Source organism: Abramis brama, assembly GCF_963993115.1.
Source record: "Abramis brama genome assembly, chromosome: 23".
NCBI lineage: Eukaryota > Metazoa > Chordata > Actinopteri > Cypriniformes > Leuciscidae > Abramis > Abramis brama.
Genome location: NC_139985.1, coordinates 14,204,477 through 14,492,834, shown reverse-complemented (window position 1 = coordinate 14,492,834; position 288,358 = coordinate 14,204,477). Strand labels below are relative to the sequence as shown.

Sequence of the window (288,358 nt, the reverse complement as noted above, 5' to 3'; positions counted from 1 at the left end):
AATCAAATCAATCTTTTGTTGTTTTTTTCATCATTTATTTGATCCGAGACATTTTCTACAGTGTGCTGTGTAACTCCACCACACTCTGTGTCCAAAAATTCACTCCTCCTTCATTTATCTCCTTCATTAATCATTCCTCTTTATTGGATTCGCTCTCATCCCCCTCTCTTTTTAAACTAAATAATCCCAACCACTTCACATAAACAATTTAATTTGCGACTGGGTGAGAATTGTGTTTGTCATGCCAAAGGCACAGTCATCCCTCATTTTCCAATCGGTCGTGGTGCTCATGAATGTTCCTGAGCTGGACCAACTGCTCGTAAATTAACACACGCCGCTCTGTTGCTCGCAGCATTACCACAACACTTTTGGTAGAATACAGCAAGACGTCACTGTGGAAACGGCAAACGACACATGAAGCACTAGGAGGGCTGTGGTGTGGAGGGGTCGGAGTGGAATGAAAGTGCTATACACTAAGAAGCCACTGCCCTGGAAAATAGCTGCGAAACAGCCCCCAGAAACAGCTAAGAGCTTGTGAGGCGAAAGGATGATCTTAGGGGACTGGGAACAAGCACATTTCCTAAATGTGAGAATTTAGGACCTGCAAGGTGAGGTTGGCCTAGCACTGAACTCTGTGTAACCTGGTTTTTACCTCATATGTGTCGCCCGAATAAGATTAGAGAACTGGAATTTGTAAATGGCATTATGTCCGGCTCACAGCTGTCTTCCCTGGGACAGATCATTTAAAAGGGAATGGCTGGTCTGTATTGATTGAATATCTGAGAACGTGCTTGTGGCTTTCTCTCCATGGAGATCCTCAGAGGCAATGATTTCCCTTACAGTTTACAGTCATGGAAATCTTTAGTCACTAGATTGGGTTCATAAGTCAATTCGTTTGTCATTTAATGTAGGTAGAAAAAGACAAATCTGTCATCCAAAGCCTGGACTTTTTTTCAGTTTTGGCAGCTCACAGTAACACTTGGTAGCATGTCTGTGCATTAGATATTCTCTTTCCTCTTCTTGGTCAAGTTTCCGCTCAAGGATTCTGATGTGTTTCACAAGTGCAAATGTCACGTGGCAGCCGTGGAATGGTGACAGAAATGTAGTCGATGGAATTCATGAAATTTGCATGACCTTTTTTGTCATGCAAAGTGTTAGATTAAAACACTCTTAACATCAGATATACATTTTTAATCTCTGCACAGGCAAACAGTAGTAAAATGTACAATTTATGATATATAGGCTATACATATAGTAAAATATAATATAATTGAATATAATACATTTTATATTCATTTTGTGTATTCAAATTTTTATTTTATTTTAAATGTTTTATATTTTTATTTTATATTAATTATTGTTATATTTGTTGTGTTCTTGTACAGGTATTTTAGCTCTGAGAAAACACCCCTGCATCATTGTGTTGTTGTGCAGGTGTGGACTTGCACCAGGCCAGGGTCACTGTTTGATTTTATTCAATACTGTTCACATCCTCTTTCTACTCAAGACAATAGTAGTGGCCCAACCTGGCCTGAGGGACACAGCTTGCGTTCATTACAAGTTTATTGCTGCTGATTTTTTTTTCTCCTCTGCTCATTTGGCCTGTTGGCAAGTCGTCTCTGTCCATCCATCCATCCGTCCAAGTGCCCTGTGGGGATGATCATTAAGGACATCACAATGTCCATCTCTAAGACGCCTGTCTTCATCAGATGCTGGGTGGTTATGTTCCTCTTCTGCCTGAGGGGACACACGGTGGGAAAAGCATCTCGTCGCCTGACTCTTGACACTTGTGTTCCTTAATGAGGTTTAAGAGTGACTGTCCCTGTGACAGTATTTGGCCGGAGTCTGTTATGCCTGTGGTGATCTTAGCCAGCTTGATGGTTTTATGTCCTGCACCACAGATTCAAATCACAGTGATTTATGTTGTTTAATCTCCAGGTCTGTGACTCAATCACTTTGGTCAGTCTGGAATATTTCCTTTGAAATGCAATATTTTTCCAAGGATGTGTAGATGGATGTATGGATGGATGGATGGATAGATGGATGGATAGAGTTGTAATCAAAATTATTGAACCCCCATTGCAAATCATGTTTATTGGCAAAATGTACACACTTTCAGCTGTTTGTAATGAACAAATCAAGCAAAAGTAATTGAAATAGCTCAACACAACAAATGTTTCAATTGGTTTCCCCAAATTCAACTGAAAATGCAACTTTTAATGACATCTGTAGTCTCAAAATTATTCAACCCCCTGAATAGAATCCCTCACAACCGTACAAATCTGCAAAACAGGTGTTGTCTCAAGCACACCTGATGCAATTAATCAAGGGCTTCATTAGTTGCACCAGATGTGCTTGAGCTAGAACACATGAAATATCTGAACTGGCAAGGTTTGTTGAGTTGAGTTTGACTGCATGTTAGTCAAAAGAATGGTCCAAAAAGTTAAGAGATGTCATCGCTCTTCACAAACAAGTAACAGGACACAAAAATATAGCGAAGGCACTAAATGTTCCTAGAGACACTGTTGGAAGCATAGTTTGCAAGTTCAAAGTTAGAGGAATAGTGGTTACACTACATGGACAGGGCAGAAAAAGGAAGCTATGAACGGCTGCAACCAGATTTCTGAGAAGGGAGGTTCAGAAAAACCCTTGAGCGGCTGCAAAAGACCTGTGACAAGACTTGGTGGTAACAGGCACTGAGGTTTCAGCTTGGACAGTAAGGTTTGTACTAAACACATGCCAGAACTCCAAGATGTACACCACTACTGATCCAAAAGCACAAGAAAAGTCAGCTCAAATTTGCTCAAACTCATAAATAAGCCACAGAAGTTGGGATTCTGTTCTGTGGAGCGATGAAACAAAACTAGAACTTTTCAGCCCCATGGATCAGCGGTATGTCTTGAGCAAGAAGAATGAAGCATATGTTGAAAATAACGCTCTGTCTACAGTTAAGTATGGTGGTGGCTCGGCATTGCTCTAGGGCTGCTTTGTATCCTCTGGCATTGGAAACCTGCAGTGTGTGGAAGGCAAGATTAATTAATTGAAGTATCAGGAAAACCTAGGAGAAAACGTCATGTCGTCAGTGAGGAAGCTGAAGCTTGGCACTACATTGGATCATCCAACAGGACATGAATCCCAAGCATTCCTCAAATTCAACGCTTTGTTGCAGAAGAAGTCCTGGAAGATTCTACAGTGGCCATCACAGTCACCTGACTTGAACCCCATAGAAAATCTCTGGTGGTATTTGAAGAAGGTGGTTGCAGCACGCAAACCCAAGAATATTACTGAACTGGAGGCCATTGCTCATGAGGAATGGGCTAAGATTCCTCAGAAACGCTGCCAGAAGCTGTTGTTTGGTTATACATCTCGTTGGCAGCAGGTCTTAACAGCAATAGGGTGTTTTACTAAGTACTAAATATGCTTGCCATCCTATGCAGTCGTATAAAACCTTTCTTTTTAGTAAACTTTGTGTACACAAACAATGTTGTCAATGCTCGAGTTAATGTGTAGAGCCCCTGGTGATACTTCAAGCACATGTTGTGTCGAGCCTCCTTAGTGTTTTAAAAATAGCAATTTTGATGCTATCACTGGAGTGCCCCTAGCACTCCCATTCAAAAGGCATTTTGACCGAAAACTAAAATATGGTCAATCTTAAAAGTGGCGTTTTCATTCTAATTATGCTTTTACACAAATTTTTGACTCAGGCAGATTAACAAAAATAGCCTAGGTTGCAATTTGGCGAGAGTTACCCTTTAAAAAGCAATTTATTTAAAAGAAAATATCTCCCTTTGCTTTGAACTTTGAGCGTTGTAACTTTGCAGATGTTGTTTATGCTCAAACAGAAACATTACACACTAACTAAAGTTAGAAAAGTGAAATCATATTCAACCACCCCTTTAAGTACTTTCATTTAATGTATATCAAAGGTTCATTGCTTGCAAATATTGTGATATATCATTGCTTTTTCTCTCATAAGCTTGACACACTTGGTGTACTGTGCGGAATAGAAATATTGTGTTCTGAACAAATATTCATCAGCCTGATAATGACAGATAAACAGAGAATATGCTAAACTTGGGTTTTGTAAATACTACCCTGTCTTACCAACAAAGAGAAATTTTGTTCTCTTCAACAGCAAATAGGAATATCAAAGGCCTGAGGTCTCTTGAGCATAATGAGATTGACTTTCAAAGGGATGCATATATCAATCTATTAAAATCACCTTACCATAGCTGATTTGTCCCTCACTTACCTTTTATCTTAAGAGCTTTCTCCAGGAAAACCAAGAGGCACTACTTGGTATTTAAATGCTCTGAAAGCTTCATGCAAGTTCTCAATTATCATCATTTTATGCCGCTGATAAGCCACTGAGCTCAGAGATTTCCTCATCTTCATACTTTGCCATTTCAACACAGTTTGACACTTCAAAAATACTTACTCATCAAAATTTAAGTATAACTCTTCGGTGATGGTCATGCGTGAACATGCTACGTCATATTTACTTTTTTTTTTTTTTGCACAGAAGCAGAAGAAAAAAATAATAAGTCTGACACAAAGGTACAGGCCCATACTCAAGTTTATATGGAATAGCGTGAAAATATTTATTATAAATACGTGACTAAAACCTAAAAGATTTTTGTGTGTGTGTCTCCTGACATTTAGAGCACAGTGACAATGGGCCCTATCTTGCACCCAGCGCAATTGACTTTGTACACTGACGCATGTATCATTCCTATTTTGCACCCGCGCAAAGCGCGCTTTTCCCTCCACAGAAGCACGTCGCTAAACTAGGGAATGAACTTGCGCTCCCTGGGCGGTTCAGCGCAAAAAAGGAGGCGTGTTCCGGCGCAAACGTTCCTTCATGCTATTTTGCAGGTTTAGAAAACAATTGCGCCACTAACCAGGAAAAAATAGTTTAAAGTCAGTGGCGCGTTGCGCATGTTATTCATATGCTATTTTAAGGGCACATGCTTGGCCATAATCAATGTAGCGTGTGCACAACGCGCATACACTTTGATTCTCTCATCTACACAGAAGCAGCAGTTTTCATTTTTGCAAATCATACATTATTATGATAGATAGATAGATAGATAGATAGATAGATAGATAGATAGATAGATAGATAGATAGATAGATAGATAGACAATTTATTATAAAAGCATACATCTAGCTTACACATTTACCCAAATTATCATATGCCTTTTTAACCGAAGTTAATTTGGGTGGGTTTCTCCATCCCCAACGTCCCTGACGAGAGCGTTGCTCTCCTTGGCTGTGAACCGCTCCTGGCGCGCGTCTGGCAAATCCGCCGTTATAATAGGAATCCGCTTTAGAACAAAGCGCGTCTGCTCTTAAAGGGAATGTGAGATGATGCTCTGATTGGTTTATTTCACGTTACGCCCAAACCACACCTATGAATAATGAAGCTACTTCAGACCAACCCATTTTAGATTTGCGCCTGGCGCAAGAGTCATTTATCCCGCTGGGAAAATAGCAACAGCGGTAAAATAAAAATTGTCTAGCATTTGTTTTACATTTAAAGTACATTTTAAAAAGCAAATTTCTATCTGTGCTTCTATTTCCACCCTGATGTGTTTTCATGAGATGCAGGAGGTTTGTCTGTGTAGTTAATTTACTTTAATAAGGTATAACTCCTTGAACTGATCACACTCTCTGAAACACTTCATGTCTTTCTCACTAGCCTTCAACATCCACCCTGCTGCATAACTCCACCACACTGCCTGTGTCCCAAAATCACCTCTGAATGCTTCTTCTCCAGTTATCTCCTTCATTAATCATTTCTCTTTATTGGATTCTCTCTCATTTTCTCTCTTTTTAAACTAAATAATCCCATCCACTTCACACAAAGTACTTGTGGCTGGATGAAAACTGTGTCTGCCAGCTCAAGGATACAGTTATGCATTTTCCGTTCAGTTTACTGTTAAAGTTCATATTGTGCAACATGTTTGTGAGTGTTAAAATCTAATTATGTACATAGAGCTTCACTTTGAATGTGTGAGCATGAAGTTGTACACTTTTTTTGCCTGCTGAAATAAACTGTTTTTCCGATGACTGTTTTAAATTATGGGGTAAAAAAAAAAAGAAATCCACTGTAAAAGAATTTCGACCTTAGCTAAAATGATACCTTTGCCTCTTTATTTACTGAACCAATGATCTAATCTAAGCCCCGCATTAAAGAGATCTGACCAATCCTAACTTAGTAACTGTTGCCATACAGCATAAATTCAGAAGTATTTTTTTTCTTGTGTAAGTCTATGGAAGTACAGTCAATGTATCAGGTTACGGATGTATGTTTTTGATGTTATGGGAACTTTCCAGCAAGACCGTTGTCTGAAGCAAGTGTGAAAACACAGCAGTCATATTTGACTGACTTGAGGTCATGTGATGAGCCGTAGTGCGTCAGCAAGACTATAAAAGGACACCTACGTCATGGATTCCCCAGAATCTAATTGGTTGATGGAAGCCTCACAGACATGTCCGAAGTGTGGCAAAGCAATGCAGCATCTCGTTCCCTTCTCATCGGTGGACGTAAATCTCAAGAGTGCGAATAGGTGAAATCTTCCTTGCTCATGTGTTTCTTGCAGTGGAGGAAGAAGGCCTGATGTATGACCAAATGAGTGGCCACAGAAGGCTGACTATGTCAGGCGTGACCACATCTAACTCCTCGGAGCCAGATCCAGATAGCATTGAATCCTTGTTCGGATCGGAAGAATTCGCAGAGCAAGCTTCCAAATCTGAAAAACGGGATACTCTGAGTCGATGGATATGGGAAGCGAAAAGACTACCATCTCAAGCTCCTCCTCCAACTCCACCTGCGACCCCCATGATTTAAGCTGCCGTGTTGCCTCAGCATACAGGGAACCTGAACCACGCAGCACAGAAGCCTGACTCCCATCCCTCAAGCAGAGAGCCAGGCAGAAGTGCTAAGCCTTATGTAGAAATGTTCACAATGAACACAGTCAGCCCCCTTGAGGACTGAACAAGCATGTTTTGAATTTAATCTGTTCTGGGGTGCAAAATCTAAGCAGGAGGAGGCTATTTTGAAAGAGACTGCTGATCTCCTGCACTTCTAAACAAAGTCAATGCTAATAGAATAGTAACTACTCTGAGGCCGTCTCTAAGGGTTCAAATGGAGCCTCTAAAAAAACCTTCCAGGACCACAGAAAGGACCCAGGAAAGAATTTGCTGCCTATATGGAGACAAATATTGAAAATATGGAGACACCTAGGGTCTTCCCACAGAATCTCTAACCTACTGCCCGAACAATCTTACATGTCCCGATGCCCTTTGAAGAGGGAGAAGGGCACCACACTTGGACTGTGTTGCTGAGCAGAGTTCGGGCAGGATCCCACTAGAAACTGCTGTTTCCCAAAACACCAAATGTGGTGGGTTAGCAAGACCTTAAGGGCATCGAGAAAGAGTGAGCACTCAACATGCTGTCCCCCAAGGCCACGGTTGTCAAACTGGGGTACGCGTACCCCCAGGGGTACGTGGACTGATTTCAGGGGGTACGCGAAAAAAGATCTAAGGCCGGCGACACACTGGCTGCGTGGCGTGAGCGTCTCAGCTGCGTGGCGTGTCCGTTTTTATTTCGGCTCCCATGTTAACAGGTTAGAGTTTGCACACTGCCTGCGTGACACACGCGTCTCAGGCGCGGCTCGAGCCGCACGGAAAACGCGTGCATGCTAGAAACAGGACCGACGCCTATTTTTCACACGACACGCAAGCGTGTTGGAAGCGTTTCCAGGCAAAATAGAGTAGGAAAAGATGTTTATATGTCATTTTGACACGAATACATATTAATGAATGTCATTTTGATGTTTGAAAGTGTCTAGGGTTTGGCATAAATGCAAATATAAATGTAATGTAAAAAAATATTATCGATTTTCAAATACTGCACCTGTCAATACAGAACGAAATATATTATATAGCCTATTTTGCCGTCAACATATATAACATAAACATCTTTTCCTACTCTATTTTGCCTGGAAACGCTTCCAACACGCTTGCGTGTCGCGTGAAAAAAGGCGTCGGTTCTATTTCTTAAGACCAAGTATAGGTACAGAATGTTTGTGGAAAATGATCTAAGACTGAAACTGTCCCCAATTCGGCCTAACATCGCTGCATTATGTAAGAACATCCAGGCACATCCCTCACATTGATTAAACTGGTGATGTGGATGGAGAGGTGGTAGGCCTATTCTGTGTGGTTTACTGCAATTTAGTTTACTGTTTACTATTTAGTTTACTATTGTTAATGTGTTCTCTTTTTTATTATTATTTTACAGCAGAGAAGTTAAGAAAATATACAATGTTATCATATGTGAAAAGCAATACTTATCAGTATGTGAAAAGTTAACAATAGCTTTAATGAGATGTTGGATATGTGTTGTAGGCCTATTGTGTGTGAGATTGGGTGCATATCTGTTTAAAATCATTATATTCAGAACATTTGTATCATATGTTGACTTTTGATGAGATTTGTATCATATGTTTATGATTCTATTCACTATTCTCGACAAAATTGATAAAAATAAATATTAATAAAAATTAAAAAAACTTAACAATTGGTGGTGTTGGGGGTACTCCGGAAGATCTATAATGTCTCAGGGGGTAAATGCCTGAGAACCACCGAGAACCAAAAAGTTTGGGAACCACTGCCCCAAGGGGACTTGTCCTCAGGCTAAATGCCATAGTGTAAGGGCTTGAGATTAGAGAGATAATTGCTCTGTTCGGCACACTGAACAGCTTCTGAAGGGGAAAAACTCAGTGTTGGTACACTTTGCCCCCCGAAAGCGAACCTAAGATACTTGTTGTGCCAAAAGCCAAAACTGGATACAACCCACTGTCCAACTTGAGTGCTCTGCTCAGTGCCCTGAAACAGCTTGCTGGCAGGAATAGCTGTACGTAATTAAGAGTGGACTAGTAACAAGGAGATGCCCATTATTTTCTTCAGGGCCCTAACAACCTACTTGTGTCAAAATAGGAGTGGATGCCACATTCTCTGGGCAGAATCCCGCTTGAGACTGCTTCTGGAATGTGTTGGGATGGCAAGACAGTTCCGTGTGGGCATCAAGGAAGGTTAAGCACCCATTTTATTGTGGTGTAGCACACTTCTCCCCCGAAGAGGCTTGCCATCAGGCCACTGAATGCCGTAGCATCAGGGCTTGTATAAATGAGGTGAATTGCTCAGTTTGGTGCCCTGAAACAGCTCACCAGCAGGGAATAGCCTGAACTTTGCAACCAGGGGATTGATTGAAAAAGGCAGAGCCCGGCTTTCTCCATGGGTTAAACTGCCTTAACCTTTAATGTCCTGATAACCACTAAGGCACCACACTCCAGCAGCAAAGCTGAGTAGACTAGGAGCACCCCTGCTAGAGACTGCTACTTTCCGAACACAAACATGGAGGGTTAACAAAACAGTCCCTCGCCTCGAACTGCAAGCATAATCCCCACGACGCCTCGGCAAACACAGGATCTGAGCCGCAAGGTTGCTTTGAGAGTCAAAAGAGAGGACAAGAGATATGGGAACACCCATCTCCAGTTCCGCCTCTGCTCAATTTGCGACCCCCATGATCAAAGCCGCTGCGCCACCTCAGCAAATGCGGGACCTGAAACACAAGGCGCAAACGCCTGACACTGATCGCTCGAGAAGAGAGCCGGACAAGAGCAGAGCTCCCTCTAACGTGAAACACTCACAAAGGAGCATAGTCAGCCTTTTCAAGGGCTGACCGAGCATGCCCCATTCCCAAACACATAACACACAGATCATGCGTGTCCCCCCCCCCCCCAATAAAGTGGAAGCACGGAAACACACAACTCCTAATCTTAGCATTTCTGCTGGCCATAATGTCTAAAACACAGAGTGAGACAATCAATTTGACGAACATTATCACACAATTGCAAACAAAGAAGTGGCTTCCTGAAGACAAAGAAGCGGGGGGTTCCATGAGGAAGGTGCCCTTTTATGGTCTTGCTGATGCGCTATGCTTTGTCACCTGACCTCACGTCAGCCAATCATGATTGGTGTGTTTAACACATGCTTCAGACACCGGTCACACAGAAGCATTCTCATAACGTCAACACTATGACACAGTGTCAAACTCCATTTGAAAGGGAACACATTTTTTATTATTTTTCCAATTCTGTGCTTAAAAATGTACTGTTGCAGCAATTGGCCCACCTTAAAAGTATTCTGACCAGTCCTACCTTAGCAACTATTGCCATACGCCATAATTAAATAAAGGTTACTAAAATTATCCAACAATCCGGAAAATGATGTTGTAAATGTGAACTTCTCGATTCTTTATTACAGCCCAGATAACAATATCCCATGATTTTCTTACAATTTTATGAGCACATTTTCCTGTAAATCACACTTCTCATGGAAATCTCCATGTCATTCCTACGGTATGGGATGCTTTATACAGCTTGTCTTAGTGAATGACAGGAGGACTGAGCTTAGTGAAGGGTGAAGAGTCTTGACTGAATGCTGACGTGCTGAATTCAGGAAACAATGAGCATTTTGTGCATTTTGATGTGGATGTGAATATATGCTAATAATACACAAATTTCAGTTTCGTTTCCAGTTGAGGTGACTGAGGTGGAGAATTACTGAAATTCCCTCTTCTGTTGTGCCCTTAAGCGAGGCACTTAACTGTGGGCTGCTCCAGGCCCTGTCCCAGCATCATGCCCCTTAAGAAGCTTTGCATAAATATCTTACTAATGAAAGTTATATAAATAAATAAGAACGGAATCTAGCCTCTATGTGATACTGCAAAGAGTTATCAGATCATTGCCTATGACCACGAGACTTCCACTGTTTTCAGTGCTAAAATAATGTAGTCATCCTTGTGTCATCCGTTAACATTATGCAACTGTCTGCTTTAATAGGCTACAGTGTAGGCAATGTCAACCGATAAAAGAAGAGAAATTCTTATATATAAAGGTGTTTTAGCTTAATTATGAGCTGTCAAGAGCTTTAAAATACAGACTTGCAACTCTTTACTTGACTTCAGGGCTGTCAGGGTTTTAGAAGTCATGGTGTTTTGATGTGCAGTACTGCTACAGTATATTGGCTAACTATTCATAATAACATCTCCGGGAAGGTTGTCTGTAAAGCACTAATGCGTTTCTCAGGTGTTATGGTCGGTTATATTGAAATAAATGAAATGCTTATGGCCTTCTAAGCAGCTAATTAATATAGTTCAGTCCATTTTTTGAGTCAGTTTGACAAAGGGTTCACACTTACAATCTGAAGAACATGTAGGAATGTCGTTGCACCTTTCTATTTAATAGAGCATCACTAATTAGCACGATTGTATTCACTGACAGTTTTGGCTAACACAAATTGATGAGTGACATTTTCTTGACACATTTTGCTCAAAAGTTGGAATCAAAGGTAAAACCATAACAATTTACTATTATTATTATTATTATTATTATTTTTGCTATTTACTTCTCAAGTACCAATGATGGCCTGCCAGTCAATGTAATTATGTACTCCACTTCCAAATCCTCGTCTCGCACCACTCAGTGTACATTATTCATTAATAACATATGGTTGTTGATATGCATTTTGCATAATGTCGACTTTTCCTGTCAGATAATGGGTTTTATTGTGCTACTTGAGATTTAATGGTAGGCTTTCAGTCATGTGTTTAATTGGTGACAGGGTGCTTTATTACACTATTTGTTATATATTATTATTATAGTATCCATGCATAGAATGGGTAAGACTCTGAGCTATGTGAAATATCCCACACTTTTCTTTTTTTTTTATTGATATAGTGGTATAAATAGTACAGTACAAATATATAGTGGAATACAACACAGTACAAAGCACAAACACCTAATTTTAAATTAAACTATATTTGTTTATATATGAGGGATTCATTATCACAATCAAGATTTCACATTACTAACACTTTAAAAATGCGCCTTATACCTCAGCAACGCTTCATATATTTGCTCTAAACCACCTGAGCTCCCCTGAGTATATTGATATTCATTTTTATCTTCCTTGGTACCTTGTATTTAGCTTAATGCAATGTATTATGCAGTAGGTCTGGTTTTGCCTTCTGCTTTTTGCCTGACAAACACATCTCAACATGTGTTGTATTATTCAATAGTCGGACAAAAATAGTGCTGAGTACAGTTGGCCCTCTAACAGCACAACAGATCTTTATTATGCTGCTAAACACATATTACTGGGGTTTCAAGTGTCCTTTCCTCAAACATAATTTCTTGGAGGTTAAAATTCTTAGTAATAAACAGAGCCGGACAGTAACGGAGTACATTTACTTGAGTACAGTACTTAAGTACAATTTTGAGGGATATGTACTTTACTCGAGTATCATTTTTGGGGAGTACTCATGACTTTACTCAAGTACATTTGAGAGGCAAATATTGTACTCTTTACTCCACTACATTTCTATCCATAACTGTGAGTACCCGTTACTTCTAAAAAAAAAAAAAGGAAAAAAGAAACATCTCGGAAACCCTCAATTTGTTGTTTCCCTCTCAAATGTGATTGGATTGTGCAGGCGCCACTGATTGGGACAGCCTATCAGCAATCACCTTCAGCTTTCCGCCAAAGTCAACTCCATGGTCAGATTTAGATAAGAGACGAAACCATGGACGAAACAATGGATGAAGGTCCATCCCGGGAGTATTTTTTTTCCCAGGATGGTAGGGGAAGACTCATGAATATTCATTAGGGAAGTTATCCCTGATTGGTCTTAACCCCAGTGACGGGTAGGTTTAGGGGCGGGGTTAGGGAGGTCATAAGACCCCCAGTGACGGGTAGGTTTAGGGGTGGGGTTAGGGGTAGGTCATCAGACCAATCAGGGATGACTTCCCTAATGAATATTCATGAGTCTTCCCCTACCATCCTGGGGAAAAAAATATTGCATCCCGAACCCGTGGCCCCACCTCGCCAGACTATTTCAATTTTCTGAACAAGTTAATGATAGTTTTCGCTTCAAGTGTTTGCTGTGTTTACCAATGTAAGCACTGTGGCAGTAGTAATGCAATATTTAGAAAATGTACTCTTGTACTCTTGATACTCAAGTACTTTTAAAAACAAGTACTTTAGTACTTTTACTTAAGTAGACATCTGACTGTAGTACTTTTACTTGTACTTGAGTAAAATTTAGCAAGGGGTATCTGTACTTTTACTCAAGTAATGAAGCTGTGTACTCTGTCCGCCTCTGGTAATAAATATATTACATATGTATGTAATTATTGTAAAACCAGCCATTTGGAGATAAACTATACACAGTATTATGTTTGTGCTTTTTATTATGAGGAATCAGACTAAAGTTTAGTTTGGGGAATGCAGAGTTTGAATTGGAGACAGCATGATGAGAGGGAAGAGGGAAAAGAACAGCTCACACGCTTGACAAGACCACAGATTAGAATTTCATGAACCATGGATCACAGATTTGACTCGAGTAGATCCTAAACAGAAATGCAAAAACCACATTAAGTACAGGTAGTTCCTCTAGAGCATGTTCATATTTTCTCCACATCCAGTAGCTATATTTTTTCTAGCCTGCAAAGAGTGAATCACAAAGGCCAGTAATGATCTATTAGATCCTCAACCAAAGCCCTAGCAAAAGGTTTAAAAACATGTCTTTACCTAATAAACCTGTCACCATGGAGACTCAGAGAGACACTGTTCTCAAAAAAATAGATGAACTGTGTTTTAAAAGTCCTCTCCTGTCACAGATTCATGGTGGTGGGTGGATAAACCACATGAAATAATTCACTGTTAAACTGATTTTGTCAGTTTTTGGAAAGTCTTGTTTTAAATCTTGAGCAAATTCTTTTGATCCTAATTATTGAGATTACTGTATATATATATTTTGCAATGATGAATAAACAGGTAATATAATTGCCTTCAGATAAAGTGATTAATTGAGGCAATGCATATTTGTCAATGTCCATTTCGATTTCCATTACAGTCTGCTTTATTTATTTATTTGTTTGTTTGTTTGTTTATTCACATGTGTTGTTTATAATTGACTAGTATAAAAGTACTAATATAAATAGTTAATAAATAAATGTACTAAAATAATAGTTTTGATTTATTTAGTTAGTTTTTATACAATATATTATAATATTTGTATTGTTTTTAAGCATATTTTTAATAATATTGTTTTTAATCAAATGTTTTATTTTGATTGATTAGTGTAATAATAGTACTGATATAGACTAATACTATACTAAATAAGTTTATTTAAAAATTATTATTATAATTCGAATATTTAAAATCATATTTTAAATAAATGTTTGGAATGACCTTTATTATGAGCCTGGAAAACCATGTTACATTCATCAATAAACTGTAGTTTTTTTGACGAATGTAAAAGTTTTTTTAACATTATTGGAGGTTTTACTATAGAAAATACTTTTCTAGTATTTCTACTTAAAAATCTACTCATGTTTAATTCAGTGTGTTACTTGTAATTAATAGTGACATTTACAAGCAATTTCAGAGCGAACATTGTTCCAAAATTAATCCTATGCATGTTTTGAATAGCAATCAATGCCATAAAGGTGTAGTTCCAACATCTACCAGCAGGGGCTGACTGGGCCGTGCCAAACAATCAACCCCTGAGCCTCATGAAGTTAACAGTACACAACAGAGATCTCTGCTTTGACTGTCATGAATTGTTCAGTCTGTTGCTGCCTCAGGTTACGGCTAGTCATGTTTGTGTCTCCATTGTGCTGCAGGTTTTTCACAGACAGACCTCACTGACCCTGAGATGATACAAATAAAACCGTGCTTTTGGAAAACAATGACATCATCTTCACATTGTAAAAAGCGCTATGCACATTTGTACGCAAGTATCGTGTTTTCTTGTGTGAATCGGCATCATCCTGAGTACCTTTGATCCTCCGCTGTGTATGAGCAGAATAAACTTGTCACTCTGACAACCGAAAACAAAATCCCAGGGTTGCGATGCGCATCTTTGTTTTCTTAAAAACCTCTTTGGGTCAAACCCCGTCAAAGAAGAAAATATTGACCACTGACACACAATTGTTTAAAGAAAACACTAAGCGTCTGTCATTGTCCAATTGTTGTCATGCTTTCATCTCTCTGATTTACAAGATGGTCCTACACGGTTGTTCTCTGAATGCCCAGATCAATACAGACTCTCATTTGTAGCCGAATGACTTTGACAATGGCTGTTTTCAATGCTAGTGGGTTTGTCTTTTAAAAGATGGAGGAGTCTTGTTACACGCTTTGAGTATAAACTGTTAATAAAACGATTAGGTCTCTTCTGTCCAATGTGATTTCAATTGGACTTGATAATACCAAGCATTAATATCTACCCGTGCCATATTGATTTCTCTGGAGTCGTGCCTCGCTCTTAGAGATTTTTTGAGCGACACCAGCATGATTCAATCGCGGACAGAAGGTTTTGATCTAATTTTTCTTCCTCTCATTGGCACAGATGCAACGGTAGATTTTGCTAAAGCTCCGATCGATACAGCTCCCGGCTCCTTGCATCTCTCCCACAGCTTAGCATTTCCTCTGCAGGAAAAGATCCCTTCGCTTATTGCCTGGAGAGGCGGACACATCAACTTCTGTTGTCTATTGATATCTACGTGCTAAAAGCTCATGAAATGTTTAGAGATAAAAACAAATATTTTACTAATTCCATCTACAATATCATATCCCCCCTCCCACCCCCCCAAAGAAAGAAAATCCTCTTTAATTGTACCAACGAGATGTATTTTTAGTCATGGGATAATAAAGATTGAGTTTTTATTCAAAATTGCATTATACTACCAATGATATGTCTGTAGGTTAAAGCTAATAAGGGGACCTCAAGTTCTATAAAGAAGTTTCAAGTGGCAAAATATGAATTTACATACACCTTGTTAATCTTACTCATCTGAAATTAATGGACACCCACGACAACAGACGACGACCTCACAGGTGTTTACTCTACACGAGTCAATAAGGACAGAACCCTTCAATTACATTCTACAGGGGATGCGGAAGAAGCATTTGTCTGAGACAATTGGCAGAAGATTGAATTGATTACCTGATTATGAAGAGACAGAGTTATTATTGTCATAACTCACTCCCCATTACAGTTCTTCGGCTTTGCAGACAGGCTATAAAAAGCATTATGGCTGTAATGTGGATATAGTGTGTTTACCACCTGTTCTGCAGGGAATTGCTGGCTTAGTTTAGATGTCGTCAACACCATTTTGCCTTGTGGTGAGAGGATCCTATTTTTACCACATATTCAGTCTTCTCCTTGTCTTATTTGAATTAAAGGAATAGTTTATCCAAGTATGACAAGTCTGTCTTCACCTTCTCACCTTCATGTCTTTCCACAGCCCTGACTTTATTTCTTTTGCTGAAAGATATATCGAAAGATATATAGCAGGTCTGAGCTGCTCTTTTCCATTCAGTGAATGATGACCACTGTTGTCAAGCTAAATAGATTATGTTCCTTACACAAAGCTATCATATACTATAATTTCCTTCTTTTCTTTTTTTTATGACTCATCTTAATCTTAAAAAAAAATTATATAGATGTTTTTTACAGATGAATAATTAATTCATATATATCTTATTAAGCAATAAAACCATAGAAAGGTGATATTTGGAGAAATAATATAATGCTGTAATTTTGTAAGCCAAGCTCAAGAAAAAGACAATAGGATACTGTAGTTTCGGGTCCAATTCTCAACTTGCCTGATGGTTAATGCTACCGCTAACCCGGTCGTCGAGGTCACTTCAGTGATTTGGGAAAAGCACATAAAAGTCCTGGCAGAAAGCCAGTTTATCCAACATTTTTTTATTATTTTTTTCCGAAGTGTTGACAACTTGTTTTTAACTAATAATTGTTGCAAACTGGTACTACCAAAAAAATATTGTATTATTATAAATAAAAAGAATCGAGAAAGAGCTATCAATCTATCAATCCTTTCCGTGTCCGCTGCATTCCTGGAAGTGGGCGTCGTTACGCTACATCCACTACGTCCATACACAAACAAAACCAGTGCAAAGGCGAAGAAAAATGCAGCAGAAACTCTGACTCATATCCTACAATACTCCACGGGACGGGAGATTCAGCACATATTGTTCGGTCAGTTGTTGTTTCCCCTCGTATTTCTCCCCTATAGCACTCACTGTCAGAAGCTATGCTCTACTGTGTTTTACAGTTTTTGCAAGGTGTTGAAGAAATCTAAACATCCTTGCTGTCGGCTACGGCTCAGACGTCTTGTGCTGACAGTTTGTGCTGTCAGCTTCTTCCTTCATCCCACTGTCCTCTCTGCAGAGGTGAGGCTTGTATGATTAGTGATGGTGAGGTGCGAGGAGACAGCTGAGGGAGGAGAAAAGATAGAGAAAAGAAGGGAGAGAGGCATGAAAGAGAGGGAGGGAGGGAGATCTATTCAGCTTGTCGGTTTGTGGTCCTGTCAGACACTTGTCCCACTGCTTTCTGATGGTTTGTCCCTCGCTTCACCTTTCTGCTAAAAAGCTGCTGCTCCTTTCTTGTGTGAGAGGCAGGTGTATGTGTGCATTCATGTGTGTGTGTGTGTGTGTGTGAGAAACTCTGGACAAAATTGTGAACCTTAGCTGAAACAACTGATATTCTGTGACACGTGTGGGCCGTCTGGTTTTCCAGTGCGCTGCAAGTCACACAAGTCAGCAAAACGGAAGGGAACTTAATTGTTTATCAATAGACAATTATGTTTAAACAATTGATGCCAGGCTATGTTTAATACACAAAACAGCAAAAATAACATGTTTTAATTAAAGTCAACATGAAATAAAATTCAATCTATGTACTATGTCCCCCTGTGGTGAAAATCAAGCTTTTAATGTTGTTTATATGTCAATGTGGTGTTTTTAATAAGCTTTAAGACAAACAATATACAAATCCATAAGTCAAAACTATTGATTTTGAGTATTTTCTCCTTAAAACTGCAGTGAACCAAACACAGTCTCAAAAACGCTGGTGTTTCTGACGTCACAAACTACCTTGTAACCAATCATGTCAACGTGTGATCGTCAACGAGTGGATCTCTGAGCTGGTGCGAGTGAGTGGAGACGGGGCTAATTTGCATATTCAGAACCACGTATACTAAATGAGGCAAGGGTGTATAGAGTTACTGTACATTCAAGCTATTTTAAGGCCTGACCATGTCACTAAATGTCATTTTGGTGATCAGAGATGAGTTTTAAGGGATACAGTGATTTACTACAGGGGGACTTTAAAGGAGAACTCCTACATTTTTTTGTAAATTTGGAGTGCTGTCAATACAGAGAACAATGACAAAAATCGGTGTTGCCTACACCATGTTATCCTCTTTTTAAAATTTGCACCCTGTTGACTTCAATGGGGCAAGTTTTAAACCTGCTTTTAGCCTCTTAACATCCTTGATGTGTCATTACAAGTGCACAGCCAATGTGAGTGATTCCTTCAGAGTGAACACAGTGAATCTGACTGCAGTAGATGTGAAAGATATGAATAAAAATGATAATAATTCAGCCAGCGCAAATACCTGTATTTACATCCTGTTTTCGGTCGAAGTCCACAGTAATCGATTGTCGAGCTCACGCGCATAGGTTTAGTTACCTATGATCACGCGTGTGAACTCGACAATCGATTACTGTGGACTTCGACCGAAAACAGGATGAATGTTGTCATTTTTTTACTCACACTCATGTCATTCCAAACCTGTATGACCTTCTTCCTTCTGTGAAACACTAAAGAAGATATTTTGAAGAATGTTGGTAACCAGACATGTTTGATTTACAATTGTATGGCCAAAAAAAAAAAAAAAATGCTCTTTTGTCATATCTATTATTATATTGCATGGCATGGTTTGGAATGACTTGAGGTTCAGAAAATATGACTATGGGTGTTAAAATTGTTATAATTTTTCATATTAGATTGATATAATTATATTCTCTATACATAAAACACTTAAATTACCATTTGTTAACAAATTTGTGATTTCTTTATAATAAATTAAAAACAAATGAATTAATATAAACTATTATGAATTAAATAACAAATTACGTATTTGTTAATTACTTATTACTTTATTATTTTATATACTTAATACTCTGTTTATTTTTATACACCACATGTTCTAATTACATGAGTCATGATCTACTCATTTTGAACATCCATTTTAGAGTGAAATATATCCGAATATGGAAGTACAATAGGTTTCGAGCTGCGTTTCATGTTCACTTTAAGAAACAATGAACAGTATGTTGATCATATGCAGTGCTGGATTCAACCCGATGATATGGCTTGTCATTAATTTGACAATTTTGCGTTTCTGCATCCAATCATGCGGTCAGGGCCATTAGAGCTCTCATTGCGACGTCTGCTCAGTGGTGCTGAGGCAACTTTTTCCATTTTATTTTCCCTCTCCCTTTCCCTCACTCATGCCATCTCCCTTTCTTGCTCTCTCTCCTGCTCGGTTGGTGTGTAATTGGGCCTCAAGTAAATGGAGATTTGTATGGAGATCAGCACTCACCATATCCACACACACACACACACACACACACACACACACATAGCTTTTAATAGCTTTTAATCAATGGCTGGGATGTGTGAACTAACGTATAATAAAAATCCACCGTTCTGGCATCAGCTTTGACCAGTGCAGAGTCCTTTGTGTCCCAGGTTCTGTAATTGTCTCAGTATCTGATTTCATTTGACTTTTTGATAAGAATAACCTCATTGGCTCTGCCTTGATATTTCCAATCCCATCATCCCTCAGAGAATGATTAACTCTCCTCCTGGCTGCAAACGGCCGTCACTGAGGCATAAAGTATTATTTGTATTACCCAGCGTTTCCGCAAGCCTCAGTTGAGATCTTTGGCAGATGAGCTGGAAATAAACAGAGGGGGGAGCCAGTGAATCAAAGCTCCTAATAATAAATGATACGATATTAATTAGGGACAGGCGAGAAGTAATGCATCACGTCTTATTGAAAAGGGCCCTGGAGGATTAAATTAGACTCGCAGGGACGGGGCTAAAAATCACCTAACCTTTTCTCCGTTTTAATATAAGCCATCCAGTGCGGTGGCGGTGCGCTTGTTAAGACGTGGAGGGTTCTGTGAGGAGCTCCACTCCTTCTCTCTAATGATCATTATGCTCTGTGTAAACTGAGAAGCTACTGTTTGCTCTTCCAAATCCCACTCCAAAGGGTCATTCTTCTTCATTATCACCGTCACAATGTGCCTGACGATTATTGTGTAATCCAATTTGTTGTATCATTTTCGACAAATTGCTTCAGCCATCTTAAGCCGAGGAAAAATGTTTATGGGCGCGTACGTCTGTGTTTCCACACTATATGCTTTTAAGATGCCAATTTCCTTAGCCTTGCTAGTTAGCGACGATGGAATTATGTTTTGCCAGCCTTTTATTTTCCGCGTTATTAGTTTAGCGAAGGACATTTCTGGCAGAAAACGCTTTTTAAAATGCTGTTTTTTAATTGCCTTGCTCAATCAGAGCTGCAGGGATAGGCCGCGGCCTTTGCTAATGGACTCTCTCATTTGAGCAGGTAAGACAATTAGCCATATTACCAAGCCCACTTAGCTACAGGCTAACATGTGTGCTTCTCTGGCACCTAAAGTGCTCTGCTTTGCTGGTGTGGACCCGAACAAGTCGTGACTGCCAAAAGGCTAGGCTTTTTAAAGGAGGCATGCTTGCTTTCAGACGCAACCTTGTTTGTTTGTTTGTTTCTTAGAGATTCATCGAACTCTTTTTGTTCTAAAGGCGACGACGCAATTAATACCGGAAACTGCGTTCCATACCAAGCCGGATTTCGACCAGAGGTGAGCACGTTTAACCTTGGCCGTGATTGAGAGGCAGATGGCGCACCCTTATGTCTGTTGAGCATAACACTGTGCTAATGAAGTGATGTCTCCATAAACAGCAGACACGGGGTCAGTCAGGCTGCGGCGGGCCCGGAGAGAAGCTGTTGTTGCAGCAGTGGACAGGCCTCTGGAGGACTAAATAATGAGCACTCGCTCTCGTTCGCGCTGGCCCTCTGCTGCCAGCTCTCAGCCCTCAGGGACATGACAGAGGAAGACCAAACACACACCTGTACACAGAGGGACAAATGCATAGACGTACTTGTGCAGAGTGAGAGGCTACTATAAATACAGATGCACAGCAAGCAGGGCACACAAGTACACAGAAAAGCAAATACATATATTTACCTCAATATCCAGCTTCTGGATGTGTGCTGCTCGCACAAAAATACCAATGAATAATTTTTGGGACAGTACGCATACACATACGCTATACAGACCAAGATCAGTTATTACTAGGGGTGTCAATCAATTCAAATTTGTTATCAAATTGATCACGATGTGCTGATTAATTATTTGGATTATTTGCAATTACTCGCATAAATATTTGCACTGAAAAGTCCCAAAAAGATGATTGATTATTGTGGCAGAATGATGTCTTTTGTAGGCTTTTCACCCAAATGTAAACGCAAAAACCAGTATTAAACAACAAAAATATTAATAACAATTATTAAACATTAGGGGTGTAACAATATATCGTGTCACAATATATCGCAATACAAAAATGTAACCATATGTATCGTGGATAGTTCACCCAAAATAAAAGAAGTCTGAAGTTTTCAGAGTACTACATTAAACTACTTTATATAATGTTGAATATAATGCATAATAATGCAATGGGGGAATATTTGTGTAAAAAGTGGCCAACATTATTTTAAATATATCTAGTCAGTGACAGATTGCAAGCAAGTTCGTCTAAAATAATTCAGTATTTTCAGCTTTAGAATCATGAATATTTGCTGGTGTCACCATTGTCCTGTGCATTGGGTTTCCAGCACAGAGTCCAAGCCTACTCATTTCCACCCACAAAGTAATATCAAATTTAACATTTTAATCAACAGTACATTTTTTGTTAACCTTTTACCGTATGTCTTGTACCGTATATCGTGAGTTCAGTATCGTGATATGTATCGAATCGTGACATGAGGGTATCGTTACACCCCTATAACATATCCATACATTTTTATTCTTGAATGAATCTTACACACACACACACCACATATATATGCTTCTAAATATTTAATATATGCAGTAGCTGTATGACTGTTATGCTGTGCAAAGGGAAAAGTTGAAGCTTCATTAATTTCTGCTGGTACCAGTGAGCGCTTCTCTCTGTAATTGCCGGAGTGTCTGCATTATCTTCAAAAGGTAACTGATAAGGAAGCTTTCTGATGAGGAATAGAAATTCATGTCGTAATGTTTGTTTTAATTCCATATCTTGGTCTATCACTGGCTTATGTAGCCCACGTTTTATTAATGCATTATTTACTGTTAATACAGAATTTATTTTTTATTAAATTAACAATAGATTGAGAGTCCTAGTTATTACAAATAATCAGAGGTGCAGGAGGGCTGTAAAAAAAATATGAAAAAGAAAATACATAATTTATTTTCAATTCATACTGAATAAAATCACAATATATGTTCTTGTATTTCCTTTTATTTAAGGCAAATTCCACAGCTGCAGAGTGTGATGGTGCAAGACATATTTATTATGAGAGCTCCCAAGGAAGGAAGAGAAAAAGCATCTGAAGATATTCACAGTCTGATATAAAAAGCACACAATCTCCAAACATCTCCTTTAAAGCACAAATGAAACAAAGAAGTCGGTGTCCATGACAGGAAGCTACTCCTTATCAGTTAACTTTTGCAGATAATGTAGACATTCCTGCAATTACAGAGAGAAGCGCTCACTGGAACCAGAAGACATTAATGAAGCGTCAACATCACCCTTTGCACAGCATTGCAGTCATATGGAAATTGCATATATTAGATTTAGAAGACAGATCCAATATAAAACCAGTGTAAAATAAGTCAAATATAAGAGAATAACGCATTAATATTAGTAAATAAATTAAGAAATATATAATGTTAAAAATATGTGTTATAATTTTATGTAATTTATTAAGTACAATATATTAGTACTAGTTTTACTTCAGATTTTGCTGAAATAAAAGGATTTTTAATGGCCATTTTTACAATAGTGTGACACTGACAACATACCCAGCTATGTTTAATGAACTGTATAATTTTTTCTCTCTTATTTTTGAAGCCAAGACCTTGAGGTATGTGCCTGTACAGAAACTGACTTTAAAAATTAAATCTACCTTGAAAAATAAGTGCGATTAAAAAAGTATGTCAATTAGCCCTGGTCTCCCATATGCATATGAATTCTAAATAATAGCAATAATAAACTAGAAAGTACTAGATAGTTTTTAGGGACAAACTTTTATGTTGGCTTGACAAAGCCTTATCTGAAAGTTTGAAAGAGTTACAGTGCTGGTCAGAATTATTTTCCCCCTTGGTAAATATGATGAAGATGGCTGTAAACAGCATGTAAACATCTTTGATCATATTTACCAAGGTGGCAAATAATTCTGACCAGCACTGTAAGCTTCCTACTGTAGCATGTTATATCATGTTGTTAACATGTATGTCTAACATTATAGCATGGTTTAACACATGAATTACATGAATTAGTATTTTGCAAGCATTTTAGAATGTTGCTAACATGAATTGGCATGTTACTAGCATGTTTTGCCAAATTGTTTACGTGTTGCTAACATGTTTTACCACTTTGGTAGCATGTTTTAGCACATTGCTAGCCTGAATTAGCATGTTTCTAGTATGTTTAACATATTATCATATTTTAACACTTTGCTGGCATTAATTAGCATTTTGTTAGCATGAATTAACATGTTAGTGACATGAATTTGCATGTATTAGCACATTTCTTGCATGAATTAACATGATGCAAGCATGATTTAACATTTTTCTAACATGTCTAGTTGCTAGGCTTTGCTAGTGACAGATACTTGGTGGATAAAGCTTAAATACTCTTTAAGAGTTATTGAATAAAAGTTTTTACCTGCTTTCAATGAAAGTCTGACTAGTCTGACTGAAAGTCTAAACTTTGTAGTTTTGTAAGTCAAAAATCTTAATTCCGATCAGTCAGAAAAGATATAGCAACCCGAGTTAGACCAATTTGAAGGTCTGACCCGAGTTTGGTGGTTATAGCTTTAAAGCTCTAGGTGGAGATACTGTTTAAATTTAGTCTTAGAAGAAGAAGAAGACGCTTAAATAGTAGATCAGTATGCTGGCATTGTCAAGCCAACATAATTAAAGATACCACAAAAGTGTCTGTGCTCTCTGGAAGCAAGCCTTCAAGAAAAACATTCACCATTAGCTCTCCTGACATGAGCCAGATCTCACCTCTCAGATAAGACTCACAGGTGGCTTCACAAACCAATTATCCAAGAATCCTTCAGATCGTCATGTTCCCAGCAGCACTGCTTCATACTACTGTTAATAATAAATAATAATAGAAACATGGTGTAAATTCACCCTGTGCACATGTAACCATTACCTCACGTGCTCAGTGCTCTTTGTCACACAATCTTTCACAAAGATTCCTCGCTATCTGTATTAGGCCCAGTTCCAGGCCTGAGCTCTTTAGCTAGACTTTAATAGAGATGAAACCCCTTCATTCGTAAATTTAATTGTCATGGATCTTCTTAAGCATTGTTCATTATACGTGCAAGGTGTAAAGACCTTCTTTTAAATAAGGACATTCGTTTATTTGGGAGAACTTTAACACCCGAAAGAGGTATGATTTAGTTCTTCCTGAGAGGCTGCAAATGAAGAGTACTTAAGAAGGGTACTTGTGGCACATCAGAGTTCTTGTCCTGCACTCATGATTCCCACTTGAGATAAGTCTTGCTTTCCTGTATTCAAATTCTTATTACTTCAAGTCATGAGTTAATGATTGAAATACATATAGTGGATCTTGGGATATGAGTGTTATTGCATGTCAATCTTAATTTGGTTTCTAATCTGAAGTAGTCCTATGTGTTCTAAAGTAGGTTCTAATTTCTCAATTTTTGTCAGACCCCTTGGTGCAGAGAGCTGGGACCTTGTAAAACATTAAGTGCTGTGCTATAATAACAAGTAGTATCATAGTAATGTTTTTGTGATGCAATATAAAAATGTATATTTTTAATATATGTGTATGTTATATATATAATATATATTGTATTTGTTTTTTTTTTCATAAAATGATATAATACGCGCAAAAACAGTGGAAGCTTTCTTCAAAATATAATCTTTCATGTTCCACATAAGATAGAAAGTCATACAGGTTTGGAATGACATGAGGGTTTTAATTTTTGAGTGAACAATCCCTTAAAGGTGCCATGTGTCAGAATTGAGTTAAAAATATAAAAAAAATGAGCTACACGCATCAGAAGAATGAGAAGAAATAAGAGCGATGATGTCATTAAAAAAATGACAAGTTATAGTGCTGCAGAGATATCAACCTGAATTAGCATTAGCATTACTAGCCACGGCCCGACAGGTGTCGTAATACCAGTTTCGGCCATGGGAGGCGGTATGCGGGCAACATAACCACCAGCCAAACATGCAATACACGAATAACTCGCACGGCTTGTGGGCGTACTTGAACCTGATGTCAATCGTGTGGAAAGTACAGCCCACTACTACATTCAAATAAAATCTGATAAAAAAAAAGGAACCGAACCAGACAACTAATGGACATGAAAGAAATGAGGTTCGACTCCGAACTTGCAACATTTCTTTTGGATTGGTAAGTAAGATGCTGTTAGTATTTCGTTAGAAGTTTGTTTTATATGTTTGTGTAGTTTTTTCGGGAAGTTATAACATAGAAATGTATCGAAGACTGTTCGATAAACGTATATATAACATACATAAATATAGTATTGTAATATAGTACACATATATAGCACAATCTCTATAGCTCTTTTTTTCTTGCCAACTACGTGACCTATATTATGTTTATTAAATGGCTTTCCTGAGGTAAATCTGACATAATTGTTCTCCAGCTATGTTATTGACCTCTTCACGCTGATAAAAAACACTGATTGGTCGATATTATGTATGAGGAATACATTTTGGTAAGTCGTAGCCTAGCCTACTGTATCTTTCAACAGTGTTCGTGTTTTTTTACTATTAGTAGAGATGATCGGTTCACGTGCGCTAGGGATCTGTCGTGTAACATTTACAAGCGCCAAAACGTAATAAAATTGACAGAATCTGAGAGCTGAGATTTTTTTATATCATAACTAACCTGCTCTGTCTAGTCTGTCGGTCTCCGTGTCCTCTTTGCTTCGCGATTTTTCTGTGCGTGAGAAAATTGATGTGTGGCGTGAGAGCGTGTGAAAAGTGTCAATTGCGTGTGTCTCACGGTGAATGTGTGAGAGTTGGCAGCTCTGGTTATGTTGGCGCTAGCTTGGTCAACATCAGCGAATGCTGTCTGTCAAATTAATGTAATTCAAACTAACAATAAAAATGTAATATGAACAAAACGAATATGAACATATTCACTGGTGAAGGTGAAGGGGAGTAGCTTGAAGATGTCATATTTTACCTTTTATAGCCTACTACAGTTGAATCAGATTGAATGCATTATATTATGAACATCAGCTACGCTAATTATTTCCCATCTGCTTTTCTGTTGTTATCTCGGGACGCTAGTCCCAAGGTAAATACAGATCGTCAGCTCCAGTTTGTATCCAGCCTCCCATTGAAACTACAGATGCCCCAACACCCGTGCAGAGACGACTCGAAGCCTGTGAAGAGACGACTCGACGCTGGCGATATGTTTATGCCCTAAATTAATACATGATTAACTAACTGTATTTTTCTATGTACATTTCTGAAATGCACTTTCTTTAAAGCTGCTTTGAAACAATATGTATTGTGAAAAGCGCTATACGAATAAATTTGAATTGAATTGAATATTTCAAAATCACTGTGAAGGTAGGGGCGGAGCATAGAGACTATGCCGTTTCTCGGTTGTTACTCTAGAGTAGACCAACTCACTTTCTGGAGGTATACTGCCCCCATCTGGTATGGAATGTGGAGTATGAATTGATTTTTTGGCGGACATTACACAAGGCACCTTTAAAGTGAGAAAATGCTGCTACACTTAGAATTTAAACATCATATTTTGGAGGTGCTGAAGTTATGAAATATTACTGAATTTGATAAAAACTGATAGACTAATTATCGCTTTTTGAAACCCTTTTGCAAGGTTTTAGAAATATTGATATTTAACTTAATAGAGAATAATAATAGTGACTCAAGAACAATGCATTTAATGTGACTCCACACATTGTGGGTCATTGCGATTGCTCCGCTGCTCTGGCTTAACCTAAGATTTGACTTTTTTGACTGGAAATTGAACAGATGCACACAAAACAGAAAATGTATGTAATGATGGACATTACATTTGGTTATCATTGGTGCCGTGTGGTGCTTTCATTTTGCTATTAGTAAGTTTAAGTTATTCTTTGATTAATTCTCATTTTACAGTGTACAATGGCTTTGCTTTAATTAAAATGCATTACTTTCATTTCTAAAGTCCCTTTGTCTTTGGTAAACAGTAAAAGATCTGTTTTAAAGGCACGTAATGGGCTTACAAATGGTCTGAGGCTTTCGCTAATTGAAGTTTTTGCATGGTACTTAGATATTGATGCTTTTATGCTTTTACTATGGACATTCGGATCAATCACAAACCAAAATATTATTTGCAATCAGCTTGCTGGGAGAAAACAAACCACTGAAGAACCCTTTATTTTCACATACTTGTTCTCATTTAGACGCATAATGACAAAGCTACTGTTTGTTTTCAGTGCGGCCACAATAGCTCAACCCACAGACAGCCTATTCCTTCCCCTTCCCGTCTTTGCTTTGGTTTTTGCCACAGAACAGCCAAATCCACCACTAGCATGTAATTACTGCCCATTAAGAGACCCCGATCTGTTTTTATGACCCACATTCGTTTTTATGCACTCTATTCTGAGTGGCTTCTTCCTCTCTCCCAGGCATCCCTCCCTCTTTTTCAAAGCCTCTCTCTTTTAGACTGTCTGATTCTTTCTCCTCTCTACCCCCCATCTGCTGTGCTGGCACTTTGATGGTGGAATAGCCGAGGGGACCCACATCCCCTGAGCTTCCAGTCAATATATCATATCTATACCTTGAAGGAGATACAGAGGGCAGTCGAAATGCAAATAGGCTAAGATGTACGGCGCACACATTTGACTGTGTTGCTAGTTGAAAGTGGGCGATAAAGGTCAAATGTCTAAAAGCAATTCACATCTATCTCTCAAATTATGCTGCTTGTCCTTTCACAGCTTTTTATGTGCTGCACTATTGGTGCAAAATAAATGCGTTGTAATTAACAATCTGATATTAGAAATCTAATAGGCTTATCCAGAATTTTTCTAAATGTTATAATGTTTTGTAATTATGAGAGTTTTACTCACAAGGAAATGAATAGTAGGCCTACACTTGAGAAATGTAATGTATAAAAAGAATAAATCCTCAGGAAAATAATAATAATTAATATTAACATTAATAATAATAATAATAATACATTTTAAAATGTAATATTATTCCTTCTGCTATATAACTATTATTTTTTATTGCATTAACACATAGTGTCAACTTAATACTTATTCTTTATACTTGAATATTAAATATATGCATTAATATAAATATATAAATATATATATATTATATTTATATCTATAAATAAATGTTGTATATTATTATTTATGTACTTGTACTATTTATGTATTTACATACTTAAATATTAATTATCTGTTTTCAAAATAATATTTTCATATTATTATATTTTCAAGATAATGGTAATCCTATTTATTTTTCATTATATTAATGGATCTTTATAAACATATTCCACTCCTTTGGCAATGTGTGGCATCAAAAAGTTAGAAAAACTCTATTTTTACATAATTGTGACAATAATAATGTGTTTATCTAGCACTTTCATCCAGTACTCAATGTGATTTACATAACATAAAATAAAATATCTTTGCTGTGAACGGCAGTGAGTAGACAAGCTTGGGTGAAGAGTCAGTGAAACATTAGCAAACAATAACTTACTAAATGCACTTTTTTTTTTTTTTTTTTCTGTAGTGTAATTGTTGCTTTGATTCTTTCAAGAGGAGCAGGAAAGGTGTTCTCTAACCAGAGTTATGAAACTCTGAACAAGGCCTGTTTTGTTCTCAGGGCAGGTTTCCATGATAACAGCGAAATATCACTTTCAAAGGTGCGGTGTAATGCTAGCCACGGGCTCCAGGTAGATTGGGTCTTCACTTCGTTTCTGCCAACCCCTATTTTCTGATGGGGCAGGTGTGCAGTCCAGATTAAGGTCCTCATATTAAACTCCCCAACCAAGAAAGGGAGTCTAAATCAGTTCACATTTCTCACACTCTGCTTTTCCCGAAGCTCTCAAGCTTGCTTTAAAAAAGACCATGTGCTCAGAAGGTGATATCACATAGAAATAAGACAAAGATGTAACATATTCATACATTGCCGTTAACAAATCATGAGTCCTGTCAACATCCTCAGCTTTGCAATCTATCAAAAATGCTTACACTTTAGACTGCAACATATAATACACTGAAATGTACCTTTCTCCCTAGAATCCACTTACAGACATGCATTGAAACATGAGAAACACTTTTAGAACTTGCAAAGATAACTTGTATCGTTTTGTCAGTCGCTTTGTCAGTTTTTGTTTTGCCAACACAAATATTTCCAAACAAAGCCACAGCAGAGCCTTTGCATGTCAACCCAGAGATGTTATTCCATTTGAGAATTCTAAGTTTTTGAACAGATCAGTGGATTCAATTATTCAATGGCTTGTTCATAAAAGCAGTCATTTTCTTTGCAGAATGAATCAGTGTTTTGAAAAAATATGTTGTGTGAATGATTCAATGACTCTAGCTGTGTCCTAGTAACTACTACCCTGGTAATCCAGAGTTCTCGCGAGAGCACAAGTTGAATTTGCTCAGCGAGTTACTCTGGTGTCGAGTAATGATGCTCATTAAATATGCCCCTCGATCTGAGCTGCACCAATCACATCGGGTTATCTGATATTGGCGGGCCAGAGGCGAGCTAAACAGATGACGACAGCGCTGTGACGTCGAAGTCATTAGTAAACATTGCAAGATGGCTATGGATGAATACCAGTTGTTTGAAACGGCTTTGGCTGCTACAATGAACGAGTTAGACTTGGCTTTTTATCTAAAACAGGAACAGAAGACGCCGCTCGAATCGTTCCTTTGCAAGAAGGACGTTTTTTGCTGTTTTGCCGACCGGATACGGTAAGAGTCTAATCTACCAGTTAGCTCCGCTGGTAGCTAAACGTATGGGGTTTATTGTTGTGATTGGTCGTAGTGTTATCCAATTGCGTGCAGTGAGATTTTCAAATGCATGCTTGGTGCCACCCCTCGAGCTGGGCGATTTTCATTAGTCGACGCCAGACCATTAATCTTTTAGATTTAGGTCTGGATTTCCAGGCTAAGTAACTACTACATTTGGTTTGAAACTTATTTTGTAACTGTTATAAAAGTAGTGTTGTAAAGTTTTTTCTTTCTTCAAAGCAGAACCAGTGAGACAGTTGGGATCGCGTTCAACAGAAGTTATTCTTTATTGAGAACTCCACTTTAAGCGGCTGTAGAAACTTCCAACATGATCTGACTAACTTAACTTTACATGGTATCTTATAGGCATTTTAGGAGGAGGGACTTTTGGGGGTGGAGACAAATTCAAACAAAGCATGTAAATGAGTATACAGGTTAAGGTAACACCCTAGACTGAGGGTCTAGCCAATCCTAATTCAATCAGCATAAGGATCCAAGGGCCATTTGGGTCCGAAAGCCATTTGCAGAAACAAAAGGTGAGATTCTCAGTGAATCATTCGTGTGCTAATCCCATCAGTTCTGAGTGATACTGGGACTCAAAGAGCCATTAAAGACAATGAGGAGAAAACAGGAAAGGCAACTTTGCTGAGCAGAATCATTATCTTACCCTTAAATACTAAATACAATATTCTTTACCGTGATGTTATGTAAGGAAGCATATTTGAAATAGATTCTTAAATTTGAATCCTTCAGTAGTATGATTATGGGTAGCATGAATGAAATTTGGACGTATCTCATCTGCCTTGTTGATGTCCCATGACCTACCAGAATCAATTGCGTTGCTTCACGGCCATTCACAAATCCTCTCCCTTGGCTTCATGGGATAGTAAAGTGTCCATTGAATGCACACTCCACAATCTCGGCAGAAGTAATAGGTCATCCAGGTACTTTTCGTTTACTATATAGTTTTGATATTCAGACACAGCACATGCCATAAAGTTACTTGTTTCATTCCCATACGAATCAATGTTTTTGAACAAATCAGCTGAATGAATAATAATTCGTTACATTTAATTCGTTACATTTATATAGCGCTTTTCTGAGACCTCAAAGCGCTTTACATAGATGGGGGAATCTCCTCAACCACCACCAATATGCAGCATCCACTTGGATGATGCGACGGCAGCCATATTGCGCCAGAACGCCCACACACCAGCTTACTGGTGGAGAGGAGACAGTGATGAAGCCAATCAGTATATGGGGATGATTAGGAGGCCATGATGGACAGGGGCCAAGGGGCAAATTTTGGCCAGGATGCCGGGGTTACACCCCTACTCTTTTTCAAAGGACATCCTGGGATTTTTAATGACCACAGAGAGTCAGGACCTCGGTTTAACGTCTCATCCGAAGGATGGAATAATCAAAATGACACTCATAAAGACAGTTGCTTCTTGCTGTTATTGGTGCAACAGTGTGTCACACAGACTGATACAAACTGTGAAGTCTATATTATATTATATTATATTATATTATATTATATTATATTATATTATATTATATTATTATAACATTAGTTTTTCTTTGGTCATGTCTTATCTTACCTACAGTAGTAATCCAGGACTGCTACTGATGACCTTGAAAAAAAGATCTGATTCAGATATTGAACTTTTTTGAACCAGTACAGGAGTCGTGAGATCACAGCGCCACAGGGTCAGCTCATTCTGCTTTCTTGCATTTGTTTGTTTAATATCAAACTAGGCTTTCTCCATGGCATAATTAAATCAGTTCTAATGCACTATTTATGCATGCAGCCTCTGCATTATTCAAACAACACTTTTGCACATTATTGCATTTTTGTTGAAACACAAGAACTTGTGAGGTTGCCATTATTGAACAGCAAAACGTTCTCCCCATAACCCCTCCCGAGATGCCATTTATTATTAATTTATCCCCCGCCACCTCTGAAAAGGAGCACAGAAGCTATTCAGAATGCATTCCTTTAGAATGCTGCATTAGCATTTTACTCAAAATGAGCAAAACATTTTTCTGTATGAGCATTAGAAAAAAACAAAAAACACTGTTGTTTATATTATTGCTTAGAATGGCAATGCATTGTGCTGATGTGATGGTGAAGTGGGAAAGTTTTATCCTCTTGGTGCTGTGCTGAAGTTGCTGGGCCAGCTGTATTGTTTGTTTGCCTGAAGAGATCCATCAGTGAAGCAGGGAACAAACCAAACAGAAAATAAAACCTCCATTAAATTGATGAAAAAAGTAAATATAAAAAGCAACAGGGTCGAGAGGTCTTTCTAATGAAAGACGACATGATGCCAACCGGAAATGAGTTGGAGAGGACTCATGAATTAGGCCCTGTCCCAAATGGCACACTTCATATGCACTTTCAGTCTTGTGGACTTGCTTTGAAGTGAGACTTCTTCCCGACAGTCAAAGTGGGGTTACGTCACAAAAGTGTGGACTCGTAGGAAGACCGAGAGTGTAAAGGGTGCCGTTTGGGACAGGGCCTTAGACTGTTAAGTCTAAAACTGATGCAAGAAACTGCAGGAGGAGATCATGAACAGCATGAAGGGCTGTGGGAACTGCTCATGCCGAGCTCATGCCCAGACCTGCTTCAGAAACAATCTGCCAGCCTTTTTAAATCACCAGGACTGGACTGTAAACTGAGGGGGGTGTTGTTCCTTTTTGTGATTTTTACATAACCTCGAGGGCCAATGTCATGACTTTATTTTCACACACTATCAAGGTGATAAGAAATCTGAGCTCTGAGTCTCCCAAGGTCAACGCGGCCTGTGTTCCCCGGAGGGAGGCCGCGTCTTATGTCGACACGCAAAACGGGGAAGTACAAGCTGCCCAGAGCGGTCTCTCGACCGGGCAGGGGCCGTCCCCAGGCGCATCTGAAGCTCCAGTCGACCAGGCACGGGGTGCGCTCCTCCGGGCCCCAGGCAACCCGGAGGCGCCTGTTTTCCGTTACCTTGTCCGAGTTGAGTTGTCCCCTCCTCGACAACACCCAGAGGGTCCGTTTTTGGAGCTCCATCAGGCCGACGGATTTGAATGTGCCCGAACCTGAGGCACTCTCCCTGGGTGCCGGCCTACGTTTCTCGGCTGGATAAAGCAAACCATCGTCTTGCTAATAAAGCTTTGATCAGGATTTCAATCAGTATGCACGAGTGAGTCTGTTATATTGATGCGCAAACAAACCATGTATGTGCGCTCTCGACACACTGATCACACATTGTATTTATGCATAGACACTTTTCAGTACATTCACATTGTTTCCACACATATCCAGAATACTGTTGATTTGTTATGTGTATGTTAGAAATTCTGAATGGATCCGTGTACTGTAGTATAGGTATATACAGTCAGTTCAAGGCGGTTGGTTTAGGATTTTTTTTGGCATCTCCATGTGATCCTGTGTGGTATTGCAACTTGACTTGTCTAAAATGTAAACAAGCTCTTTGCTGTTGCACTGTACACATACACTGTGAATTCTGAAATGTTTTTTTTTCTGTAATGTTTTTAAAGGGTGCTGTGGTGTGCATACATTTATGAATTATCATTTGGTTGTTTGGTGTCTTTTTGGAGTCTCCAAGTGTCGTTTTATGGAAAGACACCTAAATTTACCCTGGAAAAAAGCTTGCAGAAAATACAGATTTGCAGAGAATACAGTCTTATAATACCTTTTACAATAAAAAGGTTGTGTAAAGTACTTTTTTTTATTGACATGGGAAATCTAAGCAAAAATTACTGCTGTAACAACAACTGAATACATACTTAACAAAATAAAAAACAAAATAGAAACCCAAATTAAATTTATTGAAGACCAAGTTCCAGTGAAATATCTTCACAATCCTCTATGGTGTCTTTACATCCATCATTACGATGACTAAAAAGTCACTAATGTCATTAAAGCTTTAATGTCTTTTCTTTTTTGATTTCTTGGCATGTTTATGCATTAACCCAAGTAATAATTGAAAACTTTAACAATAATGGATCATAAATTTAATATATCTGTCGCATACTTACTTAGTGGAGAAAAGGAAAGAAGTATCCTCAACTGAAGCTACACACATGGTCGAAAAAGGAGGGGGATTTTTTACAGTTACAGATTTAAAAAAAAGAGAAAAAAGGCAGGAACAAAGAACCCTAAACTAAACCCTAAACACAATGAACCATTTTAGCATAAAACAGCTCTTCAGGATGATATGGTTCTAAATAGAACTGTTAGAACCTATTGAAAAGAACCTTTCAAGAACTATCGCAAGTGCTTTCAGTTTAAGCTTAACTTGTATTGAACCTGGAATATTCTATAAAGTCATCCTAATGATTAGGACTGCTCTCCAGCTAGTTAAACTAACACATTTGAAATGTGCTCCAACATTTGCACAATCACATTCCGGAGGCGGCCCGTTACATAACTCACGCACTCCGCAAATGTTGTCTGATGATGTTAGTATCAAAGAAAGCATTTTTACAGCCAAACAGCTACATTACTTTAATGACCCCTTTGACTGATAGAAAACATTATGTTCATTTCATTGTGGTGCCGTGACGTGCGACGTCTCCATCGTTTCAAATTGTGTGTGAAATGCAAGATCTACAGGAGCAGATTGCACCTCTTCCCTAAGGTAAGATGTGAATAGGAAGCCCTCCAAGAGGAACAGCCAATGTGAGGTTAATTAAGCAAAGTGTATTCCGGGTTACGGTTCAAATGAAAATACAAATGACATCTGCCGTCGTTTGTCAATGTTGCTCGCTCTGCATGCCTATCAAGCAATCATTGTGTTTCGAAACTGCAGCCAAAAGGTCACGCGAAGAAACAGACAGCACACCGCTCCCATTTGTCTCCGGTGATACGAAATGCATTTACTTGGATGACAACTTTTGTCTGTAGCATGTGGCTGGTGCGAGAAGAGCTGCTTATTCACTTTCTCTTCCTTCGTGATTCGATCTACGCAACAAGCTAACATTGTTACGCTGCAATATTGCTACATTCTGACTTATTGTGTGGATTGTGTAGTGTACACACACAAATATTTATCTGTAACTTTGCACCAGGAGTCAAGAGGTTCCCAAGTTTCATCCATGGATGAAATTGCTTATACATTCCGGATTTTCATATCTCTGTGACTCTGGTCCCTGCCATGCATGTAGATAGGCAGTGGAAATATTTTCCTCTGCCTGTGTATTTTTATGTATTCTGGGTTCAGTACAAGTTCGATAGCATTCGTGGCATAATGTTTATTATCATAAAAATTAATTTTCAATTTGAATTATTAAATAGAGATCAAGAAGAGGTACTTGCAATGGACATGATAGGGGCCATTTTTTTGGAGAATTTTATAAAATGTGAAGCTTATAAAAGCATCCTGTAAAAAATAATAATTTTAATTGGGTTTTAGTGTTTGCCCTTCTGTTGCCATGGTGGCAAAGTTGGTTAAAAGATTATTGATACATTTTTCAGACTAAAATCATGTGAACACTTGTGTCTTGTGGCTATTGAAACAGTGATTCACTTTTTTTTTCTTTTTTTTAAAATAAAAGTTTGTGGTGAACAACATTCTGTTTATTGAGCTTAACCTGTACTGAACCCAGAATATTCCTTCATTATTTTTGAAAGTTTCATATGATGCGCTGAAATCACACCCATTCCATTTCATTAGAAATGTAGTGCTGCGTTTCTGTTTAAAAGGCTGTTTTCATCTCTAAGCTGCTGTTTTTGAAGAAACTTTTTAGTCTTTATAAGTCTGTGTTCATCTTTTGCTTGTTTGTGCTTCACAGTGTGCTGTATCTGTTGTAAACATTTTCCAAGGATTGACGCAACACTTAATTAAAGCTTTTCCAATTTCACCCCATGAATTTTTGAGCTCTCATTGATGTTATTCATGCTTTCTGCATTTAATACAAAATAGCAACATTATTATCAGTCATAAGAACAAGTACTGTGCTGCACACACTTACCGTAAACTTTGCCCTATCCGCAAATTGCAGCGTGAGGCATTTGGAACACTTAAATAAGTGCTTGGACAATCAGTCCAGACTCCTTCAAGTAGCCAGAGTGATACAGGTGTCTTCAAACCATTAAGAATGATGACACCAACAACTTACACAGCCATGAATTGTAAAATGGAATAATGGATTATTTATAGAACTAACCCACCACGAGGAGGTTGTGATGGAAATGCCATTCATTTTATGCTACGCTTCTCATTCGTTGGATTACATTTGATCAAGTCATTTGAATACATTGACTAAAAGTAGAGTATGGTTGGATGAACAAAGCCAGACTGTAGAATGCTAAGTATATAGGTATTAACGTCTGGTGTGTCTCTTCCTCTGTCAAACAAGCGAAAACGGAGAAACCGCAGACCAAAGCTATGAGAGAAAGCTTAGTGTCAAACTACTTTAAATAAGTCAATGTAACCTGTGAAAAGCCATTTAAATAAAACAACGGCTTCTCGTGTGTGGCACTTGATTTGTAGCAAAGTATTCAAAGATATCTACAGTGTTTGGCCCGTAAAAACGTTAAGTGGGACCCATTTCGTGAGATTTGCTTAATAATTTAACACGGCCTTAAACCAATTCACTTCAAGTGCCCAGATGGTGTTTTTATTAGGCAAATGTTCAGTACTCAAGTAGAATAATTTACGCACCTTAAAACAAAGCCCTGCTACAGTACCTTCAAGCCCAGCAATCCACTGAACTCAGAATAATTCACCACGTTGCTCTGCTGATATTCAACTCAACAATAAAATGAAGAGAACAAGTCTTTCTGGGATATCCATCTGTTTGCACATGTGTTTGCGGACAGTTTAGACGTTTCAAAACTGGTTCTGACATTGTGAACTTGAGTCAACACACTCTGGTTCCTCAAAGACTCTGTGATCAATCCACAACGGTTCTTTCTTCGAGTAAAGATGTGTCTACAATCAAACATGTGGATGTTGAATATCTCGCAGCTTGAAGCAGGAAATTCACTCAAATTTGGTGGAGTGGTACTTGCTGTGAGTACCTATTATCTTCTTGTTTTAATTTGAATTGAGAATTAAAGTTGTACCGAAATAGCCTTTTTAACTGGTGCTCTATTTAGTATGCAGAGAAGAATGTTAAGAAGTCAGGTAAACGAATTGGTCTGTCCTAATTGGTATAAAAGAGCACGTTCACATTTCTCTCATGTTTCTTTTGATTGGATCAGACTGGCGTCGTTCTTCTGATATGGAAATTGAGCTACCAACTCAGATGAGCGAGAAAATGTCAGCGTCATTAAAATGTGGACGACGGCCTTTTGATTACTTTCATTCTGGGCAAAAAGACTGTCGCTGAGGAAGTGAATTATGAATAACTTGGAGCTATATTTGTTTCTCACTTGTTTAAAACAGTTACGTCAGATGGGATACAGGTCTTTTACAACGGATCACAGCGTGTAACGCGGCAGACTCAGCTATGATCAAAAGAGAGAGAAACAAGCGAAGTGTGAAATAGCTTCCTGTGTTGCAGTCTATAGTATGCAGTCGGTTATATGATGCCTGTAAGACAAACGTTTTTTTGCCTACAGGGCAACCTACCTTACTCAATCGTGGAAAGAGCCAGTCAAGGGTTTACACTTGAGACCAGAAAATTACAAAAATGTTACCATGGTAGGGGAGAACGGGGAGAGATCAAACATCTGTAACTCAGTGCTTTATTATTCTACATGTATGTTTCTCAAACTTTGATTTAACATTGGATTGTTGTTTGCCCTGTTAAACCTTTATATTTTTACACACAGTGTTGTACACACAGAGGTGGTCATGTGTGATTTCTCTCTTCAACTGGTGGTTTCAACACTTTATTTTAAGGTGTCTTTGTTACACTGTAAGTATACATTTAAAGGGGTGGTATAATGCCCTTTTCACAAGATGTAAAATAAGTCTTTGATGTCCCCAAAGTGTGTATGTGAAGTTTGAGCTCAAAATTCTCCAGATATTTTTATATAGCATGTTAAATTTGTCACTTTTTGAGGGTGAGCAAAAACGCACCGTTTTTGGGTCTGTCCCTTTAAATGCAAATGAGCTGCTGCTCCCAACACAGAGGGCGGAGCTACAACAGCTTGCACTCACACAGACATGCACTGAAAATTTCAAAAACGTTTAGCCTTTTATGTTCAAACCGGAGTCAGAAAGATGGAGAGACTCAAGAAGAAGTGACAACATGTAGACAACATTTCTGAATGGTTAGTTGATGGTTAGTTGTCCCTACCAGCCGTTTGTTGTAGTCCTTAAAGTCCGTGTGAACCGGAAGTTGCAAACGACTTTTCTCCAGTGTTGTGACGTATTTCCCAGTGAAACGGAATATTGAACAGAGGACAGGGTTTTACTCTAGCGCTCCTCCTCTCCATCTCTCGCTCATAACAGACTAACGGTTTGAGAGGAGTGGTTAAGCGTTTCCCAACCCAAGCCGTCAAACCTACATCATCAGAGAAGGAACGCCATTCCAGACCGGAAATAACTTTTCAGACTTTGATTAAAGATTACGACGGCAAACAATTTTTTTCTGTGTATTAACTTGTACGGAATAATTTTTCACCACAAGACTAGTAATATGCGCTAACAAAGTAAATAGGGTTGATTATTTTGATTTCAGTTGGACTTTAAAAAGGAATTTCTTTAAAAGAAAATATCTCCCATTGCTTTGAACGTTGAGCGTCGTAACTTTGCAGATGTTGTTTATCCTCAAACAGCAACGTTACGCACTAACTAAAGTTAGAAAAGTGAAATCATATTCAACCACCCCTTTAAGTACTGATTAATATTAAGTAACTACATGTAGCCTACTTACTATAGGGTTAGGATTAGGGTTTGTTTTGGTTCAGGGTTAGTTGCATGTAATCATGCATAATTGATAGATATTACTATAGTAACTGCATGTGACAATGACACTGTAAAATAGTGTTATAGTCTCTCCTAATCATAGTTACCTCCAAAATATAACATTATTCAATTATTGGTATTACTATAACTCATCCTTTAATAAATGTCAGCCCCTCCAACAGTGTAAAAGACATTTTCAGAATCTTTGTCATTTTTTTAATTTAATTTTATTTTTGTCATGACAGTGGTGGTAACAATCATAGTTTTTGTTCTAGTAATCGTCACCATGGTAAATTTTCAAAAAGGAAAAATTGTTGCTAGTGTCACAACTTAAGTTTAATGATTGATTGCCCAAACATTCTGAAAAATGTTTTGACTTAATTGCCTCACATCATAATAGTGGATGTATTGATAGGTTTTCCGCAAAGCAGTGTATATGTACCTCCGTTTTAACTTACGCGCGCTGGGTAACGTTACTTCAGGAAAGTACATAAGGTGATAACTAACAACACGAAAGGTAAAGTTTAAAATAATAATGTTTATGTATGTAAAATTGAGAATTTTAGTTGAGATGGCAATACGCAGGGTGAAGGAGTACTACATTTGGGATGGGCTTGTTCCTCTTTCTATGGTAGGTTCAATCAATCAGCTGTGGGCCATCTGTTGCCTACTCTCAAACTATCAGGGACCTCTTGATATCAAAGAGGACAAACCCATCTGAAGTGTCTCCTTTCTTGGGTGAGTCTAATTCTTCAGTACTTTAGCTGTTTGACACTGTGTAGATATACTGTAAATACAAGTGCTATGTAATATATTGTTAAATTTGTTACATATTCTATGTTTTGTATGAACGTAGGGGTTAGTATATTTTCATGGTTATTAATAAACAATGTTGTGAAGCATTCTGTAAAAAGTTTATCCTGAGTAAAATGCATTTACACCTTAACCATTAAAAGAACAAGAATATTTTTTAAACTTGCCACTTTTTTATTTACACATTTGGTAATAGCGTATAAGTGAGGTGAAGGAAACTAATAAAAAGCTTCCATAGCAGCTCAAAGCTACAAACAAGGTTGGAAGCAGGTCCTTGCAACCATGGAACATAAGCAAAAAGGGACACAGACAATAAAACCCATATATATTTACATACAATGCAACATTGACTGAAGTTGTAAATTGAAAAAAGTATTTACAATAGGAATTACATGCATCACAGATGTACATAGAACTATTTACATTTGAAATTCTGCCTCAACATAATAATACATCCATGTAGATGTTGTGATAAAAATAATCCAGTTTCTGTCGCATTGAGTTAAATTCCCCGCTCTTCCCTAAATATTCTTTCAACTGTGAAGTCAGTGTGGGTATCTGTTATGAAATCACACCACTGAAGTCCGCTTAAGGCCAGCTGGCCTTGAACCTGATAATAATATTTGTGGCTTTTCTTAAGGCAGGCCTGGCCTCGAACTGTGATCGGGTGTTTAAATTGAGCAACATCTTCAACATCACAACTCTACCAACCCAAATGGTGGTGTTTCTCTGGGGTTGAAGACTTTAGCATTAGGGCTGGCTGCAAGGTGAGGTGCATCAGGGTGACCCCTCAAGGGATCAGATCAGACCCCACACTGCGTCACAGTGACATCACACAAATCTGAATATTGCCTTAAGGGGCTAAGGATTTGGCAGCTAAGAATTTGGCAGTAGACTCTCCATGGACATGGCACATTTCACCAAATCTGCTGGCTGTAAGTTGGGGTTTGCGTACCTGGGTCCACAGCTGGCATCCTGACTGCAGCCGTGTTTCTGCCTCAATAGCAGCAGAAATCTCCCTTGACACCCTCTCTAAGTGGCATTGTTGCTTGTAGTTGGGCTCAAATTTGATGTGAATTTTAAAATTGTAAGCTTCAACAGGCAACTGAGGAAATCCAGGGGCACCAGGGTGTTTAATAATGTCTCTACTTATCTCAGGAGGGCACTGGTAAGAGGGAAAAGACCCAAATGGCACAGGGCCAAATTTAGAGTCCACAAAATTAAAGGCCTCGAGCCCATGCAGCAATTTGCAAATGCCTGGCTGTGGGCGTTTGTCTTGCAGTTTCTCACCACTGGCAATGATGTGAGGATCTGGAAGAGGCCCTGACAAAAAAGTGAGATATGTCAAGTTAAATTTATATATCATTGTCACCTGACCTTTCATATTTTAGCAGACACCAACATATATCACCTCTCTAGAAATACACATGAAAATGTTTTGAGCTGCCCCAAACCCTTATATTAAGAAATGTTCATAATTTGCAAAAGATAATATCAACTGAAGGCTTAAAGGGAAAATATACTAATCATTGTTCTATTATAAATGAAAATATTTGGACAGGTGTTCATTCAGACTTATGACTCTGTACAGTGTACATTTCACACCAGTTCGGGCATGATCCTTGGTCTTTGGTACTGGTTTACTTACTACCATGTCATTTGTTGCCTCAGGAGCAATTCCCTGTAACATATTGATGATAAATTATTAATTGACAAAAGTCATTACAAAATTCTAGTCCAACATCATTAAATGTAATGAATGTTAACGTATTACATGTGTCCTAGGCCGGTCTGCAGAGAGCTGGTGCATGACAATGCATGGCAATGGCACTGTCTTGAAGCCCATGGTACAGTAGTGAGCACTTTGAAACAATAATGCCACAATGTGTTTGCACAGTGCTTTCCCAGCAGAGCAGGTACATGACATGCATTTCTTTAGCATGAAATGTAACCTGATAATAGAAACATGAAAATAATAATAATTAATAATAATAAACTACAAGTCTATGAACTTTTAACACCAACTTATCACACAGAATATTTCTCAGCCTTTATTGTCCCCAAACAACCCTCTTCTGTTTTTAAATGTAAGGTTGTCATCTAGAGTTTGGCGCCACACACTCATTGACATCAGGCTGAGAAACACACTGAACCACAAAGGAACTTTGTGGGATACTGCAAAGTCTCTGCAACCGCAGCAGAACATGAAAATCAGAAAGACCTGAAGGTGATGAGCCTCCTCATTTTTCCTCATGGACCTGTGACAACGCCCTGTCACTGTCACCTCCTCGACTACATTTGAAACTTTTCCAATGCAATGTTTTGATGAAAGGGCACAATTTGGGCACACGTAAAGGCACAATTAACACTCTGTGTTACAGTAAATTAATCAAGGATATGGACTTAAAAACTTTCACTGCAGAAGAGAAAGCTAACAACTAACGTTATCCTAACTCCTCCACTAACGTAAGTTGGGCGGGACAATACAAAATGCTTACCTTCATACGCAAACAGGTACTGCTCAATGAAGAATTTGTATTCTTTATCAAGTCTGGAACGTGTCGTAATTTAAAATTTATCTGCAAGTCGCAGTACATCATCTAGATGTATTTCTGGCAGGTGTAGAAGGGACTCGGTAAACTCCATAGCGTTCCACTATGCTGGCGGAATAACCATACACTGCTTTGAGTCAGAACGGAAGTTGCGTGACGTCATGTGAAAAGGGCCAAAAACACAGAAAACACTAGCCTATGTAGTGCATTATGGATCATGATTATGAAATATCATACTGTTATGATCTAACAAAAGCCAAATTCCACAATTTGATCACTTTTAACAAAAGAAAAGTGTTCTTTAGATGTTATGTGCAGAGTAGTTGAACTATGTTTAACATGTTTAACGTTTGGTGGTATATTTGCGATTTTTAAATGTATAATAGATTGATAAGTAATAACCTAAATACTATAAAGCAGCGCACTGTTGCTATGTTTACTCCTGTTGGCTCACGTCTATTTAGTGAAAACTTTTGTGCTACTGAAATATACAATTAGCCTATATGCAAAATGCATGCATAAAATGCAAACCTTAAAGGGTTAGTTCACCCAAAAATGCCATAATTTACTCACCCTCAAGCCACGCTAGGTATATATTAATTTCTTCTTTCAGCCAAGTTATAAAAAAATATATGCTGGCTCTTCTTTATAAATGGGAGTGAATGGTAACTAAGATTTTGAAGCCCAAAAATGTGCATCCATTCATCGTAAAAGTAATCCATACGGCTCCAGGGGGGTTAATAAATGACTTCTAAAGCGAAGTGATGCGTTTTTCTAAGAAAAATCTCCATATTTATAACTTTATAAACTATAATCACTTGCTTCCGGTAACGGCCGTACGCTAGTCGAGTTCTGGCCGAAGAGTGAACTCTGACCCTACGCATTACGTGCGATGTAGGAGTAGCATACGCTTAGGTGAGACTAGATGCCTTTGGCGGTTCAAACAAACAGGGCTGGGCAACAAACTCAAGCTCCTCCGACATTTCTCAAAAAATTGTCGTTTTAGACTTTTAATTTGTGACCGGTGTTTTGTTTTGCTCTCTGGACTTCCGTGTTCATCAATACGACATGAATCGGGCCAGAGTTCACTCTCCCGCCGGAACTTGACTTGCATAGGGCTGTTACCGGAAACCAGTGATTAAACTAAACATGGATTTATATATATATATATATTATTTATTTATTTTTTACAAAAATGCATCGCTTCGCTTTAGAAGGCCTTTATTAACCCCCTGGATCCGTATGGATTATGATGGATGGATGCACTGTTTTGGGCTTCAAAATCTCACTCCCATTATAAAGCATGTAAGAGCCTTGATATTTTTCTAATATTACTCCGATTGACTGAAAGAAGAAAGTCATATACCTATGGCTTAAAGGGTAACTCTCGCCAAAATGCTACCTAGGGTCTTTTTGTTAATCTACCCGAGGCAAACTTTCGTTTAAAAGCATAATTAGTATGGAAATGCCACTTTTAAGGTTTGACCGTATTTTCGTTTTTCGGTCAAATTGCCTTTTGAATGGGAGTGCTTGGGGCTCTTTGATAGCATCAAAAATCGTTATTTTTAAAACACTAAGAAGGCTCGACACAACATGAAACCTTGCTTGAAGTATCACCAGAGGCTCTACACATGAGCTCGAGCATTGAGAAGATTGTTTGTGAACACAGAGTTTACTAAAAAGAAAGATTTTGAACAACTCACTGTAGCTGTGTCTGCCGGCATTTTGACAGTCATAAGTAGTCGATCTCCGAATGCAATGTAACAGGTAGGAGAGTAAAGATGGAAAGCTCCTAAAGCTTAGTTCCATGACAATTTGTTGTTTTGTCGTTAGTGAAAATCAATATTGACCTTATATTTGAAAAAGGATCCTCATATAAGAAACAATTCATTGTCAGTTCATTCACATTCAGAGATGAAAATGCCGGCGGACACAGGAGTGAGTTGTTCAAAATCTTTCTTTTTAGTAAACTCTGTGTACACAAACAATGTTCTCAATGCTCAAGTTCATGTGTAGAGCCCCTGGTGATACTTCCAGCAAAGTTTCATGTTGTGTCGAGCCTTCTTAGTGTTTTAAAAATAGCGATTTTTGATGCTATCATAGAAGTGCCCCAAGCATTCCGATTCAAAAGGCAATTTGACCGAAAACGAAAATACGGTCAATCTTAAAAGTGGCTTTTCCATTCTAATTATGCTTTTAAACGAAAGTTTGCCTCGGGTAGATTAACAAAAAGTTACTCTTTAATAAGGGTGATAATTTTAATTTTTGGGTGAACTAATCCTTTTTAGTTAGGGTGGTCAGACCCCCTTTAAACCCCCTTTATTAATTCGCTACCTGATTTCAACAGCAAGTTATTTTAATCTGAAGTCGATATGTAGAATGAACGTGGCTGGTTAACTGTCAAGCAAGCGTGCTGTAGTGCGTCTCAGTGTGTGTCTTTAAGTAGTAGGCTACGCTGCGGTAGGAGGAGTTGTATGGGTTGTGACGCCGTGGTGCTGAGCCTGAACAGCCCCTGTCCACCTGCAGTAGGGCGAAAGACCGAGCGGGACAATATTCTGTGCGCATCGCTCAGCGGAACCCTGCTACCGACAGCACATCTCACAGGAATTATCTCCACGTTTGTGAATAACAAACACCTGCCTCCTCTGCTGATGGCAAAAATGAAAACCGGCTGCGCGGTTCTTGTGGCGTGTGCCTTAGTTGTGGGCACATCTTTGGTAAGTCCAAATGTTTTATTTACAAACATCCTGGAAGTAATAGCACTTAAAATTAAATGCTCGTAGGCTGGACATATGGAATAGTACACTTGTATTTGTGCGTTTTATGTGCGTACTAACTAAAAGAATACTGTGGTGCATCGAGCGTTCACTTTGACTGTTTGGAAATCAAAAATTGCCTTCCTAGCACTTCTATAACAGGCGATTTCTTCTTCTTTTTTCTTCTAAATAACATTCAGACGAGGAAATCAGTTTGTGTTGAACACTGGTCGTCTATCAGTAAGCTGCAGTGGCTTGCAGCTGCACTTTTAACACACATTGCAGAGGATGCGGCGATGCCTGTGGTGTGTCTGATAATAGTGCGGCTCTGTCATTACTGGAGGAGTATGTGAATATGCAAATCAATTGTATTAATATTAAGATTCATGTCATAGATAATTACTTATCCCCTTCTTAATAGGAGCATCAGGAGCGATTTAACTTGTAGCATACTAGGGAACTAGTTGCTTTGGTCTGTGATGTCTTACGTTTAGGAATTATGAAACACTCATTCAAGAAGGAGAAACACGCACATATACCAGTAAATGAAATCTAGGAGGTGCTAGGGTGTTGAGTAAATATAAGTTCTGGAAATAAGACACATATTACCCTGTTGGATGTATAGCAGATATTGACATTCTCTTTGATGACTCATTCAGAATAAAATCTGTATCTGGGGGTGAGATATAGCTATAGAGCTGCATTCACATGGTGGGCAGAGGCAGCGCTGCTTTAGAAAGTAACCATCTCACAGCCCTCTGACTAATGTGATCTGTAGGGATGCTTTGACAGACTGTTCCTCCGTGGATATATGAAAGAGCTTAGAGCGTCGGCTCTTTGTTGTCTTGATTTTTCAGGTTCATAGTTGTCTGGGTTCCAGAATAGAAAAAATATAGGGAGAGAGAGAGAGAGAGAGAGAGAGAGAGAGAGAGAGAGAGAGAGACCCCTAAAGGCAACCTCTCGTTCACTTTAGACACAGCGAGGCCTGAGCTTGAACCCTGAATCGTTTTAGAAAAGCCCACCATACTGAGACTGGAATAACCTGAATATGACCCACCATCTAATTATGCTAAATCTCCATGGTGAGCACTATTCATTGATGCGCGCACACACACACACACACACACACACACACACACACACACACACACACACACACACACACACACACACACACACACACACACACTAGGTCACTATCCTAAAATAGGTGCCACTGTAATGGGCACAATTTCTCTACTGATTCACATGGCAGAACTCCAGCGCAACCTTCTTTCTTCTGCACTTCCTGTCTTTCATCGCATCCTCGTTTTCTCCCTCGGTTTATTTTAATCATCAAACAGGCTCATTTTGCTCTTGTTAATTTTTTAGAGAAGCTCTTGATGTTTTCACTCGTATACATTTTTTAAAAAAAAACACCATCAGGGCATGAGAATGCAGGACTCTAAATGAGAATTAAATCACAGATTTGTTGCTTTTTATGTAGAATTTGTTAATTTGCATATTTTCATGGAATTATTGTAATATTCAAATACTCAGCTGGACTACAGCAGTGATTCGTAGCCAAGGGTACATGCACTCCGGAGGGTATTTAAGCAGGTTGCAGGGGGTACTTGGAAATATTTAGCTTTGTTAGAGCTACAAAATGTTTTGAAATAATTTTAAAAATCATTAAAATAACTAATCTTTTTCAAGATTTTTTCAGAATCTTTTAAGGAATTATATAAAATAAAAAGAGTGATGTGTTCTAGTTTTATAGATTTGCATAACAACATGTTTATTCGAATATGTTTGACACGTTTATTTATACTTTTATTTTATTTCACTTATTGATTTATTTACTTGATCGATTCTGCTGATATTAATGATATAGTAATGAATGATATTTACTGACTATAGTGGTTATAACATAACTGATTACAAGTGACTTATTAGTAATATTAAAAATAAAGGTAAATTATATCAAGGAACACATTTCTGGGTACATAAGCTTGTCTATTGAACAGTTTTTTCATCCCTAGCAGTAAATGGTTGCATCCTTGCTCTGTGAGTTTGCCTCCTGAAGGTATTTATATCGGTTTCGATAACCTTGAATAAGAACCACAACCCTGTGGTCACAAATCAATTTGCCTAACCACTTCCCCTCTCCTGTGTCTTCATAGCCAATAATGTCTGTCTTTCTCAGGGGAGTCACGGAAATGCTCAGACCATCGCTCCATGCAGACCAGGTTTCTCCCAGAGCTCCTACACCATATTTGTCCCCAGGGGTGTGCTGCAAGGCCTGAACATTCACAAAGGTAAGAGCTTGCAGTGCATTGCATGATTCGCTACAGGTTTCACATTTGTGTGTGTGTGTGTGTGTCTTAATCTCAGTGGAGCTTCAGCAACAGTTTTGTGGGTGAATGTAAATGCTTGTGCATTTCTCAGTCTGTGTGTGTAGGCTAAATGTAATACGTTAAATATAATTTTAGCTTGATTATTGCATATTTCTGGAGAATGCACAATGACTCCCAAATGATCAGGAGGTGTATGTTGTTGAATATTCTTCGGGACTCTCACCCATGCAGTAATTTAGACTAGTTGTGCTGTATGATTCCTCAAAAGGTTTCAACAGCGATTCAAAACCTGTTTCAGCCGGCTTCGAAATAAGCACAGTGTGGAATAACAAGCACAAATAAACGGTTTAGAAAGGAGGAGCGGAGATGCAGATATGCCCGCGTGCTGAATGTTGATAGTACACACAGGACCAGTAATGCAATTAGAACACGTTTAAAACACACTATGCCTCTCAAATGCAATTGTCAAGGTCTGCGAAACGTCAGGTGATGCTTTTAAAGAAACATGTCCACGGCGTGCCAAAAACAACGCTTCCATCTAAGTGGGTGTCGTAAGCGCATACACGTTCTTAATCGCCGAGAGCTACAGTTGGCACACGTCTGCATTAATAAAAATGCACAAAGCCAGTGTTTCCTACTGATCAAAATCAATATGCATATTATTCAGCTTTAGTTTGACTATCAGACAAACCTTGGCTGGATGATTAAAAACATAAATAAATAAAAAATGGAAATAAACCCATAATCTGAATTTAATGGATAGTTCAGTGGCCCGGCTGGCTACAGAAGCCTCATTTAAATCTTCTGTTCGGCTCCCGCTGGGTGTTTTTTTGCTGCTTTGAGCTTTAAGCTTTCCTTTTTTTTCCCCTCTCGCTCCCCCTCTGTCCTGCATGTAATACAGTTCCTCTATTCTTTCCCACTTCTTTTCAGCAAGATTTCAGCCGTCCTTTTATACTGTCGCTTTTCATTGCCATTGTGCGTGCGTGTGTGTGTGTTATGCAAGGATATGCTTTATCTGCGGAATTTGTTTTGCTGTTATGGAAGGAGAAAAGACGTCGGGGGGAAAATTGGACTTGCAGAAACAAATCATACAAGAAAATGGCACATTGATTCGATCAATTACCTGTTTTTTTCCACTGCATTCAAAACTTTGATTGAGTATAACTGCTATCAGAGTAATCAATGGATTTATTCACATGAGCGTGGTCGTGTAGAGAGAGTTTTATTTGTTGTTCTCAATCTGACTGCAACTTCTGCACTGATGCGGGAGCACAACAAATCGAATTTTCGCTGTAATTGCAGAAATTGCGCAACTGCTTTGGAAGTACGTGCTCTTATTATTTAGATTTAATTTGTAATGCTGTTCCCCGTTTATCGCACTTCTAAGGCCTGTTTGTTTTGATCCCAGCCTGTGGAGGTGTTGAGGGAACATTGTCAGTCACTGACATGTCAGATGTGCTTGTTACATAGCAAGTCGTTTGAGTGTTGGCATGCATGTCCAAGTGCTCACGCATGAGTCAATCATTTTGTTTACTCGTGGATTTAGTTATGAGCATTTTGCTAGGATCAACTCTCGAGCCTGTGCTCACAATATCCACTAGCCTGCGTCGTGCAGGCAACCACCTTTCCTTCAATATCCAATAGTGCACTCTTCATTTTAAAAACATGCTTACCCCAGCACAACTTGGCACTTGGGTGTATATCGCCAGGCTGCAGTATGAGCCCTTACAGAGAGTGATTAATGTACAGTCACCGGCCTGGAGGAAGGGTGATGTGTTCGGAGGAACCATAGTAATCGCGGAGTGGGGTCGCCTCACTGGGACGTTAATGATAACAGCCTTGTGAAACCCAGAACCGTCAAAGGGGAGAGTAATGGGTGAGCCAGTGCGCTCGGTTGGGCTAGCGAGCGTCAAGTCGAGAAACTCCAGCATCAATTTAGCCGTGATTGTAAACATTGGTCTGACACCTCGAGAATGCTAATGCCGAGATGGGAATTCTCAGGAGTGCGGTGCGGTCTGAGACTTGAACTTGGCAAAGGAATCGAGAGAAGAAAGTTCTGCTTGCCTTCATAACTGTTTAATATGGCTGCGGTGCACTGGGGTGAGAGTGAGCGATTCATCTCAGTTCTCTAGGTACTGCTTAGCATTGGTCTCTAAAGCCTGGCCATCCAAACAGAATCAGATATGACTTCTCTTTTATGGCCAGAGCAGTCAGGGTGTCTGCCAGCTGTCTGCTGGTCTCGCAGCTGCTTTCGATGCAATTTGCTGATTCCGTTTAATTACACCAGTAGCTTGTGTTTATTTTCTATTCATTTACGAAGGTGTTTGTTCGCGCTGGGCATTTAATTATAGCAAAGTTTGGGTATTAATGCAACAGTGGTGCATTTATACCTATTATCCTCTAATCCTCATGATCCACTTTTAATGTACTTCTAAGGATAACGAGCTTATTAAAGACACGGCCCCTCGAATGAAGTTGACCGGAGTGGTTTTAATTCAACCGTCCAACATTTCTAATATCTTTTACACAGTAAAAACAGACAGCGTGAGTTCCTTCAGGCGCTCTGCCTCACTAGATGTGATTCATCTTCACTCAGCATGTGAAAAGATTCATCATTTATGCTGACAAAATATAAATGCCTGGGTTGTCACATATTCAGCTGGCCTCGGGAGCATATGAAAGGCACCTACATGGCCACAGTAAATAGGTATGGTAAGCATTTGTGTTTTACATGATTGGATTCCAAGTCCTAGATGGTAAGTTTCGAACCCCATGCAACATTGACTGATGATGCGGTCATTTACCATGGCTCGTTATTGCGGTAGGCAGTCTAGCTCAGGAGAAAATGATATTTTATGAGGTTTTATTGTGTTACGTCATGTCTTCCGGCGTTTATGCAAACATTTATAGACGTATAAACTCATGCATAAACAGCCCATCTTTCTGTGTTGACGTGTACGGTGGGGTCCAGCGTTTGAGACTACATTCAAAATATGAGATTTAAAAGAACAAAGGAGTGTTATATACAGGATGTAAAAAGAACAAATATGTGACATTTGTGCAAATTTGTCACAATGATCGTGTGTACAAAATGTCACAGGTCATGAAGTTCATATGCTGCTGTTATGGTAACACTTTTGAAAAATATTGTAATTGTTAGCATTAGTTAACATGAATTTAAAAATGAAAAATACTTCTAAAGCATTAATTAATCTTAATGTTAATTCCTCTCATTTACTACTAATACATTATTAAAAAAAATGTTTAATATGTGTATCCTATAAATATATATCTGTTAATAATATATAATGTAGCTAACATGAACTAACAAATGAACAGTAAATACTGCAACAAATGCATTGCTAACCTCAACTAATGGGACGTTATTGTTAAGTGTTAATGTTGTCATTTAAGAAATATGAAATATGATTATAATTTAGAATAACTGTCTTCTATTTTTATATATTTTTAACATTTATTTTCAGCATCATTACTCCAGTCTTCAGTGTCATATGATCCATCAAAAAATCATTTTAATATGCTGATTTGGTGCTCAAGAAACATTTCTTATTATTATCAATGTTGAACTCAATTGTGATGAATAATATTTTTGTTGAAACCATGATACTTTTTTTTTTATCATTCTTTGATTAATAGAAGTTCATAAAAAACAGCACTTGTTTACTAGCATTCGTTTTTAACACTATACATATATTTACTGTCATATGATTCATTTAATGCATCTGTCACAGTTATCTGGACTTATTCATCTTTAGTTTCACTTTCATGGACTTTCAGTTTGTTTTCATTCATCACATCCTTTGTTTGATTTTCCCGCCACTCATCAGTTGCCATGGAAACTCATCAGATCATCACACCTGTTTATCATCTCCTCATTATCGCTGAGTATTTAAGTTCCACACCTTCACTCTGTGCTTTTCGGTTGTTGTTTGTGTGTCTGTGTTACACACACTGTTACTTTCTCTTCATCATTATGGATTACCTGAGTTTGTTTTCATTAAAAAACTATTTTGTTTATAGAAACCTTTTTGAACTCTCCTTTGTCTTCATCTTCTTTAACTGGTGACAGCATCCTTGCTGAATTAAAGTATTAATTAAAAAAAAAAAAACCTTATTGACCCAAAACCTTTGAACAGTATAGTGTACATATGATCAGATGTATAGATTTAAATAAAGAAAAAAAAAAAAAGGATTCATACTGTGTACTATATTTAAACAAATGTATATATGAGAGTATATTGTCCATGAAGACAAGCAGAGCATTTGAGCGTGGGCCTTTTTCAGAGAAGAAACCCACCTGGGAGAGATAAGCCATGAAAACGGATATTCCACTGATTGCACATTGTAGTGTAAACCATCATCTTGGCCTAAGAGCAGGATCAGGCACTCTGAAGCCAAAGACAGAGAGATGGAGATGGAGGGAGGACAGGTACACACAAAAGAGCAATCTGATTTGAGTTGCACTTACCCCTAAATGGTGGTCTGAAAGGATGCTGTCAGAATGTGTTCAAGAGAACATGAGCGATGAACTTCAGTGCATAACCCTTTAATATCCGACACAGTGCTGGTGGGAAATGGAAGTCAGTCGCCTTTGCCGTTAGTTCAGAGGCGGCCATTAATCATCTTAATTACTAGTGCTTATGCATAGTCAGAGTCATTTGACTTCTCTGGCAGATTTGTGGCATTTGCAGTGCCACAAAATATAGTGCCTGCTTGGATTTCCAAGATATGCAAATACCACATTTTATCATCAATAAAATATAGTAAGTCCCCACTTCAGTTCCCCTTTCGCTTTAAAAAATATGCCTCTCCCGCAAGGACATCCATTAAATCCAAACGCACTGACATCTTAAGGCGGATTTACAATAAAACCAGAACTAGGACTTCACCTGTGAGATGGAGACGCTCTGCGCATGGGCTCCCAGGCTCTCTTTTCTGCGTTCCAGTCGTGTCTTAAAGTTTACCTCATTATCTAGCAAACACATTGCTCTTCATACTTACGCCGTGCTGTGGAACCTCTCATGGATACAGACATTCACTGAAGCTCATTAGGATGGTACTGCTTGAGCCCTGTCTGGAGCTTTGCAAATGCAAACAGAACATGGTTAAGAGTTTATTAAAAAAGAGTTTTTTTCCGACTGAATTCTGATGTGCAACATTCAAAATCAATGTGAACAGCAGACGATAATAATAATAATAATAATAATAATAATAATAATAGTATTATGTAATATAATGCATTATTATTGTTGTTGAAGAAAATTATAATACATTTATGGCAAGCCTATATCTACAGTATCACTTTAAGTTATTATTAGTATTATTCAATTCTTTGCATTTATTATATTAATTTGTTGTATCATTTATTTTATATTTATTTATAATATATTTATTATATTGATGAATTTTTATGGCAAACTCTGTTCTCATTTTCTTAATAAATGTTGTTTTTTTTTCAGTTTCTGTTGCTTTCACCATGGCCATGTATTGGAAAATAGCAGCTTACAAAACCTACAGCTTTTGGTTTTGTAACAACCAACTTAGCATGATTAGCAATTGAAGCAATGTTCTATTGAACTGTTTTATATTGCTCAAGGATGTTAAACACTCCACATGGCTGAAGAAAACATGTTTTATGATGTTTTCTAAGAAGCAAAAGTGATATTCCTACATTTATATGCTGTTATTCACTTGAAAGGTCTGCTTCTCAGCTCAAGTGGACCAAGCATACAATAGTGTGCAATACACACAGACTTGGTTTGTTTCATGCCTGATTTACTTTCCATTGCATTTCCATCTGGATTTTTTTTTTCACACTGCATAGGGAGTAAGGTATATCAATCTGTATTAAAGGAAAATCTTGACTTGCGTAGATATTTTCCTTCCCATCTCTCTCTCTCAAACTCTCTTTCTACAACTCACCTAGCAGTTCTTAATTAAGTTTTCATATGAAACCATAGCTCAATGTCTATTTGAATATAAATCAGATTGGGATTTTCATTTTAAAGGCAGACTTTTCACTACTGGCTGTGTGTATACTATTAGTCAGCAAGGCATTTCTCATATGCATTGACCCCGCCACTTATATTCTGATCTAACATATTCAGCTGCCCAAGGTCATTAACCTGAGATCGAAGTGGAAGAAGTGGCCTTTGATTCTGTGCGAAAACCTTGGGTACACTGCTTTTGAAAGAAAAACTTTTTTGTCGATTCGTTTATTATCATTACCAATACTGAAGTGGATGCTTTTTTATATAGAAATTTCAGTTCTTTATTGATCAGTGTGAAAAATATGACATGTATGCAAGGACACACCAATCCAAAAGCACTTTTATCTACAGTAAAAAAAAAATAAAAAAACATTTCTATGGGACCAGACTATCAACGGCTAGAATTAAATGAAAATGAAATAGAAAGAAATAGTTCATTTATGAACAAATCATACAGACTCAGTTTTATTGACCACATTTGACCCAAAAATAATCAAATTAATTTATCGCGATTAATCGATTTGACAGCACTATAAATTATACATATATATTTTTGAGTGTACTGTCCCTTTAAGAGTATTTGCCTTATGGTGTATGTATAATATACAAAATACATGTTTATATACAACATGAATGTTAAACTAAACAAGCTCTTTCACTTTTTCTATATACATATGCATGTGTGTTTCTCAGCGGGCCATTATGTGTTTCATGACTCTGACCTGCCGGTGTCTTTAATTCCTCATCATGCCCTTAGGTTCTGTTTTAATTACTTCTTCCTTTGACATGGTGGGTTTATTTTAAGGAGCAAATACTAAAACGCCACCGGGAAAGGGAATATGATTCAGCTCATAGAGTCTTGAGGTTTGGCACCAATCTAAACCGAGTAGAAATAGGAAAGAGGTGAGGTGTAGCACTTTTTTCTCGGTGTTGGAGATTGGAGAAGGGCTGGGGGGGATGAAGAAGGGAGCATGCTAACAAGAGGTGAGGAATTCTAATTGTATTCATAAGATGCAGTCTTAGTTTATCCTTATCTATGCGCTTCTCTCTCTTGCTCTGTCTTCTCTTTGAGGCTTGCTTGCAGACAGCTTCACTTTAAGTCCTCAGGCTGTCTTAAAGAGATTCTGTTGAGAGGGCTGTGGTCAGGGACTGTTGGACATGCGTTTAGTCTGTTTACTTCTATAAATGCGGGACTCCAGAGGAGAGATAAATACAAACGGACAAACATAAAAGGTATTGCTGTGGATATCTGGTTTACATTTTATGAATTTGAATCGCACACGCAAACACGGGCGCACAGACTCTTCTCAAGCCTGACAGTTTGTCATTCGGTTGTGTCGTCGGGGTTGCGTTTGGCGTTTACAGCGGTTTGACTTGATTGACAAGGGCCACAGGAAGTGGAAGCATCCCTCCATCCAGTGAGTGATTATCTTAAATGGAGAAATTAAAGGATTACAAACTGGCCCAGTAATCCAGCTGTCAATCTCTTGACTCATTAAGGAGTAGGAGGAAAGAGGGAGAGAGAGAGAGAAGAGAGCAAACTTAGGTGTTAGGAAGAGAGGATTGGTATTTTAGTAGCTTGCTTGTGTCTTTGTAAATGATGTGTCATTGTAAATGATTATCATGCACACGATGTTCTGTTGATAGAGATAGTTCATCCAGAAATGAGAATACTGTCATAATTTACTCACCCTCGTGTCATTTCAAACCTGTTTTTTTTCTCTAAATGTCTTGACTGCTCTTTTCCATTTAATAAAAAAGGATAAAATAAAATATTATCAAAATATGACAATTAAAAATAAAATAAAAATCATATATTTACAAACTATATGCAGTTAATTTAGTATTTTTTTAAAAATACTATTATATTCTTTATTAATATGTAGATTTTTTTATATTTAATATGTAATTTTTTTTAAAATAATTTTAGTTTTAGCAGTGTTGTTTAATTTAGTTTTTAGTTTTTTAAGTATTTCTGTTTAGTTTTAATGTATTTGTTTCTCAGTTTAAGTAATTTTAAATGAACCTTATTTTATTTTAGCATATATATACTGTATATATATATATACACACATGGCCAAAGGTGTTGTCCAGCCTTGGAAAGTTGACGTCTTCACCCTTTATTTAAATATTATTAATATTATTATTTATTTAATTAATGGTTTTGTAAAAAAAAAAAAAAAAAATTATTCATAGTTCCCTGTATCTCTCAAATCCAATATGGCGCCATTGGTGTCACTGATTTTTGGTCACAAGGCATGCAAGAACCTTCATCAAACGGTGTCGATGCACCAGATGTTTTTTGGAGTCTATATGACTTTTGTAGCCTCTTTTAGAGCAGAAAGGAAGACTTCTGGCCCTCATTCATGATCATTGTATGTAAAAGTGACAGAATATTCTTTGAAAATATACCTTTTTGTGTGCCATAGAAAAAAAAGTCATAATGGGTTTGTAATGGCATGAGGTGAACTATTCATTGAAGTTTGCTTTGAGGCACACTTTTTGAGAAGTTCTGTAAAAATATGAAATATGTTTTCCAGGCTGGTGAAATGGCAGATTAATAAATCAGACTATAAAGAAGGGAAGATAATAATAGAAATATTGCGGACTTCATAATATAAATCTCAAGCATTTGGTTATTGATTCATTCTAAGCCATTGTCTACTTTGACAGTTTTTTTTTCAGTCTCGGGAACGGACTGAACTATCCATATCTGCGCCTGTCCTTTCATTGATTTCTTTTGTTATTAAGTTGTTTATATTGTCCATAACGGGGAGGCATCTCTTGTAAATTATGAATATCAGCTCAAACTTGTAGACATTTCTAGAATCCTGGAGCTGCTTTGGAGACTGGAGTAAGGCGAGGAAAAATCAATACAAATTTCCACTGTGCTGCCAGTTCAACATGGCCACTCACTTATAGCATTGATCGCCTCTTCAGAACAATCTTTTTAGTTTTATTTATACGTTCATGCATGCATTCGTATAAATGCAAACCTATTTGAAAGTAAAAATGCTGAAGGACAAGAAACCAGGTGAGATTGCAGAAGCAGAAAAAGGAAGAAATCAAGGATTCAAGGTCTGTGTCTTCTTAAATTCCCAAAGCTTGAGGGAGTTCCATGGACGTCAGCCAGAAATACAAATATGATTATCAAAAAATATCTTCTGCAAGAGCTCGGACTCTAAATTGTCCTCTTCAGACTTTGTATAAATTTTCCACAGGCCTGCAACAAGCTCTTCATGTTCACTGAACTGTTGTGGTCTGGTAAATAAAGCGACGTATGTTGGCACAGGCTTCAGCACTTTTGCGCTGATAAAGAGCTTGGCCATTGGTGGGTAAAAATTATGTTTGCAAAAGGACTATTCAAATTTCATCCCTGGCTACCAGTGGCTTAATTTTGAATTTTGCAAGTATGTACAATATTCATTATCACCAAATGCAGCAGTTTCATAAAAAAAGAAGAAAAAAAAGAAAGTAAACCACCAACAGACCCTAGGCTGATATTCAGTTTGTTTATTTATTCAAATCATGAATGCTGTTTGCAACAGATAATTTGGAGGTGAGGTATGAGACCTGAATGTGAATGAAATGTCCATAATGTCCAACGGCCATTGTGTTAGATGTGAAAATGCACTAAATAGCACAAATAAATCCATTTCCTCTTCACTCACTGAGTCATCACAGCACTTTTGCTTATAGAGTCTTGGTTTTAAATAACCCTGTAAGATTTCGCTGTGGGAGTTACTTATAACTGTAAGATGCACCTGAAGTGAAATAAAAATCACTTAAACAGGTTCTGCCGGTAATTTATAGTGAGAGACATAGTTCTAAAAACTAATTATCACCATGGTCATGTATTGTGTGTTATTACAGTGGCAATTATGTGAAGTACAGTGCTAGTTCACATTCAGAAAATCCATTCATCGCTTTTTTGACCATGCACAGCAATTTTCTTAAGTATTTTACTTTTTATTTGACTTTTTTCCTTTAATGACATTGTAGACACAAAATCATATTTCAGTCATTGGCTCTGACTGCTTTAGGAATTTTGAGAGTCTTTTGAGGGTCTACCACATCATTAACATCAATTGTGCCATTAAGTAATATACCTGTGGTTTTGGCTGTATTAGTTGGATCCAGTAGACCGCAGATGGCCTTGCTGCTGGTGTGGAGCTGTTTGTGTCTGTTTATGTTTATGTGATTTTGTGAATGATATTGGCAAGGTTAAAGCAATACTTTGGTTCAAAACAAGTTAAACTCAATTAACATTTGTGGCATAATGTTGATTTCCAGAAAAAATTATTTTGACTTGCCCTTCCTGTTCCTTTTTTATAGTTAGGATTAAAAAGCAGAAATATGGAACTTATAATTTTATAAAAACACCCTGGGGTCAGTTTGGGGTCAGTAATATATATTTTTTTGAAAGAAAGAGATTAATACTGTTATTCAGGAAGGATGCGTTAAATTGGTCAAAAGTGACAGTAAAGACATTTTAATGTTACACAAGCTTTCAGTCTTTCTATTCATCAAATAATCTTGAAAAAAAAAAAAAGTATTACATTTTCCACAAAAAACAGCACTGTTTTCAACATTGATAATAATAACAAATGATTCCTGGGCACCAGATCAGCATTTTATGAAAGACATGTGACACTGAAAACTCAACTTTGCCATCACAGGAATGAATTATATTTGAAAACATATTCAAATAGAAAACTGTAATATTTCACTAAATTACTGCTTTTACTATTGCAGCCTTGGTGCACAAAAGAGACTTAAAAAATAAAAAAGTAAAATTTGTACCAACCCCAAACTCTGTTAAAACTTGTGCATTACTTGAACTGTAAAGTTGTTCTCATCATTTTTACTGTAATTTTAAGGATTAGACACGCTTTATGAAATTTAACACAAAACTTTAGCAAGCGATTTAACATTTAACATGTATATTGTTTTGCCACTATTCACTTGCACTGTAAGTTCACTACACATATATACTAACTCAACACAATGCACAAACATGCACAGATGTTCAGACACGTGTGCGCACACACAAACCCAGATCCTTGCAACCCCTATGAATGTGCCATTAAACGGCCGCATTCTGTGATGTCATTGTGTTTAGATCTCAGGAGAAATGCCTATCACAGCTGTAGCAGCAGGAATCTTCTATTTTCTCTCCAAACATCAGTACCGGAAAATAGCGGGATTTTCCCTGCCACCTCCTATGGAGTTACAAAACTGAAGGTTCACTATATTTCTTTAATGCTGCAAAGCTTAGAAAATACACAAACACACACATAGTCAGTGGACAGAAAAGTGCACACAAGACCCTTGCACACAAAACACATTCAAAGACACACTCTGTATTACTGACCTGAGGAGGTGATTTCATATGAAAGTAATGATATTAGAGGAAGCACCATCACTGGTAGGTTACACAGATCAAAAGGCTGATGGTTACTTCCTGATCCTGTGGCCTCTGGCTTTTTATATTTCTTTTGCTAATTTTTTTTACAGGATTTTATCCAATCCCACACACATCTTTCTCTCTCCATGTATAAAGAGATATATAGAACATTTTACTATGACTCTTTCTGCAGGTTGCATCGTTACGGCAGTAGGGGGCGACAAGTGACGTGTTTTTATTAGTGGATCATCAAATTAATTACTGATTCATTCAAAACGCCGATTTATTCAGGAATGAAACACATGGCTATCCCTGTGTCCCAGTGTGCACACCTTCCATCCTAAAAAGTAAGTGAGATTAAAATAAGTTTGTACTAAAGTACTATTTCTGGTAGATTTTCGAAGTGTGGATCCATACACACTCTTACGACTGATATTTCCCTCAACTCACTGCGCATTGGGGAAGGATTTGGTTCAGAACTACAAACAAGAATAAAAAGAACTACAAACATCCTGAAAAGGGGGTTTGTGCTATTAATAATCAATATCTAACCTGACGAAAAATACTTATTTAATGTTACCTGTGTTAAATTACATCTGCAACAGCAATGTGAACCTATCATTATATTATGGTCTTTATATTATGCATCATTATGCAAAAAACAATTGCAGAGTTCTCATATACAAAAGCTTGCCTACTCTTCTGCCACACGCTCAAAAGTATCTACTTTTTCTTCACAAAAAGAGCAGCATGACTTTGAGTCATTTTTAGTAATTCATTCATCGTTCAAAATGCTGAATCATTCAGTAACAACAACTTAGTGAGTCTTTGAATCATTCAGTTAAACGATTTGTTCAAAAACACAGATTACACTACAGTGCATGTACACTTCACTACAATCCTTTAACCTCACGCACGAGCAGATCCGTTTGCTCTCTGGAGACGCGTTCAGTCTTTCCGCTTGCAAATTCCGTCATGTAAATAGCGAATCCGTCATGGCGCGAGCTCAACTGGATTTTAAAGGGAATGGGAGATGAGACTCTGATTGGTTTATTTCACGTCACGCCTAAAACACACCCATTACTCATTAAGAGAATAGGGACAAAGCGCCGGGCACGCAGACCATTTTTCCCGTCGTTAAACTAGCAAAAGTGGATTCGGACTCGCCCTAAGTGAACTTTAGACCATGCGCTTAGATCGTTAAAATAGGGCCCTGAGTGTGTTCATGATTCAGTCAGAATCATTAGGACAGCTCATTCAGTGATTCATTTGAAGCACATTCTCCCTTTGTACAAGAGTAACTGGATATTTCAGAAAGCAGTAAACTAAAAGAATGCTGGATGAACTGGATATTTACTTACAGTCCGTTGAAACCAAACCTGCAAATGCATCCTGATTTGGTGAAGATGAAGAAGCTCTTTATTAAGTTCTACTCATGTAGGTGTAGCTTGTACTGCAGTTACATTTGACAACTAAAAGACTATCATAACACTGACAGTGCAAAATACAATGTACCAGGGTATTACCAATTTGTTATTTTAAGTGCTTTTAGATGTCATAGACAGTAGGCTATACATGAATATGGTAATAATTGTATACTATGATTTTGTTTTCATGTCATGGTGGTTTTCATTAAAGCTGATAACTATAACTAGCCTGGCAAGCCAGACCTACATCAAGATGTTAGGTCTGGCAACTCTCCATAGACACGGCTCAATCCGAGGGGCGGGATAAACGGCTGTCTTTCAAATTCACTCTGCACGCAATAGGACAGCGCTTCAACCAACCAGAGCGTTTTCCCAACAGTGGAGCTAACGTTAGTTGATAGATTCAACTTTTGAATCTGGCCGGCAAAACTACGAACACATCTTCCTTTTTTAAGAATGACTTAAGTGCCGTTCTTTGCTCTTTTCTCAAAGAAAAACTTAACTCCAAGTCCTCCAGAGTCGCGGCCAAAGCCGATTCGAAAGACTGTTCTCCAGCAACAGCAGCCATTCTTTGTTTTCAAGTAGCAGGAACCGTCGCAAGTCTGTCGTCATTATGTTAAGCCCGCCCCGCCTACTCTATACACGATGTGATTGGCCTGACCCAATTTAGGTTTTTACAGCTCCGAAAGTCAACGGAGAGTTGCTAGACTACCCTGGCTGCAAAATAAATTTTGCTGCCGCTAGGGTGCGTTTAGATTTCTAGGCTAAACTATAACTATAGAGTTTTAATAATCATTCTACAACCCCATTTCCAGATTAGTTGGGACATTTTGTAAAATACAATACAATCAAGAATCTGTGATTTTGTTAATTATCTTGAACCTTTATTCAACTGACAAATGTACAAAGAAAATATTTCCATTTTTTTCACTGACCAATTTCATTTTATTTTGTAAATATAAACAAGTTTTGATTTTGATGGCTGCAACACACTCCAAAAAAGATGGGACAGATGCATGTTTACCACTGTGTCACTTCACCTTTCCTTTTAATTACACTTTTTAATCATTTGGGAGTTGAGGATACTAACACTGTCTGATTCTCCTTTTCATGATGGGTCATACATTTTCAATAAGAGAAAGATCTGGACTGCAGGCAGGCCGTCAGGCACATCCACTCTATGGTGCAGAGTGTCTAGAAACCATTCAATTTTAGCATGTGCAGAATAAGGCCTGGCGTTGTCTTGCTTCCCAGGAAAGATGTCATCTTGATGGCAGTTTATATCTCTGTGCAATCCAAATATATGCCTCCATGTCAGTGGTTCCTTCACACAAATGCACGTCACTCATGGCGTTTGCACTGATGCCCCCTCAATACTAGGACAGATGTTTGCTTTTTCACCTGTCGCTGATGAAAGTCTGGATGGTCCCTTTCGTCTTTGGGACTGAGAACTCAATGTCTGTTTTTCCCGAAAACAAGCTGAAACATGGACTCATCTGACCACAGCACACATTTCCACTGTGTTTTAGACCATATTAGATGAGCTCGGGCCCAGAGAACTCGCCGGCATCTCCGCAAATAACTGATATATAGCTTTTTCCTTGCGTAAAAGAGATTCAAGTTAAGTGAAAACGGTTTTCTAAAGTACTCTTGAGCACATGTGGCTGTTTTTAACAGAGTAGCGTGATGGTTTCTCATGCAATGCCATCTGAGGGCTCAAAGGTCACGCACATCAACAGAGGTCTCCTGCCTTGCCCTATACAGACTGAGATTTCTATGGATTCCCTGATTCTTTTCACAATATTATGTATGGTAGATGGTGAAAGACATACATTCTTTGCAATCTGGCATTGAGAAATGTGATTTTTGAATTGTTTGACAATACTCTCTTGAAATTTGGCACAAATTGGAAGAAGCTCTTTTACACTCAAATAAGATACCCTCAACTATTACCAATTCACCTGCTGATTGTGGACTGTTTCAAAAGAGTTGGATAATCTAACTTGGATAATCTTTTCACTTTTATTTTGCCTCTGTCCCAACTTATTTTGGAGTGTGTTGCAGCCATCAATATCAAATTTTGTTTATATTTACGAAATACAATTATGTTGGTCAGTGAAAATATTGGAAAACTTTTCTTTGTACTTTTGTCAGTTAAAAAAAGGTTCAAGAGAATTAACAAATCACAGATTGTGAATTTTATTGCATTTTACAAAACGTTCCAACTTTTCTGGAAATGGGGTTGTAATTTTATGAGAATAGGGAAGTCAACACCAGATCTAAAATGATAAAAACAGCTCTTTTTTTTCTAGCTGATGAGTGATACAATCATTGACAGCTAACCAGAATCCACCTGACTTTAGTGATCTCCAGCATTTAAAGCAGCAGGCAACATAACTGCTGTGCACACTTATAATAAACAGAATATTATTGTCCGTTGATGTGAAAAAAACGAAAAGAGTTATTGTTATAGTTATCATTGTTGTGCGAATAAGCCATAGCACCTGGCAATATATATATTTTTTTTTGTTCTGTTCTGTTGTACTTTTAGAGCTGTTTAAACATTTGCAGTTGACTATCTGTAATATTTACTTACTATCTGTAAGTGTGACTAGGTTGCTTTATCTAACTTGTCTAGAGTCGTTAGTGGCTTCCATATTTTGAGTAGCTTGCCCAACACCGCTGACATCAGATCAATGGTAGCTTGGTTGCCCACAATGCCATATTTCTTTACAACCCCTTGGCAGCAATGTAACATGCTTAACTATGCATAGACATGGATGTTGACTCAAGAATCATGAGCAAATCACCTACTTAAAGAGCACCATAGTGTGTGCCCTCGGGATTATGCAGCTGTCTCATGTCTTTGTGTGAGAGAGAATAATTGTTTTTTCTCTAATTACGAACGTGAGATGTGGCTGCTGGTGTGGTTGTTTCGCAGCTGCCATCTTTTCATTCTTGTTGGCACCTATCTGGCTGAAAATGGGATTTACTACCATCTGGATTTGTGGTTTATGCTGATGAAACAAAGTTGCTCAAGTGGAATTGAACATGGTTCCTGTAAAAAATATTCTCAGTGTATAGCAATAAAAAGATATGTTAGTTTTTCCATAAACAATTTGTCTAACTTTAAGGGGTGAATTGAATTCACTAAACAAATACGGTATTTTAGCACAGAGATCTGTCTTATTCTCTAATCAATAGCAGTAAAATTTAATCAGCCAGTAAGTGCACAAACAAGCCTTGTTTCTATGAAAATAAGGTTAGTTAAAGGTTAGTTCAGTGGTTCTTAATTCCAGTCCTTGTGACCCACTGCTCTGCACATTTTGTATGTCTCTCTTATCTGACACACTCAGTTCAGTTCATGGAGTCTCTCCTAATGAGCTGATGATCTGGTTCAGGTGTGTTAAATAAGGGAGACATACAAAATGTGCAGAGCAGTGGGTCACGAGGACTGGAATTGAGAACCACTGGTTTAGTTCACCCAAAAATGAAAATTCTGTCAGTAATTACTCACCCTCATGTTGTTCCAACCCCGTAAGACCTTCGTTCATCTTCGGAACACAAATTAAGGTATTTTTTATTAAATCTGAGAGCTGGATCACTTCTCCATAGGCTTCTAAGGCATTATAACTTACTGGCCCAGAAAATGCATTAAAGACATCGTTAATATAGTTCAAGTGACTACAGTGGCTCAATCTTAAGTTTATAAAGCGACGAGAATACAGTGCAACACAGACGCGCTGCGCTAAAACACTACGTGAAATAACTCGAGGCCCAGAGTGAAGGAAATGAATAGTGGAATAAAGGGGGGGGGTTTATAAACGCTTTATAAACTTAAGATTGAGCCACTGTAGTCACTTGGACTATATTAACAATGTCTTTAATACATTTTCTGGGCCAGCAAGTTATAATGTCTTAGAAGCCTATGGAGGAGTGATCCAGCTCTCAGATTTAATTTGTGTTCCGAAGATGAACGAAGGTCTTACGGGGTTGGAACAACATGAGGGTGAGTAATTACTGACAGAATTTTCATTTTTGGGTGAACTAACCCTTTAAGGTTTACTCCTTGTTTACAAAACTCTTTTTTTTTTTTTTACTTTTGCTTGCCACAATTACTATTGCGCTATTACCACCTACACAAAGCAGACAGTAAACAGAATCTTCTGAACAAGCATGAGCCACGCGTTAACTAGTCACAAACCTGGTTTAGTTAAACGGTCAGAGTCATCTGTATGACTGATAAAAATAATGATTTGCTGCATTCTCGTTTTCTGCAGTGTTTTAGCGAAAGTATCGCTAGTATTTAGTAAAAGTACTATTTTGCTACTCACAGTGTTTCTGGTACTGTTGTTAAAATAACCGTGCCATCTGCAGCTCTTAAAGTGACTCTTTACATCTCTTTGGCGGGAGAGAGAAGCAACATGCACGGAGCGGAAAGGGCTTGAATGAATCACGTTTTGCTCTAGATAAAAATATTAGGGTAAAATGACACAATTATGTCCTACGGTTATGTAACCGGACTGTGGTTTGCCATTAAATAACACTGCATTATAGGGTTCATCGACAAACCCCTATATAACCCAGTAACACTTTAGAGTCCAATTCTCACTATTATCTAGTTGCTTATTAGCTTGCATATTACTAAGATACTGGCTGATTAATAGTACTTATAAAGCACATATTAATTCCTTATTCTGCATGACCATATTCTGCATCCCTAAATCCTAGCCAATTCTTAAACTTAACAACTACTTTACTAACTATTAATAAGGATAAATCAATAAATCAATAATTAGGAGTTTATTGAGGCAAAAGTTGTAGATAATAGTTAGTTATAGTGAGAATTTGACCCTAATCTAAAGTGTGACAGAACTTTCTTCTAAAGTAGTTGTATCAGTGACCTTTGACCTTTGACTTTGTTTGCAAGCAAGGCTGTGAGCCAGCGCCCAGGTCCCAGGAGTTACTCGTGTGTCACCAACAGTAACCCTTGTCAACGTGATGGTGATGGCCCGAGGGGTCTCTGCCTCAGTGACAGCTGACAGAAGAGTGCAGAATGAAGCTGGGCCCTGGGAGGCCAGCCGTGCTTTTCAAACAGAAACAGGGACTACAGGTGTCAGAATCCATCTGTCCAATATGATAACAAGTCCTAGGATACACTCTAGCCTGTTTAGCTGTTGTTTAGTGTGGTTCCACTGCCTAATAGGGGTAATAAGCTATTTAAACCCATAGGTCCCATAACATTAAGGTATTTAGAAATACATTTTAAGGTATAGAAACCTTATTTTGCATATATTAAGATGCACGTACAGTATAATGGTATTTGATGCCCTTAAAATGAAAGTTCACTCAAAAATCTATGTTCTGGTCGCACTCATGTCGTTTACCATAGCTGTCATATCTGAGTGAATTTGAACTTAGTGTATCATGAACCAAAAGTGCTCAGAGTTGGGAACTGTGGTGGAGGGCAAGATTTGAATTTAATATAATGTGTCTTTTGATGTTGTGATAACAGTGTCTTTTGGGGCAGCTCATGTTTGAACGCCTCCATGCCAAACCTTATTTAGTTTGTATGAACATGCAACCCAGCGAAACACTGATTTGTTATTTATGAGGCTCATCTCAAGACCTAGTTATGTTCTGTTTATTTGATTTATTGGTTCTGACAGTAGTCTAATAAAGTCTGAGGATTCTGTGTTAATCTTCCTGTTTGTTTGTTTGCACTCACATGTAGTTTAGCTAATGATTGTTTAATTATTTATTTCTGTTTTGTCTGTGTAAAATCTCTTTTACTTTAAATCACAAACAGCAGCTCTTATAAAAGATTCAGACTCAGCTCAGAGTTTTTTTTTATTATATTATATTATATTATATTATAGGGCTGTCAATATTAACAAATCCTTAATATCAATCCTTAACTAATTAAAATAATTTAACGGAAATAACGCAGATAAATTACTGAGCGTGAAATTGCATAACTTACGTAATTTGCGTCAAGCAGTTAGATGATCTTGGGAGTCGAGAGTTTATCACATTGACTGAGCATCTACAATGACGCAAGCACCGGAAATTTCTATTCTAACCCTTAACCCGATTTCGCTTCTCTGTTTGAGATCAGATCATTTTAATATGATAAACTTTTCAGTCCAATGATCCAGTAAGTGAATTCATTCAAACAATCAGTCCAAAACAAAGCTAATGTAAAGAAAATGAATACATTGGCGAGCCACCAAAATGACTGCTCAGCCAAATACAGCGAAATCTAACAATAGAAGGACAAATTGACTGATGAATTTCTCTGGTTCTTAGTAAAATTGGTCTGTTTAGTTGTAATTGAGTGATACGCAGGGGGAGATTATGCAAGTGAACCTTCACAGACCCCATTAAACAACTTGACAAGTGCAGGGTTTTTTTTTTTTTGTGCCTATTTTGATATATTTTCTGTTTAGACAGGAAGTTGGGGAAGGACCAGCCAAGTTACTGCCTTTAAGATGAATGAGAACGCTAACAGATAGCTGTCTCTAGGTATTATAGACCACTTGCTATTGCAAGTCAGAGGTATGTGGTAGTATAAGCAGGCATCAGAATATTTTGCCCATTTTCCCTGAAAAATTACTATAAACTTTAAATGTGCAGTCTGCTTAGAGTTATTTTTTGTCCGTTTTTGGGAGAACGCTAGACTTCGAATCTGACAGGCATGGTCTAGAAGCCTCAAAACTCCAGTTTTGATGTCATAGGGTCTTGAGCCTCTGGGTGACTCCGTCTCTTTGTCTGTCTATCTTTATCTGTCTATTTATATTTACATACACATTTGTTTCCCCCCTCACTGGCTGTATTTCTGTCTTGGATCAATCGTCTAACCTTTGTGTACATTATTAGATCTCCTATTCACGTGCGTTACGTTACATATGTGATAGATATATAATTAAATTTTGAACACACAAAACTACATAGTGTCCAACTGTCCACCCACACAAACACCCCAGCAAGGGCAAAAGACGTGCCTGACATACAGAAACGTAATCTTACAGACTGTATGTGATGAAGCTTAGTTTATTTAAATGACTTCATTAACTCTATGAGATTTCATTAGCTACTGCCTCTGTGCTTTCGGCAATGTCGCGTTTGGTTCATTTGGTAAAATGTTCGGTCAACAAAGGGAACATCAGGGTTTAAATGCACCCATTTCTTTAGAGACAATTACTCTGTGAAGTGCTTTTAAGGCTAATTCTGAACACTCTTAATGTCTCTCCTAATGAGATGATGTTACTTTGCTAACAGTTTTCGGTGGCATTTACCATGTGTGCTGTAAAATATTTAAACTATAATTCTAAAAACCATCTAAACTAAACTAGACAAAATGATCAGCTTATGAAACAAATGCAAGTCACAAATAAGTCTTTAAATCATTCAGGAGCAAATGAGCAGCAATGACAGAAAGGTTTTCTATATCCAGAAAATGGTCATGGAAAAACAGCGAGGGGTTCTGAGGTGCAGGGTGAGGTGTGATGTTTTCACTCTGCAAGTCAAGGCCGTAGCGGCCTGGCCTGACAGAGCCGTTTATCACACTGTCCTCTGGTGATGGATCTTAGATTGCTTCACTTGGCTTGTATTAGCTTCAAGGAGGCTAAAGGGGCTGTACTAGACACATATACACAGCTGTGTGAGAATATGGACTGGCACACGTGCAAAATTAAATATATTCTTAGAAAGGCCAAGAATAACAAACTGTTGCTATTTACCCACCCTCATAATTATTATTTTTTTTGTATGTATGGATGGATATATGGATGGATATGTATGTATGTATGGATGGATGGATATGTATGTATGGATGGATGGATGGATGAATGGATATGTATGTATGTATGTATGGATGAATGGATGGATGGATATGGATGTATGTATGTATGTATGTATGGATGGATATGTATGTATGTATGTATGTATGTATGGATATGTATGTATGGATGGATGGATGGATGAATGGATATGTATGGATGGATGGATGGATGAATGGATATGTATGTATGTATGTATGGATGGATGGATGAATGGATCTATGGATGGATGGATATGTATGGATGGATGGATGGATATGTATGGATGGATGGATGGATGGATGGATATGGATGTATGGGTGGATGTATAGATGGATGTATGGATGGATATGTATGTATGGATATGGATATGGATATGGATATGGATGTATGTATGTATGTATGTATGTATGTATGTATGTATGTATGGATGGATGGATGGATGGATGAATGGATATGTATGTATGTATGGATGGATGGATGAATGGATCTATGGATGGATGGATATGGATGGATGGATATGTATGTATGGATGGATGGATTATGTATGTATGTATGTATGGATGGATTATGTATGTATGTACTGTATGTATGTATGTATGGATGGATGGATATGGATGTATGTATGTATGTATGGATATGGATGTATGTATGTATGTATGGATGGATGGATATGGATGTATGTATGGATGGATGGATATGTATGTATGTATAGCCCCTTTCACACAAAGATTCCGGAAAAAACACACTGCCAGTGATTTTCTGGAATCTATGAGTGCGTTCACACACATCCCGTAAAGATCACGTAAAGACACGTGACGTCAAGATGTGATAACTCCTGTCAGATGTCAGTTCTACTGATAACTCCTCTTCGTCATTTCTACTCGAAGACGAGTCCATACTCCCCAGTAGCGCCACTGGATTTGCTTGTTCCCCATATGCTGTAGCATAGGTTGTAGAAAAGCCAGTGTGATGGCACGTGCGTCATCACTACGACACACCCCTTACGGCTTTTGTTCACACTCGGCACGTTCCGGGACTGATCCCGGCAATGTTACTAGGTCCCCATCCCGGCATCGATCCCGCCATCAATCCGGGACGTGTTTGCATTCACACAGAAGGCACTCTAGCAATTTTACTATTCAACGGGATCAACGCACTGTGTGAAATGGGCTTAAGTGTGTAAGGATGGATGGATGGGTCAGTCATTTTTGGAGCTTAAAAGTCCTGTTTAATGGTGCTTAAAAAATTCTATTGTTGTGTTTTACTGAAAATATAATAGCTTTGGGGTTTGGAACAACATGATAGAGAGTAAATATTGACAACATTTTTATAGTTGAGTAAACCATCCCATTTAAACATGCACATCCACACTTTAAAGCAAATAGAATAAAAAAATAAAATAAAATAAAAATAAAACTAAATGACTCACTACACTTGCACATGCCAACATTAACATAAACCTGAGCAACGAGGATTGTCTTTTTTTATGTCAGTGACTAAATTCTATTTAACAGTGAGTGAGCAAGCTGAATAGAACCAGTGTTTTTCTCAGTAAAATCATTCGATCCATCAGCGTCCGGTTTGATAACTCTTTGTCCATGCTCATTTAGATTAGTGCTGGTCAGTCTAGGTCTAGGACATGGAAGGCTGGGTCACCAATCATATCAGAACTTCCTGTTCTTATGTTTGCAGTGGACAGCTATTTCAGGTTACAGTTGCTCATGTGGAAAATAGCTATAAAAAAATAGCGAGGCCTTCATCTGCTACCAATGCAAGACTTTACAGGAAAAAAATGTGTCCCCAGGACCCAGGCCATTCATAAATATTAAAGAACATCTGTCCCTCAGAAGAAATCATATGCCTCCATACATTGCATATATATTGCAGATTATGCTTTAAATCTAAAGGAATTCGGTAAATGGACTCTTATATGATTTTCTGAATTCTATATGATGGATTTGATATATGAATTCTGTATGATGGATTTGAACTCTTATTGAATGCAACAGTCTGGTTCTGGAAGTAAAATAATATACAATTTTATTTTGCTCATGGAGAAATTGTTTTTAGCAGTGATGTATAAACACAACTGTTGTTGATCTAAGGTATATCCTGTAGAAGTCATAATACAGTATGGTTGAATGAAATAAATACACACACACACGCGCGCACACGCACACACACACACACACACACACACACACACACACACACACACACACACACACACACACATAAATGTTAAGTACACAGTCTTTTTTCATGTACTTTTGCTTCATTTTAAAGTTTGTAATTTGGTTCATCATGTACATGGTTGGTTTGGTTTGTGGTTGAATCATTAATGAAACTGAAATATACATTCAGAACCGAGAAAAAAGAAAGAGAACAGTCACTGTTTTGGGTCAGTGTTAGTTATAAACGATCACTGACCAAGTAGTGCAACCAAGTAAGAGTTAACAGAATATGGATCTCATACTAACATTAATTGATTGCTACGTACTTAATTTTCTATATTCTAGGTGCCTGGACAATGTTGACCTCATCTACCTCTCTTTTTTCCTCTCCATTCTTTCTTTTTCTGCCTTTCCAGAAGATGTGCAGATGTACAAAGTAGAGCATTGGTATGTCTGGATTCTCAATTACTCCACATGAGCTTGGAACAAAATGCCCTCGTAACTGAGAATTGCAATCATTGCTCTTTAATTGGGTTTGAGTTGTGCCGTTTTCTCTGTGCTATTCACTGGAGAGGCTCCATCACTTTTCATCAGCTTGGCCATGTCAGGGTCTGAATGAACGGAATTCCAGTGTCATGGGGCCCTTTCACTGAGGCTTAATGAATGCGTAGAATTCAACGTTAGTCCTGCAAATAGAACACACGCACAATGGCCTTGCCCCTGTAGTTGCCTTCAATCTGCCTCCTCCCTGGAGAAATTGGTATTCAGCTGTGTGTTACTCACTTAGGGAAGCCATTTAGGACTTCCTGCTACCATCTGGCTGAGCTTTTCAGTCACAAAACTGAAGTCGAATATCATGCACATTGTTGTAAGTTTTAAAAACATTTGTCTCTATAACAAAATGAATTAAAAATGGCACTTATGTCGCTGGAGTGATAAACAGGTTTAAAAAGTTAATTTTGCCCTTAAAAGTAACACTGTGACTTCTCAGTTGAATTTGTCATTTGTAATTTTGGTTACACTTTATTTTAAGGTGTAATTGTTACAGTGTAATTATATATTTAAGTACTGAGTAATATTAATTAACTACATGTTCTTACTCTAGGGTTAGGGTAGGATTAGGATTTGATTGAGGTTTAGTTGCATGTAATTATGCACAATTTACTGTTATTACTATGGTAAGTACATGTAACATATGTAACAAGGACACTGTAAAATAAAGTGTTTCCGTAATGTTTCATACATTTATGAAGTGACATCATTATAGACTATTGTGATATGTCTGTGCACATATGCTGAAAATTTACTAAATAAACCGATATATTTTATTTTAAGGATATAGTATATACTTTTTATTTTATTCTATTCTATTTTATATTAGTGTCTTCTGTATGTTTGCCTTCTGTGTGTTTTTCAGTTCACAAATTTAATTAAAAAAATGTTTGCAAGAACAAACAGCAAAGATAAAGACAAATTAAGTAGAATTATAAATAATTAATTAATAATTAAGATGTTATTGGCATTAAGATGCCTATATATATATATATATATGTGTGTGTGTGTGTGTGTGTATTCATAACTGATTATTTTATATAATCTTAATTTTTCTTTCTTTTTGTTGTTTCTTCCTGCAAACATTTCATTTTAAAACTTTTTTTATTTGTGAACCAAAAAACAAAATGACAGTTAGGAAAGTAGTTAAAAAATGAAACAACAACAGCAAAAACAAAGGAAATAGGAACAACAACCATGTAGAAGACACTAATAACACATAAATGTATATATATAATTAATAATTAATTAATTAATTATATATATATATTTTTTTATTATTATTTTAAAGCTGTTCCAAACTAGTTAGTGCTAGTTTGGTACTGGTCTGTATAGAAGAAATTAATAGCATGACCTTTCTGATGATTCTGGATGAAGACTTGCTGGTTAAGTCAGCTTAAAAGGCCTGATGGGAACACTAGCACGCCAGCATCCCATCCCACCCAAAACATATGCTTTTCAGTAGAGTTGGTTATTAACCTCCAGGATTTTTCCATAAAAATGCTCAGATGAGGAATTTTTGGCAACTGAACTTTTTTCCCCCTTTACATGTCAAACAGGTGTTGCCTGTTGTTAGAATGATGACACAGAGCATATGTTTCCTTCAGACTCGCACCCGCTCCTGAGCGAGGTACCTCCTCACAGTACGGCAGGATCTATTCCCAGTGGGACCCATTACTAATTTTAGCGAAAAGCTGACAGTTTGGTAATCACTGGGGACATTATTAACTCAATGAACTGAATTTTAATGCAGACCCACATAAAATACAGCTCACAGCAAAAGTGGCATCTGTCTGGGTACGAGCTGTTTTCTCAACACTGCCCTTGAGTGTAAACGGCACACTTATCCGAAGGTTGCCAACGGTTTAGCTTCTTGAGATTCAGACATAAAGCTGTTCTAGTATTGTCAACAGCGACACAAAGATAGTATCTGTGCTAAGCCCCTCTTGAATGTGTCTCTCATTCTCTCTATGAACTTGGCACGGCTGGATTAGCCAGTGGGTCTAATTTAGCCTTTTTTCAAAATCCTATTCAACAAGACATGGGCATAATGTGTGAACAAAAAAAGTGCAAACACTTATACGGGGAATTGGTCCCAAATCAATTATGAGACTCTCAGTCCCCTTCCTTTCCAAGAGTCCCAGCGCTGTCAGCAAGGCCCGAGCCTTGAGCTAACAGAGAGCGTGATGGAGGAACCTGAAAAGTGGGTGAAAATGGAGGAATGTAGACCCTAGAGAGGGGCTCTGGCTCTAGACGCATATGAAAAAGCTTACAAATGAGAGTGAGAGAGCTTAGAAAAAAGTGCTGTATGAGGATAGACAGGATGCTGTTTGAATAGTAAGGTGGGTTAACTATCCATCAAAGCAATGCTCATGTAACATTTCCACTACCTTAAGCATTATTCAGTATTAAATAATTTGTATATTTAAATATTATATTCAAGTATTTTTCAGAATTAAAACTTCAGAATTAAAGAATTGTCTCCCTTTCAGTTCATGAATGTGAATTGATGTACCACACCCCACAGGAAGTTGAAGTTTAGTTTGAATTTGAATGGAAGAGGAATTAAAAACTGAATTGCAATTACAAACAAATTCAACAATGTATAAAGTATGATGAAATAGCTAAACGCACATTTCTATTGGTAGCATTTTAAATATTATTTGAATTTCAATTATTTGTAATTTTACTTCTTTACATTAAACTTTAAATTACAGTTCTACACAGTATTCATACTTAATTCAAATGTTTTTCAAATTTAGGAACTGAATTGTAATTTAGAAGGTATTTTGATTAATTTTCCCACCAGCTAGATGATTATGAAAATATGTCGGGGTTTTTTTTTGTATTTTATTTTTTTAACATATATAAACACCATGATTATTGTATTAATTAAGTACTATAGTTTTACAATTTGAAACAATCACTGTACGGCTATTCCACTGTTTTGCTTTGTTGTTAGGCCTAGTTTTTTGTAGTTTATTGTTACTGCAAATGAAGCATTAAAACCAGCAGCCGTAAATCATTTGATTTGTTATATAGTAGATGTAGTCAGGAGATTGTGAACTAGAAGTGTCACTGCTGTCATAAATATCTGTGTGTCCCCCATTACCAAAGTGCCCCTCTGAAATGCGTTTCACTTAATCATTGCTCACTGTTAGTGTGTAATTATGGTATATTTGTTTGTCACTGGCCTAGAATCATGCTCATTTATTTAATATTTCACACTTCTTCACCCAAAGCAAAGCCTGTGTGGACTTGAATCGACTTCTCACTCTCTTCTTTGGTCGCCCTTCACAGAGCTCTGGTCATCTGATGAAGTGTGGCGGTGTGTGTTTGTGTGTGCGCGTCTGCCTCTCAAAGTGGTCTGTGATGCATGGCGACGCCTTAATTCGATATTTTGGTGTGGGTGTGTGTGTGTGTGTGTGTGGCGGTGAACTGGGCCAAGAGAAGTGAAGAGAGAAGGAATAGGCAGCGAGTGAATTCAGTCGACTCAGCAGCATGTGTCGAATGGAGTAAATTAGATCTAAACTGAGAGGGAGAGTAAATGAGAGAGGAGATATTTTATTAACAGTGACCTTATTCTGGCTACTATTACTGTCTGCTTTGACCTGTCTATGTCCCTGGACTTCAAAGAAAACTTGATACGGCAATATGGCGAAGGCTGATCTCAGGCTGAAGGAAATAATGGTCGAGAATGGCTGTAGCTGAAAGTTCATTTTTGACCCAAATGGCTTTACATCAATTGCCTCCAATAGACATTTTAAAGGTCAAAGGTTACAAGAGTAATGGCCACATGGTGCAATTAATGTTGGTGTAATGGTGGCCACATCCCCATCTCTCTCTGGTAATGGATTTTAAATGACGGTGGTTTCCACAGCGCTGTGGAGAATGTTTCATTAAACTGGGAGAACATGATGAGGATAATTTATCTCATTCTGCTTTTACATTCGTCTGGGATTTTTTTCCGCCCATCTTCAGATGTTTCTTGGTCATCCATTTGACTCTTGAGGAATGACTATTGCAGAACACCAATCTTATGAAAACAGTCTATGAAAAATGCTAATGACCTTATAAATGATGGCACTCGCATGACGATATTCAGCGACGAATTTGCCATATTTCACAAGTATGTGCTTGACATTGAAGAATGAATGGCAATGAAAAAAGAACTAAGCAGGTCTCTATTGTAGAAAGATGAATGGAGTCAAAAACAGAATAGCGGAGGACTAAGATATTTGTGCCACAGACGTTGGCGGAGGCAGGGATTTTTCACACGGGTGGTTGGTCAGGGGCATGCAATCACTGGAATTGAGATTTTTGTTATAAACATGCATTCAACTATAACATGTTGGGCTAATAATCCCTCACTTACAGGTATTTTAACAGAAATGAAGCTTACACTACAGCTACTGAACACTGCAAGTTCAGTTCAGCTTATGTTGCATCGGTTTTCCATCTCTGCAACTTCAAAGACAGGCAGGTAACTACATAGTTCAAAAGAGTTTTTAATCAGAGAGTCATCGTTCATTTCATATATATCTGATCATATAATAAGTGACATTTTCAATAATATTTCTGGGTTAAGTCTAAGGCTCTGTTCCTAAACCTCACTAGACATCATTTTAAGGCATAATAGACACTCCTCAAGCATAAGGTAGGTAACTTCATTTTGTTACCTAGTGTTGGCCAAATTCTAAGGCAAGCATTACATTTATCATGGAGTGACAATCCCAGAATGCATAGTGCTAAGATCAGTGAAAAAATCCGTCCAAGATGGTGGATGAAACAAGAAAAGGGGGTTGATTACACTGATATATATATATATATATATATGTAGATGGCACATTTGCCCTCTCCAGACACGTCAGCACGCCCGCCATCTTGGAACAGTCAACATGTTGTCACTCACAGTAAGAATCAATGATGCCACAACATTGCGCAGCTTCTGGTTGTGAAACCGCAGAGATTTAATTTCCAGAAGAAGTGGGATAACCTTTCACAGGTAAGAATGTGTTGGTTGTGTTTTTATGTATTAACTCAATATTACAGGTTTTTAAACTATGGTAACTTTTTAATGTCATCTTAGCTAACTCCTTTGTCTTGTTGTATTGTGTTTAGCAAAGTAATCTGCTGTCAATTGTAGATATAGATAATCATACAGTGTATGCATCTAACAACGATTGCAGACACACAGTAAACTTGCTCTTGAGTGTTCAAAGACCAGCTTTGACCATTACAATATGGCGGAGGACTTACCTATAGAGGCCCGCAGAAACAGGCGATAATGAGTCATCTATGGTTGATTAAAAATGTAATTCATTCCGTTCTGAAAACTTCACAATAAAGGTTCTTTATTGGCATCTATGGTTCCATAAAGAAGCTTTATTAATAAGAAGAAGAATTGTTCACTGAAAGATTCTTTGTGGAAATGGCATCACTGCAAAAAACTCCTTTTGGAGTGATTATGCATAATGCTGTCTGCTATCTTTGTTTATGTATTTGAGGTCATTTCAGAAAGTTTTGTGACTATCAAGCTAATCTTTAGCTTAGCAAATTGCTAATTTCAAACTCTATTGGAATCAATTGAGAGCCTCTCTTGTGTGGTGCTCTCTTGAGTTCCTGCTTATGTAGGGCATTCCGAACCAGTCACTTATGTGGTTCCTTCTCTGTTGGAATGCTAAGTAGGCAGCGAGGCAGCACACTAGGTTTTGGAACATGTATGTTATATTTTCTCTCCTATATCTGAAAAAATACATATATTTGAAAATGAGTCACACTAATCTTTAAAGAGACTGCAAAAGAATGGCAATCGTGTTCATACTGAGTTCAATGTTATTTAATTTCCATATATTTTCAAATTTGCCTTCTAGCAAACAAAACAGATTATGTTTTGAATCACATGTATGAATGCACCGCTTACATTGGTTGTATATTGAAATTGTGGCAAAGCAATTTACAAATGTTTTATGAGGCTGGTACTAAAGGGACAGGATGGTGAGAGTGTATGTGGCGTCATCAGCCGGTTACGTTAAAAATGTTTAATGTAAAACAATATACAAGAATTGACAAGAACTAGGACAGGGATTAAGCTATATTTAAACACATAAAACTTGCTCTTTTCATCACTGAACAATCAGGCATGTTTAGGTTTGAGAACATATTTAATTGTGAATTAAATTTCAGGTACGATTCAAAAGATGATTTTGAAAGAAGTCTCTTATGCTCACCAGTTGTGCATCTTATTATTTTTGTGGAAACCTTGATACATTTTTAAGGATTCTTTGATGAATATAATGTTCAAAAGAACAGCATTTATTTCAAATAGAAGTCTTTTGTAACATTGTCTATGCCTTTACTGTCACTTTTGATCAATTTAATGCATCCTTGCTGAATAAAACTATAAAAGTACTAATTTCTTTACTTTACTTTTTAACAATAGTATACTGTATGCAGTTGTTATGAGCTCACAAAAGTGTATACATATGTATATTTGTGCATGCATATGTAATGTGATCTGCATATGTGAACTGACACGTTAATTTGTTGAATGTTTTGACGCTGCTTGAATTCTTTCCATACTGATTAGTTTTAATCATGTCGTGTATTTCCAACTGTTCTACTATCTCTCACATCCACAACATGCCAATCTACTATTCAGCCCTACTTTTTCTATGTCTGCTTGACTTGCATCAGGCAGCACAGCTGGACTCCTCCACTTGTTGCACCTCCCTCAGTCGATGCTAAAAGCGAATTTATTTAACATTTTAGAGAAGACTTGCATACACCCTATCATTCTAAAGTTTGGGGTCAGTAAAATTATTATTTGTATTTTTTGGGGGAAAGAAATTAATACTGTACTCAGCAAGAATGCATTATATTGATAAAAATTACAGTAAAACATTTATAATGTTACAAAAGATTTATTTTTTCAAATCAATGTTTATATGCATGTATCATGGTTTCCACAAAAAATACACAAAAATACAACATTGGTGATAGAAAGAAATGTTTCTTGAGAACAATATCAGTATATTAAAATAATTTCTGAAGGATCATGTGAACATCACTGGAATAAATTACATTCTAATATATATTAAAGTTATACTGGTTGAAACTCTCTTCACATCCTGATAGCAATCAATAATAGAAGTGGTCTAAATATTAAAACATGTACATATATTATCTGTGAATGTCTCAGGACCAAAAAAATGTTCATCCAATCATTGCATTTGGTCCGATGTCTTAACTGTCTGTCAACCTGATTTGCACACCTCTGGCTCAGCGTACCCTGCTCATGCAGACGTCACACGTCATCGCGTTCTGTAAATCTATGCAGAGTTGTAGACACACAGTCACCGAGCGCCGCAAACAAACAGCAGTTCCTCCTGAACCAAAACAACAAGCTTATACTGCGTTCACTCCATGCCGTAACTATACCGTAATTGAGAGAAGGCAACCCGTAACGTTCTATCCGGAGCTGTTAATTATGCGGTAACACTATAAACGGCGAAATGAATCTGCAGCAGTCAGGTGGTACAAGTCAGTGCTCTCAAAGTTGTTTACGTTCATTATTATTGTAAAGTTTTGTGCTTTGGGACATGAGGTAATTTAACGCTGTCTCTCGTAACGCTCTGCAGACCCTGCTGTGTGCGTTCATGTGTTTTGAATGAGGCGTGCCTTTGGAGGCGCTCTGAAGGGAGGGTGGGATCTCATGCTTTCAAAGCTAGCTGACTATTGCTAGCCTCTCCAAAATTGCCTATTGCCTATTTTTTCACAATATTACTGTTTTTACTTTAAACTATCAAATAAATGCAGCTTTGACGAACATACAACACTGAAAATGGATTAAAAGCCACAAAACTCCCATTTTTAATTATTCTTAAAAAAAATTAAATTAAAAAACACAGAAAAAACAGCAATTTCAAACAGGCTGACCAATAGTATGCCCAGGCCTCAGTTTATTGTGGCTACAGTAACCTTGTCCCCCACTAGCGCCGATCCTGGTCATGGGAGAAAAGTGACGGTGTTTTCTTACTGGCAAGTCCTGAATGAGAAGTGGCTGAAGAGCACTGTTGTTTTTGAAAGTCCTGAGAAGAAAATGTTCTGAGAGCTACAAGTGGAACCTGTCTTTGAACTTGAGGATGGGATTGTCTTGTGGGTTTTAAGGTTATAGGTGGTGAGAGGGTGCCTGGGAAACAGGGAGGGGTTGTGTACATGTGTGTGCGTGGGCACACAATTTGCCCGACCTGACAAAGCTCTCTTTGTTTAAAGTCAGTGCCTATGGGGAGATGCGGTTGAAAGAGACTCTCTAGGAACAGAATTCAGCAAATCTTTGTAGCTATTCCTTAATTTTTATGTGATAAATGGCAGACTGAGTGCTGTTTACAAAGAGAACTGTTTGTATAGGGGTAAGACTGTTTGTAATTCTGGTCAAGCTGGTTAAACTGAACTGTGTATATGCTCTCAATGATTTTCTTTCTTTTGTGGAACATAAAATAATATATTTTAAAGAATATTTCAACTGTTTTGTCCATACAGTGAAAGTCATTGGGGTCCAAAACAACATTGGTCCCCAAATTGGTCCCCTAAAATATCTTCTTTTGTGTTCCACAGAAGAAAGCCATAGAGTCACCTGTAGTTTACTACTTTAAAGCAAGGGTCTTCAACATTTTTTCAGGGCAAGGACCCCTTAGGCGATAGAGACATGGAGCAGGGACCATACAAATGTTGCGATGACAATCATAATTCATTCTATGTTTGCAGTTGTTTTAAATTTATTTTAATGGATTTGCAGAATCATACATTTTTATTGTACTAGTCAAATGGACAATTAAACATTTACTTGAACTTTAGCTTCAAGTTTACTAAAACTTAACATTTTAATTTAACTGTGATTAAAAAAATATATATTAATAAGAATATTTTTCTAGTAATCTATTAGTCTGCATTTAGCCTACTTTGCCCGTATCTATTTTGACATGCCTTATTTTTGTCCTGTGCGATAGTTATCACTGTCAATAGCAATTTTGAGAGTGAATCCTGCATTTATATGTAGTTGTCACTTCAAAAAATTTCCAGCGTATAATTGGCCATCGATCCTCTTAGCAGCATAAAAAAACAATACTTTTATTCAGTGAATAATAGCCATATAGCCTCAAAGGCGTGAAAGAGCGCTCACTTTACAATCACTAAAAAGCAGTCACTCATCTCAGTTCACAATCTCACAAAGTGCCATTGAAATCAGTAAAGTTGTCTACACACACTGCATAATGAATATCTTACTTACATCATGTCTTTGTTTGTTAATGAGAGGATGTGCGAGAGTGAGCAGAACTCATCACTGAACAAAAACTAAACTGCCGTTTTGAGCGGTGAGTGGATTCTAACTTAAACACCTCTGATTGGACATTGCGTTCAAGAGATCAACAAACATGTCTGTGATTGGCTACATGTCTCACTGCTGCAAAAAGTGTTTGCCAAAACTGTTTCGCCAAATATATTATATTATTACAGTATCAACTGCTGCGTTTCAGAGTGCTTATATTTAAATTTGACTATGTGATGTTTTTTACCCATGTTTTAGCCTAATTTTTTTTAACAAAAACATATTTGTTAAATTTTATTTTATTTCCATGGAATTACTGGGATCTTACCCAATAATCTGTAATAGCTACAGTTACGTAGCTATTACAGATTATAGGGTAAGATTCCATGGAAATAAAAAGGCTTCCTTTTATAGTACAGTTGCACTTTACTTACTGAGTAAATTGTCATGTTTTCCTTGGTAACGTTGCAGGATATACAAGGTAAAAAATTGTGACTATATGGAAAAGGGAATGATCAGGTTATATGGTACAATTCCGGTAATACCATGGAAATAAACAAGACTTCATTTTACAGTACAGTTGCACTTTACTTACTGAGTAAATAGTAAAAACATCTGCAAGAACATACCCAGTATTTAAGATGTGCTATGACATTAGGGAAAACTGTTCCTGCGGGGTAGTTACCAGGTAAGTGTAAGGTAAATTATTTGATAAACAACCCTCTATAAATGGGTGTAGCAATGAACAACAACTATGTAAGACAAGGTAATTTATTGGAAACTACCGTCTTAATTTCAAGATAGTAATAAATAAACATGGACTGTTACCAACATAACCCTAGGATAACTACAAACCGAACTTGAATTGATGGGTAATACTGGAGGTGTTTCTAAAAATTGTCTGCCTACATTCTGAGGAAGTACACAATTAAATATGAGTTATTACCAACCTAAACAGGTAACAAGTACACAGTACTTTTTTGAGTTGATATTTAACAGTGGTGGTTTTTTTCCCTGGTAGTTTCTCTGTAATTGCATACTAATCACCTTAAGTAATTACACACTAAAATACTATAATTTACCATATGCTTACCAGGTAAATACTTAGTAATTAGTTTGTAGTTTCTCTGCATTTACATACTTGTTACCTGTGGTAATTACCAATAACCAACTATAACTTACCATATATTTACCCGGTAAATACCTAGTAATTAGTTTGTAGTTTCTCTGCATTTACATTCTTGTTACCTGTGGTAATTACCAATAACCAACTATAACTTACCATATATTTACCAGGTAAATACCTAGTAATTAGGGGACTGTAAAAGGAAGGGTTACCACTATCACTTTAAGCTTAAAACAAATCATTATTTTAAAACTGTTTAATTGCCCTTTGTGCCAATGTGAGGACGATTACAAACCGTCCTAAACCAAACAGCTGTTTTATTTGATCCACTGAGCAGAACTGAGTTTCAATCACCTTGGTTTGGCAACCCGTCTTAAATTATCCACATTCACATGCTTGTTTCAAATGACAGTGTTTATCCTTAGAAAGTTAGCTTGTGCTCAAAATATAAATTATTCCTTCAATACTCAGTATGCATCAAAGAACACGTTCCCAATTATTTTTTCTATAGCCCCGGGCCATTTGTCTCTTTTCTTTCTTTTAATCTTCTTTTTTTTTCTCTCACACACAACTCCAAAGGTAATTTAATCTATCTTTGAAAATAATAGTGTTGTTTTTTGTTGTTTTTTTTGCATTTGGACATTCAATTACTTTTTCTTTAAGAAAAGGCTCCAGCTGTCTAGCGCACTCTGTCTAGCCTCGCCACGCTTAACGGTTTTCACAGGTAAAATTTCAAGCCTGGCCCAGGCGTATACCTGCAAACAGGTGACTTTGCTCGCAGATGGAGGTTTTGTTTCCCTGGAGATGCTCTGCTGTGTCGTTTGCATCTTAGCCTCATAAATCTTTCATAAAGGATGTCAGTTTTGCTTACACGAAGCGAAAGCAACTGCCCCACAGGATGGAAGAGAATACATGTGCAAAATGCGTGATTCCCACAAACTGTCGTGTACAACGCTGTCGTTTGAGTTCGCTTGGTTTGTGTCCGGCTGAAGTGGTGTTCTGTGCACAAAGCAAGTATTTGCCATCTCGACTGGCGGTCCAAACCAGGTGTTCAAAAGAACTTATGAATAAATGCACTAAGGAAAGAAATAGACTTAATAAGTCTTTTTGAACCATCGCTCTCCCTCTCCCTGCCTCTCTCTCTCTCTCTCTCTCTCTGTAAAGTGTTGGATAAATGTACACTTTGTTCTTGCTGATGTTTTGGTGCCAGCATTCACGGGGGTGTGCTTCTATAGTGGCGACTGAGTGTCTGATCCATCGCTCATATTTCTTTGATCCTACCATCCGCACAAAACAGATTTCTAGCAAAGTGCTTTGCTAAAAGAGTGCACTTGTACCTGATTCACATTAAGCCGCTGTTATTGTGTGTAAACTTCACTTCAAAAAACATTTTTGGTCATTCATTCATCCGTTCATTGATTGACTCACTCTCTCACTCGCGCACTGAGAAGCTCAAAGTGTTCTGCTCATTATCAACATGATGTTGTTATTGATTTCTGCCACCAGTCTTGTGGTATACAAATTTAGGTATAAAGTGCAATTAACCTGGTTTACTGCATATATGCACAGTCTGCCAGGCGCTGGTCAGCCAAGCGAACAGTTTAATCAATATTCTTTACCCTCATTCCTGTTTCTTTTTTAGCTTGTGGATGTGGACGTCTTGCACCGAGTGGCTGTTTTCTTGTATTAGGGTCAGGGTCTGGCTGGTTAGCATGGCTGGTTGAATTAAAAATTGATCTAATTCAATGTTTTAAAAAAAAGTAATTGCATGAATTATAATAAACATCTTCATTATTCGTCATAACCTAAAGAATAATTCAATCTAATTTCATAGTATATTGCTATTATGACATCTATTCATATAATAATAACAATAATAAAGGTCTGAATATGATCTTTTTTATTATTATTTATATTTATAATTATATCACATTCATTCTAATAAATGTATACTTATTTTCTAATTCTGCTAATCAGATTATAGCTTGTTAATTTTACCAGTGGGCCACAATTTTCATGATTTCCGTGCTTTGAGCTGAATTTAGCAAATGTTTCCATTTATTTTCCTTAATATATTGCATGATGCATCTTTATTCTCTACATGCTAAAGTCATTTCCAAATGGACACTTTTCACAGACTGTGATGATACGTTTCCACAGTTATTAACATTGTAAATCTAGCAAGTTTTTTATTCTGAAAAAAACCAAATACATTTATAACACTATACTGTGTATTATATTACCTTGGCATTACATTTCAGAAAACTTGTTAACGCTGCTATGTCAAAATACAACTGTTGAAGGTGTGATGGCGATTTGACATCTTTCTTTCTCCTGACCAACATAATCTATCCCTCAATATTTTTTTTAATCTTTTGTAAAGTTGTAGAAATGCTATCATGGATTATTTCTTCTTCTATTAGAGAGCATACAGTATTAACAAAAAAAAATATATTTGTTGTATAGTTTCCATTCATTACTCTAAAAGTTTACCTAACTATGACTACCTCCGCTACTGAAAAATGTGCAAAAGGGTCCATATGTGACATTTTATCAATAAACACTTTTCAAAATTCTTCTGCAAACATGAAATCCCACATTTCCGAGTGGCCCTGCACTAGTCGAGCAAGAGGCATGGAATTGAACAGAAACATTAACGTACAGTATAGCTCTATCCAAGTACATAGACCTTCTTGGTTAGAACACCCCATTGCGGAGAAGAGAGCCTGAGAACATTCACTAATGCTGCTTGGCCTATAAGCCACGTCCCCAGACTCTTGAGTGACAGTAAATTGCTATTGATTGTGAAGTCAGAGAGCTGGGGTCACTGCCTTGCTAAATACTAACCCTGTTCTAGGGCTATTATTAGTAAGTCTCTCTCGATCTCTCTCTCCGTCTAACTCCTCTTGGGAGGTTAGATGTTCACTCTACAATGCACAGTTTGCCATACTGTTATCTCAGGAGACTGAGACGGCCCTGTGGCTGGACACTAATTTACGAGGAGATGCTTATCAGCTTAAATTAGGAGGAAGAATGAAAGTCGGGACGAGATAATTGTTTTTGACAATCCATGCCTTACCACAATGAACTCTCCCAAGAGGGGTTAGATTCTATACTTGGCCCCTGGAGAGTTTCTGTGCATGTGTGCGTGTGTGTGTGTGTGTGTCGTTTATCTGAGCAAACTTGGGGGGATCAAGGACAAGACGTCCATGAAGGTTAAATTTTCAATTTATCGATTTCTAAATCAACAGCATTTTACTGTTCTCATACAAAAAGAAATGACTGATATAGTACTTGTGTCTTTTTCAAAGATGTTTTTGATAAAATTGTTACATCAGTTACCCCACTGAGCGTCTAAATGATGTGTCACTTGATGTTGAAGAGCTTTCATGGTCAAATCAGCAAGAAAAAGAATAGAAAAGCTTGTCAATTCAATGCCCTCCCTTATCATGACATTTTAGTATTCATTATCACATATTTCACTCCTTTATTCAATCTGAGCACTTAGCTAAACAGGACGTTAGACAGCATAAATGTCATTATTATAAGGCTGAGACAATGCTGCATTGAGCTCAATACAGAGACAGCTTTGTGATTCATTTTTTTATTAATTTCATATATGCTTGCGGGGCTACAGGCCTAATATGTGCTTGTAATTGAAGTAGTCTGCCTTCAATCACACATCCCAAATAAACAAAACACACAAATCACACAAATAGAGACCAAAAACTGGTGTGATCTATGAGTGAGCTCATGTGCCCAGCTGAGTAAATCTGCTCTTGCCGTTTTTTTTTTTGCCCGATTACTTCATTCCCACCTGTGCTATCAACATAATGATCCCAAAAAGCACTGGAATCTGTGCCAATCAATTTATCTAAGAGATCAGTTAAATGAGCATAAAAAGCATCAACTGCAAAGGGGTAGTTTACCCAAAAATTTAATATTCTGTAATATTTTTTTCAGCTGTGAACCACTCCGACTGAATCATTAAGCCAGTGAATTGAAGACGATAGAGTAGTAAACCCAAGTGCAGTTTATTTACAGTGAACCAAAATCCAAATCGAGAAACATAAACCATGAATTAAATCTAAAACATGAAACAAAACAAACACAAGCTATAAACTTGACCCGAGACAGTGACCTGGAACATGGAAACCTGGAACAGCATTACATACTACAATACATGACAACTAGACAAGGCAAACATAAGGGTTGGTACTGCATTCACATCATGTTTAATTACCATAGTCTCGAGATTACAGCACGTGACATTCTATTCAGAGCTGTTCTGAAGTGTGCATATGATGGACACTTTACTATCCCATGAGGCCACGGGAGAGGATTTATGAATTTCAGTGAAGCGACATAACTGACGCTGGTAGGTCACATGGTAATGGCAACATGGCGGATGTAGTACATCCGGATTACATTCATACTAAACACATTCATACTATAATAGAACATACTTTTTAGCAGTCGTGAAGTAATTACTTGTACAAAATAAGTACCTACACAAGAGAGTATGCGATTTTACAAAATATACAATTTACAAAATAAAAAACATGAAAACTTGAATATAAACAAAACTTCAACAGATGTGTATGTGACCTTTTTGCGTCTCTCTTTTTTTTTTCTTTTTTTTTTAGCTTGAAAATATGGATGAGATTAGAGTATTGATTGAAAAGTGAGCATTTCATACCAGTTAGCAGTCAGTTGTGAAAATCTACCTGTTGGTTGAACGGCCTTGTTTACACCAGTCATTTTAGAGGCAGATTATAACCAAAAGGAAGTAAATCAATTTCGATTTAATGCTGACTTTAAGTTCACCCATAGTAGTGATTCCCACACAGCCATTTCCCATTGTTTTTTTTTTTTATACAGTCCAAAAGAGATTTTTGTTGTCCTTGTTGCTCTTTAAAGGGTTAGTTCACCCAAAAATGAAAATTCTGTCAGTAATTACTCACCCTCATGTTGTTCCAACCGCGTAAGACCTTCGTTCATCTTCGGAACACAAATTAAGATATTTTTGATGAAATCTGAGTGCTGGATCACTCCTCCATAGGCTGCTAGGTGACCGAAACTTGCTGGCCCAGAAAAGTTATTAAAGAGATCGTTAATATAGTCCAAGTGACTACAGTGGCTTAATCTTAAGTATATCAAGCGACGAGAATACTTTTTGTGCGCAAAAACAAACAAAAATAACGACTTTATTCCACTTATTATTCCTCGTAGTGTTTTTGCGCTGCGCGTCTGTGTTGCACGTCAACACGCATCACACACATGACCAGCGTCGGCCAATAGTGAGCCTACGTGGTGACGTGTAACACAGACGCGCTGCGCAAAAACACTACGTGAACCAACTAGAGGCCCAGAGAGAAGGAAATGAATAGTGGAATAAAGTCGTTATTTTTGTTTGTTTTTGCGTTTGTTTAGTCGCTTGATATACTTAAGATTGAGCCACTGTAGTCACTTGGACTATATTAACAATCTCTTTAATAACTTTTCTGGGCCAGCAAGTTTCGGTCACCTAGCAGCCTATGGAGAAGTGATCCAGCTCTCAGATTTCATCAAAAATATCTTAATTTGTGTTCCGAAGATGAACGAAGGTCTTACGCGGTTGGAACAACATGAGGGTGAGTAATTACTGACAGAATTTTCATTTTTGGGTGAACTAACCCTTTAAGCAATATGTTGTGTTTTATTGTTGTGTTAAGTCTTTGTTATTGCATAAGCAGCTGGGTAGAGCTGTTGCTCCTTGCTCGCATCACGTCTCCTCTCATTATGGAATGTGGTGTGATATGAACCGACAGACCCTTGGGACTAGATATAGATCTGCCTATCCATATGTTACACACACACACACACACAGCACGCAAAAAAAATGAGTACAGGCACTAGCAAAGTTATGGACTGACTAGCACTAGCTTGATGAAATACACAATCGTTAATTCTTTTCATTCAGTATTTTTCACTCTGTCAAGCTGAGGAAAAGGTGAAAAAGAAATGGAAACGTTTCATTGGGATTGATGGCGAGAGAGAGGTGGGTGGGTGGCAAGCCCAGTGCCTCATGTTTGAAGTACTGAGGGCACAAACCGAAATTAAAGGAATATTCTGGATTCAGTGTAAGTTACATCCCTCAGCTTTTTTCAAGCAACAATTAAAGTTATAGTAAGACACCTATAATGCAAGTAAATGGGCATAGGCAATGAAAGGTGAACTGTATATTGAATTAAATATTTTACAACATAGAAATTAGTGCAACATAAATGCTTAACAGAAGATATTCTGCCTCGAACTGTAATTTCACCATCTAGATGATGATTTAAACGATGATGATTTACGGCTAAAATAAGTGCTTTAAAAAATACACTATTGTTTGGAGGCGGTAAATAAAAAATTAATAAAAAATTTAAAGAAGTCTCTTATGCGGTTTTGTTTTTTGTTTTTTTTAGCATCATTACTCCAGTCTTGTTAGTGTCACATGATCCTTCAGAAATCATTCTAATATACTGATTTGGTGCTCAAGAAACATTTCTTATTAGTATGAATGTTGAAAACATTTGTGCTGCTTAATATTTTTGTAGAAACTGTGATACATGAATACTAAGTTTAAAAACAGCATTTATAAAAAATATAAATCTTTTGTAAAATTATAAATGTCTTGGTAACACTTTACAATAAGGTTTCATTTGTTAACACTAACTAACATGAACTAACAATGAGCAATACATTTGTTACAATATTTATTAATCTTTGTTAATGTAAGTTAAAAATATGTTCATTGTTTATGTTCATTGTTCACAGTGCATTGACTAATGTTAAGAAATACAACTTTTGATTTTAATAATGTATTAGTAAATGTTGAAATTAACATTAACTAAGATTAATAAATGCTGTAGAAGTATTGCTCATTCTTAGTTCATGTTAACTTGAGTACAAAGTACTTTTTAAAAACAAAAAACAAAAGAATATTTACTGAACAAAAGTAAAAAAAACTTTCTAAAAAAAAAATCCTGCTTCCCACAAGCTTTTAAACAGTAGTGTATGTCATGCTTTTATAATTTTTTGCCATTTTAACCATTGTAATTGCTTTATTTTCTGTGGTAATCAAAATTATGGAAAAAAATGCTGTTGTTCAAGCTTAACTTGAACCAAGAGCATTCCTTTAAAGCTAAACAGACCCTCTGTATTCTGCGGCCAGATGAATCCAATGTGGAATGAACTCGACGGGAGCTCTAGGATGTTCTGGTGCATGCACCAGTTGAAAAATGTATTTGTGAGGAAAGTGAATACAATATCAAAGTGACACTACTGTGAACTCTAAAAAAATAAAAATAAACTAGACTGACTGATGCCCATCTCCAGGCAATTGTCAGGGTGTCCACTGCCAACTCTCTCAAAGCAAATGTGGTTCATCCATCTCAGCAGAAACACTGCATGCTGTCAGGCAGCAACACCAAATAAATGTTGAATTTGGCCACTGGCCTCCCTGTAATCTGAGTTTAAGACCCTTGGCCCATATGCTGCTGCAGATCCAAAGCATTTACACAAGCTTGGCAGATCCCATGCATGATACTCTCTAATCATGTCAGAACATGTTGTATCATACTAGACACTTATAAAAACTTCTTTTTTGGGGGGGATGGAGGAGAGTTTTCATGAGAATGGATTATTCTTAGTGTCTAGACATTTAAGACCACGGGCTATTCATTTGTCTTCATATATCCAAAACCACTATGTCCTAAAGGCTTGTCTCTATTTTTGTCTTTGTAACTTTTTCTATTATTTAAATTGAGATTATTTCTGTTTTATCAGCCCATATTTCAGTGAATAGTACATTATTTGCATCATATGAGTCATGCTCCCGATAACTCATATCACAATTTTGTCTGTACTGTTTCTTATTGCATTATGGTAGTTTTATCTGTCTCTATAGCTGTAGCGAAACTAGTTTTAACATGAGCAGTCCTTCCAGTTTTTTTTATTGAAACCAAGCTAAATTGCTACTGCATATGTATATTAGGGCTGCATGATTAATTAAAAAAAAATAAAAAAAATCACTATATGGCTTATAGGGCCCTATTTTAATGATCTAAGGCTTAAGTGCATGGTCTAAAGCGCACGGGGCAAGTTCACTTAGGGCGTGTCTGAATCCACTTTTGCTAGTTTAACGACGGGAAAAATGGTTGGCGCATGGTCTAAAAGGGTTGTCCCTATTCTCTTAATGAGTAATGGGTGTGTTTTGGGCGTAACGTGCAATAAACCAATCAGAGTCTCATCTCCCATTCCCTTTAAATGCCAGTTCGCTATTTACATGCCTGAATTTGATAGTGGAAAGACCGAATGCGTCTCCAGAGCGCAAACGGATCTGCTTGTGCGTGAGGTTAAAGCAGACCATACAGACAAGCTGGATTCCACCATATCTTTATGTACACAATAATAATCTTTTACATTGTAATCCTTTTATTTTTAATATCTGGCATGTTTGTGTGCTGCTGCTCGTCCCTGTGTGTTTAATAAGCAGAGTGTACACGCGTTGTGGACCCGCCTATAGGTGCACATTACTAACGCGTTCTTTAAATGACAAAAACAATATTGCGCCATTGACTTTAGACCAGGTTTTTGTTGGTCAATGGCGCAGTCTATTTCAGTTGCCTCAAAATAGCAACGCGCCAACAATGCGCCTGGACACACCTCGTTTTCAGATCAGCACACCCATGGGCGCACAAATGGGTGCAAATGCATTTGTTATTTAAACAACGTGGCACAGGACATGAAAATGATAACTGCGTCAGGCTGAAACTAGTAAAAAACACTTGCACCGGGTGTATAATAGGGCCCACAGTGTGTTTATCAAATTGCAAAGCCTGCAATTTAAGACATAAATATATATCAGAGTGAAGCATGGCACTTTTACGCACAAGCAGCTCATGATCTGGTGTTTTCAGTGTCACAGTAAATGCTGCTCCACACGAATTGTGAGTCTGTGAGTTTGGGTTTCTCATAACGTGCATTGGTCCCACTTTATATTAAGTGGCTTTAAGTTCTACTAACATCGAAAAATAAGTACAGTGTACTTATTATGTTGATGTTGTATTGTAAAACACTTGTGCTGCTATTGAGGTGTGTCACAGGTAAGGTTAGGGACAGGTGTGGTGGCATGGGTAGGTTTAAGGGTGGGTTAAGGTATAAGGGAAGGTCAACAGTGTAATTACAAATGTAATTACATAGATTATTTACAGATGTAATTACATGCAGGTATTTTCAAAATTGTATACAATTGTATCATTGTCCATTGTATCAAATTATTAATTTCAATGTAAGTACATAGTGCATTTGGGAATGCAACATGTTTTTCCAAACAAAAGAGAAGCTCGCTGAGATTTTTTTTTTTTTTTTTTTGCCAGAATAAAAGTTTGATTGTTTAACGTTTGAAAATAAGGACATTAAAGGGATAGTTCGCCCAAAAATGATATTTAAGCCATGATTTACTCACCCTAAAGCCGTTCGAGATGCATACGTCAATCTTTTTTCAGACGAACACATTTTCAGTTATTTTAGAAAATGTCTTAGATCTTTCAGTGGTTATAATGTGAAGCAATGGGGTCCAGCTGATTCAAGTCGGAAAATGTACAAGCATCCTTCTCAAAAATAATCCATCCATCTCCAGGGGGGTAAACGAAGGCCTTCTGAGGGTAATCCGTGCGGTTTTGTCGTAAAAATATACATATTTAAAACTTTATAAACGAAAATAACTGGCTTCCGGTGGCGGTCGACGCGCGTTCATGGAGATGGTTGCTGGCTTATGACGTATGACGTAGCGTAGGAAGCGTCGTGACGTAGAACGAACGTTGAGTTTTGTTTTGCTCTGCTCTCTGGCTCCGCTGTCACGTTCGTTCTACGTCACGACGGATTCATCTCTGTGAACGCGCACCGACCGCCACCGGAAGCCAGTTATTTTAGTTATAAAGTTTTAAATATGTATATTTTTACGACAAAACCGCACGGATTACCCTCAGAAGGCCTTCGTTTACCCCCCTGGAGACGGATGGATTATTTTTGAGAAGGATGCATGTACATTTTCCGACTTGAATCAGCTGGACCCCATTGCTTCACATTATAACCACTGAAAGATCTAAGACATTTTCTAAAATAACTGAAAATGTGTTCGCCTGAAAAAAGATTGACGTATGCATCTCGAACGGCTTTAGGGTGAGTAAATCATGGCTTAAATATCATTTTTGGGCGAACTATCCCTTTAAGCCAGCCATAAATATTAGTATTGTCAGTTGACAGTTGTACTGTGAAAAAAAATTGTAGTAGCACTATAATATTTCTTAAATACTTGTTTATATATATATATATATATATATATATATATATATATATATATATTACAGTGAAATATTACAATAATAATATGTATTTTAATATTTTATATAATAATACAAATCTAAAATATATAATATATATATTATAAATATATTATCATTACATTTTATAATAGTAATATTTCTTATTTTGTTTAATATTTTAGTATAATAATAATTAGATTTTTTTTTTTTTTTGAGGGGAGATGGCAATATAGTTATATTTTATTTTGTGATCTGGAAACAGATTGTACTGACAAACAAACCACCATTATTCTGTTTCTTTAAAAAAAAAAAAAAAAAAAGGTTAGTGCTCAAATCGTCCATGAAAATATTTATCCCATGACCCTTGAATGCTGGAAGCAAGTCCTACTCTTAAAATTCCTCAGATAAACTGTTCTGTGCTCGCGTTTTGTGGTGAATAGTAAAGCTCCACAGTTAATTTGTGGCAGCTGCATAAAAACAATAAAACTATGCATTGTTGACAGTTCTTCTCTGCATACTAAGCTTATCTGATTTATTTATCCTGACATTTCAGAGGTGGAAACGAGCTCTCACGCGGATGGAGAGCCTGAACGCAGGTTGCAGCAATGGCAGGCTGTGACAAATTTAATGTCTGTCATGTTTTGATTATGATCAGAGTTAATTAAAGCCTTTAAAAAGCCTGTCGTTTTTAATTAGCATTGTGCTACATGGCACTGCTTGGCTAGAAAGGGATATACAGATAAAGCTTTACTGGACAAGTGCCGATGCCTGATACGTTGTGTACTTTGACCTCCCGTTCGTGTTTAACACAATGAGGAAAATGAGCTATACAGTCAGCCTGTCAGACTGGGAATCTAAGCTAATCTAAGCACTTCATAAAATTGTTCTTTCCCAGGTATAGCGGACCAGTTTTCAGAAAGAAATCAGAATAATTGAGCCATGGCGACCCGCTTTTGCAAATAACCGTCTGTCCACTCACTGCACCACACAGCGGGGCCTTTGCTTTCACCAATCAAAGGGCTAATGTCTCCGAACATCAGTGTCATAAGCCATTAGATGCCACTTGTAAGGAAAAGAAGGGGAATATAGACTAAAATGGGAAAGAGGGGTAGGGAGGGATACGAACGAGAGGGAGCGAGCGAAAAGAAGAGATAACAGGCCAATTTCCTCCGGTGTTAATAGGCAGATAGCACTGCAGCATTGCAGCTCGTTAGCATCCTGCTATATTTAGCCACCTCCTCCCTTTTAACTGAGAGCTAACACATCCACGGGCCAGCGAAAGAGGGATTAAGGGATGAAGATACGGCCACCTTTCCTCAGCATCAGCATTATAAATCTCGAACGCATGCACATTGAAACTCACTGCTCTTCTCTGAGAGCGCTAGCTGCTTTTCAAAACCGCTAAAGATGAGTGCAGTGCTTAAGCAAAGCTGCCATATTTCTTTTATCATTTTTTTCCCTCACAGGCTTAAAGCTGATATTCTTTTCCTCCATATTTCAGTTTTTTTTTTTTTTTTGGATTTATAGAACTCGCCTACATATTACTGACCTAAACCTTTCTTCTGGTTGAGAGTGAGTTTGCGTGCCTGACTGAGGCAAGTTGGGTCACACCTATGCCATCCACCATCTTTATTCCCTCTGGAACATTTTTAGAAGGTCACTTGGTGTTTGGAGTGCGCAGGAAGAAAAATGGAGCAATCAGAAGGTGGAGCAGAAGGACATATCTCCTGTCTGTGCCCCTCAACCCACCCATGCACTCAAGACTACCGCCTGAAACCTGTGAGGCTAAGGACAGGTTAAGAGAAGCTGTCATCTTTTTCAATCTGACAACAGACAATGATCAGTGGTGCATTGTTCAAATTAGAGAAGTTCAAAACTCAAAATATAATGTTATATTCTCTCTGTCCATTCAATCTGTCTGTCTGTCTGTTAAAGTTATTAATAAGTTGCAGATTGACAGCCATGACCTGCCAATCTAAATCAAGAATGTATAACAAATATATGTGTATGTATTTTTACACTTTTTTATATGTAGCCTGTATGTACGCTATATTCAGATTTCTTACTAATTTAATTTCTTATAGTCCAGAGGGTTACGACTTCATCATCCATCATGGACCGCGCGCTAAATTTGTTTGCACTCATTCCACTGAAGAATTACTATTAGTATATGAACTTGTGAACCAAATCATTATTTATGATCAAAGTTTGCTCATTCACGCTCTCTTCAAAGTGTTTAGAGAGAACATTCATTGTAGAGCCTGAGTGAAGGCTTTGATTGGTTGAAGTTTGTGGCGTCCCTAAAATAATGACAACAAAATGATTTTTTTCATTTCAAAGGGTTCAAACGCATAACGGAAGATTGATAGGACTCTTTATTAGTCTTTGAGTCCCCATCTAATAATGCATATTCACAGACCCAAACAAACATATTTGAATACACACACTCTATTAGGTGTGCAAGCTTCATTTCTCTCCTCTTTTGCCTTTGATTCATTCTCTCTATAATTTCCACACACCCACTCTTCCTTCCTTTATCATTTTCCCTTATTATCTCTCCGTCTGTCCTTCTGTTTTTCTCTTTCCTCCTCCTTTAATATATACAGCCCCCCTCTGCATGCACTAAAATACTGTACTCCAACAGGTGATTTCATTTCTAGATATGCCTCCACACACACACACTCACACACTCCTGTACTGGGGTGAGGAGTCGGGTTCTCTCACAGACACTGGGGACCAGAGATAGCACTTGAGCTCCATTATCTGAGAGCAGTGGTTGCTGAAGCAGAGAGCAGGGAGGAGAAAAATCAATCCAGCCCTAGAGCTCCACTCTCAGCTTCCACCCTCCTCCCCCTCTACCCCTATACAGGTGCAATCCCTCTCTTCCTCTTCCTCCCTTCCGTACTTCCTAACAAAGCACACTCCCAACCCCAACAGACGCACACAAACACACTCCAACGCCTCGACTTGCTGCTTCAGTGCAGCTGTCAGTTTCAAGTTCTTGTTGTCCTAAAACCTGATTACGCAGAGGGCACAATTCCACATCTTTGTGTCTTCAGAGGTCCCTCCCAACACACACACACACACGCTCGCACATATAATCATCCACCCAGCCTGCCTCCGATGGATCGTTCTCGCACTCATATCGTATCTCCAGCATCATCTGCTGTGATGCAATTTTGTTTTATCTGTTGAACAGCCAGTGGGAATTTGTCTTAAATATCACCACGTTCTGTTTGGTTTTATATCAGCACAAAGGGACACTGTTTACTGAGCTCATAATGTTTTGCTCTGGTAATTTAACAAGATGTATGTAATTAGAAACTATAACAATGCACTGTTAATTTACAAGCAAAACATTTTACTTAAATTAAAATGTACATATTAAATCACTTATTATGTATTACCTATTAAATGTGTTGCTATTTATACTATAACAAGTTGCTGTCAATTAAATCAAACTTTTAAAAGGTCTTTAGTATGTGCTTCATTAAATATAAATAACCGATGACTTTCGAATATGAAAAATGCATAAAATAACTAGCTTTGGCTGATTACCTTAAAAGTCTATAGATATCACCATCAGTTTATTCTGCTGTTATTACTTTCTCCGACAAGCAGATGCGAAGAGACCTGTTTTCCAGTTTATTCTTGTGACGTTCAATATAAAACCTATTCTTGGGCAAAATAAGCCAAAAGTGACAAGCTATGGGTGAATTCGGAATAGCATACAAGTGAACTACGCCACTATTTCTGTAGATATGTCAGCATTAGTAATATTTCAAATTCAGCACATCTCTTTCACGCTTAAGTATATATTATAACGAACCATGCGACAGTTTGTTGGTCACTTGACTTCTGTTTTTGTAGAAATCTCATTGGTTTCAAATCCCACTCCACATTACTGTAGATAAATGATTGCTTTGATTAACTGTGAATTTGCACAAACACTCCTCACTGAACATATGTGTTTATCACATCAAAAGCATATGTAGCGTGTAAAAGTTTAAAGATTTCTCAGCTTGCTTCTTTTCTTTAATATTTGTGTCACAACATGCTCCGGCGAGTTTCGACACTGAAAGTGCGACAATTGTTAGGAACGGACAAACCGTTTCCACCCATTAATGCTGAATGTCATGCTAAGTACCACCCCCGGCATGATCGGGTCATCGGGGTTAGAAGACAGTCCTGTCAAATCACACTAAATGATAATAATAATGTTAGAGCACTCTCACGACTCCTGACATTAACACTGCCGGACCGGACCAACCACTGTGAGAACTCTCCCTCATGCTGCCATTAGCGTACATATCTTAACTGCAAATTTATGTAGGATCTCTTTTAAAGCCATGTGACGCTCCGTAGGCATGGGAACACACAGAGAGAATAAGAACGAGACAGAAAGTCAGAATGGCAGCGCCATGCCCTCTCCGTCTCTTATCTGATCGTGTTCTATGCCAGTTGGCATTATCGCTGTGGCAGAAGTGCCCTTGTCAGATCAGGGCAAATACTAGCATTAAACAGCAGGTCCCCAACAGAAGAGAGCAATAATAACTTCAGTTTTATAACTAATTTAATGGAACTCAGCGGAAAAACTGACTTCTTTTAAACGCTCTTTGCTACTTTCTCTTTGTCAACTGCTTAATGAGCATGGATGAAAAGGGCTTTGTTAAAACACTATCATAGCAAGAATACAACACCACCGCATGTCTGCGAGGCTATTTTAATGCCCTGCCGAGCTTTAGCACAAGGCCGGTAGACTGCGCTGGAGATGTATGAATTCTTTTTGAAATGAGCATTGAGCTCTAATAGCCCCTGCTTGTTTAAGAAGAAGAGAGATAGAGCTAGCTCTGGTTCATGGCTAGCACACTGCTTCTGAGCGACTCACTGCTGCTTTGACACACAATGGCTCAACCCCCTTCTGTCACTGCCAGGAAAATGAAAAAGGTTTTTTTTTTGAAAATGTGACTTGAAAATCGCACGCTTGAATGACTTAAGTGTTCAAAAAAATATTGTGTTGGACCAGAGTGCGGCTCCTAGCATCTAGGCTCTTTAGTAGTCTGTGGAGTTTCTGAAGAAGCTGCCAGTTAGCTAAAGTGTAAGTTTCCTGCTCTTTGCTTTGAGATATCGAATGCTATTTCTGATTATGTTTTCAAGGTTTGGTTTACTTTTGTCTTTCAAATGTCATGTTTAAAAATGCATTCGATTTTCTTGTTAGCATACATCTCTTGGACAGAGATATCGCTTACCTCAATAGTAGTTGCTTGGCTAGCGTAGGAAATACACAGTTCGCACGTTTGCTCACTTCTGCATCCAGGTTCACTTGTACCGTAAAATATGTACAAGAAAATTATGTCATGGCATGATATACAAAAAACATGCACAGTCCTTTGCTAGCGGCTAGCCTGAGCTATAGTATGCCGGCCGAAATAGCCATTTTAAGTACATTACATGTACTTTTGAATAGCTATTAATGGATAAAGATGATTTTGGAACCAGTTAGTGTTACGTCTAGTTAGGGCTGCATGTCTTTTGGGGGGAGGAGATCAAACTGGCTTTTTTTCTGATTTCTCTCTCTCTCTCTCTCTCTCTCTCTCTCTCTCTCTCCAGGTTTGCTCTGCTTATGTGTAGCGCTTAGTTATTTCTTTACATTTTTACCAACTTATGCCATAGGACATAATTCTAATGATGATTATATTCACCTATATTTCTGTGGCTGCTGTATAAACGTTCTGAATTCACTGTGAAAGAACATACCAAAAATGCCATATTATGGTTGTAATGAACAGCCCAGAGAGTCAAGCATATCTGGCGAGATGTACTTTTATAGATTGTTATATACAGTGCTAATCCGAGAGAGCGAAAGAGAGCGAGGATACGTTTAAGAATTCATGTCCTTGTACAATTTGTTCCTGCCTCGGGCCTTTCATGTCTCCATTTTAAAAATCAAGTCCAAAATTGAAACCAAAGGCACATTGACAGGCCCTAACACCGACCCACCATCCTCTCATGATAGAGGGGGAGAGCAGGAGTGTGAAAGGAAACTAATGGAGCTGCCCATCCTTTCCATTTGCCTCTCCTACCTGTCTTTCTTTCTCAACCCTCTCTCTCTCTTTCTCTCTCCGCCTCCTTCTCTGTTTCTTTCCCTCTCTCTCTTGAGTTTACTCATGGGTGAAATGAGCTGGTGCTAGTGGAGTAGACTGATATCTGCTCCAGCCTAACCGAGACTGAAAGTGTCTCAGGCTGTGTGTGAGTGATGACGCAGGCTAAGGTACTCACTCTCCCCAAGTGTGGCTTATTTCCCTTGGCTTATTAATACTAGCCTCCAGGTTGAAAGGCAGTAGTATAGAACAGTGGTACAGGACCTTAAACACTCAGGGCTGCTCATTGTCCAAAAAGTTTGAAACAAACACTGAACATTTACCAAATGTAGGAGTGTCATGAATGTAATTTTTTTAAGGGGCACTAGTAGCAGTATTGGCTCCCTTAGTGGCTGAGTTGAGAGATTGTACAATGTATAGCTGTTGTGGTACAGTTTTCATTGAAAAAGGAATCGTAAAAGGGATGTAATCAAACAGTATTTAAAAAAAATAAAAATTTATAACAACAAATACATGAATCCTGTAGCAGATCTAGGCAGGTGGAGCTGGGGAAGGTGGAGGGTTTGGAGCTCAAGAAATCTTTCTTATTATTATAAATGTTGAAAACAGTTGTGCTGCTTAACATTTCTGTGGAAACTGTGATACATATTTCTTTCTGTCATGAAATTCAAGAAATTCTGAACTGTTATATTATTCCTTGCTTACAAAAGCTTGCCTTATAACACAGAGTGTAACATATTGTGACCATTATCTGTAGCTCTAAGCCAGGGTGTGAGAATTCTCCACTGTGGAAGACAATGAGAGATGTGAGATGTATGTATGTGATGTTCGGATAGGATTGTGGGATATGCAAAGAGTAAAAATAGCTGCACTTGTAATTAGCACTCTGTAAATTACAAACAGTGTGACAACCACTTCAGACCGCAGTGGTGCAGCGGTATGTCACGGTACTCTTCACTGCGGTCTGCAGCTTGTTTTCTTTGTCACATTCCCTCTTTTCCTTCCCTTTCCAGGACTGGATTATCCCATGGAGAATATCTGTTAGCAAGCTAGTGCTGTCATTATGAACAATGGTGTCGTTCTCTATTCAGAGGAGGGAGGGACTCTAACAATTCTCTATGATTGTTCTCAAATTGCGCGTTTGGGAGAATCATGCGTTCTCATGCTTCGAATCCTCCTGGGAGGACTTTGATCAGGAAGATTTCCCCCCCTATCCATTTCAGATTTAGAATATATGCCATTCATCTGAAGGAAAAACTGAAAAGCTATTTTTGCAATCCCTAGAGTGAACCACACCAGCCATGAAGTCTGGTAATATTAGTCCAATGCTGCTGTGGCCACTGAATTGAGTGAATATGCTGACTCTCTCTTTTGAAAATTGCATTTTTGTGTATTGGACATTAGGTCGACTGGATGAAAAATCAGCTTCTACTTGAAGAAGTGATCAGTCAACAGCAAAATGAGGTTTCCCAAGCTGGAAAAGGGTTGATATGCAAGCGTAAAGAGTTCCATAGGCGGGAAAATTTGATATAATTTAAATCCATTAAGGAGCAATATGTTATCCACTTTAATGTTAGAGCTCTAGGTTTACAGCAGGGCTGAGCCAATTGTGTTGCATTAAAGGCTGTAGGGGCTTATGTTATTTACAAGCTCAGACTACCAGAGATTTGAAGCTACAATAGAAATCATGCTAAGAATTACAATATTGAAATGCTTGCCTTTCAAATTAGTTTCGCAACTTAACCGTGCAGGGCATTCCCGGGCACGGTGTCACTCTGACAGTAGGAATCTTTTATATTCCATTTATTTTGTTTTGTAATAATGGCAGGAGTAGATGCTACAAAACCTGTCGAGGGTAATAGAATCTGACATGTTGCTCATTATCTGCAGTGATACTACATTATAGACCGAACACCTGTAATTAAAAATGTCACATAGACGCACTGATGTTGTTACATCGTCCTACTGATAATACAGGCATCACACGCACCAACATGTCTTTTTTAAAATCATTGTTGGCCTTTAATATATATTTATTTCTCCATTTTCCATTATCTAGAACATTATTAATAATAAGCACACTACATTCTCACTTGTTTACAGAAGTATCTATCTTGTAGTCGTAAAATAACATTTTGTTGGAGTAATTTCCTGTCATTGCTAGGACTATAAATTTTATGTGTTATTTAAGTGATTAATTATTATATCTGTAATTATACATTTAAAAAACAGTTATATAAAAAATAAAAAAAATAAAAAAATGCAAGTAATTAGTTTAAAGGAATGGCACAGAACAAAAGGTTCTTGAAACTTTTAATTCTGAACTTTTAACTTATTATAGCATCTAAAAAACAGCCCTTCCTCAGTCCTTGTAAGGCAGTTGAATTGTAAGGCAGTTAACGGTTTGTTTATACATTGATTATTGATATTATTTATAAAATATGTTGATTTTGAAGCCACTTTTTGCAATGTCCTTTTGGGTCTCTACACTGTAAAAAAAAAAAATATATATATATATATATATATATATATTATTATTTTTTATTCATTTGAGTGTAATTTAAGTTGAAATAACTTAAACATCCAAGTAGATTGTACTTAAAAATTTAAGGAAGCTTAACTATATTTTTAAAGTGTACTAAGCAATACTTAATAAATAGCCATATTGTGTAATTCATTTTAATACAAATTGTTATTAGTCGACAACGCAAAGGATTGAAAACCATAATGATTGCATCATATTTGACTGGTTTAATAGATTCCTATAATGCCTAGATGATCTAAATATCCATTTTGTGTGTATGTGCTGAGAGAGTGTGTTATTTGTGAACTGGTATGCTTCTGGCATGTGAGTGGACAGAAATCACACTTATACTTCGTGAGTCTCACTAAATGTTTTGTTCAAATGAACATGGTTTTCTTTTGACCTTTCCTGCAACTTCGAGCCCATTATCTTGTGGTCGCAGGAGAAGTTTTCACCTCTGCTTACTGAGCTTATCACCCATGTCTCATCACTTGTCGTTTTTCGCCATGATGGACTGACTGACCTCTGTCCACTTTAACCTTTTTTATCTCTCGCTCTCTCTCTCTCTCTCTCTCTCTCTCTCTCTCTCTCTCTCTCTCTCTCTCTCTCTCTCTCTCTCTCTCTCTCTCTCTCTCTCTCTGTCTTTATTGTCTGCATTGCTGTGTTTTTCTGGCCATGCAGGTCTGGTGGGTTCATGAAAAATAACAGTTTATAAACAGTTTTTATAAAAGTTTATAATGCATATAATCAATGATGTATAATGGTATGTGTGTGCGCGCGTGTGTGTGTGTGTGTGTGTGTGTGTGTGTGTGGGTGTGTGTGTGGGTGTGTGTGTGTGGGTGTGTGTGGGTGTGTGTGTGCGTGTGTGTGTGTGTGTGTGACACTGAAGACACATTTTCATTTGTGTGTGTGTGTGTATACACATACTTAGAACACATTATTAGGAGTAATTCAGCACAATGTGGAATCAGACTTGATATGTTGTGTTACTTGCGCAGGAAAGCAAATTGCTTATTAGGATTTTGTGTAGCTGTATCACGTTTAACAACCTTATATCATATTTAGTCATGTAATAATTATTTTGTTCTGTAGCAATAAAAGCTACAAAAAGTTACCTAACAAATGCATCAAAATAGACTAGTGTTGCATTTGCAATTCAAAGAATAAAATTTTCCTTTTATGACCAAAATACAAAATGGCATCTTTGAATAGTGCTATGCCACAGGCAATATTGATGAAAGTCCCTTTAAGTCAAGTCAGTCCACTTGGCGTCCATTTTGGCAACACCCTCAGGCATCTGTTTTCTATCCGAGCAGTTTGTTTAAATATGTTTCAGTAACTTACTGAATGTCAAATCACCCATTTAGTTTGGCAAACAAATTGCCTTAAATCAGGCTAAAACTATATATATATAGTTTTAGCTTTATATATGTATGTGTGTGTATGTATGTGTGTATTTTACTTATTTATTTTCAAGGCAGTGCTTTTACTAATGTGATTGGCTCTTTTATCTGAAAGACGGAACTTCCTTTCTTCCAGCCACCATATTGAATGTTGTGATGTCTCGTATTCATTTTTCTACATATAGTCTTTCTACTGTCTTTGGTATTGATCTTGGTCCATTTCCTCTTGACTGCAGCTGTAAGTTTCATTTCCTTTCTCGGTCCAACTCTTCTAAAGTTAATTAAAATAGTACCATGCCATCGCATTTGGTGAAAAAAAAATCTATTCATTTGGAATCACCACATATTAGTTCTGCCCTGTTTTGTTGCTGAAAAAGACGATGCCAAGAAAATTAGTTCCTAAACAAACTCCCTGCTCTTTAAACACTTGCTGTGTTTTGCTTTGTAATTAGTTGGCCCCATTTTGGTTTTTCAATTATGCACGCTGGATTCACTAATTTTAAGAACACTGTGGCAGTTTTTGAAAAAAACTGATTACCCACATTTATGTTTACAGTTGGACATAATCATACTGGTAAGGTGAGGTATTCAGATTTTCTCACAGTCTCGTCACAGAACCAGGATTTAAGTTGGGTCTTTTCTTGTACCAATACACGCAAACAGCCTACCGGAAGAGGCATCTTTGGTATACTTTCATACATGTATGCATGAAGTACCTTTGTCCTTCAACATCTACTTCTAGTCTAGGTGCACACAAGAAAAAACAAATGAGAAAAAGAAAAGAAAAAAACATGAGATACTCTAAATTTAAATTTTGCATCTGATGCAATGGCAGTTCAGTCTATATTGGGTCAAATTAGTCTAAAGACAATTTCTTGACCACTATTCTGGCAATATAACCATCATATGTGAGTGTATGTGTGTTTTAATAGTCCAGACTGGGGTTTTATGGATGTTTTCACCTCATTAGTGTTACCTTGCCATCAGTCAAGAAATACTGTCGCAATTGTTTGACAATGTTACTGTACATGGCTAGTTTTCAGAAATGTACATATAATTTAAATACTGATGGACAGACGCTAATAATGAGGAACTTAGATAAGAGCTTATAATGAGAAAGAACCTCGACTGCTAAATGTCACACTTCCATAGTCTTCTCACTCGATTCTTTAAATAACCCACAGATACAGAATATTGCCATGTGAGAGGGCTTATATATAACTGGCTAAAACAGGAACAGGGGCTATATAGGTGTATTCCCTTTCTAGAACAGGCCAAAGACTTCATCTGTCCTGCAGTTCCCCTGGGGTGTGTCTATTGCTCTGGTTAGAGTTACATTTTCCCAAGACCGTAGTACACAGGGCCAGATTAATGGGCCAACAAGACACATGCCTAGAGGCCTCCAAATACTTGGGGGGCCCTAAACTATTACATACTGTATAAAAACAATTGACTTTAGTTTTCTCTGTTTTGTTTTGTTTTGTTTTGTTTTGCAGACACTTTGATCCAAAGTTTTGTTCTGTTTTGTTTTGTCTAGCTATTCATTTAGCAGACACTTTGATCCAAAGTTTTGTTCTGTTTTGTTTTGTTTTGTTTTGTTTTGTCTAGCTATTCATTTAGCAGACACTTTGATCCAAAGTTTTGTTGTTGTTGTTGTTGTTTTGCTTTGCTTTTAGTGAAAGGGAGTGGAAATAAATGAAGTAAAATTATGAAGTTGTTTCTCCTAACAGAACACAAATTAAATGTGACAACAACAACAACAACAACAAAAAAAAGAAGAAGAAAAAAAATCCCTATTCGAAATCAGATGCACCAAATTCCTTTATTCAGTTATTTTAAAAACGTTCCAATAAGATCACAAGGATTTGATTCGCTGCACTGACATAAAGGCCAATATTATCAACAGTAACACCATCCTCAATATGACTAGTAGCAGCAACAACAGCCTGGTAAGTGACAGTCCTCCTGGAGACGTATCTCCAACACCGATCGGTAACAGAACAGGGACAGCAGAGGAGCTCCTTACATTACTGTTGATAAAAACAATGTCTTCTACTATCGAATCATTGGAGAGGAAGGAAGATAATGTCCATTGGTGCGAGAAAGCTACCGACCCATCGCTGCAGGAGATGTCAATATAGAGGCAGTGAGAAATATTCTGAGTAAAAGAGCGACATCTGCATTTCTTAACACAGGAGATAAATATTGAGCCACAGTCAGTGGTCTATGTTGAAAGAGGTAGTCATTAATGATTTACTCCAAGGTTGTTTGAAGTATGAGCAGGTAATGCTGTTTTTCTTGTATGATTTGTATTGTACATTTAAAATCAGAAAAAAGATCCGCACACGAAAATTGTTCAGAGGTCACAAGGTGTGCAAAACTTTTTTCGAGTTTAACCCTTCATCAGTGCCAGTGCCTAGTGTTTGGCGCAACTCCTTTCCATTCTCTCTTGTATTACACATTATTATTATTATTATTTAATAAAATTGTAGGTGGTGCCGTTCTGTGGTGATGACACATGAAAGTGTCTCTGCCCTGTTTGTGTGATGATCAAAATATTTGATTTTATGCTATAAGGGATTTCATTCATCCAGGCAATTGTGGGATATCCGGGGTAATTTAGTTACAAGAAAATAGAAACAAATTTGCAACACATTTGATGGGCAACAGAGACCAATATAAAAGCCCCTCCAATGATCTCTCAGTATGCCTCTCATCTCTTCACTCAGGGGGTCTGTAACAGTAGGGAGGGCTCTTATACTTGAAAGGGCCTGTATTAAAATACTCTTTTAGTGAATGAATTTCTGCTGTCTTAAGCCGATTGAGCAAAACAAATCTCTCTTAAAGTAAAATCTGGTGGCAGCAGGAAAGAGTGGCAACAATAGCAAGCTGAGAGACCGAGAGAGAGAGAGGAAAAGAAAGCGGAAAGATATGGGTGGCTTAGAATGGCAAAATTGCATATTGAAAATTGAAACTAAAGTTGAAAAATAATGCACTTAAAGTCAACAATGAAAGCCCACTTTGTGGCCTTTAAGTACAGACAAGCTTTTTTTCAGCTGTCGCATCTTTAATTTGATTCGAGCAAAGTTATTGGCCTAATGTCTGAGAGCTAATTTAGCATGTGGGTATATTATATGTTAATGGCTGTTTTCTTTGTTCTCATAACAAGTTAAAAGGTCAGTTTCTTGAGGGACAGCAAAATGGAGATTAAGAATGTCCACATTTGATTTAATCTATAAATCAAGGGCTGCATCGTTCTAATGTTTGTGTGTGAGTTTGCATGCACATTTGTGCAATTGGCACTACATGAGCTATAAAGGTTTCCAGGCTCATAAAGGTTTTAAGGGAAGAAGACTCTTTTAATGAGGGACACAATATGCCGGGAGTGAATGACCTCGACGCATCCACAATTACATGCTGGGTTTTTCTATGCAGCTTTCCTAAACTTGTTAAGTAGCTCTGTTGTTAAGTAGCTTTATTTTACAACAATCTTGGCTCAACAATCTTTAGCATTTTTTTTTTTCTTTTCATATAATCCTTGATGATAATCAACTCTCATTATCTTTTTAGACTCTGAGGAAAAAATGTTAAATCCCATGAAATTGCTTGACAAGCTCATTTTTCTTTCATGTGTTGATTTCCCGGTTTGTGCAGAATATTTTAGTTATGTCACAGCCATGGACTGTAGTTGAACCCTATTTCTCGTACTGGAATTCGATGCAGTCTTGACTGCTGATGAGATACATACCTTAGGTATGTAATTGCATAAATAGGCCTACATTCACAGACAAACTACAGCAGCCATTTTGGCACTGACCTTTGACTTTGATGTACTAACAACAACTTTAAGGAACAACTTTTTGGTGTAAAATAAAATAATTTAACTCACACTTAAAACCTTTTTTTTTTTCATCAAACTTGTCGAATCTTGTCGAAAGGCCAGTGAAAGCATAGGCTACTGTCAGTTAAGTCCTATTCGGACGCTAATTTTTATTTTCGTCCGGTATTTTAAACATTTACAGGGGTAAGTTGGTGCTTTTAGTGCCGTCTGAATCCATAATATCAGTGTTTTTTCTCACCCAACCCGCGTAAAAATCCCTGGCCAAATTAGTACCTACTGTTTTTTGACAAACAGGTCGTGTGGTAATTTAATTGCCGTCTGAATCCAAATCTCTGAGTTTACAAGAAGAGATTCAAAATCCACTGTTTAAATCCTTTTTTGATCACTGCCGAGCACCGTACGTAAGATGTACACTTTTATTACTGAAATGCTGGAAAGTATTTACATGAACAATATTTCATCGCAGCTCCACCTCAGCAAACAAAAATGGGAAAGAGAAGAAAGCACGTAAAAATTTGAAATGGTTATCATGGCAGCAATATATGATACAATTTTAAAATTGGCTTGGCTATTATAGGCTATTATAGTTTGGATAATTTTTTTATAATATCCCATGAGTCCTAATAAATGCAATTTCAACTATTTCTAAAGTGCTTCTTTTATAAAGAACACCGCTTTCTCACATAACGCAGTGAAACAGCCCCTGCATGAGAGAATAATTGATTCTCGAGCCATCGATATCAACCAATTCGGCACCATCACCATGGACAGCACCGGGTAACGTCGCACGTAAGAAGGTATATCTTAAGCAGCTTCCTAAGGTATGGTTCGGGGAACACGCCTAGCAATGGTATACCTTTAGTTAAGTTATACCTTAAGAGTCTTCGTAGCGCGCTAAGAGACAACGTTATTGGGAAATTCAGCCCAGATGTACTGCTTTTTGCATACTCTGTATTGGCTGGTTGCAGTGGGCGGGGCATTTTCATTACGGAGAGCATTTGATTGGACAAAAATCGGTGTGGTGCAGGATGAGTAATCAATTTTTAAATGCATCTGTTTGCTTAGTGAAATTAGTGAATTTGTCACCACCATTTAGCCTTCACTGTATGATCTCAAAGCTAACATGCATTGACAAAAACTCTCATTTTGATTTCCTTGATATAGAAATGGTTTTGTGTGAATTCCAAGTTTATACACAGTCACAGAGTATGTCCTTGAATGAACAGAATGTCTTCGACCATTTTGAATACAATCACAATTCCCATGTTGTGTTTCTTCACACCAACTGTCTCGTTTCCTTCTCCCCCTCTCTTCCTGCTGTGAATAATAGCCCCCAACCGCAAGAGATAAGATGCGATTTAGAGGAACGGCTGATGCCTTTGTTCTTCAAAACATTGTCAATGTTGTTTGGCTAAAGCTTAAAGCTGGACACATGTTTTAGACCTCTTCCTTTCCTGTCATCCGTTAATCCCCCTGCACCTCCCTCCCGCCTCCGTCCGCCTTCAATCAAGTTTTTTTTTCCTGTTCTTGAGTATCCTACTCAATATCCTGATCCCTCTCCATTTTTCTTTGTCTCGCTCTGTCCATAATCAGCCTACACTGTCATGCATCCATCTCGGATTTGTCTTTTCCTCATAGAGTCTGTCTTTGTGTCTCTCTTTCCGTCTTTGAGGTTGCAGCTGGTCAGCTGGGCCATGGAAAATTTGCCTGCGGCTATTACAAGCAGCTGGCGTCCAGAGAGATGGACAGGGAGAGAATGGGCGAGTGAGGGTGGCGTGGTGAGACTTCAGGGCGCGCAGTTCTGCCTTCAGCACATGCTGAGGGTACCAAATTCAATTTCATCCGCCTCGCTTCTTTTAAATTTATGATTTAAGACAAGGCAGAACATGTCTACGTTCATATAAACACCCTTAAGGTAATTCTATATTGCAATAAATGCAAAAATAGGTCTTGTAGCTTTGTGACATCTAAATAGAGTTATTTTACTAACATCTCTCTGGATGCATTTTGATACAAACTGAATGCAATCGTTTAGATTAATTAAGCAATGAAAACTCAATGCTAACCACTTTAACTCTCTGTAAACAACAGTGATATTAGTGATACTATTAGTTGTTATTGCCCATTCCAGGTAAAGTAATAAAAAGTAAGTACACAGAAAAATTTCACAAACAGTTACTAGCAAGTAACACATTGAATTAAACTTGAAATTTTGAAATGTTCTCAATTCATTCTTGTAGTACATTGTAGAATATGTAGTATTATTCTACTTTTATTCTTTAAAGGTTTAGTTCACCCCAAAATGAGAATTCTGTAAGTAATTACTCACCCTCATGTCGTTCCAAACCCGTAAGACCTTCGTTCATTTTACATTTACATTTACATTTTTTTGATGAAATCCAAGAGCTTTCTGAACCACCCATACTGTTGGCAGCAACGTCATTGCAACTTTCAAGGCCCAGAAAGATAGAAAAGATATCGTTTAAATAGTCTATGTGACTACAGTGGTTAATGTTAATGTTAATTAACATTAAGAATGTTAATCTTAATGTTATGAATCGACGTGAATACTTTTTATGCGCAAAAAAACAATCAAAAATAACGACTTTATTCAACAATTTCTTCTCATCTGCGTCAGTCTCCTACGCTGTTGACGTAGTAAACACAGTACAGCGCTTCCGGGTTCTACGTCAGAACGCCGGCTCACCATTGGCCGTGCTCATGTGAACAACGTCAGCCAATGGTGAGCCGGCGTTCTGACGTAGAAGTTGCAATGACGTTGCTGCCTATGGATGGTTCAGAAAGTGGATTTCATCAAAAATATCTTAATTTGTGTTCTGAAGATGAAGGTCTTACGGGTTTGGAATGACATGAGGGTGAGTAATTAATGACAGAATTCAAATTTTTGGGTGAACCAACCCTTTAACACCAGAAGATGAAGATGATTTATTCCAATTGACAGAGTAGTTGAACTAGGTTTCAATCTGTTGTGTAATTGTCGCAACATGCAAGCACTTGTCGCTTCGATTAAAAGGAAGTGGCAAAATGAACAGTGGCTATGTTGTTGATAGGCGTTTTGACACTCGTGACAACTGCAACAAACACAGTAAGAGTTTGAGTTTTTTTTAATGAGGAATTTTTAACCGTTTTAAATATATTTATTCACAGTACAACTCATTTCATAACAGAAAAAGAAGTTTGCATATTGTTTCAGTCAGTGTTGCGCATTTTTAGCAGCATGAAGTTCATGCATTTGTTAGGCTAATCAATGCAAATAGCACAAACTTGAATCTATAATGTATGTATACTTTATAATTTGCAAAGATTTGTTTAGCCAAAAATAACAGTTTTGCTGTGGATGATTCCTTTTGCACATTGCTGCATTAGAGAAAACATGCACAGTTTATTTTAGGAAGACAGGAACTGTCTGTTCTGTTAATTTATAGTTTCTCTTCAAGACCAATTTAAATGCAAGTTAGCTGTAACAGCTTCCTGTTGAGGGCTCTGTTCCTCATTAGTATTCGGTTCAATCATGCAATTCGCCCCAACCAAACCAAGACAGTCATTAAATATGTTCTATCTTGCTCGATAACACCTGTTCATCTACTGTCTCCCCTGTGTTTTATCAGAATAAAGCCACTGTGTACGTGTACGTGGGTGTTTGTGTGTCTAAAATTGCAAGTCTGCACGTGACGCCCCCGTCGGACCTCGATGTTTGCGTGCATATGTGTATGCATGCCTCCACTCTAACTTCCACTATCTTTCTCTCAGCTGGAATTCCATTTGTTCCTCACCGGAATGAAACCGCATTGATTGTTGGCTCAGATGTCGGGAACGAGGGGGAAAAAACTACAAAAAGGACTGGGGAACGGTAGGAAGAGAGAGGAAGGAGAGAGTGAAAAATAGAGGGAAAGTGCTTGCCTGTGCTGTGGCAGCCAGTTGTAGATCAATAGGGGACTTTAAGAGAGAAAAAAAGGGAGTGAGCTTGGGATGGCAGAGACGAGCCACTGATGGGTACGTTTTAAAGGGGAATGACACTCTGTCATTTCAAATATGTAGCGCAGTTCTTCCAGACAGAGCTGTTATAAATAATTAAACAATGTCAACATAATGACCCTCAAGTTATGCTGATTAATGGAGGTAAATTTCAATTATTCACATTTATAGAGCCCCAATGTTTTTTTAATATATATATATATATATATATATATATATTAAAAAAACATTGGGGCTCTATAAATGTGAATAATTGAAATTTACCTCCATTAATCAGCATAACTTGAGGGTCATTATGTATATATATACCTCGGTCCTCTTGCAATGTCAGGTCTGAGTAAAATTCTTGCAAAATATAAAATATTAAACAATGAATTTCAGCCAATGATTCTCAAGGAGTCTTGATCTAATATCAACTCCTTTATCAGTTTTGGTCTCTTGCAACATCTACTGCGGCCGTACTTGAGATATTGTTTCACGTTGTCAATGGCAGACTCAAACAGTGAGGAATTGCCTCTTGGCAAATAGCGGGTCTTCACAGGGACTGCCTGCCATTAATGGTAATGGAATACCATTAGCAGGCTCGACTCCAATAGCACAGAGGCTCTCTCGCTGTTTCTCCCCTCCTTGTTTCTTTGTCTTCCTCCTGTTCCATATCTAAACGGACAGTAAAGAGTGGGTGGAGATGTGTTGTTAATTTGCTGCTGTTGTGTGGAGAGTAGGCTGCCTCCAGTGCTTTGTTTCACTACAGTTTGGGAATCTAATTGATATGTTTCTCAGACAGCGTTGCGGTGCTGCGCAGCTCCACCACAGGGGTGGTCTTCAGGTGGTATTTATGTCAAGTGGAAAACAATGTAGTTTTTATGAGCCTGAAAACCCAGAGCTAAGGCTCTGTTCCTCGCCTTAAGGAATTGAGCTGGGAAACATTTAAAGGGGCATATAATGAAATACAGAACTTTCATACTTCTCTTAAAATAAACCACTTTTATAGCATACTGCATCTTTCACATCTCAAACGTCCTGTTTAGTTGATCACAACGATGAATATATTAACACATGGCTACATTAGCACATGCATTAGCATTAGCACATTAGCACATGCAATTATTTACTTTTCTTCATTACCAACATTAACATATACAATTAATATATTAGTAAAGGGTCACCACGTGATGAGAAACTTCCAGTTCCTGGTAAAGTAATAAAGATGAAGTAGAATAGATACTATTGTTGTTTCAACAGAGAAGATGAAGATTATATTGTTCCAGGTGATACTGGATGTAACCCCCCTAGAGTTTTACACCGTTCTACACTTTTGTTAGTTATATGCAGTACCGTAGTTTCCCTGTAGGTGCCGCTGTATGAACTGATTGACTGAGACGTAGATATTGAGAGAAGAAGACTGTTTATAGCTGATATGCAGGAGGTGATCAAGCGCAGCTTTTGAAGTGTTACAACTGCACGATTTTCTGACAAAAGATGTTTAAACTTTTCATATAAAATTGTTGAAGTATGTTCATGGGTTTCAAAAGGAATTCCCATTGATGTTTATTTAGAAACATTACTTCTGCAAACTCTGGTGAGTTTCTGTGTTCAAAGAAATGTTTTGTCGATGTGCTTTGATTAATGATCAGAAAATTTTATATATGTTATAGTGAATGCAAAAAAAACAAAAAAACAGTCAGAGTTAAAGGGGAATTATGCAGTTTTTTTTTAGCTTAATTTACCTTAACTGAACAACTTCGGAGTCATTGGAATGGTTATGTGACTTTTTTCAGGTTGAATGGTGGTCTTCTCGCACCCCCCTAGCGCCTGTGAGCGGAAAAAGATGGAGAACAGGGAGAAGATGGGAGGGGGGAGAGTCGCCAACGAGTTTTGACGACAGTGTTGTCAAATATCTATTCCAAAGCTGTAGGGGGAGCTCTATAGAGAAACCCGCGAGTAAACAGCGAAGAAATTACAAAAACTGCATAGCGCCGCTTTAAAAGATGATGTTAATTGAAAGTATTTGTGTATTTCAATAAACGTTATACAAACGGAGATCGGGGAAACTGATAGATTTAATTCTTGATAAATTTATTTTATGATGTTCCCTGTATATATGGAGGAAAAATTCTGTATTTATACATGAAGTGCAGATTATAAATCTGTGTGTCGAACAGAGATGTATTTGTGCGTATTTAGTATGCCTCACGTGTACTGATGTTAATTAGCTAAGCTAACGTGTATGAACATGTGAGTGATGCTTTTGCGATTTACTCGTGAGGAGGTTATTGAATGAAAAGCATATGTGAATCTTGAGATATGTTAACTGTGAATTGTGTTTTGTGTCATCGTGGGATTCTTTTCAATTACAGCTAAGCTGTTACTTTACAGACACTACCCGGGTAGTAGGGGGGAAAAAAGCCTTACATATACATTAACTTTACACTACACACACATCAACTTGCGAAGGAACCAGGAGGACTTGTGGACACTTTATTTATTTTCATTTTTTTATTGTTGGACCTTTGATGCACAACCTGGACTAAATACTGCTTTTCTCCATTTCAGATAGGGTTGTGTTGGAACGAGACATAAATATGTTAACTTGCTTTTGTAGTAGGCCTATTTGGTTATTAAATGTTCCGTGTACAATAAATGTGCTGGCTGTTAGCTGATTCACACTATTTGGCCTAAAGTATATTTTTATCCTCCTAAGAGTTGAACCTAGCCCTATACTCATACATATTCAGAGTGATACAACACGTATGGTGTTATATTGACAACCGTTACAGAGTTAAATGTGTATAAAAGAAGATAAGAGTAAATGTGTGGGAATTTGGGCAGGCAACTGCGGGTCTGTGTGATGTTAATAAAGTTACGAATGGCTGAAAATTTACTTTAAACAAGGTCACTGATCACATCAGTCTGACCTTCGAGTATAAATGAAATAATAATGTACCTATTTTCTTTAATCCATGTGACTGCACAGTTCATCAGTGCATTTTGTTTCAAATTCTTTTTTTTATTCTACTACATACAAGTTGCTACACCATTAAAATTATATGGAAGCCATATAATAAAGTGCATGTGTGTGTGTATATATTGTTGAATATAAGTATGATTTTCTTTCTAAAACCCAAAACATTTGAACAGTAGTATCTGAAACATACTGTACGAGTGCAATGGCACACTGGGAGGCTTTTTGACCTTTTAGGTCACACAAATTCAATTTACTGTTTCATTTAAAATCCCTCAACTCAACAGGCAATTCATTCAGAACTGTATTAGTTTGAGTGTGTGTGTACTAGTTTGTCATTGTATTATGGGTCTGAAATTAATTTAAATGTAACATATCCTGCAATAACTATGCCGGCAACTGCTTAATGATGCATGAGTGGATCTAATTTGAAGGATACATACACACGACACTAATGCACATGTGTACACACAGAGACACACACTTTAATCTGAGCAGCTCAGTCTCATGCTGAGAGCAGCAGGAGACAAGATCTGAAGAGAGTAACGCCACATAACTAATTAAAGCAGAGTGATTTCCTGATAACATTCTCCTTTCAGATTAGCAGCGAGGTCTGCTGGGGAGATGAGAGGAAAGGGAGAAGGAACCAGAGTGTGTTTTGAGTTTGTCCGCCAACGTTTTTGCTGACTCAGGAGGTATAGATGCCAGCCTGTGGCTGTGGATCAACCTGTCATGGCTGTGGAAGAAAAACTATAGAGGAAGAGCGAGAGAGACAGTCCTTTCAGAGCCGACATATTTCATGTCTGTGTGATTGACACCAATAGTTTTCAGTCTGGCGCGCCGGGTGTTTAAATTCATTAATATTAATTCGTTTGATTTCCAATGTGCTATATTTATGTGACACATTTGATGTGTTTGTGATTAAAAAATGGTCAGGGCATACTTCAAACAAATTATTTTTAGTGCCTCCTGTGCCCTCTTCACTAGGTGTACCACATTCATTAGTTCATGTTCAACAGTCACTGTCCTTGATGACCGACGGCACGTCAGGAAGCGGGCCAGCTCTGTCTCACGATGAATGTCACATTCTTACATATTAGCAGATGGCTTTGGATAATGTGATCACTCTGTTTACTAACAGGCACTTGGAATCAACCGAGGATGCTTGCCAGCACATACTTGGGCAAGATGTACCAAAAAGATTGGTATTAAAACAGAAGACGACCAAATGTTCCACTTTTGAATTTAGTGCATGCTGGAACCCAGTTAAGCACAGTTTGTTATTTCAGTTTAAAAACCCAAATGAAATGGCAGAAACTTGCGCAGTGTTTCCCTTTACATTTGCATATGTTCATATTAGGCGTGGGCAGTTTCACAGTATTTTCAAACGTTTGGTTGATAGTGTTTTTGACGTAAGGTGAGGTGTATGTGTTTTTTTCAATGTTGAAATACTCTATGTAACCATGTAAGCCATTTTTAGATTGAAATGTGCTAATAGATGCGGCTCTGAAAAACCTGAGACATTGTGACGATAATTACAGGTAAATTAGCACAAATGTGCCATTTCTAAATTCTCCTTTAGGGCATATAATATTTCTCCCTTTTTTTTCTCGCTAATATTTCTCACTTTTTTTCTGCTCCAGAGAAGAACACACCCCGCACCCACATGCCACGGACACACACGTTCACACACTTGATGGATGTAGTACTGTGGATTCACCACTATTCCTCTGCCCGAGTGCAGCACTGCAAGCAAATCAGCCAACTCTTGGGAAATAACCTGCTCTCCTATGGCCAATTAGTCAATTAATTGCTTATCAGATCCAATTTATAATCCCTTTAAATGAAAAGACATTTCTTTTATGTTCTCTCCCACATCTCCCCCTCTGTTTTTCTTCCTCCGTTTCTCCCCGTTCGCACCTGTCATTTTTAATCTGCAAGACTGAGACATTTAATTGTTGACTGAACTCATTTTGTTCTCTACGCTTCCTTTTGTCTTTCACCTCCTTGTCATCGTCAGCATCCGAGGAGGGGTGAAAAGGTTTATGCTGAACCTCACAATAGGAGCCCGCCCTGAACCCCTGTCACCCTCCCCGATTTGGGGTAGCGGTGCCAGGTAACCTTTTCTGTGACCCAGTAGGAGGTAATTGATGCGGAACATTGCGTTTTTCACATCCTGTCAGGACTGAGCATTACTGACGTCTCCTTATTGGATCAGACTAAAATAGATTCACACATCGCACACACGCGGATATCTATTGTTCAGTGGAGTAATAAAATAGAGAAACATTAGTCTAATTCTGCATGAATAGAAGAGCGTGCTTGTGTTCGCTACAAATGCACAATGTCTTTACTGTTTTGTGTACTAATAGAAAAAGTCGGTTTCCTGTAGGTCTCTCTGAATACACTGATTGCTGTTTTTTTTGCTGTTTCAAGAAATTGAATATTGATTTTTTTTTTTTTTTCTTTGGCTGATTAGTGAAAAGCCAATATTCCCACAAAGAGAATAAAGACCTTTGCACTGAGTTGGACAATTACTCCACCACTGTTGAATACAGTTTCAGTACATAATTAAACATGTCGGGTTAAAACAATTAAATGCACCAGCACATGTGTTGTTTAAAGATGGCAGCAGGAATAGCAAAACGATGGATTTTCAATAAAAGGAAAATCAAAAAAGGTGGGCAAAGCGTGTCATTTATTTTATTTTATTTATTATTTATTTAATTTTTTAAATAAACAATGCTCAAAGTAAATGTAAATCAATTACACATTTGAATTTAGATTTTTAGTATTAAAATGTAAATTTTAGTTTATGCAGCAATAGAATAGCTGTCATATAGCTGTCAGCTATTTAATTGGCTACAAATTGCTCTCAATTGCTCTCAAAATCAGTATGAAATGATTAAAGTGATTAAAAAAAAAAAACTCTATGAAGGAATATTGAGTGCTTACTGCTTACAAAGGGCAAACCCCCTTTTTTCATATGTTATATTGATCAAAACTAATAAAACGAGATACAATGCCTTGAAAACGAGGAATTCACAAGCTGGCAGTGTGGCATAGTGGTCATATCTCTATTCGGATATGTCCATATGTGACTGTGTATTTTGCTCAGGAGAGGACACAAACTGTCAGACTGTGCGTGGGTATGTGTGCATTTATTGTCCTCCTGAGAGCAGTCCGCTTCACGGATGAAGGTTTAGCTACTCTGCAGGGGTCTATGGGATCACTCGTTCATCTGAGAGAGAGAGAGAGAGAGAGAGAGAGAGAGAGAGAGAGAGAGAGAGAGAGAGAACCAGAGGAAGAGAAAAGAGATGTAGAGATGTAATAGGGGACTTTTTGTTTTTTGGTCATTACTCCAGTCTTCAATGTCATATGACACCTTCGGAAATCATAATAATAGAAAGTCCAAAAGAACTCCATTTATTTGAAATAGTAACGATATTTACAATGTTGCAAAAGATTTCTGTCACTTTTGATCAATTTAAAGGGTCCTTGCTAAATAAAAGCATTCATTTCTTCAATCAATTCAATCTTACTGACCCCAAACGTTTGAACACTGGTGTATTTCATTTTGCGTCAGATGCTCTTTTTCACAGGTGTAGGTCAGATGTTGCATTCACGCAGACAGGAACACTGCGTGATGTTCTTTAAACATTGTGTCAAAATCAGGCCAGAGAAGAAGACAAAATCAAATGCAACCTTTGAAAGAGTAATAACTACGTTGTTGAATGATGTGTAATTTCATCTATTGAAAATAAATTACAACCTAAAACCAAAAATTACTTAAGAAAAACATTTTAACTTACTCAAAACATCTGTCAACAATTATTGAAAATGTGTGGTGGTTTGGGATGATGTGTCAGAAGAGATAGAACGAGTGCATTGTGTATTTGAATTGACATTTTTAATATTGCATTATTTATCTGTTGTTGATTTGAATCCACCAAGAATTGACAGCAGAAGTCAGAAAGAAGGAGAAACAGAATAAGGAGGGTTGTGAGAAAGCGAGAGGACGTTCATTTTGTCCTTTTGATAATTGTCTCGTGCGTTGAAAACCGGCCCCCACCACAGACAGGTGTAATTGCTTTACTCTTTCAATAACAGTGCACATAATGAACCCTTGTACCTTCACAGAATGACAGTATGTGTCATTTTCCATTCTCTCAATGTACCACTTTTACACACACACACACACACATTTATTCTTACCTCTCTGCTAGTGTTTAGGTTTCCGCCTCAAGGGCTTTATTGAGATGAAATGTCAGTTTTAATGGAAAATGTGATAGAAACAATATAACAGAACAGAATATTGCCCGGGCTGTGTGTGTGTGTGTGTGTGTGTGCGTTTGTATAATAGAATACTCGGCCTCCATGTCTTTTTTTGAGTATAGTTTCCAGGCATAGATAAGCTATTGGTCTCACTACAAGAGTGAACATAAATTTTGGCAGAAGTCCACTCGTGTGTGTGGGCCATCATCAAACAGGAGGGTCCACGCACTGTAGACTCAGGGGACGGGTGGGAACACAGTTAAGATGAAGAAGTCATTTTAAGGGAAAAATGTCAGCGGTCGTACTTCAAAGGCTTTCGGGGGGAAAACACACATCACCGCGGCGTGTGTGTTTCTGAAGGTCATAAATGTACCTTTAGGCACAGGGAACATGCAGCTCATTAAATGGGAGTTCATTTGCCAGTTGGTCCTGCTGCCGCTGTGGCAAAATGAGTTTGAGGTGGCAGAAATGGCTGACGGGGTCCTTCCTTGTGTACACCAGGGGTGAATTACAATTTACATACAGCTGCTTGGTATAAAATGTTATAGGAAAGTACAGATGTTCGCATAGTAAGACATAGGGCTAAATTGGATGTCATAAGATCACATCTTGGATTACTTTATCTTCTCTTTCACTGTGTTGCAATTCAGCACACTAGCAAACCATATGACAGAACTAGTAAAAGTAGTATGCTAGCAATTTTAGCCCATAATTATGTTCAGTAGCAAATTAGCATACTACACTGTATATGTATGCATGGAATGCCCAGATGACAACAATGCAAAAATGTGCTGAAGACAAGAGAGCACACTGCACTGGATGCTGTATCCCACAATGCAATGCACTGAACTTGACCTTCCATTTACATGTGGTACACTTTCTTTGCTTCACCCATGCATCCTTTTCTTTTTTCCCTCCCTTAGCACAGGGTTTTGTAATTAATTCCCCTTTTCTTGCTATCTATTATTTTAATCTGTTGTATGAATAACAGGGTTATTGCAACTAGCATATTATTGCCTACAGGCTCATATTTATTCATATGCAGTCACATACCAGCAAGCCTTGAGCAGACAGTTTGTGTCCTTCGTAAGTTGTAGTTTTAACTATGAATTCACTGCAATGTAACTTTAAACACATCTGTGTTGGTTTAATCCTGCCAAAAAAAAAAAAAAAACTCCCTCAGTTCCTTCAGTGGTCTTAAAACCGCTACTCAAAACCAAGCTCGAGGTTTGAAACGAACTCATTTTGTCATCTCTTAATTCCGAAATTCAGTTTTGTCCCTCTCATCGCCTTCAGTCATGGGAGGCTTTCATCCCCTTCTCTTTTCATCACCCTCACTTTGTGTGTCAGGTGCGTGTGGATTTGTGTTCTGGGAAGTGTCTGAGCTTCAACACTTCTCGAAATGTTTAAAAGGTTTGCCATTTTTAAGATGAAAGAAAAAAAAATACTACAGCACTTAAGTATGGCCTCCACTTATACAGTTTATCTCTTCCACGACCAACCCAGGTGCTCGGGTTGCACTCGTTCCTCTCCCAGGGAACGATGGCGTCTAAGATCAAAAAGAAATATATTCATGTATTTTTCAGAAAGATAATAGGATGCATTGCAGTCCACTGTGGCTTTGTTGGAAGTTTGCATAATCCTCACAGCAATATATTCATTACGAGGTTAATAATTTATTAGCAGTCTTGTTGATGAAATGCCTCCGAGACGCTTCAGCAAATGTTTGCTGTGATGTTGCCGTTCCCCTTTATTAGTTGTATTAGTCTTAGCTTAACCTTCTACGTTTTGCATTCATGTGAAAAAAACAATAGTTGTGTTTATATAACTCACGATGGGAGGGTGTTTTAAAAAAATGAGAACACATCCACATGCAGAATGATAACTATCATTATTTTCAGAAAAAAAATCATTGTGTTGGCGACATACAGAAATTTGAAATGTGGGCCACAATATGGTAAAAATGGAGAGAAAAATTTCTGTTTGGATTTCAAAAGAAGTCATTACGCTTTTTGTACGAGTGTGCGTGTGTGTGTGTGTGTGTGTGTGTTGGGGTCTTTCTAGTGGACTCAAGGGACATGAGGGAACACAGATAAAGATGAAGAAGTTATTTTAGGAGGAAAATGCCAGGAGTTGTACTTCAAAGGCCTTCAGAACTGCAACACAGACCATTGCAGAACAGGGCTGTTTTCCCACTCTGAGGGCTTTTAATAAATGCATTCAATCTTACGCGTTTATCTCCGGCTTTATTACTTTGAACTGTTTCTCCCACAGGACCGAAGACAACACAACAGCAGTCTGGTGTTATAAATTATTTATACCATCCATATAGTAAAAAAAAAAAAATGAGAAAAAAGCCTCTTGATTTTGAGGTAAAATACAGGAATGCGTTGCGCAAAATACACGACCTTCTGCCGACCGCCCTCGTCGACTGTATACACTATGTGAGAGTTGCAGCATAACCGAACAATTAACCTTCTTATTGTCTAAGAAAACAGGTAACAGCCCACGAGACCTGTGAAAACAAAATAAAAACATGCAGAGCTTGAGATGAACAAACTGTTTCTTATCCCTTGGTTCTCTTTCAGCATTACTGTTAATTAAAGCCGTGCCATCTCTCTCTCACTTTGCTTCCGCTTCCCTTTCTCAGGATAAAATGTAATCATAACCTGTCATGTCCTTACTACATCAAATCGTTAATGTTTTTGGTCGCTTGTGTTTTAATGGTCCTGTCAAGGCTGAGGAAAAACTAAGGCATGCAGAGTCACAGATAACACAAAACGCCATAATTAGATTTCAGCTTATAAAATCATGATTTCCATTTCCTTCTTTTCTGCACATTTATTTATTACCCATAAAAGATTTTCATAGGAGAACCAAGTACTCATAAAAACAGTTTTCAGTCCATATATGGGTGGTTTTTCAATTAGATGGGAAAATTCTGTCCAATTTTATGATTTTATAAAGACAAAATTCTTTTAAATATGTATCTAGTTTTAAAAGATACACTACTGTACCATTCACAAATTAACTTTTATTTAATACACTTCTCTTCGGAAGTGATGCATTCAATTGATCAAAAGTGACAGAAAAGGTTTTATATTGCTGTACTTTTCAGCATTCTATTCTTCAAAGAATGGAATAAATGTTGTCAATATTGATGATAATACTAAGGAATGTTCATTGAGCAGAAAATCAGCATATTAGAATGATTTTTGAAGGGTCATGTGACACTGAAGTCTGGAGTAATGATGCTGAAAATTCAGCTTTGCCATCACAGGAATTACTTTAAAAAATAGATAGTATTAGTTAATATTTTACATTATTACTGGAAATCCTCTATTTTTCTATTTCAAATAAGCATAAGATAATTGTAAAAAAAAAAAAAAACTTTCTTTAAAAAGTCTTTATTTACGTTTTGCCTTATTTTAAAGAAGGTTTACTGTATGTGTTAAATTTGCCTGAATTTTTCTATAATTGGGCTATCTAATAATAACGAAAGCTGGAATAGTCTACTTTTTATTCTACATACATTTTCTTACATAAATCGTCGTATTTATTTAATTTGCAAACTGTGAATATTTTTGTAGCAAAAACATTACATTTTATTCTTCAATATTTTGTTACAAACCCTCATAAACAACCATTTTAATAAAAAATGTTTTTCAAAGTTATTTGAATCTTAGCCAACTCCTTGCTAACTTTAAAATCATTACCATCACACATCATTACCATCATGCGCAATATCAAATATTCTGACTATCACACATTATCCCAAAATCCCCAGACTTGATAAATGTTTTAGCAGATGAAATTTGAAAAAGTTTTATTTTTCAAGATCAAAAGTGCCGCTGCGCTGATTGAAGAATGACCCATATACACATGTAATTGGAAAGATCACCTTTTGTCAAATGATCTGTCTGTCTTTATCATTGCATATTAAAGCTGTGTGTCAGATGTGAGGGTGAGTCAGCAAATGGAGGATTTCTGAGGTCTTGCTTTATGACCATTTATTTTAAAATAAGGCCCTTGATTCTGCACTGCTTCATGGATTCTTCCCAACCTCTGTAAGTTTTCAGAAAGTTAAGTAAATGTCAATTTTCAAACTCTGTGTTCACAATTTCCTGTTTTTATCTGCTCCATTGACCGGCTTTGGGCAATGTGCAGAGGATTAGAAAATCTGGCCTTGGTCAAGGGCTTGTGTGCTTTAAGAGAAGACACAGTGGTCCCATCTCACACATGGAGACATCAGAGAAAGTTCAGGCTTAACTCACAGACAAAGCCATTCTCAGAGAGAGCCTTTCTTTACATTTTATCCAGATCAGCATATATTGACTTTGAGCCGACTGTAAGGAGGCACTGTATCCTCTATATTCTCCACTATAATCTTCCCTGCAAAGGTTATGGCTGTTTGGGAAATGTTAATGATGGGCCAAATGCCATAGACATTCTGCATCATGAAAGATTGCTGAGTGTACAGTAGTATGATAAAAAGTATGAACAATAGTCTTTGAGTCTTTATTTACTGCTGCATGACTAGCGCTGGTGGAATTCCATGTGATGTTGCTATGAAGTTATTATTGGATCGGTCCTCCTGGAGCCTTGCTGAAGGGCACAACGCTAATGGATCCTTATAGGGAATGAATCAGCAACCTTCAGGTCACCAGCACTGATCCTCAACTACTCTTGTTGGAAAGAGCAGAGATAATTGTAACAGTCATTATCAGTGTCAAATATATTTATAACATAGCAGATATAATTGCATCCACACTTATAATTGCAACAATTCTAATATAATATAATATACTTTATACTGGTGGGGATTTTTTTCTAGTCTTCTTTCTGCAGGATACATCATTACGCCAGTAGGTGGCAGCAAGTTATTATTTTTGAATCATTCGTTCATCTGATTTGTTTCAAAAACATTGATTCAGTTCATAACGAGACGACTGTCTTTGAGTGGGTCATTGAATCATTCTTTCAACCGATTCATTCAAAATAGCTGATTCATAACAAAACCAGGGACGAATTCCAAACTATGTTTTTGCACCCTTAAAGGGCACTTTGGGAAGGGTATGCCATTTAGTTTTCATTAGTGAGTCAATGAATAATTCATTCAAACAATTTGTTACAAAATTTAGATTCAATCAGGAATGAAACATGAATAGGTCATTGAATCATTCACTCCAGCGATTCGTTCAAAACTGCTGATTCTTTCAAAACCGCTGATTCATTCAGGAATGAAACACCACTACTACGTGTTGGTCGGATACGCGCAATGTTTCCGATGTGGCTTTGTTAGGATGTATTTTTATTTATATTTGTCGGAGCGAAAACAAGCCAGACAACTTGCAATACTGTGTCTAACATGTAATTTGCAATCACATTTGACAACAACAGCATATTGCTCATTATTTTATTTACATGTGTGGGTATACTGCTGTTAGTCAGAACAAAATACATAGTCAAACACTAGACACATCCTTGTATTATGAATCACAGACTTTAAACACAACATCAGACTCATCTTTAACACACCAAGCAAACTTAAACCCTAAGAGAAAGGAGAATAAAATAATTGGAATGGTGACTATTTAAAATACATGATTTGATCTATTTGTTCGCGCCATCGCTATTTAAATAATAATAATAATACAGTATTTTGATCTTGTTGAATTGCATGATTCTTATTGAACATTTATCCATCCAAGGTGGATGATCTTAAGTGGTTGTTAGGGTTTCATTGAGTCTTCTAAACTGGAAACATGCATTGAAAATCGTCAGTCCTTTTACATTTGCAGTTCTCACATGTTGGAGTTTGTTTGAGTTGCACTTATCCTGGCAGTTTCATTTCTGTAACAGTTTGCATTTGTGTTTTGATTCACAATGTTTAGAATTTTCACACTTTGACAGAGATCGTCACTTCTTGTTTAAAAAAAAAAAACGTGCTCGGTTAAGATCTGAGGAGGCTGTGTTAAAAGTATGAACTGCTGCCCTGCTCAAAGGCCAATGTAGTGCCCTCGGGCTACTCGCGGCTTTTGTTTTCCGCTTCTGTTCTCCAAATTGCTCTTCGTATTCAGCACTTCTGTTTCACTTTCATCATGACCAGTGAGAAAGAGAGCCGCAAGACCTCAGAAGGGAGGTCTTGAAATGGAGCTTAAAGCTCTAACGATCTTTCTGCAGCCTGCAGCTTTTTCTCTTGCTCTCTCTTTCTCTTCATCCACTCCATCCTGTTCATTAAAATCAGTGCAGAGCCCGTTGGGACAGGCACAAGCAGGGCAATGGATTTCTAGCCATTTAAGAGGAGGCGCTAACTGAAAGAGAGCAGGGAGGAGAACATCGGAGGAACAGGATCCCACAGTCAATGAATCAGGCCTGAATTAGATGTGGCGTTGTGAACGTGTGGAGAAGATCGGTGCGATGTTGCCTCCAGTACATTAATTCAAGAACGAATCATGAATGGGTCATTGAATCATTCACTCAAGTGAATACGCTCAAAACCTCTTGATTCAGGAACGAAACCGCTACCGCTACTTGTCGGATAGGCAAAAAAGAATTTGCTTGGAAATATTTGTATTGACGGAGTGCAAACAAACCAGGTAATTGGCAATATTTGTCACGATGTTGCTGGCTGTAATGAGTGCACAACATAGGATAATAAACATGTCTTTATTTCACAATATAATAATGAACACGCAGGAAAATCACAGAAAAACACAACCACCAAAACATAAACAAGACCGAACAAAGAACTGAATGAACTAAAGGCTTATATACTCTACTGTATACAAGGGATGAGAATCAACAGAACAGGTGTTTAACTCATTAACGACTATGGGAACTAACAATGACAGGGAACTCAGGCAAAAGAGGGAAGAGGGAAAACAAACACAATGAAGCTAAACAGACTTAAAGGGATAGTTCATCCAAAAGTGAAAATTCTCTCATTGATTAGTCCCCCTCATGTCGTTCCAACCCTGTAAGACTTTTGTTCATCTTTGGAACACAAATTATGTGTTTGGAACACAAATTAACACAAATTACTTTTGATGAAATCTGAGAGCTTTCTGTCCCTACCACTTTGATGCTTCAAAAAGTTTTCAAAATTGTTTAAATGTGAATAAAAACCTGAATTAAATTTGTTCATCATATAAAGCGATCAAGTCTAAACCGCTCAATTAATATGGATTAGTTTAAGATCTCTTTATGAACTTTTTGAAGCATAAAAGTGGAAGTTGCATAGCTGTCAACGGAGAATACAGAAGGCTCTCAGATTTCATCATTAAGATCTTCATTTGTGTTCCGAAGATTAATGAAAGTCTTAAGGGGTTGGAGCGACACGAGGGTGAGTAATCGATGAGAGAATTTAAATTTTTGAGTGAACTATCCCTTTAAATATAACCCTGACACTACTGTGCCTAAAATGTAAGTTGCTCAATATTAAGGTCTTTTTCTATTGTAAAAGCATCATCAAACATCATTTTCTGTGTTCTGGATATTGCATTATACTGTAGTGCGTTGTTACTGCAACAATGTATTCACAGTGTGAGATGAACTAAGTTATATGGTAGGCAGAATATGAGTTCACCCATGCATTTATTGTTAATGTAGATGTAGTATTGCTTAGAAATTGTAATTTTATGTTTATGTTGTGGATATAGGCAGTTTAATCTCATACTGTATAAAGGATGTGTTTGAGCAAACTAATCAGAACGGATGAGTTCACTGGTATTCAGCTCTTTCAGATCAAATAAATCAATATGCAGCATGCTATGATTGGATTATTTGGATCAGTTGTTTCTATATGCAATCTATAAAAACATTGTTAGTGCATTGTTTAAGACATACAGTAGCACATCCCAAAATGAAAACATTGTCATCATTCCCTCAACCCATGGCATTCTAACCCAGTATTATTTTCTTTCTTCTGTCAGACACAAAGTAGGAATGTCCTAAGGCAGCTTTTCCATTTATTGACGCTTGGGGATTTTAAATTGCAAGCTCAAAAAAAAAAAAAAAGAAAAAAAATTGCATCATAACACTATGTTGAACAATTATTTGTCTTCTGGTATGTACTGTATAGAATAGGGTCTTTCAAAGATATACACTTGCATGACCAAGTTTTTACTGTATTTTTGATCAAATAAAAACAGCTGTGGTAAGCATAAGAGACTTCTTTCAAAAACATTAAAAAATCTTTGCCAAATCTTACCAGTTATTTGTGTGATAGCTTTGTGTCATATTTTTTTACAGTCTATGGTCATGATGCATTTAAATCGATGAAAGCAAATGATTATATTATATTATATTATATTATATTATATTATATTATATTATATTATATTATATTATATTATATTATATTATATTATATTTTTTGGTACTTTTTAAATCCCTTTTTTAAATGAGCATTTTAAATCTCTATCCACTTTCATTGTATAGAAAGCTGCCTAAGGACATTTAGCATAAGATCTTTTTGTGTTTCAGAGAAGCAAGAAAATGTTACTGAGTTAGAATGGCATGGGGGCGAGTAAATGATGACAACATTTACTTTAATATCGTTCATTTTTGTTTCTTCACACCATATTTTCGTCAATAGCGTGCCACAAATCTTTATCACTGACAAAAGAACATTTGTCAACAAACATTTTTGTCAGTAATTTGGTTGACGAGATTACTGCTGATTAGGCTCCCCGACGAGTTCTGAATAGCGAAATGAAGTCGAATGATTCCGCTTCCGTGTCTCCCTCTGGTTTCACAGACCATTGTGTTTGGAATGCTGCGGAAAAGAAAACCACTTGTGAGTCATACGCGGTCAGACTACCTTTCACTGACCTGGAGCGAGCGTTCCCTCGGAGGGAATTTATATCTGCTCTCGTAGTCCTAAACACTTAAAGGTCCATCAACCGGGACCTCCAGCCAGTCAGGTGCGGTGTAATAAACCAGACGGAGGTGGGGAGGACGAATATGCCGCCCGCCCCCCTCCCTGTGGTGAAATGGATTCACACCATTTCAGCCTCAATGGGCCCTTTGTGGATCTAAATGTCTGTTTTGAAAAATGGAATATAAACTCTATCAGGATTGACAATGTCTCTCCGCCAGCAGGCTGTAAACCGACCGCAGGTGAAAAGGGGACGGTAATGTTGAAATGAACCCCAAGCAGACTAACTATAGACGCAGTGGAACAGACCCCCTTTGGGTGCACCTTTAGTGTATAACAACTCTTTACATGCTGATAGTGGGAGAGTTGCTTTCTTTTCAATGAAAAAGACATTGGATTGGTTGATGATGGTGGAAGGCTTGCCACTGGGTCTTCTGATGTAGTGTTACCACACGCTGGCAATTTTTCTTAGCGACGGGGTGGGGGAACTGTCAATTCGCTCTCTGTCTTACTGTCACCTCTTCTTTTCTTCTTCGTTTCAGTCTCTTTTCTATTCAGTGCCAGGGCTGCACGATTTATCAAAATAACATTGATATCATGATATGGCCTCCAGTGTGATTTCAAAATCAGGCAGACTGGGATTTAATTAAATAAATAAATGCCCTACCAGTTCCAGAATGACACTGCTTTTCCACACGCATGCATGATCCGCCCGCATGCAAAGTGCCGAGCTTCACTCTGAAATTGGCGGTGCTTGCATCCATTTGGTGTAAACCTGCCAAAATAAAAGGTTTAACATTTGAAAATGAAGACATTAAAGGAGTTTTTTTTTTGTAAATTTGGACTGCTGTCAGTACAGAGAACAATGGCAAAAATCGGTGTTGCCTACACCATGTTATCCTCTTTTTAAAATTTGCACCCTGTTGACTTCAATGGGGCAAGTTTTAAACCTGCTTTTAGCCTCTTAACATCCTTGATGTGTCATTACAAGTGCACAGCCAATGTGAGTGATTCCTTCAGAGTGAACACGGTGAATCTGACTGCAGTAGATGTGAAAGATATGAATAAAAATGAAGTTAATTCGGCCAGCGCACATACCTGTATTTATTTCCTGTTTTCGGTCGAAGTCCATAGTAGTCGATTGTCGAGTTCACGCGCGTGATCATAGGTAACTAAGCAACAGTGGAGAACTCGACAATCGACTACTATGGACTTCGACCGAAAACAGGAAATAAATACAGGTATGTGCGCTGGCTGAAATAACATCATTTTTATTCATATCTTTCACATCTACTGCAGTCAGATTCACCGTGTTCACTCTGAAGGAATCACTCACATTGGCTGGGCACTTGTAATGACACATCAAGGATGTTAAGAGGCTAAAAGCAGGTTTAAAACTTGCCCCATTGAAGTCAACAGGGTGCAAATTTTAAAAAGAGGATAACACGGTGTAGGCAACACCGATTTTTGTCGTTGTTCTCTGTACTGACAGCACTCCAAATTTACAAAAAAATTAGCTCAATGTTAAAATTGACCGGAGTTCTCCTTTAAGACATAAATATTAGTATTGCAATTGTATAGTTATACTATATAATGTGCTTTATACCATATTTGTATTAAATACTTGATGTACATGTTTTATAGAAAGCTTGAAATGAACCAGTTCAAATCGAAAACAATATCCTCTGATTATGTAATCAGGTCCAGAGGTAATCTGTAAATGTAATATATCTAATGAGTATGAGTGCTTCCCAATAAGGAAAGGACAAGGCATAAGATGTGAAAATGGATTAAAATAGTCCTTTTCAAAATGTTTCGATATTGTTTCATTAAAGTTCATAATTAGCCTATATAAATGTTAATTTAACAGCTTATTTTCATGAATAAAAAAAACAAAACATTTCAGAAACATCCCGCCCTCTGCATTTTTCACAAATCGGACCCTATGTTTAAACTGTTCAGTTGTGTTAGTACATGTAAAGAGTAATCCTAACTTAACTCTTTCTCTGCCATTGACGGAATTTTCTGGCTTTCCGTGTTTTCACTGTTATACAGTAGGGGGCGCTATTACACATCAGAATCTCTAGATAAAAACACAGGCGAAGGAGATGCAGAAACAAGCAATATCATATGTAATCATACTGTATGCTTATGTAAAATAACGCAATCATCAACATTAAACACCATATCAAAACTGCCTAATGTTACTGAATGAAATTTCGACCCAGGACGAGCTATATCTGTGAAGTTCGGGGGTGTTGATGGACTTGAACTACTCCATCTATGTTTTGTTCATCATTCTGAATATGATCCAGATGTAGACTTTGACAAAAACTTGATTTTCTCAGCTTTTTTCTCAAAATTGTGCTTTTTTTAAAGAGTTTATGTTCTTTCTTTTGATATATTGCATGTTCAGATATTCATACAACAAAATATTTTGGGGGCCATGACATTTTTGTAAAAATGATCAAAAACGCTGGCGGTGGCTGGCTGACTGGGAAAGAGTAAAACACTACTTTTATTTTTATTTCACACTCTCTAACAAAATCTTTTCAAATATAGCTATTCAAGTCATTTGGTGAACATTCCTGTATTTCTTCATATTTCAATATATATATATATGGCAGAAAAAGTAAATCACAATGTCAGTTTTTTCAGTGTTGTGCAGCTCTATCCAGCTCTGTTTGGTCCTGTTATGGCTGCGGCCCACTTGTGGGCAGTTAGAGTGAACGGTTTGTCGAAAGTAAGAGAAGACTGCTCTTAAAATATCTCACTCTCCCGCTCCATCACTCGCTCTTATTTTGTCTCAATTTCTTGCTATCTCCCTGGGTTCCTCATTTGATGGTCTCTTTAGTACCTGCTCTTGCTTTTTTATTTTCCATTTCTCTCTCTCTCTCTCTCTCTCTCTCTTTGCCGTTCTGTCACTCCCACCCTCCCTTTTTTCTCTGCCGCTCCTGTGGACCCTAAACCCTCCTTCCCTCCACCAGTGAGCGGTAATGACAGACATTTGTTTAATCCAGGCAGTGGGAAATGAGATTAGAGAGAGGAGAGGAGAGCTTACTGCACTATCTCCCACACTGTGCCCACAGGCTCCGACTGCATGATGAAGGAAGAGAGAAAAGACAGGGCAGGGAGAGAGAAAGTGACTGAGACGCAGAAATAAGACTGAATATGCATGTATGTGCAATCGTTTACTGACTGTGGGCCCTAGACATACCCACAGCAGAGACACCGTGTCATTGTTTTACTTTGAGCACTAACCGATTTAATGGCTTTCAACCTTAGCAACCAATTTAACCGGGAGATTGTTTCCTCCCCAATTTGAGAAGTTCATCCATTGCTTTGTGATTTGGAAGATGAACATTATATTTTCTGAGTTTTGTTTTGCTTTGCTGGCTGTGTAAAATGCCAGTTCACGCTGTAAGTGGTAATCGCAGAGCCGTCACTTGAATTCACAAGGCACAATTAAATAAACAGGGTGGGCTGTATTGTAGTATGTGCTTACTTACCATCTGCCTTTCAGCAAAATCAGTTACTACTAATAGACGAAATGTCTTACAATTAATATTGATGATAGTGATGTTGAATTATGGATATGCGTTTATTGTAAATGTAAAGCTTGCTTACAGTGTACTTACAATGACAGTTAACCTGGAGTTCTGGCAGGTCACATTAGTCAAGCAAACATCAGCTGACTCTCAGCTGATCCACGTCCACCTATAGGAATACGACGCCTATTACAGCATCATATAAGCTCCTTCAGTATTATCAGCAGTGAATTACCCTCCTCCATCCCCAGCTCCTCCTCTCGTCCAGTCAGGATTTGGCATTCTGATTCCCCTTTGAATCAGACTAAATTTTCGAAATATGTTGGGCATTAAAATATTGACAGTAATGATATCTGCAATTCATTCATGTTGGTTCTGTTCTGTTTACCCTAAGGGAGGTTATTGCTGCTCTCCCTGCTCTTATCCATGCTAGGCTGCATGGATGCGCAGGGAGTTCTTGCCCAGAACAGAACCATACCATCATTCTAAAAAAAAACAGAATGAATATATATATATAATAATAATAATAATAATAATTTAAAAACTTAGTTTTACTTATTATTTATTAATTTGCTTATTTGTTTATTATTATTATCATCATCATTATATATTATAATTATATATTTAATATGAAATATCTATACATTGTTATTTGTTGTTGTTTTTATTGTTTAATAAAATAATGATAATTAGAAAGTCAAGTAATATTTGTTTGTTTGTTGTTATTATCATTAATATATATTAGAATATATATTTAATATAAAATATCTATACATTATTGTTATTTGTTGTTTAATAAAATAATTAGAATAATTAAAGTTATAAATAATTATAGTTTTATAAATATCTTTTTATTTTTTAAATGGGGAACTAGACCTTTTTTCTTTTTTTTTACGTTTTAAATACCAACCTTGGTTATTTTATATTTAAAAGCAGCATAAGTGGTGTTTTGCAGTGGATAAATACAAAATCATCCACTTTACTTTACCAGGTGACTTAAAATTACAGTGACAATAAGATATTTGACTGCAGAACTAGTGACTCTCATCCAATGTTTTAACGTTTGTCAGAACAGCAGGCAATGAGTGAAAAACAATTAAATAACTATGTCTAGCAAAATCTGCTGACCCTTGCAGAGCTCTCTCTGTTGGTAGTCATGAGAATTTTGTGTTGCAGTGTGTGTAAATGCGTGTGTTAACCTCCGTTTCTTTGAGCTTATTCTCTTCTGACATATCTACCAAAATACCTTACAAACACAGATGCATTTGCATCTCTCTATTCTTTAACAGCACAAAGGGCACTGCATTTAAAAAAACAAACCAAAAAAATCTGCCTCAGTTAGTGCTGGTTTGGCACCAACAGTGATTAGCCACAAACTGTGGCTGACTACCCTTCATTTCTAATTAGTCAATGATACGCATATAGAACACTCTCATAAAAACAAACATGCAAGCACAAACGAGTGGAAATATTTTGTGTTGCCAAAATGCGTTGATGTGCAATACGGACATCAAAACATACAAATATTTTCTCCCGAGGAGATGAGGAAAGCATTTCTTTATTGGCCACCAGTCAACACTGATGCAAGAAAATGTATCTCTTATCTCACATTTTTCTTAGATCTTGAAAACTGCACTAAGGGAGCGTGATATTGCATTCATAGATGAAACTTAATAACATGAGGTTCAGTTGATTTACTCATAAATATTGTTCATCAGCAGTTTCTTACCCAAAAAAGAATAATATCTTACCAGCAGTGCATTAATTTGCTCCTGACAAAGCAGGCATATTATGAGCATCTTAGCTTTGCGAGAATTTATGCTTACTTTCGTCCAAAAATCAGCCAGCCATATGGTCAGACGTCTATGTTCTCTTAATTTGCAGAAGTTATTGAATCCAAAAGTCTGGATCAGCACCAGTTGTGTCTAGTTAGGCCTTTGTGCTGAAAATCACAATGTCAAATTTGACCATAAGGCTTTTAATAGTATAGTCTCTATGCAGCTTACTGATTAAAACAGGCTATGTTAGTATGTGATGTATATTTCAGTACAAATTTATTTTAATATTTTAATAACTCAACTTCTTAATCGCATTACTGTTGAGTTCTGTTCTATTAAACGTAATTGCCGGATATCATAAAATATGTATGTCTCGGGCATTTCCTCTGAGAGGCAAGGGAGGCAGTGCCCCCTCAAAAATATTGTATGAGAAAATAACTCATATGTGACCCTGGATCACATGGGTAATTTTTTTTAAATTGACATTTATACATCATATGAAAGTTTAATAAATAAGCTTTCCATTGATGTATGAAAATCTGGAAAATGAGGGTGCAAAAAAAATCTAAACATTGAGAAAATCGCCTTTAAAGTTGTCCATTTATGTTCGTGATTGTGCTGCATTCACTCACAAAAATAAATGTTTTATATATTAACGGTAGGAAATTTACAAAATATCTTCATGGAACATGATCTTTACTTAATATCCTAATGATTTTTGGCATAAAAGAAAAATCGATAATTTTGACCCATACAATGTATTGTTGGCTATTGCTACAAATATACCTGTGCGACTTGTGACTGGTTTTGTGATCCAGGGTCACATATTACAAAAATAATACAACACAAATATTACAAAATGTGACATTAAAAAGTGTATAAATCACTTGTTTTTCTGAAAAGTGACCAAAAGTGACACCCACAGTCCGCTTCTCTTGCCTCCCCTGAGCCAATTGAGTTTTAACAGACCCCCTAAAGCGTCCAGTGAGTTTGATGGGGGTTAATTGAGAATGAATGGGGGAAAGTTACGTGAGAGGAGGCAATCCCTCCATCGCGCTATGATTGGTTAATGCGATAAATCCCGCCTCTTGTTTTCGTGCGTGTTCGTGAATTGGTCTGAATGAACAAAATGATGGCATTAATGGAAAAGATTAATTAAAAAGTAAGTAAATGACTCAGCCACTTATCACCGCTTCATATCATGCCAAAATCATACTTGAAATTGCCTAAAACATGATGAATGTGTTTTTTTTAATGAGCAATCAGCTTGTGGATATTAAAGATACATCATAACTGTGACAGTGCTTACCGAGCATGATGACTGATGAAAATAAGATGACTATTAAAAAGAACAGCTGAACATCAGTTCACAAATAAAATATATTAAGTTACTACAGTTAGTTATTATTTTGGAATAAATATAACTAACTAGATGAGATTTATACTTGGTTTTAATATAAAAAAAAGAACATTGCATAATATAGTTAATGAAAACAAAATAGTTTTTTTTTTTTTTTTCATGTAATGTTTATTTAACTGGGGCATGAATTCACATTTCATTTATTTATACAAATAAAAAAAGTGTGAGGACTTTGCCTCCTCATATCTCTCTTTGAAAATGTGGTAAAAAAATAAAAATAATGCATCAGTAGTACGTCCATTCCCTGCTACAAATATTCAGTGCTTTAGTATTACACTTTTGCACAGGTCTTTTTTCAACACTATTCCTTTAACTGTGTTGTAAAGGGTGTATCTTCCTTTGTTTAGCAACAACAGGTTTAACAGAGCGTGTGCTGTCTTATCACGTCATTCTACTGTATCGTCTAAAGTGCTAGTTCTGTACTTTAGTATTTTGCAGGTGTATCGGCGCTGGCCCGGGTGCATCTCTTGAATGCATGAGACGAGGTCAGAGTCCAGCTGGGGAAATTACAGAACCAGCCGTTGATGGAGACCATTTGAGCCTCAGTGCTGCAGCAGGAAATTGAATTACCCTCACAATCTGTTTGTGCTGTACGTGCATCCCTCTGTTGTTCCGTTACCTCGGCCATGTGTGTGTGTTTGTTTGTGGAGACTCTTTTCGATTACCTCGCTGAATGTGTGAAATCCTCCTGATCTGCTCTACGGTTGCACGCGGCCGGATTTAACCATGCCACACCTACAGGATATTACCTATTTTATGGTGTGTCATATGACAGTGAGAGGCTGCGCCCACAACTGCAAAGGTTTAGAGATATGAGATGATGCATGGAGGCTTTAGACCTACTGAGCCTGGTTATTAGATTGAAAGTGATATTCTTTGGTCACTTTGGACTTCAGTTCAGAAGATGGTTTGCACTTCTATCCTCGCATTATCCAAAAGCTAGATCCTCAAGATCAAACTCTCCCGGGTTTACAACATATTGTAGATAACATAAAGCCTACCCTGTGAAAAAAAAAAAAAAAAACTAGCATGAATTTTCTTGGAGCTCTCCAGCAAAACCAGTGCTGGTTAGGCTAGTTAAAGTGATAGTTCACTCAAAATTGATAATTCTGTCATAATTTAATCACCCTCAAGTTCTTCTGTTGAACATAAAATAAGTTATTTTGAAGAACGTGGGTAACAAAACAGTTGATGGGCCACATTGACTTCCATAGAATGAAGAAAAAACACTATGGAAGTCAATGGGGACCATTAACTGTTTGGTTAAACACATTCTTCAAAATATCTTCAACAGAAGAAAGAAACTCATACAGGTGTGGAACAGCTTGAGAGTGAGTAAATTATGACAGAATTTTCATTTTTGGGGTGAACTATCCCTTTGAGAAGACTGGTGGGGACATCTTAAAAACAAAACACATAGTGATACACAATGTTGTTTCTTTTCAACAGGCTAAGGCCAGAAACAAACTACATGCAGGTACATGAACGCAAATGCTATGTTTTCATGCAGTTGTTGTTGCGTTCCAAAATGTGTCAGTTGGGAATTTATAATGCAAGTGCAAAGTGCATTCTTATGATGGAGTTGTTGAATTTTTGTGGGCATAATCCATTGATTTCAATTGAAATTCACACGACCTAGATTGTTTTGTGAGGGTGAAATATTTGCCTAGGCTGATTTCTCATCGCCGGTTTTGTCGCATGAATTCGCAGTGTTGACCAATAGAGAGTTGCTTGATTTGAAAGGGACTTCTGTGTGAGCTGTGCTTCATATATCACAATTGACAATAGAATTAACTGAACCTTTAGGGTTGCCACAACGGTCGCTATTTCAGGCATTAACAAAATGTTTTCTTCTATGGCCAGTTGGCAGGGTCAAATACTGTCAGAGCAACAGTTTGGAAAAAAATTTGCTTTGCAAATGATTTAAATTTGACATTGTATCGTTTATATAGCTAGCTACAGTATATAATAATACTGTTTAAGGTTATGGTTAGGGTCCGATCTAATGATTTAGTGTGGTTGCAAAGACATTTGAAGGGAACTCTACTGCCCCCTTGAGTACTGAGGCTTATTCCACCAGCACAAGAACACGTGTTTAGTATGTCCAATGATATATTCAGTCGCGTCTACATTGGCATATTTGCGTAAAGTATATTATTTATTGGCTTAATCCTGTTGCACACAAATACTCAGTAACAGACAACAGCAATTTACTAAAGCAAACACACTGTATTTTTCCGCTCTGACTTTGGCATTTATCCAGTTGAGATTTTTGTGGCTGAATACATTATCCAAATTGGAAAAAGGATCCAAACACATGTGCTGATGTGAGAGGTTCGGGTTCTCCTATTAATATAGTGACGATAAACATTAAAACAATGTATGTTCCATCTCTAGAGAAACTCAAATAACGCAAACAATCCCCAGAATTATGTTCATTTTCGCCGTCACTGCTTTTGACGACCTAAACCTTCAGCAGTGCACTTCTGCTTATTTAAGCAATCAAGAGCGTTTTACCTCATTGTGATTCTGCACGCAACCCATTAGTAATAATTAATCAAAACAAACAAAAACAATAAAGTCCATTGTTGTTTTTCATAATCAGACAACTAATTAATTTGTATGAAGCCAACTTTCCGGCTTTCTCTCCAGTAGGGAGAAAGACATGGAGGAACATGGAAATTTCTACTTCTCTCTACGCTCACTCCAATTAATGCAGAAATCCATGTGGAACGCAATATTGTTTGTTGCCATTTGTGCAATGAATTATTCATGTTTTTGTTGTGGGAGTGTTTTGTTGGTAGATACATTTCTTTGCATCATCTTCTTTCTCATTTTGTCTCCCTCTGCTTGTTTTAACAAGACCCAACAGAATTGAGCATTACTTCTGCACTTAAAATGAAACGTTCATTTTTTTGGTACATTTGCCTGTTCATTAGCACAATTTTAATTATATCGGCTCTGTAATGTTACAAGAATGTGCTCAGTAATGTGTTGCAGAGGATCTTTGGAGACCTCAAGGCCCTGTCGCATTGATACAAAGAGTGCCGAGATGTAAAGCAGAACTTGTATTCTGCACGGTTCATAGGAAACATTCACAATGGCTTTACTTTGGGGGTTTTTTCGTGCTGTATGCTGGCATTGACCGAAAACACTATTGAATAAGAAACGGGAGTAATCTGTATTTTCAGAGAGAGAAATAAATTGCGATGACCTTTCCATTTCGAAGATGTATGAAAGAGTGCATGCATAGTCATCCAGCAAGAGTGATTTAAACACATAACGGAAGCTCGTGACTCAAGGGAACAGACAGTGTTTAGAAAGGCTGAGTGGGTCCTTGGAATGCTGAAAATGTTTTATATAATTATTTTCTTCGGGCAGGTGCTGCTTAATTGAACCTAAACGTGTGTCTGCATCTCGAATGAATCATCAGCGAAAGAGCGTTTCTTAGTTCATTATTCAAATGAAGGAAGTATAAGATTTCTTTCAGGGTAGAAGCAAGTTCCTTGATGTTTTACAGTTGGCTAAGCCTGGCCCGTACGTGCTGGGAGTCTGAAATCGTAACAGTGATTGTTAGTCATCTCCTGGTGAGCGCTACAAGGTTTAGGCATGGGCGAGAGTTCAGACACAGCGTTAGAGTCTGTATCCATGCCAAAATGCCCAGATTGTGTGCCAATGAGTCTGCGTGAAGCCTTGGGGAGGAGAGAGGAACTGCCTGAATTCGCAGCAGTGGGGGATGAGATGCTGAATAAATGAGAAATTGTTATTCATGTAGAATAAAGGAACATTGTTTGGAAGACCTACAGCACTCTGGATGTTGTCTGTGTGTGATTTTCCACATGCAGAAGTTTTGAAACATGGATTTCGGACTCGCGGGTGAAGTAATGCATGAACTTTGATACAAAACTTTATTTCAACCCAAAGAAGATGTAGTCAGTTGAGCTGGCTGGTTGAAAATTCAATTCCCCTTTCCTATTTTGCATAGAGAGTGAAGTGGAACTCTGAAAATATACAATAGAAATTAAAGGGGAAAGCCTTGGAAGAGCTGTTTGAGCGTTCAAGCACAGGGTTATGCTCAGTTGTTAGTATTATTACGGCTGTGATTTGGCATTACTGGTTTAATACAATTATAAATGTTGCTAGTTACTTTATGTAGTTTTGCTTCTCTAACAAAAGATAGTTCCAAACAAAGCCAAAGCAGAATCAACTTTTTTGCGACTCCAGGTGTTTCATTTAACTTACTCATAAAGACAGTCACTTGATTCATTTTTCAACAAATAGATGTGCTTGAACAAATTGGTTTAATTAATGATTTACTAACTCACTTTTATTAACAGTCATTTGAATTAATCTGTTTTTGAACAAATCATTTGATTGAATTACTCAACAACTCTCTTAAATGTACAGTCATTTTTTTTATGCGTTGGTTGAATGAACGACTCAGTGGCTCACTTATTTACAGTCATCTCAATTAATTACTACGTTTGATTTAATTGATTGAATGAATGATTCAAAAGACTAATAAATACAATAATTCGATTTTTTTAAACAAATGTATCAGTGTGTTTCAACAATTTGTTTGAATAAAGGATTGAATGACTCGTTCATTTAAAATTACTTGACTTGAATCAATGTTTTTGAATTAATTGGCTGAATGAATGACTCAAATGACTCAATCGGCCAGCCATAAATGCACAATTATTGGAAATCGAATATGTCTCTACTAGTGTCTTGAAGTGTTGTTAAACCTTATGTGTAAATATTTCCAAGGTTTGTTGTGCTGAATCCTGTCTATTGATTGTACTATTTGCTAATATCTATGTTGTGTATAAAAGTTGTTTTCTTCTTCTAACCATCTCTCTGTTTTCTCTCACTTGTAGATACCCTGCTGTCATCTGGCCATGGTGAGTACTTGAGAAATATGTTCCCTGAAACAGCTCTGCATGACTCTGAATGTGCCAGATCTGAAATGTGATTATTGTTTCTCAATGTTGGTCCACAAACGCTCGTGACTCCATCCGACCGGAGCATCGCTGCGGCAGCAAATGTACATCTTTTTTTTTTCTGAAATTTACATTGCGTACTTTCAGGTCTGTTGACTGACATGGAGAACCCAATCTTTGTTAGTGATTACTGAAGATTCACCTCTGGTCCCTTGGATCTGTTCGGAGTTTCAGAGCCGGCACATTTTCCCAGCATGCTTGTTCAATCATTCTCGACTCGGTCAATCACCCCTTGCGGTTCCACTGGCTGTTTGTCAAAGATGAGGCGCTTCCCTGGGAGTCGCTGTATAGACAGACCTCTTTTTCATGTACATTTGACTCCGTGGGGGGGCAGTTTTTAAATTTTATGTTTTTGCTATTGAATTGATGCTGTTATAGAGCCTCATTGGAAGCATTGCGCATGTGCTGGATATAATGGACTGCGGGACAAGCATATAGTCCACCTGCAGAGCTGCTAGGGCCACTGGAAAATAACACCTGCGCTGATCATTTCTACATTCGTTTAGAGACGAATAGAAAGAGAGCGATCAGAAAGGAGGGTGAAAAAAGCCTTGCAGAGTCTGCGCTTAAAGGGCAGTCCTGTCCTAAACTCGAGCTGTATATGTTTTGCACTCAAAGCACACTCGCCCACAATGCTTTGTGGAAACAAGATGTGGCACTGGGTTCAGTTTTTCCGTTTACTCTGCACTTTGCGCGAGAATAGGATATGTGCAGGCCAGCAGGGTCTGTATTTCCAGGCCAGCACATTTTACTTTTTTTTGCCAGTGATCTTTTGTCAGACGGTAAGCTGGTACAAATAGTGTGCAGCCCTTCAAGATTTCTGCAAATGCACCATAATGGATAATAATATGGCTCATGCAAGCACTTTGAATAGCTTGTAAAGGATGCGAAAACTCTCTGCGGACCGGGGAACTTCTTTATTTTAGTATTTAATGCTTGTTTTATTGTGTTTGTGTGGTGTTAGTGCAAACAAAAGTACGGGCCATATGGTTGAAGCGATGTAGAAATATGTTGACGACATCATCTTGACAACAGTAATGGTGACGGTCACTGTTTAGACAGCAGACATTATTCCTCCGGCTGCCTTACATGAATGCGTTCGCACAAACACACTCTCCCGTCCTGTCAAGAGCCATGAGCGTGACTCAAAGTGGCTAGACCTGAGGTGCCGACACACACATACACATACCTCACGACACACACATATGCAAAACTTCAGGTATAAGTGGCTAAATACAATGTACTGTAGATGTTCGTATATACATCTGTATATACAGGGATACGTACTGCATGTGCACAAAGAGCCGGCCTTTAGATTTGAAAGGCCTAAATTTAGGTCATGAAAATGGGCTCTATTGGTACACACAGTAAATGTACATAACTATTTGTTTAAATGATTATTATTATACTGCAATGCAATCAGAAAAATAAAACGGGTTTGGACAAATTAAAACAGGAATGGCAAAGCAGAGGGAAAACATTTTATAAAATACAAATATAAACATTAATTACGGCATATATAATAATAATAATTTGTTACATTTATATAGCGCTTTTTCTGAGACCTCAAAGCGCTTTACATAGAAGGGGGGAATCTCCTCAACCACCACCAATGTGCAGCATCCACTTGGATGATGTGACGGCAGCCATATTGCGCCAGAACGCCCACCACACACCAGCTTATTGGAAGAGAGGAGACAGTGATGAAGCCAATCAGTATATGGGGATGATTAGGAGGCCATGATGGACAGAGGCCAAGGGGCAAATTTGGCCAGGATGCCGGGGTTACACCCCTACTCTTTTACGAAGGACATCCTGGGATTTTTAATGACCACAGAGAGTCAGGACCTCGGTTTAACGTCTCATCCGAAGGACGGTGCTCTTTGGCAGTATAGTGTCCCCATCACTACACTGGGGCGTTAGGACCCACACAGACCACAGGGTGAGCGCCCCCTGCTGGCCTCACTAACACCTCTTCCAGCAGCAACCTGGTTTTCCCAGGAGGTCTCCCATCCAGGTACTAACCAGGGGTGCGTTTCCCGAAAGCATCGTTGGCCAACTATGGTCGCAAGTTCATCGCAATGTCCATTGAACTCTATTGGTAACGAGGGAACTTTATTTATATATTAGAGTTTAGCATATTAAAATGATTTCTGAAGACTGGAGTAATGTACCATAACAGGAATAAATTACATTTAAATTATTATTTAAAAAAAAAAAAACAGTTATTTTTTTTAAATGCATTTTTACTGTATTTTCAATCAAATAAATGCAGCCTTGGTGACCTTGGTGACCTCTGACCTCTTTGTGTCTTCATAGTTGCAGTTTATCATCTTCAGTGTGGTTTACTTGATAAGAGTTTTTGCATCCGCCGTCGTGATTTACTCATTTATTCCAGACTGTCTTACAATTCCTCCTCCGTCATGTCAAGGCCGTAGCCGACATCCTGTATCACCTATAGGACATGCTGGCTCTGCATACGCACAAGTCAATACTTTATATGAGTGTTTTTGCTGAATGTTGCTCTTATTCTCTCTGCTCACTGCCCCCCTTCATTCTTCGCCATGAATATCAGTTGATGGCTTAAACTAAACGAATGAAAGCAGCAAAGGAGATGACTGTTAGAGAGATGGAGGAATGAAGATGAAAGAGTGAATGAAGGAGAACTCTGTGTCCTTGGCCTTTGTGTGGGACTGGCTGAACTCTGTGGTTTTGATGACAGATTGCTTTACAGCTTATGCGCACCTCATTACTAAAGAGAATCCGGGAGATTTTCTCTACATCTTCTTTTTTTCAAACAAGTTTCAGTTCGTCCTTTCATTACCATTGCTCTTGTATTTTGGGACTTTATCTTTGGTGGTTTGTTTGGTATAAACTCACTGTGTATGTTTGCTGAAATGGGGAGGCTTTTGTTTATTTTTGGCTTGCTAGACCAGATGGTTTCTAGGCCTGTCTTTGAGGCCAGAAATAGTATACAAAGGAGAGGACAGACTAGGGCGGGACGATTAATTCAAATGTAATTAAAACCGAAATTCAGGTTTGTCAATTGTATGTGTTTAAAGGCTTGCCAGTTTGAACATTCAAGCGATTTTACACCATTCGAGAACAACAGTATGGAAAACATCTCACTTCAGTGCTCGCGAGCTGTTTTCTGTGACACAGAGAGCCGAGCCGTGTCATGTCTCTGACAACGCGCGAGCCTTGAAGCCAGATCACTTTCACGTGCGTCTTCACTAAACTTTGTCAATTGTATGTGTTTTAAGGCTTGCCAGTTTGAACATTGAAGCAATTTTAGACCATCAGATTTGTATCATTATTGAACTATTGCGCTCATGCATTGTGGCACACAAATGCATCACCAAAAAAACAAAATAGTCGTTCATTAATCGTAATCAAGGTAAAATGTTCAATTAATCGAGATTTTTATTTGAGGTCATATCGTCCAGCCTTAGAACAGACCATTCCTATAAAAAAGAATGGGAGAAATCGCAATGCACAATATGTGGCTAGAAGTCCAGCCTATCAGTTAAAAGGAGCGAATTGTCTTTTTGACTGTGCATTTGGTGGGCCAACCTGAAAAATGCATTTAAAAAAAAATAATCTATTTTTAGTTTAATATCTAAAATTAAAAATGTAATAAAAAATACCATTCCAAAGTTCTTGGAGCCCAAAGTTGGGTTCTTTGTGTGAAGTTTGTATGAAGGCTGCATTTATTTGATCAAACAATACAGTAAGAACTGTAATACTGTGAAATAATATTTCAATTTAAAATAACAGTTTTATATTTGAATATCATTTAAAGTATCATTTATTCTTGTGATGAAAAAGTGTCACATGATCCTTCAGAAATCATTCTAATATACTGATTTGGTGCTCAAGAAATGTTTTATTGTTATCATTATCAATGTTGAAAATGGTTGTGCTGCTTAATATTGTTGTGGAAAACAATTTTTTTTTCAAGATTCTTTGATAAATAGAAAGTTCAATATTTCTTACTGACTTAAAAATCTTACTGACCCCAACCTTTTGAACGATGGCTGCTCAAGAAGCATTACCAATATGGCCGACGAGTGCCTTGTTTCACCTGAATCATCTCCACTCCAAATTCTATATGTCCATTGCTATTCTTTGTCTCTCTCTCATTCTTTCTACCCCCTCACACTCTCGCAGTTTAATTGCCGCTACCTGAGGTAGGCCTAGGTGTAATTGTTATAGTAGAAAGTGCCTTGGTCGGCTGAATTTAAAGCCTTTTATCTGTAATCTCCCGATTGATTATGCTTTTTTCTGCCAGCCGAGCAAATTGTTCAAACCCATCAGGTGCACGGCGGGGAAAAAATAGTGAAAGAGGACCTTCAGCTGTGTAACAGCCAAATCACAAAGCACATCGGCTAGAACATCAAATTTAGTGACAGACAACACAATGCTGCTTTTTAGTTTACTCACAGAGACAAATGAAACACAGATGTCTTCCTTGATTTCTCAAAAATGGGAAAAAAGGGGAAGATTAAAAAGTGTGTAATATGTAATTTAGAAAAACTAAATAAGGAAATGATTTTTGGAGTCATGTAATATATCAAAACATTATTTTGGCTGCAGTGAATGATTTCTACACCGTTATTGCATTCTGCAGGCAGCTTCACAGTCCACAGCTTGATCAATATCTTATTCAGCGCTGTTGTATTTTTTAAATACAATACAGTAATGAATGCCGCCACCCAGGGGACTTGGCGTAGCCTCTTATTCTGCATATCTGTCTCAAATGGGCCCTCCTGTTAGCCTGTCATAATGTTAAAAAAAATGCCATGGTAGGAAATGCATTAGTCTTGAGTATTAGATTTTAATACAGCGCTAAGGAGCGAATAAGAGGAACTTAATAGCTGAGGTTAATGTGGGTGTGATCCAAAACCAGTTGACAGAAATGAAGACAGATAACTAGAAAAATACAGTTCATACTTTAGAATGCCGGGTAAAATCCCACCCTCTGTTAGGTTTTCTCTCTCTCTCTCTCTCTCTCTCTCTCTCTCTCTCTCTCTCTCTCTCTCTCTCTATCTCGCCATCTTCCCAGGAGAGCTATATCTGTCCTGCTAATAGGTCCACCATTGGAGTGGCTCTCTAGTAGTCATGCAGTGAGGTGAAACGTCCAATTTGGCTGCCTCTGGTGGAAGCACTGTCCAAACCCTTACCATCATGTTAGCATTGTGGGATAGAGATGCTGGTTGTAGATTGGCAATGATAAGACAGGTGCTGCCTCTGCAATTACGGTAGGTTTAAGTGTGTTTAAGTGTAAGTGTGTGTGGGTCAGGTTTTGCCTACATTGTGAGGACCATATAAACCCAATGATAGTAGAAGTAAAATTCATCTACAATGAAGGGAGGAAAAATGGATAATATACATACTAAATAACGTAAAAGGGGTTATTTGAGGTGGTTTGATTGCGAAAAATGGTTTCAAAGTTTTTTGATACATTTTTTATGAAGTTTATTGAGGATTGTGTCTTTCAAACACATGAAGTGGGTTGTCTTATGGGATTTTTGTGGGTTTAATGAAAATGTCATTTGTGGTGTGCATTCAAACATGCAAAATGAAGACCGGTGTCAGTGCAAATGGATTAAATGGGACAGGATTTATAAATCCTGAAAGTAATTTTAGAAGCGGTGACTGTGTGAACAAATTATTATGAGTTAATACAGCAGGTATTAGTGTGATTGGTGTTGTGCACTATGCTGTTATTTAGGCAGAATTGAGAATACATAGTCCGACCAGAAATGTATTATACATTTATTTATTTATTTATTTATTTATTTATTTTATATATATTTATTTTTATTTTTAAGTAAGTCAATTATGCAACACACAATATGTTTGATAGATTTCACAAGCAAATGAACACCCTTTTTTGGGGATCTTAGGAATTTCGGTTAATTGTTTGACACTCTGAGTATTTAGGGAACTGCCTTTTTAACGATTTTAAAGAGTCACACATTACCTCACATTATTTGCCAACAGCTGTTGCCAGCCTCTGGATCACAGAACTTGCTGCTTTCCGAGAGCACCAGTGTGTGTGTGTGTGTGTGTGTGTGTGTGCGGACTGTGCGCGCGTACGTGTGCGTCCGTGCGTGTGTGCGTTTTTACCCATCTGCATGTGTTTGTTTGCACTGCTTTTGAGTTCCAATTAAAAGCATCAGTCCTTTTGGCATCGCAAGCTCCTTAAGGAAATAATCTCATATATATAAGCACAGGAGGCATGGCAGATGGTGTGATAGAGGGTTACCACCAGTGAACTGTCACTTAAGAACACAGATTTATAGTTTGTGATTCAACACTGTACTTTAATTTAGCTTTCATACAAATGGAAAACCTTCCACTTCCTCTTTGTTGTTCTTATGATGAAAAGACTTAAGACGATGACACTTGTCTTTTATTATACAAAGAAACACACTGGTAAGTACATTTCACAGAGCCGCAGCTGCGCTAGAGTTGCACATCTACTCTGCTGCAAGTCTAAGCTCCACATCCAGACTAGAAAAACAGTGGCAAACTGCATTATGGCTTATCAGTTAGTTCAGCTGGGCCCAGGAGCTAAAATAAATGTGTAGTTCGTAGGTCCTGCAGTGAGGTGGACAGGGAAGGAAAATACACTATTTAACTATGAGACTGATGGATGAACAGCTTTTGGTTTTTACCTTAGAGCTTACACCTGTTCATGCGGTGGTCCAAGCTGACAGCTTTGGGCTTGACGGCTCTCGGCCATGTGGACTGTTATTCAAAACAATTAATTAGCCAAATTTGATCACACACAAATGCATTTTTCTATAATGGTGAATTCTGTCCCCTTAAACCCAACTTTCAGAATTAAAAAAAATTATTATAATAATTTAATAAGCCGTTTTCCTAATCAGGATTGTTGGCCTATCCCTTAGTGTAGGTGATTTCAGGTTTTACTATCCTTCGGGGCACATTTGGTCCGCAGAATGTAGGCAAAACCTGACCCACACACACACACAAATTATTTCAGCTTCCCTGGAGTTGAAAGCTGCCCTATTTTCTTTGCTAATTTTAAATTTGGTCAAACATCCAGTGTTATGTTTGTGCATTCGATGGGAGATTGTGAAATACATTTTCCTGTCGTTACACTTAAAGTTTCGTGTATCAATTTCTGTATTTAAAATAATGCAATAAGCCACAAGATGATGTGTGTTAAAGGGGTCATGAATTGCTTTCTGAAGTAATTTCTTAGTTTTTTTTTTTTGTTTGTTTTTTTTTACTAAATGTGCCATATTTAAGAAACAAAAAGCCATTTTCTACTCTAATTGTGTTATTTTAGTATTAATATTCTATTATATGGTTCACATTTTGAAATCGATTTTATTTTTTATATTTTCTGTTTTGATTTTAGTTGATTTTAGCAGCAGCTTTATTAAAAAAAAAAAAACCTCAAAACTTCACAAAACAGAATCTCAGTTTACATGAACTGTACCCAGACCACCATTTTTGAAAGGACTCGGGAAAGGTTCTCGGGTGCGCACCCGAGATCGTAAAACAGCGTTCATATCATCCAAACGAACCGAACTCTAGCGTCAATCGAATCCCAGTGTGCACCAAAAGTGCTAGTGTGAAAGCAGTCTAGGACTGCTATGAATAGGTTACATCTTTTTGGAATATGTAGAACTCTTTTGAAAACTTTTACTACATTTTCAGTATTACAGCTGCAGAGCATCACTAATTCTGAAAAGTGTTGATTACAGCATTTTATTTACAGTAGATCTACTCCGAATGCAAAAAAGGTTTGTATCCGATAACAGTCTGTTGAGTGCAGAAATTCAATGATCTAACCATAACACTGTAAAAAATTATATGATGGATAAGTTTTTACATTGCTTCAACTCATCAAAATAAGCTAAACAACTTTCAAATTTTGGGATAAGCTATACAAGATTCAACAAATTTTTAAGCCAGTTTAATGTAATTTAAGTTAAAATGACTTAAACATCCATGTTGACTGTACTTAAAAATTTAAGGCAGCAACTTAAACTTGCTTTCATCATAACTAACAGTGCAAACAGAACGTAAATAAGAGATCGATTGTGCAGTATTGATTGAACAGTATTTTTTATTGTACAGCGATGAATGTCAAAAGATCAAAGGTAACTTGATTTCTCAAATAATGACCCTTTAAAGTGGTTTAAAGGCAGGTGTTTTTAGGCATGACTACAACCATTTGAGCAGCATAAAGTGGTTACAGCAACTATATAAAAAAGGCCCAATAATTAATTAAATGTATTACTTTAATAATAATACTTACAATAATAAAGAATTAGAATGGTTTCTTATGGATAATAATTACAATAAACAAATCTCCTGTGATATAGTTCAAGTGATATAGTTCATTAGCCTGACTGCAGGCTGTTTGTGGTTGCCAAGCAACATCGGAATTGCAAGCAACATTAATATAGAACTTATCTGATGATGCATATATCACCCAAAGGCTGAAATTCTAATTTACTGCTGTGATTCAGTTTTGATCGTGAACTTTTAATGACCTTAACTTTTTTGCTGAAAGCTTGTCTACGTCTTCTCAGGTTGTAACCGTTTGCATTGTGTATGTCATGTCCTTAAATAGAAAGGGTAAAGAGTCAATTTAAACTCCGAAACCGAATACTTTCACTCCATCTGCTGTTTTAACACAGGCTCTCACCTTTCATTCTCTCTCTCTCTCTCTCTCTCTCTCTCTCTCTCTCTCTCTCTCTCTCTCTCTCTCTCTCGTTCAGAGGCGGTGTAGCATTAAGGCCTATGGAGATCAACTGTGTCCAGGCAAATCCCTACACAAATTAGATAGCAAAAGCCATTATTACATCCAATGTCTTCATGGCAATCCCAGCAGTTAAATTACAACCTTTCTGCTCCTGTTCACAGTCAAAGAACAAAAGGGAAACCATTTTCATTACCGCCAGTCTGTCTCTTTTTCTCCTTTCTCTCTAGATAGGAGGAATAGGAACAAGCCCCGTTTATTAGATGCTTAGGTGGTATCACACATGCCTGTTAAGACTTTAAAAAAGAAAAGGATGGGGAGTGTGAAAGAGAGAGCTTTTCATAAACTAAATTATATTCCACTGACTCAAAGCATTGAGAGAGCAAGCTCTGTTCTCACGGCTCAGACGGCTGGCATGTCACACACACGCTTTACATTCCTGTCAGGTTTTCTGAAGCAAGTCATACTTCAGGTTCAAACTTCTGCTTTGCTGCTTTTGTTCAACAAGAGACGCTCTCCACCTAAACAAATTGTCTGTCAGTCAAAAGAAAACTGAAGCTTTATATTGCGGATTAATGTATTGAGTTCCGTTTTATGTTTCGCTGCGGACGTTCTTTCATTGTGTAAACATACAATACAGACTACAACGACGTTTAACATCAAGCTGTCATGAACGGTTTTACTTTTATTGTTCTAGAAAAAGCTACCGCTTCCACTTCAAATAAAAAAATTTATCAGCAATAGTATAGCTTTTCTAATAAAGTTTGAGAAAAAACAATTGTTTTTGTGAAACTCAGGTATTGTTAAAACATACCCTACGAGAAAGTTTTTGCTGTCTGATCTCATTTATGTAAGTCATGCTTCAGGTTCATAAAAGTGAACATCAGAAGTCCCTGTACAGTATTTTACATCCTCCTTTTGTATTAAAATATTTGGTAACACTTTAGTTCAGGGTCCAATTCTCACTACTAACTAGATGCTTATTACAGTTTTTCTCAATTGCTAAAACACTAAAACCCATTGGCTGAACAAAGTTCTCAGTTGCCTGAACTCATTTAGCTAATTGCGCAGTCTGTTGTCAATACCTGAAACCATTTAACATGGTAAAACACAATTTGCAGATCTCACTTAGACTTTTCAGCAAAACTCTAAACACATTCTCATTCTCAAAACACATTCTGCACTCTAATGCACGTCATCAACACAAGTGGCAACGATCAAATACAATTCACGAGTTCACACGTCATTGATTGAACACAACCACTCAAAACTGATTTAACCTGTTCCAAATGATGCCCAAAGACAAGAAGAAGCACACTGATCACGTTTACTCCTTTGATTTGTGTCCCTTTTAGTATTGTGTACTGTAGTACAGTGCATTGTAGGCTGTATACTGTACAATGAACAAATTGTATGGCCCTGAACATTGTGCTTTCCATTTGTTAACAGTACTGACTGCTCAATAGATTTTGACTGGTTGCAGGTTCATATCAACAAAGAACAAGAATTACAGTATCACAGAGACAAAGGACAAGTTTGTGAGATGCAGGGTACAGTACTGTAAAAATAGGGGTACAAGGAGGAGGAAGAACAAAAAAAAAATTCCAAAGAGCAAAGCAGAGTAGTAATTTCTGATCAGTTTTGAGCTACTATGATAGAACATGTTTTCGTTCATCAAAAGACAATGACGGAAAAATATGAAATTTGTTTTGAGATTACAGTTTTTCTCAATTGTTTACACACAAATACTGGTACTTGAGACACAATGACCACAACATGTAACTCATTCACCAACCGCCTGTTCTGCTAAACTACAAGCACAATTCCTGCTTTACACTCAAATTGCAGTTCTAAAACACACTTTTTTCTAAACACTACACACAATTCTCTGCTTTTGGCACAGTTTTCATGCAGAAAATCTCTTGTTTTCACAAGGAACACACTGCCATTCAAATATGCACACTGACTCATCACATGGGCAAACACCCGTCACACAGTTTTACAATTAGCAATCAGAGCTTCAGCATAAAAGGGCAACAGGTCAGCTCTTCAATGGAGCAATGGATGCCAACATTGGATTTTTTTTATTTATTTTTTTACTGTAAAGGTGATGATACACAGGGCAACTTTTTGAGCAATGTTGCTGGGCAATGTTGCCGTCAACGGGCAGCCAGATGAAACACAGAGCCCACGACCGATCTAAATTATCCAGATAGAAATGTATTGCCCATTTTCAATGGGAAAGTGCCCAAGCAACAATCACTCGGCAAGATTGCCCTGCAACATTGCTCAAAAAGTTGCCCTGTGTATCATCACCTTAACTGTATACAGTCAATTCTTCTGTTGTTTGTTTGTAGGCCACTGTATGTCCAACTTTGCGTTGGTTGGGATGTACACTGTGTACATTGTTTTTGTGGGAAAAATAAAATGTATTTGTTACTGTGTATTTGTGTGTTCTGAGTATAAAAACAATATTCTCAAATATTTACAACATACTTATATATGTACTGTCTGTAGTAAGTGTAACACTGAGTCAAAAAAAGGCCTAAGTCATTATGATGAATGGAGAAGAAGTGTTTTGCATTCATCATAGTGTTTTACATTGGGCACATCAGTGTTCAACTGGTTCTTATAAATGTCTATTCATATGATGGTTTGTGTGTGTCATTTGAAAACAAAATACCATTTTGAGAAGAAATAACATTGTTTTGAATGTAAAGTTTCATTTTGCAGGAGAACTATATGTTTTGAACAATGTGTTTTCTATTTTTTGGTGTATTGTTTACTGACATTTTGATCACTTTGTTTATGATTTGAGAGCAGTGTTTGATTTTGAACACAGATAAAACTGTTTTGAGGCGAAAGTTTCATTTTGCAAGAGTAGTCAGAGGTTTTGTGAATAGTGCTTGAAGATGAGGTTTTGTGTTTAACGTTTTCAGAAAAAGGAGCAAGGTTTCAGAAATTGTGTTTTAGCAATTGAGAAAAACTGTAACATGCATATTACTAGGATATTGGCTGTTTATTAGTACTTATAAAGCACATATTAATGCCTTATTCTACATGACAATATTATGCATCCCTTAATCCTAGCCAATACCTAAACTTAACAACTACCTTACTAACTATTACAGTTTTTCTCGATTGTTTTCTCACATTTTCTGAAAGCATGCGACATATTCTCAGAACTCTACACACAAATAAAAAAAACACACACAATGGGCAAAACCCCTCAATTCTCCTGCAAAATGAAACTTTACATTCAAAACAATGTTATTTCTTCTCAAAATGGTATTTTGTTTTCAAATGACACACACAAACCATCATATGAATAGACATTTATAAGAACCAGTTGAACACTGATGTGCTCAATGTAAAACACTATTGTCACGGCACACACACGGGAGAAGTAGATCCAAAAGCAGTATTTAATAAAGTGTAATCCAAATCGTAGTCATCCAGGCAGGGGTCAAAATCCATATAATCAATCCAAACACGAGAAACAAACCGATAACAGGCGAGAAACAGACTACAGAAGTGCAGTGACATCAAACAACGACTCCGTGACAAACACTAACCAGACAGGGTATATATACACAGAAACTAACAATATGATAGGGAACAGCTGAGTGCAATCACGAGTGATGAGAACAGACAAAGGATTATGGGAAATGCAGTTCCAGAGTGAATGGTGACAGTAGACCTCTAGTGGACACCCGGGGAAACACAAACCAGACACTGTGACATAACCCCCCCTCTACGGAGCGGCTACCAGACGCTCCAAGACCCACAAAAAACAAACAAAACAAGAGTCAAGGAGGGAGGTGGAACGGTGGAGGATCAGGGGGAGGGATGGGGGGCCAGGTCCATGGAGGGGAACAGAAACAGGGGGTGATGGCTTAGCCGGCGGCCAGGGCGAAGCAGACAACCCATCGGGCGACCAGGGCGAAGCAGACGATGCATCGGACGGCGAGGGCGGAGACTTTCCCTCAGGCGGCCAGGGCGGAGCAGACAGTCCATCGGGCGGCCAGGGCGGAGACTTTCCCTCAGGCGGCCAGGGCGGAGCAGACAGTCCATCGGGCGGCCACGGCGGAGACGATCCCTCGGGCGGCCACGGAACAGGAACATGCACCCACTCAGGAACAGGCACCGGCTCAGGAACAGGCACAGACACCGGCTCAGGAACAGGAACAGGCATCTGCTCAGGAACAGACACCGGCCCAGAAACAGGAACAGACACCGGCTCAGGAACAGGAACAGACACAGGTTCAGGAACAGGAACAGACATCGGCTCAGGCACAGGAATAGACACCGGCTCAGGCACAGGAACAGACACCGGCTCGGCGGCGGCCATCTTGTCCAGAGACACAAGATCAACGGCGGTCATCTTGTCTGGAGACACCGGCTCGGCGGTGGCCATCTTGTCCGGAGACACAGGCTCAGCGGTGGCCATCTTGTCCGGAGACACAGGCTCGGCAGACGTGACCTGAACAGTCTCTGGATCGGCAGACGCGACCTGAACAGTCTCTGGATCGGCAGACGTGACCTGAACAGTCTTTGGATCGACAGACGTGACCTGAACCATCTCTGGATCGGCAGACGTGACCTGAACAGTCTCTGGATCGGCAGACGTCCTGTGTCTCCTCCACGCATGCAGTACCGCCACTGCATAAAAGAGGAAGACAGCCCTCTTGGCTGTGGCAGGACTGATGGTGGGCAGCTCTGAGACGATCTCAGGGATGACAGCGGGCTGCACGGGGACGACCTCCGGGATGACAGCGGGCTGCACGGGGACGATCTCCGGGATGACAGCGGGCTGCACGGGAACGACCTCCGGGATGACAGCGGGCTGCACAGGGATGACCTCCGGGACGACAGCGGGCTGCACGGGCACGGCCTCCAAAACAACAGCGGGCTGCACGGGAACGACCTCCAGGACGACAGCGGGCTGCACGAGCCACGAATGCCGTGCTACGTTAGATTTCACAAACGTAATTCCTATCGACCAGCTATCCTATCGACGGCGTTCGTGACTCGATTAGTCGAGACTGTTTTCCAAGATGGATCCTGCATGTCAACGCGTAATGTACTGTCTTTATAAAGTATCTTCTTATTAAACTGTCTGTACACTTACAAAGTTCTCAATGCTTCGGTTTGTATGTAAGGACCCTCATTATGTTACCGTGTTAGTGTGAGGCTATTTTGAGCCTTGTTAGTGGTATTAACTAGCGATTTATTTTTACTTACTCTGTGCCCCATATACTACTGTTATGAGCTAATCTGTTTTTAAAGATAAAACTCTATACATTCGATTTTCATGAAAACGCATCCCAACGAACGATCGACTCGGTAACCATGTGTTAATTACCCCTAGGTTCATTTTTCACTGGATTTGTCCTTTAACTCACCTTGATCACCAAAATGACATATTTAAAAGTTTATGCAAATTAGCCCCGCCTCCACTCACTCGCACCAGCTCAGAGATCCACTCGTTGACGATCACACGTTGACATGATTGGTTACAAGGTAGTTTGTGACGTCAGAAACACCAGCGATTTCAAACCGCGTTTTTGAGACTGTCTTTGGTTCACTGCAGTTTTGAGGAGAAAATACTCATCAATAGTGTTGACTTATGAATGTGTACATGGTTTATCTTAAAGCATATTAAAAACACCACATAGACATATAAACAACATTAAAAGCTTGATTTTCACCACAGAGGGATTTTAAAGGATTAATTCACACAAGGATAATAATTCTATTATCCTTTACTCTTATCAGTTACTCATTTACATTTACTTTATTTCTTCTTCTGTGGAACACAACATAAGATATTTGGAGTAACCATGGTAATGTTTGGTTCTCATTTACTTCTGTTGTATGGACAAAAAAAAACACTTTCTCAAAACATATTTTCATTGTTTCATTGAAGAAAGAAATTACATGAAGGTGAGTAAAGAATGACAGACACATTTTTGGGTGAACTATCCCTTTAAGAAATCAACCGCTTTATTCACACTGGACACGTATCCATTTTGGTTTTCAAATCCCACTGTCATCTTGCTAGTTTGTTCAGACAGCATAGTCAGTATCTAGTGTATCTACATTGGTTGCTATAGTAACGATGTAAGCATCAGCACAATGCAAATAGACTTTCGCATAAACTACTGAGAGGAGCTGTCAGCGTGGAAAGAGCTGATGGAAAACAGAAAATATTGTCTCTGCTCATGTCCATCATGATATCATAAGGATATAGTTTGAATCTGGGTTTGTAAACATGAGATTTTGGCTGGTTTCCTGCTGTTTAGACTACAAAAAAACGAAATGGATTTGAGTTGGATGTGTGTCTAAACAGAGCCCAAGAATTTAGTCCACTGGAAGCTGCCCTCTTCTTCTGGTTCTCTTGGCTCAGTAGACGACGGTGGCTGTCTCACAGATGCTGATGTTGCATGCGCACAGAGCAAAATCTCACGTCTCTCCCTCCCCACATTCAGACGCTCTCCTCCTCAGTCACGCAGACGCTCCCATCACACCGTTCCATCTGCATCACTGTCACTGCTCTCCCTTCATTTCAGTTGGCAAGCGCGCTCATACGTTCATAGACTGCGTACGCGGATACAGTGCATGAGTGGGTATTTAATATGTTGGCCGACAGATGCACTGGTATTGGCCGCAATATGTTGAAAGTAATTGATTTAAACGGAGAACATCTCATCTTCATTCAGCTTGAAGATGACGCAGCCTACTTTCCTGGCGCACCAGTTTGGCACGTTTTCCGGCCGCTCTTATGACCTATGGCTTAACCTCTCATGTTTCTTTTCTTCGAGTTACTCTCCTCTCCAGATTTAGCTTTGGAACTTTGATGCTGAATGGAAAATGTCTGCAGTCCAACCTGATTTGGCAGATTCTGTTAGGAAGGGAGTCCAGTTGTCGGCATTCCAGTTTCCATTATGCAGGCGAGCATGTGCTGTCCTCTCCGGCTGTTTCTTTGGTTACGATGGCATGATTACTCATGTATGAACGCTCTCCCTGGCTCTTGGCATTGGTGTAGTGGGTACACAGGGGTCACGTCATGCCAGGGTAAGGCGCTGCAGGAGAGCGTGACCTGCCAAAGGGCGGGCACATGGAAAGGGGTCCCGCTGCAACAAAGTTGTCCTGACGGTCAGCTAGGTCACTCCATCAACCTGTCCTCTTTTCTGGGCAACCGATCTCCATGAATGAATCATGTTACGGCTGTTCAACATAATTTATGTAGCATATAATATGTTACTGTCTTAATTCTATTTGTCTGTCCATATGGGAATGATTTTTCAATTGAAACAATTGGTGTTGCAAGGCGTGGATGAATTGCCACCAGCATGCCTCATTAATTTAAAATGAACATAACATGTTTTACATGAATTATTAACAGTGGGATAACCAAAATCATGATGCATGTAGAATAGGAAAGTAGGGATTAGTCACAACTAGTTTTTATTTTTATTTTTTTTATTTTTTTTTAGGGATACCAGATAGATAGATAGATAGATAGATAGATAGATAGATAAAATATAATACAAATATTTAAAAACACTAAAAGTTTAATTATATTGTTAAATGTAATCTTTAGCAAATCTCAAAATAAATATCTATTTTTCATACTGTATAATGATGTACATTATTGTGACGCTTTAAATCACAAATGTACTTTTTGAAAGCATTTTTTTTTTTTTATTCAAGAAAAGTAATTTTGTTATCAGCCACAACATGAAAAAGATCTTAATTTGTCCCAAATTTATACATTGCTGCATACCTATTTTTATCTTATTTTGTTTTATTTATTTTTGGGACTATTTCAAGACTTCCCGTTTTCTCAGACTAGATGTTTTTGACCACAAGAACAAGTCATACATAAAGCATGTGAATCCAAAACTAGCCTGACTATATACAGTTTTTTTAGTGGACTAGTTTTTTAGGCAACCTTTCGACTAATTCATTTTAAAAACATGTCGGTTTGCAAGTTCCTAGCAGCCAGACTGGCCATGCTCCATTTTATCCGTGTATTGGCCGTTTCTGTGAGAACTTTGACACCGCAACTGTTTATAGTCTCCTGTGAGATCCTCATTTGCCAGCTCATTTCCCAACTCATGCTTTTTAAGGTTACACAAAATTTCCTTCTCTCAATTAGCAAACATCACAGTGATATGCTAAAATGATATTTGACCACTGCATCTCATTTCAAAGGGCAAACGTTCGCACACGTGCACGTTTCACCATCTGGTTTAATTTACTTTAGAAGCCTTTCCCTCCTCCCTAGTGTATATACAACCTGATAAACATGTGGTCGGCACTCCTCAACTCTCCTCTCTTCTCCTTCAGTCCATTTGAAGTTGCTCATCAAAGATTCTCATTTGAGATACAAAGAGCCCTGCCTCTTGTATTATCCAGCCTGGATGCTTATGGCCCTGCTACCCTTCAGGGGCAGAGGCGAAGAAAAGAAGATCAGGCCACACGTTATTGTCCGTTCTCCTCGACCTTGAAGAAATCGAGAGGTCCTGATCTCCCAACGTGGAAACTTGTTTATCAGAAATCAATAGCCATTCTCTGGCCTTTTCTAGACAAAGGGGTTAGAAAATGGAGTGAATGCGGGTGGTGAGGGAAGATCTCGCATGTGGACTGTCTCTCCGTCCTTCTAAAGGGCGGTTGATCTGAGATTAAGTCTCGCCTCTTCATTATGGAGAACACAACTCTTTACTCAAGGCTAATGCTTTAAAGAGGGGCAAAAGTTCAGAAGAGCGCACGACCATGCCTGTTTTGTTCTGCCCGCTTAAGCGCGTGGGTGTTTGTGTGTGCGCGCGGTTTGAATTCACACTTATTATTATTATCTTCCGTTTTCAGATAACAGGCTTGTGTGCAGTAGCCGTCCCCTTAGAATATTACTCCAACTTTGAACTGAGTAAACACTGTAATCGCCATTCACCTAAATGCATTATGGGTATGAAGGCCGCGCTGCACCGGTGGCCTTTGCAGACTGCGGTGAGCTCGGCTTAATCTTCCTAATGTCGAGGATGTTAAAGAATAGATAATGAATCCTCGGGGTGCTGATTCAGTGGAAATGAGCTTTACAATATGGCTGGCGTGTGTGTTAAATGAACACAAATAGAGCAGGACGTCCAGCCCTGGGTGTATAATTGACCACAATGTGTGGGCATATGAATGGACTTCAAAAAGGCCCAAAAGATCAGCCTAATGAGCGTAAAAAACTGCCCTTTTTAGCGTGGCTAAATTTATTCGGAATAATAAGAGGGTGGATGGGTTATTAATAAAGTGTCTGTTGACCTTCTGATCACAGGCCTGCGGGAGGATCCATTGTCTCTCCGCCTGCCTGTTTCTTATACTTCATCATTTACTATGTTAGTCGTACGCCTTTGCCCTTGAACAAGGCTCAACCTCAGATTGTGTTTTTGGTGTCTGTTCCTATCTAAAGTTTGTAGGTTGTCTGAAGGGTCATTAGGAAATCAGAGATACTTCATTCTTACCGTGAGATCACTACGATGCACTTTTTATGAGGTAATTGTCGATTGAAGCAATCCATCTCTGTTTGCGCCACTGATGGTAAGGACTTTCTTGCCAAACAGCTAAATAATGATATTGCGTCTGAGTGGGAGACAGAGACAAAGAGATCAACTCCGTGCAAGAGACATCTACCCGTAGGTTACGCACATAAACACAAGAGCAAACGCAGACCAAAAATTGCTTCGCATCAGCAAGTCAGTAGATAGATGATACGGGGATGGAGATCTGTTTCTTTCCCTCCAGCTCTCTTCCTCTCTCTTAAGATAACTGTGCGACAGGTATCTTTACCTCAAGAAGGAATGATGAATGGCTCTGTTTCGCTCTCTCAAGCCTAAGCAAATCCACATCATTCCACAATCGCCATGGCAGATGCTGTCACTCACTTTTAGATGGCAAAAACTGCAATGTACACAATTCTTATATATAGCACAGAAGACCTGCTGTTTATTTTCTGGGTCATTTCACAATTTAAGTTTCTTTTTCCGTTTCCTTATATAAGGAATATATATATATATATGTATAGTGAAATGACCCAGAAAATAAACAGCAGGTCTTCTGTGCTCTTTAGAATCATGAAAACTTTATGAAAGCTCACTAAATTATTCTTCAAAAACTGTTCATTGATTTTATATTAGAGGTGCTGAGGTCAATTAAAGTCTTAACATGAAGGACCACGGGAAACATAGTTATCATTAAGCACAACAAGCCCCTCTAAAATGTCAGCTCTAATCATTTTCTTAGACAGCGCATAATGAGCTGACATTTGGCATGGAGGTAGATAGGATTAATGCTACTAATGGCTAAATTAATGGTTTTAAGAGTCTGACTGAAGGGTGGGGTGTGTAAAGAGATCCCAAAATGAGCTTGATTTCTTTAGAAACACTTATCATGGATACAATTAATCAGGAGCGCTAGAGAGCGCTGGGCCGTGACATATATGGGCGGCGCGGCTCAGCGCTCGCATAAACGCACTCGTGCACACAACGCAAATATGCGTGACACCCACTCATCTCTGTTACACATACTGTGCTGTTGTTTTCCCGCTCTTTTAAGCACTTTAATGGTGGCACACCCTACAGAGGGATTGTAAAGTCAACTCTCCAGTCATGTGAATGGTCTAAACGAGACATACACTCGCATTCGTCACTCTCTCCAGGCTGCCTTAAGATGTGAATGGGATGATTTGCATCGTGTGCTAATTAACAGCTTTAGCATTTGGATGGTCTCCAACACTGCAGAGTAGGAGGAGAACGCGGAAGAGAGGATGTCTGTAGGTGTAAGAGATAGGGGAAAAAGAGAGAGAGAGAGTGCAGGATGTAAGAGAACATATGCTTATGTGCTTAGTGGTGTGCAGCAGTGCGCTAATGACTTAACTGCTCTGTAGAGACACCACACTCACAGGGATGTGTGTGTGTGTGCATGTGTGTGTGTGTGTGCAGTCTTCTGACTAAGGCTGTGGAGCATATTGAGGTCACATTCTGTGCATGTTTAGGTGTTCCAGATGTGTAAACAAATTTGTGGAGGGTTGGAGAGGTTCACTGTGTGAGCACCATTTTCTTGACAAATTGTCCTCCCGCTGTGGATTTAGTCTCAGAATGGTGTAGTACCCAAGGGGTTAAGGTTTGGTTGGTTAGCATGGGCGGATGCCCGTTGGTAGATGGCAGTTTGGGGACAGTAAGGTTTGTTTTTTTGTTCTCTGCTCACGTTTCATTTATTTGATTCAAAATACAGTAAAAACAGTAATACTGTTAAATATTACAATTTAAAATAAATGTTTTATGTATGTGTGTGTGTGTGTGTGTGTGTGTGTGTGTGTGTGTATTCCTTAAAAATATGATGCAGCACAACTGTTTTTAACATTGATAATAATTAGAAATGTTTCTTGAGCAGCAAATCAGCATATTAGAATGATTTCTGAAGGATCATGTGACACTGAATACTGAAAATTCAGCTTTGCCATCACAGGAATAAATTACATTTTATAATATATTCAAATAGAGAACAGCTATTTTAAATTGTAATAATATTTCACAATAGTACTGTTTTTACTGTATTTTTGTTCCAATGAATGCAGCCGTGGTGAGCATGAGTACAATTGTAAAGTTATTTAATGTAACCATCAATGAAATCAAAAAGGAAGATAATTATAAGATGTATTTTATATATTAGTTAAGTTCTTACAAAAATGTCTCTTGTCATCTCTCTAGTGAAGTGTTTGGGACTATGCAAGTTGTTGTGGAGCCATCAGCCAATCAGATTGTCTGGAGGACATTTTCATGTGTCATTTATGAGCAATGGCAGCAAGCAAGTGAAGGTCTTTCAAGGGCCAAGTGAGCAACAGCCATTGAGATGAATAAGATGGAAAGTTTCTATAGATATTTTAGCCTTCATTGGATACCACAGGGACATAACGTGAACATTTGGCTACATCCTTATGTTTCAGAAATGAAAAATAAATTATTCTGCACTTTTCGGTTCACGCAACTCCCTGCAAGTTGTTAGCTAATGAGTTCCTGACAGAATTCATTAATTGTTCATTATAATAAATTAGTCCTGTAGCTGTTGTCTGACTTTGAGGAAAGTATTTTCTAGTAATATTCAGTTGAACGGTTCTCAGAGTCTGACCATATGTTCTTCTTTTATTAAAATATTGCAATGTGTGGTGACCTTTATGGCTGATGTAACATTGCGTTAGTTCGTTGTTGGAGTTGAGAGAGTTTTAAGGTCAACCCGTTCCCTTGACTCACAAAGTAAGGTTTCTTTTTTCTTCAACATGCTCATCATTTTTTCTCTTCACTATTCAATAGTCACCCTTCATGTCACTGCTTTCTTTACATCTCTGGTCCATTTCTCATTCCGTTTCACTCATCCATCTTCATTGTTAATTTTGCTTTTTTTTATCTCGTTCTTTCATGTCACCCTCATCCTCTCTGTTTTACCTTCCCTGTCACCCCGCGCGAAAAGGCTGACACGCGTGTGTGCAAGTCCTCCATGGTTCTCACATTAATAACTCTGACCTCTGAGTTGACTGAGATGTTGCAGGGAAATAGTATTTGTCAGTAGATTATATAGGTTGTATCTCATTCCTTCCCTGGTGACCTGAAAGCAAACAGAGATGGCATCGTCATAACCTATAGTGTAGCCATTCTCTCCGTTCTTTCTTTCTTAAGGTCATATTGTTACATTTTTAAAAGGTTATGCTGAAGATAGAGCGAGCGTGAGACAAAAAGAACGTTGACATTTGTACGCATTAGTGGAACATTCCCGATGGCCGGAAAGAGTTGTGAGTGTGCTGTACGCCTATTCCTTTTCATCAGTGTGAGATATGTCTCCAGTTTTGGAGCCTTTTTTTATTACTGTTATTTTTATTTTTATTTTTTTCCCCACACTCTGCTTTTACCAGCTGCAGATAATCACTGTAATTCATAATGGCATCTTCCATATGGAAGCTGTCATTCAAAGCGCTTTGGGGGCCGCCATTTAAAATTAATGGGAAAATATGGTCATGCATATTGCTATACCCACTCATTGATTGTATAATATATCTAGACAGAGCTTTCAGCTTTGGAATATTTTCTTTGCTTAACTGTATCCTGCTATACATAATTATTACACCTACATTTTTCCTGTCACATATACGGTGTGTGCAATAGGAACATTTTCTCCATTTATTAATTTAGCTTTTGCATTTATTCCAAGCAAATGAAGTATACAACATTAATTGATTCTAAGGAGGCAGTAACGTGAGGAGTGCCTCAACGCAAACTTGAAAAATTGTAGTAAAGTACATCATTGAATATGGACCAATCAGCTTGATGCTAGACTTTATCAATATTAAATAAAGTAAAATGCTACTTTCAAAAAAAAAAACTAAAACAATGTAGAAGAGCAAAGGCCAGATAAATCTAACGCTGGCTTTAACACAAGCTGGCTTAAACACACATACACACACACACACACATTAATAATATTAAAGCTTACTATACTATTAAAGGTTACAATTATCAACAGAGCCCAAATTATTCAATTCAGCTGCAATTTATTTAGAAAGAATAATCAGCACTAAAAAAAAAAACCTTAAAAATAAATTAAAGTAAATTGCACATTAGGCAGGTTTTGCATTAACTTCTAAATCTAATTATAAAGTTAATTTTCTAAAATATAATAATTTACACAGTGGCTATCATAACATAATTTGTTTTCATGACAAATGTATTTAAACATACATTAAACAATCAAGACATTACTAACAGGTTAAGTAAATCTAATGAATTGGCTAATATAGTGCATACAAGTTCATTTCTTTAGCGAACTAACCTGCTGTTGACACTAAATGCCTTATATTTTAAGGTGTCCATGTTACAGTGTACTTATACATTTAATTACTGAGTAATAATAATTAACTACATTGTACTTACTATAGGTTTTGGATTAGGGTTAGGGTGTGGTGTAGAGTTAGTTGCATGTAATTATGCAGAAATTGAGTACGAGTACATATGAGTATATATGTGAGTTAAGTTTGTTTGTGTTTATTTCACTAGTAGCCAAGCACTCGACTCTTCAGATAGGTACATCGAAAGTGAAAGTTCAGGAAAGGGATTTTGTACCACAAGGCTGTTGCTTTGCTTTGCACTCCGCAAAAAGCTCAGCACGATCCCACACACATTCACTCAAAGCTCTTGAATAAATACTTGCAGATCTGTTTGATTGCACTGTTTACATCCGTGGCCATGCCCGTCCTCTGCATAAGTGGCGTGCACACATCCACGAGCCCGAGTTAGCCGTGACAACAATGACCATAATACACTAGATTATTTTCACAAATCCACTGCTGCTTGTTGTAATACAGAATTAAATCCTGTTCATATGGGGATTATATAGTTTGGACCATCTTTCGATTGCAGGGGGAAAGTCAATAACACAGGACGTGCATCTCCTGCACCTCTAGGAGATGATGTTTATGTGTTTGGTAATCTTACTTATTGAATGAACTCTACTGGATCAGAGTTTATGTTTGTCAGGGACATGTAATGCTTATTTTAGAGTTATTAACAAATTTGTATGGATGAGGGGTTTCTTTTAGGGTTTTCAGTTGGATGCTATAGTTTATATCCGTTAATCTAAATCATATTCCTTGTGGGCCAACTGTATCAACAGTTGCCTTGAATTAATGAAGGACACGGCGTGAAGGATTTGCAGTACAGACGGTGAGGTTGCCCGCACTAGTGTGTTTTTCACCTCTACTCCAGTGCTGCGAGTTCAGATCATAGAACTATTCATTTTTAATGAGACAGGAACTCTGCTGAATAGAGAGGTGTGGAATGTTGTGGTTGCTTAAGTCACTTCACGCATTTCCTTTCCCCATGCTGTACTTCTTATCTGTGTACTATTTCTTCCTATTTCATTTATCAAACCTCTCTCTCTCTGTTGCATTTTTTTTCTTCTTATTTTAGCCTTTAAGCCTTTCTGGTGATAAAATTTGAGTTCCCTTAGCTTCAACCATTATCAAAGCAACCTTTTTTTCTTTTTTTTACTTATCTTTCTCTCTCTCACACTTGCTTTTTCTACCCATCTTTTTTTTTACAACGTCTGATCTGCAGTCCCACACTTGCTGCAGCTCATTACTCTGATTTGGCACCAATGGCGACGACCACATTTAAGGGCAGGGGCCTTTTGTCCAAAAAAGAGTTCCGACAGTGTCTCCTTAAAAAAACATTGAACAAATAAAACTAATATTTTGACACTTAGGGCCAGATTTACTAACAGCTTTCGCCAACGCAAACCCTCGTTTGGCGTTAAAGAACTACTGTCAGGATTTACTAAAGACACACAGTGAAAAATAAGCGCTGAAAAGGGTTATTTTTGCGGCTGATCGCATATGCATTTGTAGGAGTTTTCCTTTCAGACGCAAAATTTATGGGAGGAGAGTATTTAAATGAATCACACAAGGTGATTTACTAAGGTTTGCACTGGTCAACTTACTGGTATTTCCACCATTATTTAACTTCCAAAAAGCATGTCTTAAACCAGATGCAAATTTGTGCTGCCCTTGGTAGATTGGTAGATTTTTTGAGATGGTCCTCACTGCAGAACACAAAATCCAGGGGGAGGAGTTGGATCCAGATCCAACTCCTCCCACCTTACATATACAGTGCTATGCATAAGTTTAGACACCCATGCTAAAGTTGACTAAAAAGAGGAATAACCTTATAATAATCTTTTGGAAATTGAACTTAATGCCTTAATTTAAAAAAATAGGAAAAATCCAACCTTTAAGGACACCAATTTTCTTTGTGAATGAATAATGTATCGTAAATAAATAAATGTTCCTCCTTAAAATACAGGGTGCATAAGTCTGGACACCCCTATGTTAAATTGCCAATCTCTAGGTATGGTGAATGCTATGTGATGATGTGGGGCTATTTTCATGAAGTAACGGGCCTTTAAAAATAAAAATCTGCCTGCCTCTATGGGAATTTAACATAGGGGTATCCAGACTTATGCACCCTGTATTTTAAGGAAGAACATTTATTTATTTACGATACATTATTCATTCACAAAGAAAATTGGTGTCCTTAAAGGTTGGATTTTTCCTAATTTTTTTTAATTAAGGCATTAAGTTCAGTTTGCAAAGGATGATTTTTTTATTCCACTTTTTAGTCAACTTTAGCATGGGTGTCTAAACTTATGCATAGCACTGTACCTAAACCTACCCATCTCCACCCCCTGATCCCTAAACCCACCCCTAAACCTGCCAATCTCCACCCCTTAGATCTGGATCCAACTCCGCCCCCTGGATCTCGTGTACTGCAGTGAGGTACTACTGGCTTTTTTTGGAATTTCGCTCTCACACTAATTTGCCCTGTTTAGTAATTATGGCCCTTATTTGTCTAATTTAGCAACAGTGATACAAATGGATAAAATTTGTAGTGAGGTAGTTTTTTTTTTTTCCTCACTGAGATCCTTAAACAGTGTGTGAAATGTAGGTGAAAAGTCACATGAGAGGACAGTGCCTCCACATCACTGTGATTGGCCTATCACGCTTGCATACGATCCAGAAAATAGCTTTAATGTGTGCTACTCTTCCAGATAGACAGACTAATTACAAAGTATACGTCTCCAAATCAAAATTATTCTGAAAATGTTTGGAATGATGATCTGTGAATGAGCCAGGGTTTATTTTTATTTTTTTTTTATTTTTTTATTTATAGTGCTTTTAAGCACTCAGCTCAGTTTAATTAAAGCTGCTCCTACATGCCTGAAACCTTCATAACACCTGCTGTGTTTACATATAATTTTTTGATTAATGGTCTGAAAAGAAGGTGACTAAATAATAAGCAAACAACATTCACCAGTAACAAACAAAAATTACATAAATTGTGCTTTGTTGTATTAACATAGTTATTATTTTTTTTAAACATTGTATTAAATATTTAAAAATGGATAAAATGGATAATCTAAAGATGAGACATTCATTAATTTATGTCTAAATGTGTATTTCATGTAATATAATTTAATTAAGTCAGGGAATCATTCTGCAGGTTACATCATTGCATAAGGTGGCAACACTGAATCATTTATCAATTTTTTCAAAACCCTGATTCATTCAAGAACCAAATACTGTCTGCATCCAAAATCTGGTACTTTTGAGTAGGTACTTAAAAAAATAAATAATAATAATTATTGTGCAAACATTAAAATATTATAATCTGTATGTAATCCAGATGTAACTACATTGGTCATGTTGTCGTTATCATGTGACCTACCAGCGTCAGTTACGTCACATCACTGCCATTCACAAATCCTCTCCCGTGGCTACATGGAATAGTAAAGTGTTCATCTGACGTGGCATACTTCTCTTTCACATACTGTTTTTTTCGTCTACTATATAGTAGGGAAGTTTCGTATACACCAACTGTGTTTGAGTGAGTCATTGAATCACTTACTCAAACAATTCATTCAAAACATTTCATTCAGGGAAAAAATCACTCAGAGATGCAATGTTTGATTGTTTTGAAATATTGTTGTGGGTAAAAAGTAACTGGTAAAAATGTACGTTTATTATACATTATATAAAAGCAATATCACTCATAAGCGTGCTGTTGGTCTGAATATCATATCACATCCCTGATATTCAGAACAACAGCTTGTGTAATATTCAGTTTTAAGACAAATTTGGCCAGTTATTTTTTTTTTGTCTCTGCCAATAAAAATTGTGTACATACTGCGTCCCATATGTCTATAACCCAGAAACTTGTGTACACCTAAAATGAAACGGTAACATAAATGTGTTGTACTAAAATCCCCAAATCCAGATAGGAGACTTATTTCTGAAGTCCACCACACCGGTATAGTCGAATGGGCTTTTGGCCTTGGCTCTGCCGAGAGCCCCTCGCAACAAAAGAGACAACTAACTTCTGTCTGCCACAGATAAGAAACATCTCGGCTTTTAGCGCCTTTTTAACTATTTGCGTTTTGAGCGTGTCACTCCGTCTGTGTCTGAAGTCTTTCTAGCCTGCTGACATCTCGCTAAAGGGAATACGTTCTTAGCTTCCTCGCTAGCCACGCTTATGAAGTCTCACAGGAGGAGGTTTTATGGCTAGTGACAGAAGTAAACCCACTTATGACATACAATCCCATGCGGGGTGTCTCAGGTATCCTCGCTCCCCTGCTGTACCACCATATCTCGAACCAAGTGACAGGTGTTTGTACACACCTTCTTTCATGCTCGTGAAAACTATCCTGTCAGATTTGAGAAAGACGTTCTGACTTCGCCGTGGCTTTATTTTGCCTTCCTTAATCTGAGGCAACAGATAGTCAACCATCTCCACGTTATCTCCGAGCTGTTTCCTCATGAGGAGAAAAACAGCCCAGAGGAGGCGAGGCAGACAGACTGTTATAGCTAAAGCTCGGCTGGATACCTCTCACAGCACCAGAGAGACATGTGGTGCAAATACAACTTACTAAGCATTTGCTTGTAGACGGTGATAAAAGTTGTGAGTTTTTTTTGTTTTTTTTCTCTCCTTCTGAGAGTAAAGCAAGTTTCGGGTTGGGTATGGGAAGAGGTTGGGAGTCCTGACAAATGGTAGTCGTGCGTTGACAATCCGTGGGATTGGTTTCTCTACGTTCTGAGCTGTTAGGGGTCTGTTTTGACGATGGGTTTTGCAGAGGTTTTGACAGCCCCTTTGCCAGCGGTCTCACTTGTCGACGATGAGGTGCATTCCAGCAACATTAAGTAGACAAGATATCGACCACTCTCACTGTCTCAGAACATTTCTGACACTGTTTCAGTCTCCTGTGTGAGTAAACCTCCCTGCTCAGCTCTATACGCGAGTAGGCAAGCTCAGAGGAAATCATATACACTCCGTTTTACAAGCTGATAGGGAGGATTTGTTCACTGTGTGCGTGTTGTTTTACCGCCAGATTCATTTGAGGAATTATGCAAATCGGGTAATGGAGTAAAGTATATGCTGGGTTCCAAAAATGGTTCTGGTGCCACACACACACACACGTTGGGAGTGTATCCTTTAATAGTAGGGTCATATGAGTTTCGCAATATGGAAAACACAGGAAGAATTGTGGAATCCAGTCATCAAAATGGAATTGACTGTATTATTCAGAATGTCACAGAATTTGGCATTTTTTATGAATAAATCAAATGTAGGGCTGTGCAGTTAATCAAATGGAAATGTGGACTATAGTGTCTGTGAATATTAAAGTGGAAAAAGACCACTGTTCAAATAAGAAGTCTGCATGTATCTATGTGAATGAGTGACTCAGTTTCATCTACTACACATACTCATACACATACTGATGTTTTCAGTGTCTGCCATCTTAATAAATGAGGACACTCCACATGAACTGGAATAGGAATTGGAACCAGAATTGTTAGGCAGAACTGGAACATGAACCGGAAAATTGCTTATGATTCCCAACCCTATGCTGATTTCATTTTAATTGCATTGAGTTGAATTGTCCAATCCTCCTCCTTACAGGTTGATACTGTGGAGGGTATAGCAGACTAATACAATATGGTGTACCTTACTGCGGGCTCTGCGCCATTATTCAGCTCTTTAAATCGGCTCTTTAAAATGCAGAAAGTGTTTTTTGTATACACTGCAAGTCTGAATGTAAGCAGTTATTATGCTTTTCTCTGTCATTTGATGAATTACTGCTGTCATGATCAAAAGAAAATTTACACAAACATCTTCATTTAAAAGGTGGTAATTGCACCAGGTAGTTTTTTGAACAATTGATAATGAGGCTCTTAATACTGAAAGGAGGCACACTGAAAAAAAAAGTATTCATTGAATTTGCCTCATTTTTTTTTAAAGGTAAGTGGTTGCAATAAATTGATTTGATCTCAATTTAAATAAACACATTTAGTTGAACTTAGTCTATTTTATTTAGTTACCTTAGCTCAATTAAACTTAGTTGATTTGAGCATAACTTAGTAATTCCAGCCTTATTCAATCATGTTTCTTCTACTTGAATTATTTATTTATTATTTATTTATTTGTATTATTTAATAAGTGTTAAAAATTGTCTAGCTTAATACATCTACAGTGGTATTTAATTGACAGTATTGGAAGTCTGTAAATGCTCTTCAAATAAAACACCCTTCCTGTAGAAATGTTAAAACTTAATTTAACAAGGCATTTTTTTTATAGCCTTGAATTCGTCCATTGTACAATTGGCCACATAAGTAACCAGCCACAATTGATTAGAATGTAACTGCTAACAAAGTGCTGACATGTACAATAACTGTCCATTTATATAATTAATAAATAAATAAATAAAGTGGCAATAGGCCACAGTATATTTAATCATTAAAACAACATGTTTAAACTGCACAGAAGTGCTGACTTTTTTAAAATAAAATTGCACATTTATAAATAAATAAACATCACAGGTGGAAACACAATACATTTGTTTGTGAATCATTAAAACAGCAGTGCTAAAACTGCACAACTCCTAAAACCAAAGTGCTCACATTTCAAGCAACAAATTGCAATTTTTATGCTATTTTTTTAGATATAAATGTAAATCTTGAAAGGAAAATAAAGGTACAAATACAGGCCATAACAACATCTGAGCTAAAATGTTATTATGAGCCTGAACATCCGTGTCTGCTGCAAAATTATATCATTACACTTTAGTTTTTTAGTTCTAGAATTTTAGAGGAGAGCCTTTCAGAATCCATCTGCATAATGACTTTCTGAAAAAAATTCACAGTATTTCAGTTCTTTTGGGTATGCCAAATTAAGCACATAGATTGCACACAGCGTCAATGCACAAGCTTGTGCAACAGATTTGATCTGCTCAAGATAAGATGCATATACCTATGGTTCTTATCCCACTTCTGACATGGTTTGAGTATCTAAAGTGTCAAGAATGTACATCTTACTCAAAAGCAGCTGTAAAAACTTCAAGATTGGGACGTACTGCATTGTTCTTTTGCATTTGTCATCCAAAATGTACTCTACTGGTTCAACAACTTTTAAATTCTATCTGTAGTAAGACTGGCGTTTAAATGATGTGCCAAGTGGGCCTTTACCAATTGCATTGTATATTGATACACACAAAAGATGCAAGTTCTTCAGTGACTGACTGGTCAATATGCAAGTGATGTCTAATCGGTATCTCGTCTGTCACACTTCTTGCGTTACAAAGGGAAGCAGTTCTCAAAAAATAATGGAGCTCTTTCAGCAGTCAACTAACTGCAGCTCTTGGAACATGAAATATATTTTCCAGTTTTAGTAGTTTGTGCTCTACTACATGTGACCCTGGATCACAAAACCAGTCACAATACATTGTATGGGTCAAAATTATCGATTTTTCTTTTATGCCAAAAATCATTAGGACATGAAGTAAAGATCATGTTCCATGAAGATATTTTGTAAATTTCCTACCGTAAATATATAAAACATTTATTTGTGTGAGTGAATGCAGCACAATCGCGAACATAAATGGACAACTTTAAAGGCGATTTTCTCAATGATATAAGAGCACGATGTAAGAGCTCAAAGTTCAACAACAAGCTTAAATACCATGGTTACGATTACGTTTTTATGTCGCATTTGCTAACACTATCGGGTAGGTTTAGGGTTTAGTGTAGTTGTAGGCTACGTTATTTTAAAACGTGATGGAGCATTAATCTTTCAGAGCTGCAGTGATACGTACAAACTCCAACGTAATAAAACCTTGCCATATTCACGTTTATCTGTTCCGGAAAAAAGCGGATGTTTAGCGCCACTCACTGAACATTTCACTTTGAAACTGTCGCGAAACGTGCACGACGCGAAGTATTTTGCGGTTTGCAAAAATTCTGCCAAAGGTACGTTTTTTTTTTAACCTGGGCTGATGAAAACGCCTTTTGTGTCCCACAGCAAAACAAAATAAATATTACATGATAAACAATGGTTAAACTGTGTAATCTTTCGAAACGAGTTTGCAGCAGAAATCATAGAACAGAGCAAAAGGTTATTTCTTTACTTTACTTTAGAATACTGTTCCATCATTATTAATGAATAACTATACAGGAACTATAGAATAACGCACTATTAGCATTCTAATAACTACTATTAATTAACAAGAAACTATAATTCATTAATTAGTAAATAATAGTGCTCAGTTGAATGTGGTAGTTCACTAGCTAATCAATAACTAATTAGTTTTTCATATCTCCAAAAGGACTACTATATACAGGTTCATAATTAATGAGTAATGCTGTATAATTAATTCTAAGGTCATGTATCAGTGAAGGTGGTAACACACTAGTAATGACTCAATCAGTATTCTAAAGTGAAAAGCATGATAACTCCTTAATATTGACTGAAGTCATTGTAAACTTTTGAGGTTTTTGTAAGATTTTGGACAGCAATGACTCAAGTGTCACTATAGTACATCCTAAAATTAGATAAATTGCTAAATATGTGGATCGGTATTCTAAAGTGAAGATCATGGTAACCCGTTAGTAATGACTCAGGTGTTACCAGTATCCTAAACCTAGAATCAAAATATGAATTCCCCGATTATAATAGTGATAAATAAGGATTTGTACATATTTGAACATCTAAAAGCTGTTCATCTGTAAATAATTTACATTTTAGTGATGTCAGCACGTCAATTTTGTATGTTTCAGTGTGTATGCAAATGTAAGTAAAAATGTATGGGTGGTAGAACCACACTTTACAAAAAAATTCACATCACGAATACTCTAGAGATCACGTATAGGGGAATTGTTGCTGTAATAAGGCTAGTCACTTTGGCTATCTGCTAAATATCTACATACATACTCTTCAGAATTGAAGCATAGTTCCTCTCTGGATGTGACAATTTAAAATAATATCCTGTAGCTGTCTTTTTGTGGTATTTTCATGCTCGTGCCTTTCAGTGACCACTGTGTTATAAGAAAACATTAATCAGGTACGCTAGGTCTGCTACTTAATAATGCGCTAACTCCTGCTTAACATTTCGGCTCTGAGAATCTTCCATTTTGTGTTCTTATCTCCAAGGCCACCACGCAAAAGGCATTTGGAATATCTGTGACCCATGATCGTTCAATCTTCTCTATCCCCCTCTCCGCACAGCACCTGCAAGACATGAAAAAGGGATAAAAGGAACATGCAGCTGTCAGCCAGGATCACGTCTGAGTGTGTGCGCCACATTCTCTTTTTCTTTTCCACCCTCCTAAGTTGCAGGCAAAAATATGATTTCCTTATTTTGAAAGTCTAACGAGTTCCATTAGTCCATCTGCAAGGAAATTGGTTTCTAGACAGTTTATTGAAAAAATAATGGAAATTACAATACTATGATTTACAGATCATGAAAAGTGTCAGCATTTAATTTAGGACTCAGTAGTTGAGAATCGTAACCACTTACAGTTATTTCTATTGTGTGCATGAACAAAAAAGCACAAATGAAAAGCATCATAATTCCGAATCATTTCAGATTTGCTAGATGTCTCACCGCTCGCTTGCAATGTAGATGCCGTATTATCCAATATACAATGAAGTGAGCAATGCGACAAAACCAGAATAGTGCCATTATAATCAACATGACGCAGAGTAAATAAGAGATTTATTGTTCCTTCCTAACAGCTTTGTTTATGATAATGGGAGTGTAAGCAAGAGTCCCAAACTGCACACAGTCAGTGAGCTCCAGTGGAGCGTCCAAGAAATGTTATATGGGGCAGCCAGGTGGGGACAGTAAAAATCTTTTGGGTGGCAAACCAAAAAAGGCTGTTGCATGGCTGTGTAGCTTGCAGTTTTGTTGATTTAGAATTTGCTGAGCTCAACAAACCATGCAATACCAAGTAAAAAGTCAACACTAGAGTTTGCCAATCCCTCATAAAATTTAATAAATCTATGCAATGAATAATAAATGTATTTTCTTGATGGTTGGGGTGTCTTGGAGGCGCCACTTGTGAACATGTGGTGACCAGGCCTCAAACCAAACTGTCAGATTCACTGTACACAGCTGTGTGAAGTTGGAGTCACACCTTCAGTAATTATAATTAAGCTATATTTATTTTGATATCTCTGTGGATAGTTCATTTCACACCATCAATGTAAACATGATTTTTAGGCCTGTGTTAATTACTGATGTATAAAACCAGATGTATTTTAATTCAAGAATACAAGTCACCATGCATTTTTAAATATTTTCATGTAAAATCTTTTAAACTCAGTGATTATAATCAATAGAAAAGTATGATTTGATCTGAGTCAACCACTTTACTTTTCCTGCATTTCAATCCAGTCTCTTTATATGCAAGACTCGGTAACTGTTCTGATTTAATAGGCAAATTAAAGGCTGTCTAGTTCAGTGGATGGCCAGGGATATATTTATTGCACGTATTAATGTATGCTGCTTCCAGGCTGTGGTTAAAATGAGCTGAATGTTAGCAAGCTATTTATGGACTGATATGAAAGCTTGAAGATGACTGAAAATTGATTAATTTCAATAAGAGCTGTATATAAGTGGAAATGGTATAATGTCGAAAGAGACGGCCTTCTATGTGAGCGCTAGGCTATAATTGTAAATAAGTCTTAATTTTTAATAAGCTCACATGGTGAAATGAAGGCTAATAAAGTTCACATCAAAATTATGCACTTAAATCATTGGCTTTCCAATGTAATGCTGTATCGGAGAGAGAATTAGCAGGAAATAGGAAGGGTCGACGGTGGTTGTGTAAGCCATTAAGTGTGTCAGGTATTATGTCGTTCTTTTCAAGCTTGACAACCTTAGCATTTTTTCAGTCTCCCAGAAAACGGATTTTGCGTAGCTCTCTCGGCAGCGTTACTAGCACAGCAATCGTGTCTAATGGATTTTCCAGCTCTGCAATGGCTGAACACACAGAAAAGTTACGATGAGACTGACAGAGAGGTCATACACGTCCTCCTTAAACTTTTTTTTTTTTTGTACTGTGAATGTTTATTTATTAACAGGGAGCACAGAGGACCTGCCAAAAGGCTCCAGAGCTGATGAGATAGTGTGAAAGGTGAGAAGCCTTGTTGAGGAATATATGAATGTGGTTTTGGACCACACACAATAAGCCAGTTTGTGTGAGAGTGTGTGGGTGTGTGTGTGAGACTCCCTTGCCCTGATCATTTTGGAGGACTTTCAGGCTAAAACGAAAATCTGCAAATGCTTGCTCAATAAAAATAGATGTAAAGCAGAGAATGTGGTGTGGTATTCAAATGGCGCCGAATATGCCCAAAAATATCAAACTTGCTTTTCATCGCAATAAGTTCACTTTCTTAAAAGGAGAGTTCACCCAAAAAAGAAAATTGTCCATTTACTCACCCTGTGTTCTTTTTATTTATTATTATTATTTTGTGAACTGTCTTGTGTAACTATTTATTGGAACACATTTTGTCTACACTTTCAGGAATGACCCCTAATATATATTCAAACTCAGAGGTGGAAAGAGTACTGAAAATTTGTACTCAAGTACAAGTACCGTTACATTGCTGAAATAATACTCAATTACAAGTAAAAGTACTGGTGTCAAAAAAGTAATTAAGTAAAAGTACAAATTACTCTTCTCAAAAACTACTCAGAGTACTAGTTACTAATTACTTTTTAGCTGGCGATAGTTAATGCATTACCAATAAAAATATTCAACAAAATCATAGATTTATGTAGAAAATAGCTACTTTTAACACGTTTTTACCTTATTGTCAAAGGACATTAATTAGTGGATACTGGAATTTCTAACTTCAATATGACACCTTGAAATATGTCAATATTCAGTAGGCCTAGCCTATCATTTTTAATACCATCGGGAAAACTACTACATACTAAATATTTTAATATCTACATTTTTGTCCATCCATTTTGTCAAGGCAATCATTATTTTCAAGCATTGAAAAGCACAACACTCATTGTAACAGTAATCTATTTGAATGGAAAAGTTTAATTCAAGTCTTCTGAAGAGACACGTCCACTTTATAAGGTGAGATTTTAATTTAGGCTTTTGTTTACATATTTAAACATTGATCAATAACCATTACAATAATCTAATATTTACTCACTCAGTGTATTTGTCTTTACAATAGGGTAACGTGAACTGTTGCAATAGCTCACACACAGCACAAGGAAGCTTGATTTCAATTCAAACTGAATTTAATTTGCAAAAAGACTAGATTTTCCATAACTTTTGACAGCGTTTAATTCAAGAGCATGGAGAGATTGGAGCTGGACGTCATTTGAGTCTGCAGTGAGAACCACTTGGAGAGATTCGCGCACATGATTGCACATGATATGACACACAGTCCGAGTCCAGTTGAGTCCATATGAGACTCAATATCCGCGAGTCCAGTTCGTTCGTATATTTGAGAGCTCGCGTCCAGTTTTCTGCGATTACATGAATGTGCCCTCGCGTTATAATATTGTTCGTGACATTTGCCATTAAAATATGCCATAGAAACTTGCAGGTATTAATAACATTATGAGTAATAGGCCTACCTGCAATCCCGAGGCGGGAGGCGGGTGTGTCAAACTCGCTGTCGTTGAGATGAGAGAATGAGAACGCGCAGCTGGTAAAATATAGATATTTTGACAGTACTACTATGTAGTTTGTTGTTCCAAACTTTCAGTCCAGCCATTAATCACTCTGAGCTCCTCGCCTCCTTCATGATCAGCTCTTCAAAACCTGCTGCGACTGCGGCGGCTTTCATTGAGTCCAAATATCAGGGGTGTTATTGGTCCGTTTACGATCGAATATTTTTATTGGCTACCGAAATACCATTCAAAGATTTGAATATCAATTCAAATTGTACTCAGTAACGAAATGTGATTTTACAAGTAGCGAAGTAGATTACTTAGCTTAATATGTACTTGAGTTCAAGTAAAATTACAGACTTAAAAATATACTAAAAAGTACAAGTACCCAAAAAAACTACTTAATTACAGTAACGTGAGTAGTTGTAATTCGTTACTTCCACCTCTGTTCAAACTGAACCGAAATACCGCAATACACCACCCATGGTATGTACCGTGGTACTCTCATGGCGTACCGAACACCCTCCGCCCCCTGTTCCCCCGGCCAGCCGTGGACTATTGTTGACCTCACTTTACACATTTGACACTGGATTAAATAAGTGTAACGGTACACTTATTGTAGCCTAACCACCGTTAACCACCAATGATCGCAATAAACTCCTCGTTTTGTTACTTTTGATTAGAAGCAAAGTGTCATCTTTCAAATCCTGTCCATTTTATCACGAAATTCAAACTATATCTATAGGCGCTTCAGTTCAAGTGGCTGCGTGAGATCTCTTCCTCTTTAATAGTTACAGAATAAACATGAATGAATATCTGAAAGTATGTTGAAAGATACAGTACAACTTATTGAAACATCATATCTCGTGTAATTGCTCAATCAGTGTTTCAACGGCGGAAAGACATCAGTAAAACAGCTTGTAAACAATGTCACATAGCATTATATTTACCTCAAGCAAGTCATTCAGTGTCCACAGCGTTTTAGTTCGCTAGAGGAATTAACTATTTCGCTAAATATATGCACTATATCAGCGGTTTTCATGTTCAACTTTTTTTTTTTTTTTTTGTGTGTGTGGATGCTGTTGATAAAACAGCTTCGCCGAGACTTTTGTAAAAGTTTCCCGGATTTAACTTCCCTATTTAATGCACAATTTTCCTTACAAATTATATTATCAGCATTACAATGTGAGTAAATGTAGCCGTGTAAAATGTAAGGGATGATGCCACCCTTCTAGAACAATGTGCATTTACGTTTAGATTGTAACATATTTAATAGCATGGAATTACAGTGTAATTAGTGTTAGCTCACTATCTTAGCCTTTTTCAGTGCATTAGGTGAGGAAATCTGATAATATTAGTGATTCTCATTTATCAAAACACTAAAAAAAAAGTATCTCTATTTAACCCATCTCATGGTGTGTGATGCTGAACTATCATGAGTTTCTAAAGGTTTTTGAATTCTTTGCACAGTTATGAATATTGATATTTTATGTGCATGCTCAGGCTCAGTGGCCTTTTGCCTAATTTTAAATGCTTTTTTATTTTCAAATAATATGATTTAAATGGTGATGAGTGTACTGATTTGATGCATTTTTAAAAGATGGATGATAGATATTCTGCTATCTTTCTGACAAAGAACAAAACATAATGTGAATTACAGTAAGTGCATTTTTTTATATATATATATATAAATTGTAGTGCACAGTGTTGATTATAAGTGGGTAGAATCCGCAGCTCAGTACTCACTACTCACTACTCATGAGTACTTCTAAATAAGCTACTTTTTTACGCTTACTCAAGTAGTTTTTTCTTTTGTATAGGTACTTTTTACTCTACTCACACTACATTTTTTGGAATGTAATGGTACTTTTACTTGAGTATGTTTTTTCAGTACTCATTCCACCACTGCTGATTTTGTTCAAGATGATGTGCATCTCCTTCAAATGTGCACTTAAAGCCCAGACACATCGTGCCGGTTTCAGCCATCAGGTGTCGTCGGCGGTAGCTTTGGCGCTGATAGCACGTTACGCATGTTTTGTTGACTTGTGGTTAGGCCTACTGATGTTCAGTGATTTTAAAATTAGCCTCAGTTAGGCCTGCACGAAGTTGGAATTTATTTGCTGTTGCAAAGAATCGTTTATGAATGCACTTTTAAGATGGTTGTGGAAATAAAATAATATTTACATTTTATCAGTTGTTATTGAAACTCATCTTTGCCTGGAACACACAAAAGATGGCATTTACTGCAGAGGCGTGTGTGGGTTAGGGCAGGCGGACAGGATTTTGGGGAAAGGGGGGGCTCGGCTGTCCTTACCTACTCTAAGGGGAGGCTCACATTCACCCAATTTGAAAACCCCTGCACTATATTATTCATTATATTTTACTTAACCTGTTAGTTTTAACATGAATTTTATAATTAGATTTAGAAGTTAATGCAAAAAACTGCCTTATGTGCAGTTTACACGTTTGTATACAGTTTGTTACTTGAGTGTTGATTATTAAATTTAAAAATAAATAGCAATTGAATTTAGGCTAATAATTTGTGGTCGGTTGTTAACCTTTGATATTGTAGTAATGTGCAAATAAGGGCTCCCTGTAGTTTACAGCATTAGCAGAGATTTTTAAAAAAAATATCCTTAAGAAACTTTTAATTATAATTGAATTAATTTAAAGACAGAGACATAATTTGTTCAGTAAACCACAGTTAAATAAAAAAAAAATGTACCTGTACCAAACCGTGACTTCAAACCCGAGGTATCATCAGTTTTGTGTACCGTCACCAGCCACTTTATAGGTACACCTTGCTAGGTTGAACCTCCTTTTGCCTTCGGAACTGCCTTAATTCTCCATGGCTTAGATTCAACAAGGTACTGGAAACATTCCTCAGAGATTTTGGTCCATATCGACATGATAGCATCACGCAGTTGCTGTTGATTTGTCAGTTGCACATCCAAGATGCACACCACATCCCAAAGGTACTCTATTGGTTTGAGATATGGTGACTGTGGAGCCAATTTGAAATATAGTGAACTCATTGGCATGTTATAGAAACCAGTTTGAGATGATTTGAGCTTTGTGACACACCTTATCCTGCTGGAAGTAGCCATCAGAAGATGGTACACTGTGGTCGTAAAGAAGTCAGCAACAATACTCAGGCAGGCTGTGGCGTTCAAACGATGCTCAATTGGTACTAAGGGGCCCAAAGTGTGCCAAGAAAATATCCTCCACACCAATACAACACCACCAGCAGCTTGAACCGTTGATTCAAGGCAGGATGGATCCATGCTTTCATGTTGTTTTTTCCAAATTCTGACCCTTCCATCTGTATATCGCAGCAGAAATCAAGACTCATCAGACCAGGCAATGTTTTTCCAATCTACTTTTGTACAATTTTGGCGAGCCCGTGTGAATTGTAGCCTCAGTTTCCTGTTCTTAGCTGACAGGAGTGGCACCCAGTGTGTCTTCAGCTGCTGTATCTGCTTCAAAGTTCGATGTCTTGTGTGTTCAGAGATGCTCTTCAGCAGACCTTGGGTGTAACAAGTGCTTATTTGAGTTATGTTGCCTTACTATCAGCTCTAACCAGTCTGGCCATTTTCCTCTGACCTTTGGTATCAACAAAGCATTTTTTGGCCACAGATATGCCGCTCACTAGATGTTTTCTAGAGATGGTTGTGTGTGAAAACCTTAGAAGATCAGCAGTTTCTGAAATACTCAGACAAGCCTGTCTGGCACCAGCAACAATGCCACGTTCAAAGTCACTTAAAGGTGGGGTATGTGATTCTCTTTTTTGTCAATTTTTTAAAAATCACTTGAAATCCTATTCCTAACCCACTTACAGCCACTGAGTTAGAAAACTTAGCAATTTAATCATCTGTGGAACGGGCAGGACTCGGAAAACTCCAGCCAATCATTTCCAAGACCACCTAGAATCATTGGACAGTAAGTTCGTCAATCAAACGGTCGTACCCCATCCGCCTCCCATCCATTGCGCGTCGAATGGGTGGAGTCAGGGCCAGCGTTAGAGGAAAGAAGGTAGGACCATTTGAGTTGTGTATTTTCAAAATCTGCCGGCCGTTTTGCAAATCCCATACCCTACCTTTAAGTCACCTTTCTTCCTCATTCTGATGCCGAGTTTGAACTTCAGCAGATCGTCTTGACCACGGTCATTTCTCAATATGCGTTCTTGTCTGTACTTGTGTTCTTGTGAACAGTCGCTATTCCAAATCAAAGTTCACATCTAGCCAGTACAGTTCAAATTCCCGGATGTTTGCAACATTGGTAATAATAAGAAATGTTTTTTGAGTGTCAACTCTGTATATTGATTGAAAGTAGCTGACCCGCTAATAACAAAGCACAATGGCGCGTTGCCTGCGCATCTCAAGCTCGTTTGTGGCAGAACGTGATAAAAAACAAATCAAGAAGACTAAGGCTGTTTCAGAAGTCACTGGAGATCGCCTGGAAGGCCTGTAGTGAGCATGTCCTTTGGAAGGTCAACTTTATGATCAATGGATGGAAAAAAAAGGAATTCAGGAAATCACAAAGAGAAGAAAGCAAACATACTGCGGCGCAAAGATGCGAGCATTTGACCTTTAAGGGGTTTTGTTCCGTGGTGAGATCAGAATCTGATAAGAAACAAAAAACTTAGCAGTCGTTGCACAGGGAGAAGCCTGAGATAGTCAGGCGGAGGAGGCCTGTCACACCTATTGTACCGTTGCTCTTTGAGAAAACAATGAGTGTCCCTGTGGACCAGAGTACGGCCACCTGCCACTAAATGGCAAAGGAAGAGATTGCTTTGACAGTAACCTGCAGAGGGAGCAACCTTGAGAGTGTGTATTTGCATGTGTGTATGTGAATGTGTAAATTAGATGCAGAAAGGTCAAAACTCCTGTCTTATATCGTTCTTTGAGCTTACAGTCTCCAGCACTCAGCATGCTTTAGCAGGCAGAGCGCAGGTGGAAACTATATCTTTTCATGCTGTGTTGTCACCTGTCATCTTGATCAGGCGAAACCGTCTTTTGGAAGTCTTTTCGAAAATAGGTCAGGAAACATCATTTTTGAATAAATTATTTCATTTTAACTAAACGTGCTCATTTTGTTTGTTTATCGTGCTTTTAATTTCGGTTTATTGCTCATTCAGGAGATAAAATGAGATGTCCTTGAGAAGTCTTTCATTAGTCTTTTCTGGTAATTTTTAGCTTTAGCTGTAAAATAAAAAAAATATCTTTTTGTCAAAGACAAGTGGAGTTCAAAAGCAGCAAGAAGCAGTTGAAAAAGAACCTTGCAGATGAATGTAATGTTCAGATAAACAGATATTTCTGGAACAGGCCACAGCCGCTTCAAACGGTACCTCCAGGAGACAAATATGGATTCATTTCTGAAAGAGGCGTCATTGACCGTTAGAGTGTTGCAGGTCCGGTGAGGGGAGGTATTGATTTTCTCCGTCTCTTTTAAGGTGCTAGACAGAATATTTCAAAAATAAAAGACAATATAATTGAACCGTTTCACACTAGTATTTTCTCTCTGATGAATTTCTGTATCAGATTGTAGTAGCTTGGCTTAAGGAGGTAGATAGGCCTATGTATTGCTGAATGGATTGATAAATAAACAAAAAAAATCATTCCAGTCAAATTCATATTTCACTCTAGACTCTTATAAAACTATATTCTTTGGAAAATAACACTCATTTCAAATCATTAACTAGTTTTGTCATTCATCATTCACTTATTCATTCTCAGATTATACATCTTTACTTTGATCAAAATGTCCACTTCCTCTATTTCTTCTTCACTAACCACCCACAAGCCAATGAAGGAAATTGAATCACTCTTACTCGATCCCTCTATCGCCACCAACTGTCCACAGTTGCACTTCTAATAACTTTTGAACCATAAGGGCTAAAAACAAAAATGTTCTCTTTTCCTCTGATTTGATTGCAGCCTATACCGAGGCTCAAATTTTCACGAAAATCGAACCAGATCATCATACTATGCCAACAAAAAAACAAACAAAGTCAAACCGAATAGCATCCAAACAAATTCAAAGAAGAGCATGCCAAAGTGGACGTGAGGCTATCTCCAAAAGGCTTTGACCGTATTCAGACCAAATTTGGTCTGTGTTATGACAACCTTGACCTATGTGTACCTGCACAGTTTCAGCACAGTGCCACCTAGTGGTCAGGAGATACAAGAAATGGCTATTTTTGCTTAAACTTAGCCGTTCTGGCCAAAAAGTCACAATACTGGTCTCTTTAGATTCAGATTCGGTGTGGCATGCCAAGTCAAACAATACCCAATTTAGCCATGTCAGCCGGCCATTATTCATTTTGTTGTAAAATGCTATATTTTACGAGCACATTGGCATTTTTCATGATTTTTTTCCTTATTAGCTGTGAACCCCATTTTGGGAAATGCTACATTTCCCTACTTTTCATACGCTGAAACTACACAGACAGTAAATGCAAATAAATGTCAGTGTTAACTGGCACAAATGATTCTTAGTGAATTCTTCCCTTAGTATTTTGACTTTCTTTGAACATGCACCCAATTTTGCCTGTCAGCTCCAGAAACGAATCTTTTTAATTGCCACAAAATTATAGATATGTTTTGAATGACAGTTTTCTGTTCAGAGCTGGTAAATCTGCGACAGCGGGGACAGATGGGAGATTTAATCATCTGGACATAAGAAATCTTACATTTATGAGTAAAAGTAATATTGCATGAACAATTGACAGCATTAGTCAATCAGTTTGACAGTTTTTGTGACAGCAAGAATATGAGAAATTGTAAAAAGAAAGATAACTATATCAAATACGGGTGGGTTATGGTTGTTAGACCACTGCCCTATTAGTGAGGTTTATTAGTGTATATAGATTCTTTCTTACATCTGTTTACTTGATATTTTTTAGAAGTGCTGCTTAATTATAAAAAAAAAAAAAACTGCTTTGTTTTAGCTGTTAGAAAGTTTGCATGGTAAAACCCTGTTGGAGAAGTAGCAACTTTGAATTCTTCGCCTTTAAAGCACTGCCACTGACTAAAGCCATACACATTTCAGTGGACGTCTTTAGTCATTGTAAACCATCTCATGCTGTTGTTTTGAGCGTCCCACTATGAGTGTTGTATTGGAGTTCAAAATAAAAATGTGCCTGTTATGCTCAGAAAATTTGCGCAAGCGTACAATGTAACCCCCCCCCAATTATACAGACAGATAAGTCGACCAATCATTTAGACAGCCCATGAATCGGCTAGCTTTGAAAATATGAAAATTTTGAACATCCAGAAGTTAAAAAGTGAGTTTATTTGATCAAGGCTGTCAGAGTGTTTTTGTGTTTTACTCTGAAACTGAACTCCAGTCAGCAGATATATATTTTTCAACATTTTATTATTATTATTTTTTGGTGGTGGTGGTGGTTTTGAAGATTTTTAAGCTTCTCTCAAATCTGCATTTATTTATATGAGTGTAAAAAAAAAAAAAAAATGAATAGATGAAAAAAAAAAATGAGGATGGCTATACAACATCCACAGACCTCTGGTAGAAAGGATAGAAGCAAATTAAAACTGCTGTTCCATTTAGGGAGATTACTTGCCTTCAAGAAAAAAAAGGCAAGAAAGTAGAGAGAAATGCTGAAAAAATAAAGTGTTAAAGAGAGATAAAGCCAGACTGAGGGAAACGCAAATTAAAAGCTTACTAACATCCCAAAACTTCAGTCAGTCCTTCCTGACAGAAGCGTGCTGTGTATTTTATTATTTATCAAATGTGCCTTCTGGGGAAATATTCTAAGTGCCTAAGACTATTCAACACAACAAGAGAACTGTGAATTAGAGAACGCAAACATCCCAGCCCTCCATTTTCACTGGCTTTTGTCTTCTGAATAATCACGCTTGTACTTATGTTCTGTGAATAGGGATGAGTGCCTTGTCTATGTACATATATATCAAACTCTGTTACACTCTACAGCTTGTATGAATGCAAACAGCATGTTGAGGTGAACTGGCTGGATGAGCAGAGCTGCTTCTGCTTGTTTACCTGAACTCGTGTACCTCTGGAGAGGTGATCAACACTACAGTATAGCTTCAGGCTTCTGCAGTGTCCATGCGCCACACTTAAATGAGCACCCAAGAAAGACTCAAGGTTGGTGTCTGTACCTCCTTAAAACAAGCCAGGACAGAGGCCTGGAGAGACACCTACTGTACAAACACATCACACAAATATGATTGTGATAGGTATTCTAGTTCGGAGTGATTGTGAACATCTTGGTGTGGGGAAGACCACTTTTTTAATGTGTTTTTTAAAAAATTGTGTAAGATTTTATTTATTTATTTATTTATTCAAAATGTTCAATGCCACAGATATATTATGATTGCAAGGAATCCCCTACCTAAAACACACACACACACACACACAGTTGTGTTTTCATGTTTAAAGGGGACCATTACTAAACAGCAGTGTGAGATTCAGCGAGAAGCATTAGATTCTGTCGCAGTTCACCGATACAAACCACTAATGTCTCTGTGATTTAAACTTGATCAAATCCAAATGAAACAATGCTGACATTCTCAAAAACACTGACGCAGAAACTGGAGAAGCATTGTTCCACAGCAATCCAGTTAAAAGGATTTGCTGTAGTAACTGTAAACATGGAATTGTTGCAGAAATGTGGGATATTTATATTGAAATTTTATTGTAGCCTATTATTACTGTAGACATATATTAAATATGTTAAAGGAGTATGGGATATAATTACAGTATTTCTGTTATTAAGCAATAGCATTTTTTTGTGCATTTGTATTTATATGTATATAGGCTACTGCTTTTACTACAAAATACCATAGAAATCATGGTAGAACTTTTTACCATGGTAGTGAGGGGCCATGCATGATTTTACCCGTGGTTAGCATGGTCTACGAATGTATGATCCTATGGAAGACCAATGTTAATTTCAATAAAAGTATAGAGTCCAATTCAGTCAGTCAGAATATTTGAATTTTTCTCTAAAAAGGAGGTGGTTAAAAATTTTACAAATATTTAACAAAAACAGTAACATCTGCATCTCAACTCAAGCTCAAGCTAATGCTACTGAGAACTCAAGCTACTGTCAAATCTGCATTGCACAAAAAAACTCTGCAGAACAAAGGATAGTCTGCTGGCAAAATGAGAATGTAATAAAACAAGAATCAACATTGGCGAGGGATTTTAAATGTTAAAGGGATACTTCACCGATTAAGCTTTGTATCAGTAGAAACCCTGTAGTATTTTCGAATGACCGTGTTTCCCTCTCTTATGTCCCCCTGAGACGAGAGATTTCTGTATTGTGTGTCTGGAAAAAAAAAGTTCCGCCCACCCATAGGGCGTGGGATCTCACGATAAAACGGCGTCTTTTCAGTTTCGAGTCAACTAGTAGCCTAGTTGTATCATTTCTTCCGATACTGCCCTCTGTAAGCGGTAGGCGTGGCTTGGGAGTGGCCTCATAGGGCAGCGAAGCAAGTGCATTCTGGGAGTTGTTGTCTTTCATCCACATGAGCCAAAAATAAATTTTCTGGCTTTTCTCAGTCTAGAAGGCACCAACTTCTAAAATAATTTCACATTTCTACTACATAAATGACCCAATTTAAATACACATTCATCTTTCCAGCGGTGAAATATCCCTTTAAGTATCTTTTTGAATAGATCAATTCTCATGTAGCTCTCTAGAGTTCACTGTTAAGCATTATCTATTGAAAGCCACAGGTTTACATATAATAGGACTCAAATGGTGAGTAAAAAGACTTAAAGGCACACTACGTAACTTTTGGCCCTCTGCATGCACTGCATGCAGAAAAACTGCATGCACATTGTTCTGGTTGTGCTTTGGTTCTGCATAACTGTGTGGATGAATATGGTTATCCTTCTGCTAATAAAACTTTCACTACTAGGCTTAAGAGATATAACCAGTTTAGATGGAAAGGATCTCAAGCTGACTAGTTGAAGACGTTACTGTAGATATATCCATTAATAGACACCGTAATTCCGTAATTATTTTAGGGGTTGATTTTCGGCCAAGAGCACCCATAATTTTTGGTTTCGGTGGATAGTCATTAGAATGAATGATTTCCAACTAGTATTTAGAATGAAACAACAATTAAGTTAGCTTTGGTCAATTTTACTACAATTTATTTATGTTTAGCACACGCTTGTGCTCCCCTTGGGAGTCTGGTCATGACTATAATTAAAGGCGATTCATTCGAACAGTTTGTTTTAATCATTCTGTTTCAAAGAATTTTGCTATTTGAGTCATCCCTCAAAAGTATCCCTAGATGCCCCTGTGTAGCCACCTGTTTCTTTACTTAATAGTTATTTAGTTAAATAGTGCTGTTTATCATGTTTTCATTTATGTTGTGTAAATTAGATAGTGTGTTGTAATTAGTGTAAATTGTTTCCCTGCTCCATTTGTAACTGCCACACTAATTACATTGTGTCTGTGCACTGTTTTTTATCCCACGTTTAGAATAAAAATAGGTTTATAACAGGTACGTTGTCCACATATTATTTTGCTCGTAAAAAAAGAAATTGCAAACAAACAATACAAATGTGCCATTAACAATGCATATTTATAAGCTAATGCAGTTTAAATGCAACTGGAGCCTGAATAAGCCTAGCAACTTAGCACAAGTCTTTTTTCTCTCATTTTAAATGAATGGCTCGAGTGATTTGGGATCGGCCTATTGAAATCTGCTTGGTTCATTTCGAGTTGGACGTGATCAATTAAGTGAGCGATTAACTCCGTAATCTGTCCAAGCATTTCAATCGGTTCAACTGATTCAGTTTCAACTGATAACTTGGGTTTAATTCAGTCCAGTCTGTGAAATGTGTTCAGCCAGTTTATTAAAAAGAACCCATTCAAAAGAACGCACCCAATAGGATGTCACTGTGACTAATGTTTTCGTAAGAAACACACGCCTTTCTTTCATGCCGATGAGGTGTATTAATCACTTTGACACCTCCGACTGATGTTCGTTTCCCTCTCTTTTAATTGTTTCCACTTCTCCAACTTCCGCACAACTTCTTTATCTCATGTCCGCTCTATTTTCCCCGGGCCTAAAACCACATCCTTCTATACTATGAGCTTCCAATTGTGAGATAAGAGAATGAAAAGAGATCTGCAGTGTCTCTAAGAGCAGATCAACACTCGATGCCTGTGTCCTTAAGACAGATCTCTCTTGCCCTGAGGGCCATTTTCTCCAGAAAATAGCCTCAAAATATTCTTTTTACTATTTTATTGTGGTTTGTTGTTGTGTGTTTAATATTATTTTAAAATGGTTAAAAAAAAGAAACTTGATGAGAGTATTATGCGACTAGGTTTAGTATATAATGTTAAAATAAACAATAAACAGGTTAAAATCATTAGCAAAAGCATTATTATTATGAAACTCTCCATACAATGACCAATACTTTTACAGCATTTATTAATCTAGGTTAATTTATAAATACTATTGTTCATTTGTTAATTAATGTATTTAATTTTGTACAAATTAACATGTTAGCTATTGCATTCGTATTAACATATACAACCTAAAAAAAAGTGTGACCATATATAGGAAATATATTATATTTTGAAAGTAGTATTCTTTATATATAAATAATAAAAAATATATTATATATAAAAAATATATATATAAAAAATAAAAAAAATTATATATATATAAAAATAAATGCAATGCTTGAAATGCTTGTTCAAGCATTTGGGGTCAGTTTTTTTTATTTTATTTTATTAATACTTTATTCAACATGGATGTGGAAAGTGACAGTAAGGATTTATATGCTTAGAAAAGATTTGTAACTGACTGACATAGATTTGTTCTTTTGATCTTTATATTCATTTAAGAATCCTGAGTGTCCCAACAAAAATAAAATAAAAATTATATATATATATATATATATATATATATATATATATATATATAGCTTTGCCGTCACAAGAATAAATGACATTTTAAAATATATTCAAATAGAAAAAGTGGCAAAATGTTGCAATATTCCTGATTTCTGATTTAACTAAAATCATGCATTGAGTATTTTTTTTAAACAAAAACAAAAATCTTTCCAACTTTTGAATGATAATGTGTGTGTGTGTGTGTGTGTGTGTGTATTAAAGCACCATATTGCTCATAAACACCTTATACTAGTAGAGCAAATGTAACTACAGTTGTGCAGGGTTGGGTTGTTTTAACACCATGGGATTATTTTGATGAATGTATGCTGTTAGCATTTGATTGAGTTTTTGTAATAATAATTAGCTTGTTTGTTTTTTTCTTTTTCTCACAGTTATCGAGTGGTGCCATGACCCTTATTGAAGCAAATGCAAAACCTCAAAGTGCTTTCGAGGTTTCTGCTGCTTCAAAATAACACGGCACATTTAAAACCTCAAGAAACTAGGCTAATTAAACTGTGTACTCAAAAATATACTACCACATGGCAGCAGGGAAGCAGAGGATGGCTGTTCTCAGTCAAGTGCAAAACTGCCCAGAGGAGAACGAACAGTACAGTTTGTGCCAGAAGAAGAGAAACAACTGTAATCATACTATCATACTCCAGGCCATTGGCCTGCAGTTCTCAGAAAACGTGGTTCAGTTCATAGTTGTGAACTCACTTAAATTTTTTCATCCTCTGATTTATGGACAAGTGTCAAGACCTGCTGATTTAGTTCTTGGCATTGCAGTACCTCACTGATCAAGGCTAAAGAGTAAAAGATGGCTCTTAGGAGCTCTTTCAGACAGACACATTAAATTGCAAAGAGTAGATAGATGTTTTTTTTTACAACATATTTGTGTCTCAGGCACCAAGCAGCATCACACAAAAAGTGCTGTGTGCAGAAGAAAAAAACAGAAGTGTTTTGGTTCATTCACACTCATTAGCAGTCCAGTCATGTGGCTTCGTGAGGAGGATTTGAAGCATGTCCAATCTCTCTGCCATAGCTTGTTTTCCTGACAAAAACTACCCCTCAAACTCCAGACCTATCATACACAACTTGTTAGATTTTGTCATTCCGAAGTGAAAGTTGCGAAAAGACGTATTAAAATGTTTACTCAACATGTCCTGAGCACACAATATGGCAGTCACATTCGCGAATGTCATATTACCCACATGCAGTACAATTTCACCGTTACGAGGTGTCGAAGAACGTCGAAACGTGTTATAGTGTGTTATATAAGTGACAGGATGTTTGGGTCAAAAACAGTTGAGCTGCTTAATATTTTTGAGGAAGCATGCTAAATTTTTTCAGGATTCTTTAAAGCTACAGTGTGTAGGATTTTCTCCCATCTAGCGGTGGCATTGTTTATGACTACCATGAATATTACTTTCTAGCCCCTCCCATTCCGAGGGCGTTTTAACTCCTACGGTGGCCGTATTAATTCAAATCTGCCGGCAGTCGCGAGTAATCCCCCTCGCATTCGTCACGGTGCCACTGAGTGTAAAAACGCGAAAGGCAAAGCTTGAATTTCCAGGTATGTCCCTCTTTGGCTAATGTATTTTCAAGATGGAGGCGCAACATGGCTGCCGCCATTCGAGCGACTCGCTCGTATGTATTCTAAATGGCAGATTCTACGCTTACGAGAATACTTGATTAGTTGGTAGAAGAAATTACACATTAATGAGCACATATCATTTTGAAAGAACAAAGTGTTTTTTGCTAAGAATCAACTTAAAAAATTACACAGTGTAGCTTTAATGAATAAAAAAAAGTAATAAAAACAAACCTTTATTTGAAATCGAAAGTTTTTGTAGCATTATAGATGTCTTTACTGTCACTTTTGATCAATTTAATGCATCCTTGCTGAATAAAAGTATATACACCCCCCCCCCCCAAAAAATAAATAAAAAGGGAATCTAACTGACTTCAAATTTTTAGATAGTATTGTGCTAAAACGAACATCTGAGCTCTCTGACACAAACTACCCCTCAAACTCCAAACCTATCAATACGTCACAAAGGAAACGTCGCAAAACTTTGTATGTTTACTCAACGTGTCCTAAGCATGTAACATGAGTCACATCTGTGAATGTCATATAACTCACATATTCACAGTTCAATTTCACAGTTATGTGTAAGTCGGCAAAGAGCGGCACCGGCTCGGAGTGTTATAACCCACTTCGCTTCATCAAGCATAACCGCCATTGTCAAAAGTGACAGAATGTTTGGGTCAGGGGGGATCCGTGTGCATGTGTGTCTGGGTTTGTGCGTGTGTGCGAGGGTAACAGTTTGGTGCCCTCACTGTCCCCCTGTCTTTGTGTTGTGCGGGTCTGCTGGTCGTACAGAGAGTTCTGCGCCGCCGTACATTATTCCGCCGTCAGTCAAGCGGAACAATGCAGCCCTTCGGTACCAGACCTGAAGACCTTGCCACGTGGATGTGTGTGTATGCGCACGCACACATCGCCACTGTGTATTTGTGCAGTTGTGAGTGTGAATGTCATGCCCCTTTTTCCCAGTACTACCTGCAGTGGTGTGGCAGGTGGACCTGATCAGGCATGGGGTAATGGGAAGGACTATCTTTTATTCCTGCAAAGACATTAACACAATACCTTGTTTTTTTCCGTTGCCAACATTTTAGACAGGGAACATTTAAAAGGGATAGTTCACCTTAAAAAAAATCCATTGTTTACTCACCTTCATGTCGTTCAAAACTCATATGCTCTTGAGCTGTAAATTATTTTTTTTCTTCCAAAAACAAACAACAAAACTGACCCCAAACTTTTGAATAGTGGTGCTTTTTTTTTATTTTTTTTACTAAAGATCATCACCTTGAATGTGCCTCTCAAATCAAATATGTTGCCTGTGGCAGAGTCATATATTTTAGACGAATGACGTGGTGTTATTGACAGCCAACCTATATTCTGCATATTTCCAATTGAAACGAAGTTGGAGCAGGACATTTGAAGGTCTTATGCCTTATTATTTATTATTAAATAATAAATGAATGAAATAATTAAAGGATTTAAGGGGATTTAAGGGAATAAATCAATAAGAATGGTAAAAGAAAAAAAGTTCTAGGTCCAATTGTTGTTATGAAGTAATTAATTTAAACTATTTGAAAATATTTTATTTTAAAATGTGCACATTCACTCTTATTCATGTCTAATATGTCGAAAACACAAACATTTCTTGTCTTGTCGCATTCAGTTATGAATTAAATGAATCATGATCAAATCAAAACGGCAAAAATTCATACAAATTTGAGTCATTTGCATCACTAGGTAGGCTATTATTGTCAGTCACTGACCATTTCTATAATCCAAACAACAAACAGCTCATTCTATTCTAAAATGATAAGACAAATAAAATGAGAATAATGAATTCTATTATTGTTTACATTTGTATTCATAGCTCAGACAAAATCATTGGCTCCGCCTATGACTTAAGGATAGATGGATGGATGGATGGATGGATGGATGGATGCATGCATGCATGTATATATTGTATGTATGTATGGATTTTCTTTCCCATTGATTTCCTTTTTGCATTTTGTGTGGCCTATTTGAAAGCTAGTCATTTGCTAAAGCTCTTATGATAGGCAGGTGGTATTTAGAATTCAGGAATTTGGGGTTTTCTTATTACAGAGAGCATTTTATTACACAAAAAAAATGTGTTGAGTACAAGATGAGCTATCAATATTTTGTATTAATTTCCCCCCGGACTAGAGAGAGGGAGTACATTTTAAATGTGTCTATCTGTTAAAAGTTAATTTACAAGACAGTGTTGTGGTTTATGCAAGCATATAGATGGACTTTAAGCTCACAGACATTGAGCAAAAACCACAAACCTCCTTCATAATCCTATCCATATTGCAGGAGTTGTTTTTCCACTTACAGTTGATTCATAATGTTGGGAGAAGGCTTTATCTTGAGCCCCAGGTGACCCTTGCACACCTCTCTGTGTCCACACACCACCCAATAAGGCAAAGTGCATGTTGTAAAGCTCCTGAATTTGTGATGTTGGTCTGTTTGTAAGCACAGGGCTGAATGACCTTCAGGGGAGCCTGTGGAGAACATCAAATGCCTTATCTATCTTTCCATCCATCCATCCAGTCTGTCTGTCGTTCTAGCTATTTGTCCTGTCTGTCCTCCTTTTCTTATGGGCATTGTTTAAAACATAGTCGTACTGTGTTGCTAGTACACAGCGGTTCTTGTGTTCCCCCTCTACACACTCACACAGAGTCAGACAGACACAATCATCTAGTTCTTGCCCGTTTTTCTTTCTCTTATTCATACTTCTTGGTCAATAAATGAATATCTCTCCCACATCTCTTCTTACACACTAGACCTTGACATTCCAAAATCTGAATTGCAGTTTCAATAAAGCTGCCGTGTGCAATCTGAAACGTCAATCAATAATTGATTTTTGTTGTTGTTGTTTTTTATTTATGTGTGCTGTGGTTAAAGCTTGTGACTTGAATTAGAAATTGTAATTGTATATGATACTGGATTTTTGTACTTCACATGGCCATATTTCAGCCTGTTTTGAATTGCTATTGCAAGAACCTGAAAAAAATGATTCGTTGAATTTAATAAAAAAAAAAAATTATGGTAAGTGGTTGCACACAATTGATTTTAGCTACATTTAAACAAATGCATTAAGTTGAACTAAAATTGATTAAGTTCAACTTAATGCATTTGTTTAAATGTAGCTAAAATCAATTGTGTGCAACCACTTACCTTAAAATTTTTTATTAAATTCAACGAATCATTTTTTTTAGTGTACATGGACAGAATATGTCTGTTTTATTGGATCAAACTTTCCACAGTATAACAGAAGGCAAATATCAACAGGCTGTCAGCCTGTGTGTTAGTGGCGAGGTTTTTCAGTAACTCTTCCTTCTGGTTACACTGTTAATGTTGGCGACAAGTGCCTTTATGAGTGAGTCACTCAGTCATTCATTCAATTGATCTATTCAAAACTTTGATTCATTCAGTTACTAAACTAAACAAGTTACAAGTTGAATGAATGATTCATTGAGTCATTGAATCATTCATTTAACGATACAGTCAAAATAGCTAATTCATTCAGGAATTAAACTTAATGAATTAAACATTCATTTAAAAATGCTGATTTTTTTCTGGAACAAAACATATTGTGTGTCACTATACTGTATGTTGCTCAGAGTTGTGCAGTGTTTGATTCAGCTATATTTGGAGATATTTTTGTTGGCAGAGACAAACAGGCAATATGGTGTCCGAAATGTAAGTTACTTCAATATTTACGTTTTGTTTAGAGAAAATTTTAATTTCAAGTTTTTCGAAAGGTAGTAGGTACTGATCATTTCACATACTGGCACTACAATAAAGTGGAATTTGCTTGTTGGGTAGTTTACTTGCTACTAGGTCCTGTACTTGCCAATAAAATGTGATCTGTATCTGGAGGCTGTCAACATACATCGAAAAGACCAGCACAAACACATTTGTGATCTAGTTGTCATACGTGTAAGTTAGCAGGTCTTTATGGTCAAATGCATGGTAAATGCATAATACAGTAAATGGACTGTAAGCTGTGTATGGGTGTGCCATCCGAGGCTGAGACTAGTGGGTAGTAAGACAATTTTGGTTAGGCATCCTCAGTTTGATAATAACACTTTGAGGCTGATCATTCTTGTGTTCCCAATGCCAAAATCCCATCTCATAACACAACAATATCATGTTGACCAACTCTGGATCCAGTGTTTTTCTTATGCAAACACCCAAAGTTTAGCCTCTGTCCCCTGATCCACAGGTTTACTCTGTATGTCAATCGTGGAGTGATAAAAAGCCTTCAATGACAATAATTAGCTCGTTCCATTAAAGCAAATTAGCCTAATTTACAAAAACATTGACTGTCGTTGTTGCTTCACAGAAACACCAATCTCTCTTTTTTATCATGCTTGTGTTTTTTAATCTTTCCCTGCTGGCAGATGTTTTTTGTTGATGCTTAAAATAAATTAACAATTTTTCCATCAACAACATCAGGCTCCAATTAGTGTATTCAGGCCATTTGTGACATTTGCCAAATAGCAAAATCACTTTGATTCTTGATTTACATCTCTTAGACATCTTCAGGAGAACTGACAGAGTAAAATGTCATGATTCTCCAAGTATGATGCACTTTTTTTTTCTTTTTTTTTGCAGTGCTTGTTAAAGTAGGCAGCGTGCTTTTCATGTGTCAGTGGTTTTGTGCTCATTCTGAAAAGTGCATATGGGTCTCTTCCCCTCCCATTTGCAATTATTCACCAGACAAAACTCCGGAGCATTGAGCGAGCCATGGTGCAATTGGTGAAATGGATTCTACGCTTTATTAGCCTGTTGTTTTGGTGCATCTTCTGGCAGGAAACCATGTGGTAAATTGGATAGATGGCTTGATAAAAAGCTTGTCGTGCAAGATATTTCATGGACGGATTTATTTTATTTTTTTCTACAAACATTTTCGCCCAGCACTCTTAACAAGTGACTTGGTCCCGCAGTGATTTATGAAATCAATTTGTCTTGTTATCAGCAGGGTTTTGGAAGAGAGATAAAATCAGTAGGAAGTGATTTTAGTTCCATCTTTCTTTCTTTTCAATCCTGAGGGATGAAAGAGATGAGAGAAGCAGACTCAAATCTATTTGTAATGCTTTGACCCTCTACTGGTAGTCTGTGAAGACTATGGTTCTGAACAATATGCAACTGAAGTGGTTGTACTGTAATGCGGCGGTAAAATTGTGCACATTCTCTGGTGGTTTTATATGTTGGTTTCAAACACCTAGCTCTTAAATTGAAATCAATTTTTTTTATTTATTATTCTGTCCTTAACTCAAATTTCAGTATAATGATAATGCTATACTGTAGCTTTTGGGTCACGCGTGTTTTACATGTTACTTATAATTTTAAATGAATTTGAATTGCAATATTTAATTGCTTGACTTAAATCTTGTCTTTCTTTCTGGTAATTATTATTATTTTTATTTATTTTTTGCATAGTTTATTTTTGTAGCTCAAACAGTAGCCTACAGATTTGCACTAACAATGTCAAAGGTTCGATTCCCATGGAATGCAAAAACTAATCGATAAAAATTATCGATAATGAAAATAATAAACAACGAATTCGATTATCGATTAGTCGTGTCTGCGCTGTGCTCGGAAAGCATCATCAGCCAGTCACGTGCGACTGCGAATAACCAATTTTTTTTTTTTTTGGACAAAACGTATATGGAAAATAGCGGAGGACACAGATTGAGGTGCTTCGGAAAAGGTACATAATCTAAGTTGTCCTAAACATGAGAATGCTTTATATTTAAGCCCTTCGAATAAACTCTGAATCGTTTCCCGCATCTTACCCTCTCGTGCTTTAACAGATGCGTGCGTGTGCTGTTTAACGCCTCTAACACGTGTTTTTCTCAGCGTATAACTTACTTGTATGGTTATATCCTTATATGTAAATGTTCGAATAGTCCCGCGAGCATTTCCATTTTGCATATTCTGACGACAAGCGTCTTGTTAAAATTCAGTATTCAATGAACGAGCGCCGGACGGTGCGCGCATGCGCGTCACACAGACTCAAAATACACATTTTGCTAAAATATTTTTTTTGTTCGAAATTAAGTGTAGGTTTAAAAATATACATGTAACACAAGTAATCATATTTATGAGAGCAGTAACATTAATGTTTAGACAAGTGAATGTGTTTTCTTCATAAATCGTTCAAGTTAACATTTTGTACATTTTATTTTTAATTTAGTAGTTTTAATTTCTGCTTTAAAATAGTAAGCAATCAGTTGTTTAAGTTTAGAATGTAATGTTTATATTTTAACCTTTTTATTATTATTAGTTTGTTTCATTGTACAGCATATAGCCTACATAAATAGCCTACATTCACTTGTTTTCATATAGGCTTTATTATATTACACATTGTTTGGAGGACAGCATTGGACAGGATGTGGAATACCATTAATTTTAACATATATCATGTATAATGTTTTTGATTTTTCTTCAGATTAAAAAAAAAAAAAAGACAGATAAATCGATAGTCAAAATAATTGTTACTTGCAGCCCTAGTTGCACTTATTCCATAGTGTGACAACATTCTCTGTTATTGTCAATGTGTGTTCACTGAACTATATCTATTTTTTCCCTGAGCATTAACAGTGGAATTGTTCAGTAACTTTTTATAAACAAGAATCTTTAATAAATGTGTCTATATAGAGATTGCCTAACTTAATCTGAGAAATATTTACTGGTGTACAAATTGTGAAAACTAGCCTTAGTCTCCCATATGGTCTACTAAAGTTGTAGGAATGAACTTCTGGTGTATGTGAAAGAGAGCTCTAATATTTAAACTGTGATTAATCTAGACGTGGCACATGGCTCTCTCTCTTTCGCTCGCTCTCTTGCTGGCTTGCTCAATTTAAGTAGAGCTGAAGCTGTGGAACTTTCCCTCAGGTGTAACTGAACGGACCATCTGCTGTTGTTGACCGGAACCCTTTCCAAACAACCATAGCGAGAGAAAACATATGACTCACTCATTCTGTTTGCTACCTTTTTACATTTTTAGAGAAACGTCAGAGGAATCTGTTTATAAGAGAAGCTCAAATTCATTTTTTTTTTTATTTTTTTTTTATATATATATATATATATAAACATTTTTTGCACATTTTGACTAATGTGTTGTGTTCCTATTACATATTACCCAGTACATTGATTATATTATTGGATTTAGCTAGAGCCCATCATTTATTATTATTATACATTTTATTTATTTATTGTTTTATATGTGGCTGAATGAAGTATTGAATCAATAATGCCCGGTTCCACCTTAGCTGTAATAACTACAGTATGTTTTTATTGTATATAGCCATGATGTTTCATTTAATAACCAGTCAAGCATAGTAGAGGAGATAGACAATGACAAATGTGCATGCACGAGCACAAGCAATGAAACATGTTGGCTGAAAATAAGATCGCTTTGAACAGTTTTTGCATCTTTCAGCAATAATAGTTTCATTGTTATTTTATGTTTTTCTCACCCTTTACCCTCTCTTTCTCTCTTTCCCTGCAGTGGAGTTCGAAACCTGTCAGCAACTAGAGGAGGTTTCTTTTGAGAGCAGTGACCCAAAGTTCAGCGTTCGGCCGGATGGCTCTCTGTACGCAGAGCAAGATGTGGCGAATCTAACCGAACCGATTCAGTTCATGGTGACGGCCAGAGCCAGCGTGGGCAAGTATATCTGGGAGACCACTGTTAAACTGGCCCTCGCCGGACACCCGCTATCTCCTCCTATTAACCAGGCAAGGACAAACTATGTGTAATTTATGTCAAATATTATTTCTGAATATTTGTTGTCTGTGTCAGTTGTCTGTTTGCTGCAATTAATTTTGCCTGAACCACTTAACGGACTTTTGCGGAAGTTTTTTTTATATATAGGTACATGCTATTTTTATATTTAAAATAAAATAAAATATATTTATTATTTATATTATATGTAATTATTTATAATGTGCACTACCGTTCAAAAGTTCGGAGTTGTCAAGTCTTTTATGCTCACCAAGGCTGCATTTATTTTTTCAAAAATACTATAAAAAACATTAATATTGTAAAAAATATTAATACCCCTGCCCTGTTATGGCTAAGCTGAATTTTTTTAATTGTATGCAATATTTTAGTGGACTTTTTTTTTTTTTTTTTATGAAAAGAAAGTTCAAACCGCATTTATTTGAAATAGAATCTTTTAATATTATAAATGTATTTACTGTCAGTTTTGATCAGTTTAATGCATCCTTGCTGAATAAAAGTATTAAATTATAAATAAATAAAAAAAGTACCTTAATTTTTGAATGATATAGTATATAATTTATACTTGCATATACTATTAATTATATATACCACCAATCAAACGTTTTTTTTATTTATTTATTTATTTTTATTTATTATTAATTCTTCATGCCCCGAGAGTGCTTTAAATTGATCAATACGCACTGAAGACTGGAGGAATGGCTGATAAAAATGTAGCCCTGCCATCACATGTATATATCACATATTGAAATATATTAAAAACAGTTATTTTTCATTTGTAATAGTATTTCTGTATTTATTGATCTAAGAAATACATGGTTAGCATAAGAAACGTCTTTCAAAAACATTACAAAATCTTATCCCAAACTTTTATTTTATGATAATTTTATGATTTTTAGTTTGCATGTGTAGTTTTTTGTGAGTACTTCTGTTTTGAAAAGCCATTTGTGAGTCTAGCAGCTCAGGAATGGAGTGCATGAAATAATGTACATTGATTGAGTTCATGGTTTTAGGGGGGTTCGGGGGAAGTTATGTGCCGTCTCAGTGTAATTATTTGCCCATATAGCAACAGCAAGAATGAGATTCAATAACAGAGCAAGATGTTAATACGTTTAAGCAATCATCAGAATTTGAAAACTAGTTACAGTTTTTAAATTGATTACATTTTGTTTCGCCGTCTCGTGCATGTACAGTATGCAGAGACGCCGTTGTCACGTGTTGAGGGTTTGCACAAGCCCTTGGCAACACACCAAAAGTCATGATCTGATTATGAAAGCGAATGCTCAAATGTAATTTTTATACAAAAGATGAAAGGAGTAATATTTCATCCAAGTCATTTTCATCCAATGCACACACACACACACACACTCACTCACTCACTTCTGCCACGATGTGTCCTGCTTGGCAAGTATCATTAAACTTTTAATACATGTGGCTGTCATGCTCATGTCCTGTGCTCTGGTGTAGAGCAGATGAGGTGTACAGGCTTTATATAGATGTCTTTCCCACTGGCATCGGACTGTTTCTGCATCCAAAGTGACCTAGAAATGCCAAGCAGAGAGGCAGGAATGCAGGTCCTCTAGGGATCCAGGAGTCTGGTCTGGCGAGCCCTATCCCCGTGTCCCTAACCCCGCACATGTCCTCTCCTTCTGCACGACCATTGAGAGAAATGTCTCCTTGCCGGTTATGGCTGGTTACTGAAGGACAAACGCACACACACAGCAAGAAGACACATTGGGTGTTCATGGGAGATGTGACTCTTTGCAACTCTTTGACCTAGTTGAGATTATAAATAATTAATGAAAAAAAATTATCTAAATAAAAATGCAGTGGTTTAGCTCTGAGTATTACAGAATTTAGGATGTGTTTGCATCTATTTACGTGCCAAAATTTCCTATGTGTTGTCTCTAAGTCATGACAGATGTGTTTTCCACAAACTAATTCTCCTTAAATCACTCAGTGAAGTGCCAAAAAGCAAGGCAAAGGAACAATCTGACAAAGTAAAGGGACATTATTACAAAGCTTATCAGTTGGGCTAATGAATATTAATTAGGTAGCATAAGATTTTCCCAGCACTCTTTAACTGATTTGCTGAAAGGCATGAAAGTAGGTACTAGCCATATTAGCTTGTGCCTAGTCAACAACAGGTTTTTTTTTTTTTTTTTTTTTACACCAAGCAGAATATATATTTTTATTATTACTCTAATTAATTGTTAATATAATACATTATTTCTAAAAAATAATGTTATTATTTAATAGGTAATTTTATATATATAATATACTACTGCTACTAATAATAATAATTATTAATGTTATTGTTGTTGTGTGTATATATATATATATATATATATATATTATGTAATTTTATACATTATCTAATAATACTAATAGTTGTAATTAAATGTATAAATCATTTAATTATCATTTTTATTATTAATGTAATTCATTATTTCATTTTAGATCATTATAATTATTATTATTTTACATCATACAACGATAATATGTATGGTATTTGATTATGACAATCATCGGTTTGACCTCCCATTAGACAATATAGATTTAGTTTTTACTTTTAGATTCATTTAATCTATTTTGGCCTCTTGACTTGAAATGAGATATATTTAGAGGTAGAGCTGAGAGAAATAAATTAAGATCAGTACTAACTTAAAAGAACACACATTACATAAATAAATGCACGCACACACACACACCGCCATGATTAAAAGTAATTAAACTAAGATGCCTCAGTTACAAAGTAAGCAAGTCTTTTGTTACTTTGAACTAGCAGAGATGATTTGAAAGACATTGATATGGAAGCTACACTGAACAAAATTATAAACGCAACACTTTTGTTTTTGCCCCCATTTTTCATGAGCTGAACTCAAAGATCTAAGACTTTTTCTATGCACACAAAAGGCCTATTTCTCTCAAATATTGTTTAAAAATCTGTATAAATCTGTGTTAGTGAGCACTTCTCCTTTGCCGAGATAATCCATCCACCTCACAGGTGTGGCATATCAAGATGCTGATTAGACAGCATGATTATTGCACAGGTGTGCCTTAGGCTGGCATGTTTGGGATGCTTTGGATTGGCATATACGATAGCGTGTTCCAGGTCCTGCCAATATCCAGCAACTTCGCACAGCCATTGAAGAGGAGAGGACCAACATTCCACAGGACACAGTCAACAACCTGATCAACTCTATGCGAAGGAGATGTGTTGCACTGCATGAGGCAAATGGTGGTCACACCAGATACTGACTGGTTTCCGGACCCCCCCAATACAGTAAAACCGCACAATTTAGAGTGGCCTTTTATTGTGGCCAGCCTAAGGCACACCTGTGCAATAATCATGCTGTCTAATCAGCACACACCTGTGAGGTAGATGGATTATCTCGGCAAAGGAGAAGTGCTCACTAACACAGATTTAGACAGATTTGTGAACAATATTTGAGAGAAATAGGCCTTTTGTGTACATATAAAAAGTCTTAGATCTTTGAGTTCAACTCATGAAAAATGGGGACAAAAACAAAAGTGTTGCGTTTATAATTTTGTTCAGCGTAGATTTCATTAAGTGTGCATCAACAAAGATATCCGTCAGTGTGATTCTTTGTGCATCTGCTGAGCGTAAATGTCAGTTAGTTGCATGTAGTTGATTTATCAACTTGCATGGTATTTGCCTGGATGGCATGACTTTAATTGGTTTGATCCAAATGCAGCTTTCATTCTAGTCTATTCTGTTGTATCTCCTTCTAGGCTGACAAGTTCCAGAGAGTGCTTTAGAGTTCGGCACAACAGTGCAGTCGCTTTGTCCCACAACATGTTTTATTGAGCAAAGTTTCTATGCTTTTGGATGGTTCAGGTCTAAAAATACCCAGTACTGTTCTTTGGCTGGCATTTAGCTCGATGTGAGCCTCATCTGCCTGAAGCTGGAGTTTGGAATTCATGTTTGTTTTTCTTTAAACTATAAAAATTCACAGGTCTCGATTTATGTTTTTGCTCATAAGACGCATTAGTTCATGAATTGGAGTTTATTCTATTATATTATTCTAGTATATTATTATTATGTTTTTTTTTTTTTTTTTTTTGATAAAAGGAAAAGAATAGTCTCATAAGACTAATTTGTTAGGGAATTGGACTACACTGGTAGTGGTGTATGTTTTTGAATTACTAAACAAAACGGCTCAAAAAAAGTCATTCGTTCAGTTGTAGGATTACACTTATTGCCTGGTATGTTTATTTTATTTTTTCCCCCGCACATTTTGTTCACACATCTGCAATTCACTGAAAAGAACAGGCTCATACGTTTCATTTGTTTAGGAATGTTCTAGTCATAATGTATGTTTTTGATTCACAAAAAAGAAACTACCCATAAGAAATTGGAGTTTACTGATTGTGGAACATTTCAATTAAAAATATTCGTAAATGCTATAATAGTATATAAATAATTCTAAAATAACGCTGACTCATAAGACTCATTTGACACGATTAGTGAAACGCTTTTGCAGTACTAATTATAAACCCAGATTAACTTTGTTCTTTTCTTTTTAATAATGGAACTTCCAGTGAAAATCCAGGTGCATTTCCGCCTCCTCCCGACGATGAGGTGCGAAGACTGATTACCAAAGTAGAAAATGAGTGGCGTGTGGCATACTGGCGTGTAATGGGAAAAACTCCAGACAGGGTTGCAAGCAGTGCAATGCGGCCCTATAGAACAATAACCTCCAGATGTCTGCTGCAGAGCTGCAGGCTGACTGATGCCCAAACGGGTTTCTTCTCAGCAGGGAGGGATGGGGAGCCAGCTGGCAGGGCTGGTTCTTCTGGAGCTACGGGAGCTCAGGGCAATCCAGGCAGCCATTTCACACACGCTGACTCCCAAATGCGCCCACACACACACATGCATGCACGTATACATAGCTGCACATTCCGTACATCTGCCGTGCGCCGTCCCACAACACAACATGCTTGTTCTAGTTTATTCTTTCCTCACTGTCTGTTGTAATGGGTGCAGTGCTTGTTGCCCTACCAGAGGAATAAGACTTTTCATTAGGCATGCTGTTGTAAGTCTGTGCCTTTCATTGGCGCCGCCACACGATGCATCAAACCATTCTGGATCTTCCTGTGCTGTTGGCTACACATTCAGAGGAATGCTTCCTTGGTGCCAGTGAGAGCTGATTGATAAATCAAGGTCTTTATCACAGCTCCCAATGTCTGTCCCAATGTTTGTCAGCAGGCAAAAAACGATAGGGATGGAGTGAGAGACAGATCGAGATGATGAATACCCCGCATTAATGAACAGATCTGTGAGGGGAGAGATAAGGCTTTTGTCTGTGTTCGAACACATTTGTCTCTGAACGCGTCCTCACGAAGGTCACATTACTGACCGGGCATGGGGTGTCTAGAGACCTTTTAATTCATGAAACTTTAATTATTTAATGATTTATTAAAAATTTTACAATTATGATGAAATGAAAATTTTAAAAACGGTGGCAATCGAATGAAGGAATAACATATTAGCAATTTAATTAATCTTTTAAAATGCAATGAAATGAAATGTAGATTCATTTTATTGAACAAAGTGCTGCACAACAGGTTTGCTATTAAAATTAAATACGAAAGAAAAATGGTGATATTCCTTGAAGTTTTACAAATGATGTTGTTGTTATTATAAAAATTCTGTAAATTCCACTTTTATTACCGAATTCCACAATTTTATCCGCGTTTTCCACATCACCCGTAGCATCCCTAGGCATCGCCACGTGCCGAATTGGCGGTGTAGATGCAGGAGTTTTGAATGCCTTCTTATGATTTTGTCTTTTGTCTGGGAGGATTATTTAGCCTTCACTGCTCAACTTGATTTCCCCTCGATCTCTTTTTTTCATTCTCCAACCTCTTCTTTCTCTATTTCACCCTCTTATGCACAGTAATTCCACCTGCCGCCCCCCGAAAGGTCTCGTTGCAGCTTCTCTCTCGTGCTGCAGCAGGTACCTGTGAGCTTCGTGGATGAGCAGAGCTGAGGCGGAAGTGATTTTATCAGCGCCTCACAGCTGCCCTCCTCACTCGTTCACCGCTCCCTCCCTGCCACGACACAATCCCTCCATTTTCCGAGCCCCTGCAGCCAGAGCCATCAAGCTGTGAAAAATTAAAACAAAAGAGGGTAAAAAAAAATACAATATGTTTGCTCAGATTTGCCTCACATCTGTTCGAGCTCTTCTGCCGACAAAACGTGTTTGTGAGACATTGATAGGCTGACCTGCCTACACATGCTTGAGTTGGCAGCCCCCGCCGGGGGGACGCGAGACACACCGAGAGAGAGAGAGAAAACTGGGATTTGGCGAATGTGCCTCGGCTCGAAAAATGCAGTGCCACAGACGTCGAGGTGTCAGGGGGAGAAACAGCAACACAGGATTGGATGAAAAGCTGACAATTCAGAGATGAGCGCTAAAGACATTAAATGAACCGCAGGACAGTCCCGTTCCCCACACACACAGTCAGCTGCTTTGAAAAACGGTGGCTGTTTGATTGGTCGCTTCAGCCCTTTCCTTGGCCTTTGGATGAATCAAGTAAGGGTCAGCGGCAGCTCTAGTTTTTCTTGTCTAAATTATTGATGTGGTGTTCCATCAATCTTTTTCATTGGGCACCCATGAGGAAATGTCATGGTATGCGTCACTGTGGTATTGCTGTGTTATAAGGGCTGGTTTACAGAGGCCTTGACGCGATTTGTCATTTTGATTGGTCGTTTTAGCAGAAACCCCACAGCTATGTTTACGATCCTGGCTCGGGGATCAGGTGTGCACATACCGTTCCACGACTGTTTCGTACCATTGCCTCACAAATAATGAGTGATTAGTAGTAATTGGACAGGTATGTACTCCTATTAAAGGTGTGTTTTTCTCTTCAAACCTTCTATTGTACGGTCTAAATTGCTCTTTTATAACTCTGAAGACTTAAAAGAGTTCTCAGTTGTGATTTTTCTCAAAGTGTCATGGTTTAGTCCACGAAGAAGATGAGGAAGAAGGTTAGCATGCAAATAACAAAATCACTTTAATAATACAAAACAAAGGAAGTATTTCAGACAGGGTAGCAGCTTAACGGTGCACTCAAAACATAAACTACACCAGACAATGAACCGAAAGAACTGAGGGCTTAAATACATGAACTGAATGCAAACAGGTGTGATCTAATTAATTATAATGAATAACCATGGAAACTAACTAGTGGCCTGAAAATGAGAAAAAAAGAAAACTAACTAGAGAACCAAGGCAGGCAAAACAGAAACAGAACACAGTGAAAATGAAACCAAAACTGAGCTTAACCATTACAGAGTGTTTAAATTAAATTAAAACTACTGAAATGGGATTTGTTAATCGAAATAAAGATAAAATAAAACAATATATATATATATATATATATATATATATATATATATTAGAAATGTTTAATGTTTAAGTTGAAGTACAAAAATTACTAAAACTAAACCTGAACAAAAGCTAGGCCTAAATAGAATTATATTAAAAAATAAACAAATGACAAAAGCACATAACAGAATTACTAAAACTAAACTTAAAACGAAAACTGAACATGTAAAAATAAAAATAAAAAATATATATTCAAAATTATTATGTATATAAATAATATTAAAATAAAATAAAATAACGCTGACCCAAACCTATTTTATATGAAACCATTTTGATATATAGATATTATAAACATCTAAAAAAAAAAATAATCTGACAGTAATTTGAAGCATTTTGAAAATAAATAAATAAATAGAATTGTTTTCATGTGGAAAAGATTTCATGTTCATGTGGAAATTTGAATTTTGTAGATAAGTAAATTGTAGATCAGTTCTGGCATTTATCTATGGGTTGTTTTGAACCTCACAGATTTTCAAAGTATTGACAAAAACAATTCCAATTTTTTTCAGAATATCTTCTTTTGTCTCCAGTCACCATTTTCTCCCCATTTAACCTCTTTGTTGTGCATGAAATACATTTAAGAAAACAAAGAAAACTCATTTATGATTTTTCTTTTGAATCATCATGATCAGCTTCTTTTAAGTTTCTTTTGAATGTACCTTCTATATGTGTGAATTTGAAGATCTGCTTCATATGGAGTGTACATATCTGTTCTCCACAGATTACTGGGGACGGTATCTATGGCTTATCCTCCCACAACCACTATCAAAATCCCAGGCTCATTACGTTTCCACGACAACACCAGCGAGGCTCGTCCAATGGGCTGCGGCGACAGAAGCGAGACTGGGTCATTCCACCAATCAACGTGCCTGAAAACTCCAGAGGACCCTTCCCTCAAGTTCTTGTCAGGGTCAGTAACGGTTACGGCTCAAAGCTTACTTGTTGTAAACAGTATGGAAGATTAGTCGGGTTTATTTTGATTAAACACACAACACCTTAACATCTTCCGCCTGCTTTGATATCTCCATAGCTTTTACTTGACGATCATATATAATATTTTGACAGATGCTGCTCAGTTATTAGTAAAACAGTTATGACACTCAGCCGTGAATGAAATGTCTCAAGATCTTGGCAAGCTGTGTCTCTCAGAACAGACAGTTCCACAACTCAAGTTTCACTGTGTCCCTTCGAGACATAAAAGAACAAGCCTCTCTCAAGTCTCCTCACAGAAGCTTTTACTCTATTTTTTTTTTTTTTTTGCTCTTCTGAAAGACAGAGCTTTCCTCGCCACATCTCTTGAACCGCAGAGAAACCTAAGAGGTTAAAAAGCAGTATCACAGGTGAACATTTTCAAGGGCCTTCTTTCAGACAGCTCTTCTGCGTCTGCCGCTGAGAGCCCTTCTAAGGTAAGGAGAGGACTTGTGCTCCCTCTCTGAGTCAAGGGTTGATGAGGAAGGGGCTTGGAGGTAGATTGGCACAGGGTATCAATAACTCTCATCCATCTAATGCTTCTACAAAGCCTCTCCTTGCATTTCTCCAGCATGAGATGAGAAATGAGGTTTGTGGGATCTTTTGTATCATATCTGTAGGGTTCACTGCTGGGTTACATGTGACTGTGTAAGGCTAAATGTACGACCCTGAGTACAGTGCCACTCAGGATTGATCTAAGAACGTCATTAAATTCCAATTCATTTCCTAATTTGGAGTTTAACCTGAATAAAAATTAAAAAGAAATTCATAGACAGTAGCTGTAATTTCTAACTTAGAACATCAAAGTTTAAGACAAACTTTTTGAAGAAAGTTTACAAAAAGTTTGAATGTTACAAACCTAGATAGATAGATAGATAGATAGATAGATAGATAGATAGATAGATAGATTGTTTTCTTGCATTAACTGGAGACATTTGAGCTTCTAGTCATATATGAAAGGTTTTAATTTATTAACAATTATGTAAAATTGAATATCTGCAAATACATTTTAAGTGTAGTCAGTGGCTGTTTTAAATTTCAAAATGATGCTAGTTAGCCAAATTACGTTGGTATGAAAAGAGAGTTTATTATAAAGTTGTTGTACTGCAATATTTAATACCATTATTGACCCATCAGAATTGAGTATTTAAGAGTGCAGTGCAAGAAGAAATATTGTGATTGAGGACTGTATTGTAATATTCTAACTAGGATGGTATGGCAGCAGGTACTCCAAATGTTGAAGAAGATGTGTTCTCATGAAGAGTTTTTATAGAAACCAGCACAAAAACGCACCCATCTCTGCGGTACTTTGAGGTGTGTTATCAATGCTTTGGCTCCTCTGGAGGTTCTACAAGCTTAAGTTTGTGTTATCTGTCATTCAGACTCCAGTCTGGACTTAGCATTCTGTGGACTATCCTCATAAACTCCCTCATGGCCACTTGTACCTTAGATTACACCCATGGATTACCACAATCTCTTTCCACCGATGCACACGCAGACACATGGACATCCCTTTAAACCACCCATATGGAAAGATTAGGAAACCTGGGAAAAAGCGTGGAATCTATTTGAGGAGTTTTGATAACCCTTCTCACCTCTAGCCTTAAATGTTTGGCTTTAGAGACCTGGGTCTGTGGGTGTGTGGTGCTGGCATGTTCAGTAAGGCTTTACTTGTGTTGGCTATTTTCAGGCAATAAAAGATTACCTGTGGTGGCCCATACAAGGCAAAATCTGCACTGTGTCAAAGCAAGATTATTATTTACCAAAAAAACGGGCTTCTTTTCAGCTCTCTGGATTTCACTGTACATAGAGAATTCTGAATTTTGTGGCATGTCGAAAAACCTTTATGCATATCTGAATAGTCTCTATAATGTAAAAGTCTTGTAGTACCAAGGACCTGATGTAACACACAAGACCTTGAATTACACCCATACATTTACATGTTTTAAAAATTTGAAGCCCAATCCTTGAAATTCACATCTGAGCACATTTCACTCAATAGAGCCTTGCCTGACCCATTTTTAGCTTTCAAAGTGTTTGCTTGTTTCTCACAGAATTAATCAATGCACTTTCTGATCTCATAGGTGTAAGAAACACACCAAACTTGAAGGATAGTTTGTACCCAGTTGTGGGAGATTTATAAACATGAACAACAGAAAATCACCAGTGGTGAGAATTCAGATGAGTAGACAATTCAAACACAGACAGTGTCTATTTTCACTTCTAATAAGACGATACGAGATTAATAGAAGGCATTCTTCCTGACAGCTTGATTCCAAAACATCCAGGGATGCGGTGCGCATGAACAGGTAAGTAGTCCTTTTCCCATAATGGGACCGTTAGAAACGACAGGCTTTCACAGTTCATCAATAGATAGATAAATAAATGGAGCTTAACTGACCAGATACCGAAGAGCAATTCCTCCAACAGTTGATTATCGCAGTTAAACTCAGAATTCAGATTAAAAGCCTGTTAAACCAAGAATAAATTCAGGAATACAGAAGAAACTGTTAAGTCTGATGGCAAGTAATTCCAATTAACAGGAATTGGGGAATCTGATTTGAATTCGTGGCAGTTTTTAAAGACACTCTGTTGTTGTTTCTTATTTATTTACACACTTGTGTCGTCGAACTGTTGTATAAATGCAATATCACACTCATATGCGATATGGCTCTGTATCAGCGCAACTGTGATAGCCTTCGGCTGTGCTGGTATAAATCGATATTGCACGGCTACTCATGCGATATAAAACAGAATTCATATAATTCTCCCACAACTTCAAGGTTGAAAACCTCTACTGTAGTCTAATTATCTCTATCACACAATTGTCATTTCTCTGCCTGTCGTCTTGAGAGGCACAGCACCGAAGGACAACAGTGAGATTCATTCGCATTAATAAAAGCAAAGCAGCATTTATTCTTGTTTACATTTTCTACATCCCCAATTACCTACGAAATTCGAATTCCAATAAACAATACATCCCCACAACACACACAAACAAAATGAATGCGGTGAATTCTTAGTTTACGGACTAGCTTGAATCAATTTCCATTCTCCCATATTGGTCCATTAGCTCCGAGGGGAGATAGGGAAGCTCAGTGCACCTGGCCAGCTCCAATATTCACATTGTCTGTGTCCTATTATTTGGTGAGCAGCGCTGGGGCTTTGTCGTCGCATGGATGATTTACAGAACGAACTGCAAAGGGGTATGTGCGCTAATGCCGCTAATGCCTGCTTCCACCTGACAAAGGTGCTCGATGATACCTGGATCTGGGATCCTAGAAAAGAAATAGAAATGGATGTTTTGCAACATAAAGCTTGGACATGTTTGCAACATTACGCTAACCTGCTTTTTTTTAGTACCTCAAGAATAGCATAGTGCAATAAAAAAGTAATAATGTTGTTGGGACTAAAGACAGAGAAGCAAGAACAGTTTATGTTTAGAAGATCAACAGATTATAGGAATATTTCATCCAGAAATGAAAATTCTGTCATAATTTAACCTTATGTAACCTTTATATCACATAACACGGAAAGAGACATTTTTCCATGCTCTTCTCCATGCAGTTACAATGAGCTGGAACTGAAGCTTTCAAAGATGCAAATACTATAAATCATCAAAAAATCATCCATATGATTTGTGCATTCATAAGAGTTTATGAAAGAAAGAAATTTGTGAATGTTAGATCTTTTTATTGAATCATTTGATCTGCTTCACAAAAAATCAAACTGATCCCGTTCTTAAGTTCAACTCACTGATTCGGTGATTTGGTTGCAGTGGTGAACAGCTCACTCTGTGAAGGATTCAGATGTTGCTTTCAGAAGCACATAAGTCATATGAACCACTTTTATTATAACTTTTATGGTGCTTTTGCTTACTTTTCTAAACTTGATCTCACCCAGGTTTGGAACAAAGTGAGAGTGAATAAATGTTGACTGTTCCTAGAACTGTTCCTTTAAGGACAAGCTGAGAGAACAAAGACTTGGCCAGCATATTTATGCAGTTTTGTCATATATGCAATCTAAATAGTTTTGCGGCGAACTCCTTGGGCATACCAATGAAAGACAGAAGTTTAGATATTCTGCTTTGACTGGAGTCAAGATATCTGAGGGCGATCACCCACACAAAGGAGACATCAAGCTCTAATCTAAGCTGCTTGCTATGTGATTACACATCTCTACCTAAAGCAAAAAACCCAGTGTGGTAGAAGCATAATTAGATCTCATGGAATGCTCCTTGAATAAAACTGGCAGTCAAACATAGCCTATAGCATTACAGCTAGTGTAAGTGTCCTGGTGGGGCTCTTCTATTACCGCCTAACTTAATCAGAGGCAGTAAAAGCATGGGTCAGAGGGTAACATATTCACTTGAATGGAGAGTCTGAATGATTGTTATTTCTCACGCTGGCCTTGAAAAACTGTGCTTTTAAATAAGCAAGACGTATAGTGTGAAACTTAGCTCAAGTGTTAGAAAGTTCATTTGCCGAGTACCGAACTTCCTTGAATGTGGGCCCACACGATTTCGGCTTCAAGAACCTGCGCTAAATGGCTTAATGCAGCTGCTTGCTTGCAAGTGTGAGCATTTGTGTGTGGGTGTATATAATGCTAGCTTTGAAAGTTTTTATAAAAAATAAAAAAAAATACATTGTAATGAGAACTGATCATTTCTATTTCACTAAGAAGGCATTGTGTTAATTTAGCCTGTAAGAAAGCTGCATTACCTCCCTCATGTCTCCGCTGCCCACACAATCCTCTTATTTTAATGTAATATACATGTTAGACTTTTCTATCACGGCCTGTTCTTTACATGTGTGGATACTTTCATCTTTATCAGAAGTATATTTTGAAGGGAGGGATATATTCATACTATATCTGCTGCATTATGTCATATGTTTACTGTGCACAGTATGATCATTTTCTGCATGCACACATTCAGTCACCCAAAATGATGACCATTGCACCACAGATCACACTGCCTGGAGTGCTGTATCCCATTATGCATTGCACAAGACTTGACATTTTCCAGTGTTATGGATGAACTGGAAGTATTAGCTGCTAACTCATTATTTGATTGGAATTCCATTTAATTATGGCATTTTTGTACAAAATTGGTGTAAAAATTCAAACTTCCTTGAGATTGGCATGGTTTTATTTCAGTTAGCCTAGTAGCTGGTTTGATTTGCATTGAGAGATGATCTTATGGAAAGTACTCCATGCCAATCTCTAGGTATGGTGAAGGCTTTGTGATGATGTGGGGCTATTTTAATTCCAAAGGCCAAGGGAACTTTATCAGGATGCATAGTGTCCTGGATCCATGAAGTAACTGGCCTTTAAAAATAAAAATCTGCCTGCACTGTACATGTTGTTACTGTCAATTTTGATCAATTTAATGCAAACCCCAAACTTTTGAATGGTTGTGTGTACACTTTGGAGTGTAAACGGTAGTATCACTCTGAGCATATCCTTAGCCCTTATAAGAGGGTTTGTTGCGAAAACACTTTTTATTTTGTGGCTCGAAAAGCTATAAATTTCACCCAAGAGATTCTAGAAGCCATTTGGAGGCTTATAACGCTAAACTAACACCCCATTAACCAGTGACATCATTATGATAGCCATGATTCGCTCCATCCCCCTTATTAAGCCCCTCTCTCATCTGCATCTCTGGCTCCTTCTTTATTCTCTATCCCTTCCTGCCTCACCAGTGCGCCTGACATTTCTCCCTGCATCCATTCTTCATGCTATGTGTGTGTGTGTTTATAAGAGCATGGAGTAGAGAGCGAGAGTGGAAAGATGGGCGAGGTGGATGGCTGCGACTAGCACAGTAGAAAAAGTGCAGAAGCAGCACAACGGCATCTCTCCTTCTCCTGCAGACGTGTAGAGGTTGTCTCTCTAATTACCCAGCCCCCCCTTTCACGCCGCTGCCCCACCTCTTAGCTTGTACCCAGGGATTTGTCCATTGTGCTTTTCAATAGACACAGCGTGATTGGACTGAAAGCAGTCATTAGCCTGTGCCACTGTCTCTGGGGTCCTTGGGCTTTTATAGAGGGAGAGAAAAAGCGAGTCTTATGCCAGGAGAATACAGTGGGACTGGACTAGGGAATACATAAAGGCTCTATTTGTACTGTTCGCCCATTGTGCTGACTTTGGGAAATTAATGTCATTGTTGATATGTGGAAAAACTCCCTTAATTCCATGAGTATCCAGCTATTCAGCGGCTAACTATTTTAATTGCAAAGCTAATGCTGTAATTGCATTTGTGATTCAATTCTTAGTACCCATTAATATTAATTTTCTTGCTAATTATCTCATTTCAACACCATTGCATTCCCCTCCTCACGGATGGGAAAAGAGCTTGGCCCGCTATTGCGGAGCGTGTGTGAATACGGTTCATGCCGTTACAGTCTGTGAAGTTCTATTCAAATGCTTTGACTCATGACTTGATGACTGTCTTGTTGAGTTCTCAGCATTGATAAGCCTTCAGGGCACATGCAGTGTCCCCAGAAAGTATTTGGACACTTCAAGTCAGACAGATTTATTCATTCCATTGGTCCCACACTTAAGACATTAATACTAATACTTACGCCATTAATACTAACACTTACTATTCTATATCTATTTAAAAACTTGCACTTTCATATTGCTACTTTGATTGCTTCAATTGCTCTACTTATTTGTAAGTCGCTTTGGATAAAAGCGTCTGCTAAAAGATTAAATGTAAATGTAGAATTAATTAATTAATCAATTAATTAATAGCATACAATTTTTTAAACCAATTGGCAAATGATGCTAGATTTTTTTTATGGTATATATTGTATGAATGTATATGAAGGTCTATGAAATCCTTGATTGTTTTTTTTTTATGGTACTAACATATATGTGTGTGTGTGTGTGTGTGTGTGTGTGTGTGTGTGTGTGTGTGTGTGTGTGTGTGTGTGTGTGTGTGTGTGTGTATAATAAAATATATAATATAAATAATAAAAAACATATAATTTAAACATGTTAGAAATGTTTTGTCATATCATCTCACACTCATGCACACCAAATATATATATATATTGTATACTGTATATATGAGGGTCTGTGAAATCCTAGCAGACCAACCATCTAATATTAAATATGGGGATTTATTTATTTATTTATAACGTTATGCCAAATGCAAAAATAAATGTAGTGTAAATAATTTGAAACATTTTTGAAAACGTTTTTATATGGGTATTTGAGTGCTATGCTGTTCCTTTAAAAAAAAAAAGGTCTCTGACATTTACAGGTGCTTTAAGCGTACAAGGGTGCTGCTATGTTTGGTATGCATGTGTATGAGATGATATGACAAAACTTTTCTAACATGTTTAAATTATATGTTATTTTATTTATTTATATTTACTATCATTGAAATAGGAGAACATTTAACCTTGCAAAAGCAACAGGCTCCCACTCTTCTTCTTCTTCTGACGATATAATTTTTTATTTTTTTTTGTCTACATCATGCGGTTATTGGCGCACTCCACTCTTCATCTCCTGTTCGTCTTCCTCTGAGAATGCAGTGGTGAATTCATGCAATTTGATTTGGGCTGTATCTGTGCAGATGGCTGTCTCTCTTCATCCTTCTCCGTTCCTCTCGTCTTTTCACTCAGATGGTTATTTTCTCTTCTGCACTGTCGCTCCCTCTCCCTTTCTTTCTCTCTCTATGTCTCAAAATAAAAACAACTTTCAGGGGAGACAGAGAAATCGATCACGTTGACAAAAGATCCGCATGACTGCAGCCCTGGCGATGTGGCTCATCTTTCAGTCTTTCTCTTTATTCTCCTCGTGATAAACTCCTGATATCGGTTAGCTCTATGATTACGTATTGTATTCAGTCTGATCAGCTTCCCTAGTGAGCATAATCAGCATAGCTTTTCAATTGCTGTCCTTACACATGCTGTACATACCTTCATTTTACACTTAAGGGATTTCATCAGGGATTTTTCCCCTCCAATACCTACAGCACATGGAACGTGGACACTTCTCTTTAAATTACAATCTGTATTAGCTCAAAGTCACATGAGGTTACGATTACAAAACTCGCATTTATAGGTACAGCCAGCACTGTTGGAATTAAGGCCAGGCCATTAATCTCACTACAGGACCTGAGGAATTACAGTCAAATGAGGCAGAGCTTTCAAGAGTCAAATAATACGTGTTTCAGTACATTGGAATAGAGCCGGTTTAAATTTCGCATATCAGTCTGGCTGAATCACCCCCTCATGTTCCATTGCCAACTCATTTATATAGATGGAACTCCTCTTCATGCTATCCATACCCAGATAGCAAGAGGCAGGGCGACAACAAAAAAAAAAAAAAAGAGAGCGAGAGAGAGAGAAAAGGCAGGGAAGAACAAAATCTATATTTCAAAATCATGCTCTATATTCCTTTCCAATTCAGGCTAGGATCCATAATAAAGTAGCCTGTGTGGAACAGACAGTTTCGTCTGTTTCTAATGGGATTTAAGACTAAGAGTATTTGACTGACTCCAGCTTTCACTTGAGAAATATTAAACCTGAGCATCCGGAACTCAATCTTAAAGATGTCGTTCATGACTTCTTTTTTCATACATATTCCATTTTGTCTTCTTGTAACCCATAAGCTGGCTAAATTCGTGAGCACAGAACTCTGAAAAATTGCCATACAATTGCAGTAAGTTCAGTTTCACAAACCTTTGTTTATTGTCTGCCCCTTGCATGTTTGTTTATTACATAATTTGGCTAATTTAATTATGCTTTCAGCTATATCAGTGTACACTGTCAGGGAAAACATTTTTTAGTTTAGAATACAACTAAAGGACAGTACAGGGACAGGGCACTCAAAAGGACACTTTTGTTACTTTTCTACACCTGAAGGGGTTCATATTAGTACTTTTAGGGTGCATATCAGTACCTTAAATACCAATTGGTACTGATATGTACCCTAAAGTACATAAACCCAAAAATGTACATTTTAGTATTAATATATACTTAACATGCAATAATGTCAGTACATATTCATATTAGTACCTAAAGCAGGGTTCACCAATCTCGGTCCTGGAGGGCCGCTGTCCTGCAGAGTTTAGCTCCAACCCCAATTAAACACACCTGAACCAGCTAATCAAGGTCTCACTAGGCATACTAGAAACTTTCAAACAGGTGTGTTGGAGCTGGTTGGAGCTAAACTCTGCTGGGACAGCGGCCCTCCAGGACCGAGATTGGTGAACCCTGACCTAAAGTCTACATTTTAGTACTTGTAGTACTAATATGGGCACTTTAGGAAATAATATGTCTCTTTAAGGGTACGTATTAAATGTATTTTGCATTTTAGTACCTTGAGAACTTCTTTGTAAACTCAAGGTTCTAATGTGCAAATGCATATAATGTGCATATTAGTACTTTGAGGTACACTGTAAAAAGTGATCAGTTGACTTAACTTAAAAAAGTGAGTAAACCCGTTGCCTTAAAATTAAGTAATAAACCTCATGTGTAATTGAAAAAAATAAGTTATGTGAACTTCCACATAACTTATTTTTCTTTTCAAATGTGCATAAAGTTTATTTAATTAATAATTTTAAGGCAACTGGTTTCCTTACTTTTTTTAAGTTAAGCCAACTGATCACTTTTTACGGTGTAACTAAAGGATATAACATATTAGCATATACCTAACATTTTAGTAGGCAAGGCAAGTTTATTTATATAGCACATTTCACACACTATGGCAATTCAAAGTGCTTTACATAGAGGAATAAAAATAATCACAAAATAAAAGCAAGGAAACAAAGTACTAATTACTTTGTATGGTACAGTATATGCAAATGCATATACAGTACATAATAGTACCTTAAGGGACCATGTTAGTACCTAAAGAGTATTTTAGTACTAATTAGGTACAGCAGGTAATGGCACGTAACTAAATTATATATTTTAATCTCAAAAGGGACATTTTAGTACTAATTACTACTTATGATGCAAATATGCAAGTACAAGTACTTCCTTAAAGGGCACATGTTAGTACCTAAAGTGTGCATTTTAGTACTTCAGGTATGCAAATGCATATATTATTACCTTAAGGTATGGCTAAAAGGTACATATTAATACATAATGAATGAATATTAGCACCTAAAGGGTACATTTTAGTACTAATTAGTACATAGTAGATAAATATTAGCATCTAAAGGGTATTTTAAAGGTACAAATATATACAAGTACATATTCATATTAGTATGGGTACATAATAATGCCTAAAGTGTACATTTTAGTCCTTAAGGTACTAATACGCTGCCTTCAGGAAGAGATAAGGTAAAAAGGTTTACCTTCTCTGACACACAACACCATTTAACACATTTTACTATGTTTATATTTGGATTTTCAGCTTCCCTCAAAATCAGTTCAGAAAATGCAAACATATATTCCCTGTAAACTTACCCATAATTAAAAAATGGAAAAAATAAAAGCTACCTTTAAATTTGAATAAGTGATTAATTCCAGATGTATTTTAGTTACCAGATCACATAAAAACATTTGTTTTCTTCTTCTATAGTTCGCTCTCAGCTTGAACGGCTCATCTCCGCATTTGAATTTGTCCGTCATGACACAGAACCTCCATCACACCTGACAGGGCTTTGAGGAGATACACCATCCAGAATCAAAATGTGACAGAATGCCTTGAAGAACAGTAAGACAGCTTGTTGGGTTATCACCTTGATGTTAAACATAAGAAACTATGTTATGATTCCGAGAGTTATAAAACTGACAGAAGTAGACTGCTGTCAAATTTACGAATGTAGGAAGCGTTTGATAGACACTTTTGGAAGCGATGTACTGTAGGGTAAATCTGCCAGGTTTTGGTCACATATTTATGGATGTAAAGAGGTTTATTGTTTATTACTTTAAACCTTAGCCTTAAAGGATGAGACTAATCTTCTGAATGTGCACGAATATTTCCTAAATCATCTTGAATGGTCTGCCAAAGCAATAAGTTTCAACCGTTGCACTAAACATTTTTTAAGCCACTCTTTCTTTTCTCAATAAGTCCTGTACTCTGGCTTCTTAGGTTTTTTTTTTTTTTTTTTTTTGGTGCATTGCTCATCTTTTAGCATTCTGGCAGGAAGATGATTCATCCTGGTGAATAGTATCCGTCTGTCTAAGGAATACTGAATGGAAGACAATGAAACTAAACAGCAGCCCTGGTCTCCATTTAGTCGGGCAAAGGCTTGTATTGAGTGTGATGTTTCTAGCACAATATGCAATCAGATAGCCTTAGTAAAGACGCACGTACGCCCACAAATGCATTCACGCACAGCTGACTAGCAGAACACTTTGTAGTTAACCACTTTGTAAGAACTTTAACTAGAGTTGCAAGCTTTCAGCAAAGGTTACACGAGTGCTGCCACAAATGAAACCCTATATCAGGTGTGTGGTCGAAAATAGCAGCACTAAAGGACACTAAAAGACAAATTCGACCAGCTTGACTGCAATGAGAGAACACAGTGCTTTAGTTATGGAAGCAGCCTGTAGGAAGCTCGAGGTGTCCTGTAAGTTGGAGAACAGTGCCTGACTTAACACTTATCAGACTGCACCCGTTGACCAGCTCATCAACCACCTCACAAAGCTCTTGACTCTCAATGCCTGCTTGAACGCCTCGGGTTCTCATAGGAAGAGCAGACAGTACCAATAAGAAGTCGTAAAACGAGAGTGCAATACTATAAAATCAAGAAAAAAAAGCCATTACTGATGGGCAAGAAATAAGAGAGAACCATCAAGACACTTTAGTTGAGTCCAGAGAGACCCATAGAAAAGAAACTGACTTTTTGGACTTCAGTCACGCATTTCAATGAACTGCAAGAGGGTTTTGATATGATTTGGTTATTTGTTGCTTTTCATTTTCACTCTCTCTTAATTTGAGTTTTCATACTTTGGTTGCACATGTGAATAACTTCAAATAACTTGAAATTAATAGTACATTTGTTATTCAAACGTTGTCTGTTTCATTATGCCGAATCCCAAAATGAAAAACGGCAATGCAGAGAAAAGCTAATGAAGGATTCAGTCTCTGATGTAAAAGAGCATTAAGCTTTATTTTGAATGTTCCCTGCACGTCATGAGGTTTCTCTCAAATGCTGCTAGCAACTCTGCAGTAACGGGTTCGACTCCCTAGGAGTATAAACTGATTATAATATACCCTGAATGTCTCGGTTTGTCTCTTTGCATTAATGCATTTTCTATTTGTTACAGTTAACATGTTGCTGATCAGTTATTGCACTAAGCTTACTTAAAGTAGTTAAACTACAGCATGCTATTCTTTTGAAAAGTACACTAAAGGCTACTAACAAAAAGTAACTACAGCTTCACTTAAATATTAAACTTGTTAACATTATAATTTAAGCAGAGGCAAAATTTTTCAGGCACATTGAGGTTTTTTGAATAAATAACAGGGTTCCCACAACTTTTGACCATGACTTTTTTTTAGTCTTTTGTGAATACTGAAGAAGGGTTTTAAAAAAATAATTGGATACTTGCACTTACAAAGACCAATTCCTACTCTAGTCTAGTCTATATGAAGTATTTTTGAAAAGATAACTTGTAAAACTACTATTCACTGTGGAAGTTTCCTTGAATTTCCCATGACTTTTTCTGATTTTTATTTCAGTTACTTATCTCTGTTCTGTGTGATGTTTTCCAGGGTAAAAATTAGGGCTGCACGATATTGGGGAAAAAAATTACATTGCGATATTTTTTCCCCAACGATATATATTGCGAGCCATCAATCCAGGCTAAAGTCAATAATTACTGACTCGTGATCTTCGCAGTAGTGATCGCGCAGGAGAGAAATGCACTTTTCATACGGATTACATAGTTTTATTTTGTTTTGAATGGTTCTGTTTAAAAGTAGAGATTTCTGTAGATAATATATATATAGGTATATATTTTTTTAGGTGTGTGAGGCGAGTAGGCTACCTTATACGCTGAGTTTCGGTTCATGGATGATAGCTTATAAGCTCCAGTTCAGGCGCTGGCGCCTCCGTGTCATGATTATGTCTGCTATATTTACTTTTTATTTATTAAATCCAGGAAATTGGATAATGAAACACTGATTAAAATTAAGATAAAATTAATACAAAACGAAATTCGCTTTAAAATAAGGCTTTGTGCTTTCTGTTTGAGGTTTCTGTGAAAGTTTTAAAGCAGTCTTTTAATGTCGCTTTCATAACGGTCGCGTCCGTAATGGAGAACTGTCACGTAACATTGTTTTTTCCTCATAAATGCGAACACGAAAAATAAAAGACTTTTTAAAAAAAGACAACCATCCACAACTTTATAACACTCCAGCAAAGTACCTATTTTTGGTCAACATCCTCCTTTTTGTAGACGAAATAGTACCAAATAGCGGATTTTGACTTTCTTTTTGGTACAAAATCATTTTTTATTTTTTTTTGCGGCGGATCCTCGTCGCCCATTTTTAGCTATAGGATTGCCAGTGAATGTTGGCTGTGGGCTGTGAGAGGTGAGCTGCGGCACAGCGAAATCACTGTGCAGGCACGCGGAACGTGCATGTCACCCCAGCAAAAAGCCATACAACAAACTCGTGTTTACTGTGTGCTACCCTGGTGCTACCGTTCTCTTAATACACCATGGGTGCTACTACCCTTCACATCACATGTTCCGGCGATGTGACTATCGCTCATTCGCACATTGCGATGTCTATGTTAAAACAGAATATCGTTCAGCCCTATTAAAAATATAACAAATATAATTTCACTGATTACAACTAGAAAAAATATAATATATTTATTTGATATAACTGAGTTGAAAAGTAGTGATGAACATCATCATTTAACTGTTGTAAATGCTGCTATAATAATATAATAAAATTTGCTATAATAAAGAAGAATTACATTTATACTTTTTATTTCTCTAACTTGTTTAATGTAGCAACTGTGGAGTGCAAAAAAACAATCTTGCTGTTCCTGTACAATGACAGAAGAAGCATTACTTAACTTGAATGTGACACTTTTTTGTTGCAAAAAGTAGCTTGTTACTGGGAAAACTCATTAAAAACTACATTTTGAAAACTACAATCAAACTACTGCAAAAAAAGAAATGTAGTTAATAGTGTCACTACTTGTAACGAGTTGCTCCATGGCACTGGTGCTAATCCCTCGCCTGACTCCATTTGCTCTTTTGAAAGGGGCTCTGATACAACCTCTCCCAGGACCGTAAAGCTCGCCAGAAAAAGGCAGAAGTCACTCTGAACCTGCCCTAGAAACGCAGCATTTATCTCCAACATGGTATCTGCGGAAAGGGCACGTTCCTCACGTGCCAGCCATCTTCCCCCGATTCACCCCGCACTCGCTGTAATTCTACAACTAACGAGTGGGAGGAAGATTTCAAAAATTGCTTTTTGTCATTAGCACTGAATTCCGATGACTCAATCAAGCCCAGGGGACTTAACGAGGGCACGATCATCATTTATTCAATTTAGTATTATAAAGAACATTCATTAAACAGGGAGTTTGGGGGGCTGGGGTTGCAAACGTGACAAATCCTTCCAGGCTGCCCATGGGAGGAATTTTAAAGAGACTTTTTAATGTACAAGAGACCTTGCCTCCTTTCCCTCTGGGATATTTAAGTGTGTGTGTCATCGTGATGGCTCGAGTGTCGAATGTCGATTCATCTGAATCAGGAAAGGTGGATATTCTAGGTGTGTGTTCATGGTGCACCACGACTGCTGAATTATTGAGCAGAAAAACTCTCTTTGATCCATGCTATGTAGCCCACATACCAATCTCTTACCTGTCAGCCTCCCAGAAAGCCATTCATTTTTCAAATGTTTGCAAGGAGGATGCTGCGGTATGTTATTTTTCCTACCGCAAGAAATTTCCAGTCCCTTTCAGGCTCTAAATTGAAATGTAGCCGACACATTCTTAGCAGAATACAAAGAACTATTTCTGTGATTTCAGATTTGATTGCCAGTTCATGCAAGAAAGTAGTAAGAGACAACAAAAAAACTCCTGCACTTTGATTCTTGGCTTTTTGTCTATTCGGAAAACCTTGATATTGAATGCAGACTCGAGCTGTACTGAAAGCTACCAGGAATAAGTTTTATTACCAAATCAATACACAAGTCTCAATGTCCTGAGCTGCGTTTCTCTTTGATGTTTTTAGCAGCCGTTTAAATAGAAAGAGAACTTTACCAAAGCAGAGAGAGTGGGAGAGCGAGGTTCAGATATTGCTCTGAAAGGTCATGTGTGGGAGAGTTCAGTGTCTGAGTGAAATGAAGAGAAAGCCATCACGCTCAGTCTGCGGAATACGTTATGCAAAAGAAGGACTGTAGCACGCTCACCAGTCATTTCACTTTCACGCATGGTTTCCAGACCTACGGCTCACGAAATGGGTAGGCGGGATGTGGGTTTTATATCCCGTGACTCAAACGCGTCAGGGTTTACATTTGATTGCTTCAGCACAAAATCCCCTCACATCAAATGTCTTGCGCATCGCAAAGCCCAGTGACACACAGAAACACGGTCATAATTTCGAATCTGGTGATGTTTCATGAAGTGTTGCATCGCTTGGAAGTGGAGATGCATAAGTGGGCGCATGAACACATCTCCTGAAAGATATCTCTCCACTCTGCTCTCATTTTTTTCAGTTGTATTCCTGTTTATGGAAAAGTCAGTGCAGTAAAAGGGTGGGTATTAAATAGTGAAGGCAGAGGTGTAAAATATTTGGTGAAACTGCCTTATTTAAAATAAGGAAAAACACTGAATACATTCAAGAAGTCTTCTGCATCACAGGAAACAGGAAATTCAAAGAGGTTCAGCTGACAAAAATGTGGAGAATCCTTGCCATTGCATGTAAATATGAAATTACATGAATTTTAATGTGTTTGAAAGACAAAAGCATTCCAGAGTCAACAATACGAGGTTAAATGAATCACTGAGTAATAATTCAAATAATAATTAATGTGTTTGTCAGGAGCTGATTAAATATGCAATGTTGAGAAAGCACTTCTTAAAAGTGAAATGATTTCTGTTAATCCAGTGATCAAATAACGTACTCATGTAATCAATAGAAAAGTAGCTGTGTCTGATTGAGTATTTTAAAATTGTAATATAATCTAATTACAAGTACTTTTTTTTTTTTTTTAAATATGATTACATTTAATCAGTTACTACCCAGCACTGGTTACTTGTAATGCGTTACTCCCAACACTGCTCATTTCAGATGCACCTGAAAATCACCTGGTCGTTTTTTTCCACAGTCTGAAAACATCAATAAATCAATGAAGATTTCAGTCTGAGGTGCATTTTAAACATAATCAGAATTATCAACTAAATATTAAATCAATATACGAGCGTGAGTGTTTTTTACATAGCCTGAGTTGGGTTTCCACAGAGTTGTACCTTCACCAGTTGTAGAGACTCATGTTCAGATTTCAAAGACACACGAAGTTCAACTTGTATGAAGTTCTTTGTCTGCTGGTCAAATGGGAACAAACTCAATTGCATTTGCAATACTTGAAGCTGTATTATATTTTTTTGAAAATATAGTTTTCACATCATTTTATATTATTTTATTCATGGTTTGTTGTGTATTGTTGTGTTATTACTGTATTATGTTTAGTACAGGATCTCTTCAGTTAAAACTAAAAACGCATATCATCCACTCAAGTGGACAGAGCAATAAAAACATCAGAAAAAAATCCTTACTGAGGAAATCATAATTGTCAATTACTTGAGTACAACTGGAGGTACACAAAGCTGCATTATAACTCCCATTATAATCAATGAAGTTGTCGACGCTGTGCAATGAATCTTTTATCGACATCATTGTTGTACTTTGTTGGTTATAATAAAAGGATTCTAAATAAATCTTTGGTGAGACAGATTCATTTTGGAGGGCGCCAAAATATGCAGGAAAAGGCCTGATATATAACACATTTAATTGATCACATGCGTTAATCAATGTTAATTTTGACAGCATAAATTTTTCACATAATTCACCAATATTATGGTGCTCAAACATGTTATCTGCTTATACAGTTGATTATACAGCAATTATTCTTGATTTCTCTAGTCTGATTTTTTCCAAGTAAGTGTGTCTGATCCACTTAGAATGAAAAGATTAAAGAGGCCCTAAACTGTGTTCTGGTGTTTTATAGGACAAGCTTTTTGTTACATAAACAGGCTAAACATGCTTCAACAAAATCGGTTATAATCGCACTTTTGATGTGAAGAACTATTGTGAGAAACATCCTCTGTCAAACCAAAAGCATCAAGCAGATTGATATCCAGATGTTTAATGTCCCACGGTTCTGCAACATGTTTCTTGCTTCAATGAAAGAGAGAGGCAAAACAGAAGAGGGAAACGTCTATCGCATTGAGCCATGCCATGGTTAATGATGCCAGATAGAAAGACGGGAGACAGAAAAGAGATGGATAGGGGAAGAATGAGAGAGAATTGTGTATGCATCTGCTCTTTACATCAAACAGAGTTTGGAAGAAAAATATGAATGCGAGGATTTCATACGCGGTAATGATCAAGCTTCAATTAAAAGTAGGCCAGAAATGTCACGTTTTTACTCGTTATGTCAATCCATCCGTAAATAGAAGTATATACAGTATGACGTTTTTCACTGACATGTGTAATTACTGTGACACTAGCATCATGATTGGAATTGTTTTTAGCAAGTGGGGGGATGGGGGGGGGGGATGTGCAGGTTGGAGTAATGGACATGCCGAAAGGCCGTAAGGTCTTTACAATTGGTTGCGAAAGCTGCCTGTTCCACATAAAGATGTGCCGTAAGCTTAAATGCTATTAAAAGGGATAAATCCAACATAGACAATAGGTTTGTACCTTGTAGTCATAATCCTGTCAGCCCAATTCCCTTCTTTAACTGTAAAAATGGTGATAATGATATTAAGAATATTGCATTTGAAAGTATATTCAGAACTTAATTTATTCATTCATTCATTCATTCATTCACAAAATGGACACCTATGATGTCTGATGATGATATGAATGTCAACTCTGAAGGCTTTGATGCAAATACACTGTTTTTTCTCACTGTAACATGTCTGTCAACAACAATAAAATAATGACTAATGCTGAAACAAAATATTAAATTATAATTGTATTTTATTGCTATTGTAAAAAGTGCTGTCAAGCCATTAAAATTTTAATCTAACTTTTTTTCAGAATCTGCATCTGAAGTGGCATTTACAGGTATTTACACAGACTGTTTAATGCTGCTCTGAGCGGTGGCTTGAATGCAGTTAGACTTGCATAAATAATGCTATGAGATTAATGAGTTTTAAATGGGTATTAAAGGCATGGTTAACTCTTAAAAGAAAATGTTGTCATCATTTACTCACCCTCATGTTGTTCCAAACCTGTATGAGTTTCTTTGTTCACTTGAACACAAAAGAAGATATTTTGAAGAATGTTGTTAATCAAATAATTGATGGCACCCATTGAATTCCATATTCCATATTTCCATCAACTGTCTGGTTATCAATATTCTTTAAAATATCTTCTTTTGTGTTCATACAGGTTTGAAACAACTTGAGGGTGAGTAAGTGATGGCAAAGTTGTCATATGTGGGTGAACTATCCCTTTAATGGGTTTTAAAATGTTAATGTTGAAATATTAAATTATTGAAAAATGAAATGATACCAGGAAGCTATAAAACCGCCAGTAGGTGGTGGCAAGTCACTGTTTTAATGAGTGAGTCATCAGTCATTCATTCAACCAATTCATTCAAATGGCTGATTCATTCAGGAATTAAGCAAGTGAGACTGTCTTTATGAATGGGTCACTGAATCATTGGCTCACTCGATTCGTTAAGAAAAACACTGGATTCATTCAGTAACAAAATATTGCTGTGTGTTGCTCAGAGACGCACAACAGTTCTAAAGTGGCTTTTTTGGGACTATTTTCATTGGAGAAATTGAGCAAAGACAATACTGTGTATAAAATGTAGCACAAAATTAACCATGTTTATTGAACTGTTGTACAAAATCAATATCACATTTGCATATCGCTATATCATATTATACAAATATAAGACAAAAACCCATACAGGGGCATTTTTCCCCCTAATATCTTGAATTTTAGGGGCATTATAACTGCATTCTCATAGACTTCACCACAAAGCAAGTCGTTGCCCTGCATCATGTCTTTACTAAGCATGTAATGTATCATGACGTACAGGTCTGAGCTGGGTTGGGGGAGTTAAATGCATTAATCATTTTAACGCATTATTTTTTCCATAATTAATCTCACCAAATTAACACAAAAAATCGATAGACCTAATTGTAATTATACATATGTATATAGCATCACACCACGTCTTATTGCCATCTTCTTCCGGTCTAAAGAAATGACTTATATGTATGGTTAATGCTGATTGGCCAACGCAGTTGTCAACAAGAAACTTTTTTTCACCAATGATAAACCTTTCAGCATGCCCATTACTCCAAACTGCAGCTATTTAGGTTTCCTGGCCCCTCCCCCTGTTCTCCCATTGGTCAGACTAATGGATGGCCCCACCCACAGTTCACTGGATTTCACTGTTGCATCCAGCTCCACAGTGTTTAGGGAAATCAGACTTGTTATTTTAACTGTTGTCTCTGCCCATAAAGCTGAGATAGAAAGTATTTTAACAGCAAAATATATACACACTTTAATAAATGAGTCTATGTTGCTTTAGTCCTTTATCATTCTGTCTGTTTTCGTTATTCTCAGGCCTATTGAGTCAGGTTTGTATGGCAGGCAATTGTCATGCAGCTGAGAGAAAGTGTCTGCTGAAGCATCATCATTGTGATCAATGGCCCAATTCACTTTCCATCCAACTGTCAAGCATCAAACCCTGATGCTGAATACCATTTACTGTTAGGGAAGCAACAGTGGCTTGACTTTGATTAATAAACAAGCTTTTGATGCCACACGCCACTGCCACATTATCCATCTGACATTTTTTTAATTTCCTGATGGTACCAAAGCCTAAAGATTGAATCGGTTGTGCAGTGCAATCATAACAGAAAATATGAGCAGCATCTATATTTCTGCAAACTCTAAGAATGTTAACTAAGCATCAGTGGATATGTGAGAGAATGTTTTCAGAATTCATTTAGACATTGATCGCATGAATACGGAAATTATCTGAAATTTGTCATCAAAGTGTGTAGATGAGGCATTCTCAAGGTATTTGGTCTGGAAATAATAAAATACAACTAACCATACAATCATGCATAGAAAAATTTAAATTTAAATGGATGAAAATTCGGTAACATTTTAATTGAGTGTGACCTTGTTACACTACACATGTTACATGTATTTACTATACTAATAACTATAAATTATGCATAATTGCATGAAACTAACCCTAAACCAAACCCTCCTCCTAACCCTAAGTACATGTAGTTAATTAATATTACTCGGTACTTAAATATATAATTATACTGTAACAGGGACACATTAAAATAAAGTGTAACCAGAACTTCCTATTTATTTTGCTGTTGTCAAAATAGACCATAGAACTGTATTTTGTTGGAAATCCATTAGTCATTGAATAATATGGCCAATATATTATATTTGGCCCAGTGTTTGTTCCATACTGTATGTTAGACTGGTAAATCACACTTCCTATGTTGTTAATGCATTTACAAAATACACTATTATTCACTATTCAGCCTGCCATTTTGTTATTTTTCATTGTTGTTCATGGCAATATTAAAGTACTTTGATGCTTGAATTAAATGTTTTGTTGTTGCAATAAATCATGTTGCTATCCAGTGTAAAATCTTGGTACTGAAAGCAAAAATAAATAAAACAGAGAACCACTGCTCTATATGAGCAGTAAATTGACAGTTTAAACACATCAAGCATCTTCTGTTTTCTTATCTATAGAACTCTACTTATTGGGCTGTTTTATTGCAGATTCGATCGGACCAGGACAAAGAGATTGAGATCCGGTACAGTATAACAGGAGCCGGAGCAGACCAGCCTCCTAGTGACGTCTACATCATCGATCCTGTGACAGGGAAAATGTCAGTCACTAAACCTTTGGACAGAGAGGAGAGAGCCTCTTACCATGTAAGTGCTTCTCTTACCAGAGTTGGCTTGAGAATATCATTTTTTGCCCTATTCAGATCCTATTTAAAGTGGAACTGGCCTCAAACCCATTTAAGAAACATGCTCCAGTTTGCAAGAGTTGATGGCCTTTTGCCAGTTGGAATAAAACTAGAACTGCACTGTCTTGTCTGGACACTATTTGGACACTTGAGGCACTTTAAAACGTATATGAATCCCTTTAATTTATAGAACAAAAAAGCTAAATGAGGACAAAAATCTTTTTTTCAGACTTGGTTGAACATGTTTTTGTGTGTGTGTGTGTGTGTGTGTGTGTGTGTGTGTGTGTGTGTGTGATGATGATTTTTATACTGTACAAACTGTATATTCTATCCCCTAACCCTAAACCTACCCATTTCAAGAATTATTCTGTATGATTTATAAGCTGTTTTCCTCATGCGGACCAAAAAATGTCCCCGCAAGGACAAGGATGTCTCATATTGCCCTCTGTGTGGGGATATTTTGTCCCAATAACGTATGGTATACCTGAACCACACACACATGTGCACACGCATACACACAATGGATTTATTAAATTACATAAAAAATATTAAACCAAGTAACCTCTGCAAACAAATTATACTATCTTTTCCTGAACCAACCAACTTTTCTGAGATCGAGTAGTCTTTTCTGAGTAGAATTGGCTAGGTGGCGCAGTCACAAAAAAATTAGGGTCCTAGAAATGCGGTCATGAAACTGCAGCCTCCAGTATTGCAGGAATATAGTATTTGACGTATGAAGTCGGTTCACACATTTCACATTTGGGTAACACTTTATATTACGACCCGCAAAGAACTTCGTAAGTAAACCGAAATTACGGTGTACGTTTCTGTAATTATAGTGTACCTCCGTGTAGGTATAAGGGAACAATATGTTAAGTTTTGGGTAATAAAGGTGTACAACCAGATATACAAGCAAATTATTTATAATGTAATTATTTTAAAACTAACAGGTACCTATTCTGTTAATATATTCCAGGCAAAAATTGTACGTCTGTTGTATATAAAAGTATTTATCACATTTTTGGCAAAATATGTTCTTGTGCTTTGTCTCGTAATCGGTCCTCATTTATGTCCAAGAGACTCAATAATAATCTTTTACATTTTAATCCTTTAATTTTTCATATTATAAAAAGGGTTGTGTGCTGCTGCGCATCCATGTGTGATAAGCAAACGCGCATTGTCATCCCGTATGGTCCCGTATTACTAATGCGCTCATTAAATAACAAAAACAATATTGCGCCATTTACTTTAGACTTTAGAGCAGGTTTTAGTTGGTCAATGGCGTAGTCTATTTTAGTTGCCTCAAAATAGCAACACGCCAGCAATGTGCCTGAACACACCTCATTTTCAGACCAGAACGCCCATGGGCGCAAATGCATTTGCTGTTTAAACAACATGGCGCTAAACGTGAAAATGATCATTGCGCCCAACTTCGGAAGAAAACTGAAGACATGAAAAAAGAAAATAAGCTGCTACCTATAAAAAATAAGTTTTTTTTTTTGTACAATTTGTTTAAACCAATATTTGTTTTCTCTGTTCAACTGTTGGCGATTATTGTTATTTATACACTTTGTACAGTGTGATTTCAAGATTATTTCTGTTCTGTTTACAGTTTTTACAGTGTTGATGTCATTTCAACATTGTGATTGTTTATTGTTAAACTTGTTTTAATAAATGTTTTTGGTTTAATTGTGCTACTGTTCTTTTACAAGTACTAATTTAGAAATTTGTTGATAATGCTAATGGTAAAGCTAGGTTTGTCTGTTTCAGAACACTGGTTTAATGTTGTATTTACCCTGTAACTACACAGAACAAGGGGATAACAAGCGCCACTTTAATTTACAGCCCGCAGGAGTTACACTTACCCTGTAACTACACAGAACAAGGGGGTAACAAACACTACTTACTATGTAACAATACGAAACAACACTATTTGCACAGTAATTACAGAGAAAGGTACTCTTATAAAAAAAATAAAAATAAAAAAAAAACGTTTTAATTACACAGTATATTTGCCCTGACATTTAAGTGTCATTGCAATACAATGTGATAAGGTAAGTACTAAGTACTACATGGTACGTTCTAAATTAAAATCATAGCAGAAACTAATTTTTTTGGGCTTAACGTTAAGTAGTTTAGTAAGAAAAGCCAATAAATTCAATTTTTATCATACTGTGCTTACATGCAGCCATATATATATATAAGTTTAATTTACAACCCACAGATGTCAAAATTACCCTGTAACTACATTGCACAAGAACATATTTTGCCAGAAATGTGATAAAAACTTTTATATACAACAGATGTACAATTTTTGCCTGGAATATATTAACAGAATAGGTACCTGTTAGTTTTAAAATAATTACATTATAAATAATTTGCTTGTATATCTGGTTGTACCCCTTTATTACCCAAAACTTAACATATTGTTCCCTTATACCTACACGGAGGTACACTATAATTACAGAAACGTACACCGTAATTTCGGTTTACTTACGAAGTTCTTTGCAGGTTGTATATCTGCTTGTTACCCCTTTATTACCCAAAACGTAATTATTGTTCCCTTATACCTACACGGAAGTACACTATAATTACAGAAACGTACACCGTAATTTCGGTTTACTTACGCAGTTGTTTGCGGGTCGTAATATAAAGTGTTACCCACATTTGTGTTCCATAGAATTTTACAACCAGAAAGTATAAATACCTTTTGTCCCTATTTTGAGCAATATGTTTCTTGCTTCATATCATAACAGTAAAATAAATGTCATTTTTTATATATATTTTGTCATGTATTGCCAATAGATAGTGGCTTGTGGCCAAATACTTTTTGCTGCCAGTGTATATATATAAACTATAGTTTTGAATGAATATAAATATATATTTTTTATAAACTTTTTATCTTGTTGTTCAGGATAACTTTTAATCAGACCCACAAACTCAGAGATCTGACTTGATTGCAAAACTGATTGGCTCCAGAAAGCTGTAGCCATCAAAAACAAGAGCAGTTGCCTTGTCAGCCTATATATCAAAGACAAAACTACAGACAAAGCTACTGCTTGTTAAGCAAAGTTTGCAGAACTCTTAAAATTCATATTTCATTGTGCAATTAAGTCTATTCAAACTGCTTTCAATGCATTAAAAACAAATCGTTTCGGACCTGCTGGCTGGCGTCACTTGTTAAGAGTGCTTTTTTTGTTTTGTTTTTGTTCCTGCTATTCTGTTTATGCTGCTCTTTTTTATGAATAATGTGAAGAAGAAAAGCTAGAGACAAAGAAAAGAATTGCTTTGACACATCAGGTTTTTTTTTTTTTTTCAGTTAGTCAAACTGTCAATTAGACGAAGGTTCAGTAGAAACGTGCAGATGAGAGAGTGGGAGAGAGAAAGAACGGGAGTGAAATAGTGTTGAATTGTCAGAAGTGATGAGTATGCAACTCCCAATGCTTCAACTCAACTGGGGAATCAAATCAAACAGCGACCCTGCCCCCTTATGTTTCTGCCTGTCACCCCACCTCTGTCACAAGCAGGGCTGCCAGCCAGCCTTCCCTCTGCCACATCTTCCCCCGACTGTCATTCACTCACACTCTCCTAACACAACACATTGCTCTTGATTCTCACGGTTGTTCCTTACAATTATAACTGCCTCTTTATCTCAGCAGTTTTGCAGGAAGTGTCAATAGGCCCTTAGTATATATTTAGATGCTATAAAACGAGGTCTTCTCTGTTTGAGGCTCCTACTTTTGACATATGCCTCCCTTTCTCTCTCACTCCTTCTCTTTTCTCTTAACTCCCCGGTCCATTGAGCAGTAGATGATGTGGCACCGTTCGTCTACCTATCAGTCTAAATTACGGCTAGGCTTGTCTCACCAGGTGTGTGCGTAAGTGTGTCTGCATATCTGAATAAGTCAGCACCCGCGGTGGTTAAGTTAGCGGCTGTGTGTGTGCGAGTGCATACATTTTCTAAAAGTAGAAAGCTGCCTATGGAGGTATGAGACTGTAGGCCGCCCCAAAAGGTAGGTAACTTAATTATGCTGTCTCTTAAGATACCTCGTTCGAGCCAAATCAAAGATCGTTCTGCATAAATCCTCTATGGAGAAGGCAATGCTAGAATGCATTGTGGCATGCTCAGTTAAAAAAAGATATAATATACATTTAACATATAATGTATGTATATATAATATTTATACTCTACCGGTCAAAAGTTTAGGGTCGGTAACATTTTTTATATTGTCTCTTATCACCATCTCTTATGCACTTATTTGATAAAAAAAATTCAATAAAAGCAGTACTATTGTAAAATATTATTACAGTACAATTTAAAATAATACAAATAATTTATTCCTGTGATGGCAAAGCTGAATTTTCATTACTCCAGTCTTCAGTGTCACATGATCCTTCAGAATCTAAAATGCTGATTTGGTGCTCAATTGTTATCAATTATTATTGGTGCTCAATTATTAATAAAGGTTATTATTGTCAGTGTGACACTTTTTTAGCATTTCTTTTTTTTTTATGATAGAAAGAACAGCATTTATTTGAAATGGAAGCCTTTGTATCACTATAAATGTCTTTATGTCACAGTTCGTGGTAGACAACGCAGACGAAGATGAAGAATACGGTTCAAAGATAGTCTTTAATGATAATCCACAGGTATATCCAAAACAAGGCAGAAAAGTACAACATAACATAAGCGTATCTACTCGTGTAGGGATAGACGAAACGGATAAAACAAGAGAAACACACATGAACTTAAATACCAAAGATAACAAGGTACACACACCTGAACAGAATGACAAATAATAAGGTAACCATGACAAAAAAGGGTTAGCTGCCGCTTTTAAAACGAGAACTAATGAATACCAACTAAAAGTCTATGAAAACGAAACTAAGACAAGAAAACTGAATGTCTGTTACACTTGATCAATTTAACGTGTCTTTGCTGAATACAAATAAATAATGTATAAATTTGAATAATTTCAGAAGGATCATTTGACAGTAATAGCTGCTGAAAATTGCAGATATTTTGACATTTCACAATATCACGGTTTTTACTATTGTATTTGTTAATATATATATATATATAAAAGGTTAAATTATGAATATAAAAATGACACCGTTTTATACCCTGCACCCCTTTCACTTATATGTATTCACTGATGATTAGTACGGTTTGTATTTGTATTTTATATATATATATATATATATATATATATATTGGCAGCGAGACAACTCACTAGGGTTTGAAAGAGAGCTAATGTTTATGATTATCAGTGTGTATGAGTGTAAATGCATGTTTACGTTCAGTTAGACACTGCTTGCAGTCAGTGAGTCAGGACGATAGGCGTATGAGCACTGGTAAGGTTAAGTGGTCCCTCGGGTGTTGTGCAGGCCCTCTGTTACTCACCATAATATCCATATGATACCTTATATCTAATATCTGTTCACAAATACCACTAACTAGTGCAGACAGCCCAGATTTATACAGTACCTATTGCTTTTTACGTAACATAGGAGGAGGCCGATTCAGTTAGAGCCTTCTTGAGTAGAATACAATGCTTATTTATCAGCACATCACAAGGGCCAGGATTGGTGTCTCCGGTGCTGCAATTGATCGCAGTCATGAACTTATTAAAAGGACAATCCCCCTGGAGCAACCTGAGGTTAACAATAGTGATGGCTCATGGTTAACAACAATTGTGTTAACAATAGTGATGACTCCCTCATCACAGGAACCAAACCAGCAACTGGATGTTTAAAGCTGACCTACTCAACATAAAATGAAAATATATGTTTAAAGTCAACATAAAATTCAAATGGACTAGATTTACTTTCATAACGCTTACAAAATACTTTCATAATATGCTCTTGTTGTGTAATATTCACCAATGAATGTCATTGAAAAGTTGGTTGCTCTTTACAGTACATGTACTTACATGTACTTGCAGTGTACTTACCTGAGAAAGTACTGGGTAAAATAAGGTAACTACATGGGTTAAGGTTAGGTTTAGGGGTAGGTTCAGGGTTAATACCTACTGTAGTTATCACCCAGTTATTGTAATTACTCTAAGTACATAGTATGTACATGGGGAACTGGACTGTAATATAAAGGGATACCAAAAAGTTTGTTTTCGTAATACATTAGCATTAAAAATGTGGGGGTCAGTAAGATTAAAAAATATACATTTTTAGCATAAGTCTTTTCTGCTCACCATTGCTGCATTTATTTTATGAAAAAGACACATATTATTACAATTTAAAATAACTATTTTTACATATTTTACAAATACATTTTCTAATTTGATGGCAAAGCCATTACTCCAGTCTTCAGTGTCACGTGATCTTTCAGAAATCATTCTAATATACTGATTTGGTGCTCAAGAAACATTATTACTGCAGAATATCGTATCAATATCAATATCAATATCGTATTACTGCAGAAATTAATACAGAATCTCAATGTTCCTGTGTATAATGTATGGAGCAATGCAACCCTCTTATTTGGGATGTAATTCTGGTGAGGGATTTTGGGATAATAGTTTTATTTAGTGCGTGCACATGTAATTCTGTAGTGAATAAATTCCAAGAAGAGAATTTTGAAGCTAATCCAGCCTTAAACCTTTCCTCTATCCCTCTCTTTTTTTCGCTCTCGGTCTCTTTCTTATGCGATCTCTTGCTCTTTTGAAAGCGTGATACATTTTTTGGAGGATTCTGATGAATAGAAAGTTCAAAATAGTAAACATTTTAAATGTATTTACAGTCACTTGTGGTCAATTTAATGCATCATTTCTGAATTAAAGTATTATTCTTAAATAAATTTTAAAAAATACACTATTTTACATTTGTACATTATTACACTGATGTAATAATTTGCTCTGCCACTTTATTTAACAGGAGAAGTGGCATGAATGTACAGAGTTACATTTTTAAACATTATGGAAGTAATATAGGTTGCAAATGCTGTTTTTCATGTTGACATAAACCACTGGATTTTTTATTGTTAAACAAGCATTATGTAAATTCACTTTTAAGTCTTTCTCAAAGTTTCTCCATAATTGGCCCAGAACTGTTAAAACCTGTGAACGGCAAACAGGCTCAAATGTCTAATTAAAGCAAGGACATTTGACTAACTGTATTGATTGTGTTTTGTTCATAAGTGAGTCTTTGTAATAATGACCACTTTGATAATATTAATGATGAAAGGGTGCGGTGGGGGTACACAACACTAAAAAACCTTAGGAAACACTGCCCTATGCTCAAAATGATCATGGTAAATGTGCTGCAGGCATGAACACTGACCCTCTATCTCTAGTTTTCCCTCATTTTGTGAGTTTCCAATAGTTTTTCTTCACTGCCCACAAGTCTCCCACCACTAGAGTGTGTTGCAGAATTTAAGAGCTGATGGCTTTGACACAGTGGCAAGAGAAGAAAATAAACAAAGGGATAAAGAACTAGAGGAGGATTCTCTGTTTCTCTGCCCATCTCTCTCTGTCGCTGTCTAATATTTCAGTTGTGTCAGCTAGCATGTTAATAATGCCATTAAGCCACACATTTGCAGTCCGCACGCTCCCGTGGGTCGACAGATCAAAGATGCAGTGTCTCAGCCACTAACAACAGACAATCTCACACATATCTACATGCTCACACTCTCTCTCTCACACACAGCCAACCCTTGCAGAATGCTAAGCACAGCAGCTGAGGAAACAGATTTTCCTGTTGTGCGTCTTTATTTATTTGTTTGCTTGACAGTTAGTTTTGCCGTGCACAACAAAAACCTGTCGTCTCGGGGCAATATTAAATGAGAGCTTTTGGCGGCAGGTGTCGTATTACTGCAGAAATGCATATAGAATCTCGATGTTCCTGTGTATAGCGTATGGAGCAATGCAACCCTCTTATTTGGGATGTAATTCTGGTGAGGGATTTTAGGATAATAGTTTTATTTAGTGTGTGCACATGTAATTCTGTAGTGAATAAATTCTAAGAAGAGAATTTGAAGTTAATCCAGCCTTAAACCTTTCCTCTATCCCTCTCTTTTTTCATATATATATATATATATATATATATATATATATACTGTGTATTTATATATATATACTGTATGTATTTTCTTAATTAAATTTTTTTGGTTAAGCTAAACTCCATCTCACACTCTCTTCTTCTGAAAGTCCTCTGAATTATAACTCATGGATTTCAGATAGGAACAAGGCAAGGCAACACCGTCCCAACGGATCCCGTATCTAACTTGTATGAAATATGAATGTAATTTCCATTCAGTGCCTCCGCCGAGTACGCTGAGACCTTAAATGCCTCTGAGTTTCTTAAATCTGATTTAATATCAGTTGCTGTGCTTTCCACAGAAGCCTCTGCAGAGGTGAAGTTATGGGCAAATTATGAATTGTTAATTAATGTGCTTTTATTGTTGTCTCGTCCACAGCTCAGAGCCCATGCAGTGGATATTAATGGGAACCAAATGGAGCCTCCTATTGATCTGTTCATTTATGTCATTGACATGAATGACAACAGACCCGAGTTCAAGAATCAGGTCTACAACGGATCAGTCGCTGAATGGTCCAAACCTGGTACGTATCCACAATAAAGGTCATGGTAATGATTATACTCTTGATGATGACAAAGTTGTGATGATTTTTTCAGTTTATAATTTAATTTCTTATGTCATCAAGGAAAAGCATTTCTGTTATGACAGCTCTCAGATTGTTTGGCATGGTAATGGGTATGACAGTGTTGATAAGCTTGGTCTTGGTGGAATAGATCTGCTATGCCTGCTGCTGCTGTAGGTTATTGCTGCTGCTGCAGCTTCAAAACAAGTACAGGACTTGCTGCTGTCAATACATACACGACACGCTGCTGTGAGCAAGTAAGACATGTAGCTGCTGTACAATATAGCGTACATGAATTACCCTCAGCAGATCTATACAGGTGGAGCTGGGGAAGGTGGAGGGTTTCTGAAAGTGCGCTGCACTGCTAAGCAAATGCTATCCAAGTATTTTAAGGTTGAGTAAGCCATTGAGTACTCATTGGCTACTGATACAGCAGGAACCAATCAGCTGTGCCCTATAGATAACGATGTGCAAGCAGGTTGAGTTAAAGACCTATCAGCCCACTCCATCTATAGTTTTATGACAGAACTTTGTATAAGGTAATGATGAATTACATGAATTACAATGTTGGTAATAAAATTGACTTAAATCATCATCACCAGCTTATGGCATCATTTCATATGCAGGTTTAATATACATTCTATTATTTGTAATATTATTTGGTTATAATATTTTTTTATTATTAAGATTGTTATTTTAATATATTAAGTTACACTGTTATTATATTATGATATATGCAATGATGTGTGTGTGTGTGTGTGTATATATATATATATATATATATATATATATATATATATATATATATATATATATATATATATATATATAAATAACTCATATATAATTAACTTGTGTTTATGTCGCTCAAATAGTGCGCTTGCCCAGCTACAGAGAAACTAGTAGCCAAACAAATGACCAATCCTGAGTGGCGATGTCACTACACGCACTCTACCAGTACCGTTATATTTCACAGAATTACGGCCTGAAAACCGTATAATCGTGCCGTGCCTAACCAGTCTCAAATGGAAATATAACTGGAACCATTCCGTACCGTTCTTAGAACCGTTTGGCTCAATGGTGGAAAACTGCTAATGAATGATATGTTCAAATGTTGATTATGGATTTGTGTGCACAGCGGACAATAACAGGATATATGCGCTGATTGTTATTTTTAAGATGTGGTATGAGATAAGGGGGTATGTGTCAGATTATTATTATTATCATGTAATAATTCAAGATGGGAATCTTATGCTTTCCCTTGATGATTAATTGAAAACCCCATCTGAATCCCTCCTTTCTGTGAACGCTTCTCTGTGCTCTTTGAACCAGCGTTCCCGGTGTGTCTTAACAAACACAGGTTCAGATTCTTCCTTTATTCTCCACCTCTTCGGTTTGTTAGGCATCAGAGTCGACTGGCTGAGCAGCGAAAGCATGGACTATGAGTCAGATTGGGTCTAACTTTTGTAATGTTATGGCCCAAATAGCTTGCCTCTGAGGACAAAACTTTAGTCTTTATTTTGTTGAGCTCTCCTCAAAGAAAACTTGATTCTCATGGGAATTCATAAACAAAGAGAAAAAAGAGCAGCACAATATTTTCTGTTTCCCTTCAGTAGAGCATGGGTCTGCTCCACGCCAAACGAGCACTGTAAATTAGCCAAGGAAAACGGATGTGTTACAGGCTGTTCCATTATCCCTCTGCTGTCCATGCTGACATCCTCCATGTTTTATGTGAGTTAAATACATGAAGTCCTGGCGAATTTAAGCTAAACTCCGCTCTCGTCCCTAGTGAGACCACAGTTAATCTCATTGCCTTGAAAATGGCAATGCCAATATTGCACGTTGATCTTCTGTGATCACAAGGATTTAATCACAGCAGATGTTTTGTATATTTTAAACGTGAACGTTGAAGGAAAATGTTTATCAGTTTAACTCACCAAGGGAAGCTTAGACCAAACAGATGCTCATATCAGAGTGTCTCTGAAGTATTACAGCGGATTTTCCATCAGCCCTTGCACTACAGGCCACGTTCAAAGAGGAGCATGCAGGGAAGTGTCCTTATCACCAGCCACAGATGTATGTGAACTTATCAGATCAATTCAACTGAGAGATACAACTTTAAATGATACATTACTTATTTCAGTGCCAACGTAATACCTATTTGGAGGTGTAGACACACAAGAGTAATTGAATTGTGTTTGTTGCTGCCTAAACACAAGTAATCACCCAATTACTACGCATTTAGAAGACTGATCCAATTTAAGTTTAATCCAATTCATCGGTGATTCAGACCTGGATCAAATTAAACTGTTTAGTGTGAATCCAGCCTTTTTTTTCCATGAGTGCTGATGCACTGGCATGACTGCAAACTAAAAAGTGTAGTAAAAAGTAAGTTAATATTATTTTGCACTTCATGTCAAGTCAATTAAGCTTTTATTTTCATAAAATGTGTGTAGATGTGGAAATTGTGGTTCTCTTACAGATCCTGGAGGTAATTTTACATAAAACTATTTTAAATTTTAATGTTGATCCTGTCAACTTTCTTAATTCATGTTTCTGGTCTTATTTTGAAAGATTAATTCCAAAGAAAATTGAATGACATTCACCAATGTTTGTTTTTTATGTATTTATGTATTACTAAGGCTGGCATAGACTAGTAGGGTAGTCGACTACCTCAAGCACTTGTCTTTCTTAACACTATTTTTTTTTTTAATGTTTTTTACAATACATATAAGAGATGTAATTGTTGCAAACATTGGGCTGTCAATTAATAAACACTTGTTGACACAAACTATAATTTTTTTTAACAGTAACATAAACCACGAGTACTCGAGTAGTTGACAAGTAACTGACTAGCATAAATCAGTAGTTATTACAAGACAAACATTGGTGCATGTTTTCCCATTTTCTTTCAAGATTCTTTTTAGGCTGAAGTTCTATCCCACATTTTGTCTCCATTTAACTATTTGCTCTATTATGATAGTAAAATGTGTCGCGACATAATATATGGAAATCGTGAGATAATATTACAACACCAGAACAGAACATGGGCTTGGGATCAGTGTATTCAGAGAGAAATATACATTTTGGTTCAGATAAAGTGATGTGGATATTGTGGAATGGATGTTTGCAGTGTATTAAAATTTAGTATTCTGTAAGGAGGTTATAAATACAGTTTGTTTTTTGTTTTTTTCAGACTTATCCTGTTTTAGTAACAATCAATGAAGCAGTTAAGGCTGTTCTCACATTCTCAAAGACATAGAAAGTTTTCTTGTACTTTCCATAATAATTAACCATAATTTTCAAAGTCAGCTGCACTACGCAATGATGGTGTTCAGAAAACTCATGTTTGCGAGCTTGAGGAACTGCTCTAGCCAATTATCCGTTTAAATGATTTCCCCAAACTATTCTGTTGTTTTGCATTTTACTGGTCTCAAAAATCAACATTGATCCTGCCTCGTATTTTAGTCACATGTATCCTTGTTTACTTTCCTTTCTGTTCTCCTGCCTAAATAACCAGCAACAAGGGGATATTTTCGCTGTCTGTTGCAGATAAAAACAAGCCACACCAAAAGAGCGGCACGGTTAGAAAATGTAGTTTTCGCACATCCAGCTCACACAACCGATAAGGAAATGTGCTAACAGTGGATGATAGGACGCTACTCAACACTCAGCCTCAGACAGCTGGCTATAGGGGTTAATTAGGCCCTGACGTCCGCACACGAGAGGGAAGAAGAGAGAGCAAAAGTGAGCGCTGAGAGGAGAGAGGAATGTTTCAATCAGTTTAATGGACTTAAAGTAGGCGTCTGCCTCTGGCTCTTTTTTGCAGAAAAAGTCATTTGCCTCTTCATAGTCCTCAAAGGACTCCATATGGCTACGGCCCCGACAAAACAGATTTGCTTTGAAAGGCTCACCGTGAGGGTGGTGTGAGACAGTGCTGAGTGTAATCTGCAGTGGAAAACAGAGTGATAACAGCTTGGAGGACTGGTTTAGTCTGGCTAGCAGCTTGTCTCGGATGGACAGCCATGTATAGAGAGCTTTTATGTCGTATTTTCAATGTAAGCACGTTGTGATCCAGCCGTACCGTAAGCAAGAGAAGAATACTTATTTTCACATCAGACAGCCTTGAAATGGGAAAAGATTGGAAAGAATAAGTTGCTTTTAACCAAGCCGGCGCTTCAAGGGTAGGTTTCCATTCAGTTTCAGTTTCAGTTTCAGTTTAGTTTATTTATCCCTTAGGAAATTAGTTTTGCACAGGTGCCACACATCACATAAACACAAGAACGCACAAGTAGACAAGTTAAAAAAGGCAAATGGTTACAGACTATTCAACATTAAAATAGCAGTTGGTATAAATGAGTTTTTGAACCTCTTGGTAGGAGCTAGGAGACTCACAATCACAGTATCATCTGCAAACTTTAACATATACCTATTGTCAAATGTGCTCCTACAATCATTTGTGTACAAAATAAAAAGCAGAGGGGAAAGAACACACCCTTGAGGGGAACCAGTAGAAGAACATAACTTGGAAGAAAGCAAACCATTGACTCTCACACACTGAGTCCTGTTCGATAAGAAAATGACAATCCATCCTACTAAATTAAGATCAAGGTTAAATAATCTGACAAGTTTATCAGCTAACACGTGTGGCCTAATTGTATTAAATGCGGATGAGAGGTCAATGAAAGCTAGTCGTGCCCTTGTTTTTGGGGTCTCCAGATGTTGAGCTACTAAACGTACAAGAGTAGTTATGGCATCCTCAACACCCCTCCCTGCTCTGTACGCAAACTGGAGAGGATCTAAATTGTCTTCTACATGCTTCAATATCTCCTCTCTCACGATTTTCTCAGATGTTTTCATCATCAGAGAGGTGAGGGCTACCGGTCTAAAATCATTTAAAACCTTCAGACTCCTGCATTTCGCCACAGGAACAATTGTGGCATGTTTCCAGATTTGTGGGACGATTTGCATTTTTTAAGAGACATGTTAAAAATCTATGTAAATATGCCACTTAACTGTAAATTACACGCTCTCAACACCTTAACACTAATATTATCTGGTCCAGGGCTTTTTTTTTAAACTTTTATCCTTTTAAAAAACCTAGCCACCGTGGGAGCATCGATATTAAACGCCATATTACTTTGCCAAGAATCATACTTCACATTATCATCATCCACATTAAATCTTAAATAAAATTTAAGTTAATTCGCTAAACACACATTAGATGTATGCCCATTTAAAGATACCATAGTTCTATTACTTTCCTGTAAACCTGTCATTAATTTCATTCCATCCCAAACCGCCTTTTGATCAGCATTTAAGAATATTTTTTCTATTTTTTCTTTGTAATTATGTTTTGCCTTCACAATAGCTGCTCTTACTTCCTTCCTAATAATAGAATAAGCAACTTTATCACCACTTTTAAAAACAACACTTTTTTTCCTTAAGAAGATTTTTCAATTCTGCATTAAACCAGGGCTTATTATTTGAATGCCGGATAATAACCTTAGTATGAATCACATTGTCAACACAGAATGAAATATAACTACACACCACATCAGTCCACTTGTTTATATTATCCGACGATGCTTGAAAAACAGACCAGTCCGTACACTCAGAGCATCCTTGTAGGGCCAATATACCATCCTCATTCCATACCTGGGCCGTCCATGATTCTGTGTCTCTCCTTTGCAGCACAGTCTTATATGTTGGGAACAGGTGCACCACACTGTGGTCAGAGGAGCCCAATCGGTTTCCATTCTCAGGCTGGTTATGTTAAACTTGTTAAAACTAATGACTCCCCAATTTCTTATATACCTGTGAAAGAGAGAGGCTGCCGACCAGCATGCGTCTAATGAAAGGAGGAATTTTGAGCTTCAATGGTTTAAGTCGAAAAGCAATTACAGCATTGAATTAGTTTTCAAATTAAAAAGCAATTGAAAAGGCCCAGGGGTTAACTGTTTCCTGCATGGTCATCTCTCTCACTTTTACACATAAAGAGCATTTAATCCCGTTACAGAATGGCACTCATTGAAAATTGAAGGCGACAGAGTTGACATGCAACTCTTTTGTCTTCTTCATCCCTCCGCATGTGCTCGCTCACTCTCTGGTTGTTCAAAAATTGATGTAGCCCTATCAGAAGAGGGCTTAATTGTTTTTCTTCTCCCTTCGCTCATTTCTTCCTTTTCCTCTTTCTCATGGGGCGTAGTGACAGATTCTGCTCTGAAACTTAATGAACTTTGAAATAGAACTCTCAGCCACAATTATCCCCTCGTAGGTGTGTTGTCACAAAATGATGACACTATCTCCGCACAATTACAGCTGGGCTGGATAAACCTGCGAACGCGCGAGGTCTCGCGCAAAGCTCAACGTGCGGCCGCTCCCCTCGGACCGGCTTTCTGGGTCAGCGGGGCCATTAATATTAAATGACAGAAGTGACGGGAACACAGGAGCGACAGAATGACATTAACACGGAATGACAGGGTGACATTTTGCCCACGTCGCAAGGAGGTTTATCCTCTGTTTCTTCTATTTCGAGACCCCTAATTGCTCACTCACATTTGAGATGGTGTGAGACAAGCTCTCAGAAATCGATAAACATTTTTAGGGGACTAATGGCCAGACGGACCCCCAGCCGCATCATCCGGCACCTGACGCCTCACACTCACGCAAACATATTTCACACTGTTGATTGCTGTTTTTAAACATGCGACTTAGAACAAATAGAGGCAAGGGAAGAGGCTTTTAAAGTTGGCACACAATTATTTTTATTTTTTATTTTTTTTGAGTTGTCTAGCCAAGACATAATTATTCATTTTAAACCCACCACTCTGATTGCAATGGCATGTAATCAAACAATGAAAATTTTATTTTAGTTGATGATTATGCCAAAAATAATGAAAATGTGTGTCAAAACAAAATAAACATTTAAAAAAAATGTAGAGACAAATATGAACAAAATAAATCAGTGTGTGTTATGGCAATAACATATATTGATGATATGAAATACATATTCTTACATAACGTATCAAGTTCACCTAGAAAAATTAAATATAGAAAGATTTATATATATATATTTATATATATATATATGAACATTATCATATAATTAATAATTTATACATTTATAATGTATTTAATTTATAATCATTACTTTACGTATCATTATTTATTTAACATTTTAATTTGAATTAAATATCGGGCAGGGGGGGCTTCAAATAATAACAAATAAGTAATTAATTAATAATTTTGTTTCGAGTTTGACACTGCCCTCACAGGACTGACTGATAACGAATGTGATGGAGGTGAGAGAGGCAGACGGACCCTCATTAGCTGAGCAGATTTTGTATGGAGAGCAGAATCAGGGATGATGAAGAAGAGACAGCTTAGGTGAGAAAGGCCGCGTAATCAGATGTGACGTCTGGACATTGCTCTGACACCGGGAGCACCACACACATTTTTTAATCACCGATCAAATAGCCACCGCTTGTGCGTTTTTTTTTTTCTTAGCGACTCGGACAAAGAAGCACAGCTGCTTTGTGACAGAAACTGAGCGATTATGCATGCGCTAGTGTTTTGATTCACGCTTGTTTACCTCTCTTCCTCTGCAGGCACTTCTGTAATGCAGGTTACGGCCTTTGATGCCGACGACAGCACCACGGCGAACGGGCTGGTGCACTATCGCATCCTGAGCCAGACGCCTCACATCCCCATTCCTAACATGTTTACCATTAACGGAGCCACAGGAGAGATCAGTACCATCGCTTCAGGCATCGACAGAGAGGTTAGTCTCATCTTTTGACGTACATGTAAAAGCAAGAATGCTTTCAAGAACCCGCTTACCGTTGATTAGTGTGTAATGGGTTTGGCGTTCTCACCTGGTAATGGATTTGAGTGCACGAGTGTGCGTGCTTGCATATCATTCCAAGGTTGTTTGTCTTGGCCTCACATTTTTGCCATCATTCTGAGAAAATGACTTCTCAGCTATGGTGTGTCTGAGCATACTTGGTGTGGATGGTCCCTAGTCTCCTGTGAACAACATTCTGAAGAGACACTCTTGCGCTATTACAAACAGTGCTTTTAGAATCAACTTAATGATCAGCCTGTCCTTCAAGCTGTCTGTGACCTTTTCAAGTTAAAGAGCAGCTATTTGCCCTCCCAGAACACCCCATCAGAGCAGGACAACAGCTACAGCTTCAATGACTTGGATGCTGAAAATGCTGCAATTATCGTGGCTGAATTTCAGTTGGCATACTGTCCTATGTAGTCAGTGGATTCTAACCCAGCTAACAGGAAATGTTCTCAGATCTTCAGCTAACATTCTGGCAAGTTATATGCATGAACAAACGTTCCTCCAGTAACGTTAATATAATTCTCTTTCAAAGGTATCTGTTCTTTAATAATGTTCTCAAAATGTAAGCACAAAAACATTATTTTTACATCATTCATGGAACATTTTTTCTTGTTTTAGTTGGATGTTATTCTTTAATTTTGTTATGCTACTTGTTTTAGAATGTTCAAAGAACATTTAAAGCCCCCCTGTGGTGAAAATCAAGCTTTTAATGTTTATATGTCTATGTGGTGTTTTTAATAAGCTTTAAGACAAACCATTTTTAAATTCATAATTCAACACTATTGATGAGTATTTTCTCCTTAAAACTGCAGTGAACCAAAGACAGTCTCAAAAACGCGGTTTGAAATCGCTGGTGTTTCTGACGTCACAAACCATTCATGTCAACGTGTGATCATCAACAAGTGGATCTCTGAGCTGGTGTGAGTGAGTGGGGGCGTGGCTCATTTGCATATTCATAGAACCACTTATACTAAATGAGGCAAGGCTGTAGAGTTACATTCAAGCTATTTTAAGGCAAGGCATTTTTTTATTTATTTTTTCAAGGAAAAAACGTTTAAATATGTAATTTTGGTAGTCAAAGGTGAGTTTTAATGGATACAATGATTGACGACAGGGGAACTTTGAAAGTAACATTCACACAATGTTTGCAATGTTTTGGAGGTTTTGAATGTTCAGAGAAAATTCTGAAATAACGTTTTCATAACTTAACGAGAACGCTAGCAAAACGTTCTTAGAACATATTTTTGTTAGCTGGGAATGTAGTGGGTCCATAGGATGACTTAAAAGTATTTTAATTAATACATTATTAGTAATATATTAAAATAATATAATTTAAATCTAAATTAAAATGATAAAAATAAACACATACAATCAAGATGTAAACTGACATGGTATGTATTGTTTATGTTCCCTCAATAACTATTGTTTTTACTTCAGAACATACAATTCTATATTATAGAATGTAAAACTTCTGGAATCACAAAATTAATCATATTAAACTAATTAACCACATTAAATCATTCAATATTTCAATAAGTTTTGTCATAATTACAGCGGAAAAACTGTATTGTGTTGGACCATGGGGGCCTTTGAGTTAAAAAGGTTGAAAACTACTGGTCTAATATTTTTTTGAACCCCATTTACTTTCATTACATCTTTTTCATCAGTTCCTAAATCATACAGGTTAGGGACGACGTGATTCGAGACGATGCTATGGCAAAAAACTGCTTTTATTAACCTTAAAATTTATCCTCAAAAAGTATTTGCTTGATTCCCCTGTATGCAAATTGGGATTCAGCTTCTGTTTTAATTCTGGGTTTTCTAGCTTGTCCTCTGTTGCACAACAGAGTTATGTACATGCTTTCGAGTCTTGTTATACTTAATATTTCCAGCCCCTCCTAGAATTAATTCAGCTAATCACTGGAGTCTTAGTGTGTCTGCTTTAGAATGCAGTTGACTTCATTTTCAATACATGCATACACTCACATACCCACACAAATGAACTCTGTGGGTCATGGGAACAGCTTTCCCATAACTCATCTAAGTCTCAGAGCCTGACCCTTCCCACCAGACGTGTTCCTCACCTTAACCTCTTCATTAATCCCTCTCTCTATCTTGCACACACACACACATACACACACACACACACACACACACACTCTAACAAACACAAGCGCACACACAGTTGTGTGCTCCTCCTTAACCTCCCTCTGCTCCACTAATGAGCAGGGTCATTCAGAGGTCCATTCAATTTATCCCAGAATGCTTAAGCGGACCGGCGGGGAAGTCTTTCAACTTCCCCTTTATCTCTCCTTCCTACGTGATTCCTTGCTTTCTTGCCACAGATTCTAGTCTCAATCTCATTAGCGTCATATTAAAATATTCAAACATTTATAGTTGTAGTAACTGGAGACCGCTTTCTCAGAAGTATTAATTATATGACAAATAGTGCTGTTTGTTTTGATTGATGATGATGATGAAGGTGGTGATGACGATGATTATTCAAGTGTATCAAGTGTAGCTAATATTAATTACACTTTACTGCCAGGACTATTTGCTATATAAATACTTTTATTTTATAATAGTAATAGTAACCGCAACAATAATAATAATAATAATAGGAATGATTATTATTATTATTGTGGTTGTTGATGTTGATGTTGTTGTTATCAGTTATACTTTAGTGCAAACATGATTTGTTAGAAAATGAATACTTCCATTTTATAATAGTCATGATAATAACAATAGGCATTATTATTATCATCATCATCATCATCATGAGATTAGCTATTATCAGATATACTTTAGTGCCAGTAAAGTAGACTAGGAAACTTGGAAAAAGATGCGTTTTAGGAAGCTAAAAACTTTCTGACAATTCTGGAAAGGATAAAAATATTCCTTTATCATAAAGGTCCTTGATGGTACTGAGACCCCTAGACGACCAGTCATGAAAAACTAGATCAGAACATGATGGTAGAAAAGATAAATGGTTCACTATATGGAAGCCAGAGCTGATGGTCTGATTAACCCCAATTTTTTCTAAATTGAACCCATATTTTAAGAGTATTGGCCACTACTAAACTGCCTGAGACATTTTTACTATTTACAGGAAGCTGAGAGTAAATCATCGAATGAAGGGAGAATTTTTAGGCTGACAATTCCATGCGGGCACAAACAGGATGTTCAGGAACTCTTGAGGAGTTGGTCCAATACAAAAGCTTATTGATATTACAGGCCCAGTAATACTGTTGAAAATTTGGTAAAGCGAGACATCAATTGGACTTTGGGAGTTCGAGAACCTTTCGCCTTATACGTGCACATTTGCCGCCCCACAAAAAAAGAGTTAGTTGTCTGATTTAGAGTGACAATAAAATGACTTGTTAATGAGAATGGGAATATGCTGAAAGAAATATAAATATTTTGGCAAAATTGTCCATTTTAACTAAGTTAATATGACCAATTAGCTATGTTGGAAGAGAAGGACCATCTCTCTATATCTACCTTATAAACATAAATTAAAGATTTTTTTTTTTTTTTCTAAAGATAGCTGTGACTGACTTAGTGATAAATACTCCTAGATATCTGAATCCTTCCTGAGCCCACATAAAGGGGAAAGGATGTCAGGAAAGCTTCTCAGCTGCTAAATTAATAGGGAACAATTCGCTCTTTTGAAGATTTAATTTGTAACCAGAGAATTTGCCAAATGATTTAGAAATCACGAGGATTGGCGGTAACGATGAAATGGGGTTTGCTATATATAAAAGAAGCTCATCTGCATGAAGGGACAGTTTATAAGAGGTTCCGGGTTTACTTTTAATATTAATATTCAAACAATTAAAACAGTTGTTTTTGTATTGTTATTATATTACCTAGTGAACATCAGTGGCTTGTATCAAATCACTGTTAGTGGAGTTTTATTAAAATAAGCTATGATTTTCCCTTCCTTAAAGGCACACTAAGCAAGATTTGTACCTTAATATAGCAGCTTCGAAATCATTTCGATGGTAAATGAACTCGTAGTTGGGCGAATCATCCCGATAGCAAAACGGTGGGGGGGGCGCCGCTTTGTTTGAGAGGTGGCGCCGCGCCAAATCACGACTTGCTTTACGGTACGACGTCACATACATCAACAACATATGAAGCAGCCTCTATGGAAGACACTAGCACGCATTTCAGACGTGAATCATGGCAGAGTCAACGAAGAAAACAAAGCGCGGTTGGAAGAGTGCAGAGACGGCTCTGCGTGAGTGGTATTTACGACATTAACGTTACTCCACAAGTACTCCACAGAGACTCTAGGGGGCGCTGTTTGAGTAAAACGGAAACTGCATAGTGTGCCTTTAAGGGGGTTTTTGCACTACAGTTCTATTATAGCCGTCATCATTAGTCCTTTGGCATATTGTTTCACTTGGCGCATAAAGTTCTCTACCCTTCATGCCGCGTTAGATGACGTTTGCTGTCATCTCCAGATTTGCTATTTTCTCTCTGACAAGTTATCATAAGTCTATACCTGGAGCAGTGACTCCTGCTAATCCAATGACTAAGACAGACTGAGAAGGTCTCTTCAGGAGCATGAATGTGGGTCGTGGTGCCTACTGCAGGCAGATAATCTGTCCTCCTCTCAGGACCAGAGAACGACCCTCATTAATCTAACGCTCTCTTCCACCTGTGCTCTCTAATTAGAACTAGGACAGTCTTACGTGTTTACAAAGCCACATCGCAAATGGAACATTTGGAAGATTTTCAACATCACATTCACTGTCAGTGAAGACGTTGTTGGACGAGACTGAAAGGAACAGTTCTCCCAAAAATGGAAATTCTGTCATTATTTACTCACCCTCATGTCGTTCCAAACCCACATAACTTTTTCTTCCATGAAACACAAAAGATGATGTTGTTGGACAGAATGTCCAAGCTTCTGTTTTCCATACAATGATGGTGGATGGTGATTTATACTAACAAGCTCCAAAAAAAGAAGAAAAAAGTAAAAGCATTCTAATTTTCACAGATATAAATGATTACTACAGGCTTGGAACAACATGGGGTTGAGTAATACCAAAAGGGGTTGAGTAAATGATGACAGCGTTTAGTATTTGTGAGAACTAGTGAGAACTATCGCATTTAGTATTTGTCTGAGTTATACATACACTGTACACGACCATTCAAAACTTTTATTCAGCAAAGATGCAATAAATTGATCAAAAGTGGCAGTGAAGACATTGTTAATGTTACAAAAGATTTATATTTCAAACAAATTCTGTTCTTTTGAACTTTATATTTGTAAGGCTGCTGCCAGTATGTCTGGTCGACCCCTCGATGGAACAAAAGGCCCCCCTGGTAATTAACACTTGAACTATCTCCTGCATATGTAACAGGGATTTTGAGACGCAGCACACAGTGCAGTTCACACTCCACACACACTATCTCCCCTTCATCCCCCCTCCTCCTCACCTGAAATACACTGAAAACCTATGCAATGTAAAGTATGTACAAGAAGTATCTATGCATGTTTGATATCATTTAAAGTGTCTCAGTGCGCCTGGTAAAATGGTCTCATTCTCCCAACCATAATGAAAAGCTAAAAGAAGTTATAAAATATGAGAAAGTGATGTGTCCCTTAAAGGTGTTTTCCCTCCCCCAGATCCTTCATTTAGACTTTACCTCCTGTATGCAAAACAAGAACCTATTCAAGTACAAATTCTGATCTCCCAGTGTGAATCCCTGAATAGGGAACCAAAATCTAATTATAATGACAGACGCCACCATTTGTTGAGAATATTGAATTATCTGGGTATATAAGGAAAAGGTGTAGAAAAGTTCGAGGAGTCTGTAGGTTGACTGCCCACACAACCGCTGCGTGTAATTTTCGTTGCCAGGTAATAATCTTTACAAATTCTTCGATTCCTGAATTGTTGTTATGTTATGATTAACTGATGATTTTATTCTTGCGAATTGGATTTTTAATTATCGCTTCATTACCTGGTCAATAAATTGTAAATGTTTGATTTTATTCTGACTGACTCTGAGATTGTTTTTACTCTTATAGATTATAGGATCCGTATATTTCCACAAGCCTGCGCTAGACATTAGTGACGACTAATACTTGATTATCAGATTCAAGTGTACTTGAATGAGGGGGGCGAGTTATTTCCGTCCAGAATCAGCAAATGCTGTTTGATCAACCTGGATTCGGGTGCGTCCATAACCTCTGTTCTAATTTAATGTTCCTTTTAGATACGTGTACGTGGATATACCACGGGCTTGACTAAACTAAAGCCATTTTAAGAAAAGTAAGTTGATCGACTAACGTCTTTTTATGGTGGTCATGACCTCTACTAAAGGGAAACGATTTAATTAAGTTCCTGAGGTGGCATTCAAGGGGGCTATGTAAGTGTCTTGTTATTTTGTACGTGTGAATACGGCAAATATCAGATATTTAGCCAATTACCTCTGTTTTGAGAAATCAGACTGGCGAGATTGTGTCGTGCATCCTTAGGAGAAGGACTGCTAAGCGATATAGTTTCCTAATCTAAATGGGTAAACTATAACTATAGTTAAAAGAATAATCAAATATTCGTTCACGTTTAATGATGCACAGATATCATTAAAACCCTTTTCATTTATGGAGTCAGATGAAATAACGAGAAAATACATATGAGAATTGTGTTCCATTTAATCTTGTTGTGTTGCGTAAAAGGAAATACAGTAACGCGCAGAGAAACCTTCCCCGTGTTATTGGAAAACCTCCATTGGACCAATAGACGGGCTTACATATTCATCACAGTATCCTGCAAAAAAAAAAAAAAAAAAAAAAAAAAATTGGTTTCCACAAAAACAATAAGCAGCACTGTTTTCAACATTGATAATAATGAAATGCTTCTTGAGCCGGAAATCTGCATATTAGAATGATATCTGAAGGATCATGTGACCTTTTTAAAATATATTGAATTAGAAAACAGTTATTTTAAATTATAATAATATTTAACAATAGTAATGTTCTGTATTTGTTTTTTGTTTTGTTTTTGGCTGAGGGTTGAGGGGAAAAAAAACATCTTTTGTCCCTTACTTTTTGGTTGCGTTGTGAGCATTTGCAGCACACGTGTTGCAAACTGATGAAGATGCTTTCTTAAAACTTAAGAAGTTTTCTTCAGTCGCAGCACGTCGGCCACCAACTGCGTCAAAGATTATGGAAAACAGTAATATTGTTAAATAGACTAAGGCATTGCTGTTTGTATGTCCACTTAGTGTTTAGATTAGTGGTCTTACCTGAATATGCTCTCCCATTTCAATGTTGTACACAATAGGTGGCGCATGGGAGATGGCCAGCTGTCTACACACACATATACCCATCCTAACATTTACCTCTCTCCATTTCCATCTGTCTCCTTCACACACACATTTTCCCATCAGGAGCGCAATCCTCCGCCATCAGTACCTGTAGACTAATTGGAATATTTATGCAGTAATTAGTGGGTTGAAGAAGCCTGGTGCAGTTGCTTGCAATGGTGTGAGTTCACATTCACTTTAATGTCACACACATCTGATAAGGTCTGAATACCAATTACCCTCTCACACCGAGACCCCATCACCTCTACACACCTCTTAACCTGCTTGCCATCACCTGTCTGATTACAGCAGCTAACAAGCAGCCCCTCTCCCCTTCTTTCTGCACTGCATATGCCTTTTACTGCAACTGTCATCTTGTATTATGCCCCTCATGGCAAATATGTCCATCTTATGCACTTTACAAGCAGCCTTCCCCGTTTCTGTCTCTTTCCTCTTTAATAGCATGAATCTATAATAGCATACAGGAATTAAATGGAATTGGCTCTGTGTTTTAATGGGTTTAGGAAAGGCATAATTCTACTGATAGAAGTTAAAATGAATCATTTATTCACCCTCATGACATTCCAAACCCCTTAAAGGGATAGTTCACCCAAAAATGAAAATTCTGTCATCATTTACTCACCCTCAAGTTGTTCCAAACCTGTATGAGTTTCTTTCTTCTGCTGAACACAAAGGAAGATATTTGGAAGAATGTTTGTAATTAAACAGATCTCGGTCCCCATTGACTTCCATAGTAGGAAAAAATATATACTATGGTAGTCAATGGGGACCGAGATCTGTTTGGTTACAAACATTCTTCCAAATATCTTCCTTTGTGTTCAGCAGAAGAAAGAAACTCATACAGGTTTGGAACAACTTGAGGGTGAGTAAATGATGACAGAATTTTCATTTTTGGGTGAACTATCCCTTTAAGGCTTATTTTCCTCTGTGGAGCACAAAAGGAGAAGTTTGGAAGAATGTTCATGCTCTTTTCTATACAATGAAGCTGGAACTGTCAAGCTCCAAACGGACAAAAAGCATTCGCCAAAATAAAAGTTTGATGGTTTAATGTTTGAAAATGAACAGTGTGCGACAGGCATAAATACTGGTATTGTAATTTTACTGTTGTGCTGTTTTTATTTATTTTATTTTATAATGCACTATTACAATAATAATGCTTCTTATTTTGTTTAATATTATTTCTTTATTAATAATAATAATGGTCACATTTTAGATTAGAGTTCCAGTTTTTTTTTTATAATTCCAAGTCTTTTGAAGTCATATGATTGCTTTGTGTGAGGAATAGACTTAAATTTAAGTAAATTGTTTGGAAAAGAGTCCAATATATCTACTTATTTGGTATTTTTTAATTATTAGCATTAGCCGATACGTTTTTCTGTTCAGCCAATAAGGGACTCTTATTTTTACCATAAAAAAAATCTATATAGGTTGACCACTAGAAAAGAGCAGCTTGGACAATCTGTTATAAACCTCTCCTTAAGATAAGAGGATGAGTAATGATGGATGTGAGTGATGGAAATGAATTTGAATTTATACCTGAACTATCCCTTTAAATCCCATGGTGCTATTTAGCGTAATGTAGCATAAATGTTATTTTCATTTGTCAGATGTCATGATGTATCATAATGTTAAGTCACGGATTTGAATCACATAAAATCAAAGTGCTTAAATGTTCTGCAGTGGCAGCGCTGTATCTTTTGTCTCTCTCTGTGTGTGTGTGTGTGTGTGTGTGTGTGTGTGTGTGTGTGTGTGTTAAAAGCCCTGCATGTCTGTCTCAGCAGCTCTGTGAATCTGTTTGAGCCAGATTGTCCAGGCTGTTGCTTTTCATTACCTGTCTCTTGTCTCTGCCAGAGGCCATGTGGTCTGTGTGTGTGTGTGTGCGCTTGCCTAGTTGTGTCAGGTCTGGGTTAGAACGTGTCCACTCTGCCTCGCCTGATTATGGAATCGATCGTGTGAAGTGTGTGTGTGTGTGTGTGTGTGTCCCAGTCATTCCCAGATGATCCAAAGCTTCCTGTATGTGGGAGATGAGGAGAATCATAACTTCTGGTTGCACTCGCTCTCTCCACTTTCATCTCCTCCACCGTCGCTTTCCTCCTCACCTTCCCCTTATCACCTCTCCGCTTCCCTTCTCTCCCGAGGGAGCGAGTGATGTGTCGGGGAGAGGTGAGGTCAGGGCCCGTTGGGCTGTGAAATGCTCCTCATAACGGTCGACTCAAGCGTGTGAGAGTCTGTATGGATGAAACTCGTCTCTCGTTGGATCTATCTCAAGTCGCCAAGATTCTGCCAGCTGTCCTGAGGTGTAATCGCTTTACATTCTCTTCAGGACTGGAAATGTGTTTAAGCTGGTCTCTTGGTGTCACGTTCCCTTCCCCGCAGCCAGCTCTGTATGAAAAGTGTGCGAGATTAATTACACACTGATTTGTTTCTCTTGTTCTCTGCAGAGCATAACCAGAGGAGACAGTATTGATATTTCATTATGGTGTTAATAAAGGTCAGCCGCTATTGAGCTCTCATTAATAGAGCCGAACTGGGCAATATTAACGAGAAGACGCAGGTTTTAATGACTCTCAGTGTGTGTCTGCGGCACTCTGCAGTTCTTTAAGTGCTTTAAAACAGCGAGCCAGTCCCTGACCTGTCTCTTAAATACAACTACCTGAGGGAGAGAGAAATATGAATGGATAGACAGAATGATAGACTGAAAGCTTAAACCTGTCCAGTCAGTCAGTCATTATAAAGTTTTTGTAAGAAGTTGCCCATTAAGGAAACTGGTTTCAAGACAGACTTCCAGGCATCACAAGGCGACATCAAATGAGCTAGAACAAATTCAAATGAGCATTAAAGATAACCAAATGAATATGTATTGACTACATTGAATATTTCCAGGTAGAAATGGTATCAGAACATGAAAAAATTGATATTTACGATATAATTTTTATTTAAAGGTCCCGTTGCATGCGATTCCATGTTTCAAAGTTTAGTTAGTGTGTAATGTTGTTGTTAGAGTATAAATAATATCTGTAAAATTATAACGCTCAAAGTTCAATGCCAAGCGAGATATTTTATTTAACAGAAGTTGACTACAAAAAACGGCTCGATTGGACTACACCCCTCTACTTCCTTCATTAGTGACATCACCAGAACCGTGTTAAATCTAACCTCCGCCCACAGGAACACAGGCGTATTGATGGCGAAATGTCAACAGACGGTTGATGTTTATCTATAATCGGATACCGCAAAAGTTTAATTCGAAGTTGTTAGTGTGCTCTGTCCATTTCACCACGGACTGTTTTTATAACCTGGGATAATATCAAGCAGGCTTCTCTCAGCGTTTCATACTGACGAAGGGGGCAATTTCAACTATATTCCAGCAAGCGGTAAGTAGTGATTTAATATGGAAGTAGCGATCAACTTAACATCGTTTCTCTTAGTAGGATGAAAATAATCTTACTTAAACTGTGATTAATATACAGAAAGCGATCAAAGAACAATCCCTTTCCAATCGTCCAAGCTGTCAATCAATCACACAGCGCAAGTTTATCTGGACACTTGCCAAAACTCGTTTTGAAATAAATGACGCTGTTACACTGCACAACGAAGCTCTTACTGTATTTATATACCTCATGTTTGCATTGGTGAAATCATTAGTGAGTGCAGAAACTGCGTTGCAATGATAAGATCTTTTTTCACGCGATCAACAGGCTGTCATCTGCTCAACGCTCACTGCAATTTTTGATGTGATTGAAATAGATCTAAATACTTAAAAAACTTCTCACGATTCGTTAATCCCGATAGTTGTAATAGTAAAAACGTATAATAGCTGTAATAGTAAAAGTTTTCCAGATAGTTCCACATGTAATGCCAGATATTTCATATGCAAGCATGTCAGCCAATCACAGCAGAGGGCGTTTACGCTGAAGTCTCACAGCAGACACGCCCCTTCAAACAGAGTGTTCAAACCAGGGAATGAAATCAGGCTAGGAAATATGCCTTTTATTTCTAAATTATAACAATTTTTGATCTAAAAAACATACTAACATTATAAGGGCACCCCTGGAAACATGATAAAATAATAAAAATAATCCATGGAATGGGACCTTTAATTTTTTTTTTTTACTTTGAAGCTTCCACCAACAGCTGAATCATATGCAGAGGACCGAGAAAGACACATGCGATACTGCCTTCACCAGACCGAAAAAAGGCATCTTAGTAGACAGGATGCTACTCAAACATTGATTTCAGAAATGTATTGATACCTTCCTTCTTCCTTCCCTGCAAAAGCAGGGTTTTTTTAGTTTTTTTTATTATAAGAAGGCATCATAACTAAAATGGAATCTCCTAGGTGACTGATTTGGAATGCTCGTCATAGGCACCCACTCATGTGTCATAAAAAATATCGATCAATAATATTTTTTTATGGATAATACTTTATATATACAGTACCGTTCAAAAATGTGGGGTTTAGTAAAAAAAAAAAAAAAAAAAAAAATCCAAGGATGCATTAAATTGATCAAAAGTGAAGATGAATGAAGACATTTATAATGTTACAAAAGATTTTTATTTCAAATAAACACTGTTCATTTGAACTTTCTATTAATCAAATAACCCTTAAGAAAACAATACTATGCAAGAATACCGTTTTACTGTATTTTTGATCAAATAAATGCAGCCTGGGTGAGCATAAGAGACATCATTCAAAAAAGTCATATCTTGGAAGAAAATATCTTAAAGATACATGCATCTTAGAAGGCAACGTATTTATGCTGCCTATGTAGGCAGTACTATGCCAGAACGTCAGTGAAGGCATTTCCCCGCAGTGTTTAGTTCTGATCAAATTTATGTCCCATGTTCAGTCATCTCCTAAAACAAAAGGAAGCCATCACAGTAAACCTATCAGGATCTCCGGCAAGGTCTTGCGAGGGTATCCGTTGCTTTACAGCAGCAGTCAGCCACCTCCCTCCAAGACACCCGTCCCCCAGACCTGTCTCAGTGGGACACTGACTCGTCCTTGACTCCCCCTATACTTCCTGTCTGCAACAACAGAAGGCTTTCGGCCAACCGGATTAAATTCGGCTGGAGCTGAAAGAGGCAGAGGAGAGGCTTTGGCTCAGGCTCAGCTCTCTGCCTCCTCCCAGTGTGGACTAACTGGAGTCAGATTCACCCGAGCATGGACAGGGGCACAGTTTCAGATCTGTGCCCAAAGGAATGTTGGCCATGCAACAACAAACACTTCGATGTGTGCGTGCGCTCGTATGTTTCTATCCATCTGTTGCCCTCGCAACCCCTGCTTTTCATCCGTGGTTACAAATACTGTAGGCTGGTTCATGTCCGTTGATGAAGAGTTGTTTTTGCACACTGATTATCTGTGTGTGTATGCGTGTGGGTGTGTTTTTTCCCATAAATACAAAGTATAAAAGCAGAACAAAGCTCACAGTAGCCTCTTGTCCTAATTAACAGAAAAGCCTGCACACCAGACAAACACAAAGAGCTGCCTTTCCCCAAATATACAGTCTCAAAGTCTTTGTAAGATGGCTTTGTTCAGGCTTAGATGCCAAACTTCTAGACCAGAGATGCCCAAACCAGGGCCCGCGAGCCAAAGCTGGCCCGTGATGACCTTTGATTTGGTCCGCCATGCCATGAGAGGAGAAATATAGCCTAGGAAAAAAATAAAAACGTCATTGAAGTAGACTTGTGCCGGCATATGGTAATACTGTTTATCGCTGCAATTAATACGCACAATATTGTTACTTTATGGGCTGTTTAACGCCAGTTGTGTGCCCCATCTGACTGAGAACAAGAGTGTAAACAAAACCCATAATGAGAAGTATGTCTGAAGGCGGACCGCTTATGACTATAGGGGTGAAAAAAAATTATCTATCTGATGATGAAAGTGCATTATAATCTTTTATGTGTATTATTATTCAAAGGGCGTCTCAGCGGCCACAAATACAACAGCGGAGCATGCGAGATTGAGGAAACAAATGCACACTTTAAATTTTTTTAAAAATCATGCTGCAAAGTTTAATTTCTACATTATCCATAAATGTGTCCATAATTTTTTTTTAACAAAGTTAATTTTTGTTTTCTTCCCCATGCAGTTGCGATATATTATGCATATGCGGGAAAATTTGGAGGATATACACTGTGCTGTAACTTGTTTTTTGTTCATTATATGTTATGTAAGAGATCATGTACAATCAGAAACGAAATAAACCCAGACAAGGTGCAACAATATTACAGTAATGATAATACTGAACCGATGTTTTTTTCCAATCAATAAATGAAAGCAAGATGGCACCAGTGCATTTGTATGAATCAAGATACAGCATTGTCATGGTGAATAAATGCTGCTGACCAATCAGAATCATCTATTATAGAGAGCCATGTAACAAACGCAATTTAGTTATTTAATTAAATTGAATTATCAAGATGTATGCTTAATTTAAAGATGGTTATTGTTCTTTTATTAATAACATACTTAATTTATATTTTAATCAGTAGATGTTCTGTCACATGAAATGCAAATCTACCTTTCATATTTGCATATTATAAATCATAATTTATTTGTGAATTAATTCAAGACTGTTTTCTTTTTTTTCTTTTTTTTATGTCAGTTGGTGTTTAAAAAATAACTAAAACATAATTTAAATTTAATATAACAGTTTGTATAATGAAACTTTTAATTTTGGCCCACAGACCTCGATCAAGTTTGAAATTAAAAAATAAATTAAAGCTAAATGTAAATATAAAGAACTAATAAAAATGACAAAAGCACATAAAAAAACTACTAAAATTTTAAACCAAAATATGAAAAAAAAAGCAAATTATAGTTACAGTATAGTGTAATATACTATTTTATACTATACTATTTTGGACTACTATACTATTTATACTATTTCATTCAGGACTATTGTATGTATCATTCTACCATGGGATTACCATATGATTTTTGTACAGTCGTTCCCAGAATTAAAACCAGAGAATCAAAAAACGTGTTCATGAATAAACACCATAAACTAGATTTTTTTTTTCTCCCTTATTGTTTTAATTATACAAATGCCTAAAATCTTTGGATCTGCAGTCTTCATTTACCTGTATGGTGTGTGTGTGTGTCTTCAGTTGATTGATATGGACATGTTCTGTGTTGTTTCAGAAAGTGCCTCAGTACACCATCATAGTGCAAGCCACCGATATGGAGGGCAGCCTGAACTTTGGCCTGTCCAACACCGCCACGGCCCTCATTAGCATTACTGACATCAACGACAACCCGCCAGAGCTGGATGCTAAAATGGTGAGTATCCTACAATTTAAACAGAGAGCATTTACATACCATATAATGTGTTCCAAACCCTAGTGAGCTGCCTATATAACTCATCATATGTGTACTACATACACAAAGACTCTTCCAGAAAGCTGGAATTAAAAATGATGATTATAAATAAACCTGTATTTCATTCATTACTGAAAAGTGTCCATTAAAAATACAGGTGAATAGGGTAAAAACTTAGATGTAGATATCACCATACCCCAGATGATTACATTAATAATTGCAAACATTTCTTTGCATTTTAAGTTTTCTGAAATGTTATGGTTAAAAATGCAGATACATTGAATTTCTAATTAAATCACTGATTTGCATACATTTCCAGAACAGAAATCTGAACATTGAATAAAGCCAGGTTCAAAATTCTTGTTGACATATTAGTCAAAAGTTTTACAGAGGGGATTTTTTATATCTCTTTTTATCTTTCTCAAAAACAAAAAACAAACAAAAAAACTGTCAACAGCCAGAAAAAAAAATGACCATGTTTTTAGGATTGAAATGTTGTATAAAAATCAGACAAATATAAATAAACACCTCTGTAAAAACCTTAAAATATAGATAAAAATAATGCTTTGGTCAGATTACCTTACCCATTTTTATGCATATTATAGTATCATTCTACTAACATCAAATTCTATAGAATACATTTGCAAATGAGAGCCAGTTTTCTTTCTTTTTTTTGTATGGCACTGATAGTTGCTGCTTATGTAGTGTTCCAAATCAGGAACTTATGAGGTGCCATGATGATTAGAATGCAGCCTTGTAAGATGAGGTTTTGGAACAGAGCTGTAGTCTGCCTGTTTGGACGCATCCACTTCTCATTACCCCGATTTCTGAATTCTAACAGTGTCTTGATACTCATTTAATTCACACAATACTGTCTGACAGCTGGAGAAACCTACTGGAGCTGTGAAACAAAGAGAGATTCAAGAGCAATGAATTCTGGGAGGTGATGAGGGAAGAGATGGAGTGAAATGGAGGGTGTGGGGAAAGAGGGATGTGATATCAGGTGCTCTCTCTCTCTCTCTCTCTCTCTCTTTCTCTCGTCCTCATGCCAACTCTGCCCCTTAGGTGACTGTAGTTCCTCTTCAGGCATCTGGCTTCAATCCCCTCTCATCCACTCATTTTTTTTCTTCTCTTTTCTCCTTCTCTACATCCTCCATCTCCTGTTTTCTTTATCTCTGTATCTCTACACCTCTCTTCCCACATTTACCAGTGTTTGTTTCTGTCAGCCTTCATCTCTCTCTCCTTCCTTCTCCGCTTAACCATTTATCTCCTTCCCTCGATCCTTCTCTCTGGCTTTCGTTGTCTATCTCTCTCTCCGTTTCCATTTATTTCCCGCTATCTTCCATCCCTCTTTTATCGCTCTCTCGCAGCGCTCATCTCTGGTGCCCTTGCGTTCTCTCTCTCATTAAGTAATATCCCCAGGCCTCTGCCTCAGCGTCTGATGCTGAAGCATTCTGAATTATTTTGCACATTTTTTTCCTACCTGTAATATTTATTTGAAGGCCAAACGATACTTAGTGAATCGGTATGACATCTTTCATCTGCATCAGACGATCTTGCTGTTCATTTTAATTGGTGTCATTTTATTTTTTTAAATGATGTTTTTGAGGACTAGATGTTTGTGGACAGGTCTCTCCGCCCATGTCAAGCGTTTGGCTGCTGTTGTTGGTGGGTTTGAGATGTGATGTGCTGACAGGGGTAGAGAATGCTTGTTGCTTATGGCCTCAAGGAATCACAGGGTCAAGGTCAAAGGTTTTTCTCGGGGTCACAACCCATCGTCCCTTGCTTGAGCATGAGCTGATGCGACTCAGACGAATGTTTCCTTTGTTTAATGGATAGTTCACCCACAAATAAAAATGCTGTCATTATTTAGTCACCCTCATGTCATTCTAAAACCATAAGACTTTCATTCATCTTCGAAAGGAATGAACATATCGTTTAATGAAACCCGAGAGATTTCTGTCCCTGCACTGAAAGTCTTTCAAGCTTCAAAGCATAAAGACATTGTCAAAGTAAATCAAATGAATCGAGCAGTTTACAGAGAAGTTACAATCGTGAATCGTGTAAATCCAAGAAAAAAAAGAAGATTTTGGGGGTGGTGGGGTGCTGGGAACTGTATGAGGATTGAAATCACGAAATTACTAAATAAACTGCACTGAATGTGTGATGACTTCGTGTGATCATCAAATCGCAACGGTTGTGATGCAATTATATAAATATATAGTCTGATGCGCTACGTGATTCAGAGAACAGTGTGTTTAAGTCGCTTATAATTTGCATTTGGGAATGCAACATTCGTTATGAGAATCGTTTATAAATCTGTTGTTGTCAACAAAGAGAAGTGATAAGGTCTCTCTGCGGTTGAAAACAAAGAAATTAGGACAACCATAAATGTTAGTATTGTAATTCTACTGGCTGAAACTGAAACAAGCTTCCATACTTTATACCCCTTTAAGTCCAAGAAGTTCAAAACTTGTTTGATTGACAATTAATTTTTAGAAAGAGTATAATACCTAATATAACAAACTTTAAAGTTGTTTAATGAGGATTCACAGCGAACCGCTTCAGATTGCTGCTGTTTTCAAGGAGGATGAAGTGAGATCACACAATCACAGATTTTTAAGGGTGCTGACAGCTTAGTTAATCGCAGATTTAAAATAGAGTCTAGCAACACTTACGGTCCAGACTGAGATGGAGAGTTGAGAGGGAGAGACGCAGGACAGACCTCCATCCATCTTTTCTTGACACCTCCCCTAAGTAATACACACCAAGAATCCCTCATCCGTGCATTAGACACTTTCTCTGTCTGAATGAACAGTGAAGGGGAAACAGAGCAAAATTGAAAGCAAGACTAAAATCAAATGAACTCATTGCTCATCCACCCACCTGATTACTCTTGATACTTTCTGAAATTGTCAAGTTTCGAAGTTTTTTCTTTTCTTTTTTCCTCCACGCAGGTTTGAGCTCTATAGCGTCCACGTCTTTGTCCGTTGCAGTGTCCATAATTATACAGTGCAGCTGTAGCACAACTCCGACGGTCGGGTTGTCTTGTCTTAGCTCGATGCGCATGACAGGTCCTAACAGAGCAAGTTAACCCAGACGACACCAGCAATTAAGTCCCACACTCAGCACATGCTCTCGCTCCCAATAACAAACACTTGTGTCACATATCACCGAGCCGAGAGAAAATTACTCACAACTGGTTTACGACAGGCTCGCACGATCTGACACTGGTGAGGGTTTGTTGATTCAGTCAGCGGTTTGTGAGAGACTTGCTGAATCTGTTTTTTTTGGGTGGGGAAATAGTACACTGGGACGAAAGAGAAAGAGCAAAACTATCAAACACCTTGACGTTGGAGCATACACAGCAAATTGATTTTCTTGTGTCTGAAATTCATTGAAATCCTTTCAGAGTTAAACACAGACAAATATTTTATTAAAATAAAGCTTTAAAGCTGAGAATATTTACATCAGATTAAGCTTCGTGTCTGCACTTTATGGCTTTGGGCCGTGGAATTGGCCTTGTGCATCTTCTGATTGCGTGCTTGCGACAGACAAAGCAGTCTCTAAAGCACATACTCACCATCTTTCAAGCAGAATTCATAAGTTATGTGCTAGAACAAATTTGTTTTGTTTTTCATCCATCCTATCTCTCTCTCTCATTCACCCACACAGACTGAGTATGGTGGAAATGTTCTGTGATTATTTGCATTTGACAGAGGCATGAAGCAGTATACATCTTGCTGTAGGAGACCCTCACGAACGTAAGCAAGCTAATTAAGCGAAATTGCTTGAGGGGGTGTAAACCTAGCAGATATATCGCTTCCAATTTGAAGACAGCCGTATGTTTTATTCATGTAAAAACCACATGAATATGGAAAGAGCCGTCGGTTCTCGAGAGTAAAGCAAAATAGTACTGCATTTTAAGATACATACAACTGATCACTCACTTTTTTGAAGCACCACAATGACTGAAATGACAATGATGATGATGATGATGAAGGTGATGAAGACTGTGAGTTCATCGCCACATGAAACAACATAAATATACCACAGGCTTTATAGTCCTTGTGAGGCATTAATGTTTATGTTCTGTGATGGTATGGTATCTATTTTCCTTAGGACGCCATAAAATCACGTCTCTGTAGTCATGTTTTTCATCATGGCTCAGCGTAGAGGTTTTTGTTTCTCTCTAGTCTCTATTTTTATTTTTATATACTCTCTAAATCTCACCACAGATCCTAATACTGTATTTTTTCTATTTTTATTTATTACTGGATCCTATAAATATAGAATTTTTTATTAAATTTTTTTTTTTTTTTTATTTCTATAAAAAATAGAAATATGAGCAATAATATATATTTGTATCAATATTTCTGTATCTTAGTACAACTCAGCAAAATGTGCTTAGGGCTTTTGTAATACTAATTTATTTAAATAAGTATAAATAAATAAAAATATTCCACAAACCAAAGAGCTTTTTTTTCTTTTTGAAGACAGAGCTGTTTACAAAAATTCAAATGAAAACTTTTGACTGAAGTGAGATAAAAAAAAAATAAAAAAAGGAAAGAATATTGGACAAGTCTGTCATTAAATATGGATAGTGTTACTAGTAATGAATATCTTTAACTCTTCCAATGTGCTTGCCTGACTTGAAATGCACTGAATATTGATGAAAGACATATATCCATTATTCTAATTAATTTCTGTCACTTGTCAACATCAAACTACTGCATCTAATATGGTGCCTAGATGGTCCTACATTTTTAATGAATTATTTCTTAACATATATTTAAAGAGAATGTTGCTCAAATGTTGCCCTTGGTTCTAAAACACCAAGGGTGGGGAAAACTTAGCCTTTTTTCTTTGCCTATCCTCTAAATTTCTTCCCACTCAACTTCCCACCACAGTAATCCACAAATCATAAACAATTATCACATTCCTTCCCTCTTCTTTCTGTCAGCACAGTGAGTACACACACATGCAACATGGCTCCACACACACACACACACACACACACATACAGTTTCAAACTCTTGAAAATGATTGAACTAGCCTCCAGCGGATTTTTTTTTTTTTATCAAACTAGAAGCAGCAGCCTATAGAGAAAGCGGACTCTGATTGCACAGATCAATCAGTCACTCAATCATGTCGTCTACTGTCCTGTCCTCTACTGGTCCCTTGCACCCCGTCCTGGAAGGGACACAGCACATTTGTTTGATCTCAACAGAGTGTTTTTCTGCTTATCAGTAAAAGCAGCTGTGCATCCCAGACAGCGTGCAGCCGGAGAGGCGGGACGGCCCTGTGATGTTTTCATCACAACAGCCAGTAGATATTACTCGCTCTGTGCTGTCTCGCTATCATTCTCTCCTTTCTACGATTTGAACTAATAAACCATGAAAATAAACAACCATCTTTTTTTTCTTTTTTTTCAAGTATTTGAAGCGTTTTTGCCAGTGGTTGGGAGTTGCTAAGTAAATGTAGCGCTGATATTATTTTAAATATTTTTCTGAAATTTCACAACTTTAATGAGCTACTTTTACCAGTGAGTCACATTTATAATCGAGCAAACTCAGGAAATAATCAGACATACTCTCCTCACATTCTTTTTTGAAGAATTCAGTTAAACAGTTCCTGTTGAATCCCTGTTCAAATGATGTTCATGATTTTAACTGTTATAGATGTTTATTATATATATGTATTATTAATATTATTATATTATATTATATTACTATAATACAATATATTGTTAGTGAATAAACAATACACAATAGTGAATAAACACGTAGATCCGCAATCATCATTTGTATTCACTAATGATCTGATGGTAGAACTTTTGTTAGGTATGTCAGAGGTTCCGGGTTCTAATCCACCCTTGTGTAGTTTTTTTCCTCATTAAAATCAAAGATGTTGTTCATCAATGATTGTATATCAAGAGCAGGGACACGTTTGTGTACATTTTGTTTTGTGATTTCACCAGAAAGAATAGAGAGTTTCCGCAACAGCATTAAGCGATATACAATATTTGCATATGATTTAGCAGTTTATTGTCATAAATATCAAAAATCTAAAAGGTGTGCATCATACATGAGACCTGGGTGAACAGTGTACAGTTGGTTTTATGACTGTAAGTCATTGTCTTCAAATGCTATTGAAGTTAGAAATGTTTATGCCAATGTCGCATGTAATTTTGAGACGGTCCCTAAATATGCGTGCGATAAAAAAAGTCTAAGAATGCGCTTATCTTTATAACGTACCCATGTCTTAATGCCAAAGACCGCACTATATCTTTATATGACATTCCTAATTTAAAGTAAAATGTTATTTCTTCTGTCATCTCCATCTCTGCTGTAGCCCAGTCTATGGTACGGTTACAGTATTGGCCGCTGTGGCTCCCTCAACGCGTGGCCACGACATAATGATGTCGTTACCTCAACAAAATGATCTCGTGGCCACGAGAAAAATATATCGTTCCCTCAACATATGATCTCGAGGCCACGACTTTGCATCGCGTGGCCACAACATAATGATGTCGTTACCTCAACAAAATGATCTCGTGGCCACGACTTAATATGACGTTCCCACGAGATATTATCACATTCCCACGACTTAATATCACGTTCCCACGAGGTTATATGTTGTGGCCACGACAAAAATAAGTGAACCGAACATGTCCCCTCCCGGTCACCGTATGTTAGTCATTGTAGTGAAGCTAACTTTTAATATCTTCAATATTTTAATGTAGATTAATTAGTTATTCTTCTGTCACCAGATAGTGACATAATTAGTCTATATTAGTATAGCAGCTTTTGTTAGTGGTTTGTAGTGTAGAAAACAACTTTTTCAAGTAACTTAGGCCTACTACTCATTAGTGCTTATTAGTATAGTAGCTTGTAGTGCCAAACTACTTTCTTGTAGCGGACTACTTTAAGAATAGCTAATTAGTCCATATTAGTAGCAAACTACTTTTCAAATAGCCAAATAATTTAATAGCTAGTATTCTTTGTTAGCATAGTTGTAGCTTTTAGTCTAGCTAATTTTGTTGCTAACTACTTAGCTAAGAATAGCTAATTAGTCCGTTGCTATAGTAGTACTTTTGTTAGTAGCCTAGCTTGTGTTGCGGCAAACTACTTTTTTCAAGTAGCTAACTATGCTACTATTACTCTAATAGCTAAGTAGTAGTTTGCTTGTTTACAGCTTTTGTTAGTAGCTTGAAGTGTAACTACCTAGTTTTTCAAGCAACTGGCTAGTCTACTTGAGCTTGACCTCAGTGTAAATTATAAATAGCCTGTATGTGATGTCACTGGTTTCATGTATGTGTAGAGTGTTTAGCACCACCTGTTGATTGTGTGGAGAAAGCAGACAGCTCACTTAATTTTTCCTGTTTTCCTATTGGTTGGGGTTGGTCACATGGTTGGTCTTAGGTGAGACCAGCCATTTTAGAAGTATGTTTGGCATGGCAAGAGGCTTTAGTTGGGCCTCTGGCCAATCTGCAGCATCTGCCTGAGTTGAGCCTTGAAGAAGCTATGTTTGTAAGTAGACCTGACATATTTAATGTTGTGAATGGTTAGGGCTGTATATTATGTCATGATTTATTGTATGATAAGATGTATAACTGCCGTCTGTTTTCACATGCAATATTTACCTCATGGTATTGAGTGTTTGTGACTGATATAACTGTAAACTGAAAGAAAGTTTTCTTGTGTTTTTAGTTTCACAAAGTAAGTGGAAAAGCACTGTAAAAACAAGTGATGAAGACAAACAAGTAAAAGAATTGAACTTTACTTCCACGTCCTTGTCATCTTTAATCATTGAGTGCCCAGTACACCTGTTTAGCTGTCTGTCACTTTGTGGAGAGTACGCACACAGTGGACAGAACACTGTATCTTGGGAAGCTACAGTTAGCCTCCACTGGAGCACTGGTCTCTACTGAGCATGTAGCAGTGTGTATTTGGCTGTAGTCTCTGCTGCCTGGTGATGCCATTACAGTAAACAGCATCTGGCAGACACACTTCATAACCTCTTTAAACTGCAGATTACTGAGCTGTAATGAGCTTGTGTTTGTGTGCTACAGCCTGCCGCACATTTGCACCTTGGGCTGTTGGTATAGCTAGTAGAGTGTGTGATATTCTTTCAAGAACCTTGTGTAACAAACAAGATTTAAAACTTAGCCCTAACACTGTCTGTAATGCTAACTTGAACTATATTGTGATACTCTGAAGCCACCCCCAAAAAGCTTTGAATCCAAGAGCAAAACCTTAATTGATTTTTTTTCCTAATAACCCATGCATGTACCATCACCATTGTGCCTTGAGCAAGCCTCTGTACTCCAAGTTCCTCTAAGTCTGTTGTCCCTGTAATACATGTATTTGAAAAACATTTATTTGTTTTAAAAGAACTTGAGTGTCTGATTTTATTTACGTGTCGTCACTTCCTCTTAGTTCCTTGGAGAGGTCCCAGAGAACGCTGTGGGTGTGGTCGTGGCCAATTTGACTGTCAGAGACAAGGATCAGCCTCATACACCCAACTGGAATGCCGTCTATAGGATTACAGGAGGAGATCCATTGGGCCATTTCGCCATACGCACTGATGAGATCACCAACGACGGCAGGGTCATAGTGGTTAAGGTGTGTGTGTCTTGTTGGTTACACTGTAAACATTAGTCTTGGTTCTCAGGCTGCTGATCTTTTGATTTGTTCTCAAACTCTGCATACTCAAACATTTAAATCTCTCATGTGTGAAATCTTCTCATCCACTATCTGTCCTCAATCCCATCACTGATTCTTCAGACATGGAGCAGCTTTACCTGGAATTAGTTTTTAAAATAGCAACATTTCTACTTAAAGATGATTGCTCGAATGTGTCCTAACTCAAATTGCCATTTCACATGACCTTCTCTTTATCAAAATAATGACAATATCATTTACTACAATTAAAATCTCCATAATTAATATAGATTAAAACTAGAGATGCACCTATGTATTGGCCAATAAAAGCTATTATTTTCAATATCGGCCATTTTCAACTGTGGAAAGATGTCAATAAAACAGCTTGTGAACAATGCCACTTAACGTTGAATTAACTCAGGAAAGTCACCCGATGAGCTTATTTACTGTTAAATATACTTGTATGTTTGAATAAATTTGCCATGAAGACAAGTGCTTATGAAACCAACCTTATATGTGCAACTGAGTTGTATACAAACATTTATTTGGGTGTAATTATTATATCTGAAAATACATAGCAGTTTAATATAATATCTCTGTTGTTAATTGCAACCAATATTATAGTGTACCAAATGAGACGGTTCTCTGTATAGTTTGCAGCATTATTTGGGAGAGATTTTTTTTTCCCCATAAGAAAAATGGCATCGGCCAATATCATTCTGAAAAATCGACTGTCGGTATCGGCTGAGAAATGTAATATTGGTGCATGTCTAATTAAAACCTATTCCATTTAAGGAATCATAAAAATTATAATTTAAACTGCTAGAAACTACTGTCTCTCAATTATTCATTTAAGTGAATTATTTGTCACTATTACAAAGAATACTTGACACATTATTTCTTAATGTGTTAAACCATACTGAGTGAAATAATAGACCAGGAAAAAGCATATTTTGCGTGGTAATGCAAGAACCAGGATATTGCAACCCAACACAGGTGAATAGCTCCCAGATTAATATATATATATATATATATATATATATATTTTTTTTTATATATATATATATATATATATATATATATATATATATATATATATATATATACTATTTTATATATAATAAAAGTATATATATATACTTTTATCTTTCTCCCACAGTTTTGTAGCCTGTATTACTCTAATATTAAGGAGTCAGTGATGTGTAACTTCAAAACCTTTGTGTATGCATGTTTTGCATACTTTCTTTGGCCATTTGCATGGTGTGTGTGTGTGCGTGTGCAACAGAGAGTAATAGAAGCCCTTGGTATACTTAGACATGTATTTCAGCCTCTTTCGGCACACCACACTATCCACGAAATAGCGGATTCTCTCACACTTGTCAACTCCTAACCTTTACTACAGGGTTCACTTCATCTTTTAACTCAAACTGAGTCACTTTCTGTTCCTCTTCTAACACTTCTGGAGTCTCTTTCAGGCCATTCAGCCTGAGAGTGAAGAGTTGAATGTCTTTTAGGTGAATTGTTTTTTGCAGTTTCAATTAATGTTTAACTGAATCATGTTTCCTCTAACAAAAAAGCTTCTTGCTTATGTTACCAGGTCTAAAATCACCTTCACATTGTTGGAGCACAACCAAGTTCATCGAAGGTTTAAGAAACTTTTGTGTTTGTGTGCATATGTGCAGCCAGTCGACTATGAGAGGAACGGAGCCTTCATGCTGATGGTGGTGGTCTCGAATCAAGCTCACCTGGCCAGTGGGATCCCCTCCTCGCCGTCCTCCTCTGCTAGTGTTACTATCACAGTGCTGGATGTCAATGAGGCCCCCGTGTTCCCGTCCAATCCTAAAGTCATCCGCTTTGAAGAGGGAGTGCCTGCTGACACCACCCTCGCTACTTTCGCTGCACTGGATCCAGACCGCTTCATCCAGCAGACTATCAGGTAGAGAGGAATGACAGGAAGTGCTGTTGTCTGTCTGATTGAAACTCAGGATGTCGATCTTTCTGAGTGACCGTAAATGTCAATCATTTATGTTCTTCCTCGCTCAAACACACACGTGGGTCAATGACAAAGTATGTCTGTCTTTTAGAAAATTCAGTTTAGTTCAAAAGCGTCAAGTTATGATTAAAATTCTCTTTATATTCAAGTTGGTTTCACACATTTTTGAGAAATGTTTAAACTGATTTAATGACTCGATGTCAATTGGTGTAACCATTAAGTAAAATTGAATACATTTTGAACAGACTTTTCATAAAAAGGTCAAAAATGTGATATTTAAAAATAATAATAATGACCTTGACGCAACGTCAGGAATCCGCTGATATAATTTTCCTGTTTAATGGCTTATTAGTTGTTGTTTTTTGTTCTTTATTGCAGTTACAATTTTCATTAAGACCCACAAAAATATCAAAATGACTTTTTACGCAAAGATTGAAATTTCCTGTCATTGAAAGCTTATTTTTGTTCTGACATTTCAAATCTTTAAATGCTTCATAAAAAAAATACTGTTATTTCAATGCTTTCAGAGTTTCAGAGTCTTCTTGAATGATTGATGTTTATTGATGATTTAAATACAGCACTCATGAGTGACACACATGAATAGCAAATCAACCCAACGTGTCCGCCACATGAGCTCTAATGTATTCCACCCACTCTGTTCACGTTTCAATTTTCTGCTGAGTCATGCTTTAAGTTTTAAAATGTCCATTAATCCATGAGCACTTTATTTGACTGGTGATTTTAAGAGCCATTTTTATAGCAACCAGGCTTAAAACAAATCCATCACTCTCAGGTGCAGGTCAACCCGGACTTCGTGAGCAAACATCAGAAGTACATGCAATTTCCATACTGTGCTGTATGTCAAGTGATGTAGCACATATCGTTCGCACCATTAACACCCTTGGGAGCAGCTAAATGCTTTTAATTGACTCTCTCCTGTTCTAGTCCCTTGGTTGTGCCTGGGTTGCCAAGCAACAGGGTGAAAGGTCATTGAGTAATGAGCCAAACCATTCCCCACACTGCTGCTTCTATTGTGTCTCCCCCTCTCTCTCACTCTATCAGTCGTTCACGCTTGATCTCTCTTGATTTCTCTTTTTTTCCATGACTCAAAAGTGTGCGGGCATCTTGCCAGCTTGAAGTATTGATCCAAAGTTTGCCTCCATGCGCATTCACTCACACACTCGAGGGACCTTCACTAGACTTGCTCCATAGATCACTGTACGCAAGGAACAGTCCAATCAATACAGTCCACACTGTGGCGCTCTCGCTCTCTGAATCTATCAATGTTATAGGCTCAAATAAGCAAACAACAGGCCCTGATAAACAAACAACAAAAATATTACGTGTGGGCTTGATTATTAGCAATATTAGCTGTATAGCAATATATAAAATTACAAATATAATATTCCATGATAATATTCAAACACCAGTAGCAGTCAATGCAGTCGCATTGTTAGCAACTTTGAGAACTGGTCTAGCAGATAAATAGACTGTTACTGTTTTTAACTTCAGTGTTTTGAATTAATAGAGCAGAAGCTTGATACATTACCCAATAATATATAGAAGAAAGATAGTGTGTCACATCCGTGATTTGATTGAGTGTAAATGTTTCCACATTTCTCCGAGCAGATCCATTGATCAGAACAGAGCCCATGCTGCGACTGAATGAGGGACATATCTTAATAATCCACATGCTATATCCTCATAACAGGCTAAATATGATTTTAACGGCATTTAAATGGATTGATGATCTCAAAGTTCTACATTATTACCCTCAGCCATACTGTTACAGCATAAATTATGATTGAACGTTGAGCTCTATACTGCGTCTTGCGAATGCTTATGGATTTTTATCCCGAGTAATCTGATGAACAAATGCTTTTGGCCTTCAGGTACTCCAAACTGTCAGATCCAGCCAACTGGCTGAAAATCAACAGGACCAATGGAAGGATCACCACCATGGCGGTGCTGGATCGTGAGTCGCCGTATATGAAGAAGAATGTATATGAAGCAACCTTTTTGGCCGTGGATAATGGTAAGAAAGTTGGAAAGTTTGAACGAAATCAAAATTGAGTGTCGATGCATTAAGGTGCTGTGTATGAAAAAAAAATATGGATTTGAACGATTGTGCAGGTCAGCTTGGAGAGAGGTTGGTTAGCTTGAACTTCATTTGTCCCACAGAGCAAAAAAGCTGTTCACAGCCTATCGATTCATAACCTATCAGCACTGGGGCATTTTTCTATTCTTGTTGGATTTCATTCTCATGCTCTATTCAACCAAGAAAGTGTTCCAACAAAGCTGCTGTCCAATCACAGTTGATTTGCTTGTCCATTTTTGCTCAAACTTTCTCAAATGGAGAGAGTAGATTGCGTAACACAAAGAGTTGCTTCACACCCTCAGAAAACTTCAGGGTGAGTTGGTACGATTAGGATATCAAACCATGTTTATCTTTGTCGCAAGTGAACCTGTATTTAATGTAATCTAGGTAATTTGTTTTACCTCATATAGTTTTGTTCATGGTTTTTGAGGATGAGGGGTTCTCACACCAGTGTTGAGGAAACTCTAACTTGTCCAATCACACTATAGTACAAGCTAATCGTAATTTGAATTAAAGTACAGTCAATCTATTGTTTTGAATCAGAAAATAGCTATACTACGATCTTAAAAAAATAGCTAACAACATTGAAATTAGGGGGCAATATGTTCATACAAATACTGTATAATCAGAACCATTTTTTTGGCATAAAAAATTAGGGTTTTGAATGAATGAGGAATTAGGGTGACAGTATCAACCTTGAAAAGATTGCAGATTTAATATTTTAAAGGTTGATACTGTTACCCTAATCATCAAAACACAAATTTACATAATCGAGTCAAAAACATTGTCCAGTGACTTAAATCTGTGAATTGTTTTTAATCTGCTCATTCACATGAACCATCCAAACAAACCAATTCACTAAAATGAATCAGACTATCGAATTCTACATTTAAGAGAATACAGTCTGAATGAACCAATTCACTAGAATGAATTAGACTTTCCTGTGCTTCAATGCATATTAGAGGGCACAGTCTTTGAACAGTCTAGAATGAAATGGATTTTTCAAATCTACTAATGAGAGAGGCATGTTAATGAACAGATTCACTAGAATTAACCATACCTTCCAATGCTACATATGAAAGAAAAAGACCTTGTAGGTGAGCATGTTTGATTATATATTATAAAGGGGTCATATGATGCTATTTTAAAAGTTCATTATTTTGTTTATTGGGTATAACAGAAATTATATTTTGTTAAAGTTTGGGAGGAGCACGTCCATATAATCTACCCAATCAGCGCGAGGAGGCCTACAGTTGTAATCAAAATTATTCAACCTCCATCGCAAATCAGGTTTATTGACAAAATTTACAGACTTTTAGCTGTTTGCAATAAACAAATCAAACAAAAAGTAGTGTTGCACGATTAATCATATCACAATCGCAATCGCGATGTCAAGCCTACACGATTAAATGACGCAAAATTCTGCGATTTTATATTAAATAAACAAATTAGCGCTGTTAACGCAATTAACGCAGCATCTGTTAATTTTTGCCATCCTTTGGCTAGTGTTACATGATCCCGCTCTTATTCATGCAAATGCTTTTAAACCATTCATGCGCGATAAGACAAAAAAGAACGCGCTGCCTGTGAATGTCCTGACTGTGACACACAGAAAGACTCGCACTAATATCGTGCGCGCGCACAAGACAGCATGCCAGAATACAGTTCTCTTTCGAGCTTGAACGAACAATAACACACACAATTATGCCAAAATGTCTTTTTGTCGAGTATCTTCATAACATAAGAGTAGTCTTATGATGAACGTGAAGATTTGTGACTCGTGAGAGAATGAGGCACGTGTGAGATCCGCGTCTCTGACAGCAGCAGCTGGTCTTAAAGGGACAGTACACAGTAGCCACTTATTATATCTGTCGCTAAAGTTAATCAAAGAACAAAGTGAACAGAGAAAAACACTCACTGCTCTTGACTAAAGAACTTTTTTCTTTAGGCAGATTATCACTAATCTGTGTGTGCATTTATTTTCCTTGAGAACCAAGCAAGTTGACTCATGAAACCATTTGTATATCGCAATCGCAATATTGACCTCAATTATCGCAATATGACATTTTCCCCAAATCGTGCAGCCCTAAACAAAAGTAATTGAAATAGCTCAACACAACAAATGTTTCAAGTGTTTTCCCCAAATTCAACTGAAAATGCAACTTTTAATGACTTATGCAGTCTCAAAATTATTCAGCCCCTTCATGGCAAGCATCTCTATTACTTGATAGAACACCCTTTAACCGCTGATCCATAGGGTATAAAAGTTTTGTTTCATCGCTTCACAGAACAGAACCTCAAAAATTCTGTGGCTTATTTATATGATTTTGAGCACTTTTCTTGTGCTTTGGGGTCATTAGCGTTTAGTACGCACCTTACTGTGCAAACTGAAACCTCAGTGCCTGTTGCCACCAAGTCTTGTCACAGGTCTTTTGCAGCCACTCGAGGGTTTTTCTGAACCTGCCTTCTCAGAAATTTGGTTGCAGCCGTTTATAGCTTCCATTTTCTGCCCCGTCCAGGTAGTTTAACCACTATTCCTTTAACCTTTAACTTGCAAACAATGCTTCCAACGGTGTCTCTAGGAACATTTAGTGCCTTTGCTAACTTTTTGTATCCTCGTCCTTGTTTGTGAAGGGCAATGATATATTCTCTTAACTTTTTGGACCATTCTTTTGACTTATTTCTTTTGGCCATATTTCTAACATGCAGTCAAACGCGACACTCAACAAACCTAGCCATTAGATATTTCATGTGTTCTAGCCATAGACTGTAAAAAAATATGGACGTAGTGTCCGTGACGTCACCCGTAGGTTTCTGAAGAGCATTTTTGAAGCCTAAAGTGGGCGGAGCCGGCCGTCGCCATCTTGGCCTTGCGTCACTCCCGGATAACAGAAAATAGGCAAACAGGCGGGGCGTGAGTGGAGCTGACCTGGCTATCTGAAATCACCTAGCTCGACGTGATCGAGTTAGCTGATGATGTAAAGCCAATTAAACGTTCCTATTTTTGCCCTTCGAAATATTATAATAGTTAAAAGGCATGGCTGAGACTGTGTATTACTTCGAGAGTGTTTGTGTGTGACAGTGATTTATGTGCATACATGTCCGTCACTCTTTCATGGTCCGTCAGCGCGGCATCGCTCAAGTTCGTAGAGAGCTTATTCAGTCCATTTTAAATTCTGATTTTGGCCGTCTCTCAAATGGGTTAAACCATAGATATATTGCCTTTGAAGTTCAAGTAAATGCGCTAGAAAATCCGCGCTCATTCATGTGCATTTATTGCATGGACGGAGAAAGCGCCGACGCCTGCAGGATTTCATCTGATGAAACAAGCATATTATAATCCATCTGTTCCATGGGAGCAGAACGAACGAGTATTTATTGACGTTTTAAATTTGAAAACCCCAAAAAGCAACGAAATTGTCAGACATCCATTAGTGCAGGTTCACGGAGGAAAACAACTGAAATACAGCGCTGGTTGTTCTCTCGAACGATAACGACGGAATCCAAAGACGTGGGCTTTGTACCCAAGTATTAAATTGTATGAATTAATCCCGAAAAAAAGCACAAACACTGCAGAGATGGCAAGTTCAGCAGCAACATTTGCTGAGGTGAAGTGACGGCTAGTAACAGCAGACAAACGGCTAGCACTGACAGCGGCAATCCATCTGTCACTCAAGTGGCCACTGGCCACACCCTTAAATTTAAATATTAATCAACTAAACGGACGAGTTATAAAATAATTCACCCCCCTCACAGTTGTTATGAAGGGCAAAATTAGCTGTATAGACCAAAGCCACATAGAGATCCAGGCTGTAAACATATTTTTTTCTGCTGTAAAGTTGGTAATTTTAACATGAGGGAGATACAGATTTGACTCACTTCTGCAGCCAGGCCAAGCGGCCAGTCAATGAATTGCAGTTTAACTCACTTCCGTATTGGTTTCAAGAGAGAGACGGGGAGGTTGCCGCTTGGTTCTAGCTCAAGCACATCTGGTGCAACTAATGAAGCCCTTGATTAGTTGCATCAGGTGTGCTTGAGACAACACCTGTTTTGTAGATTTGTGCTGTTGTGAGGGATTCTTTTCAGGGGGTTGAATAATTTTGAGACTGCAGATGTCATTAAAAGTTGCATTTTCAGTTGAATTTAGGAAAACCACTTGAAACATTTGTTGTGTTGAGCTATTTCAATTACTTCTGTTTGATTTGTTTATTGCAAACTGCTGAAAGTCTGTAAATTTTGCCAATAAACCTGATTTGCAATGAGGGTTGAATAATTTTGATTACAACTGTATGTAAATAGCCAACTCCCCTCGGTCCCAGGACAGTTTTCCAGCAGAACTCCCCATTCTCTGTTTCTAGCTTCCCATGCTTCTTTCTTTGTGTACACCTTTATGCTAATACTTCACATTGTGACGTAGACGTTTGTGGAAGTAATATCTGGACTGGACTTTTAGACAGGTTTAGATCAGTTTTCTCTGTTAGATAGAATAAATCTTTTTGTGGGAAACTGAGCTTTGTAACTTAAAACTCAAGATAAATTACACACTTGCTAAAATCAGAAAGATGTAGAGTTTTTATCACGGTTTATTGGCATGTTTATTTAGTCAAACTCTATGAAATGAAGAAACTAAAATTGCTTAACAAGGTATTGCTTCACAAGCTCAGAAAACTTCAGGGGAGGTTGGTATGATTAGGAAATCGACCAGTCTATCTGCCTGTCTTGGTGTGTTTTTCCCAGAAGTTTTCAAAGGTGTCTGTAGTGGCAGGCCTTGTCAGGCATCCTATCTGAACAAAGGCATATTGGCCTAAATCAATATGTCTTTGGGGACTGTCGTTTTGTCTAGCAGCTGATACAGATGTCCAGGGTTGACAGGTTGTATTTTAGACTCATATCGGACCTTCTAATAACAGAATTTGACATAATCAATCTTTATAATATGTAGCCTGTTACTCATTTAGAGCTTTGAGAATGATACACCTGTTTTTTCCACAAATGCCTCTCATCTTTGATGGGAGATTGTGTTGTGAGAGCCAGTATTAATATATCTAGCCTCGGTATGCTACGTTTTGTCTTTGATTCACGCACAGCCATAGGGAGCAGATGTGTCTGTTTCTTCAGGCAAAGTTATTACACATATCTGTCCTCTGAGAGAGCCCAGCTCTATTAAAGAGAAAACAGCTTTGTGAAATATTTATGTGCAGTTATCATTTCTTATATCTGACACAACTGAGAGTTTTCAGGACAAACACATAAACTTTATGACCATAACCCCTTGACTATCATTACACTCTTTCTGTCTTATAGGTTCCCCTCCTGCCACAGGAACCGGTACTCTCCAGATTTATTTGATAGATGTGAACGACAACGTTCCTGTCCTAGATCCTCAGGAGGCTCTGGTTTGCGAGAGGTCACGACATGGCTATCCGGTCAACATCACAGCCACGGATTTAGATTCAGAACCCAACGCTGGCCCATATGTCTTTGAGCTGCCCTCTTACCCCTCTTCTGCACGCCGTAACTGGACCATTTCACGCCTGAATGGTTAGACTTGGATTTTACAAATTCAAAGTATTTCAAGGTTTTTAACACTTCAACAGGTCATTTTTAACTCCCGTTAATGTGTTAATAAAGCTGAATAAAATGTGAAAATGTTTCTCTTCAGTTTAATACATCTAACATTAATAGTCGATAGGAAAAAAAGATAATATTCAAATATTTGACTTTGGCCTTAATACAGTGACACTATAAAAGCCAAATGTTTAATTTTGGATTTAATTTCCTATCTCTATCTAGGGAATTATGCCCAGTTGAAACTTCGGATCCCGTACCTGGAGGCAGGCATGTACAGAGTGCCCATTTTAGTTACGGACTCCGGAAACCCTCCCCTGTCCAACACCTCCGTGTTGAAGGTGAAGGTGTGTCCCTGTGATGAAAACGGAGACTGTACTGTGATCGGGGCGGTGACTGTGGCCGGGCTGGGAACTGGAGCTATTATCACCATCCTCATCTGTATCATTATACTGCTCAGTAAGTGATGGATGGATCAGGGGACGGATTGATGGTTTGATTTATAAATGGATGGATAATTAAATCAGAGAATGCAACAAAAACCAAATCTTCACAACATCAGTAAATTGTGATTAATAACCTTTCAATCTGTCATTTAATATTTGATTATTAATTTTCATTTAACTGTCAGTAAACATTTTCTCAGCTAAATGAACCTCCCAGCTTATATTTTATTTTATATTATATTATATTTTATATTATATTAATGCACACTGTTGTTCAAATATTTGGGGTCAGTAAATAAAAAATAATAATACTTCAGCTTCAAATTAATATTATGCATCAAAAGTGACAGTAAGACATGTATAATGATATTCATATTATTTCTATTTCAAATAAATGCTGCTCTTTTGCATATTTCTATTCATCAAGAAATCCTGGGGGGAAAAGATCATGTGACACTGAAGACTGGAGTAATGACCCCTGAAAATTCAGCTTTGCCATCACAGGCAAATATTTTAAAATAGAAAACAGTTATTTTAAATTGTACAAATAATTGTCACAGTAATATTTTTACTGTATTTTTTTTATTTTTTAAAAAATGCTGATTTGGTGAGCATAAGATACTTTATTCAAAACATTAGAAAAATCTACTGACCCAAACCTTTGAACAATATGCTGCTGTAACAGTGGACTAACACATATATATAATTAGAGATTGTTTTGTTTTCGTTGTCAAGTCTTATCTTGCCTAGGGCATCAAATAAGTCTAGACTGCCACTGATACCCCCTCAAAATTAGAAAATAGGTGCATGATGCTCCTGTATGTGTGTGGTTTTTTTAGGTATGGTTCTGTTCTTTGTGGTGTGGGTGAAAAGAAGGGAGAAGGAGCGTCAGACAAAACCCTTATTGATCGACCCTGAGGATGACGTCAGAGATAATATTCTGAAGTATGATGAAGAGGGAGGAGGAGAGGAAGATCAGGTAAATGTCACACACATTGTGCTTTTATCGATTGACGAGTCAAGGTTTGCTGCTTCTTTGTCTGTTGCAAGAGCAATGCTGACCTTGTTTGAGACTTGCACTGGTCTATTTTTATTTCTGTTACAGGACTATGACCTGAGTCAGCTGCAGCAGCCCGAGTCTCTAGACCACATAATGAGCAAGCCTGCAGGTGTGCGGAGAGTGGACGAGAGACCCGTTATCCTAGAATCTCAGTACCCTGTTCGGCCAACGGTACCACACCCAGGGGACATCGGGGAGTTCATCATTGACGTATGCTTCCTCTGTTTCTTATCATGAAGATAATCTAGTTATGCCTTAGGTTTGACTAATACCTGCAGAGGGGCATAGGAAATAGATATTAATTCACAGAGATTGGAAAGCTGTACTTAAATGGGTCATAACCGCTTTCTTCCCTGAGGTCCACATATAATCTTAGTTTTTTGTGTTAAAATGATTAGAATTTATTTTTCATCCACTTTGAATCTTCCGTCTGACCTTTAGAATCAAACGGTGTGTTTGTTGTGCCTTTAAAGTCCCTATTAAATCAAAATGTAATTTTTTTGGGCTTTTAGTATGAATATGTTAGCTTTTAGGTTATCTATAAGCTAGTGTGCTCCAATCCAATGACAAAATTCACATTTAGAAGATATAAGCATTCAAAACTTCAAGTCTCTCACTTCGCCAATATGGATAGCTGATTTTGATGGCATCACTTGGTAACCCTTTATTTTAAGGTGATATAGTTACACGTTTCTACATGTGCTTGCTATAGTATTAAAAGTAAATAAGGCATAATTACAAGTAACTAACCTGCTGCAGAGTGCATTCAGTCTGCTCCGGTCCAGAGACACAATAGCACAGAGCGGATCATTGGCGCAAGTCGGCACAGACCAGAAAGCGTATCGGACCCATTTGAATTCTGCACGGAATGCTATATTTTAAAGCAATATGGAGGAGAATTGGTTAGACTCTGCATTAGAAACTGACGAGTAGAAGAGATTACACCCATGCCATGCACCAACATAAATTACACACTTTTCAAACTACTCATCCTCAGCATGATTATATTCACTGTTTTGCTTTAGTAACTGTTTAATGTTAAATCTAATAGGGGAATCTATTAGACGGCTGTCAAATCTATAAGCTGTCAAATGCGGCTTTGCAGAGCTGTGATATGAACTAAACTCTTTTGGCTATTTTAAAAAAGGGGGGAGCTTTTCGATATGTCCCGCCCTGTCTTCCTGTTTCAGTGGAAATTATGTCAACACATTAAATAACGCTGCGTGTTTCAAGGCACTTCAGTGGGCCTTTATGAAACGTCTTTTGAACAAAGAGAGAAACTAAATTCTGATTCAGTTCTGCCACCAAAAAAAATCTAAGATTGTAAGTGGGCTTCAGAAAATAATGGAATAAATGATGTGCTTAAATAAATTAAGGTGTATAAAGTGTGATTTAAAATGATCAATCCTGTTAAAAATAAGCTTCATTCATTCCCAACCTTGTGGCCTCTTTAAGATATGTAGAGTTGCAGGTGATACAGAAGAATAAACAGCACAAGTATTGACAAAAATTTGTACATTTGGTGTAATGGGAATAATCTATCCCGGTTTTTCCTTATTTCCTCACCATGACTGGGCTAGTGTTATTTAAGTATTACTTAGTAGTATTTTGAATTAACCTTTTTAGTAATTAAAATTTTACAGTTTTAGATAAATAACGTGGATAGACGTGTTGATGTGATCTCCCTTATGTGGGAAAGAACCAAAAATGAGTCATATTTCACAGAGGAGGAAGTTACAGTGTGTTTTCATAGGGCATCAAGGTCTTTCATCTCAAACGATCAAGATAAATTTGATTCCCCCTGATGTGACCCCTTGAAGCACTTTACAGCAGTGGCTTTTAGAGTGTTTAGTACGCATCTGTTCCACCAGCCTTGTCTCATGTTCACATTAGGGTCTGCGCGCAGCAGATAATGACCCCACCGCTCCCCCCTACGACTCCCTGCTGGTGTTTGACTACGAGGGCAGCGGCTCCACAGCGGGCTCCGTTAGCTCCCTGGACTCCTCCAGCTCTGGGGAACAGGACTACGACTACCTCAATGACTGGGGTCCTCGCTTCAAAAAGCTGGCGGACCTCTACGGCGGAGGGGGAGAGGACTGAAGTTGGAAACGAGAGGAAGACGGAGGGGAATGGAGAGGGCCAGGAGGTACAATTGGCTTCTCGGATGTTTTACCGAGAAGCCGTGCGCCAAGCCTCCGACGTGGGCTGATTATCTCTCAACTAAAGTTCCTCTGCACGCTACGGAGGCATTGAGAGGGGAGGATATTGCCCTGCAGCCTGCTCTGGACCTTTGCTGCAATCCACAAGTATTTTACGGCTTTTTTACAATATTCCGCGTTGTGGTTTCTTCAGTGTTGTTTTGTCATTCCTCTCGGACCGCCTAGAGGCTCAAGATGGAATCGAGTTGCGATGGGGACGGCGAACTCTCAGCGTGCGGGAATAAAAAAAAAACGAGTGCGCGCTACTTTTTTTCCCCTTCGCTTTATCACTAAAGAGAGTTCCACACACACGTTTTTCTCTCAACTTGAATTTCAGTAGAACAGAAGCACTGTTGTTGATAAAGTGCCTTTTGTGGTGTGTTTTGTATCGGACTCCTGCAATCTCAGGGTCGGTTGCCATTTTGAAAAGTTTCTTCTGTTGGGCACACACTCCCCCCGTTCCGGTCCGCTCCTCTCGACTACCTTTTGCTTTCCTTTCATCCCTGCATTAACGGTGCACAACACCTCTTTGACTACTATGTGGAAACAAACAAAGGAAACAGAGAATGTTTTGTCAAAACTTTTGTTGATAAACACAGGACTCATTTTCCCTTAAGAAATCTCATTCTCCCTTGATGAGAAATTGGAGCGTATGAAGTACAGTGATCCAATTCGAAAAATCATTTTTTTTATTTAGTTTTGTTTTTTAAAACTTGACCGACCACGACCATATAATGTTATGTTGTATAATGGTTGTGTAAAAAACAAGGTCTTTATTTTAAAAGAAGAAAAAATATTACTGGAGAATGCCTTTTAGCTCATACTCTTGCCTGCCTTGTACGATTTTGTGTTGAGTTTCCGATTTGTAAAGGTAATTTAGGCATGACAAGTTGCCAGACAGTGAGACTAAAAGTGATGGCTGAAGAAACCCGACTCTAAAAGGATTGCATCAGAAGAAACCGTCTTTTTTGTCTTGAACATTCCCCTTTTCTAACTTTATAAGTTGATTAAAATATTATACGTGCATGACTTCTTTCAAAACAATGTCTCAATCTCTCGCACTTGTTCCTCTGTGGTCAGAATGTGAAAAGTAGTTGGCAAAGAATATACACCATACAGAATAAATATAATCTGAAAAAAAAAAAAAAAAGTAAAAATGCTGTAAAATACTTTTTTTTTTTTTCTTTTTTTTTTTAAGTATTATTTGAAACATTTGCTGCTCTTCAAGCTCAGAGTTGGGCTAAATGAGTGTGTCTGGGCCTGTTTGGTTTTTGTGTGTGAATCTGAGAGTGTTTGTCTATATCCTGTAGGATTTTTAAATTCTTTTTATATGTTTGTCTCTTGTATTTTTCCTTAGGTTTTACGTTCAATTCTTTGGCTATGAGAAATGCAGCAGCATTCAGTTTTTGTCTTATCTTGCTGAAGAAAGTCTGTCTCATACGTGCTGTCCCTGGATAGGGGTCTAAACCTGCATTGCAGAGAAGCTTACAATCATGCCTGCTCCACCATTCAGTGTAACTGATTTCTCTTTCCATTCATCTCAGATATTGGATGTGCTTTAGAGAATAAACAATCACAGTTTTATATATATAAAAAAAAAAAAAAAAAAAAAAACATGAAAAAAATCTCAGTCTCTGTCCTGTCCATAATAGATTCATGTCTCTTTTCTTCTCCCTCATTCTTCCATGTTTCTTTCAGCTGCTTGTCATAATATTTTCTGGGCATGAGTGAGCATTGCTTCATGCCATTAAGTGACAATTGAATTTTGCTGATATATCGAGTATGGGATTTCTGATTAAGCCACAAAATCAGGCCATTTTAAAATGGCAGCATGATAATCATTAGAACTTCTGGATTTCCATGCATTACCATTAAATTAACATTGACTTAACATAACTTTGGATGACTGCTCCTCCTACACATTTTCCTTCAGAAGCATTAATAATGAACCACTCTGTCTAGTGATGACAACACTTATCTGATAGAAAGTTTCCCAGCCTTTTTACATGTATTTAAATGAGCCGTGAATTTCTTTCCCATGACCAAGTGAAAGGTCAGTGTACTCAAAGGGCACATGGCATAATTAAAACATAAGGCCATCACTAATGACGATTCTCTGGGAGGGGATTAAAGCTAAAGAGTATTACAATTTAGGAAATTGGGACTATTTTATGAATTAATCAATTGATTTTGTCGCAAATAATTTTGTTTTATGCTTTATTTTTACAAGGACTATCAATCAATTTAACATTGTAATTGAATTAATTGCATGATATATTCATTACATTAATTTCCAATTAATTTCACATTAATAACTGTTGAGAAAAATAAAAATAACAGGTTCATGATATGAAAAAAATAATATATTAACTATCACCCTGCAATCCACCTTGTAAAGTCTGTCCATCTGTATGAGGTACATTTCTGTCCACTCAGGATGTGGTCTAGTATTCCATCCACAATATTGTTTATGTTAATACAGACCAGACATCTTTTGTCTGTTGCGTCACATCTTGTTTTTTGAAGCATCTTACATCATGAGCGCCACATTTTTGTCGCGTTAAAAAGGTTAACTTTTAGAAGTCAGCTAATGACACATTTTCAAACTTTTTTTATGTAATTAAATGAACACTAAATCGACTGCCCTTATATTTATAGTACAGTTAAAGTATCAAAATGAAGGGAAAAACTGTTTGGTTTGGATTCAACAGCATGTACAGCACCTCTACAGCATGTACATTAGCACATGCCACAGCTATTTTGGTTCTGATCTCATTTATTAATCTCTTGCCCATTTTAAAGACAGATACATACTGACAGTTTATCAGTGCTCTTCCATTTGTTTCAATCAGTACATCTCTCTCTCTCTCTCTCTCTCTCTGTGTTACGCATTGCATACTAATGATGAATATGTTCTGTTTTATCTACTCTTCGTGTACCGAAATTGTGTATGAGTATCTCTCTGCGGTTTCAATAAGTCAGCACACAGAGAGAGAGTGAGCAGAGACACCAGAGAGAGTGAGAGCTGTAGGGGATTGGAACTCTCTGCGGCCGTGTCTATCAATTAGTGCTCTGATTAATCCCTTGCTTTAATCTCATCATGCAGAACACTGCTAATTACCCACAGACGAGAGGAGAGAGGGATGAAGAAAGAGCAGAACCGTAAGAGCGGGTGTCATTAGATACAAGAAGGGGTGGTAAAAGAGGAAAAGGGGGAGCAAAAAGTAAAAGGGGGAGATATCATACAAGATGGCAACTGTTTGGAGGAAGACAGTGAAAACCTATGACTTTAGAATAATGTGCTAATGTAATGTACAGGCTTATGTTTAAGTCATGTTTTGTACAATTGAATGGACTAAAATATGACTAAAGCGACTACTAACTAAGAGTCAATGTACAGGTAAAATAAAATAATATCAACCTAAAATAGACCATTACAGTGTACAAAACAAATGCCCTATAGCAACAAGACTTAAAACACTTAAATAATATTCCAATAATATTAATACTATAGTCCATTTAGGTCATTTTCGATGTAGATGAACAGATGAAAGATGGCGCTCGTTGCGTTTGTATAAAATGAGAGCGTGAATTTGTGGTATGATATGAGAGACACGAAAGTTATGCCGTTTTCAGTTATTTAGCCATATTCAGTGTTGTCATGAACATAACATATTAGGAAATGTGCTCTGATCGATAATAAAAGTAAATCGATAGAGATCGAAAGAAATATAGAACTGCTGAATACCGCGACTGACCTATCACAATCAAGTATGTTAAGAGAGCTGATTTGTGAACGAATGGTCTGGTAATTTGTTTTTAAATTTATTTCCTTATTCATTTGTAACTACATGTAAAAGAAGAAAAATATCTTTGTGTTCCATGAAAGAATTAACGACCTGAAAGTTTAGGATGACACGATGAGAATAAGCTAAACATTGCAAGATGGCTATGGATGAACACCAGTTGTTTGAAACGGCTTTGGCCGCTACAATTAACGAGTTAGACTTGGCTTTTTATTTAAAACAGGAACAGAAGACGCCGCTCGAATCGTTCCTTTGCAAGAAGGACGTTTTTGCTGTTTTGCCTATCGGATACGGTAAGAGTATAATCTACCAGTTAGCTCCGCTGGTACTGTAGCTAAGCGTATGGGGTTTATTGTTGTGATTGGTCGTAGTGTTATCCAATTGCGTGCAATTTTCAAATGCATGCTTGGTGCCGCCCCTCGAGCTGGGCGATTTTCATTAGTCGACGCCAGACCATTAATCTTTTAGATTTAGGTCTGGATTTCCAGGCTAAGAATAAGCTAGAACTGATAGAATTTTCATTCTGGGGTGAAAAATCCCTTAATAATAGCTCCTATTCTTAAATAAAAGTGTTTAAATTAAGCTGTAAGTGAAGTTCCTTCACGTAGTCAGTTTTCAGGCAGCTGGGCCACGGCGGCAGGAAAATATAGTAAGGCACTGATGGATTGTTCTCTCCCAAATACGAACTTAACAGGTGGCTTGCGGCCAAAGTTGTTAATGTTATTAATAATGTTTGCCCTTTCAAATACACTAAAACATATTTTTAATTTACTCAAAGGCCTAGATTTCCAATGCCGTGAATGGGAACAAATCAATTTGAAAATGATTTGGACAGTGTGCATGTGCCTGCATACTTTACTGAATGGGGTGTCTTAATTGAATGTTTACAGGTAAGTACTGAGAGCATCCTGAAAAAAACTAAATCACTTTACGGATTTGCTGACATGGCTATTCTATTGTGAAATGCAAGTCAACACCAGAACGTGTTCGAGCTATGTAAATAAATGGAATACAAAGACGCCTTGCAGTTTATTTGTCAATGTCTGCTGTAATGGCCGTCCGTTTCACTAAACCATCATTCAGCATTACAAGTACATATACTGTGAAGTAGATTGTAATATTTCAGCAACAATGAAGACAGTGTGTCACTTTTGGACACTAAATTATTGTTTAAGACAATTTATCATTACTACCCAGTTATATTTGGCATCTGGTAACTGTTTTGCTAGCATAACACTGATATGGAACTAGTCACTAGGGTGATGTTTAAATCCTGATTCAGCAACATGACAATCCATACCAAAGTCAAAACGCAGCATTAGCAGAACTCTGAAATCCCACTGGGATGCTAAAGTTAGTTCTCCCACAGTGGGCGTGTCTCAAGAGATAATTGGCCATGGCCAAACATACAATCTCTGTGGATCTGGATTCTGTTGTTACACACACACACACATTACAGCTGGAAAGTGTCTACTGTTCTATTTCAATAATATCATTTTGCTGAGTCTGATAAATTACATTTCGTATATTTTTTGTTTCTGCGGGGAGGTGAGTGATTTGATGTCAAATGCAGTAGAAAACAATGGCCTACAACAAGTCTGCAGAGTTTCAAGAATCAGGGGGGAAACTTGGGTGAAGTCTTCATAAAACAAAATGATGTAATTTGGGAAACATATTAGTCACGTGAAGTACAGTAGGAAAACTGACAAAAAATGCTCACAACATGCTTTTAGTCATCTAAATGGGAACCTCATTTGCATGATTACAGGAAGATGAACATCTCTAAATCAGGGATCTCCAACATGTGGCTTGCGAGCTACTAGTAGCTTGTGGCCTGTTTGGAAGTAGACTGCCAAGTCAAGACGTACTTTTCATCCAATCAGAGTGAGCTAGACAGGTGTCCCACCATCTCTAATGCAAATAAAGTTTTTATTTGACATATCAGCCGTAAGGTTATTTTTTATTTATTTAGGAACATGCAGATGTAATTACAGAATAACAACCAACAATAGAAAAAAAACTTTTGAACATGACATTACTCATTTCCAAAATATGGTATAAAAATTGTTGAACAAATATAATAATAATAATAATAATAATTAAAGCTGCAAGCAGCATTTATCGGGGTTCAAGCAGTTAAGGCCTTTAAGCACACAAGCATCAAAAGACATTACGTTTTATTTAGCAAGCATTTAACAACTGCCATCATAGATGAAAAAGTCAATTTACAGCCAATACATGCAGTTTGCCATAGGAAATATATGGTTTTAAAGCGTTTTTACAGTTATAGCACCTTTTTGCCTGAGTCTTCTTACAGTCTTGCCTGATCTCCACCACTTTTATTAGTAGTACTCAAAGTGTGCCTATATATATGTGTCAAATTTGTTGTAAATATGTAATTTTGATAAGGAGTTTAGACAATTATATTCAGTGGCGTAACGAGCCAACACCGGGCCCTTAAGTAGGATTATCAAGGCGGGCCCCTTGATGACGCAATTGATGACATTGATGACGCAATGTCCGCGAGTAGGCTACCATGAATAGGGCAGGATATGATCATACACAGCATATAAGAGATGAGATGACTAACAAAATCAGGAGGAGCCTACGCTCACCAAAAAAAAAAACAATAAAAAAACACTGGTGACAGCGCACCATAACACATTGTTAGGCCTAGGTCCAAATACATAAAAAAGATGCTCTCTTACATTATAGTGGGATTTTCCGGGCTTTCCTATGTGCAACTGCAAAGTTGTCGATTAGATCAGGATTGTGCGCACGGGCATTCTCAATTGACCCTTCGCAGGGAGTTTGATTGACAGGCGATCTGACTAATCATAATCCGCCATTTTGTCCCACAAAGCAGTCAGGAGAGTTAGTAGATTAACTTTGGAGGATTTAAATTTGAAAAACAAAGTGTACTGACGTCTTAGCACTTTAAAACAACATTCCTTTTATGTTCATTCATGTTTATTTTAATGCTATAAATTAACTAGAAGGAAGAGATGATCGGTTCACGAGCAGCTTTAACTGAGCCTTGAGTCTACAGCGATCTGTCAGACACATTAAACAGTCACAAAACGGTATTTATTGTTTAAATGTCTCTAAAAAATGACTACATTTGAAAGGTGAGACTTTTGGTGCTTTTCCATTACCAGTACCAGCTCAACTCGACTCGACTCGGCCCGGCTCGCTTTTCGCTCCGTTTTCCATTGCAGATAGTACCTCCACAATAGTACCTGGTCGTCATAGCGACGCCGCAGGAAACTGCCGTGACTTAATCTTCTACGCGAGATACATCCGCTGCCACACACAATGGAGGAAATCGAGTGTATGCTGTTTTTGGATGTTTTTGTTTTTGCTGTTTTTTATTCAGGATACTCCGTCTGGCGCGTGCAATGATGACGCAGTGAATAGTGACGATTCTCTCTGACCAATCAGCAGTCTGCCGTGTTTTCACGTTACATTTTAGTATCGCCTCAGCTTGCCCCAGCTCGCTTAAAACCTCGCCGGAAGTGGTACGAAAAAAAGTACCTGGAAGCAGGTACAGGTACAACTTTTACACAGTGGAAAACCAAACAAAGCCGAGCCGAGCCGAGCTGGTACTGTGTAGTGGAAAAGTGCCATTTGTTTCATATCAAAAGTACTTGTCTGTCAGCGCGCAGTCTCCTCTCTGATCCGCAATGTATTTTTCACTGCGTGAGAACTTGGTGTGGTGTGAGAGTGGCGTCGCTTGTCAGACATAGCAACAGTAACTAAAGTGGGCGGGTCTTTGCGAATGGTCATTGACAGTATGGACGGGGATTCGCCAGTCCCAATTCAAAACAAATTTCATGACAATCCATCATTGTTTGTTTCAAACATGTGAGAGCATCAAAATGATCCATGGGTGAAATTGATTGGATTTAATTCATTTTTTTGTCAGTTCCTATCATAATTTTAACATTTTGGCGTTATTGTTTAGCTATTTACCTATGTTTTCAAATTTCCTTTGTTTTTTTATTGTTGTCTCGATCGGACTAACGGCTTTGAAGATAAACACAATTTTTTAAAGCTCTAAATGACACTTACAAAAACCATAAGGCAAAACCTGGCATGTTTGGTATTGTTGGACTCGGCAATGATTCAGGAGTCTTAGGAGGTCACTCCTGTGAAAAAACACTGGCTTGAAACTTCTAAGGCTCCTTCAAGGCATTGTGCCAATGACATATACTGAGTTTTTTGAGATACACTAATGTTCTCATAGACTATCATGGCACCCTGGACAAAGACACTGCGTGCCAATTTTCAGTAGAGTAACATTTGGGTGCGCTTATAGCTATTTTCATGATTTTTTTTCACTGTTATAGCGCCACCAAGTGGCCAATTGTCACGATTTTTTTCATGTCAACTCAGATTGAGCTTATGAACATGTGTCCCAAGTTTAGCAAAAATATCTCTTTCCGCTCACAAGTTATACCCATTTTATAGTGCCACCAAGTGGCCAATTGTCATGATTTTTTTTTCACATGACCTCAGAATGAGCTCATGAACATGTGTCCCAAGTTTTGCGAAAATCTCTTTCCGTTCACAAGTTATAACTGTTTTGTAGTGCCACCAAGTGGCCAATTGTTGCGATTTTTTTCAAGTGATCTCAGGTTGAGCTCAGGAAGATGTACCCCAAGTTTAGCAAAAAAATTCCTTCCCGTTCACAATTTATAACCGTTTTAGTAAAAGTGGCCCTGGTGCCATCAAATATTTTGGTTCCCCTTATCGACCGTTAATTGAAATTTAGAATTGTTTGGATGATTATTGATTGTCAGACTCCAGAGAATATTCTTGCAGTGGTTTGGTTCCGATCGGGCCAAAAACATAGGAGAAGTTCCCAAAAATAGGTTTTTCCAAAAAATGCAATTTACTCGAAATTGGCGCCTGAAGGGCAAGCAAATCGGAGATAGCCATTTTGTCCGCCTTGAGCCAAGGATTCCAACGATATAAGACACTTGATCCTGGGACAAACGGTCTAAGATTTTGAACTTTTGGTTGCTGTAGCGCCACCTATGGGCCAATCGGGGTCATACTCTGATAGGTTGTCCCCAAATTGAGGCCTACCATCTGGCCAGGTTTCAAGTCTCTAGGCCTTACGGTTTGTCCTGCACGATGCGTTTTACAAATCCTCACAATTACAATAGGGTTTCAGCATTTCATGCTTGAACCCCTAATAAGAATGAAGGCTTTTTGCCAGTTATAGCGCCACCTATGGTCCGATCTCCATGAAACTCTGCATGCTTCCTCCCCATGCTCGGACACATATGCTCGTCAATTTTGGTGAAGTTCTGAGTTTTCCTTTGGGATTTATAGGCTTTTTAGTGTATTTTGCCACGCCCCTTTTCTAAATGACCCTGTTACAGCCACCCAAATGCAAAAGTTCAACTTTTTTTCGATAATTATTGATCTAGAGAGTCCAGAGAATTGTCCTAGACTGGTTTGGTTCCGATCGGGCGAAAAACCAGGGACTAGTTCGCAAAAGTAGGTTTTGGACAAAATTCGACATAGCAGAAATTTTTCCCTGCCTCCATCCAAATCGGAGATAGCCATTTTGTCCGCCTTGAGCCAAGGATTCCAACGATATAAGACACTTGATCCTGGGACAAACGGTCTAAGAGTTATGAGCGATTTTGAACTTTTGGTTGCTGTAGCGCCACCTATGGGCCAATCGGGGTCATACTCTGATAGGTTGTCCCCAAATTGAGGCCTACCATCTGGCCAGGTTTCAAGTCTCTAGGCCTTACGGTTTGTCCTGCACGATGCGTTTTACAAATCCTCACAATTACAATAGGGTTTCAGCATTTCATGCTTGAACCCCTAATAAGAATGAAGGCTTTTTGCCAGTTATAGCGCCACCTATGGTCCGATCTCCATGAAACTCTGCATGCTTCCTCCCCATGCTCGGACACATATGCTCGTCAATTTTGGTGAAGTTCTGAGTTTTCCTTTGGGATTTATAGGCTTTTTAGTGTATTTTGCCACGCCCCTTTTCTAAATGACCCTGCTATGCTGCGTTCACACCAAACGCGAATCTGCGTCAAAATTCGCGCCTGCCGCGTCTAGTTATACGCGTGACCACTTTGTGTGCATTCGCGCGTCAAGAGTGAAATTGACGCGCGTAAAATCAAAAGTTTGAAGCGAAATTTACGCGCGTCAAAGGCGAAGTCAGGGGGCGAAAGTTTCTAAGCTGTTGGCGGCCATCTTTTTTAGATGTTTATCGAGCATTAGCAATAGCATTAATCGAGAGAGTCACCGCTCTTATATGATCTGAAGAGCAGAAACAGCTGCGTAGGGGACATCGTCGCTGTACTCGGGTCCACCAAAACCTCCGGAGGGTTTCAGGAGTTTCACAATTTGCTCCAGGAGGTAGGTTTGGTGGACCTAACGGTGAGGACGCTGACGAGGACAGCGTAGGCCGTATAAAGCCTCGGCCTCGAGTGGTCGCTGCCTGACGAGCCCGCGCTGTAAAGCCCGGCGCGAGGTTCACCCTCTCCCGCACCTAATCTGTCATTTATTTTTGTTTTGATAATAAATGGAGGCAGCCTCCAAAAGTGAAACCTGTCCTGTTATTTTTTTTGAAAAGTTTTTATACACTTAATTGTGTTTGGTGTCTTTACATTAGATTAATAAAGTTTCATATAGGCTAATCTAGAATAGATATGGAATAAATAGCATTCAATACAAATGAGTAGGCTATCTCTCATATTGAAATCGAGTTTTTATGTGAAAGATTTGCTTTGTTGTGCATTTTAGTCATATTACAAAATAATTTATTGAGGCCAAACATAAAATAACATTAAACTGTCAGTTCACCACGTGACAGCAGCAAGCTGGCAGGCTCCTGATTGGTTAACGCGGCGCGAATTGACGCAGAAGTTCAGATTTTTCAACTCGGGCGGCAGACGCGAATTCGCGTCAAACGCGTGATGCACAAAAAGCACAATCCGCGCTTAACGCGCGAAACGCGCCAGACGCTCAATTCGCGTCTAGTTCGCGCGAATGAGGCGAATTCGCGTCTACCGCGCCGCGCTAAACGCCTCATTCGCGCCGCAAGACCTCCAGACGCGCGTAAACGCGTCTTACCATTGACTTAACATTGAAATCACTCGCGCCAGACGCATATTCGCGTTTGGTGTGAACGCAGCATTACAGCCACCCAAATGCAAAAGTTCAACTTTTTTTCGATAATTATTGATCTAGAGAGTCCAGAGAATTGTCCTAGACTGGTTTGGTTCCGATCGGGCGAAAAACCAGGGACTAGTTCGCAAAAGTAGGTTTTGGACAAAATTCGACATAGCAGAAATTTTTCCCTGCCTCCATCCAAATCGGAGATAGCCATTTTGTCCGCCTTGAGCCAAGGATTCCAACGATATAAGACACTTGATCCTGGGACAAACGGTCTAAGAGTTATGAGCGATTTTGAACTTTTGGTTGCTGTAGCGCCACCTATGGGCCAATCGGGGTCATACTCTGATAGGTTGTCCCCAAATTGAGGCCTACCATCTGGCCAGGTTTCAAGTCTCTAGGCCTTACGGTTTGTCCTGCACGATGCGTTTTACAAATCCTCACAATTACAATAGGGTTTCAGCATTTCATGCTTGAACCCCTAATAAGAATGAAGGCTTTTTGCCAGTTATAGCGCCACCTATGGTCCGATCTCCATGAAACTCTGCATGCTTCCTCCCCA

At 37.5% G+C, this 288,358-nt stretch overlaps 1 protein-coding gene and 1 long non-coding RNA gene across 2 annotated transcripts; one reads left to right on the top strand and one right to left on the bottom strand.

Annotated features, from left to right (window-relative positions):
* The first annotated feature begins 45,027 nt into the window (after positions 1-45,027).
* cdh4 (cadherin 4, type 1, R-cadherin (retinal)) lies at positions 45,028-278,429 on the top strand. The gene is made up of 17 exons (XM_084101096.1): positions 45,028-45,266; positions 47,491-47,602; positions 137,454-137,477; positions 193,915-194,141; positions 202,285-202,473; positions 223,475-223,630; positions 232,100-232,244; positions 239,894-240,066; positions 254,633-254,770; positions 263,251-263,436; positions 265,158-265,411; positions 267,361-267,503; positions 272,871-273,107; positions 273,360-273,593; positions 274,420-274,559; positions 274,686-274,850; positions 276,534-278,429. Exons 1-17 carry the CDS (start codon positions 45,201-45,203, stop codon positions 276,738-276,740), a joined length of 2,796 nt encoding a protein of 931 aa, XP_083957222.1. The 5' UTR covers positions 45,028-45,200; the 3' UTR covers positions 276,741-278,429.
* Positions 252,020-257,874, bottom strand: LOC311074476. The gene is made up of 3 exons (XR_014604309.1): positions 257,488-257,874; positions 254,572-254,779; positions 252,020-253,134 (listed from the first exon to the last, which is right to left on the bottom strand). It is a non-coding gene; the product is annotated as an uncharacterized lncRNA (long non-coding RNA).
* Positions 278,430-288,358: the final 9,929 nt, after the last annotated feature.

Bases quoted from the DNA above. Each gene is read 5' to 3' on its own strand.
- cdh4 (XM_084101096.1), top strand. From the start codon at position 45,201: ATGGCAAAAATGAAAACCGGCTGCGCGGTTCTTGTGGCGTGTGCCTTA. The intron at 137,478-193,914 runs GTGAGTACTTGA...CTTTCCCTGCAG, and splicing joins CCTGCTGTCATCTGGCCATG to TGGAGTTCGAAACCTGTCAG. The intron at 202,474-223,474 runs GTCAGTAACGGT...GTTTTATTGCAG, and splicing joins TCCCTCAAGTTCTTGTCAGG to ATTCGATCGGACCAGGACAA.